The sequence below is a fragment of the Choloepus didactylus genome, chromosome X (genome assembly GCF_015220235.1).
Source record: "Choloepus didactylus isolate mChoDid1 chromosome X, mChoDid1.pri, whole genome shotgun sequence".
In the NCBI taxonomy this organism is placed as follows: Eukaryota; Metazoa; Chordata; class Mammalia; order Pilosa; family Megalonychidae; genus Choloepus; species Choloepus didactylus.
Window position 1 is genome coordinate 38,111,516 of NC_051334.1, and position 288,358 is coordinate 38,399,873.

General features: G+C 39.4%; 3 protein-coding genes and 1 long non-coding RNA gene across 5 annotated transcripts; 3 read left to right on the top strand and 1 right to left on the bottom strand.

The window, feature by feature from the left end:
• The first annotated feature begins 19,275 nt into the window (after nt 1–19,275).
• Nucleotides 19,276–190,535, top strand: TSPAN7 (tetraspanin 7). The gene is made up of 8 exons (XM_037822173.1): nt 19,276–19,407; nt 159,995–160,183; nt 165,966–166,040; nt 168,509–168,604; nt 170,118–170,273; nt 176,051–176,134; nt 189,219–189,294; nt 189,558–190,535. Exons 1-7 carry the CDS (start codon nt 19,327–19,329, stop codon nt 189,285–189,287), a joined length of 750 nt encoding a protein of 249 aa, XP_037678101.1. The 5' UTR covers nt 19,276–19,326; the 3' UTR covers nt 189,288–189,294; nt 189,558–190,535.
• On the top strand, nt 98,944–99,330 carry LOC119523414 (mitotic-spindle organizing protein 1-like). The gene has a single exon (XM_037822174.1). The coding sequence runs from the start codon at nt 98,987–98,989 to the stop codon at nt 99,239–99,241; it is 255 nt and encodes an 84-aa protein (XP_037678102.1). The 5' UTR covers nt 98,944–98,986; the 3' UTR covers nt 99,242–99,330.
• A 42,805-nt stretch (nt 190,536–233,340) lies between the features above and the next one.
• LOC119523408 lies at nt 233,341–243,776 on the bottom strand. Of its 2 annotated transcripts, none has more exons than XR_005214611.1 (4): nt 243,467–243,776; nt 241,462–241,742; nt 237,529–237,831; nt 233,341–233,402 (listed from the first exon to the last, which is right to left on the bottom strand). It is a non-coding gene; the product is annotated as an uncharacterized LOC119523408 (long non-coding RNA). The 2 variants fall into 2 exon arrangements; XR_005214612.1 differs by having other exon boundaries at nt 237,529–237,834.
• A 38,137-nt stretch (nt 243,777–281,913) lies between these two features.
• On the top strand, nt 281,914–284,093 carry MID1IP1 (MID1 interacting protein 1). The gene is made up of 2 exons (XM_037822168.1): nt 281,914–282,162; nt 282,409–284,093. The coding sequence occupies exon 2, from the start codon at nt 282,636–282,638 to the stop codon at nt 283,185–283,187; it is 552 nt and encodes a 183-aa protein (XP_037678096.1). The 5' UTR covers nt 281,914–282,162; nt 282,409–282,635; the 3' UTR covers nt 283,188–284,093.
• The last annotated feature ends 4,265 nt before the right edge of the window (nt 284,094–288,358 follow it).

The following is a 288,358-nucleotide window of genomic DNA, read 5'->3' on the forward strand; positions in this document are numbered from 1 at the left end:
ATCATGGTGTATAGTTACTTCTTGAATTTACCCATAGGCTTATTACAATATCTATTTCTTTCAAAAAGAGTTTGGTGATTCATGCTAGCTGTGGGAAACCTGACTTGATTGAGGTTATTAGGTTCAGAATCTAGTCCTGATTTACTTGGTTTTAATGCTTGAGTGCTCAACTTAGTACAAATCAGTGATTTTTTTCAACTCTCTTTTAAAGAATTTATTTTACACCTATTATACCACACAGCATGGCATTTTAAAACACTGATATATAACTCCCTAATAAGATAAAGCAAAGACAAAATTGTTTATCTAACTAGAAAAAATACACACCATCACTTTATAGTCTTCAAACATTATCACACTGTAACTTTCATAATTTGATAATTTGACAATATACTCATGAAACAGTCTGCAGACAACTACTGTTTTAACAAAGAACACTTTTAAGTAGATATAATGTCCTTTTAATAAAAGATTTTCAGTAATTAAAGATTCATGTACCTGCTGAGTGGATTCGCTAGGGCTAGACATATGTAGGGAAGACATGTCAGGAAGAGTTTTCAGCAGCTGCTGCATCATAAAATGGCTTGGAGTATTTAAAAAGAGAGCAGAAAGTAAACTGTGAGTTAAGTTCCACTTCAGATGCTACTGGCTGATTATGCACTATAGGACAACACTTAGGGCTGCATCCTAGCTTGGAATACTATTAGCAGAGGTAAAGCAAAATTCTCTTGTCCTTTATTATATGGAAAACAATGTCATTTCTAATATGTTGCTAAAAAGGGAGATACAGAGGTTGTCATGGCCACTCCAAATGAAATAATCTAGATGCCCTGAAAATTTAACAATTTAAAACAGATTTTTATCTAACTGTAAAAGAACTACATGTTTTTACAGAACATTTTGTGATTGCAGAAAATTATAAAGACAAATAAAACTCACAGAATGATGAGATAGCTGAACATGAAGTAATTATTATTAATAATTATATACCTGTACCTATATATATACCTATATAATCTATATTTGTATAACCAAATTGGTATCATAGTATATGCACTTGTTCCCATTTGCCAATGCTGCCATTATGCAAAATACCAGAAATGGATTGGCTTTTAAAAAGGGGATTTATTGAGTTACAAGTTTACAGTTCTAAGTGTCCAAACTAAGGCATCAACAAGAGGATACCTTCACTGAAGAAAGGCCAGTGGTGTCCAGAACACCTCTGTCAGCTGGGAAGGCACATGGCTGGCATCTGCCAGTCCTTTGCTCCCAGTTTGTGTTCAAAATGGCTTTCTCCAAAATGTCTCCGGGCTTCTGTCTTAGCTCCTGTCTCTTAGCTCTTATGTGTCCTTGCTTCTTTCTCCCAGGGCATTTCTCTCTAAGCATCTGGGAGTCCTCTCTTAGCTTCTCCGGGGCAAACTCTGGGCTTCATCTCTTAGCTTAGCATCTCCAAACGTCCTTCTGTCTGCATCTCCAAGCATCTCTTCAAGTGCCAGTGTCTGTGTGGGCTCGTAAGCTCTCTTAAGTAGCCCAGTGAACTAATCAAGCCCCACCCCAAATGGGTGGGGCCACACCTCCATGGAAAGAATTCAATCAGAGTTCTCACCCATAGTTGAGCGGGTCACATTTCCATGTAAACACTTAATCAAAAGCTTCCTCCCAAAAAAGATTAGATTAAAAGATCATGGTTCTTCTGGGGTCCATAATAGTTTCAAACCAGCACAGCACTATTTTTTAATTTCATTTTTTTCACTAAAAACATACTGTTGGAATTTCCCTGTGTCAAAAATATTCTACCTCAACATCAATTTGATGGCTGCATAAAATTCTATCCTATGGACATAACATTTGTAGCAGTCAGTGTCTAGTTGGGAAAACAGAAACCACATTATATATTTAAAGCATAGGAGGACTTAATGCTAGTAATCTGTTATAAAATTGTAGAAAGTGCTGGAAAAGCAAAATGGAGAGCGGTGTGTATCAGTTAGCCATTGCTGTATAATAAACCACCCCCAACTTGTAAAACCAGCCTTTAGTTAAGAAAACAACTCTGCGGACATAAAGTTAGGCTGCCAATCAACAATATTCCTGAAAACCCTAAAGAATACCCTGGGCTCTGTCTAAGACTCTATAAATGTATTACTTAGTAAGTTTATTTTTCTCAGAAACTTAAGACCTCCAGATAAGCCCTGAAACCCAGAGGTACCAGCCTTTCCAAGAACATCAACCAGTTCCATTCCTCTACCCCATAAGGTCAACACCCCTTTCCAGTATGAAGAACCTAAAATGGTCATTGCCCAGATATCCCCAAAGATTGAGAGAATGATCAAATGAGAGGGAAGAGGTGTAACTGAGAAATTAGGATTTGACAAATGATTACAACTACTGACTCATCATATAGATATTTCTTTTTAGTTTCTAGTGTATCAGAATAGCCAGAAGGAAATACCTGAAATTGTTGAACTGTAATCCAGTAGACTTGATCTTTGATAATGACTGTATAACTATAGAGCTTTTATCATGTGACCATGTGATTATAAAACCCTGTGACCCACACTCCCTTTATCCAGTGTATGGGTAGATGAGTAATAAAGCATGCATGAAAAAAAAATAATAGGTCGCGAATATGGGGAAAAACACCCCTACGTAAATTATGGACAATAGTAATAGTACTACTTTAATAATATTTCATCAATTGTAACAAATGTGACTACTGTTAAAAAATAGAATTAAAAAAAAAGTGTTATCATCAATTGTAACAAACTTTCCAAACCAAAGCAAGTGTTAGTGGCAAGGTGGTATATGGGAGTCCTGTATTTTTTGCATGATTGCTCTGTAAACCGACAACTTCACTAACAAAAAAAATTTAAAAAAAAAAAAAAGAAATTTAGGCTAGGATCTTCTGGGCAGTTCTCAGGTCTCATTTGAGCTGACTCTTGCATCTGTGATTGGATATGGGTTGGATTTTCTTATTTTAGCTGGGCTCCCTTACATATTTATGGCCTCAGCTAGGAGAAGAGAGTGACCTAGACTCTGATCCATAAAATTTTTCATTCTCTAGCAATCTAGCCTGGGCTATTCCCATGACATTCACAGGGTTCCAAGAGAGTGAGTAGAAGCACACCAGGCCTTAAGAGGCCTAGCCTTGGAACTGCACAATGTCATTTTCACTGCATTCTATTGTTCAAATTAAGGAACAGGATCATCTCAGATTCAAAAAGTGGAGAAACAGATTCCAGTTTTTATGGGAAGAGCTACAAAGTCACATTGCAAAAGGGCAAGGAAATGTGGAGAGAAAGAAGTTTGGCTAGTTTTACAAACAATTAACTACAGTGTGTATTACCAGAGACCGGAAAGCTACTGCAACTCCTGGGCTGGAGCCCACAAGCCTGCACTGGATGCTGATCTGTGAGAGGCAATGCTGTGTAGGAACTCAGGAGTCTATATCCTTACTAATGCTATGAAACTGCTACAGATGTTTCGGTACATATAGCTGCCTGAAGTTAGTGTTGCTGCTGCTACTGATGCTGGAGGGAGGAACAGAAACAGTAAAAACAAACAAACAAAAAAGGCTTCTCTTTTTCTACCTTACAGTCATAGACTAGTGCCTCCCATTGGCAAACTTAAAAAGAAGTCAGCTGGGAAGGGAGTCTGAAAAATATAGCTTGCAGTTTTCTAGCACCCTGTGATACAAAGAAGAATATGAAAAGTATAGCCGAGAGCCAAGTAACAAATAACTGCAGAATAACATCATTTATCTAACTAATCCCCTGTTGCTGGATATTTAGATTGTTTCTTTTGAGACAAACCACAAATGTGGAAAGGAAAACCATCAGTGAGATAATTTTTGAACCCAATGAATAATGATATTTAATTTAACTGAAGAAGGAATGTTTCCTCCTTATGCTCAGCAATAAACAGATAATACAGAAAATGAAGCAGCTCTAAGTAGCTCTGCTTCATCCCTCCAGGGATAGACTTGTGTCCTTCAAGAAGAGAAGAACACTGGAGTCCTGTCCTTGCTAAGCTAAATCATTCACTTTAAAAATTCTTGTCTTCCTTCCAAAGGTATTCCCATTTGGCTGAAATCTGAAGGGATTTTTCTTAAGTCATAATGATAATTTTTCATATTCATAAATTCATAAAATTTTAAATTGCTTCTCCCTATGTCCCAAAAGCCAGGGGATAAATATAAGGCCATAATAACAATTGTTTTTTAAAAAGTATTTCTAGAGTACAGTGATGATACAAAGCATTTTCTTTTTTACCTTTTATTTTGAAGTAACTTCAAATTTACAGTACAGCAGAAAAAACAATGCAAAAACAGTGATTGTGGGAAGATGGTGGAGTTGGGCACTCTAGGACTCAGTCCTTCCACCAGAACAATTAAACAGCCAGGAACTGTGTGAAACAACTATTTTGAAACTCTGGAGGCCATCCAGGGAAGACTGGGAAGAAGAGGCTGATTAATTACAGTAAAGATTAGTAAATTACTCTCTATGCAGCAGCTAATAGAACCCATCCCCCAATCTCGTAACAGGCTGCTGTGGGGTCCAGCTCCTGGCTAGATATCTGATGACAGAAAGGGATGTAAAAATTCTCTTCCCCAAGGCCAATGGAGGGCAGGACTGATCATTGTTCATGGCTATTGATTAGCAACTATGGTTCACTGGGGGTCCCACACTGAGGGTGGCCATTGTCTCAACCCGCTCCAAACAAAGGCAGCAGTGGCCACTGTTTCAAATCATCCTGGACAAAGGCCACAGTGGAGGAGACTTAAAGATGCTACATTTCCTCAGGGCTGCCAGGAACACTTAGTTGAAGGGCTGCATGTGCTGGGCAGGCCAAGAAAGCTCAGCTTTGGGAAGCTGTGGATGAACCTCTTGACACCCTTCCTCATCCCCTCCCAAGGGCATTTTGGAGCTGATCTGTGCCCACTTCGTGGGTCCCTGGCCCTGTTTCAGCTGGGAAAGGCTGACTTGGGAAAGTCCCCTCTGGTGTGCGCCCCTCCCAGAATTTGCCCTCCCAGGCAAAAGTGGATTGAGACAACCAAAAGAGTATACAAAACTATAGAGGCAGACAGTCTACAGCAAAGGCTTGCCAGCTTCAAACACCCAGGAGAAGAAGGTCTGTCTCCTAGGAAACAGGGGACAACCAAACCCCTGTAACAGGGAAACTCCAAAACAACTAACAAGCAAAGGCCCAGGACAAGACTCAGGTCCAGAAAGACAGGGAAAACCCTGTACACTGCATTCACCTTGGGCAGACCTTTCTGACGAGGCTGAAGCTCAAGAAAATCTGTCATATCACCAGCTGGTTACAAAATGAGGACACAGAATCCAAGGGAGCAAATCCCAGATTTAAAAATATTAAAATGTACAGTGTGCAACAACAGAGTACAAGACAAACAGAGAAACAGGAAATGATGGTCCATCCAAAGGAAGAGGATAAAAATACAGAAAACACCAAAGAAGATGATAATGTGGACATATAGAACAAAACCTTTAAAAAATGATCTCAAAAGTGTTCAAGAAGATGAAGGAAAGTACAGAAAAAGAACTAAATGATATTAGGAAATGAATGAACAATATGAGAGTATAAATAAACAGATAGAAATTTGAAAAATGAACCAAAAAGAACTACTGGAGTTGAAGACTACAATAACTGAAGTGAAAGTGCCCAGGAGCAGACTGGAGCTGGCAGAAGAAAGAATCAGTGAACTTGAAGACAAGACATTTGAAATGAGTCAGCCTGAAGAGCAGAAAGAGAAAAGATATATTAAAGGCCAAAATAGCCTAAGACAGCTATGGGACACCCATATATGCATTATAGGTGTCCCAGAAGAAGAAAGAGAGACAGGGGCAGAAGGAATAGTCAAAGAAATAATGACAGAGAATTTCCCAAACTTAGCAAAAGGCATGACTATGCCCATCCAAGAAGAGAAAAATACACCGTCATATACTGATTACACTCTCAAGTGCAAAGGACAAGGAAAGAGTTCTGAAAGCTGCAAGAGAAAAGCAACATTTCATGTACAAGGGAGTCCCAATTAGATTGATTTCCAATTTCACATCAGAAACCATAGAGGCAAGAAGGCAGGGGGTTGAAATACTCAAAAAACTGAAGGCAAACAACTGGCAGCCAAGGATTTTAAATCTGGTGAAACCCTCTTTCAAACATGAGGGAGCAATTAAGACATTCTCAGATAAGCAAACACTGAAGGAGTTCATCACCACTAGACTGGTCCTACAAGCAATGCAAAACGGATTTCTTCAGACTGAAAGGAAAGGATACTAGATAGTGGTTTAAAACATCATAAAAAATAAACATCTGGGTAAAGGTAACCATTCAGGAAATGATAAATGCCAGTATTATTGTATTGTATTGTAGTGTTTGGTATGGAACTATACTTCTTAATTCCTACAGGTGCTAAAAGGCAAATGCATGAAAAGTAATGATAAATTGATGTTTTTGGAAATATAATGTATAAAGATATAAGTGGTAACAAGTACAAAAAATGGTGGGGGGACAGAGGGGTATAGAAGAAGTAAACATGCATGCTTTGAAGTTAAGTTGGTATCAAACCAAATACTATAATTATATATCTAGGATGTTAAATTTTAACCCTATGATAACCATGAGGAAAACAGATGAAAAATATATCCAGATAGCTGTGAGAAGGCACTCAAAAAAGCACAACACAAAAAAGCAAATAAATATAAAAGTAGGCATGAATGGAAGAATTGAGGGACAAAAAAGGTATAAGACTTACAAAGGCTAAATAGTGAATGGCAGAAGAAAGTACTGTACTGCATTATCAGTAGTGACTTGAAATGCAAATGGATTAAACTCTCCAGTCAAAAGGCAAAATTGACAGAATGGATAAAAAAGAATGACCCAAATATATGCTGTCTGCAAGAGGCTCACCTTAAATTCAAAGACAGAAGTAGGTTGCAAGTGAAAGGATGGAACAAAATATATCATGCAAGTTTGTTACCAAAAGAGAGCTGGGGTAGTTATGCTAACATCAGACAAAACAGACTTTAAGTTAAAAAGAATCATGAGGGACAAAGATGGTCATTATATACTGATAAAGGGGACAATTTAACAAGAAGATGTAATAATTATAAATAAATATGCACCTAACAGCAGAGCTCCACAATATATGAAGAAAATACTGACAGATTTTAAGGGAGAAATTGGTGGTTCAACATTAATAGTAGGAGACTTAATACATGACTTTCTATACTGGATAGAACATCTAGTGAGAAGATCAATCATTAAATACAAGATTTGAATGATACTCTAAACTAGCTAGACTGAACAGACATATACAGAACACTTCACCCAACAAAAAGAGAATGCACATTCTTTTGGAATTCACATGGATCATTCTTCCAGATAGACCATATTTTAGGTTACAAAACAAGTCTCAATAAATTAAAAAATATTGAAATCACACAATGCAATGGAATGAAGCCAGAAATCCACAACAAAGAGGGATTTGGAAAACTCACAAATATGTGGAAAATAAGCAATATACTCTTAAACAACCAAGGGTAAAGAGGAAATCATAAGCAATAATAGGAAATATCTTGAGGCAAATGGAAATGAAAATACAACATACCAAAATTTATGGGATGCAGCAAAGGCAGTACTGAGAGGGAAATTCATGGCTCTAATTGCTTACATTAAAAAAGAAGGAAGACCTCAAATCAGAGAGCTTGCTTCAAAACTGGAAGAAGTAGAAAAAGAAAAGCAAACTAAACCCAAAGCAAGAAGAAGGAAGGAAATAACAAAGATTAGAGCAGAGATAAATGAAATAGAAAACAGAGAAACAACAGAAAGAATTAAAAAAATAAAAATTGGTTATTTGAAAAGATCAATAAACTAAACTTTCAGCTAGATTGACAAAGAAAAAAAGAAGTTACAAATAACAAAAATCAGAAATGATAAGGGGGACATTACTACTAACCCATCTGAAATAAAAAGGACTATAAGAATATACTATGAAAAACAACTGTATGCCAATAAATTAGATAACCTAGAAGAAAGGGACAAATTCTTAGACACACACCAACTACCTACATTGACTCAAGAAGAAATAGAAGATCTCAACAAACCAATTACTAGTAAATAGATTGAATCAGAAAAAAAAAAAAAAAAAACAACCTCCCAACAAAGGAAAGCCCAGGACCAGATAACTTCACAGGGAAATTTTACCAAACATTCAAGAAGACTTAACTCCAATTCTGTGCAAACTGTTCCAAAAAATTGAAGAGGACTGAACACTCCTTAACTCATCTATGAGGCCACCATCATCCTCACCAAAGCCAGATAAAGTTACCTCCAGTAAAGAAAACTACAGAACAATATCTCTTATGACTACAGATGCAAAAATTCCTCCAGAAAATACTAGCAAATGAAATCCAACTCATATTAAAAGAATTTTTCAGCACGATCAAGTGGGATTTATCCCTGGTAGGCAAAATTGGTTCAACATAGAAAATCAATTAATGTAATATACTACATTAACACAATGAATGAAAGAAATGCATGATCATCTCAATTGATGCAGAAAACGCATTTGACAAAATCCAGTACCCCTTCACGATAAAAATACTTAGAACACTAGGAATAGAAGGAAACTTCCTCAGCATGATAAAGGGCATATATGAAAAGTCCACAGCTAACTTCCAAGTTAATGGTCAAAGGCTGAAAGCTTTCCCCCTAAGATCTGGAACAAAACAAGGGTGCCCACTGTCACCACTGTTATTAAACCTTGTAATGGAAGTTCTTGCCAGAAAAATTAGGGAAGAAAAAGAAATAAAAGCCATCCAAATTGGAAATGAAGTAGTAAAACTTCCCCTATTTTCAGATGACATGATCCTATATACAGAAAATCTCAAAAAAAAAAAAAAAAAACCCACAACAAAGCTCTAAAACTAATAAATGAATTCAGCAAAGTGATGGGGTACGATATCAGCACCCACAAACCAGTAGCATTTCTATATACAAGCAATGAACAATCAGAAGAAGAAATAAAGAAAAAATTTCCATTTACAAAAGCAACTAAAAGAATCAAATACCTAGGAATAAATCTAGCCAAGGATATAAAGGACTTGTACACAGAAAATTATAAAACATTCCTAACAGAAATCAAAGAAGACCTAAATAAATGGAAGGGCATTCATGTTCATGGATTGGAAGACTAAATATTGGTAAGATGTGACTCCTACCCAAAGCAATTTACAGATTCGATGCAATCCCAATCAAAATTCCAACAATCTTCTTTGCAGAAATGGAAAAGCCAATATCAAATTTATATGGAAGGGTAAGGGGCCCAGAATAGCTAACACCATCTTGAAAAGCAAGAATGAAGTTGGAGGACTCACATGTCCCAATCTTACAACTTACTACAAAGCCACAGGAATCAAAACAGCATGGTACTGGCACAAGGACAGACAGATAGACCAATGGAATAGAATTGAAAGCTCAGAAGTCAACCCTCACTTTTATAGCCAATTGATTTTTTAAATGCAATTTTATTGAGATATATTCACACATCATAGAAACTATACGAAATAAATAATCACTGGCTCACGGTATCATCATATAGTTGTGCATACAACCCCATGATCAAATTTAGAACATTTTCATTACTCCAGAAAAGAAATAAAAATGCCAACTGATTTTTGACAAGGGGCAAAGACAACTCAATTTGGAAAGAATAGTCTCTTTAATAAACGGTGCTGGGAAAACTGGATCTCCATTTGCTAAAAAAAGGAGGATCTTTACTTCATACCTTATACAAAAATCAACTCAAAGTGACTCAAAGACCTCAATATAAAAGCCAGAATGATCAAACTCCTAGAATAAAATGTAGGGATGCATCATCAGGACTTGTGTTAGGTAATGGTTTCTTAGACTTTACACCCAAAGCACAAGCAACAAAAGAAAAAAATAGATAAATGGGACCTCATCACAACTAAAAACTTTTCTTCCTCAAAGGACTTTATCATGAAAGTAAAATGACAACCTACACAATGGGAGAAAATATTTGGAAGCCACATCTCTGATAAAGGTTTAATACCCAGAATATATAAAGAAATCCTTCAACTTAACAATTAAAAAAGACAAGCAACCCAATTCAAAAATGGGCAAAAGACTTGAATAGACATCTCCCCAAAGAAGATATACAAATGGCCAGAAAGCGCATGAAAAGATGACCAACATCATTAGCCATTAGGGAAATGCAAATCAAAACCACAATGAGGTACCATTTCACATCCACTAGAATGGCTACTATTCAAAAAATGGAACATAACAAGTGTTGGAAGTGCTGTGGAAAAACAGGAACACTCATTCATTGTTGGTGGCCATGTAAAATGATGTAGCCACTGTGGAAGACCTTTTGTTTTAAAACATTTAAATATATCTAATTTTTAAAAGTGCATCAGGGAATTTTGTAGTATGGATATGCTAAAATTTAATTTATTGTTTGTCTTTCTAACAATTGTTTGTCTTGGGTTGACAGCTCTCTGAGGGACCTCGCTTGTTTTGGTCACTGCTGTATTCTCAGTGCTTAGAAAAGTGCCCGGAAAATAACAGGTTCTCAATAATTTTGTAGATTTAATGACTAATTGGCAAAGCCCTATTGATGACTATTTGAGTTGTTTCCATTTTTCTCTATTCTATAATAAAGAATTCTGCAATGAGTATTCTTGTAGATATATTTTGCACATTTACTTATTTTCCTTGGTGTGCCAGTTTGTATGTATAGTGTCCCCCAGAAAAAGCCATGTTCTTTGATGCAATCTTGTGGGGGCAGACATGCTAGTGGGGATTAAGTTGGAACGTTTGGATTAGGTTGTTTCCATGGAAACGTGCCCCACCCAACTGTGGGTGATAAATCTGATTGGATAGTTTCCATGGAGGTGTGGCCCCACCCATTCAGCCTGGGCCTTGGTTATTTTGCTGGAGCACTATATAAGCTCAGACAGAAGGAGCGAGCTTGCTACAGCCAAGAGGGACACTTTGAAGAATGCACAGAAGCTGAGAGAGTAGCTGCAGATGAGAGACAGTTTGAAGATGGCCATTGAAAGCAGACTCTTGCTCCGGAGAAGCTAAGAGACAACAAACACCCCAAGAGCAACTGAAAGTGACATTTTTGAGGAACTGCAGCCTAGAGAGGAAAGTCCTGAGAGAAAGCCATTTTGAAACCAGAACTTTGGAGCAGACGCCAGCCACATGCCTTCCCAGCTAACAGAGGTTTTCCGGACACCATTGACCATCCTCCAGTGAAGGTAACCGATTGTTGATGATTTACCTTGGACACTTTATGGCCTTAAGACTGTAACTTTGTAACCAAATAAACCCCCTTTATAAAAGCCGATCCATTTCCGGTGTTTTGCATCCTGGCATTAGGAAACTAGAACACTTGTGCAAACAAAAAATTGAAGTATTCCAATCCTTCTCAAATTCCTCCCACGTCAAAAAGTCCCCCATTTGAAGGAAGGTGGGCTTGTATTTATAAACCCAGTCCTATCTATCACTTGGTGTGGCCATTATAAGTCTCATGAATGTAGTCTTGTTACTGAGTGGTATTGGCATTTTCCTTCTTTCTAGCTCGTGCTGTTTTAGGAAAGTTTTCTGAGTCTCTTATGTTTCCACCCCATGTTCTGAGTCAACTGTCATTCTGTTGAAATGAGAACAGTACTTTTTATTCCTGCTATTTTTTTGTTAAGCAGATTATACTGGCTACAACAATTTGTGCTCTCAATAGCTTTATGAAATTTTTTTCTAATCTAGCTTTTTTTTCTTTTTTTAACAACAACTCTTTTCCCAGAATCTCAGGGGTAAATTCCTACAGAGGAAAGGTGAAGAACTGCATCAACCATTCCATGTCCATATCTAACTGTCCCCAGAACAACTCTATTCCTTTGATGCTTACCAAGGCTCTTTGAACGAAGTTTGTGAACCTCAGTTCTCGCCTCTCTTTGGTTGAGTGCTTTCCTGAGAGCCTTTTGCATATGTGTACTTGGCAGGTCCAGTCTCAGGCCTGTAGACTTTTCTGAATCTTGGGGTGAAAGTCATCTTGGGTGCTTAAGTAGGTACCCTGAAAACAGACAGATATATTAATAAATATGGAAATACATATATGAATGCTCAAATTCTTTATGAACAAGTTTTCAAAGTAGTTCAGGGTTTTCCCCCTTATGTCTTAAAATTTTAATATTTTAATCATTTTGATGGAAGCCTTCCTTTATAAAATATTCTTCTCCTTAGATTATAAACAAAGATATGATCATTTTGGAAATTTGGGGAAATAGAGTAAATATAAAAAAAAAAGAAACAATCACCTATACCCCACCACCCAGAGCACCACTCTTAAAATTTTACATATATTTTTCTTCCAATCTCTTTCCTATGTTCTTACATAGTTGTGATCTTATTGCATATACACTTTTCTATTGTTGACTTTTTCTTAATATTCCCCTTGTTGATTAAAAATGTTTACATATACATAATTTCTAATAACTGTATGATATTCCATTGTTTGCATATACCATATGTTGGGTTGTACATTTTAAAAGCTATCTTCCAACTTTACTCAGACTAGAAGTTGGTCATATTCAATTCATCCTTTTTTTTTTTTTCATCGCTTGTCCATGCAGTCCACAGAGCTGTCTATGCTATTTCTAAAGGGTTTCTTTGATCTGTCCCAGGGCCTTCTGTCCTAGCTGGAACAGCTGGGGAGTTTTTCAAAAAATAGTGGTTGCTGGAGCCCCACCACAGACCAATCCAATCAGAATTTCTGGAGACCTGGAGCTCAAGCATCCATAATTCTAAAAGTCCCTCAGTGGATTCTAATGCCACCAGGGTTAAGACGCACTGCTCTGCATGACCATTTGCTTCCCTCAGGCCCTCATCAACTCCTAACTGGGCTATTGCAATCACCTCCTAACTTTTTTCCTGCTTCTTGTCTCTTTCTTTTGCAACCTCTAATCCTTCATATTGCTTCCCAAGTTACTTTCCTAAAACATGACCAGATTATGTCACCGAGAGACCCCCTGCTCCCCATTGCCTACCCAAAAGAGTCTAACTTGGCCTGAGCAAGGTCCTCCAATCTACATTTCTGCAACCTTTCTTTTTTTTTTTATGTATAAGATTATATTTATGTATTTATGTAAAATTATATCTGCAGATGTCAGTATATAGAAAGACATAATGACTTTTAAATTGTGGATTCACTTGATAGAAATAATCAATAGGAAACATATTTGATAGATACAATTATGTGAAATTCAAAAAAAAAGGAATTATAATTCAATTATTCTTCCTGTTATATAATGTGTTGTGCCACATATGCCCTACAGAACTGAGTAGGTGTAAACATCACATATTTTGTTGTCCTACCTTTCATCTTGTTGTCACTTTAACATGCTTACTATAACACAGCAAACATGACTGTCAGTTACATAATTTTGCACCATCCTTCCTATAAAGAATTTTTTTTTTATTAAATTCAGTTTTATTGAAATACATTCACACACCATACAATCATCCATGATATACAATCCACTGTCCACAGTATGATAACATAGTTATGCGTTCATCACCACAATCTATCTCTGAACATTTTCCTTATATCAGAAAGAACCAGAACAAGAATGAAAAATAAAAGTGAAAAAAAAACACCCAAATCATCCCCCCATCCCACCCCATTTGTCCTTTAGTTTTTATCCCCATTCCTCCACTCATCCATACACTAGATAAAGGGGGTGTGATCCACAAGGTCTTCACAATCACACTGTCACCCCTTGTAATCTACATTATTATATAATTGTCTTCAGGAGTCCAGACTGCTGGGTTGGAGTTTGGTAGTTTCAGGTATTTACTTCTAGCTATTCCAATACATTAAAGCCTAAGAGGTGCTATCTATATAGTGCATAAGAATGTCCACCAGAGTGACCTCTCGACTCCATTTGGAATCTCTCAGCCACTGAAACTATTTTGTCTCATTTTGCATCCCCCTTTTGGTCAAGAAGATACTCTCAGTCCCACAATGCCGGGTCCACATTCATCCCCGGGAGTCATACTCTGCGTTGCCAGGGAGATTTACACCCCTGGGAGTTGGGTCCCACGTAGGGGGGAGGGCAGCGAGTTCACCTGTCGAGATGGCTCAGTTAGAGAGAGAGAGGGCCACATCTGAGCAACAAAGAGGTACTCAGGGGGAGACTCTTAGGCACCATTACATACAACTTTAGACTCTCCTTTGTGGTAATGAGCTTCATAAGGGCAAGTCCCATGCTCGAGGGCTCAGCACATCAAACCGCCAGTCCCAATGTTTGTGACAACATACGCTAGGGGATCAGCATCTCAAAGTTTAGAGATAGGCCTTACAATTCAGGGATAGAGTTAACTGCTGCAAGAGCTTACAATCTAGGGACTATTACAATTATTGTGTCCACATTAGGCTATGTTCTAAGATTCAATTCTGAGTTTACACATTGTAGTTAGTCCATATTGGTGAGGCATCATCCCTCTCACCATGTTTTCTCCAACACTTTTACTCCTATATATATATTTTCCTACAATTTTATAGAGTTATATTCACATACCATACATTTATCCACAGTGTACAATCAGTTGTTCATGGTATCATCATAAAGTTGTACATTTATCACCACAATCAGCATTTGAACATACTGATTACTACAAGAAAAATTGTTTTTTTTAGCAATAAGAAAAAATGATAAAAAGAAAAATAACATGTCATACAATACAATATACTACTAAGGACAGCAAATAACACCACTACCAAGAATCCCATATTACTCCCCTATATCCCCTTCTCATATACATTTAGCATTGGCGTATTGCCTTTGTTACATTTAATGGAGGTATATTACAATGTTACTGTTGACCATAGACTCCAGTTTGCTTTGATTATGCTTTTTCCTGAATACCATCCCTTTTTCAAATTTCTACATGGTTGACATTCATTTGCTTTCCCACATGCAAAAACGTTTTTATATTTGTATATTTAGTAACAGTCATTGGCCACTCCAGTTTTTGCCACGTTATACAGTCCCAGTCTTTATCATCTATCTTTACCTCTGGTGTCATACAATCTCCTATCCCACCTCTTTCAGCTTTACTCACAGACATCTTTGTTCAGTGTACTTACAATACCGTGCTACCATCACACAGTATTATGCTATCTATTTCTGGATCTATGCAATCAATCCTAAACATTCTGTAGTCCTTCAGCATCAAATGGCTGATCTCTGCCCTCTTTCTATCTCCTGGTCGCCTGTGTTGTCAGCTTTTAACTCCCAAAGTTTGTTCATTAATGTCTGTTCATATTAGTGAGACCATACAGAATCTGTCCTTTTGTTTTTGGCTAACTTCACTCAACATAATGTCCTCAAGGTTCATCCACATTATTACATGATCCATGTCTTTGTTCTGTCTTACAGCTCTGCAACCTTTCTTACTTTATGCCCTCTAGTGTAGCCCACCACTTCTCTGAATGAGCCTTCTGGTTTCCAGAAAGATTTTGCCTCTGTACATGCTACTCGCTAGTCTGTAATGGTCACCTTCTCCACCCCTCAAAGACTGCCATTATTTTATTCATACTTCAAGGCCCATTTCAAATATCTCTACCTTTTTTAGCCAGCCAACAATTACCTATTGAGTGACTACTATGTGCCATTCATTTGTTCAACTTTTTTATGAGTGCCCACTGTATCTAGGTGCTGGGGAGGCAACAGTGGACAAAGCAGACAAATACCTGCCTGTGTAGAGCTTACATTCTAGAAGACAGACAAAAAATAATCAAGACCATTAGTACAAAAATGTTAGCTAAGTACTATGCAGAAAGTGAGAACAGATAGTGACAGGGTGGCTATTTTTGACTGAGTGGCTACTTTCATCAGAAATGGCCTCTCTGAGGAGGTGACCTCTATACTGAGAGCTGAATGACAGGAAGGAAGGAAGGGACCAATCATCCAGAGTTTAGGGGGAAAAGCATTCTGAAGGTTACCAGCTAGTGTGAAGGCATAAGGTGAAATGGAGCCTGACTGAAGAACAGAAAGGTCAGTGCAGCAAAGCACAGGGGGGAAGGAGAGAGTAGAGGCCCAGAAAGTTGGAGCCAGCTTGTGTATGCTTTCTAAGCCAGGGTAAAGAGTTGAAATTTGATTCTAAGCGCAATTATGGGAAGCCACTGGAGGGTTTCAAGCAAGGGAGTGTCATGATATGAGTTGTGTTTGAACAAGGCTGTGTATGAACAGCAGATTGAGGGGGTGACAGTAAAAGCAGGGGCCAGGTTGGTGCTTTAGTGGAAGTCAAGTTCTCCTTGAAATACTTGCTGGATTTAAGGCAAACATAAAGCAAAAGGTTCCCATCACTTTTAGGCAAAAATTTAAAATTCTTAAGATGACCTGAAGGGACCTGGAGGGACTGACCCTTGTCCACCTGCTTTGCCTCCTGCTATCGAGTCTCACTGACCTCCTTTCAGTTCCCCCAAATGCTCCATTCCTTCAAGTCACAGGGCCATTGGACTTGCTGTGGTTATATTTTGATGAACTCTAGATGAGTGCATCTCAGACATTACTGTGTACTAGAATCCCCTGGGGATCTTGATAAAATGCAGATGCTGATTCTCAGTAGGCTTGAGGTGAGGCCTGAGAGTCAGCATTTTCAACAAGTTCTCCCAGCGGATGCCAACTTGCCTTAGTTTGCCTAGAACTTTCCCAGTTTTAGCAATGAACGCCCCAAGTCTCGGGAATCTCTTAGTCGCAGGCGAACTGGGCAAACTAGGTCACAGACCACGATTTGAGTAAAGCGGATCTAGCTATAAACTATGTTAATTTACCCATCAATTTCATTACCCAGTATGCATATTTATCCTTATATTTAAATAGTTTAATTTTGCTAGCACAGTTCAAGTTTTCAAGAACCTGGACCTAATATCCCAAAGATATCTATTCCCAAAGAAGCTGCAGACAAACTGAAGTGGTGAGTTAGTTTAAGCTGATGGGCATCATACTGTGAATATCACATGTTAACTTCACAACGTCCCTATTGGGTTGGAAATTGAAATTTCCAACTCCTTTACAAAGTATATATGAGCAATACCTTTTGATGCTAAGGGGAACCACTGGGGTTGAATTCTTCAATATCCTTTCCCTGCTGCTGCAAGAGTAGGATTCAGCCTGGGGACTGTAAATGTCAAGAAGCTCCTTTCTGAAGCTGAGTTTGAGTTCATTGCAGTAGTGGTAGTGACCCTCAACTCTTGGATCACATTAGTACCACCTGAAGAGTTTTTTAAAAATGCTGAGTCCTCACCCCACACCAATTGACTCAGAATATCTGGGGCTGGGCTCAGGCATTCACAGCGTTTTTAAAAAGCTCTCCAGGTGATTCAAATGGACAACCAGCGTTGAGAATTGCTGTGCAGTGTCTCCCTTTATAACAGAAACCTTGGGGTCTCCCTTATAACAGGGGTCTCTTTTGCCAACAGACTTCTTGCTCAATCTGTTCCTAACCTTCTTTGGCCTGCACTTATACTCCTATCGACTCCCTTCTGTACCCATATACCCTTCAGTTATGATTGACCATTTCCTTAACTAGGTTTCCCTTTTCCTCATATTTATGTACTTCCTGTTTATACAATGACCTCACTGACCTGGGACCATGGAAGTAATAATTACTCCTGCAACAACCAAACATGGCAGGCTTTTCCCAAGCCTTAGTGACTCTATTTTTACACTCTTTCACAAAAGGCATCAACAGCATCCATGACTGAGTTAGCCTGTGGATGCAACTTGACTGCAGTTTCTTGCAGCAATCAAGCTAAATCTCCCACAGAATCTGTACTATGTGTTTCTCTACACACCAATCAAGGGGAATGTGGGTGAACATGATTTTCATTTTTTAATTGAGATCTAATTCACATGCCATAAAATTCACTCTTTTAAAGCATACAATTCAATGTTTTTTAGTATATTTACAAAATTTTGCAACCATAACCACTAATTCCAGAACATTTTCATCACTCCAAAAAGAAACTCCCTACCCATTAGTAGTCACTCCCCCTTCCCTCTCCCCCAGCCCCTGGCAACCGTAACCTACTCTCTGTCTCTATAGCTTTCTGTAATCTGGACGTTTCATCTAAATGGAAGCATACAATATGTAATCTTTTGTGACTGGCTTCTTCCATGTAGTAGAATGTTTCATCCAGGCTGTAGCATGTACCAGAACTCCATTCCTTTAAATTGCTGAATAATATTCCATTGTGTGAATATTTTGTTTGGGTTGTTTCCACTTTTTGGCTATTATGAATAAAACTGCTATGAATATTCATGTACAATTTTTGTGTATCATGGGTTTACCTAGGAGTGGAATTGTTGGGTCATACCTCATGGAGGCAGTGCGGGGTGCTTTTTGAGGACCTTCCTAATTGTTTTCGAAGATTGTTTTTTGACTTTTTTGATGTAGCTCCCTTTCACCTGTGTTGGGTGGGCTGCACTTATTAGGGTGGGAGCAAACGATACTCAAGCACTTTTTTTTATCTGTAAAATATTTTATGTGCAGGAAGGATGGTGACTTCCTACAGAACCTACTTGCCATTTTTAGGTGCACCATTTAAAAACGTGAATAAATCTAAAAAACCGAGCTCCTGGGAGCCTGGAGATATCTATGCTGGCAAAGAGTTGGGGGTCTCTGTCTGAGCCCCTGAGTTCTTGACAATTTCTCCAGCTGTATCCTCGGCCACCTGACACAGTCTGTTTCTAATACAAACAAGGCTTGCTTGTTGCCAAAGACATGACTACTGAGCCACCTCCATCTGAGACGGCCCTGCAGGGAACCCAAATACAGAAAAGTGATTGTTTTTAGGGCCATCAATAAACCTCATGTAGCCAGGTGCAGACACTCCTGCAAATATAAGACCCTATTATATACAAAGCAGAAATGTAAATACCACAGGGGCTTGGGTAAAGTCAGCCGGACCTCTGACCCGAACTCTAGGTACTCCCTTACCGCACCTCCTGTGCAGCCCCTTTCCAACGCTGGGGAGGGGGTCTGAGCCTGCGCGGCATTGCCTGGACAGGAGGCCTTTCGAGCATGCGCATTCGCTGCCCGGCCCGGTTTCTTTGGTGGGAGCCCCCGCAGGGTGCGCGCTCACGCACGCGCACGGCCTCGTCTGCGCGCTCACTCGGCCTCTCACGGCACGCGCTCCCGCCCCGCCCCGCCCCGCCTCTTCCCCCCTCCCGCGCGCCCGCCCGCCGCCCGCCGCTGCCTCCAGAGCTCTGTAGTATGGCATCGAGGAGAATGGAGACCAAGCCTGTGATAACCTGTCTCAAAACCCTCCTCATCATCTACTCCTTCGTCTTCTGGGTGAGTGGCCACGCCGGGCCGGTGGAGGGACCGCCGTCAGTCTGTCCGTACGGTGATGCTCTAAAAAAGGAAGGCGGGGGCTGGGGGTGGGAATCTAAACCAAATATCGAATCAGCCCCCTCCTCACGGAGGCAGCGCCGGGGTGCCGGGCCCAGGCTGCAGGACGACGGGGGGCGGATTTGGGGCCGCTCGGACCCAGTGGCTGCTGGTTATCGACCGTTCCAAAATTTTTTTCCTGCATCGATTTTCTCTTTAAGCTCGCAGGATGGGGTCAGCCCCTGGGGAAAGTTGCGGGTTTATTCGTCTTTTCTCTCTCTCTCGACACCGCTTCCCACTCTCCCGCGGCGCCTCTCAGAGCTAACCTGTGGCGGACTGAGAGCGGTCGCGAGAGCGCAGGGTTGGATCCCAGATTCCCAGTTATTCCTGACCCCGCGGGGCTGCGGGAAGGAGGCGCCCAGAGCCCGGTGCATGCCTGGCTAGGCAAGGGCGACACGACCAGAACCCTCCAAGCGCACGGCTGGCGGGGGGCGGCCGCTGCGGCCGCTTGGAGGCGTACGGCGCGGCGAGGGTCTTACATAAACCCGAGGAAATTTTTGAGCTTTTTTGGCGACCCGGGAGTTGGGTCTTTCGACCCTTCTCCCACTCCCCTCCATTCTTACACTTCCCTTCTGGTCATTCTGTGACTGCGTGAACCCCATCCACAGCGCCCTGGGAGAGGACCCTCATCACTTGGTAACAGCGAGAGCGCCCCAATGCTACTTCCCATTCGGTGCTGCCATGGGTCTTAGAAGCTCAATGCAGAAGGGTGACGTCAGCCCCTCAGCCAGAACCGCAGGGGGCTGCGTGGTGCACCTCGCCGAGGGATGCGCTCTTCTGTGCGCGGGAGGGGAAGAGGAGGAGGAGGGGGGCTCCAAGCTTGTGTCTTACCTCATCCTGCTTGGCAGTTCGTGGAATCAGTGCAGGGCTGACACTGCAGTGATTCACTTGGAGAGGTGGGTGGTACCTAAAGACTGTTCTCCGCTGTTTTTCCATGTAGACGACCCCCTCCTCCTCAAGTTCCCCATTCCCATACCAAGCCACCCCGCACATGAATGAATGTCTGTTTTGCTCGCCCCCCCCCCCAACCCCCATAATCTAGGTCATTTCAGCTTCCAAGGCAGTCATTTTGAAAACCTAAGGCTCTCTAGAAAGAGCTAGACCAGCCTTTGGTTGTTTTCCTCCTCTCCCCCCACCCCCACCCCAAACTAGCCCTAATTTTGCCTTGAAACTGGGACACAATGCTGTATGAGGTATCCAGAATTGGCTTGTTGGTAAATCGGGCTGTTGGTAACGGCCAAGTCCGGAGCTGTGATTTAGTATTATTATTATTATTAATAATAATAATAAAATCCTAATGCCCTCTCGGGCATTTCCTTGTCACTGGCATCGGTCATTCTTCAGGTCGGGGAAATTATGAACCCTCTGGGGACTGGGCAAACCAAGAGTTTCTGCAGTGAGATAGGATAGATTAACTGGTGTATCACATGAGGCAGACACAGAAACCGACTTTATTTGAACTGAAAACAACACGGGTTGGGAAATTTCAGTAGTAGAATCATGAGCTATGCACAGATCATATCATCTGATGTCCTGCCTGGAAAAGGTAGTAAGGCATGCTGGTTCCTGAAAGTTCCCAGTAGCCATGCCTGGGAACTGGTTTAGCTTTTTATTTATTTCCTTAAATCTTTTTTTTTTGTTTGGCTCTTCATTATTTACTTGACTTCCTATTTGCTTCTGGAGTAATAGCTAAAAACTAGCTAAAAGTAACTTCCAGAAAAATAAGGTTTACAGTATAAATGAAAGGGTGTTGTTTTTCGGCATCAGTGCAGGCAGGTGAAGAAGGGGGGATGGTCCTCTAGACCTACGCTTTTCATATGCACTCTTTAACTCTCTTTGCATACTTACCCCAACCCCACCTTGTGAAGCTAATCACTCATGGCCCCCTAATAAATCTTAAACAATCACTGCATTTTGTCTTTCCAAGTTCCTTGATGCTCACATTTTAATTTTTTTCTACTTTTGAGATTTTCATAGTCTTCAATAAAATATTTGCCTGGAGCATTTTCAGTTGTTTCAATAGTATTCAATAATCATTTCCTACTTCACAACCAAAAGAATGAGATCTCGCTAGACACGAGGGTATTTTAAACAAGGCATTTTTCTTAATAAACCATGATCCAAATGCTGTGTTTTCCATGCCGTTTGTAAGAGTAATTTATCATTCCGGTAGATGCAGTTGGTACATTTGCACCTGGAACTATATCTGGCACAACTCAAAAATTTGTCAAAACTTGTGGGGTTATACTAGGCAATTAAGAAAAAAAAGATGACCTTGGTGTACTGAAAGATGCAGGAAAGAATAGGCAGAATTGTTTCCTTTTGTGAGTCGTTTTAATAGGACTTCTTTTCTTCCCTTACCTCAATGTAGATTTAAGATGAGAAGACATTTGACCTTAAAATGGTGGCAGACCAGTAGCATCGGGTCATATACTAAACCAGAAAGCTAAAGTTGTGTTCAGAACAAGATATCTTTGTTTTATCTGCCCTCTTTTTCTGTCTGTGATCATTCTTGGTGTCTGAGGAGCCCCTCTAAAGCACTGGCTCTCAACAGGAGGTAATTTTGCCGCCCCTGCTCCACACCCAGGACAATTGGCAATGTCTGAAAACATTTTTGGGTACAACTGAGAGTGATACTACTGGCATCAAGTGGGTAGAGGCCAGAAATACTGCTGAACATCCTACAGTGCATAAGAGAGCCTCCTACAGCAAATGATTATGCAACCCAAAATGTCAGTAGTGCTAGTAACCTCTGCACTATTGGATTTATGTAGTAGGATACCCCATGAAAAGTCATAGAGCCTTATGTAAAATTCACTATATTTACTAGTGTTTGGGAACTACCACATCAGAACATGTCCAGTGTTCTCTATGATGTACCATAATTTCTTTTTTTTTTTTTTTTTTTTTAAATTCAGTTTTATTGAAATATATTCACAAACCATACAGTCATCCATGGTATACAATCAACTGTTCACAGTATGATCATATAGTTATGCGTTCATCACCACAATCTATTTCTGAACATTTTCCTTACATCAGAAAGAATCAGAATAAGAATAAAAAATAAAAGTGAAAAGAGAATACCCAAACCATCCCCCCATCCCACCCTATTTGTCATTTAGTTTTTACTCCCATTTTTCTACTGATTTTTTTTCAATTTTTTAACTTTGTTTATCAAAAAATTAAAAACAAACAGGCAAACAACAACCAAAAAAACCCCACAACATTTCAAACAAAGCAATGGATTAAGGAAAACAAATAACCTAAAATAACTACTTTGCTTCCAATATGTTCCTACCATACCCCAAGAAAATTAATAAACCATGTCCAAACAGAGGAGTAAGAAAAACAAATAATCTAAAATAACTACATTGCTTCCAACATGTTCCTACCATACCCCAAGAAAATTAACAACCCCTAAGAAAACAAAGGAATAAGAGAAAAAAAAAACCTAAAATAACTCTATTGCTTCCAACATGATCTTACTATATCCAAGAAAGTTTACAAACCATAATCATTCCTGAGCATTCCCATAACATTGAGATTACCCTCCATAGTTTATCTGTTCTTATTAGATTATCATTCCCCCTCCACTAATTGGTATCTCTAGGTCCCCTACATTCTACAGTATAAAACATTGTACATTTTTCACAGAATTCACATTAGTGGTAACATACAATATCTCTCTTTTTGTGCCTGGCTTATTTTGCTCAGCATTATGTCTTTTTTTTGTTTTGTTTTGTTTTTTTTTTTAATCTTCATTTCATTGAGATATATTCATATACCACGCAGTCATACAAAACAAATCGTACTTTCGATTGTTCACAGTACCATTACATAGTTGTACATTCATCACCCAAATCAATCCCTGACACCTTCATTAGCACACACACAAGAATAACAAGAATAATAACTAGAGTGAAAAAGAGCAATTGAAGTAAAAAAGAACACTGGGTACCTTTGTCTGTTTGTTTCCTTCCCCTATTTTTCTACTCATCCATCCATAAACTAGACAAAGTGGAGTGTGGTCCTTATGGCTTTCCCAATCCCCTTGTCACCCCTCATAAGCTACATTTTTATACAACTGTCTTCGAGATTCATGGGTTCTGGGTTGTAGTTTGATAGTTTCAGGTATCCACCACCAGCTACCCCAATTCTTTAGAACCTAAAAAGGGTTGTCTAAAGTGTGCGTAAGAGTGCCCACCAGAGTGACCTCTCGGCTCCTTTTGGATTCTCTCTGCCACTGAAGCTTATTTCATTTCCTTTCACCTCCCCCTTTTGGTCAAGAAGATGTTCTCCGTCCCACGATGCCAGGTCTACATTCCTCCCCGGGAGTCATATTCCACGTTGCCAGGGAGATTCACTCCCCTGGGTGTCTGATCCCACGTAGGGGGGAGGGCAGTGATTTCACCTTTCAAGTTGGCTTAGCTAGAGAGACAGGGCCACATCTGAGCAACAAAGAGGCATTCGGGAGGAGGCTCTTAGGCACAACCATAGGGAGACCTAGCCTCTCCTTTGCAGCAACTGTCTTCCCAAGGGTAAAACCTGTGGTAGAGGGCTCAACCCATCAAACCACCAGTCCCCTATGTCTGTGGTCATGTTAGCAACCATGGAGGTGGGGTAGGCGAATACCCCTGCATTCTCCACAGGCTCCTCAAGGGGGCACTGCATCTTTTTTTTTTTTCCTTGTTTTTTTTTTTTTTTTTAACTTTCCCTTCTTTTTAAATCAACTGTATGAAAAAAAAGTTAAAAAGAAAACAAACATACAATAAAAGAACATTTCAAAGAGACCATAACAAGGGAGTAAGAAAAAGACAACTAACCTAAGATAACTGCTTAACTTCCAACATGTTCCTACTTTACCCCAAGAAAGTTACCTAATATAGCAACATTTCTGTGAACTTGTTCCTACTATATCCATCAGAAATTAACAGACCATAGTCATTCCTGGGCATCCCCAGAACGTTAAATAGCTTATCTGTTCTTCTTGGATTATTGTTCCCCCTTCCTTAATTGCTCTCTATTGCTAGTTCCCCTACATTCTACATTATAAGCCATTTGTTTTACATTTTTCAAAGTTCACATTAGTGGTAGCATATAATATTTCTCTTTTTGTGCCTGGCTTATTTCACTCAGCATTATGTCTTCAAGGTTCATCCATGTTGTCATATGTTTCACGAGATCGTTCCTTCTTACTGCCGTGTAGTATTCCATCGTGTGTATATACCACATTTTATTTATCCACTCATCTGTTGAAGGACATTTGGGTTGTTTCCATCTTTTGGCAATTGTGAATAATGCTGCTATGAACATTGGCGTGCAGATATCTGTTCGTGTCACTGCTTTCCGATCTTCCGGGTATATACCGAGAAGTGCAATCGCTGGATCGAATGGTAACTCTATATCTAGTTTTCTAAGGAACTGCCAGACTGACTTCCAGAGTGGCTGAACCATTATACAGTCCCACCAACAGTGAATAAGAGTTCCAATTTCTCCACATCCCCTCCAGCATTTGTAGTTTCCTGTTTGTTTAATGGCAGCCATTCTAACCGGTGTTAGATGGTATCTCATTGTGGTCTTAATTTGCATCTCTCTAATAGCTAGTGAAGCTGAACATTTTTTCATGTGTTTCTTGGCCATTTGTATTTCCTCTTCAGAGAACTGTCTTTTCATATCTTTTGCCCATTTTATAATTGGGCCGACTGTACTATTGTCATTGAGTTGTAGGATTTCTTTATATATGCAAGATATCAGTCTTTTGTCAGATACATGGTTTCCAAAAATTTTTTCCCATTGAGTTGGCTGTCTCTTTACCTTTTTGAGAAATTCCTTTGAGGTGCAGAAACTTCTAAGCTTGAGGAGTTCCCATTTGTCTATTTTCTCTTTTGTTGCTTGTGCTTTGGGTGTAAAGTCTAGGAAGTGGCCACCTAATACAAGGTCTTGAAGATGTTTTCCTACATTATCTTCTAGGAGTTTTATGGTACTTTCTTTTATATTGAGATCTTTGGTCCATTTTGAGTTAATTTTTGTGTAGGGGGTGAGGTAGGGGTCCTCTTTCATTCTTTTGGATATGGATATCCAACTCTCCCAGCCCCATTTGTTGAAAAGACCATTATGACTCAGTTCAGTGACTTTGGGGGCCTTATCAAAGATCAGTCGGCCATAGATCTGAGGGTCTATTTCCGAATTCTCAATTCGATTCCACTGATCTATATGTCTATCTTTGTGCCAGTACCATGCTGTTTTGGCAACTGTGGCTTTATAATAAGCTTCAAAGTCAGGGAGTGTAAGTCCTCCCACTTCGTTTTTCTTTTTTAGAGTGTCTTTAGCAATTCGAGGCATCTTCCCTTTCCAAATAAATTTGATAACTAGCTTTTCCAAGTCTGCAAAGTAGGTTGTTGGAATTTTGATTGGGATTGCATTGAATCTGTAGATGAGTTTGGGTAGAATTGACATCTTAATGACATTTAGTCTTCCTATCCATGAACATGGAATATTTTTCCATCTTTTAAGGTCCCCTTCTATTTCTTTTAGTAGAGTTATGTAGTTTTCTTTGTATAGGTCTTTTACATCTTTGGTTAAGTTTATTCCTAGGTACTTGATTTTTTTAGTTGCTATTGAAAATGGTATCTTTTTCTTGAGTGTTTCTTCGGTTTGTTCATTTCTAGCATATAGAAACATTACTGACTTATGTGCATTAACCTTGTATCCCGCTACTTTGCTAAATTTGTTTATTAGCTCTAGTAGCTGTATCGTCGATTTCTCAGGGTTTTCTAGATATAAGATCATATCATCTGCAAACAATGACAGTTTTACTTCTTCTTTTCCAATTTGGATGCCTTTTATTTCCTTGTCTTGCCGGATTGCCCTGGCTAGCACTTCCAGCACAATGTTGAATAACAGTGGTGACAGCGGGCATCCTTGTCTTGTTCCTGATCTTAGAGGGAAGGCTTTCAGTCTCTCACCATTGAGTACTATGCTGGCTGTGGGTTTTTCATATATGCTCTTTATCATGTTGAGGAAGTTTCCTTCAATTCCTACCTTTTGAAGTGTTTTTATCAAAAAGGGATGTTGGATTTTGTCAAATGCTTTTTCAGCATCTATTGAGATGATCAATTGATTTTTCCCTTTTGACTTGTTAATGTGTTGTAATACATTGATTGATTTTCTTATGTTGAACCATCCTTGCATGCCTGGAATAAACCCCACTTGGTCATGGTGTATGATTTTTTTAATGTGTCTTTGGATTCGATTTGCAAGTATTTTGTTGAGGATTTTTGCATCTATATTCATTAGGGATATTGGCCGGTAGTTTTCCTTTTTTGTAACATCTTTGCCTGGTTTTGGTATTAGATTGATGTTAGCTTCATAAAATGAGTTAGGTAGTGTTCCATTTTCTTCAATGTTTTGAAAGAGTTTGAGTAAGATTGATGTCAGTTCTTTCTGGAAAGTTTGGTAGAATTCCCCTGTGAAGCCATCTGGCCCTGGGCATTTATTTGTGGGAAGATATTTGATGACTGATTGGATCTCTTTGCTTGTGATGGGTTGGTTGAGGTCTTCTATTTCTTCTCTGGTCAGTCTAGGTTGTTCATATGTTTCCAGGAAATTGTCCATTTCCTCTACATTATCCAGTTTGTTGCCATACAGTTGTTCATAGTATCCTCTTATAATTTTTTTAATTTCTTCAGGATCTGCAGTTATGTCACCTTTTTCATTCATTATTTTGTTTATATGGGTCTTCTCTCTTTTTGATTTTGTCAGTGTAGCTAGGGGCTTGTCAATCTTGTTGATCTTCTCAAAGAACCAACTTTTGGTGATATTTATCCTCTCTATTGTTTTTTTGTTCTCTATGTCATTTATTTCTGCTTTAATCCTTGTTATTTCTTTTCTTCTACTTGGTTTAGGATTGGTTTGCTGTTCATTTTCTAGCTTCTTCAGTTGATCCATTAGTTCTTTGATTTTGGCTCTTTCTTCCTTTTTAATATATGCGTTTAGTGCTATAAATTTCCCCCTTAGCACTGCTTTTGCTGCATCCCATAGGTTTTGGTATGTTGTGTTCTCATTTTCATTCGTCTCTATATATTTAGCAATTTCTCTTGCTATTTCTTCTTTAACCCACTGATTGTTTAGGAGTGTGTTGTTTAACCTCCAGGTATTTGTGAATTTTCTAAGTCTCTGATGGTTATTGACTTCTAATTGTATTCCATTGTGGTCAGAGAAAGTGCTTTGAATAATTTCAATCTTTTTAAATTTATTGAGGCTTGTTTTATGTCCCAGCATATGATCTATTCTGGAGAAAGTTCCATGAGCACTAGAAAAGTATGTGTATCCTGGTGATTTGGGATGTAATGTCCTGTATATGTCTGTTAAATCTAATTCATTTATCAGATTGTTTAGGTTTTCAATTTCCTTATTGGTATTCTGTCTGGTTGATCTATCTATAGGAGAGAGTGATGTGTTGAAGTCTCCCACAATTATTGTGGAAACATCAATTGCTTCCTTTAGTTTTGCCAATGTTTCTCTCATGTATTTTGTGGCACCTTGGTTGGGTGCATAGACATTTACGATTGTTATTTCTTCTTGCTGAATTGCCCCTTTTATTAGTACGTAGTGGCCTTCTTTGTCTCTCAAAACATCCCTGCATTTGAAGTCTATTTTATCTGAGATTAATATTGCTACACCTGCTTTCTTTTGGCTGTAGCTTGCATGAAATATTTTTTTCCATCCTTTCACTTTCAGTTTCTTAGTGTCCCTGTGTCTAAGATGAGTCTCTTGTATGCAACATATTGATGGTTCATTTTTTTTGATCCATTCTGCGAATCTATATCTTTTAATTGGGGAGTTTAATCCATTTACATTCAACGTTATAACCGTGAAGGCATTTCTTGAATCAGCCATCTTATCCTTTGGTTTATGTTTGTCATATTTTTCCCCTCTGTCTATTAATATCCTTTATTGTACCCATACCGAATCTCTTTAGTACTGAACCTTTCTCCAAGTCTCTCTGTCGTTTCTTTGTTTCTCTGTGTGTAGGGCTCCCTTTAGTATCTCCAGTAGGGCAGGTTTCTTGTTAGCAAATTCTCTCAGCATTTGTTTGTCTGTGAAAAATTTAAGCTCTCCCTCAAATTTGAAGGAGAGCTTTGCTGGATAAAGTATTCTTGGCTGGAAATTTTTCTCACTCAGAATTTTAAATATATCGTGCCACTGCCTTCTCGCCTCCATGGTGGCTGCTGAGTAGTCACTACTTAGTCTTATGCTGTTTCCTTTGTATGTGGTGAATTGCTTTTCTCTTCCTGCTTTCAGAACTTGCTCCTTCTCTTCTGTGTTTGATAGTGTGATCAGTATATGTCTCGGAGTGGGTTTATTTGGATTTATTCTATTTGGAGTTCGCTGAGCATTTATGATTTGTGTATTTATGTTGTTTAGAAGATTTGGGAAGGTTTCCCCAACAATTTCTTTGAATACTCTTCCTAGACCTTTACCCTTTTCTTCCCCTTCTGGGACACCAATGAGTCTTATATTTGGACGTTTCATATTATCTATCATATCCCTGTGGTCCATTTCGAGTTTTTCAATTTTTGTCCCCATTCTTTCTTTTATGCTTTCATTTTCCATTCTGTCATCTTCCAGGTCACTGATTCGTTGTTCAACTTCCTCTAGTCTTGTACTATGAGTGTCCAGAATCTTTTTAATTTGGTCAACAGTTTCTTTAATTTCCATAAGATCATCCATTTTTTTATTTAGTCTTGCAATGTCTTCTTTATGCTCTTCTAGGGTCTTCTTGATTTCCTTTATCTCCCGTACTATGGTCTCATTGTTCATCTTTAGTTCTTTGAGTAGCTGCTCTAGGTGCTGTGTCTCTTCTGGTATTTTGATTTGGGTGCTTGGGCTTGGGTTATCCATATCGTCTGTTTTTTTCATATGCTTTCTAATTTTCTGTTGTTTTTGGCCTCGTGGCATTTGCTGAACTTGATAGGGTTCTTTTAGGATTTGTAGACCAATTGAAGTCCTTATCTCTAATTTATCAGATCTACAGCTTCGTGGAGTACACTTTCTCTAACTAACCAGCAGGTGGCGTCCACGAGCCACCTGTTCTCCACAAGCCAGTTCTCCCCTGCTTAGCCTTTTTGGTGAGTGGGGGAGTGAGTCTTGTGGGGTCCAATTGGTGTACCAAGCTTGCGTGTGTAGTTGGTGTTGCCTGCCCTGTATATGGGGCGTGTTTCTGGGCAGTCAGGGAGGGGGGGGGGTGGCTCTAACAATCAAATCTCCCTGGTGATCCTAGAGTTTTAAAGCTGCTGCAATAGTCTAATCCTTCAGTTCAGTCCTGCCACAGTTTGTCTCTGCCACTGACCCACAAGTCCTTGGTATTGGCGTATGGCTCCAGAGACTTGCAAGTGGGCCCCTCTTCCAGGCCGTGCACCCCGGGTCCTCTGTTGAGGGATGACTGTGCTATGTCACAGGTGAGTGCCGTCCCCCCAGGGCAGTTCTGGGCTGCTGGGCTGTGTAGGGAGGCTCCCAGTCTGCTGAAATGATGGCTGAATGGGGCTTTGTTAATTCACACTGCTCTACCTTCCCAACTCTGGGACAATCAGCTGAGGTTGCAGGGAAGGCTAATGTCCACGCCCAGTTTTGTGGTGTGTGCCTGTTATTTGAAGCACTTCCGTCACACTGGGTTGTCTGGGGCAGTTCTGGGCTATGGGGCTGGCGATGGGCAGGAGTGTTTCCTGTCCACCAGGATGATGGCTGTGAGCGGACACCCCCCTTTTCTTGGGAAGTTGTGGTGTTTAGTGAATTTTCTCAGCCACTGGATTATTGCGTTTTGTCTCAGAGCTCTGCTAGTTCTGCTCTTGACTTGACCTGCCCAAATAGTAAGTCTTTGAAGCTTTCTGTATTGGCTTCTTAGAGTAATTGTTGTAGAAAAAGAAAAAAGGATTAAAAAAAAAAAAAAAAAAGAAAAAAAAAAAAAAAAAACGGGCCCTCCTCAGAGATCTAATGGGTTATTGAAATGCTAAGAGACAAAGCAACCAGGGCCATTAATGAAAGGTCCACAGGGCAGAGAGATCAGCTTTTCTTCGGGATTTGCATATGCGCCTCAGGGCCCTTCCCCTTTCTATGTTCACCAGAACTCCAAAAATCCTCCGCTTTTATTTTGGAGTTTTTCGTGTTGTTTTTTTTCTATGCCTGTCTCCTCTGTGCTGGGCTGGCTGCTCTCAGATTCTCTGGTGTCTGGTCTAAGTCTATCTATGGTTGGATTTTGGATCAGTAGAATGAGTTTCCGATAAGGGCTGCCACTGCACTTCTCCCTTCTCCTTCCCGGAGCTGACAGCCCCTCCTCCCACGGGACTGAGCCTGGCAGGGAGGGGCGCGGGTCCCCTGGCCGCAAAAACTTACAGATTTCGCTGATCTCAGCAGTTCCACGTTTTCATGAGTGTTGTATGAAGTATGCCCAATGTCAGATTGCTCTGTGGTGTCCAGTCCACGCCGTCCTGGCTTTCTACCTACTTTCCTGGAGGAGTAACTAAAACATACAGCTCACCAGTCTGCCATCTTGCCCCGCCTCCATAATTTCTTGTTTGAAGACAAAAAGCAGATAGCTCTTTATATTGTTTTGTTCATATAGATAGGATGATTTGTCTTGCAGTTAAATAACATGGCTTGACTACTAGGTAAGTAGAACCTTTATTTTCTTTCATTTGTATGTTTTGTTTTCAGGTTTATTAAAAAGAAGGAAAAGCATACCTAGGAGTAATTTATCCTGTCTTTGTAAAGGCTTGCAAATAGTGCCTGGCACATAGTAGTTTAATTTTGTAAATATTTACTTAAGGAATGAATGAATGAATAAATGAGGTTTTATTAACTATGCTTGGGCTCAATTATTTCCTCAACTCACCTCACTGTGGTGGCTTTTAAAACAGGCTTGTTTCCAGTCTACCTATGGTTATTTAAATGTGTTCCTGCTATTAAAGTGTGGAAAGATGAAATAGAGGACTTTACAAGGACTTGCTTATCCTAATGATAGTTCCATTATTAGTTTTTAATGATCAGCTAATTTTCTAGACATTTTAGATTATCACAAATTTTAATTTAATTTGTTAAGCTTGAATAAAAAGGATATCTACCTTGTTCTAATATAAAATAAGACATCCCTCCTTTATGATGAATACCACTTTTTTTAGGACAAACAGGAAAACTTCATAATTATGTTGCTTACCAGGTAAATTTTGTTTTGATTTATCAGTTTTTTTATGTATCTTAAACACTCATCCAGATTCTGAGTTAAGATTTAAATACACCACATTTAAATCTGATAAATGAAATAAAACTTTGTGAGGAAAAATATCCCTTGCTTCATTACAGATATGTAATGAAGGAGTGTTAGCTTATCAATAGAGCTATCAAATTCTCTCACGGTGAAATGTCAGTGAAATTTTTTTCTCATTTGGGAAGCATCACTAGTATTTTGTTGGAAGATTTTAAAAGAAATTAATAGTCAAAATGTTTTTTTTTCTCCTATTCTTTTCTAATCCAGAAAGTTTAAGTACTTGGCTTAAATAGAGGGGGAAAAATCTTAAAGAGCAGCCCCTAACATTTTTTTTTTTTTTAATCATCATTTTATTGAGATATATTCACATACCACGCAGTCATACAAAACAAATTGTACTTTCGATTGTTTACAGTACCATTACATAGTTGTACATTCATCACCTAAATCAATCCCTGACACCTTCATTAGCACACACACAAAAATAACAAGAATAATAATTAGAGTGAAAAAGAGCAATTGAAGTAAAAAAGAACACTAGGTACCTTTGTCTGTTTGTTTGCTTCCCCTACTTTTCTACACATCCATCCATAAACTAGACAAAGTGGAGTTTGGTCCTTATGGCATTCCCAATCCCACTGTCACCCCTCATAAGGTACATTTTTATACAACTGTCTTCGAGATTCATGGGTTCTGGGTTGTAGTTTAATAGTTTCAGGTATCCACCACCAGCTACCCCAATTCTTTAGAACCTAAAAAAGGTTGTCTAAAGTGTGCGTAAGAGTGCCCACCAGAGTGATCTCTCGGCTCGTTTTGGAATCTCTCTGCCACTGAAGCTTATTTCATTTCCTTTCACATCCCCCTTTTGGTCAAGAAGATGTTCTCCATCCCACGATGCCGGGTCTACATTCCTCCCCGGGAGTCATATTCCACGTTGCCAGGGAGATTCACTTCCCTGGGTGTCTGATCCCACGTAGGGGGGAGGGCAGTGATTTCACCTTTCAAGTTGGCTTAGCCAGAGAGAGAGGGCCACATCTGAGCAACAAAGAGGCATTCAGGAGGAGACTCTTAGGCACAAATACAGGGAGGCCTAGCCTCTCCTTTGCAGCAACCGTCTTCCCAAGGGTAAAACTTATGGTAGAGGGCTCAACCCATCAAACCACCAGTCCCCTATGTCTGTGGTCATGTTAGCAACCATGGAGGTGGGGTAGGCGAATACCCCTGCATTCTCCACAGGCTCCTCAAGGGGGCACTACATCTTTTTTTTTTTTTTTTTCCTTGTTTGTCTTTTTTCTTTTTTTTCTTTTTTTTTAACTTTCCCTTCTTTTTTCAAATCAACTGTATGAAAAAAAAAGTTAAAAAGAAAACAAACATACAATAAAAGAACATTTCAAAGAGACCATAGCAAGGGAGTAAGAAAAACACAACTAACCTAAGATAACTGCTTAACTTCTAACATGTTCCTACTTTACCCCAAGAAAGTTACATAATATAGCAACATTTCAGTGAACTTGTTCCTACTACATCCATCAGAAATTAACAGACCATAGTCATTTCTGGGCATCCCCAGAACGTTAAATAGCTTATCTGTTCTTCTTGGATTATTGTTCCCCCTTCCTTAATTGCTCTCTACTGCTAGTTCCCCTACATTCTACATTATAAACCATTTGTTTTACATTTTTCAAAGTTCACATTAGTGGTAGCATATAATATTTCTCTTTTTGTGCCTGGCTTATTTCGCTCAGCATTATGTCTTCAAGGTTCATCCATGTTGTCATATGTTTCACCAGATCGTTCCTTCTTACTGCCGCGTAGTATTCCATCGTGTGTATATACCACATTTTATTTATCCACTCATCTGTTGAAGGACATTTGGGTTGTTTCCATCTCTTGGCAATTGTGAATAATGCTGCTATGAACATTGGCGTGCAGATATCTGTTCGTGTCACTGCTTTCCGATCTTCCGGGTATATACCGAGAAGTGCAATCGCTGGATCGAATGGTAGCTCTATATCTAGTTTTCTAAGGAACTGCCAGACTGACTTCCAGAGTGGCTGAACCATTATACAGTCCCACCAACAGTGAATAAGAGTTCCAATTTCTCCACATCCCCTCCAGCATTTGTAGTTTCCTGTTTGTTTAATGGCAGCCATTCTAACCGGTGTTAGATGGTATCTCATTGTGGTCTTAATTTGCATCTCTCTAATAGCTAGTGAAGCTGAACATTTTTTCATGTGTTTCTTGGCCATTTGTATTTCCTCTTCAGAGAACTGTCTTTTCATATCTTTTGCCCATTTTATAATTGGGCTGTCTGTACTATTGTCATTGAGTTGTAGGATTTCTTTGTATATGCAAGATATCAGTCTTTTGTCAGATACATGGTTTCCAAAAATTTTTTCCCATTGAGTTGGCTGCCTCTTTACCTTTTTGAGAAATTCCTTTGAGGTGCAGAAACTTCTAAGCTTGAGGAGTTCCCATTTATCTATTTTCTCTTTTGTCGCTTGTGCTTTGGGTGTAAAGTCTAGGAAGTGGCCGCCTAATACAAGGTCTTGAAGATGTTTTCCTACATTATCTTCTAGGAGTTTTACGGTACTTTCTTTTATATTGAGATCTTTGGTCCATTTTGAGTTAATTTTTGTGTAGGGGGTGAGGTAGGGGTCCTCTTTCATTCTTTTGGATATGGATATCCAACTCTCCCAGCCCCATTTGTTGAAAAGACCATTATGGCTCAGTTCGGTGACTTTGGGGGCCTTATCAAAGATCAGTCGGCCATAGATCTGAGGGTCTATCTCTGAATTCTCAATTCGATTCCATTGATCTATATGTCTATCTTTGTGCCAGTACCATGCTGTTTTGGCAACTGTGGCTTTATAATAAGCTTCAAAGTCAGGGAGTGTAAGTCCTCCCACTTCGTTTTTCTTTTTTAGAGTGTCTTTAGCAATTCGAGGCATCTTCCCTTTCCAAATAAATTTGATAACTAGCTTTTCCAAGTCTGCAAAGTAGGTTGTTGGAATTTTGATTGGGATTGCATTGAATCTGTAGATGAGTTTGGGTAGAATTGACATCTTAATGACATTTAGCCTTCCTATCCATGAACATGGAATATTTTTCCATCTTTTAAGATCCCCTTGTATTTCTTTTAGTAGAGTTATGTAGTTTTCTTTGTATAGGTCTTTTAAATCTTTGGTTAAGTTTATTCCTAGGTACTTGATTTTTTTAGTTGCTATTGAAAATGGTATCTTTTTCTTGAGTGTCTCTTCAGTTTGTTCATTTCTAGCATATAGAAACATTACTGACTTATGTGCATTAATCTTGTATCCCGCTACTTTGCTAAATTTGTTTATTAGCTCTAGTAGGTGTATCGTTGATTTCTCAGGGTTTTCTAGATATAAGATCATATCATCTGCAAACAATGACAGTTTTACTTCTTCTTTTCCAATTTGGATGCCTTTTATTTCTTTGTCTTGCCGGATTGCCCTGGCTAGCACTTCCAGCACAATGTTGAATAACAGTGGTGACAGCGGGCATCCTTGTCTTGTTCCTGATCTTAGAGGGAAGGCTTTCAGTCTCTCACCATTGAGTACTATGCTGGCTGTGGGTTTTTCATATATGCTCTTTATCATGTTGAGGAAGTTTCCTTCAATTCCTACCTTTTGAAGTGTTTTTATCAAAAAGGGATGTTGGATTTTGTCAAATGCTTTTTCAGCATCTATTGAGATGATCAATTGATTTTTCCCTTTCGAGTTTTTAATGTGTTGTAATACATTGATTGTTTTTCTTATGTTGAACCATCCTTGCATGCCTGGAATGAACCCCACTTGGTCATGGTATATGATTTTTTTAATGTGTCTTTGGATTCGATTTGCAAGTATTTTGTTGAGGATTTTTGCATCTATATTCATTAGGGAGATTGGCCGGTAGTTTTCCTTTTTTGTAGCATCTTTGCCTGGTTTTGGTATTAGATTGATGTTAGCTTCATAAAATGAGTTAGGTAGTGTTCCATTTTTTTCAATGTTTTGAAAGAGTTTGAGTAAGATTGGTGTCAGTTCTTTCTGGAAAGTTTGGTAGAATTCCCCTGTGAAGCCATCTGGCCCTGGGCATTTATTTGTGGGAAGATTTTTGATGACTGATTGGATCTCTTTGCTTGTGATGGGTTGGTTGAGGTCTTCTATTTCTTCTCTGGTCAGTCTAGGTTGTTCATATGTTTCCAGGAAATTGTCCATTTCTTCTACATTATCCAGTTTGTTGCCATACAGTTGTTCATAATATCCTCTTATAATTTTTTTAATTTCTTCAGAATTTGCAGTTATGTCACCTTTTTCATTCATTATTTTGTTTATATGGGTCTTCTCTCTTTTTGATTTTGTCAGTCTAGCTAGGGGCTTGTCAATCTTGTTGATCTTCTCAAAGAACCAACTTTTGGTGATATTTATCCTTTCTATTGTTTTTTTGTTCTCTATGTCATTTATTTCTGCTTTAATCCTTGTTATTTCTTTTCTTGTACTTGGTTTAGGATTGGTTTGCTGTTCATTTTCTAGCTTCTTCAGTTGATCCATTAGTTCTTTGATTTTGGCTCTTTCTTCCTTTTTAATATATGCGTTTAGTGCTATAAATTTCCCCCTTAGCACTGCTTTTGCTGCATCCCATAGGTTTTGGTATGTTGTGTTCTCATTTTCATTCATCTCTATATATTTAGCAATTTCTCTTGCTATTTCTTCTTTAACCCACTGATTGTTTAGGAGTGTGTTGTTTAACCTCCAGGTATTTGTGAATTTTCTAAGTCTCTGATGGTTATTGACTTCTAATTGTATTCCATTGTGGTCAGAGAATGTGCTTTGAATAATTTCAATCTTTTTAAATTTATTGAGGCTTGTTTTATGTCCCAGCATATGATCTATTCTGGAGAAAGTTCCGTGAGCACTAGAAAAGTATGTGTATCCTGGTGATTTGGGATGTAATGTCCTGTAGATGTCTGTTAAATCTAATTCATTTATCAGATTGTTTAGGTTTTCAATTTCCTTATTGGTCTTCTGTCTGGTTGATCTATCTATAGGAGAGAGTGATGTGTTGAAGTCTCCCACAATTATTGTGGAAACATCAATTGCTTCCTTTAGTTTTGCCAATGTTTCTCTCATGTATTTTGTGGCACCTTGATTGGGTGCATAGACATTTACGATTGTTATTTCTTCTTGCTGAATTGCCCCTTTTATTAGTATGTAGTGGCCTTCTTTGTCTCTCAAAACATCCCTGCATTTGAAGTCTATTTTATCTGAGATTAATATTGCTACACCTGCTTTCTTTTGGCTGTAGCTTGCATGAAATATTTTTTTCCATCCTTTCACTTTCAGTTTCTTTGTGTCCCTGTGTCTAAGATGAGTCTCTTGTATGCAACATATTGATGGTTCATTTTTTTTGATCCATTCTGCGAATCTATATCTTTTAATTGGGGAGTTTAATCCATTTACATTCAACGTTAAAACCGTGAAGGCATTTCTTGAATCGGCCATCTTATCCTTTGGATTATGTTTGCCATATTTTTCCCTCTCTCTATTAATATCCTTTATTGTACCCATACCGAATCTCTTTAGTACTGAACCTTTCTCCAAGTCTCTCTGTCCTGTCTTTGTTTCTCTGTGTGTAGGGCTCCCTTTAGTATCTCCAGTAGGGCAGGTCTCTTGTTAGCAAATTCTCTCAGCATTTCTTTGTCTGTGAAAAATTTAAGCTCTCCCTCAAATTTGAAGGAGAGCTTTGCTGGATAAAGTATTCTTGGCTGGAAATTCCTCTCACTCAGAATTTTAAATATATCGTGCCACTGCCTTCTCGCCTCCATGGTGGCTGCTGAGTAGTCACTACTTAGTCTTATGCTGTTTCCTTTGTATGTGGTGAATTGCTTTTCTCTTGCTGCTTTCAGAACTTGCTCCTTCTCTTCTATGTTTGACAGTGTGATCAGTATATTTCTCGGAGTGGGTTTTTTTGGCTTTATTCTATTTGGAGTTCGCTGAGCATTTATGATTTGTGTATTTATGTTGTTTAGAAGATTTGGGAAGTTTTCCCCAACAATTTCTTTGAATACTCTTCCTAGACCTTTACCCTTTTCTTCCCCTTCTGGGACACCAATGAGTCTTATATTCGGACGTTTCATATTATCTATCATATCCCTGAGGTCCATTTCGAGTTTTTCAATTTTTTTCCCCATTCTTTCTTTTATGCTTTCATTTTCCATTCTGTCATCTTCCAGGTCACTGATTCGTTGTTCAACTTCCTCTAGTCTTGTACTATGAGTGTCCAGAATCTTTTTAATTTGGTCAACAGTTTCTTTAATTTCCATAAGATCATCCATTTTTTTATTTAGTCTTGCAATGTCTTCTTTATGCTCTTCTAGGGTCTTCTTGATTTCCTTCATATCCCGTACTATGGTCTCATTGTTCATCTTTAGTTCTTTGAGTAGCTGCTCTAGGTGCTGTGTCTCTTCTGGTCTTTTGATTTGGGTGCTTGGGCTTGGGTTATCCATATCGTCTGGTTTTTTCATATGCTTTATAATTTTCTGTTGTTTTTGGCCTCGTGGCATTTGCTGAACTTGATAGGGTTCTTTTAGGGTTTGTAGACCAGTTGAAGTCCTTATCTCTAATTTATCAGATCTACAGCTTCGTGGAGTACACTTTCTCTAACTAACCAGCAGGTGGCGTCCACGAGCCACCTGTTCTCCACAAGCCAGATCTCCCCTGCTTAGCCTTTTTGGTGAGTGGGGGAGTGAGTCTTGTGGGGCCCAATTGGTGTACCAAGCTTGCGTGTGTAGTTGGTGTTGCCTGCCCTGTATGTGGGGCGTGTTTCTGGGCAGTCGGTGAGGGGGGGTGGCCCTAACAATCAAATCTCCCTGATGATCCTAGAGTTTTAAAGCTACTGCAATAGTCTAATCCTTCAGTTCAGTCCTGCCACAGTTTGTCTCTGCCACTGACCCACATGTCTTTGGTATTGGCGTATGGCTCCTGAGACTTGCAAGTGGGCCCCTCTTCCAGGCTGTGCGCCCCGGGTCCTCTGTTGAGGGATGACTGTGCTATGTCACAGGTGAGTGCCGTCCCCCCAGGGCAGTTCTGGGCTGCTGGGCTGTGTTGGGAGGCTCCCAGTCTGCTCAAATGATGGCTGAATGGGGCTCTGTTAATTCACACTGCTCCCCCTTCCCAGCTCTGGGACATTCAGCTGAGGTTGCAGGGAAGGCTAATGTCCACGCCCAGTTTTGTGGTGTGTGCCTGTTATTTGAAGCACTTCCGTCACACTGGGTTGTCTGGGGCAGCTCTGGTCTATGGGGCTGGTGATGGGCAGGAGTGTTTCCTGTCCACCAGGATGGTGGCTGTGAGCGGACACCCCCCTTTTCTTGGGAAGTTGTGTTGTTTAGTGAATTTTCTCAGCCACTGGATTATTGCCTTTTGTCTCAGAGCTCTCTTAGTTCTGCTCTTGACTTGACGTGCCCAAATTTCAATTCTTTGAAGCTTTCTGTATTGAGCTTCTTAGAGTAATTGTTTTAGAAAAAGCAAAAAGGATTTAAAAAAAAAAAAAAAAAAACGGCCCTCCTCAGAGATCTAATGGGTTATTGAAATGCTAATAGACAAAGCAACCAGGGCCATTAAGGAAAGGTGCACATGGCAGAGAGATCAGCCTTGCTTCGGGATTTGCATATGCGCCTCAAGGCCTGATCTCCGCCCTTCCCCTTTCTGTGTTCACCAGAACTCCAAAAATCCTCTGCTTTTATTTTGGAGTTTTTCGTGTTGTTTTTTTTCTATGCCTGTCTCCTCTCTGCTGGGCTGGCTGCTCTCAGAGTCTCTGGTGTCTGGTCTCAGTCTATCTATGGTTGGAGTTTGAATCAGTAGAATGAGTTTCCGATAAGAGCAGCCACTGCAATTCTCCCTTCTCCTTCCTGGAGCTGACAGCCCCTCCTCCCCCGGGACTGAGCCTGGCAGGGAGGGGCGCGGGTCCCCTGGCTGCAAAAACTTACAGATTTCGCTGATCTCAGCAGTTCCACGTTTTCATGAGTGTTGTATGAAGTATGCCCAAAGAGAGATTGCTCTGTGGTGTCCAGTCCACGCAGTTCCTGGCTTTTTACCTACTTTCCTGGAGGAGTAACTAAAACATACAGCTCACCAGTCTGCCATCTTGCCCCGCCTCCCCTAACATTTTAAAGAACATTTGAATTTGGGCACATACTAAAGTTTATACTTATTATTTTGCATGTCAGTTTAATTCCACACATTGATTGAATGTCTAATATATGCTAGGTGGTGGGTATTCAGTAGAATGTTTATCATCTTTGTGTAGCTGCTGCTTTTTGGCATTTTACCTTCATTTCTAAATAACATACTTTTACTGCTACTTCCTGACTTTTCAGTTTTAAGTGATATATAAAGCAGTTGTAGGTTTACAGAAACATCATGCAGAAAGTACGGAGTTCCCATACACCCTTCTCTCACCCACACAGTTTTCCCTACTATTAATATTTTGCATTAGTATGGTACCTTTGTTAAAATTGATGAAACAATATTATTACAATTATGCTATTAACTCTAGTCCATTGTTTACTTTAGGATTCACTCTTTGTATTGTACAGTTCTATGGGTTTGTGTGTGTGTGTGCATGCAGTAACTTATATACAACCTAAAATTTCCCTTTTTATCTCTTTTTGAATGTATAATTCAGTGGTGTTAATTACATACACAAAGTTGTTCCTCTACTGCCATCATCCAAGATTTGACTCTTCTGACCCTGTCCACTGCTCCCATACTCACTTCCTATCTTCACGTTTTCTCAATATAGTTATAGCATTTTGGTTAGAGCAGTAGCCAGTGATTACGTTAATGTGACTCAGTAAACCCTATTCACAGGTAAGCCATCTAGTATGTATATTAGGATTACTTGCACAGCTTTTTGTTTTCCCTGGAGTTAAGAATAGCTTTGTTTTTTCCTTTGCTTAATTTTCTGTGTTTATCATTAATGTATCCCCAAACTCTCTCCAAGAACTGTATATTTACTCAGTATATTCAAATATTTTGGGTATCCTATCAGTTTCCTCTCCTTGAAACATTTTTCTCAGAGCATTCTGACCTTCAATCTGGATTAATGCTCTCTGGGCTTTTGAAACAGCAGGACATCCTAGAATCTCCCTTCACCATCATCCAGGTGAATCTCATCTCTTCTTATGTTGGATCCTTTGTTCCCTAGATGTCCTGTCTTTCCCCATCACAGTCTGTTCTTCTTTTTGGGGGAGCAAGTCTTCTAGTAACTTTCTGGAAAAGGTTGCATGGGAGGTTAATATTTTTTAGGCCTTGTAGTTGTGAAATCTTGTTTTACTTTTACACTTAATTTGATAATTTGGTTCAATATAGAACTCTTAATTTGAACATCATTTTCCTTCAGAATTTTGCTGATGTTTCCCCCTAGTATTCTTGCTCTTGGTGTTACTGCTGAGAGATCAGATGTTATTCTGATTCTTCTTGAGTCCTGGTTTTCTTCTCTGGAAGCTTTTTGGATATTTTTCTTGTTCTTAGTGTTCTGCATTTTCACAATAATATGCCTTGGTGTAGGGTCTATATTTCTTTCTTTCTCATGTACTTTCAGTCTGAAACATTGGGCCCTTCAGTTTGGGGAAATTTTCTTGAATTGTTTCTTTGGTTTCTTCCCCTTCATTTTCTCTATTCTCTTTATTTGGATGTTGGGCTTCCTAAGATAGATCCTCTAATTTTTCCCTTTTATTTTCTACCTCTTTGTTTACTTTCTGGAAGATTTCTCTCACTTAATCTTACCTGTGCTTGCATTTTTCATTTGTTTCATATATTGATTTTTGGGATCTCCTTTGTGATTTCTTAATGTTCCTTTTTCTAGCATCCTTCTCTTGTTTCATGAATGTAATATCCTTTTTAAAATCCCTCTGAGATTGTTTTTTAAAGTTTGCTTCTTCCTGTATGGTTTCCTTCAAACTTCTGTTTTCTGGCATATTACAGGCTTACCTTACATTTTTGGTAACTTTCTGTTCTCTATTCTGTACATGTTTAAGAGTTGGGCACTAAAAAGCCTATTGGAAGCTCTTAGCATGAAGTGGAAATTTGTCAATTGTAAGTTGGCTGATTTGGCTGGACAGTTGACTTTGGGAACCAAGGTCACCATCTTTAGATCTTCTCTCTTGGTCTGTTCATATTTCCTACAAAAGAATCTTCCAGTCCACTCTTTGAATAAAGAAAGTTGGGGATATGGGCATCTCTACATGCAGTATGAATACTTCTATTTCTTGTGTAGAATCCATGCTCTCTACTGTGCTTGTGTTCCCTAATTCAGAGATATCTCTGTTTCACCCTCCCTAGAGAGCAAATCTCTGGAACTGGATCTAGAGGGGATCTAGGAATCTGGTTGCTTTTCAGAAAGCTTTTACCAAATCTTCCTTATTTTAGCCTTCTTTCATCCCTAGTTCCAGGTACACTGCTATGAAGTCCTGAGTCTTTTGGTGGTTCTTGGATTTTCTCACAACTACTATAAGATTTGGCTTTCTCAGCTTCCAAAATGTCATTGTGGTTGTCTCCTCTTCCATTCTCTTTGTTATTGTGGGTTAAAAAATTCTTTTAGTGTCATTTCAGTGGCATTTTGGAAGATAGCCAAGGTAAATGGATGTGTTCAATCCATCATCTTTAACTGGAAGTCCTTTATATCCATTTCTCTACATTGCACAGTATTAATTAAATACATAGTTGATTATGAGTGATTGAATAGAGCATCTAAAATGGCAATAGTTGGACTGTTCTAATAAATATTTTTAATTTTTAAAAAGCTTTTAGAAGTCATTGGAAATCTTCTAGGTTTGAACACGCTTACTGAAGCATATCCTCTATAAGGTCATCCAGTCATCAGGGACTGGAGTTGAGCAAATGGAAATGATACTCTGAAGGTTACCGCTGCTTTTTCTGCCCTTCTCATTTCTTCCTACCATATGAAGGCCCATGCATACTATGACCTAATTCAGATCTTGCTGGAATAATTTAATATGGAAGTGGGAGAGTTCATGATACCATGTTTTGGGGGGGGGAAGGTGGTGAGGAGACTAAGGGGTGGAAAGAGAAGGGGCTTGATGTTAAACTGATTATTGGTTTGCTAGGTTTTTTGTTACTACAATTATAACCCTTCACAGTATCATGGGAGATGTACATTAATAGAAATAATCTGAAGACTCTTTTCTCATTTAATCAACTTCACTCCCTATATGCAGTATGCCCTGGGACAGGTGCACTACCTTTTATGGCATTTGGGGAGGATCAAGTCTTTTTCACTTAGCAGTTGCTTAGAAACTAGCTGATGTTTTTGGTCCAAATAGAATGAAATACTTTCCTCCATTTTAATTACAGCCAGAGTTCTTGATTTGACCCTACTGTGAGCTACATTAATTATGGTTTTTTAACTGTTCAGCATTATATACTGTTTTAAGTAAATATCTCAGAAGGTGTCAAGCATTGAAAGTCATCTTTGACTGTGTTTCTTTGTATAAACATGCCAAACCCTTGACATCCATGACTAATGCACTGCTAAATCAATTTAAATCATACTTTTAAAATATAGTCTTATGTCCTTTTTTCTTTCGGTCCCATTAAAGCTGCTTCTGATTTGGGTTATCTCCTCATGACAAGCAGGTCATTGGATTGCTGCTCTTCAGTTTCTTGTTTTTGGCCAACATGTCCCTTGCTGTGATGGAATGTTTTTCATTCTTGGCTGAACATTTTTGTCCTCTTTTATACAGGGCCCCAATATTCATCAAGAAAAGGATGTAGTGGCAGGGCAGGGGGATGGGGAGGGATTGGAGATGGGAGGGTTGTTTTTATTTGTTGTGTTTTCTCCTTTGGTTATTTGGTCAGTTAAGCATGTAAGTATTTTAAATAGTTTGGTAATAGAATTCAGGATTGCAGTTCTGTGTGAGATTTCCTTTAGTATTTTCTGCAAGGTATGGTGGGCTTTATCATTGTCATCTGTTTTAGGAGAAATTGCAGGTGCCTTGTACCATAGGATGGGGTGGGTCAGGCACAGGTGCTAGTTGGGCGATCTAGATCAGTAAGTCAACCCCGTTTGCCCATCAGAATTGCCTAAGGAGCTCTTAAAAAAGAAGCTTAGACCCACCCTAAGAGATTGTGATTGAATTGGTCTGGGGCGGGATGCCAGCATTAGCATTAAAAAAATAAGCTCTCAGGTGATTCAGCTGTGCATTTGGTATTGTGAAAACTCAATAGATAATGGCAGGCTTGGTCCATCTTGAGTCTCCTGGATCTGGAGGTAGCTAGGGAGTATTGGCCTATTGTTTTGATCTGCTCAGCCCAAGAGTTTGGGGCCATGTCTCAGTGTTTCTCAGTAAACCAAAACGGCCTTGTCACTCTTTGGAGACCTTGCTAGTGGTTACTAAGCAGATGAGTGCTCATCAGAATCACCAAGGGACTTCTTAAAGCACAGATGATTGGTCCGATCTCCTGGAGTTTCAATTTTCATTGATCTGGATTCAGGCCTGGGCATGTGTAGTTTTTTAAAGCATTCCCAAGGTGATTCTGATTCCTGGGATGTGGCTCTGTAGTTCCTGATGCATATCGTTATAAATGAATTCTTACCTCATGAATGCTTTTTTGTAATATGAACTGTGTTACCTACAAAGCTGGTTTGAGGAGAGTGTTCCACACAGCAAGATGTAGTCAATCTAGTATTTTTCTGACCCACTGAACTGGTTTCTGGAAACCGGTGTCCAATTGAACTCTTGGAGTTTGGAGTAGTTTCGTTTCTTAAGGGAGAATATATTTTTCTCTTGATGGTTGCTCTCAGAGGTTAGGAAGAGTCTTGGTTTGCCCTCTGTCAAAAGAGGAGACCATCATCAAATATGTAAAACAAAAAGCTAAATCCCTTACTTACAAAGTAAGGGAGAGCTGTGTTGCTTGCGTACAGTATATGAGTGAAGCAGATTGGTAATCTTTTTGGAAGTTGTGGTGGTGTTTGAGTTTCTTTGGTGACAGAGGCATGAGTGGTTGACTTTGGCCTTAGGAGCATGGCCATTTGGGTAAAATTGTTGATTGGCTATGAGAACCGTGTTCACTGCTGTATGTCTGCTGCTGATTGGGTGACCTTCAATTATGTGCTTTCAGTAATCTGTTCCCTGAAGCAAGTTGTGTTGTCATTGATCAATTAGACTGAGGTGAATTGCTGTTGATCAAATAGATTTAAAAGGGGGTGCTAGTGGTTACTAGTTAAATGGCTATTGAATAACCAGTCTTTTTTCCCCCTTGGAGAGTGGAGACTTTTATCCTTGTCTCAGATTGTCAGTTCTTCTCAGTGAAATGAGATTGCCTCCTCAATCCCCATTTTCTAAACATCATCATGGTGATGTGTAGAACACCTGAGTCAGTTCATTATTCTAATCATTCCACAGACACTAATTCAGAGCTTATGACTTGCAGGGATTGTACTAGGACTTTCCAAAGATAGATTCTTTTGGTTGAAAAGTAAACCAAACCATGATAATGAGACTGATTGGTCAATGTTCCTAAACATCCTTTCTTTATCACCATCTCTACTTAGGTTCAAGTTCTATTTCTGATAAAGCTTTTGAGGGCTTCTTGCTTCTCCCAATTTCTGTTTCATTTTTTAAAACTGTTTCACTTGGTATTCTTTGGACTGTGCCTTCTATTGCAGGAGATTTGGAATTAGACCTATGTGAATTCTTGACTTGGAAATTTGCCTTGTGACCTTGGGCAAGTCATACAGTTTCTCTGAGCCTCAGTTTCCTCTTCAGAATTGAGAATATCTGTTCTTACCTCAGTCAAGTGTTGAGAGTCAAATAACATCCAAGTGTTTTGTAAAGTGTGAAACAAATATAATATTTTGGTAACATTATTCCTTAGGGTGTAGTGTTGCTTTTTTCTTATTTTCTGGCACATGGGAAGTGGTACATTAGTATTTTCTAAATGAATAAATTAATCAGACTATTTCCCAACCTCGATATTAAGGATGTTTTAATTTTGAGATTTCATAGGTTGCTACCAAAGAGAGCTGGGATCCCAGAGGGGTTTAAATGGGAATCAACAACATAATAAGTTTGAGTTACTGAGTTCAGTCCTGTCATTGGGATGTAAATATAAATCTGTCACTTAAAATCAAGTGAGGAATTGATAACACCCATCATTCTCTCTTTAATAAACTTATTTTGGAACAATTTTGGATTTATAGAAAAATTGTGAAGATAATATAGAGAGTTCCCATATACTCACACCGTTTCCCCTATTATTAACATTTTACATTAAGATGGTACATTTGTTGCAGTTAATGAACTGATATTGAAACATTATTATTAACTTAAAGTCCACACTTTATTCAGAGTTCCTAATTTTTTGCCTAATTTCCTTTTTCTGTTCCAGGATCTCTCCCAGGATACCACATTACATTTAATAGTCATGTTTCCTCAGGCTCCTTTGGCTGTGACAGTTTCCCACACTTTCTTTGTTTTTGATCAGTTTCACATTTTTTGAGAAGTACTGGTTAGATATTCTGTAGAATGCCTCTCTGATGTTTTTATTGTGATTAGACTAGAGTTATAGGTTTTGGGGGGAGGAAGATCACTGAGGTAAAGTGTCATTTTCATCACATCATATCGAGTGCATTACTATCAACATGTCTTATCACTGTTGACATTGACTTGGATCAACTGATGGGAGGTAGTGTTTGTCAGGTTTATTTACTGTTAAGTTACTCCTTTCCTCTACTTTTCATACTGTATTCTTTGGAAGACAGTCAGTAAGCAGAGCCCACACTTAAGCAGTGGAGAGTTATGCTCCACCTCCTTGAGTGGAATATCTACTGTTATTCATTTTATTAACAGAGGTGATTTGTCTTCAACAAATTTAAAAATGAATAATGAATATTTTTTAAAACAAATGGTAAAATGCTAAAACTCATTTTAGTCAATCAGGAACTAGACAGGGATTCCTGCTTACTATTATTATATATGATTTTGCTTTATCTAGAAAATGTAACAAGACAAAAAATAACTTAACAATGGAAAATGAAGAGATAAAAGTATCTCTTTTTTTTACAGATGCAATTGCTATATACTTAGAAAATCCAATAGATTCTATTTTAAAACTACTAAGAAAATTTGGTGAGGTGGCTGGATATAAGACAAATATACAAAAACATTGCTTTTTTTTATTATTATTATAGCATGATCCTTAGAAAAGAAAAGGGAAGATAGCATGACATGGATGTCATAGTAACAACAGCAATGATAACTATTTCAGAATAAAGTTAACAAGAAAGGCAAAGGTCTTATATAAAGAAGCTAAAATCTTATTGAGGGATATACAACAAGATCTGAACAGATTAAAGGACACTGTGTTGATGGGTGGGGAGACTTAATATCATACAAATGACAGTTTTCTTAAAATGTGTTTAATATAACTCCAAATACAATCCCAACATAATTTTTGAGAGGTAGTACTTGATAAAATGATATTGTTTATGTAGAAGAATAAATACCTGAAAAACCAAGAGAAATTTTTTGGGATAAAGGGAGTACATGCCTTACCAGTTATTACTATATACTATTGAGGCAGTTGGGCTATAAGATGGCCCTTGTTATACCTGCCTCCTGGTATTCATGCCCTTGTATAATCCCCTCCCCTTGGGTGTGGGAGGTGTCTGTGACTTGATTCTAACTAATGGAATACAGCAAAGGTGACAGGATGCATGTGATATGTGTACATGGTTAGAAACTGAGGCCCTCAGTTTGGCAGCTTGCACACAATTGAATGCTGCCACCTCGAAATGTGCCACCTCGGAAAGCACCTCGGATGTGACCTCGGAAATGGATCCTTCCCTGGTTGAGCCTTGGATGAGACTGCAGTCCCAGCTGACACCTTGATTGAAGCTTTGCAAGACTCTGAAGCAGAGGACCCACCCAGCTAAGCTGTTCCTGGACTCCTGACCCACAGAAACTGTGAGACAATAAATGTGTATTGTTTTAAGTGTCTAAGTTTATGATAATATTATTGTTATGTAGCAATAGATAGACAATACAGCTGTATAGTCACTAATCAAATCAATATGATACTGGCTTAGAAATAGACAACTAGGTCAGTGGAACAGTAGAGACTCCAGAAAGAAATTCTAGTTTATATGATTTAACATATGAAAAGGGACATTCATTTCAATGATCAAAAGCTAGGTTTCAGTGATGCTGTTACTGCTGAATACATATATGGAAGAAAATAAAATTGGAACCCTTACTTAAATTTTATTAAAAATTCCAGTTGGTTTAAATGCTCAAATATAAAAATAAAACAAAGTCCTGTAAGAAAATATAGGAGACCACATGTGCAATCTAGAAGTCAAAGAAATAGCTTTAATGAGGACTGGAGACTCAGAAGCAATTAAATGAAAGATCAGTGTACTTGTTTATAAAATATTAAAATGTATGGCAAAAGTTACAATAAAGTCAGTACAACAGTTGTAGAGAGATAAGGAGCTTGTGCCAGACTGTTAATTAATGTACTGCTTCCTCCTTAAAGAAAGTCTTGTTACAAAAAGTCTATTTACATTGTGATTCAAGTTCCTTCTTGCTGACTGATAACACAGTTTGCTGACCAGCACTGTTCCACTGACCACACTTTGGGAAGCTCTGCTCTAAGGCAGGGGTCAGCAAACTTTTACTGTAAAGAGCTAGTTAGTAAATATTTTAGACTTTGTTGGTCATAGAGTCTCTGTTGCAACTACTGAACTCTACTTTTGTAGTGTGAAAGCAGCATAAACGATATGTAAATGAATGAGCAAGGCCATGTTCCCATAAACTTATATTTACAAAAACAAGCAGCCAGCTAGATAGCCAGATGAGGCTAGTCCAAATTATGATGTGATGTAAGTATAACACACCAGATTTTGAAGATTTAGTGTGAAAGAGAAGAATCTAAAATATCTCAATTTTTGTATTGATTACATGTCAAAATGGTAATATTTTGCATATATATTGGGTTATATAGAATATATTAAAATTAACTTCACCTGTTTCTTTTTACTTTGAATGTAGCTACTGGAAAATTTAAAATTACTCATGTGGTTCTCCAATATATTTCTATTGAACAGTGCTGGGCTAGAAGTACTAGGAAGTTTAAATTAAGTGCTGTGGAACAAAGGGAAAGAGCTCATCTGGCTGGAGAATTGGGAAAGGTTGTGCAGACAGAATGGGCCTTGGAGAATGATAGGATTTTGACAAGTGGTGCTCTAGGAAGATAACGAAGGCTAGCTGGATGGAAGAAGTGGTATAGGTAAAGGCTTGTGAAAGCACAATGGTTTATGTTTCGGACAGGAATGAGTTTACCTGTACAGAGCAGCAAGGAATGCAGTGAGTCAAGGTAGGCAGGCATAAGCCTTATTGTGGGTGACTGCTCACATTAGGACTTTGGGTCTATTTTGGCAGGCAGCAGGGGTGGAACCAGTCCATATTTTTGATCAGAGAGTGGTAACGGTTGGGAGTTACATTTTATGGGACTAACCTTGAAGCAGTAAGCTGGTTGGGTTGGAATAAGAAAGCCAAGAAGTGGTGAAACCAGGTGGGTAAGAAGAATGAAGGCCTAATTAGGGTGACAATGGGAATGAAGAGTAGATATGGTGAGGACATTTCAGAATGAGTGAGGACCCCAGTGTTCTGTATTTGAGGAACCTGATTGATGGTGAGGCCCTCCTGGAAATGGAGACCTTAGAAGGTGGAGCTTCTCTGAGACTAATATGATGAGTCCATTTTGCATGCGTTTAGTTTGAGAAGCCAGTGGATTTATAAGAGGTCAGTTCTCAGAAGCTTGCTCACCTGCAGTTTTTGCTGACAGAAGTAAGTGGTCCTGAGCAATTCTTTACTTTTGATCATCTCTGTACTCCCTGACCCTCACCACTGTTCACCGTGGTCACAGTTGATTGACCAGGGGAGAGGATCTGACCCTTGAATATTTGTTTATCGGCTGGTCAGTAGACTGTGAGATGATCAGGCTTGTAAGATCTGGACAGAACAAACTCGTAAGATCTGGATGGAACAGATCTTTTTAGGCATTTGAACTCGAGCTACAAGGGACTTATTTGGTGTAGGGGAAGAAGGAGAAATAAACACAGAGAGAAGTAGCAGAGACAGGGAGAAGCTAAATCATGTGCAAGATGGAGAGCTGGAGTGGGCATGAGTGAACTGTGTAGGCTACAGAACTGTGTAGTCTCCTGGCTTGCCCTATAGCAGCCCATGCTCTTTCCTTCTGGCCTGGAATAATGGCTTTGCATGGTTCTGATGAGGCCTGGCCATGCTGATGAGATTCCCATACTCCTTATTCCCTCTATCCTAACAGTAAACCTCCTTGGCTAACCAAGAAGGGTTATCAGTTGGACATTTGAAGAGGTTAGAAAGGCAAGTTTGGAATTAAAATGGGAGGTTGAAGTAGCGTTGCAAAGTTGCGAAAGGCCCATTTGTTCCTTTAATATACACGGAGTAGTAAATGGTATTCTTTTGAAATGTACAGAGGCCCAGAGTTCTAAATGCAATTGATGCTCAATTGCTTGCCGAGGATAGGTGTAATAGTAGGTGTAATAGATATAGCCAAGCATTTGGCCAGCAGCATTCATGCAAGCCTGCATTTCCAGTAAGTCTGCTTTAAGGGATGAAGGTACAGAACTGGGTATTTGGGACCTTCAGCAAGTTACTTAATAATTAATCTTCTTGACATCAGCTGATCTATTTGAGAAGTAAGGCTGGCAGTTGTTTTAGTTTCTATCCTACAGAGATGTTTTGAGGATAATCAAGTAACTGCTTTGTGTGTTGTATTTATCAGAAGATAGCTCTAGTATACAGAGGTGGTAGCTAGCCTGACAGTTTTTATAAACAACTTATTACAGGTGACCCTCTGAGTTCAATGAATGTTTTGAGGGGCTTTGATTTAGTCTAGATGACAAATGGAGGTGAGATTCACTTCTCTAAATCCTTGGGAACTCGGATCAGTCTTCTAAAGTAAGATGTTGGGCATGAACTCTATGTATATAGTATGACAATTATTTTGATAGGAAAAATACAGGAAAATGTATAAATATTCTGCCTAAAACACTGCTCAAATAAACTGTCTACAAAACAATATGTACCTGTAGAATACTGTTTTTGTAAAGAAGAAAATGCATGTGTAAAAATCCCAGCTGGGGACTCACATCAAAATGTTAACAAAATGTTAAGAAATGGTAAGATAATTTATGGGTAGCTCTTTGTGCTTTTATTTTCCAAGATTTCCCCCCACCGTACATATAGCATGAATTACTTTTGTAATGAAGAAAATAGTAAATACTGTTTTAAAAAGAAAATTATTCTGGATATTTTGTTGGATGTAGCGTTATTTCTCAAAGATGGAGTGTCTGTTTTTACTACATCATGTCATTTCTAATGCAGCACTTTGACCAACTTAGTCCTTTTTGGGGATTGTATTAAATTAATGCAAAGCAAAAATACGTTTAACTTGGTTTTTAAGCCTTGTCTGTTTAAAGTAAAGCAAAATATATGTTCCCATTGATCATTTAAAAAATTTTTGCAACCTATCTCAAATGTAATGACAGAGAATAATAAAATAATTACCTGCATATCTACCATCCAGCTTTATCTACCACACTATGCCTTTATTTGCTTCAAGTATTTAATTCTTAAAGAAATAAGAAAAATTTACAGTTGAGTCTCTTACATCTCCTTCCCTCTGTCATAAATTCAGAGTTTATCATTTGAGCCTGCTTTTGTACATTTACTAATATTTACATAGCCGTAATTATTATAAAGCATTGTTTTCTTGTTTTTAAGCCTTATGTAAATGAATCATTACAGGCACATTGGTTTGCAACTTGCATTTTTTGCTCAACATTTTTTGACATTTTTTCCATGTTGATAAGTGTGGCTCTAGTTTAGGGGTCAGAAAATCGTGGCCCACCTGCGAAATCTAGCCTGCCACCTTTTTTTTTTGTAATTTTTGTAAATAAAGTGTATGAATTGTCTATGGCTGCTTTTGCACCAAAATGACAGAGTTGACTAGTTGCTTTGGTGAACATTGGTGTGTGTGTGTGTGCATGCGTGTGCATGCATGTGTGTGTGTATCCTCAGCATGTGATTGTATCATATTGATCACTAAACATTTAAGTTCTCATATATATTTTGGTTCTATTTTCCATATTTAACACCAACAGAAATTCCAAGGTAGACCTGGCCCCTTTTAGTTGCTAGGTGTTTTATCTAGTGGTTTTGGAGAGGGAAGATAATTTTATTCTTAGTTTAGATGGTTTTCCTCAACGTGGATTATAATTGCTGGAAGAGAGAGAAGGGCTTAGTCCATATGGATCCACGTGAGAGACATGCATGCTCCTGTCAGCAGCGATGGGGTCCTCACCCTATGTAGGGAACTGTGTCAGGTTCTGGTGATAGTGTTGTTGATTTTGCTATTAATTAGCCCTTACTATGATTATTGAGCATTTACTAAAAGTCAGGGATAGTACTAAGCACTTCACTTGCATTATCTTGTTTAATCCTTATAACACCCTGTTGAGATAGTAATTACTGCTCCTTTTTTTGAGAGGAGGCAGCTGAGGTCCAGAGTTTGGCCCAAGACCATGTCTAAAATGAAGCTTCGCTTTAGACCTCTCCTCCATTGGGCCTAGGGAGGGATGCCCAGGGCCACAGTTCTTTGTGGTAAACCTTGGAGATAAGTTAAAGAGACTCTTCGAGAATCCCCACAGCCCGAAGGCACAAGTCCTCATTGACTCCAACCTTGATTCCTATAAGCTGGGCAAGGAATTATACATAAGAGAGAAACCTCAGTTTTCTGGAAAGGTCTAAGTTGGCACCTGTAGTGAGAGCAGTTGCTTCACATGGGTTTCTTTGTAGAAAACTGAAGCCAGGGCCATCTTTTCCCTTTTTTTTGTCCTCCCAGCCCAAAACTTCAGTTTCCCAAGTGTCAGTATAATGTTTTACACAGAATGGATGCTGAAGCATGGACTGTCCAGAGGACCCTAATGTCAGCCCAGTGCTCTTGCTGAACAACCGGGCAACTGCCCACTTATTTTAATCTGTAAACACATTTTCCTCTCTTGAGTTTGTGGTTGCTGTGGGCAGGACATAAGAAATCCTGAGAACTTTCGTGGGAATAGATATCCTTTCCACTCTGTCATTTAAAAACAAAATTATCTTATGCATAAAAGGCTCCAAATTACTGGCCACAACTGCATGGGTATTATTTCTCCTGCTGCTTGTGAAATATGGTAAAGATGTGAACTCGTCTCTTATGATCATAAGCCCCCCCACCGCAGCCCAAACCACTGTGAGCAAGATGGAAGCCAGGCATTAAAAGCTGCTGGAGATGCAGTTTTTTCTTCGCTTTAAATAAACACAGCTGAAAGCAGTGGGAATCGCCAGGCATTTTCCTATGGAGCTGACCTTAGCTGGATACAGCTATCTAAGCCACACATGGACACACAGATAAAGCTCATTGGCACAATTGTGAAGTAAAACTTTGTCAGCTGGGATGATACTGTTTCCTCTCCCTGTAACTGCTTTCAGGAAATAATCTAATTGTTTGTACCACCTATGAATGGCAAGAGGAATTCTTGTCTGTATCAGGATAATTAGCTATATTATCTCTAATGAAAGGAATTTAAGGCGTTAGAGAGCATTGGAATAGGTCTAGTTTTAAAAAGGAAATCCAAGACCTTAAAATCACATCCTGTATATGGGCCTCTTTTTTGTGCTTGTAAGACCAAATATATATCAACGGGAATGATAATAATTTGTCATACTTTACAGATACAAAGCACATCAACATACATTATTTCTTAAATTATATTAATTAATGCAGATGTGTTCTACTTTTACCATCACCCCAGACTGGCATACTGTTCTCTTTTCCCAGATCTATCAGGTGGCAGAAGGAAGTGTTTTGGACCTTGGGGTCTGTCAGATTTAGGGCCTAGCTTCAACAGACCTGGTTTAAACCTAGCATTCTTGTGTAACCAGGCAACGTTTTTCTAACCCAGCTTTGTTTGGGGCCCCTAACTTCCCTTTGTATTGGGTCTCTATTGTTGTAAAGGTTGGACTAATAAGGATTTTGGAGGATTTTGTTGTTGTCATTCTTGTTTTTAATCTGTGTGAAGATGGGAGCACAGGCCAGAGAGACAAAAAGAGCTGCATTCAGGTTAAGTTTAAGTTGGGCAGAATGTGCACTATTGTGTTGCCTTTTGTGTGTAACATAGTCAGTCCCCTCTCCCCCTCAAGCAATTAGTGAATTGTGTTTGTCTTTTTTCTCTTACTCCTACCTACCCCAAATCTGACCCTCGTTGTATCTGTTGTTTCCAGTTGCCTAAGCTGTAAAATACAGATTTTTGCTTGGCCTCCCCCTCTCACATATCCCATGAATCACCAGGCCCTTTTGATTATAATTCTTGAATAGCTCTTGAATCTCTTTCTCACTACTCCTGTCTTCTCTCTCATTTGGACCATTAGAGCAGTTTCTTAACTGTTTTCCCTACTGCCAGTCTCCTCCTTTCAGCCCATCTTTCCTTCTGTTGAAATAGTTACTTTAAAACAAGCAAAAAGAACAGTCTGGTAAAATCAGTAGTTTCCTATGGCCTACAAGACTAAGTTCCAATTTCTTTTTGTGCTGACCCTTTGTAATCCCTCCATTTCAGCTTCCTTTCTGGTTACTGGCTCCAGTTCATATGTTTAGTGAATCTCACTTGTCTTCAAGATTGAATTCAAATGTCACATTCTCTGGGAAGCCTTGCCTTTCTTGACAGCTTCTCCCTGCCACTTCCTCCATGTCACCTTCCTCCATGCCCTCTTGGTTCTTTGTCCATCCATTTTAGTACTCATGTTGTATGGTAATCATTTGCTTGCTTACCTGTCAGCCTCCCCAATTTATTCATTGCATTTATTCAAAGAATATTCTAGGAGGATTGAGTGCCAGGTGCTGGGATTTAACTGCGAAGGAGATGGACAAGATGATCTGGTAGGAGGAGACTAAAGTATACAATAAACAAGAAAACAAATATAATAATTTCAGGCAGTGATAAGAGCTCTAAAGGAATGAATTCATGGGGGCGGTGGTGTAGGGAACTACTTGATAGGGTGATCACAGAAGACCTCTTGGAGGAGGTGACATTTGAGCTGAGACATGAAGGATAAGGAGGATCCAGAATCCAAAATGTAGATGCTGCAGAATTCAGTGTGCTTTTTGCTAATTGCTATTTATCTGACCATTAAAGTTATCTGTGGTAAAGCAGTTGACTTAGAAATCAGTTTATTCTTTTGGATTGTTGTCAATTTCCCCCCATTGGTGTCAGCACTAGATTTACTTTTTTAATTATTCATTCTATGAAAAACCACAAACCCAATTTTTGGTTTTTTTTTTGCTTTGTTTTTTTAAGGAGGATATATAAAAAGTGGAGTAGAAATGGAAAAGGACTGTCTGGGATCATCTATCTACACATGGGCAATTGAGAGCGGACCATGATTTAAAGCACTGTTATTAAATATAATTGTGATTGGAGTGAGTTAGTGAAATTTGAGTGGACCATTCTGCCATTTCCAAAAACTTGCATGATCCATTCTTTCTCCCTCATTTCTCTTCTGCATAACTGAAAATTTCTCCTCTCATTTCTCTGTAAAAATGCAATTTATTGCAAAAAAGTTTGTATTGCCTCCTTTTGAATGACAATAAAACCTTTTTTTTTTTGCCCTGAAATAGAATTGTCAGCCACAAATTTTCTGTGGCTGATCGATAACAGTTGTAGAATCAGCTCATGTCTGGACTTGTGTACACAATCTTAAGTCTCTCAATCCCCCTTGTATGTTTGCCTTCTGAAAATGCCTCTTAAATGTCAGTTCAAAGACTGTGGTTATTCTAAACCCATTGTCAATTAGACTTAGTTTTGTATATTGATTTTTTTGACACCACTGGCTCTGGGTTTAATCTATTCCATCGCATCCATCAAATAATTTTGAAATTATGAACCTAAGCACTCCTACAGGAAAGTACCTCTTGAGCATGACTTTATTACATCACTTTCATTAGCCTGTGGTCTTTGTCATCAAACCTTCATTTCATTGCAATTGCAATCATCTTGAACACATTGAGTTCTGATTTTTCCATTTAATGTTACTTTATTTCAGGTGTAGACTTGTGTCTGTACACTTGGCCATGTGTTTTGTCTTGTATTTGAAAAATTAAGCCTTTATATTGTGGGAGAAACATAAAGGTCTGTGAAAATGCTTATGTACAATTAAAACAATAATTAAAAGGCAAATACTCATGTAGTTAAGCTCCTAGGTTAAGAAACAGAACACTGTCAGTGTACCAGAGTGCTCCTCCCTGTTGTATTCTCTCTCCCCTCTATTGTGAACATTATGCAGACTCATTTACCATTCCCTTCCTTTTCTTTATAGTTGTACTACCAATGAAGGCACACTTAAATGGCCTAGTTCTTTTCCTTTTCTCTTTGGCCTATATTTGAATATTATGTAAATTGAATAATACTCTGTATTTTGTGACTTTTTCCACTTAAAGTTTGTTTAAGATCCATTCGTGTTTTTGCTTGTGGCTACGTTCTTCCTTTTTCATAGCTGTATAGTATTTCATTGCATAACTATCCCACAAAGTGTCCATTCTGTTACTGGATGTTTGTGTGGTCCTCAGTTCTTATGAATAATGCTGCTACAAGCATGCTTTGTTTCTTGTTGAACATATGTAAAGATGTATGTGTATGTTTAACTTAATAGATACTGCTAAACTGCTTTTTAAAGTGGTTGTATATTGGCAAGACTTCCAATTTTTCCACATTTTCTCCAGCACTAGGTCTTGTCAAACTTCTCAATATTTTTCCAGTCTGGTAGATGTGTAACAGTATCACTGTGCTTTGAATTTGTATTTCCCTGGTTAGTAATGATGAAGTATGTATTTTCATATGTTTGTTGCCTATTCTTATATCAATTTTGGAGCCATATTTCACTTCTACATAAAAGACATACTATTTTTCACCCTAACTCCTAAGATTTGGAAAATTTTTGATTAATAAATTGCATCTTTAAGAAATAATGTTTTTGTAAATACAGTATATAATTGTTCACCAAGTCTTTCATCAATCTGACCATGCTTGTTTCTCTGAACCTTGTAGCTTGGTACCACTACTTAGAGCCAGGCCCTAGGCAGTTTTGGCCTAGGCACTTTTTAAAAAGTCCTGAAAATGCCCGGTGGACCCTCTACTACCTTCAAGGTCCCCTCAGTGGTCTGGAGACAAGGTGTTGGACTAGATAGATTACTCAGGTTTCTTTCAACCATCATTTATGCATATGATAATACATTATGTCTGTTGCTTCACCTAAGTTTGCAGAATTGGGATTTGTGCAGTATTTGATATCAGGAATGCTTTCAATCTTTTGGCCTAATTTCTTTCTTTCTTTTTGTTTTCTAATTTCTTTTTGGTGTTATTTCCTTGAAGTATATGTCCAAATGTGGAATTATTAAACACTTTATTTTAACCTGTTGTCTCATGATAGGAGATTAACAGATTGAACTAGCTATTTACCTATAATCTGTTCCACTTAGTTTTATTTACTATGCATTTTGTTAGTTTAATTACTATGCAGGAGTTGCATAGATTTTTTCTTTTCATTTGACTAAATGTTAAACTGAGGGATTTGAAATTTAAGAAGTCAATTCCTTGAAGAATCATTTATTATAAGCCTAATACATATTTGCATCTGTCTTCAGAGTATCTGATCAGTTCTTTAATTCCTCTATGTTCTGGAACAAATGGCCAGTTTATTAGGTTATTGAGAGAGGTCAGTGGTGATGATTTACGACTATGAAACCTAACACATAAGTTTAATCATGATTCCTGGAAAAATCTACTTGAGATGTTTCCAGATTTGTATATGTTCATTAGCTGTGGAGGAAGGCATTAATCTTATTGATTACCTATATTTGAAAGTGTCCTAAGTAACCCGTAAGCTATCAGCATTCTTCATTTCTTTTTCCTTTCTTTGGGATTGCTCCCTTTCGCTACTGGCTTGAGCTGAACTTACATTATAGATCTTGTTATAAGGGTCTAATGGAGAGGTTCTCAATCCAGGGTGGTTTTGCACCCCCAGGGGACATTTGGAAATGTCTGGAGACACTTTTGGTTGTTGCAATTGAGGAGAGGCCAAGAATACCACTGAACATCCTACAATGCCCAGGACAGCCTCCCCAAACAAAGACTTATTCAGTTTAAAATGTCAGTAGTGCTGAGGTTGAGAAACTCTGCTCTAGTGTAAACAGGTTTCTTTCTTTTCCTCTGTTTCCTCCCCATTCCCTGTCCTTTCCTTATTTTTTGAGTGAATTATTAGCTCATGTTCATGGCCCATGAAGCTCTGATTAATATGTTTTAATCAGCTTTTTTAGGGGTATTTTATATACATGTGTATATACACACACATATATACATACATACATTAAAATTTGCCAATTTTAAGTGTGTAGTTTGATGCATTTTGGCAAATGTATGAAGCTATGTAACTACGACGATTATCTCTAATATTTTCAGATTTCAATTCTGTAGCTTCATATATGCATTCATAAATGATGCTATATTCTAGGACAGAAGGAAACTTGAAGAAATCTAGATACTGACAGGTAGTTAGTAACTGATAGATAGTACATGTATGGTAATTAGTGAAGGATACTGCCCTTGAGCTGAGTTCTGAATTTTTCTGTTTTACTTAATCTGGTGAGCACCTTATTGTACTTGGAGGGGGTAAATTTAGATGTCTGAGTAATTGACTTAGAGGATAGTTTCTACATTGTAGACCAAGAAACATATATTAGCCTATATCATGAAGTAATGAGTTTTTAAATGCAATTTTATTGAGAGATATTCACATACCATACTGTCATCCAAAGTGTACAATCAGTTATTCACAGTATCATCACATAATTGCGCATTCATTATCACAATCAATTTTTTGAACATTTTCATTATTCCAAAAATAAAAAGAATAAAAATTAAAGTAAAAAAGAAAACCCAAAGCATCTCATACCCCCCTTTCCCCCTATTATTCATTTACTTTTTGTCCCTCTTTTTTCCACTCATCTCTCCATACACTGGATAAAGGGAGTGTGAGCCACAAGATTTTCACAATCACATGGTCACACCGTATAAGCTATATAGTTATATGACTGTCTTCAAGAATCAGGGATACTGGATTGCAGGTCAACAGTTTCAGGTATTTCCTTCTAGCTTTTCTATACACTAAAAACTAAAAAGAGATACCTATATAATGCATAAGAATAGCCTCCAGAATGACCTCTTGACTCCATTTGAGATCTCTCAGCCACTGAAACTTTATTTTGTTTCATTTCTCTTCCCTGTTTTGGTCAGGAAGGTTTTCTCAATCCTATGATGCCAGGTCCAGGCTCATCCCCAGGAGTCATGTCCCACGTTGCCAGGGAGACTTACACCCCTGGGAGTCATGTCCCATGTAGGGGGGAGGGCAGTGAGTTTACCAGCTGAGTTGGCTTAGAGAGAGACAGGTCATATCTGAGCAACAAAAGAGGTTCTCTGGGGGTGACTCAGGCACCATTATAAGTAGGCTTAGCCTCTCCTTTGCAGTCAGAAGCTTCATAAGGGCAAGTCCCAAGAGCAAGGGTTTGGCCCATTGAACTGGTAGTCCCCAATGCTTGTGAGAATATCAGGTATATCAGGAATATCCCCAGGTGGGAAAGTTTAATGTTTCCACATTTTTCCCCAGTCTCTCAAGGGAGGTTTGCAAATACTTTTTTATTCTCTGCCCAGATTACTCTGGTATGTATCAGGGCTTCATGCTAACCTGTACAAACCAACCAGATCTCACCCCCATTCAAGGTTCCATGTAATTATGGTGTTTGAATAAACTGACCGTACAAGTTAAATTATATAGCATGCTACAGAAAGTATAGATTTTGCACAAAATAAACATTTCTTCCTTTGGTCTCACACAGAAGTTGAGGTTTTAAAACATAATATCATCTTTTTCCCTTTATTTGATCTACTTTAGTTCTAATCAAGTCCATTTTGTTCATATCTCTAATTGAAGTCTGATCTCTTTTTCAGCTTTTTTAACATTTGCTGTATGGGTAATGCTGACATTCGTAGCTGCCAAACTCTGGCTCTGAATCTCAGGTGTCACACAGATACCCGAAGTTACAGGGACCACCAGCTCAGCATCTCAGAATTTAGAGATAACCATTACAACTCATGAATAGATATGACTGCTATAAGAGCTTACAATCTAGGGACTTTACAATAGGCCTCCCCCTGATAACCTGTGCTCTCAGATTCAATTCTCAGAGTTTGTACATTATAGTTAGTCCATATTAGTGAGGCTTATAATGTTTGTCTTTTCGATTCTGGCTTATTTCACTCAATATACTGTCTTCAAGGCCCATTCACCTAGCTGCATACCTCACAACTTCATTTCTTCTTGCTGCTGCTCAGTATTTCATTTTATGTATACATCACAGTTTACCATTCCCTTTATTGGTCTACGTACCTGTAGGTCACCTCCATCCATTGCGAATCATGAATACTTCCACCATAAACACCAGTATGCAGTGTCCACTCATGTTCCTGCTCTCAGTTCTTCCTAGTATATACCCAATAATGGGGTTGCAGGACCATATGGCAACCCCAGCGTTAACTTCCTGTGGAATCACCACACTGCCCTCCAGCTGGGCTGCGCCATTCTACTTCCCTACCAACAGGGAATAGGTACATCCCTCTCTCCACATTTTCTACAGCACGTGTATCCCTCTGTTTATTTTTTAACAGTTTTATTCACACACCATATAATCCACCCTAAGTAAACAATCGGTGATTCCCAGTATAATCACATAATTATGCGTTCACCACCACAAATATATGAAGACATTTCCATCTCTTCCCCAAAGAAAGAGGAAAAGGAGAAAAAAACTGAAGAATGAAAATACAAAAGATAGAAGCAGAATAAAAATAATATACAATGAAAAGGTCAGACAACATCACTACCTCCAAGGTTCCTATATCACTCCCTTATATTACCCTGTTACAGACATTTAGCTTTGGTATATTGCCTTTGTTACAGTTAATGGAAGGATCTTACAATGTTACCGTTAACTGTAAACACTAGTTTGTATTGATTGTATTTTTCCCCTATACCATCCAATTTTCAACACCTTGCAATGTTGACATTCATTTGTTCTCCCTCATTTAAAAACATTCTTGTATTTGTACATTTAATCACTATCATTAGCCACTCTAGATTTTGCCAAGTTACACAATCCCAGTCTTTATTTTCTATCTTTCTGTCTGGTGTCATACTCACACTTAACTTTGTTCAGAGTACTTACTATACTCGTGTCATACTCACACTTATCTTTGTTCAGAGTACTTACTATACTCGGTTACCATCACACACTGTTATGCTAGCCATTCCATTTCTATCTCCTGATAACCTATGGTCTTAACTCTCAAATTTCGCTCATCAATGTTAATCCATATTATTGAGACCATATAGTATCAGTTTCTGGCTAATTTCACTCAACATAATGTCTACTGTCTACCATTTTGTCTTTTGGATTTTGTGTGTCATATCCTGTTCAGTTTTTATTTTTTCCCTCTCTCTTTTTAGCCTTATGGATAGTCTTCATTTCTACACTCTTCTCCAGACTTCTCTCTCCTGTCTTTTCTTATCTTTCTGTAATGCTCCCTTTAGTATTTCTTGTAGAGCAGGTATCTTGTTCACAAACTCTCTCAGTGTCTGTTTATCTGAAAATATTTTAAACTCGCCCTAATTTTTGAAGGACAGTTTTGCCATATATAGAATTCTTGGTTGGCAGTTTTTCTCTTTCAGTATCTTGAATATATCATACCACTGCCTTCTCGCCTCCATGGTTTCTACTGAGAAATCTTCACATGGTCTCCTTGAGCTTCCTTTGTATGTGATGGATCGTTTTCTCTTGCTGCTTTCAGAATTCTCTCTTTGTCTTTGACATTATCAATCTGATTAATCTGATTATTAAGTGTCTTGGAGTTCATCTACTTGGATCTGTTCTGTTTGGGGTATGCTGCGCTTCTTGGATCTGTAATTTTATGTCTTTCATAACAGATGGGAAATTTTCAGTGATTATTTCTTCATTTATTCTTTCTGTCCCCTTTCCCTTTTCTTCTCCTTCTGGGACACCCATGACATGTATATTTGTGTGCTTCATGTTGCCATTCAGTTCTCTTGAGATCCTGCTCATATTTTTCCATTCTTTTCCCTATCTGTTCTTTTGTGTGTAGGATTTCAGCTGTCTTGTCCTCCAGTTCATGAATCCTTTCTTCTGCCTCTTCAAAGCTCCTGTTGTATGTCTCCATTGTGTTTTTCATCTCTTCTATTGTGCTTTTCATTCCCATAACTTCTGCCAATTGTTTTTTCAAACTTTTGAGTTCTTCCTTATGTTTGCCCAATGTCTTCTTTATATCCTCCATCTCTTTTGCCATACCTTCCCTCAACTTGTTGATTTGATTTTTGAATTGATTTACAAGATTTGTTTAATAATTAGTTGTTTTAATTTCTGTATCTCAGTTGAAGTGTAAGTTTGACTGGACCATATCTTCTTTTTTCCTGATGTGACTCATAATTTTTTGTTGTCTAGGCATCTGGTGTCCTTGATTTACCCTGATCAGATTTTCCCAAACCAGATGGGCCCAGGTCTCATTATCAGGTTTCCCTGAGGATGAGACTCAGAAAGTTGTCAGACTTTCCTGTGATGCCTCTAGACTCTGTGCTTTTCCTATCCTGCCCAGCAGGTGGTGCTTGTCAACCTGCAGCCCCCCACTTGTGTAAAGAGGTGCGTCCCCTTTAATTGTCAGCGAACCCTGTCCTGGCCAGGGGCTGAGGGTGTCAGAAGCCAACTTTGTTTCTTCTTCCCCACCCCGCACACCCAGGCCCTGGGGTCTGAATTCTCTGAGGGAGGGTAGTCACTTGAACTGGGCCCCTCCTTCTTCTTCTTAGAGAAGATACACCCTTTAGGGAGTTATTTCCTACACTTAAATTCCTCCTTTGTCTCTCTGACTCTCTTAAATCCACCCTTGCCTGTGTCAGTGCTGACAATTAAAAATGCCTGAGGCTTTCTCTAATGAGCTACTTGGAATGGGAGAAAAAAAGGAAAAAGAAATCCCCTTTTCAGAGCCTGTCCCCAGCCCCCCAGTTTCACTGGTCAACCAGTGTTGGTACCTGGTTCTCTGTGCCCCTTTTCTTGGGACCCAGCCATTTTCCAGTATTCTGAGTTCAGTCATCTCCAAAAGCCTCTGTTTTTATTTGTTTATTATTTTTTTTTCCGTCAGCTCCACTTCCTCTCTGCCAGGAGTGGCTTAAGGGTACTTTCCTGCTTGCTCTGGGTTTATCTGTGCTTGTAGCTTGTGTTCAGTAATCCAAATTTGCTAATTAAAACCGCAGTTGGAGCTTGATTGAGTTAATGTCCCCTGCTGCAGGTAGCCTGCTTCTTTTTCCCACAGTGAAGTTTTCTAACTCAGCCTGCTGTGTGGTGGGGGATGGGTGCCAGCTTTGCAGTTTGGGGAGCTTTACTTACGGTTCTATGCTGTGATCTCAGCTGTTCCACCCATTCCAGGCTGTGTGTCTCCAGTCACGGATGTCCACAGTTGTTCCAGACTATTTACTAGTTGTTCTCAAGGACTAACAAATTTCACACCTCTGTATGCCACCATTTTGCCCCACCTCCAAGTACTGAGTTTCATGTCCACAAATTTCTGGGTTCTCTTTATGCTTTCTAGGTCTTTTTAGTTCATGCAGGTTTTAAAAAAACTCAATATTTGAAAGCAAAAACAGAATGTATACTTCTCTCCTAAAGGAATAATTTCCAGAATGTTGGCTGCTTTGGCAGTTGAACTTAACCTTGGTAAGTAGTAGCAGTTGTCTGTGGTAAAGTGGATGGAAACCCTTGCTTACATTGCTGAACCACCTTCTTAGAGTGGGAGGTTTGTCTTGACCACTAATTGCTGTAATTGGAGCTTGGGAGATGATTTAAGATGACACTTGGAGTGACAAGTGAAACTGAGTGCTTGGCAGATGTTTTCTCTTTTTCTCTTTTACTCCATTTCCAGTCAATGTGGTATTCATATTCAGGGTTTTGCAGGGACTTTGTTCATGCCTCTTAAGGAGAAACACAGACAAGGAAAAACACAGACAAGTTAGATGGGAAGGTCGGTCAGCAGTTACCCTTGATTGATGTGCTGGTGTTGAGAGTAAACTAGTTCTTGTGTAATGGCAAAAATTGAGGTAAGCATTGGAGCATTGAAACATTTAGACGTATTTTACTACATCTTAGTATTATAGACTATGGCCTAGAATAAACACAACAATCTTACTGGGTTTATTTGTGGGTTTATTTTAGGTGAACTATCAACAATGCTAAAATGATACTCTGTGAAAACGAAAAAAATTGCCCACACAAACTTAAAATGCTGTGTCTGCTGGTTTTCTTTTCTTGGCTTTATCTGCTAATTGAGAATTGCTGGAGAAAGAAGTCATGTTGAATAATTCTTCCAATTACATTATGTAATCTTGGGATCATTTATGTCTCTTCACATGGTAACCTTAGTATATTCTAGCATCCATGTTGAAAACAGTCCTCCAACCTAAGAAAATTAGGGCTCTTTTGGAACAGCATTTCAAATGCTAAGAGAAGAGTATTTTTCTTTTGGGGTGTTTGTTCCCAGACCCTTCTTCCTTGGGCTCTCATCTGAGGGTGCCGTGTTTACCCACTGGCCATCAAGTTCCAAGAGTGAGTGCCTTGCTCAGAAGAAGGGATATTTTGAATTGGTCCTATCTTCTTTGACAAGAAAGCATTAATAAAATGATTCTGATTTACTTTTGTTAATGGACTGGAATAGGGACAAAATTATCAGGCATTTAAATTCCCCATTTGTTCCTACTTTTCTTCACTGAGTACGTACCCTTCTCTACCATATACTTTCACTGTCCCTCTTAACATGCAGAGTGTTTTGCTAGTGGATTTGTGATTATTTCACCTCCTGGATGAGTCTTGGGTTAGCATTAGAAGAATGGATTGGATTTTCTGAGTTCAGAATTTCTCTTTTGGTGGTGCTGAAACCTTTAGTTGGTTAGCCACATGACTGGCAATGAGCCACCAAAAGGTCATAATTAAGATATGGACTCCACAATTTGGTGTGTTTAAAGAGCAGTACATAGCTTCCAAACTCTGGGGGAGTGAGAAAAATTTGGGGTCACACTATATTAAACAGACTTGTGTCCTGATATTTTTCATTAAATCAGAATTTCCGTTTGAAAATTCTTTTAAAAAATGCTGTTAAATGGCCATATATTTTTCCATCTTGAGGGTCATTTATTTAGTTATTTCCTGCTATTTCATATTTAGGTTGTTTCTGGTTTTTCACTAATACTATAAAAGATTATGATTAGTAGCCTTGCATTTAAATCTTTGGTTTCACATTTAATTATTTGCTTAGGCTAACTTTTTTAGGTTAAATATGGATGTTTTAAAAATATTTTAAATATTTTAAAAGGTGCTTTCAGAAAGGATGTTTACCAATATCCCCCCACTAATTGCATAAGAAAATCTCAATCCCAGCACACTCATTTCATTGACAAAAACTTAAATTACTTTTGCCTCATAGATTTAAGAATGCTAAATTATATGTTATACCTATTTAATTTTAAGGTATCTTAAGTCTATTTCTATTTTATGAATTGCTATTTGCTTTAGAAATTTTTTTGTTAGTGATGTTTTATTATTATTCTATAAGGGTGTTTATAAATTAAAGTTTTCAACCCCTTGTTTTTGTTGAGATTACCCAATAAGGTAAGGGCCATATAAATTGTGGGTTTGAAAAAATAAAACGTAAATTCATATATAGCTTTACTGCTATAAGGTAGAGTGGCATTAATGTCCATTTACTTTTCTATAATGTAAATAGGCATAATCCTAAGGCATTGTGGTCAGGAATCACTGGTGTTTTCTGGATTCTACTTTTTGTCATTTCTTTTATGATCCATTTTTTGGTTTCTAATTGCCTCACATCTCAAGAGCTGGGTGGAGATGTCACTTTATCTTATTAAGATTGTGACTACTAATTCCAGAAACTTGTTAGTCTTTACTATCTAAGTTCTCTATCACAAGTATCTAATCAATACTGTCTTTTAATTTCAAAGCAGTTTTCTCTTTAGTTCTGCAGTGCCATGGACATGTCTATTGGGAATGCTTTTTGTCCGTTAGCCTGGCCATAGGACTCTGAGTGTGCAGGCGCTGTGCTAGGTCTAATTCACTGTGTGAATAAGGAAGACAGTCCTTGATCTCAGGGAGTTTATGTTCCATTGGACATGCAATACAAGTGGAAATAAAGGATCGAATTTTGCCACAGACCTTTGCTTGCTTGTTTTCTTTAACAGCTTTAATGAGGTATAATTGAAATACAATAAATTGCACAAGTTAAAGTGTATAATTTAAGTTTTGACATATGTACCTCGGAGATATTGTGGGTTCAGTTCCAAACCACCGTGATAAAGCAAATATTGCAATAAAGCAAGTCACATAAAATTTTTGGCTTCCCAGTACATATAAAAATTTTGTTTACACTATACTGTAGTCTTATTGTGTGCAATAGCATATTGTCTAAGAAAACAATGTACATACCTTAAGTAAAAATACTTTCTTGCTAAAAAATGCTAACCATCCACTGAGGCTTCAGTGAGTTGTAATCTTTTTGCTGGTGGAGGGTCTTTCCTCAGCGTTGACGGTGCTGACTGATCGGGGTGGTAGTTGCTGAAGGTTGGGATGGCTGTGGCAATTTCTTAAGATAAGACAACAGTGAAGTTCCCTCATTGATTGACTCTTCCTTTCATGAAAGATTTCTCTTCTGCCTATGATGCTATTTGATAGCATTTTACCCACAGAAGAACTTCTTTCAGAATTAGAGACAATCCTCTCAAACCCTGCCACTGCTTTATCAACGAAGTTTATGTAGTATTCTAACTGCTTTGTTGTCATTTCAACAGTGTTCACAGCATCTTCAATATGAGTAGATGCCATCTCAAGAAACCATTTTCTTCCTCATCCATAAGAAGCAACTCATCTGTTCACGCTTTATCGCAAAATTGCAGCAATTCATTCACATCTTCAGGCTCCACTTCTAATTCTCGTTCTGTTGCTAGTTCTACAATACCTGCAGTTACTTCCTCCACTGAAGCTTTGAACCCCTCAAAAACTTAAATTACTTTTGCCTCTTATAGATTTAAGAATGCTAAATTATATGTTATACCTGTTTAATTTTAAGGTATCTTAAGTCTATTTTTATTTTATGAATTGCTATTTGCTTTAGAAATTTTTTTGTTAGTGATGTTTTATTATTCTATAAGGGTGTTTATAAATTAAAGTTTTCAACCCCTTGTTTTTGTTCAGATTACCCAATAAGGTAAGGGCCATATAAATTGTGGGTTTGAAAAAAATAAAATGTAAATTCGTATATAGCTTTACTGCTGTAAGGTAGAGTGGCATTAATGTCCATTTACTTTTCTGTAATATAATGAGGGGTGGAATCAACTTCTTCCAAACTCCTGTTCATGTTGATGTTTTGACCTCCTCCCAAGAATCATGAAGGTTCTTAATGGCATCTAGAATGGTGAATCCTTTCCAGAAGATTTTCAATTTCCTTTGCCCAGATCCATCAGAGGAATCACTATCTATGGCAGCTATCACCTTTACAAATGTATTTCCTAACTAATGAGACTTGAAAGAAATGACTCCTTGATCCTTGGGCTGCAGAATGGATGTTGTGTTAGCAAGCAGTAAAACATCTTGTACAACTCCATCAGAGCTCTTGGGTGACCAGGTGCATTGTCAATGAGCAGTCATATTTCGAAAGGAATCTTTTTTTCTGAGCAGTAGGTCTCAACAGTAGACTTCAAATAGTCGGTAAACCATATTGTAAACAGATGTGCTGTCATCTAGGCTTTGTTGTTCCATTTATAGAGCACAGGCAGAGTAGATTTAACATAATTCTTAAGGGCCCTAGGAATTTCAGAATGGTAAATGAGCTTTGGCTTCAACTTAAAGTCACTAGTTGCATTAGCCCCTAACAAGAGAGGCAGCCTGTCCTTTGAAGCTTTGAGGCCGGGCATTGACTTCTCTAGCTACAGAAGTCTTAGATGGCATCGTCTTCCAATATAAGGCTGTTTCGTCTACACTGAAAATCTGTTGTTTAGTGTAGCCACCTTCATCCATTGTCTTAGCTAAATTTTCTGGATTACTTGCTGTAGATTCTGCATCAGCACTTGCTGCTTCACCTTGCACTTTTATGTTGTGGAGATGGCTTCTTTCCTTAAACCTTATGAACCAATTCCTGCTAGATTCATATGTTTCTTCTGCAGCTTCCTCACCTCTCTCAGCCTTAGAATTGAAGAGAATTAGGGCCTTTCTCTGGATTAGGCTTTGGCTTAAGGGAATGTGGTGGCTGGTTTGATCTTCCATCCAGACCACTAAAACTTTCTTCATATCAGCAATAAGGCTGTTTTTGCTTATCGTTCTTGTTTTCACTGGAGTAGAACTTTTAATTTCCTTCAAGAACTTTCCCTTGGCATTCACAACTTGGCTAACTGTTTGGTGCAAGAGGCCTAACTTTTGACCTATTTCGGCTTTCAACCTGCCTTCTTCATTAAGCCTATTCAATTTTAGCTCTTGTTTGAAAGTGAAAGACATGACTTTTGCTTTCACAAGGCCATTGTAGGGTTATTAATTGGCCTGATTTCAATATTGTGGTGTCTCAGGGAATAGGGAGGCCTGAGGAGAGGGAGAGAGATGGGGAACAGCTGGTTGATGGAGCTTTCAGAACACATACAACAGTTATTGATTAAATTCACCATCTTATATGGGTGTGGTTTGTAGCACCCCCAAAACAATTACAATAGTAACATCAAAGGTCATGACCACAGATCACATAACAGATATAATAATAATGAAAAGATTTGAAATATTGTGAGAATTACCAAAATATGACATAGAGATATGATGTGAGCAAATACCATTGGAACAATGGTGCCAGTAGACTTGTTGACATAGAGTTGCCACAAACCTTCAATTTGTAAAAAAAAAAAAAAAAAAAAAATGCGGTATCTTTGAAGTATAATAAAGTGACATGCAGTAAAACGAGGTATGCCTGTATAGACCTGTGAAAACGATCACCACAATCAAGAAAGTGAACATATCCATTACCCCAGAAGATTCCTAATGCCCTTTGTGATCTACCATCATGCCACTTCCCACTCCTCACCCCCAGGATACCACTGATCCCCTTTCTGTTTCTATTGATTAGTTTGCATTTTCTAGAATTTTCTTTAAAAGGAGTCATACAGTATATATTTTTTTATCTGGTTTCTTTCACTTAGCATAGTTATTTTGTGCTTTATCCATTTTTTAACCTATCACTAATTTATTCATTTTGATTCCTGAGTAGTTTTTTCATTGTATGGATATATCATAGTTTGTTTATCCACTCACCTCTTAATGGACAGACCTTTGGTATTTTTCCAGTTTTTGACTATCACAAAGCTGCTATGTGTATTTGTGTACAAGTCTTTGTATGAACAAATGCTTTCATTTCTTTAGGGTAATACCTAGGAATGGCTGGGTCATATGGTAGGGATCTGTTTAAGGTTTTTAGAAACTGCCAAACTGTTCTTCAAGTGGATATATTGTTTTATATTCACACATGCCAGTTTCAGTTACTGCACATCCTCACCAACACTTGGCATGGTCAATTTTTAAAATTTTATTTTAGTAGATGCATAGTAGTATCTCATTGCAGTTTTAATTTATATTTCCCTGGTAATTAATGATGTTGAGCATCTTTTCATGTGCTTATTTGCCATCTACGTATCTTCTTTGGGGAAGTGTCTGTTCAAATCTTTTGCTTTGTTTTTTTTCTTACAGTTGAATTTTGTGAGCTCTTTAGATGCTTTGGATACTAGTCTTTTATTAGGTATCTGTTTTGCTAATATTTTTCCCAGTCTGAGGCTTGTCTTTTCATTCTCTTAACAGTGTCTTTAGAAGACCTAAAGTTTTTGATCATGATGAAGTCTAGTTTATCATTCTTTTCTTCTAAGGATTGTGCTTTTGTTTTCATATCAAAGAAATCTTTGCCTAACCCAAGTCATAAATATTTTCACCTATGTTTTCTTCTAGAAGGTTTATACTTTTAGGTTCTACATTTAGGTCTTTGATCCATTTTCAGTTGATTTTTTTTTTATGGTACAAATGGTGAATCAAAGTTCTTTTGTTTGTTTTATGGGCCAATTGTTTTAGCACCATTTGTTGAAAAGACTATCTTTTTTTCCACTAACTTGCCTTTGCACCTTTGTCAAAAATCGATTGTCTGTATATGTGTGGTCTGTGTATACATTGTCTGTTCTTCTCCATTGACCTATTTGTCTATATTTACTTCAGTACCACACTGGTTTAAGATTTTAAATTTAGATCCCTAATCCATTTGGAGTTCATTCTTGTGTACGGTGTGAGATACGGTCAAATGTCCTCTTTTTTCCAAATGCCAACCCATTGTCCCAGCAGCATTTATTTAAAAATCCATTTTCCCCCAGTGATTTGAGATGGCACCTTGGAACCCTTAGCACATACTTAATTTCCATAAATTCTTGGGTTTGTTTCTGGACGTTCTATTCTATTCCACTGGTCTATCTGTCTAATCATGAGTCAGTACCACTCTTTTAGTTGTAGAGGCTTTATGGTATATTTTAATGTCTCTTAGGAGTAGTCCCTCCTTGTAGTTTTTCTTTTTCCTGGCTATTCTTGGCATAATTGTTTTCCCATATGAACTTTGGTATCAACTTGTCTAACTTCTAAAGCTTGTTGACCTTTTCATTGGGATTACACTAAAATTATAATTTGTAAGGAATTTACAGAAAACTGATATCTTCTTAATGTTGACATCTTGTTAGTCTTTTAAATGCACTTTAGTGTCTATGTATTCCTTCTCCACATTAGCTAGATCCTTCATCACTTAAAAATCTTCATACATCCATTTCATCACATACATGACACGTTTTTCCCATTAAGTTCTCTGAAATTAGGATGCATCTTACCATCATGCCATCACTGTTGGCCAGGTGGCAGGTGTAATGCAGTTTATCATTGCCTGTGTGTGTGCAAACCTTGTCATAGCTCTTCATAGTGGTGTCATTTATTATGTGCTCTGGTGCTACAGATGTTGAGTTTGTTTAAAATATCTTCAAGAATTTGGAACATTCCTGAGTGTGCAGAAAGGCATGGAAACTATGGAAGGGTGTGTGGTCACACTGCACATGAAGCATTTGAGCTGCACGTCAGAAATGGATGTTATGTCAAATAGCCTTTTTTGTCCCTCTGTTTGCTTCAAGAAGAATTTCTGATTTGTATTAGAAAATAGCACTTTTCTTTGTATTTCCTTCTTCCAGTGGTTTTGGGTAAAGCAACAGTAAATTCGACAGGAATATAGGGGAGGAATTTTTCCGATGTGTCCAGTGTTTCAAGTACACACCTCTTGATATCTAACCTTTATCCCTTGAACATTAGATTCCTACAGTTATGCCCCCCCTTTTAAATCACCTATTTTCATAGAACTCGCCTACATTAGTTCTTAGATGTTCTCATTTCCTAGCTTGAGCCGAGATTTGCTCATTGAAGTATAATTATTGGCATTTTTATCTTTGTCTTGTCAAATGTAAAAATACAACAGAAGTAGCATTACGTTAGTAAGATGAAGTCAGATGAAGACAGTATTTTAAATTCTTAACTGCAACTGATACCGTGTATGCTGAAAGAAACTTGACTTAAAGAAAAAAATCAGCTGGACAAAGTTCTCAGGTGGCATGGGAAATCCGGCCTTGCTTAAGTGTTGGAGAAACCTATGCATGGTCTCAGATGGAACTTGGAATTTTTTAATCATTAAGAGCAAACTATAAAGTTAGAAGCAGTGGGGTGGAAAGATCAGTCTTGAGTATCCCAAAGGCTTTTTGCCTTCCCTGAATGTTTGCCCCTCTGAAGCACCAGTGAGCAACACACACTTCTTTTTATTTTGTAGCTCTGCAAATCTTTGTGGGAGACTAATGTTTCTCTGAATTGTATCTTAGAAATCAAGTTCCCACTGGGGTGTTTGCATCAAAATGCTCGTCTCCCAGGCTCCTTGGTGCCAGATTTCCTTCTAAAATGACAGGTTGCCTGATCTGCACTTCTATGGCCCTTTATTTCACAAAGTCATCTTGATTTATAGTGTGTATTGGGGTAAGAGCTCAGAGGCTGTGAGAATCAAATGCTTTTATCTGCAGATAACAGCTTCCTAATGCTCTCAACCCTTATTTGCATGTTAAAATGGACAAGTGGTGCTTTGCCACTTGTGTGTCAGCTGCCTGCAAACAGGCATTCTGTACCTTTCAGATATTCCTTTACTTCCTTAATGCTGGGAATGATTAGTTGGGAGAGGAAATAAGAAAAAAACAAAACAAAACAAAAACACTCCCAAGTCTGAGGTCCTATCTGGAAAGCAATAATGAGATCCTATAATATACTTTGTTTTGATTCCCTTAGTGTTCTCCTTCGAGAACAGTATTAGACTCAGGTAGGAAACAGAATAGCGTTGTTTATTCTAGGCTATTTTACTTGTGGAACTGTTGATAATTCTGAAAGCTGAGTTTACTTTTTAGTATCTAGTACATAACCTTAAACCAAATTACTTGTTTTTTTTTTTCCTAAGTAATTATCATCTATTAGATATAGGTCCATGTTGAGGCTGATGAGTTTCTAGAGGGAGCTTGAGATTACACCTCATGAGTCAAAGTATGCGTAGCATTGACAACATTGGGAGCTTGTTAGGAATGCAGAATCTCAGGCCCCGCCCCAGACCTCCTGAATCAGAATTTGCGTTTTCCACAAGATCCCCAGGGGATTTATGAGCACAGTAAAGTTTGAGAAGCACCATCAGAGAAGATGGATAATTTGTTTAGGAATCGGGGCATCTAGGATTTAGTCTTGATCCTTCCTTTTCAGCCTTTTTTTTTCCCCTAGCCAGAAACATGTTTCTTAATTCTCCAAAACTTTGGTTTTCTTACATTAAAAACTGATTAAAACTTTGTTTTTCCAGGCTCACAGGAGATGAGCAAAGGGATCATTCTGATTTGCAGTCTAAAGAGACCTTTTAAACTCATTGGGGGAAGTATGTAGCCAAAGATTTGACCTTATTACTGACTTGCTCTGTCCACCTACTGAAGTAGCTTTTGATGCCTCAGAGCTGGGAATGATCTCTTGGAAATATGCTTAAAAAACAATTATGCTAGAATTCCAACTGGGCATCATTTTCTCAGTGGTGAGACTAGTTTGTTGTAAGAAATGTTTAGTTGTACCCTGTGCACACTTTTTTTTTTTTTTTTATCAAAGACCCAGAAGTAGCAGTGGCTTAAATACATGGAAGTTTATTATACTTTGCATTAAGGTTTGGTGTGTTGCTTCCATGGTATTTTTTTTTAGGGACCATAGAACCCTTCTGTCTTTCTGCTCCACCATTTTAGTATGTAGATTCACTCTTGGAGTCATCTTGTAGTCAAATATGGCTTCTAGAACACCAGACATTACCTTTGCATTCCATGCATGAAGCAGGAGAAAGGGTGGAAGCTTTTTTTAAAAAAAGTGCCCATGCCTCCTGCTGGCTGCCTTCTTTTTAAGTTGCACTCAGCAACTTCTTTTTACACATGATTGGGCAAAAATTAATCAAATGGCTACACTTAAATGCAAGGGAAGCTTAGAAATTTAATCTTTTATCTAGACTGTTGAAGCACAATTTTAAATAAAGATACCTGGTAATTTACAAAAACATACTTCACCATTATTTGGAGGCTTTCTTGGGATTGAGGCAATATAACAAGAAGGCTTTTCTCTTCCTATAGGTGAAGTTGCATTCTTTTAGGCCCGGCATGTGAAACAATTGTACTGCAGTTACTTTTAGACCATCAATTTGCGTGTAGAGCTCATTTTCTGTTGGGTCTGTGATTTCTTTTTCTGTCAGCTTTGCTGGATAAATATCACTGAAATCCATGTCCTCCCCTACTGCATCCATGATCCACGCGGCTGTCTCAGTCCATGCCACGTTATTGATTGCCTGAATCCTAGACTAGCATTTCAACTGCTCTTGTCTACAGCCTGCTCTCTGGTGCACCCCACTTTCTAGTATAGTAAATCTGATCCTGTCACTCCTCTGTGTGGACCCTCTCAGTGGCTCCCAGTTAGCTTTAGGACAGAGTTCAAGATCTTCTGAGCTGATTTCCTTCCTTGGAGATCACTGACCACTTCATACTCTTCCACCTCTGTGCTTTTGCATGATCTGTCCCTCTGCCTGATACACCCTTTCTTCTTCATCTACCAGGCAATCACCTCCTGGTCTAAGACTGCAAATTACCTTGTATTGTGATTGTAGATTTTCTTACTTTTACCTCTCCATTAGGCAGTGAGAGGGGAGGAGAAGGAATGATTTTGCTCCACTCGGGGTCACTAGTGCCTTGTAGAGGCCATGATGTCACTGGAAGTGTTGAATAAATGAGAATTTAGGGGTGAGTCTAATCTGACTAGTGTCATAATAGACTGGCTTTGTATCAGCAGCCCTGATCTGTACTAGTTTTGATGTCACTAATCTTCAAGAAAGCCCAGTGTAGAATACATAATGAACGTCATTCAATCCTGGCAAATACAAAAAATTTGAGGGTGAAGATATTAGTATGAAGTACAATTAAAACAGTAGCAACCTGTTTTATATGGTCAATTGTTTTTGAAAAATGGTGCTTATATTTATTTGTGTGATATTTAGTTCTTTTTAGAAGTAAAGGATGTAGAATTAATTAACTGAAGAAAGTATTATTACTCTAGATTTCAATTTCCACTTTCCCTTAATCACACAATGAGTAATATATAGCTGTCAAAGTGAATGAACTATTGCTCTACACAGCACTATGGATGAATCTTTGTGATACTGATCAAAAATGGTGGGTTCTTTGCCGGATGAGCTCAAATGACCAATTCCTGGGGTTTCAAAGAAAGAGTTTATTGCTACCTGTGAAGCAGGAGATCAGATGGCCTATTGGCCTAAAAATCTGTTTCCCTCAACTGCAGTAACTCTGATGGTTTTATAGTACCAAAAGATGGGTAGGTTTTATGAGAATGAGCACAATGTCTCAAGATGACAAGGTTAGAGATGATCTAATTATTGAGCATGTGCAGATTGATTACATGCTTAGTCACAGAATGTATGTAAGAAAATGGCAGCACTTATGGGTTAAAGTTTAAGCTACTGCACATATCAGACAGGCCAATTTTGGTTAGATCCAGCTTTGGCTAGCAAGACAGTTTTGGAATTGGGGTGGGTTAGTTCTGGGCTGACTCAAGGCTCTTCATTAATAAACATTAGGGGCTGTCATTCATGATCATAAGACTCTAAAGTTGAAAAACAGGATATGAGTACACGTGAGGGTCAGTCACAAGGTTTTTATAATCACAAGATAAAGGCTATATAGTTATACAGTCATTATCAGAGATCAAGGCAGCTGGATTACAGTTCAGAGATTTCAGGTGTTTCCCTCTGTCTAATATACCAGAATGTAAAAAGGAATATCTATATAATGATTCAGTAATCATAATCATCCCGTAAATCTGAACTTCTCAGTTACATTAGTAATATAAGAAGTTAAAATCAGTCCCTCAAGATTACTTGATAGAAATATATCAAAGATCAAAACAAGATTCCAGATGGTGGTTACCTTGGGAGAGGGAGGCATGGGGTGTGAATGGGTATGACTACATAGGGAGATATGTTTTGGCTTCCATGTTATGTAGTGGGTTCAAATGTGCATGTTCATGTTAATAGAATAAACACAAATAAGTAAGAAGGCTCTGATGAGTGGCCATGAACCAAGGATATTGATTTATATAACTTATCCAGTTCTTTTTACCTGAAGCCCACACCCCCACAAATTAATTTTTCCTTATTTGGAAATATTAGGGGAACCCCCACCCCTTTACTCTCTCTTGAAGGTGAATTAAATGTAAAAGAATTGTACATAATTTTTATGGGAAAGAAGGAGCACAGGATGACCAAATATAAAATGCACTATTAATAGTGAATTCAAAAGATAATAGGCATTGCAAAAATGAGAAAATAGTGGGAACAATGCACAAATAACCAGCTTGTTTGAATCAATGTACTGGAGATGAATTGCAATCTGCATTAATGGAGTCCCCCATTTTGTGGTGCTTGTATTAGCTTGTCCTACATTTTCTTGCCAGCAGGAAGGAAGCAAAGGGCAGTATTCAAAGAAAAGTGACTGTAGGAGGCTTGTGAGAAAAATATGCATCCTATCTTTTCGTCATTGCATACCATGGAAAGAGAACTTCCCAATTTTATGAGAAATACTCTTCATTTGAAAGTGATTTTGTTCTTTCTCCTAGTAGCACCATCTCTCATGCTCAAATTCTTGTCAGTCTTACATTCCTTTCTCTGCTCGAATCCTTGAAATCTCTTTCTAGTAGCAGTTGGTGCAAGACAATGTGCATTTATTTTGGTGGCAGTCTTTTCTAGTTTTCATGCCAGATTGTCTGCCTTCACAATGAACTAGTTTTAAGACACTTCAGATTTCAGCTGATTTCCAGTGTCAGATGTGAACAGACAAAATTCTATTTGGGAATAAAATCTGTATTTAGGCAGGAGCTTTAGTTACCCTCTTGGCTGAGCCCAGAGAGAGAAATCAAGCATTGCTTAGCTTCCTAAGTCATTTAAAAAACTATATAATGAGTGTCCTCCTGTCTCCCTGGTAATATGTGACGATTTTCTCCTAGAAGAGCTATTCCATGTTTTTTCAGTAACAGCAGGAGAGAATAGATATATTTGGGTGAGCTTTGTATCCAGTTGGGAAGCCTAAGCATACAGAGTCTTAAGTTTCACTTGATCTTGTTTCCCACCCCCCCCCCCCAACCCCCTACTTTGTTTTCTTGTAAAGCACAGAAATGGAAGGCCCACTTGTGAAAAGCATCCTACTTAAGGCTTACTGGCTGCCATTCTCTTCTTTGGTCCTTTGTTCTGTTTCTTCTGTCGGCAAGGGAAACTCGTAAACTCTGCCAGCTGTTTGTCATTTCCAGAGATATTATGCTGTTTCTGTCATGTCTGTCCAGCCCAGCTAAGAGTGGAATCTTGCTATTTGATGATCTATCAATACGAGGTCGGACAGAGTATAATTTAGCAATGTTTTTGTGTTTTCCAAGTCTCGTTTCTTGTTCCTATATAGCTAGCAGTTGTCATAGATTTATTGCCAGATTGATTTGGGCCATTTCTAAGTAAAGGTGGTGTTCTTTTCTTCTAATTAGTAGGAAAGCTGCTTTATGTTCTTTCTCAGAACTTTCTTTTCAAGATCACATATACAGGGCTTAGAATGAACTGTGGCTTTAGAACAAAGATTTTTGAGATGGTGGTCATGATATTTTTGCTTCTGTCATCTTCCTGGTATGGGTTGATTTGTCCGTTTGTGGCCAAACCATGATTTCATTAACATCATCATCAAAAGAGTCAGCCAGCAAGGAGAGGCTAAACCTGCTTATAATTGTGCCTAAGAGTCTCCCCCTGAGGGCCTCTTTGTTGCTCAGATGTGGCCCTCTCTCTCTAGCTAAGCCAACTCGGCAGGTGAACTCATTGCCCTCCCCCCTATATGGGACCTGACTCCCAGGGGTGTAAATCTCCCTGGCAATGCAGGATATGACTCCTGGGGATGAATCTGGACCCAGCATCGTGGGATTGAGAATATCTTCTTGAACAAAAGGGGGATGCAAAATGAGATGAAATAGTTTCAGTGGCTGAGAGATTTCAAATGGAGTCGAGAGGTCACTCTGGTGGACATTCTTATGCACTATATAGATAACACCTAAAAGATTGTAATATATTGGAATAGCTAGAAGTAAATACCTGAAACTACCAAACTCCAACCCAGTAGCCTGGACTCTTGAAGATGATTGTATAACAATGTCGCTTACAAGGGGTGGCAGTGTGACTGTGAGAACCTTGTGGATCGTACTCCCTTTATCCAATGTATGGATGGATGAGTAGAAAAATGGGAACAAAACCTAAATGAAAAATAGGATGGGATGGGGGGGGTGATTTGGGTGTTTTTTTAATTTTTATTTTTTATTCTGATTCTGATTCTTTCTGGTGTAAGGAAAATGTTCAAAAATAGATTGGGGTGATAAATGCACGACCATAAGATGGTACTGTGAATAGTTGATTGTACACCATGGATGATTGTATGGTATATGAATATATCTCAATAAAACTGAATTTTTTGAAAAGAAGAGTTAGCCAGCATTAAACAAATATTAGATTAAACGATATGAATTTCCCTTCATGGTAGACAGGGAGAAATCTCCTAGTGGACATTTGGCTGCCCTTCCCAAGTCTCCTTCGCGAAGGGGCCCCCATATGAACATCCCAGCACAAGGGTGAAGACTACAAGTTAGAGAATGGAGGACCATAATATTCTGAAGCAGACATGGAAGTTGGAGAGGTCACCAACATGCAGTTGTAAATTAATAAGCAGGGATGCATTCCTTATTGGTATCATACAGGTACAGGGACTTCACTTTTGGATTTTATTACTACACATAAAACTGCTTAAATAAGAGTCAAGGGAATATTCCTGAGAACACAACGGTAGAGACTTTTGGCCCCTGCTGTGGGGTAAGTGTAGTTGCAGGGGGAGCCCCAGATTAGAAATTCTGTAAATATATTTTAAAATTTGCATTATTGATAAAATTCTAATTTGTAAACTAATAAAATAAAAATGAACTTATAAATACAATGTGAAAATTGTAGTAATTATAGAAATTGGCATAAAAACCACCTAAAACTTACCTTCCAATTCATGGTTATGCATAGTTTGCCTCTAAGCCAGCAAGAGAATTTTTTGTGATGCCATGTCTGTGTTGAAAGGTATACTGGCTGCATCGCACTTCACTGAGTTGAATTATAACAAATACATCTACTAGTAAGAGAATGGTTATTTGTTGCTATGTTTAAAAAAAAGAAACAAAATTTAGTAGCTTAAAAGAACCAGTGTTTATTTGCTCACAATTCTGTGGGTTGCTAGCATGGGCTAAGTTCAACTGGGATGGCCCATCTTTGTTCCGCACGATGTTATCTGGCTTCATCCATGCATTTGATCCTTAGCAGAGCTAGTTCTCCATGGGCTCTCTCATCCTCTGGAAGGACTCTTATCTGCATAATGTTTGCTGATACCCCATTGGCCAAAGCAAGTCACCTCACCAAGCCCAGAGTCATTGTGGGAAGGAAGACTACACAAGGGATTGGAGACAGAGAGGGGCGTGACTTGTTGGGAACTTTAATGTGATAGTCTCCTACAGTGGAGAGCGGCAGCAGTTTAAGTTGCCAAATACTTTCAGTAAAATGGAAGCAACGCTGTTGGTTGCTGGGATAAGGGATGAGAGCAGAGGATGGAGGAAGATGAAATTTCTGCAGTGTTGTGATGAATGTGATTTCTGAATGGGGAATCACAGGACAGTCTGGCAAAGGGAATTTTATGAAAAGTGTCTTAACTATAAAACCTAGTCACTTTTGTGTATTCTTGGGAAGGGAAGGCACCAAAGGTGGCAAACAAATGTAAAAATTGATACACTAGTCTACATAAAAATGAAGAACTTTTGTATGTCAAACACCATGGCTAAACCAGGAAATGACAAGCTGGGAAAATTATTCATAACAAACAAAGGGATAGTATTCCCCAGAGTTAATAAGAAAGACAATATGCCAGTAGAAAAATCAGCAAAGATCATGAATAGAATATTTACAAAAGCAAGAAATATAAATATGCACATGGCCACCAATAAACATTTGAGAAAACCTTCAATTTTATCAGTAATCCAAGAAAGGTAAACAAATATCAGTTTCTGACAAACAGATATCCATTCCTGATATATTTTCATTGCACTTATGTAATATAAAAGCAGGGTAACGGAATAGAGACAGATGGGTGAGGAGAGCTGTAATTTTAGAAAGGGTGGGCAGAGAAGTCCTCTCAGAAGAGATGACATTGGAACAGAGGCATGAATGAGGTGAAGTCACAGGCCACATGCTCCAGAAGCATTCCAGGCTGAGGGAGAGCAATGGCAAGGCCCTGAGGTGGGACAAGCCAGCCTGTCTGTAGCTACAAGCATTGGAGCTGGGAAGTAGCAGAGAATAAGGTGATGTATATATATTTAATGATGCAGAAAGACACTTTCAGTGTGGTAAGTACCAAAGCAGTTGTCACAACCCTCAGAATGGAGAAAAGTTTTGCAAATCATTCATCTGAAAAGGGACTTTATCCAGAATATATAAAGAACTCTTACAAGTTAGTAATAACAAAAGCAAATAATCCAATTTAAAAGAGGCAAGAGATCTGAATAGACATTTCTCCAAAGAAGACATGCAAATGGCCAATAATTACCTGGAAAGTCGCTCAACGTCATTAGTCATTAGGAAATGCAATTCAGAGCCCCAGTAAGATTCCACCACTGTTATGGGTTGAATTGTGCCCCCTAAAATGATGTTCAGTTTCTAACCCCCAGTCCTGTGAATGCAACCTTCCTGGGAAATAGAGTATTTGAAGACATTATTAGTTAAGGTGGGTCAATACTGAATCAGGGTGGGCCCTCATCCAACATAACTAGTGTTCTAGTTATGTTATGTCTAGAGTTAGTTAGAGTCTAGTTATGTTATGTTATGTCTAGAGTTATGTTATGTCTAGAGTTAGTTAGAGTCTAGTTATGTTATGTTATGTCTAGAGTTAGTTAGTTAGAGTCTAGTTATGTTATGTCTAGAGTTAGAGGACATTTGGACACAGAGTAAGGCAGACACCAGGGAGAACGCCATGTGATGACTGAGGTCGAGACTGAAGTCTAAGGATTGCCTGCAAATCACTAGAAGCTAAGAAGAGGCAAGGCAGGATTCCACCTATTGATTTCAGAGTTCTAGCCTCCAGCTCTGTGAGACAATAAATTTCTGTTGTATTAAACCATCCGGTTTGTGGTACTTTGTTATGGCAGCTCTAAGAAGTGAACGTAGCTCTACACCCACTAGTATGGCTGTAATAAAAAAAGACAGGTGATAACAAGTGTTGACAAAGATACGGAGAAATTGGAACCCTCATACATTGCTGGTAAGAATGTAAAATGGTGCAGCTGTTTTGGCATAGCCTGGTAGTTCGTCAAATGGTTAAACATAGAGTTACCATATGAGCCAGCAATTTCACTCCTAGCTATACACTCAAGAGAATTGAAAAATATGTACATACAAAAAGTTGTACACAGATGTTTGCAGCAGTACTATTCATAATCAAAAGGTGTAAACAACCCCAAAGCCCATCATCTGAGGAATGGATTAACAGACTGTGGTACATCCACAGGATCTCTATAGAGAAAGAAAGTAGATTAGTGGTTGGCTAGAGCTAGGAGGGCATGGGAAGATTGGCAGTGATGGCTAAGAAGTGCGGGGTTTCTTCTTGGAGTAATGAAAATGTTCTAAAAATGATGGTAGTGATGGTTGGACAACTCTGTATCTATACTAAAATCCATTGAATTTTACACTTTCAATGGGTGAATTGTATGTATGTGAATTATATTTCAATAAAGCTGCTCTAAAAAGCAGGTGGCTCTGGTCTGATCATATTTGTGGGTAAAAATAAATGTGTCTATAAAATTTAGGAAGTCATCTTCAACCCTAATGTTTATAATTCTGTGATTTCATGTTCTGACATCTGAGACGTGCTTGGGTCCAGAGACAAGCCCTGATCATTGAACTTCAACAACCTTTAGGCCTCACCTTCTTCCTGACCCTGCAGAAAGCCAAATGTGGCCATGCTTAGTGTCTGTAGAAGGACTGGTCTCTGGTCCAATTTAAGCCTTGGGAGAGAAAGGTGGGAAAGAGGAGAAGCCGTTTCTGAATTGGAATTAAGATTACCAAGTGGGTTTTGAATGACCTCAGAGTTCTGTTCTATCTTTTTGCTTTCTGGGCATCCCCTGAACCTTGGCATCCTCTGATTCTTCCTTGACTTTGCCTGGTCCCTGGTGGGGAAGGACCCCAGTCATTAGGAACCATGGGGGAATTGGAGAAATAAAGCAAAGGGGACAACAATAGGGAGGGACTAATGTGGTGAGAAATAACTTGAAGTAAATTGGGAGCACTAGGCTTTTAGTTCCTCTAAACATTTGTTTCCTAGGTAATTCACACATCTAGGAGAGAACTTGAGATGCCATTAAAAGAAAACAAAACGAGGGTAACTGAACTGTTAGCCTATGCCACAGTTAGGGTCCTGAGAACCTAAAGATCCAAAAAAAAATCTGCCTGCTGAGCACTCCTATGAGAGAATCCAGAATTTGCAGCCCTAGCTTCAGAAGATGGTTTGGTTGTGAAATGTTTAGTGCTTGTGCCTTTGCTATTTTGGCCATTTCTTAGTGGGTAAGAGCTGTGTAGTAACTTGCTTTTCGTAGGTGTCATTCCTGATGCTTGTCATATTCAGTTCTTGAGAAATGTAGGAAAAGTTAAAAAGCAGTATGCCCCGTATTGATTTTATATATTTCATTATTCGTCATATCTTTAATATATTTTATTTGTTAAATTTATTTTATATTCATTTACTTTTATTATACCAAGCATACATATTCATTATAGATTAGAAAGTTTAACCCTGAAAAGAAAAATTCTCATAATCTCTTTACTGAGAGATAACTTCCTTTAACATTTTGGAGTAGATCTTTCCATTCATCTTTCTATGATTAGTAGCCATATTTTCTCCAAAAGCAGAGTTCTTCTATCCAAATAATTTAACCTCTGTTTTTGGCTAAAATTATTGCAGGGATTTTTCCGTTTCATTCAAGACATTTTTTCTAAGCCACAGAACTCTATTGCATTAATGTACCATCCTCTAGGTAACTAGAGCACTGTGATATTTTTGTTCCCCTTTTTGCTGTTAAACAATGTCATGATGACCTTCCTTGCACATGCGTTTTTACAGGTGTCTAATTACTTCCTAAGGATAAATCCCCAGAAGCTGAATCCTGGCTCAGGGAGTATGCACGCTTTAAATGCTTTTGATACCCAATGCCAAATTACCCTGTAGAAATGTTGAGCCTGCTTACACACTCTCCCAAAGATGTCTGATTCAGTAATCTTCATGTTTCAAAATGAGTTTTTGTTACTTTTAAGAAGCTATTTCATGGTATTGGAGAATTTAAGTGTTGTTTGTTGAATGAAAGCATTTGCATGCTGAATGTATTTGAAGTGTTGCTGATGAATGTTATTTGGAGCTGTCTCTCTTCACACAACCTTTCTGCAGCATTTTTGCATTGCCTTGATAATGAATCTGTTCTATTATTAGTGGAAGATGGTGTGTGAGACTGTGAAATGTTTACCATCAGGTTTCCTCTGTGTTTAGAAGCTTCATGTATGAAAAGATCTTTCCTCAAATACTATTTTATGTTTATTTTTATAGTCAAAAATTCCATGCAGTCAAGTATCTGTTACACATGCATTCCAAAACTACACTCAGTTTTGATCTCCTGTCCTAAAATATCTCTTAGGATTAATGGATTTCTGTGCATGGTGCCTGGCATGCAGATTTAAAAATAATAATAAAGTAAGAAAAGCTCAGAGACCTCTTTCCTAGAAGTGTACAGAGAACTCTTTGAAAAAATACTCCTTTATTTTCTGAGTCTGGCGGTGACATATTCCTTTGAAAATAAAACTTGGAATTCTAAAGCCATTCGTGTCAATTCCTGCAAATACAGCACTCTGATTTCACACCAGGTTATTAACAAAGACATGTATGTCTGAAATGACGAAGAGAGAAGTGGACACAGCAAGAAAAAATGTTGCTAGGTCATGTTAAATTTCCCTCTTGGACCTCAAAAATGCCCCTTTTTGCCAGGGCTGGATAAAGTTCCCTTATAAAGATAAAAGGTAGTATAGGAAATCTGAGAGATTTTTGTCCTGAAAATGTGCAGTTGGCTTCTTGAAGAAAGTTTTACCTGATTCTAAATAATTTTAGTTAGCATAATTGCCAAACTTATAGTTTCTCTTTGGGATTTGACAGAAACTGGCTTGATATTTTATTTAACAAACATTTCTAAGGCACTTTCTGCATCCTAACCACTGTTGTAAACATTCTATAAATATCAGCTGATATAATTACCATCATCTTGTGAGGTAGAGGAGCTATTATTAGCCCATTTCACACATGAAGATACTGAAACACAGGGCAGCTAAGTAAATTGCACAAGATCACTCAGTCAGTGAGTGACAAAGCCAGGAGTCAAACCCAGGTATCCTGACTGTGGTGATTAAGTTCATGTGTCAGCTTGTCTAGGTTATGGTGCCCAGTTGTTTGGTCAAGCAAGCTCTGACCTGATTGGTACTGTGAGGGTATCTCATAGATGGATTTGCATATATAATCATTTGACTGCATCTACGCCAATTGCATCTACAATCAACAGAGGAAATTGCCCCCAGTAGTGAGGGGAGTCTCCTCATTAAATCAGTTGGAAGTCTTAAAGCCAGAACTGAGGATTTCAGCAGTCAGAAAAAAGGATTTCTCTCTACTTCAGCCAGCCCCCTTTTCCTGGGGAATTCAACTTCACCTTCATCAAAGTTTCCAACTTGTGACCTGCCCTGCAGATTTTGGACCTACCAATCCCCATAGTCACATGAGCCAGTTCCTGTAATAAATCTCTTAATATTTATACACACACACATGCACACATCCTGTTGGTTCTGTTTCTCTGGAGAACCCTGACTCAAGAGACTGCTCTTAATCTCTTCACAGTGCTGCCTGGCACCTTATATGCGTACATAATAGGTTACAGCAGTAATGGATTTTAGGAAATGTTAGTTTATATTTTGAAATGACAGGAGGAAACTGGTCACCATTACTCTCTGATGAATCCATAGTTCCTGTCCCTGGCTGCATATTAGGATCACCTGGGAATCTTTTAAAAATCATGTAGCCCAGGCCACACCCCTGATATAATAAATCTATCTCTGCAAGTGGGGCCCAGGCACCAGTATTTTTTTTAAAAGCTCCCCAGGTGATTACAATGCACAACCAAGGTTGAGACGTTCTAATCTAGGAAAACATACATTAATTATGGCCATTACTTTATCAGAAACATCTGATGGAAAAGAGTACTATGGCCATCTCTTTTTTTTTCTTTAAAGGATTTCGAGTTAGTTTATATTAAAATAAATGTAGTCCAGGACTTTGTATCATGAAACGTATAGGAATGACAGAAGCATTTGTTGACCAGCAAGCTTTCCATTTGAGATCAAGTACAAGAATAGGATTCCCCTTATCACCACTTCTATTCAACATTGTATTGCAAATCCTAGCCAGCATTGTAAGACAGGAAAAACATATAAAAGCTATAGATTGGGAAGGAAGAGACAACATTCTCATATTCACAGATAATATAATTGTATAAGAAAGAATTTAATAATAAATATTAAAGTTTTCAAGCTTGCTGTATACAAATCAACATACAAAATCAATTGTATTTCTATATGCCAATCACAAACAGAAAAATGAAAGTTTAATAATCCCCTTTACAAGAAGAGACTAAACCTGCTTATAATTGTGCCCAAGTCTCCCCCTGAGTACCTCTTTGTTGCTCAGATGTGGCCCTCTCTCTCTCTAACTGAGCCATCTCGACAGGTGAACTCGCTGCCCTCCCCCCTACGTGGGACTTGACTCCCAGGGGTGTCAATTTCCCTGGCAATACAGGATATGACTCCCGGGGATGAATCTGGACCCAGCATTGTGGGATTGAGAACATCTTCTTGACCAAAAGGGGGATGCAAAATGAAACAAAGTTTCAATGGCTAAGAGGTTCTGAATGGAGTCGAGAGGTCAGGGGTCACTCTGGTGGGCACTCTTACATACTATATGGATAACCCTTTGTCCTAGTTTGCTAATGCTGCAGAATGCAAAACACCAGAGATGGACAGGCCTTTATAAAACGGGGGTTTATTTCACTACACAGTTACAGTCTTAAGGCCACAAAGCATCCAAAGTAACACCTCAGCAATCGGGTACCTTCACCGGAGGACGGCCAGTGGTGTCTGGAAAACCTCTGTTAGCTAGGAAGGCAGCTGGCGTCTGCTCCAAAGCTCCGGCCTCAAAACGGCTTTCTCCCAGGACGTTCCTTTCTAGCAAGCTTGCTTCTCTTCAAAACATCACTCCCAGCTGCACTCTCTTTCTCCCCCCCCCCCCAGTCAGCTCATTTATATAGCTCCACCGATAAGGGCCCACCCTGAATGGGCGGGGCCACGCCTCCATGAGAACATCTCATCAGAATCATCTCCCACAGCTGGGTGGGGCACATTCCAAGCAAATCTAACCAGCACCAAAAACGTCTGCCCCACACAAGACCACAAAGATAATGGCATTTGGGGGACACAATACATTCAAACTGGCACACCCTTTTAAGGTTTTAATGTATTGGAATAGCTAGAAGTAAATACCTGAAACTATCAAACTGCAACCCAGTGGCCTTGACTCTTGAAGACGATTGTATAACAATGTAGCTTACAAGGGGTGACAGTGTGATTGTGAAAGCCTTGTGGATCACAGTCCCTTTATCCAGTATATGGATGGATGAGTAGAAAAATGGGGACAAAAACTAAATGAAAAATAGGGTGGGATGGGGGGGATGATTTGGGTGTTCTTTTTTACTTTTATTTTTTATTCTTATTCTGATTCTGGTGTAAGTAGATTGGCATGATGAATGCATAACTATGTGATGGTACTATGAACAGTTGATTGTACACCATGGATGTGTATGGTATGTGAATATATCTCAATAAAACTGAATTTAATTAAAAAAATCCCCTTTACAGTAGCATAAAATATCAAGTAACTACAATTAAATCCAACAAAATAGGTGTAAGATCTTCATGGAGAATACTATAAAACATTACTAAAAGTCATTAAAGATCTTCACTTGAAGTTCAAAAACAGATGGCGGGCCTGATTTGACACGCAGGCCAAAGTTTGTTGACCCCAGTTCTAGAACATTGGCTCCCAAACTTTAGGATGCATCAGAATCACCTGGAGGTCTTGTTAAAATACAGTTTTCCATTTGAGATCAAGTACTAGTTTCAAATTCATATCTGAGATGGAGCCTGAAAATGTGCATTTCCAACAAATTTCCAGTTGTTGCTACTTGTCTGGGTACCACACTTTGAGAAACACTTCTATAGAAGAAGAACAAGGTGAGAGGATTTGCTTTACCCAGTATCAGGATTTATATGGTCATCTCTCGATTAACTTCTAAGAGGTGAGTCTATTCACAAAGGGGCAGTCTTGTTTCAAGTGAAGACAGTTTAACTTTGGGAAAAAGGATTCCTTCTGAAGATTCTGCTTCTGATCATATTTTAGAAAAGTGGAATGTATTACTCCATTTGTGTTAATATAATTCAGCCATCTTTTTCATTTTATTGCTTGGGTGAGTGGGATAAGATGTCCTTATTCAAATCAGTGTCCAACTTGTTTTGATCCTTCACATTTGAATCTTGACATAAAACTCAAATGAGGTATCATAAAATGGTCGTGACAGGGGAGTAAGACCGTATCTCAGCCAGATGGTTGAAGAATGAGATGCTTGGGCTGCATCATCTTCAGTCCCCTGTAAGAAGTGTAGAACTCTGTTTATTTCTTTCTGTGACTGTTTGCAGAAGGGAAACATTCAGGATGCGAGAAATTGGAAAGAGTTTTTCTGTTGGAACAGCTTTGTGAAATTGAATAGCAAAATGCCTTTCAGGAAAAGTAACTTTTAGTCATGGTGGTATGAGCTAAAACATAGCATTTAAGGAAATCTATTATGTGTGTCAATAATTAATGGTAATAAAAGCAGGGACTTGAAATTTGCACGCCAGTGTTCATGGCAGCATTATTCACAATTGCCAAAAGGTGGAAGCAACCCAAGTGTCTATCAACCAATCAATGGATAAACAAAATATAGTATGTGTATATGATAGAATTTTACTCAGATTAAAAAGGTTTGAATGAATGCATAACTATGTGATGGTGCTGTGAGCAGCTGACTGTATACCATGGATGATTGTATGGTATGTGAATATATCTCAATAAAACTGAATAAAAAAAGGAATGAAGTCCTGATATATGTGACAACATGGACGGACCTTGGAGACATCATGTTGAGTGAGATAAGCCAGACATAAAAGGACAAATATTGTATGATCTCACTGATATGAAATAATTAGATAAGCAAACTCATAGAGTCAGAATCTAGAATATAGGTTACCAGGGGCTGGGGTGGGGATAGGGAATAGGGAGTTAACAGGGTCTCTATTTGGAATGATGGAAAAGTTTTGGTAATTAATGGTGGTAATGATAGCACAATATTGTGAACATAATTAACAGCATTGAATTATATATTTGAACGTGTTTAAAAGGGAAAATTTTAGGTTGTATATATGTTACTAGAATGAAAATTATCAAACAAAATCATGGAACTGCACAGCACAAACAGTGAACCGTAAGTTAGACTGTGGACCATAGTTAATAGTACAGTTATAAAAATGTGTTTTCATCAATTGTAACAAATGTTCCAAACCAATGCAAAGAGTTAATAATAGGGTGGCATATGTATGGGAATCATTATTTTATGCATGATTTTTCTATAAACCAACTTCTCTAATAAAAAAATATAGTTAACAGTAAACATTTCTGCTGTTTCATTTGAATCATGCTGGGAAAGTGAACCTTTTGTTTTGGGTATTTGTTTTGGAATTGTCAGTTTGTTCAAACAAGAGTAAAATATATCGGGGAAATGGAGGGAACTATCTCTTCTGATTAGACACCTCGGTTTCTCTTAGAAGCCTATTGGCTTGCAGGAATTCCACTGGTAGAGGTGCACTAGGACATTTCTGCTTATGGCTGTACATGAAAGCTAATTACAGAGGGTCCTGTTTCTGTTTGTTCCTGTCATAAACGTGTCTTCTAGAATTGCCTTTCTGTGACTGCTGTCTTGGGGCACATAAAAGGATCATGATTTTTGGAACAGGCTCTGTCTACTGCTGTTTGGGGGATAGCAGAGACAAATAGTACAGATTCTGTGGAATTTATTATATAATCTGTGGCCCAAATCATTGTTGGGCTCTCAGAAATGGCTTTTTAAAACTGCAAAATGTATTCATATACTGAAGAAAGTTCAGTAGATACAGGTATAGTATAAAGAATAAAAAAACACAAACATCCCAGTGTAAGAAATGAAGCCCCTCCCCGTGCACTTTCTTCATTGCGTTCTCCTCCCACCCCCAAGTCCTGACTTATGTTACTCATTTTCTTGCTTTCCATTTTAACATCCCCACCTATATATGCATCCCTGAACAATATATTGCTCAGTTTTGAAAACTGAGCAGCAAGCACACATCTAGCTGTGTAAGGAAAGGGAGACATGTTTTCTATTCCATGAGGGTCCCAAGAGGAGATAAACTGAACTGAGTTTCTGGGAGAAGTCTGGCTTCTCCTTCCATGAGCTTATTCTGGGGAAGTCAGTGGGCGAGGCTGTGAATGAATGAATCTTGGGAAAAATGGGACTTCCCCAAATCAGGACATTTGACAGTGCTGTAGCGTAGGGCTAGGTACTAGATGCCTGGTGGGAATATGGTCAGGGGGCACAGGCCGCTCTGCATTGCCTTCTTTTCAGCTCACTGAGGCTACCTCGGCTCTCAGGAATAGGTTAAAGCAAGACACCACTGTGTCGTGAAATGAGAACCCTCTTCAGGTCTAGGCAGCAGAGCACAGCAGGGAAGCAGGGACATCATCAACCCATGGTTAGGAAAAACAAACCAAGAAGAATCTGGGCCAGGCTCACCTGGTCACTCTGCCCTTCGGTCTAACGGCAGCAGGTATCTTATGCCAGTCCTGTGCTTGTCTCATGGGTCTCCCTGCTCCCATCTGGACTGGTTGCCCTCTTCTTTTGGTGCACAGCTGTCAGCCTGGGATCTTCCTTCCCTTTCATCTGGGGGCTCCCTTGGCCTCCCTCCTGTATTAGGTCTACTTTTTCTTGTATCTTACATCTTCTTTGTTTGTTTGGGTGGAGCACATCCTCTTCTAGCTTTCTGAGAAAGGGTGCATGGGAAGTAAGTTTTTTGAGGCCCTGCACGCCTGAAAATGTCTCTTTTACCATCATACTTGATTGGTAGTTTGGGACTAGAATTCTGAGTTAGAAATCAAAGTTCTGAAGGAAAATCAAAGCATTGCTCCATTGCCCTCTATTTCCACTAGCGCTGTGGAAAAGTCTGAGACCATTCTGATGCCTGATAGGCTGCTTGTGGCCTGATTGTTATTTCTCCCTGGAAGCTTGTAAAGTCTGATCCCCAGGGATCAGAAATGTCCACACTAATGGGCCAAGGTGTGGGTTTGCTTTCATCCACTCTGCTGGATGTGCCATTTCATTCTGATACCTCAATTCCTTCCATTTTGGGAAATTTTCTTCTATTACTTCTTTTATTCTCCATTTTTCTCTTTCATTCCACAACAAACATTGAGACCTCGGCCCTTCTGTAGCGGTTCTCTGATTTTCTATTTTCTTCTATTTTTAATCTCTTTGTTTCCAGTTTCCATAAGATATCCTCTAACACTTCTATTGTTTTTCATTTCAGATAATATATATATTTTTAATTCCAAGAATATTTATTTTGGCGTTTAATTTTTTTTATTCTTCATTCATAGATATAGTATCTTATCTTTCAAGGATATCATTGCTATATATTTACTTAAGCTTTCTCTTGGCTGTGTGGTCACTGTTCCTCCAACTTGCTTTTTGCTATTTGTGTTTTCTCCAAGTTGCTCCTTCTTTCTGTTTGCTTTGTTTGGCTCTCCGTCTTCCTTGGTAGAGGCTTTTCTCAGATTTGTGGTAAACTTTGGTTGCTTGGGGCCAAGATAGCTATTGGGAAGTGCCAAGCAGGTGAGTAGAGTTTGGGTTTCACTATAAGGTAATCTTGGCCGGACATTTTTTGGGAGAGCCTAATGTCAATATCTTTAGGTCTTTCCCTTTGGGTTGCTTAGACAAAACCTCCCAGTTTAGAGTAACCTTTTGGTTTCCTGCTGGGTGAGATGGGTAAGGCCTGGTATTCAGTCTGGCAGCTGTTTTGGGAAAAAGGTTGGGGGTGGGGCAGAAGGGGGCAGTCTTTGCATTCAGGGTTCAGCATGGATCTGGTCACTTAAGGCCCCTCTTTTCAGTAGAGTACCCTATGTTTTACCCTGTATAGAGAAAGGTCCTTCGAGTGTTTGCCTGGGTATGGAAGAGGCAGTTGCTCAGCTGCATGGAGCAGGAAGCTGGAGATGTAACAGCTTTTCAGACAGTTTTCTTTCCAGCCTTCTGTATGTTAGCTCTCCCCTTCACCCCCAGTTCCAGAGGTGCCCGGTGCTCTTTCTCAGTTTCCCTCCCTACTGGTTTGAGAACACGTTTTTTCCCCAACTGCTGAGTTAGTCACCACTCATCTGTATGCTTTGCAGCTGCGGACACTGTTCCTATTGTTCCTGCTCCTGTTCTCCTGGATTCATCTTTTAAAAAAAAATCCTTTATTTGGTCTTAGTGGGGTTTCAAGGGAATGACATTAGAAGCATGTGTTTAGTTCACCGACTTACCCTGGAATCTGGGACTTTTTTTTTTCTTTTTAAATTATTGCATCTAGTACATTTTTGACGATTTGAAGGCAAAGGCCAAGTTCATTAACAAGGTTTCTGACCATCCATCGAACACCTTTGTGCCAGGCACTATTGAGCCCTTTGCATGTGTAGAGATGTAATTCGGAATGGGTATTATCCTCAGTTTACAAAAGACAAAATGGAAACTCAGATTAAGTAGTGTACCCAAGGTCACTGCTAGAAAATGGCAGTGTTGGGATCTGAATCCAGTCCAAGATCTGGATTTTGGCGACCTGTGAAAGTTTTTTTTTTTTTTGAACAAGTCTGGTGCTTTCCTTCCTTACACCAGGGGCTGATTTGAAATAATGCCCATGAATTCTATCAGGTTCTCTGTGAGTTAATTGGACTTTGAAGGAGAGAACTATTCTGACATGTGGTTGAGCAACCTTGCCCGGGTTTTTAACAAGTGAATGGAGCACCCACAAAGCGTGAGAAGCACCTGCTTTCACCAGCTGCAGTGGCTCTCTGTTCTCCACTAGCTTGGTGTCTGGCTGAAGGTCACTCATAGGCGCCGTTGTGCTGTCTGTCCGTAGAACGAAGCATGTATGGTTTTCTGGCCCACCCAGTAGAATGAGTCCGACTGGCAAGTCTGTGCTGTAATGAAGGGCTTATTTTCTGTACAGCCACAAGGCTAGGTAACTTGTTGCCCTTTCAATGCTATGGGCACCAGGATCTCCCTTCCCTATTGACAATTTTGCCTTTTTTTTTTTTTTTTTTTCGAGGGGTATGAAGCTGTTGATTTGCAAATTGGATACAGTCATAAATGAGAACTTGAGAGTCTTGGTGGATTTATTTATTATTATCACTTTCTTGCAAACCTGTGGGTTTTTCAAACCAGTTTTTTCAGACCAAATTATGTATTGCACAAAAAACGGTTTCAGAATTAAATAGCCTCCTATAGCTTTAAGTAAGAACTGGATGGATTAGAATATTAGTAATATTGGTAAATAATGAAACTTTTTCTTGGTGTTGAGAGCGTTATTCTTTTAGCAGGTTTCAGCTTCAATGAACTTTCTAAGCGTGGCTGCTTGGTTGTTAAGAATAAGATTCTGTTTATATTCTTTCTCATCACTATAGCTAGACCTTTGCCGAGAAGAGTGTAATATAACATACTAACAAATAGCTGAAAATAAGGCTTTGTAAAAATGCAAAGTAATATCAGCCTGCTGCTGCCTATGAACCCTTGAAATTAACTTGGATCCCATTTTCAAACAGTGTTTCAAGCCAACTTATTTTTAGTCTCTATGAAGAGAACCCTTTTCATTTAAAGGGATTAAGAGTGCTGGACCAGTTTCAACTGCTTTAAAATGCACATTTGGGGCTTTTTTATGTTCCCTCAAGTTCTAAAGAAAAGAACATTATAATGATGGTGTAAACTGCTTTACAGTATTGGTTTTCAAATTTAACTAGACCTTCATTTGTAGGGAAGAAGGTGATGGGTAACATATGCTCTGAATATTTTATTTGAGAAAAATTAAGTTTCTACCTCCATGTTCGCCTTCTTTATTTTACCTTATATTTTATTTTTAACATTCTTCATTATGAGGATGGCATCCCTTCCATTTTTTTCCCTAAAGGAAAATATTTAGGTGTCTCAAATCAGAAAACTCTGCTATTCCAAAGTCAGATCTTGAATTAGAAGAGAAATTTAGAAGACCTTGCCAAAGAAGCTTTGTAATTTTGAGGTAAACATCATTATAGACCTTGCACAAAGTGAGGTATACTGGAAAAAGCCTGGACTTTGGAGACGGATCTAGGTTCAATTCTGCCTCCACCTTGCATTCTTAGAAAAGCATTTGACCTCTCTGGGTCTCTTTCTGCATCTGTTAAATAAGAGATAATTTACAGCTTGTATGGTATTGTAAGGCTTGTTGCTGTATTCATTTTGCAAATCAATTAGAGAGAAAGCACATGAAGAGATTACTACAGCAACTGGTGTATAATTGGGGGCTCTAATCATAATCATAGCACTAACTACCAGTGCTTACTACTTGTTAACCTCTAATTTAAGTGTATTAACTTACTGAAACCTCACAACAACCCTCTAAGGTAGGTCCCATGTTAATATCACCGTTTTACAGATGAGAAAACAAAGGCACAGCTGGTAAATGGTGGGGCCCGGCTTTGAACCCAGACAGTCTGGATCCAGAGCCTCTGTCTCAGATGCTATGCACTACAGTGGTCGCTGATAGTGATGTGCTGATTGTGGTCATCTAAAGGGCAGGGTTCTTGCCTCATTCCTGCATGGCACCCATTGCATACTCTAGGTAGTGGGTGCTTAAGTATTTGCTGAAAGAATGTATGAAGAAACTTCTATAACTTGCTGAGGACCACTCTTGCCACACAAAATGTGTTTTTCCTCAGAGCCACCCTACTCAATTCCTCTGAGCTCCTGTGTACCTCCTGCCACCTAAGAGTGCTGGCCAAATGCTGTTTTGGTATTTCTACTGAGCTTTCCATAGCATGGCTGATCCCCATATCCAGTCTGGCCATAATTGCCCTGCAGTGATTCTGAAAGATTCCCTTGATAAATGCAGATCTTCAGAAGCTATTCCCTTAGAGCAGCAAACTTTTTCTGTAAAGGGCCAGACAGTAAATATTTTAGCCTCTTGGGCAATAGTGTCACCCTCACAGCTACTTAGCTCTGCCCTTGTAGCTCAAAAGCAGCATAAATGAATGGGCATGGCAGTGTTCCAAGAAAACTTTATTTACAAATAAAAAAGGCTGGCAGGCCTCATTTGGCCTGAAGTCTGTTGTTTCCCAATCCTGCCTTAGGGTGCTGGTTTTCCTACTTTTGCAGTGCTGAAGAATCGCCTAAGGAGTACATTTTAAAAATAGAGATTCCTGGGTGCTATCCCTGTTAAAAAGGTAATTTTCAGAAAAAGGTAAAAGCGTGACTTTCATACAGATACAAAAATTGAACATGGTTAAATATTTTATTTTACTCATATGAGGAAGCCTGGCAGATGTTATAACCGGTTCAAATGAAAAAAAAATTTTTTAAAAGCACAAATGTTCATGGAGTGAAGGAATTGGATTGAAAATGGTGGCAAAACTGGGTTTTCCACAGAGGGGAGGGAAGTCAATCAAAACCGGACAGTGACAGAGTTTACATGTCTGCCAGTCACCTACAACTTACAAAGTGTGCCAAAATAGCTCAAAGGCAATGAGAACCTGGAACCTGATGACTTGGAAGGATGTGCTGTATATAGACAATGCAGAGTTTTCCTTTGAAACCCATTTTTATGTACCCCAGAGAGACCGATTTTGTAGGTGTGATGTTATACTCTGGAATTTGCATTTTGAACAGATACCCAAGCAGGAAGGCCTCATGCCATACTTTGAGGAACATTGTATACAGCTCTTTTTCCTGGAATACTCTTCTCTCTGCTGGTCTTTTCTCCCCTGATTCAGGGAAATCAACCCTCATCTTGTGAGGCTCACCCATCTGTTTGACCAGATGGGTGACAAATACCTTTCTTGTAGGGAGGGGTGGGGGGCCAGGGGAAGATTGGATGTAGGAAAAAACTCATTCCCATCTTCTTTCTTTGCTGTTTTTTTCTGCTTATGTCAGGGAGAAGGACCAAAGGGATGGAGGGCGACTAACCATTATTGATCGTAAAAATACTTTGTATGGAATAAGAAAAGGGTGTTTGCAAAGGAGGAGTGGTGAATCCTGGAAGTTCTTGGTGCAATTGTAGAAAGGTAGAGGGGGAAAGATGGGGGTAGAATCAAGCCAGCACTGGGAGGGACTGTAGAGTGGGCACAGATTGGAAAAGCTAAAAGCATGCGTTTTAAACAATCCGGAGTACAGAGGCCTCAATAACCACGTTAAGGAAGTCAGAACTCATTAAGTTGGCAATCCATTATACATTTACTTCTTTGCAGAGCTTTAACTGCCAGCAGCTGTTCTGCTCTAGCCAGTGCTGTCCCTCCCAGGACAGAACAGCAAATCTGGCTTTTGCATTTCCGGAGGATGGGGAAGTTCAGAGAAGCCCTGACTGTCAGCAAGCTGGCTTCCTTTTTACTAGGTTTTCTCTCTGTGTGAAAGAGCAAAGGGGAGGATGGGTGGGTGTCCTTGTTACAAGGTATTTGGAAATTACTGTCAAGTCAGAGTGGTTGAGGCGTAATTTTCCCTCTGATTTGCTTTCCAGTGGGAGCAGTCCTTTGTGTCTGAGAGTGAGGGTGGGAGAGCAAAGAAGGTTCAGTCCCCCACAAGTCTTTCACTCAAACAGTTCTGGCTTCTTAGTCACAGAGCTACTTTGAAAATGGTACCATTTCACACTGGCAGACGAGCCTTCACATTAATTCCCCTGCTCAGTGAGTTCAGCAGTTTGTAGGGTAAAACCTTTTTCTATCATCTAATTCTTAGGAAGATTGTATTGTAGGCCTGGGGCTTTGATGGAAAATGGGCACAGATCCTGAGTATGTGGAATTTGGAGTTGGGGTTCAGTAGTCTCTCTATGGGTGGTGGTAGGTGGTGAGGCATGCCAGGTGACACAGACTGTGGGACAAAGTACTTGTGCTATACTAAAAACTGGATGGATTTTATTCCTGGAGTTGAAACTCTGGCTTTCAGGCGTGTTGTGTTGCTCTGGCATCTATGTACTAATAAGATCTCCATCCTCATCTTGTCTTTGCCTTGGGATTACATCTCAGAACCTGCCAATTTTGCTGTACATGTAAAGTTGCCACTCCCTCTAAATTCTCAGCCCAGAAATGCAGTTTTCTGCTAGTGTCGAGCCTAAATGATAAAACATAAGAATGTCAAGATGGTGGCCATTGGTGCCCCTGGGATATCCCAGGCCACCTTCTTGACTAGGAGACAGAGGGGGGCAGCTACCATAGCAGCTGTTTTGGTCGCCACTCCCACTAGGAGTAGTACTGGAGTCTGCCCTGCTGGAATTTGGGATGTCCGGGCGTGATGGCCTGTGGACTGCTGCCCACCATCTGCCATAGTCCCTCTGCTCAGAGTACTTGGCACCTCCTAAAAGTACACACCAAGTGTTCTGTTCTTTTTTTGCAGGCTTTACTGTTAGTGCACTCACCTTGTTTATGCTCCAAAGGGCACCTGAGATGGGGAAGGTTATTACTGTTAATTAGCTAAGGCAAGTCCTCAGCCTTAGTCCCTCCTGGAGAGCTACAGGAGAGGCCTTTGTATGGTTTTTGAAATGATTATTTGCTGCTTAATTTTAGACTTAACCACAGAAGCCTTAAGGGGACTAATCGCTGTATGAAAGGCAGGAGCCTGTTTTCAGACAGGGTGTATTGTCATTTTAGATTCATAACCCTTGGTTCCTAATTTAGACTGAAAATCTGAGCAGTTCTGTGACTTCCACACTATTGACGTTCTATTTTGTATTCATGAGTTGCCAACACAGAGCAGACTGAAACTTAATTGCAAAATTTTATACAATTTAAGAATGGATTTTTAGGATTATTTTGGACTTCCGTGCATTGTGTAAATCATTTTTAACTTGGGGGTTATAAATAGTAATGAATATGGAAGTTTAAAAAACCCACCTTCGAAGGTTAAATTAAAAAGAATGGTCACTGAATAGTAAGCTACCCAAATCAAAATTGGAGCTGCTACAATTTTCTAATTCAAAGATAATATATTTTCCCATTCTTTCACTTAAGACAATGCTATCCTCTGTGCTACTGAAATGAATGTGGTGTATTTATTGTTATGCAGACCCATTTAGAAGTTCTTGGGGGATATGGACAAGGGGGAATGAACTTGCCTGCCTGAAGAGCAGGGTGGGAGCCATGTTATAGGGGAGAAATGATGAGATATGGAGGCAAAGTGGTAAGGGAGCCTTGAATAGGGTAGACTAGTTTCTGCAAGAACACTATTCTGACATGCTTCTTGCCTTTTGGTTGTAATTCTAACCCATCAGTGATAAGAGGCCAGCAGAAAAATCCTCTTTGTGGGTGTATACCCTAACCACTACCAAGTAAAGAATTTTCCTTTGCATGGAAACAGATGGGATGGCCAGATCCCAAATCTTGTCCCTTGTTGTCAAGCAAGGTCCTGCCTTGGTCTTTGAGTCCCTTCCTGGGAGATAGGCTCCAAATCTGTAACATGAGAGAACATGTGATATTTGAAAAATCCCCTTCTTAGATCCTTGGTTTAGAAATTGCTTGCCTTTTCTGTTTGAGATTGAGAGCCAGGTTTTTCTTTTATTTTTATTTTTATTTTAGGTTTGGTTGAATCAAATGATAAGGAATTCTGAGCATTTCTCAAATGCTTCTTTTAAAAAAATTCAGTTTTATTGAGATATATTCACACACCATACAATCATCCATGGACACAATCAGCCATTCACACTACCATCACACAGCTGTGCATTCATCACCCCAATCAACCTCTGAACATTTTCCTCACTCCAAAAAAGAATAAAAACAAGAACAAAAATAAAAGTAAAAACACCCAAAGCATTCCACCCCCCCATCCCACCCCATTTTTCACCCAGTTTTTTCCTGCATTTTTCCACTTATCTGTACACACACTGGACAAAGGGAGTGCCAGCCACAAGGTTCCACAATCACACAGTCACACCATGTAAGCTACACAGCCATGCAATTGTCAAGAATCAAGAGCAGATTTTTCTTAATTCTATGTCCCAAATGAAGCAGAGGAGTTGCCAACATGAACCTGCAATTTCTGTCTAGAGAAAAGTTATGAAAGGGGTCTGAACCCCACCCCCCTCAACTCCAGCAGTGGCCAGGCCTGACCTGTGGAGACCTGGCTATAAGGTATGGACAGTTCTTGTGTTGTTCATTCCCAGCCTTCAAGAGAGCAACCCCAGCCCTGGAACCCACAACTTCCCCGACCAGTGAAGGAACCCAGCTTCAGGCAGAGGGCTAGAAGTAGGGTAGGTTGTGTCTGAGTGTATCTTGGCCCTCCATTTGGTAAGGAATGAAGAGTGTGTGCAAACTTGTGATTGGTCTCTACCGGTTGGCATCCTGAAATTGCTGAATCATGGAGGGCAGGGCATGTATTTTTCACGGCTGTATTCCAGACATTCAGCACAGTGGCTGGCACAGAGTAGAAGCCCAGTAAATATATACTTGGAGCTTGACAGAATTAGGGATGTTTCTCCTTCTGGATAGAATGGGACAGACAATTGGATCCTGAAACCATGATATTGGCAACCAAGAGTGTTGGACTTGGCAGCTGTTAATTACCAAAACATCGCTGCCTGTACTCTAAGACTTAAAAATACTACTTCAGAGTTCCGGGTCAGGCTCTTCTCCGCCTCCTTCCGCCTCCCTCCGCCTCAGCGGCCTCAGCGATGGCGAACGGTGGCGGCGCCGGGGCGGCGGCTGCGGGGGCGGCCTCGGCGGCGAATCTGAATGCTGTGAGGGAGACCCTGGATGTTCTGCTTGAGATTTCAAGAATTTTGAATACTGGCTTAGATATGGAAACTCTGTCTATTTGTGTACGGCTTTGTGAACAAGGAATTAACCCAGAAGCTTTATCATCAGTTATTAAGGAACTTCGCAAGGCCTCCGAAGCACTAAAGGCTGCTGAAAATATGACAAGTTGACTTTCTGGAGAAATCCTGATGAGATATGTCCAGCTCTGCAAGAGGATTTAAAGATTGCATTGTAGTCAGGAATGTAGAATGAACTTACTGCATGCAGCAGTATAGAAATATTTTGTTTTTGTTTTTGTTTTTTTAAGAATTATAAACTATAGCTGTATAAATCAGTGGAAAGTGGCTTAAGAGAGAACTATCAAATATGTTTACTTCGCATGATATTCATTTTTTTTAAAGGCCCTAATGCTTTGGCATTGCTGTGTTCATATTTATGTATTCCTTATTTATAGCTCTGATAGCTTTAATTTTCTAAGCAGTCTGTCTATAAAATGTGCACATCACTGTGATTGGTTGAGTCTAGTGGAACCCATCAGTAGTGATATAGTAGTAATGACTTGTTAACATTTCCATTATAAACTTTAATTTTGAATTGTTTATGCATAATAATTGTGGATTTAGTTGTGTTGAGCTGTAAGTTGACAATTGCAGCCACCATTTGTGAATTTTTATTTAGATTCATTATGAATATTAGAATTTTTTTATTTTAAATAAGAGCATAGAAAGCATTTCTTGTGTACTCTTTAATGAAGAATGTTTAGTTTTATAAACATAAAGTTTGGCTGGCTGTTAATGTGAATCAGATCATTTTTATACTGAAAAATAAAGCTTAGAAACTTAGATTTAAAACTAATGATAGTGCTTAACTTAGTATTATTTGTAGTTTTATTCATTTAAATCTAATGAGAATGTTTTACTTTCTAAGTTTTACACCCTATAAATGAAGGTCTAAAAAAATAATTTATAAAGTGAAATATGGCCAACATGGAAAATTCCCTTTTGGTTTTATTACATAAAAGTAATTTGAGTCTTAACTAGTAAATCTTGAGTAAAACTTAGGATAGTGTTATTCTCTTCCTGTAACAGAATTTCAATAGAAGATTTTTCACAAGATTATTATGAATTTAATCTGATTTTATTGTTTCTTAAATTTTAGACTTTTTAAGTTGACATTTAAATGATAGTACAAGCATTCCCTCTTTAGTAGCATTTTTTTTTTCAGACATGCTGAAGTGGTTTCAAAAAAGAGTAATATTTAAATAGCAACTTTACTGTTTTAAAAATCCAGTCTTTTAACTAGTTTGGCTTTTTAAACACATGGCATCTTTATTAAGCACGTTGGAAAGGTCTATTGACAGAACTGATTGAGAGACAATAACTTGTGACAATAAGTCATTTGATTGATAAACACTGAAAACACTGCATGTTATTTATAAAATCGTATAAAGAAAACACTTTTGTCAAGCTCTTAATTTGAGCAAAATTTGTATATAGTCTCAGGCCTTAAAAGTTGATAGTTTTATTTATGATTTTGTAGCTTAAGTTATTTATGTATGAAACAAAGCCGGAAAATATATTGAAAAGGGATTGTTTACAGAGGGCTTCTTTAATGTATTACATTTCTGAAATGTAAACATATATTTTTAATGTGTACTTAAATATAAGGAAATCAAACAAAATAGCGATGCAGTTGCAGTGTGTGCGTATTGTCAGTGACAAAATTAAAACCATTTCGGAGGTATTGGCATGTACTTTGATTTAATATTGCATCTGTGAATTCAGCTTGTGTTCCCAGAGATATTAAATAAATATTTAGATGATTTAAAAAAAAAAATACTACTTCATTGATTTTTTAAGCAAGAATAGTCCATCATATAGAATTTTATTTTTATTTTTAAAGACAATCTTTTTTTAACCTTTATTTGACACAGTGGTTTAAGCAGTCTTGGGTAGGTACCTGGTTGGTCACAGACAGTCTTTTTAACTTCCAGAAAATAATCCTAGTAAATCAAAACTGAGCCTCTGAATAAGATGTTGTCTGCTGTTGTGGCTATATTAGAAAAGTTGTTGTACCCCGGCTTTTCATGGCGCTTTTGAATGAAATATAAACGAACAACACAACAAATATCCAGCTGGGGATGAAAAGTAGAGGAATAAGATCTAAGAATTTAAGGGAAAGAGCAGAAGAGCAGAGAAATTCTCATCAAAATATTTCAAATAATGCCTTGAAGACAAACTGGTAATGGTGGTTGGCTCCAGGAAGGGAACCTGAGAAGTTGGAGTTCTGTCTGGGTGGAAGGCAGATTCTCTTCACCATATTCCCCTCTGTACTTTTTTTAGTACATGTGTGTATGATCTTTCAGAAATAAATAATTAAAAACAAAAAAGCAGTGGCTTCCTGGTCAGAAGGAGGAAATAATTGCTATGTCATTTGCTTTCAGAAACATAGCATCCTAACTCTGAAGATGGTTGTGGTGACCTGTTCTACTTGGTCTTGCTGATATAATTACTTTCACTAGTGAGGATTATTTCAGAAACAGATGCAGATGCATAATTTTAATCCAGGGCATGTTATATAAATAAGTAACGTCTGCAATCTGCATTTGCATTCTACCATTTGGCTTTTTAATAGCCATAGGCATCTAAACTAATTCATTAAGGCAAAAGGAAACAATTTAATATATTTCCCTGCTTCTGGATACCTAAAACAAATCCCAAAATTTTCAGATTGCCAGACTTTGGCCAGAGCACAATATATTGATTTTTGGTCTTGAAATTAGTTCTTTACAAGAACTTGATATTTGTCTAGGACTAGAAGGTTCCAAGAAACTGAATTTCCTTGGCTCTAAATAAAAAGCTGTAACTTTGGTGAGGACTCTTAACTGGTACACGATATTTTGCACTAGATTAGGATTGGATGCTACTTGGAAAAGTGGAGAGATTGACGACTATGTTGGCAATTTGCTTTCAGTAGAATGTAAAGTGAGACTGTGGTGAGGCAAAGAAAAGCAGTCCTTCCTGACTTTCCTCCATTTCTCATGCCTGTGTTTAATTTTGGTTTCCATAACTCATTCATTTCAGGCTTGGCTCTTTTCTCTTTTTCCCTGATGTTGAGTGTGTGATAGTGTTGTGATCCAAAAACCAGTATGCAAATATGAGTTGTGCACTTATTTTTTCTGGGTTTGAGACAGCCCTGACACTGACGGAAATCAGCTGGTTTTCTCCTCATTTATATAACAAGCAATGTGGTGTGGGAGACAGAACCAAAGATTTCAGGTCAGAAGGCCCGAGTTCTTATCCAACTTTTCTACAGCCTATTTGGTTGCCCTTGAACAAGTCTCAGTTGAGTTGTAGTTGTTTTTTTTTTTTTAATTCTGCACAGTTGGGGCTAAACTCTCCTCACTTCTCAGGAAGGTTGCAGAGTTCTAAGGAGAGCCAGTTTGAGGCAGTACTTTGAAAACACTGAAGTGTGACAGAAGTGTAAGGTGTGATAGTTGTTAGTATTATTTATTCCCATTCCTACTATGGTTTCTGAGAAACTTTGCTTTCATTGGGATAATGAGACAAGCTATTGAAGCTAATGCCATGTGGTAAAGCAGGAGCAAAGACCTTCCTGGAACTCAGCTTCCTTTCCACCAAATAATCAAGAAGGTGGAACTTCAATCACTGAAAATTTTAAAGCTCATTGTACATTCTAGGAGTTTCTCTTGACTTGGCTTCGAAAGCACCCCATTCTCTTGACTTTCCTCCTACCTCACTGGTTGCTCTTTCTCAGTCTTTTTTACTTGTTCTTCCTCTTCAGCCCAATCTCTTAATGTAGATGGTCTCAGAACTCAGTCCGGGGCCCTTTTCTCTTCTCTACACTCCCTCCCTTGGTGATTTCATCCCATGTCATGATTTTAAATACCATCTAAATCCAGAAAACACCCAGATTTGCCTCTAGCCCAGACCTTTCTCCTGAACTCCAGCCTTCTGTACTTTGATATCTCAAACTTAGTTGTCCCCCTCCAAAAAGACAGTGCCACCTACAACTGCACCCTTCCTTAAACTCCCATTTATTTCTTTCCCAAATTATGTTTTAGATGCTTCTTCATGCTCCTCACCTCACATTGCCTTCAGTAGAGTCACATGGAGGAGAAATACGTATTTCACTGTGAAAGCTGTCATCTACTTCTCCTTATTTTAAGGATGAGGAAACAGGGCTGCTCACCTAACCAGGCTGCACAGGTTCTTGTTTGCTTGGCAAACAATTGTGAGCTTTTGGGTAAATTTTTCCAAGCCATCCAGTGTAGTTACTGATAAAGATGGGATAGCCCAGGCTAAGCAAGAGGTACAACCAAATAATATAACAGCCATAATTTTCCTTTCCACATGTCTGTTTTCTTCCCAGTAAGCTATGATCCCCATCCCTGAAGAGTGCTGTTATTTGAAACTTTGAATCTCAAAGCCGGATCAAGCCCACCAATTTGAGGACGTTTTTGCCAGACTGGTTCCGACCATGCACCTCTTTTGAGACCCTTAAAACCAGGTTCATGATGGAAGGTGCTGTGGAAGAGAAAATTATTGTATTTACTTTTAGGTTGTCAAATTATTTGTTAATTTGGAGAAATATCTCTGCTGTTTGACTATTAAATGTTGACTTGTCTTAGTGGGGCAGAAGCTCACAGGTCACTTAGAAATAGGTTTCAGGTATTAATATTCTCTAAACTAAGAAGTATTGTCTAGAAATAGTTCCAAGAGCCTAAGGGATTAAGGTAAGAAGAAACAAATACTCAAGGTAAAATTATCCTGCCTGATTGTAACTGTATTTGATCTTTCTGTATCTTGCTCACTTGAATTAAAAACAAAAATACAATATTGAGTGTCCATTCTTCTAAGGCAGTGGTTCTCAACTGTGGCTGCACATTGGCGTCAACTGGGGCACTTTAAGGAATACTGATGCCTGGGTTCCACCCCCAGAGAGTCTCATTTAATTGGTTTGGGATGTGGCCCAGGCGGCAGTGTTTTAAAAGCTCCCCAGATGATTCTAATGTGCAACCAAGGATTGAGAAACTCTGTAATAGGGACTCAGAAGTAATTTGCAGAGGTCTGTCCTAATTCTTTGCTTTCTGGAAGAGACAAGAACCTCCTTGGAATTTTCCATATCTTTTATTTATTTGTGGAAGATATGAAAATGGAAAAAAAAAACCCATTCTCCCTCACCTTTAGTCATTACCCCTTTCTATCCTCTGGAGCACCAGCTACATGTACCTAGCCAATTAGCAGGGAATGGAACAGATATATTCCAACCCTGTTCAGTTTCCAAGATTCTTATTAGTGCCTCCCTAATCTGTCTAAATCCCGAGACCAGTTCACCATCACCTAGCCAATAAATTGCAAGCCTGAGATTTAAACCTGTATCTTTCTGACTCCAAACTAGTAGGGCAAAGTCTACTAGTGTTCGTCAAAACCCGTTTCATTTCAATGCAGGCACATAGCTAGACGACCTTTCCCAGCTTCCCTCAAAAAGTTAGGTGTGGCCATGTGACTGGGTTCTAGTCAATGCAATGGAAACAAGTGTGATGTATGACACCTACAGGCCTGGCCTCCCCAGATGACCCTCCGTTCTTTCCCCATCTGCTGGCTACAGATGAGGGCCACCTTTGGATGGCTACTTGCCAAAAAACCACAGTATACTTCTATGTGAACAAGAAATATGGTAAGTGAGAGATATAGGTGTTTATCTGTTCCAGCAGCTAATGCTGTCCAAAGATAGCTACTGTTATTTATCTACTGAAGACTGAAGTGAAGAGGAGAAAGTATCGAAGTAAAGATTCTTAGGAAGTAGGATCCAGAGCACAAGTGGAGGCATTAGTCTTGAGCAGGTCAAAGGACACGTCTCTGATTTTGATAATTGGGAAGGAAGAAGAAGCACCGGTGGCTGTATGCAAATTTATAGGTATGGCAAGAAGTTGAGGTGATTTTTTCTGATGGCTTCAGTTTTCTTTGTGATATATAAGAGATAAAGGCATTTATGGAAACTTAATGGGGCAGGGTAGGCATATTGAGGAGTTAAGAGCTTTCAAAAGCCCCTGCAGAGAGTGGGAGAGAGATGACTAGGGCAATGATAGCTGGCAGCATCAAGAGTCCATTGAGGATGCAAATCATCTGAATTTGTCACTGCAATGACTGTCTTTCTTATTCACTGCTCCTTCTTCAGTGTCCGGCATTGTGCTTGGGACGTGGTAGGTTTTGAATAAATGGTGGGCTGGTTGAAGAATAAATACAGTGACACTAAGGAAATGAGAGCTGGGAAGATGGGAGGGTGTGGGCAGAGAGTGGGATATTTTAATTTACTAATCTGGAGGTAGAGTGTTTCCAGGTGCTGAACAAATTTTGTGTTGTGGCTATGGGAGTAGATGACACAGATGATTCTCAGATATAAGATGGCACCAAAGAACACCAACCCTGAATAAGTAATAATGCGTGCCTCCTCAAGAGGGCAGTGACCTCCACCCAGCCTCTGCTAAGTCCTAGCCACAGTAGGACTCTGCAACTCTTTCTTTCAAAGAATCTGTTCAGAGTCCTGTGGACTTGACTTTGAGGAACAAGCCTGCCTAACTCCCAGGATGGCTTGCGCTGAGCCTCTGACCTCCCTTGGCTGAAGGTGAACTTCCCTACTCTCTAGGGAAGGTTTCCCAGATGCAAGGGTCTAGACACTATGGCCTCCTCCTGGGCAGTGTCCAAAAACAGGAATCTGAGCAGTTGGCGTTAATCCCAATTATTCTTCCCAGGTCCCTCCCCGGCTCCCACCCACACCCCCGAAACGCACCAAGGGGCCTGGGGGCTATGTTGGTAAATGGACTCTTGGGAGTGTCCCTCAGATTCCAAGCCATGTATGCAAATGAGCTCCTGGAGCAATCCTGGTCACATCTCTGAGAACCTATTTGTGATTATGAACATGGCTTCTAAGGGACTGCACCAAACATGGGCTTTTTATCCTGGGAGCACTTGCCATGGCAATTCTATTATTAAAAAATCTCTAGTCCTCTTTTACTGAATAGGGAAAGGGTCCTTACCTATGTGTGGTGTGCAGGTGCATAGTGCCCATTTGTGAAGGCTTCCAGAGGAATGTCATGCGTTTTGACTTAAGTAGAACGATCAAAGTCTCCACATGCAAGGTTTTACTGTCTGCCTTATTCCTTTGATATTTCATCTCAGGTCATTATTAGAGCTGAATGTCAAAGCTTCTTATTCTGTATTCTGTTGTCAACTAACTGTTCTGATTGCTTTTAACACCCCTGTCCTCTTGACCGTTCCTTGTTGATTTGGAAAGCTGGGTTATTTCAAGCATTTGCATTTGTCAATTTATTGACGTGATTCTCATTTCACAGTTACCAAGTATTTGGGCTTTCTTTTTTTGGTATATTTGATGGCATCATCACTAAAAGGAACTGCGTTCACTAAGCTATATTGAGGTTAGTTTTGTAAAACTGACATATGGGGTATGTCTAAATGCTGAGATATGAAATAAGAATTTACTGCCCATTTATTACTAATTTAGCTTAGTATTGGCCCAGAGTTGACAATGTGGATCTCTATCGTAAAGTTTGAAATTTTGACCAGAGTCCAACTTATTCACACATTTATTTGAACACGAATATGTTACAGGAACTTGGCAGACCGTTTCAAAAGCTCAAAAAATTATAACCACCCTGTTCTCTGCTTATGTTTAAGCAAATGCATCTGCCACTGAGTATTGATGCCTAGAGCAGGATTTATCAGAATTAGGGTAGGGACTGCCACTCCAGTGTCCCGAGAGATTGGGAACACTGGTCACAGCTCTAATGAGACACCAAAATGTTGTCCGTGGCGCCTCTCTTGGGGGATCTTATAGTTCGAGATGGGGAGTCAGTCTTCAGCCTCTTTGTCCTTCAGCTGCCATCTTCTGCTGATATTGATAGCTGTGACATAGCTTGACTTGGGGCTTGGGGTTTTTCCCTCATCCTAAGTTATGTATCTCTTTGCTGTCCCTGCCTGCTTTTCTAGACTGCCTGTCTAGTGGCTTTTTTTGGGATGCAGGGCTAGCAGCAGGGAGAGATGAGTCATATATACAGAGATATCAAGAGAACCTCCTGGATGTTGCCTAGTTAAAAGTAAGAATCTCTGGCCTATGGAATATAGTACAATGCAGGGTGCTTTGCCTTTTTAGAGCTCTTTTTAATGGCTAATAAGTTTTAGGTCTTAGCTACTCTTTGGGCTTTGGGCTAAGTATCATCGAGATATTCAAGTACCATGCCATGTATGTCAAATGTCAACTTTTTCCCTTTGATAGTTCTGTTTTCTTTTAAAAGAAATTCTACAGCCGTTTTGTTCAATAGAAGTATAATGTGAACCTCATATGTACCTTTAAATTTTCTAGTAACCACATTAAAAAGTGAAAAGAAATAGGTGAAATACATGAAACACAGGAGCTATTGTACATTCTTTCTTTTTCTTCATACTAAGTCTTTGAATTCCGGTGTATACTTTGCACTTATCTCAATTTACACTTGCCATATTTCCAGTGCTCAATAGCTGCCTGTGACTAGTGGCTACCGTATTGGACAGCATTAAGAAGGTGATTCCAGACAGCATTAAGAAGGTGGAGAGCCTTTTGCTGCAGGTCTCTCTCTCTCTTTCTCTCTCTCTTTTAAAGCAGCATCATTTTGATAAACTTGGGTCAATATACTTGTAGGGCTTAAATTGCATCCACCTTGTTGCTCTTTGAGGAGCACTGGAGGAGAACGTGAGAGCCACTGTTGTTTCTGTATGAGCAGAAGTATTCAGCCTGGCCACGGTGAAGGGCAGGGCTCATGTGGATGTATATGCACATTTAGAAGACTCACTGCTTGAGAGTCATTCGTCTTAAGGAAAAGGACAAGGGGTGTGACACTCAGGGCCACTATATTTAAGAGCAGCGGAGCTCATTCCAGCTTGATGCTCCCTGATTTTAGGGGCTCTAATAACCAGCAGTCTGGCTAGCATTGCCTGTAGTGCAGGACTTTCAGAAATTTGGGCTTCACGAGGTATTTTTTCCCCAGATTTGTTTCCTTTTTAGGTTGCTGTTTAGTTTCGCATTTGCTCTTCTACAATGATGAGTGCTTTTAGAGCCTGGTCCATTTGCATGGAGGCTGTTTGGAAACCAGAACATCCTCATCTAAATGGCACTGGCATTTTTTCTTTGGGCTGTGACATTGGCCTGATTGTATATAGTTCTGACCAGAATGAGTTTGGCTCCCAGCTGAAGCATTGTACTGTGGCAGATTTAGGATTCTTGTGGTTGTGGTAGATGTGTGCTTAAGAAGGAGGAGGTGTTTTCAAACTTTAGAATGCTGCTAAGGAGAAAAGAACAAAATATGATTTTAATTTACCCACCTTAATTTAGTTATTTTCTGCCAAGTAACAACCCAAAATGCTGAAATCAATGTAGAAAATGGTTGTATCTTTCATGTAGTCTTGAAGAGTGTTGCCATGCACTGTTATGTTTATGACTTTGATTTATCGCCAAATGTGTAGTTGTCTCTAGCAGAAACTATGTAATAGATATACCTCTCTGTTCTGGAGCTCTCTTTATATTAATGAATCTTGAAAATCAACAAGCCATGGTTTTAAAAGGTGGTAAATGCACAGGCTCCTCCTAATAAATGTTAATATAAAGCTTTTATTACTATTAATAAATGTTTGTGAGTTTATATTTCCTATGTCCCATGGTTGGACTGGATTTATCTCCATCTATATTTAAAGTTTTGCCTAATGTTGAGGACTATGTCACATTAGTATCCCAGGTAAGGAATGTATATTGATACAGGAATGTCCTATATGATATGATTTAAAATTGAAATTTGTCCACAAATGGGGACCAAATATATGTATGTCATTTTTTGTGTATATCTCTGCTATTCTGATACAATAATTATGTTATAATTTAATTTATACCTTTAGGACATTTGGGAGACTGGCATTCTTTTTTTTTTAATCCCTCTTTTTTCCTTCAATCTTTTCAGCTTTCTTTTTGATATGACCTAGGATAGATCCAGTTGATCTTTTTTTTTGTTCCTGAGATGTCTTGAGAAGATCTCTGGGATATAGTGCTACAATGGTACAGAAATGCCCCATCTGTGATGAGAAGTGAGCACCGCTCATATCCACATCTGCACAGTGTCAGAGCAGAAAAAAGAATACTAAGAACTCGAGAAATCCCAAATGTTTGCCTTTCCACCCCTGCTGCCCATTTACACATTTATTTGGTGGTAGGGAGAGGGGGTGGCTGTGTGGGTAGCTTTCCCCTTTACATTAGATAGTAAATGATCCATTGGCTAGAATTCTTCATTATCCATAGGTATAATAAATTGTTTCAAATATGAACTGCTTTTATTTTCTTAAAAAAATAGAAGTTGCTTCCACCAAGCTCAAAAGTTAATCTTTTCCATCTGACTCTTTAAACATTGTTTATTAATGTTTTATTCTGATATCCTAATGGTTGTGGTCTCAGTGCATCTTATGTCAGGAAGTTTGGGAATAATTTAAAAGAGAACTGGTGAGGATAGGCATCACTGCATTTTGGAGTCACCACAGTCCTTTTGGGAATTTGCTTCCCTGACCTGTTTGCATGGAGGGAGGCTGTTTGAATAAGCATTGCTTCACTCTTTGCTTTTGACATTTTCCCAGACTCCCAGGTTTAAAGTGGAGTCATTGCTACAGTTTCCATGCATCTCATCTATTGCTCCCCTAATTTGGGGGATGTGGGTTGAAGAAATAGCTGTTGCCCCTTGATTCTATGATCCATTATACCGTAATTAAATTAAAAGTGCTTACCTAAACTCTTGACTTTCATTTTGTGACGTTACCCCTATAGGACACTGCTTTAAACAGGTGGAAAACTCCTAAAGGCTTTTTCAATTCTGGTCAGTCTTTGATTTACCATATGCAAATATTTTTGTAGGTCTTATGATTATGTTAGACTATGGGTAAGATACATCATTTAGAGAATATTCTCTCATGGATTGAATCTAAAATTAGAGCTCTTAATTGGTAAAAACTGCTCGCCTTCTGCTTGTGTTGATATTCTAATGCTGTTAAGCGTTCAACAGTGCTGCATTCTGATTTCAACAGTACTGCATCTGCAATTTGTAACTGTAAAGATGATGATGCTAATTGGTACAATTTCACCGGACAGGGTTGTAGGATTCTGAGTTAGTATATTGTTTATTCAGTTTGCATGAACCCCACTGTTCCAAAAGTAGTGGCTATTAAACCTTTTTAGAAAATTTTCTTTTCTAAGCAGTAGAATAGTAGAAAAACTGAAATACCAAGTTTGATCTAGGGGCAACAAGATTAGGATTAACAAGCAGAGGCAGAGGTAATTTTAGCTATCAATATGGTTGCACTACTGTATCTTCAAGAGTTCAGTTCCATTTGCCAAATTGCAGCTAGAAAGGATGGTTTCAAATGGTTGACTTTATGGCATTAATCTGGGAAAAATTTGGTGTCCAAGTTAAATTTCGTGACGTAATGCCTTAATATTCTTTGACTATTATTTGCCAGCGTTATGCTGTCACGAAGGTTTCTCCACCAAGTGTTACACATGTGAGTAGCTACAAAATGGCTATCAGGGAGGAACACTTTAAGGCTTTTGAATACTGAGTGGTAAATTTGTTGTTGTCATCACTATTAGTTAGATTTTTTTTTTTGCTTCTGTGCCCAATAAGACAAACTAGACCGTGGCCTGATACAGAGGAAGAAAGATAATCTGTAGGAGGGTATGCGGCCATACAATGAAAGAAGACTGGAAGTCATTTGGTGTGGTTCATGCCCTGCAGAAATCTCTTTTGCCATTTCCTGGATCCAGGCATCCGCCTCTAGAGATGGAGGGCATACAATCCCACCAAGTAGTCTGGGGAAAGTCAGGCCAAGGTTTACTTACTAGGAAGCTTTCTTAAATATGCTTTCTTGAAGCATCTATCTTTTCCATCTTGGTTTTGCTTTGGGGAGCAAAGCAGAATAAGTCTACTTCAACTTGTACATTGTAAAGCTTAAAATATTTAAAAACGTCCATAATTCTTTTCTGATACTGAAGTCAGCTCACTTTAAATTATTTTCCAGGGAGAAGTTTTATTTTAGTTTTTCTACTAAGAAGCTGGCCCTCCTAATCTATTCAACCAACTATCAGAGAGTTATTGAGCACATTTTATGGGTAAGGCCTTACAGAGTTAGGGAATGCCTGAATTCAGCCTTAAGAGAACTAGCCCAATAATAGAAGATATGTACACAGATGATGGATAAAAAATGGACCACAAAACAAGTATTCTTACACAGATGGTCTTAAATTTATTTTTAAAGGTGCCTCTACTTCTTATAGCAAAAGAATTATACATTTGAAAACTCTGTTTTAACTGGTTAGTACATTTACAGTGTTAACTGAGATCATGATATAGCCACCTTTTCCAGGTAATTCTGACTGGTTAACTTAATCATGAACATTTTCTTCAACATACACATTCACAAAGCAAGCAATTTCTTTGACCCTCTAACCATTTATTAGGAATTTGAGAATTTAATATTTTGTTCATGTCGATATAAACCAATTACTGGATTTTATAGTGAATTGAACATTTAAAATTTATGGGTTAGGAACATTTGGGTTCTTAATTTTTATTTTCCTTTTAAATTCCCAACTGTTTTCTCAATTCAAATAAAATAGAACATAGAAGCACTAATTTTTATGCAATTTTATTGAGATATATTCACATACCATACAGTCCTCCAGTGTGTACAATCATTTGTTGACAGTATCATCATATAGTTGTGCATTCATCACCACAGGCAATTTTTTAACATTTTCATTACTTCAAAAAATAAGAATAAAAATAACAGTAAAAGAGAACACCCAAAACATCCCACCCCCCTCTTCCCCTTCTATTATTCATTTACTTTTTGTCCCCATGTTTCTACTCATATGTCCATACACTGGGTAAAGGGAGTGTGAGCCATATGGTTTTCACAATCACACAGTCATACCATATAAGCCATATAGTTACGTGATCGTCTTCAAGAAGCAAGGATACTGGATTGCAGTTCAACAGTTTCAGTTATTTCCTTCTAGCTATTCTAATACACAAAAAACTAAAAGGGATATAGATTTTTTATTTTTTATTAACTTTATAAAAAAATTAAAAAAACATTTCCAAATAAAACATAGCAAAGGAATAAGAAAAACAAATATCCTGAAATAACTTCATTGCTTCCAATATGCTCTTACCATACCACAAGAAAATTAACGAACCATAGTCATTACTGAGCATTCCCATATCATTAAGATAACCTTCAATATCTTATCTGTTCTTATTAGATTATTATTCCCCCTTCACTAGCTGCTGTCTATCTTTAGGTCCCCATATATTCTACAATATAATATATTTGTTTTACATTTTTCATAGAGTTCACATTAGTTACCACTAATACAGTATCTCTCCTTTTGTAACTGACTTATTTCACTCAAATTATGTCCTCAGGGTTCATCCATGTTGTCATATGCTTTATGACCTCATTCCTTCTCACTGCTGCATAGTATTCCATCGTATGTTTGTACCACATTTTGTTTATCCACTCATCTGATGTAGGACATTTAGGTTGTTTCCATCTCTTGGCAATTGTGAACAATGCTGCTATGAACATCAGTGTGCAAATAACTGTTCGTGTCGCTGCTTTCACGTCCTTTGGGTAAATACTGAGAAGTGAAATTGCTAGTTTGTAGGGTAACTCAATACCTAGTTTTCTTAGGAAGCGCCAAACTGTCTTCCAGAGTGACTGAACCATTGTGCAGTCCCACCAGCAATGAATTACAAGTTCCAATTTCTCCACATCCTCTCCAGCATTTGTAGTTTGCTGTTTGTTTAATGGCAGCCATTCTTATTGGTGTGAGATGATACCTCATTGTGGTCTTGATTTGCATCTCCCTAATAATTAGCAAAGATGAACATTTTTTCATGTGTTTTTTAGCCATTTGTATTTTCTCTTCAGAGAAATGTCTTTTCATATCTTTTGCCCATTTTATAATTGGACTATTTGTACTAATGTCATTGAGTTGTAAGATTTCTTTATGTATACAAGTTATCAGTCTCTTACCAGATAGATGGTTTCCAAATATTTTCTCCTATTGAGTTGGCTGTCTCTTTACCTTTTTGACAAATTCCTTTGAGGTACAGAAGCTTTTAATTCTGAGGAGTTCCCAATGCTTGTCAGAATGTCAGGAATTCCCCAGGTGGGGAATTTTAATATATTCACATTTTTTCCTAGTCCCTCAAGGAGGCTTTGCAAATACATTTTTATTCTCTGCCCAAATTACTCTGGGATGCATCGGGGTTTCAAACTAACCTGTACAAACCAACCAGACCTCATTCCCTATTCAAGTTGCCATGTAATTATGGTGTTTGAATAAACTGACCAAACAAGTTAAATTATATAGTAGAAGCACTAATTTTAATACCTATAGATGCTGTTGCTGTTTGTTTAAAAAATGCTTATTTTAGTGACCTCTAATACTGAGTTCTTAGATGATATCCACCAATTTGGTGATTTGATTTTCTTTAAAATTTTCTTAACTTTCTGTACTCCAATTTGATTACATTTGAGAAGATTGCCAGATACCTATGTCATAACTATTTTATTCATGTTAGTAAAAGATACATTGATAGCATTGCTGTCCTAATTCATGGTGGTTAATACTTGAAAAACATACAAATCAAGATTCTTAGAACCAGTTGATCTCACTTTCATTGTTGTCATCACTGTTAGTGAGAAGTCATGTAGTTGACAGCAAACGCTATTGAGGTATCTGAAGATTTGGGGGAGAGGAAAAGACAAATTGGCACATGGCCCTTTAAGAACCTGTGTAAGGCTTAAAAATAAATACTATCCAGCCCTCCTGTATCATTTCACAACTCATATGTATATGTGTATAATTGTAGGGTTTTGTAAAAGGCTTGCCTATATAATTTTGGAGATGTGTCTTGAAGCAGTTTTAAAACAGAACAGTGTTCCTGGTTTCTGAGACTTAGTGCTTGCCTTGTTCTCCTTTAGGGCTATGACTCCCGTGGTCTGTGTTTCACCAGGGAGCTCTCCATCCAGTTATTTTTCCAGGCCCCTGGCTCTACCCCATCTCTCTTTGAGGTTGACTGAATTTTAGAAGTGGGCAGGAGAGAGCCAATGTGATAGCAGCATTACCAGTTCCTCCGTCTACTTAAGGGCTTTATTCCCAGCATCCCAAGTTTCTTTTCTTTCTTGTCCCTTTCCTTCCTAGGGGATCCTCATATTTATTGACACACATCTTTGCAGCACGTAGGGGGTCCTTATAAAGCTTCTTTCCAGCCTTTCAATGCCTTGTGAGATAAGCCAGGGAAATGAGAAAATTGAGACTCAGAGATACAAGAACTAGCACTTGAACTTCAGCTGTCTGATGCCTCTAAACTGTACTGATGGTTGTGTTCATAGACTGATAACAAGCCAAGGTCAGGAGGTATCCGGGAAGTGAGCCCCTCCTCTACCCACCAGTGTGGGAACAGTTATCTAGAGCAAAGGCCACAAGAGAAGCAGGATACGGCCCATCAGGCGAGGGTCGTAGCCCTGGTTCTGACTCCATGGTGAACTTCTGTGTGCTGAACCCTGCCTTGACCTAGAACTTCAGTACATCCTGAACCATTAGTACATGCTAGACCATTCAGACTCCATTACTGCTGCTTTAGATTATGTTTCCTCTCCTTGTTTGATAGCAGTCAGGCAGATGTATATCTAGGGGTATTTCTATGACTTCCTTCCATGCAAATAAATTACATCTTTACTCCGAACTCTGAAAGTTGAAGGAGGAAAGAACTGCTTACTCCAGGCAATGAAATCAATTTTAAATTAACTTCAAAGAAAATACACCCCAAGAACTATTTTTAAGTATTCTACTTTAACTTTGGTTTTCTAGTAGATGTTGAGATGCCTTCACAGGAAGAAAAATGTTTTGGGTTGTCTCTTCTGTTAAGTTCGTGGCAAGACTTTTGGGGGCAGGAACAGTGTCTAAAAGGATCTTGCTTCTATACTATTTCCATTTCCTGATGAAAATTACATAGATGTTTGCTTAAATTTTTTATGAAATAGGCACCACTTCCCATCTCTGTGGATGAGGACTAATAATATGTCATTGTTTGAAATGTCCTTGCCGACAAAAGAAGAAAAAGTAAGCTCTGGAATAACCTAAAATAGTAATGATAATACTAATGTTTATTGAACACTTACAATATACCAGGCATTGTGTGTGATACCTCATTTAGTCCTTACTACAACCTCATGAAAAAGGCAGTAGTATTCTCTTCATTTAACAGGTAAGGAAACTGAGGCAGAGAATAAGTAACTTGTCCAAAGTCTCACAGCAGTAAATTGCAGTGGGACTCTAGTCCAGTTCTGTCTGACCCCAAGGTGTTTTCTAAAACACTGTTACATTTGGTATGCAGGCCCTTAGGAGTGAGATGGGGTGTGGGTCTGCATGGCAACTGCATTGCAAACTCCAGGGGGTGTCTTGCATTCCTTAGCGTATGAATGGCACCCCCTGAGTTCACCTCAGACTTCTTATTTCTGGCAAAGGATTCTGTTTTTCATTTTCAGCCAGAACTTTTGAAATTCCTTACTGGCAGCCTCACTGATGTTTTATATGTACTTGCTAATTAGGGAATTTTTTTTTTTTTTTTTGCAAAACTTTAATGGGTTGAACCCAGAAACAGGCCACATTTGAGCCACATAGTACAAAAAACCTCTCACTGCTGCTGATCAGAATAGCTAAGTATACCTGCTTTCTTCATTCTTTAATAAGTCAACTGTATTAGTTAGGGTTCTCTAGGGAAACAGAACCAAAAGGAGATATCTGTACATATGAGATTTTTTTTTTCTTTTTTTAGTCATATTTTTATTGTCAAATATAACATATATACATAGATGTGATAACTTTCCAAGTACAATTTTTTTTTTCAAGGTTAAATAACTCTTTATTTTTATTTTTGAAGTTTTTTTTAAACGTGTATAAAATAATGCCCTGAAAGAATAACAGGGTATATATACCTATCCTTTTTTTTTTTTATCTTCATTTTATTGAGATATATTCACATACCACGCAGTCATACAAAACAAATCGTACTTTTGATTGTTTACAGTACCATTACATAGTTGTACATTCATCACCTAAATCAATCCCTGACACCTTCATTAGCATACACACAAAAATAACAAGAATAATAATTAGAGTGAAAAAGAGCAATTGAAGTAAAAAAGAACACTGGGTACCTTTGTCTGTTTGTTTCCTTCCCCTATTTTTCTACTCATCCATCCATAAACTAGACAAAGTGGAGTGTGGTCCTTATGGCTTTCCCAATCCCATTGTCACCCCTCATAAGCTACATTTTTATACAACTGTCTTCGAGATTCATGGGTTCTGGGTTGTAGTTTGATAGTTTCAGGTATCCACCACCAGCTACCCCAATTCTTTAGAACCTAAAAAGGGTTGTCTAAAGTGTGCATAAGAGTGCCCACCAGAGTGACCTCTCGGCTCCTTTTGGAATCTCTCTGCCACTGAAGCTTATTTCATTTCCTTTCACATCCCCCTTTTGGTCAAGAAGATGTTCTCCGTCCCACGATGCCAGGTCTACATTCCTCCCCGGGAGTCATATTCCACGTTGCCAGGGAGATTCACTCCCCTGGGTGTCTGATCCCACGTAGGGGGGAGGGCAGTGATTTCACCTTTCAAGTTGGCTTAGCCAGAGACAGAGGGCCACATCTGAGCAACAAAGAGGCATTCGGGAGGAGGCTCTTAGGCACAACCATAGGGAGGCCTAGCCTCTCCTTTGCAGCAACCGTCTTCCCAAGGGTAAAATCTGTGGTAGAGGGCTCAACCCATCAAACCACCAGTCCCCTATGTCTGTGGTCATGTTAGCAACCATGGAGGTGGGGTAGGCGAATACCCCTGCATTCTCCACAGGCTCCTCAAGGGGGCACTACATCTTTTTTTTTTTTTTTTAACTTTCCCTTCTTTTTTAAATCAACTGTATGAAAAAAAAACTTAAAAAGAAAACAAACATACAATAAAAGAACATTTCAAAGAGACCATAACAAGGGAGTAAGAAAAAGACAACTAACCTAAGATAACTGCTTAACTTCCAACATGTTCCTACTTTACCCCAAGAAAGTTACCTAATATAGCAACATTTCTGTGAACTTGTTCCTACTATATCCATCAGAAATTAACAGACTATAGTCATTCCTGGGCATCCCCAGAACGTTAAATAGCTTATCTGTTCTTCTTGGATTATTGTTCCCCCTTCCTTAATTGCTCTCTATTGCTAGTTCCCCTACATTCTACATTATAAACCATTTGTTTTACATTTTTCAAAGTTCACATTAGTGGTAGCATATAATATTTCTCTTTTTGTGCCTGGCTTATTTCGCTTAGCATTATGTCTTCAAGGTTCATCCATGTTGTCATATGTTTCACGAGATCGTTCCTTCTTACTGCCGCGTAGTATTCCATCGTGTGTATATACCACATTTTATTTATCCACTCATCTGTTGAAGGACATTTGGGTTGTTTCCATCTCTTGGCAACTGTGAATAATGCTGCTATGAACATTGGCGTGCAGATATCTGTTCGTGTCACTGCTTTCCGACCTTCCGGGTATATACCAAGAAGTGCAATCGCTGGATCGAATGGTAACTCTATATCTAGTTTTCTAAGGAACTGCCAGACTGACTTCCAGAGTGGCTGAACCATTATACAGTCCCACCAACAATGAATAAGAGTTCCAATTTCTCCACATCCCCTCCAGCATTTGTAGTTTCCTGTTTGTTTAATGGCAGCCATTCTAACCGGTGTTAGATGGTATGTCATTGTGGTTTTAGTTTGCATCTCTCTAATAGCTAGTGAAGCTGAACATTTTTTCATGTGTTTCTTGGCCATTTGTATTTCCTCTTCAGAGAACTGTCTTTTCATATATTTTGCCCATTTTATAATTGGGCTGTCTGTACTATTGTCATTGAGTTGTAGGATTTCTTTATATATGCAAGATATCAGTCTTTTGTCAGATACATGGTTTCCAAAAATTTTTTCCCATTGAGTTGGCTGCCTCTTTACCTTTTTGAGAAATTCCTTTGAGGTGCAGAAACTTCTAAGCTTGAGGAGTTCCCATTTATCTATTTTCTCTTTTGTTGCTTGTGCTTTGGGTGTAAAGTCTAGGAAGTGGCCGCCTAATACAAGGTCTTGAAGATGTTTTCCTACATTATCTTCTAGGAGTTTTATGGTACTTTCTTTTATATTGAGATCTTTGGTCCATTTTGAGTTAATTTTTGTGTAGGGGGTGAGGTAGGGGTCCTCTTTCATTCTTTTGGATATGGATATCCAACTCTCCCAGCCCCATTTGTTGAAAAGACCATTATGACTCAGTTCAGTGACTTTGGGGGCCTTATCAAAGATCAGTCGGCCATAGATCTGAGGGTCTATCTCTGAATTCTCAATTCGATTCCATTGATCTATATGTCTATCTTTGTGCCAGTACCATGCTGTTTTGGCAACTGTGGCTTTATAATAAGCTTCAAAGTCAGGGAGTGTAAGTCCTCCCACTTCGTTTTTCTTTTTTAGAGTGTCTTTAGCAATTCGAGGCATCTTCCCTTTCCAAATAAATTTGATAACTAGCTTTTCCAAGTCTGCAAAGTAGGTTGTTGGAATTTTGATTGGGATTGCATTGAATCTGTAGATGAGTTTGGGTAGAATTGACATCTTAATGACATTTAGCCTTCCTATCCATGAACATGGAATATTTTTCCATCTTTTAAGGTCCCCTTCTATTTCTTTTAGTAGAGCTATGTAGTTTTCTTTGTATAGGTCTTTTACATCTTTGGTTAAGTTTATTCCTAGGTACTTGATTTTTTTAGTTGCTATTGAAAATGGTATCTTTTTCTTGAGTGTCTCTTCAGTTTGTTCATTTCTAGCATATAGAAACATTACTGACTTATGTGCATTAACCTTGTATCCCGCTACTTTGCTAAATTTGTTTATTAGGTCTAGTAGCTGTATCGTCGATTTCTCAGGGTTTTCTAGATATAAGATCATATCATCTGCAAACAATGACAGTTTTACTTCTTCTTTTCCAATTTGGATGCCTTTTATTTCTTTGTCTTGCCGGATTGCCCTGGCTAGCACTTCCAGCACAATGTTGAATAACAGTGGTGACAGCGGGCATCCTTGTCTTGTTCCTGATCTTAGAGGGAAGGCTTTCAGTCTCTCACTATTGAGTACTATGCTGGCTGTGGGTTTTTCATATATGCTCTTTATCATGTTGAGGAAGTTTCCTTCAATTCCTACCTTTTGAAGTGTTTTTATCAAAAAGGGATGTTGGATTTTGTCAAATGCTTTTTCAGCATCTATTGAGATGATCAATTGATTTTTCCCTTTTGACTTGTTAATGTGTTGTAATACATTGATTGATTTTCTTATGTTGAACCATCCTTGCATGCCTGGAATAAACCCCACTTGGTCATGGTGTATGATTTTTTTAATGTGTCTTTGGATTCGATTTGCAAGTATTTTGTTGAGGATTTTTGCATCTATATTCATTAGGGAGATTGGCCGGTAGTTTTCCTTTTTTGTAGCATCTTTGCCTGGTTTTGGTATTAGATTGATGTTAGCTTCATAAAATGAGTTAGGTAGTGTTCCCTTTTCTTCAATGTTTTGAAAGAGTTTGAGTAAGATTGGCGTCAGTTCTTTCTGGAAAGTTTGGTAGAATTCCCCTGTGAAGCCATCTGGCCCTGGGCATTTATTTGTGGGAAGATTTTTGATGACTGATTGGATCTCTTTGCTTGTGATGGGTTGGTTGAGGTCTTCTATTTCTTCTCTGGTCAGTCTAGGTTGTTCATATGTTTCCAGGAAATTGTCCATTTCCTCTACATTATCCAGTTTGTTGCCATACAGTTGTTCATAGTATCCTCTTATAATTTTTTTAATTTCTTCAGGATCTGCAGTTATGTCACCTTTTTCATTCATTATTTTGTTTATATGGGTCTTCTCTCTTTTTGATTTTGTCAGTGTAGCTAGGGGCTTGTCAATCTTGTTGATCTTCTCAAAGAACCAACTTTTGGTGATCCTCTCTATTGTTTTTTTGTTCTCTATGTCATTTATTTCTGCTTTAATCCTTGTTATTTCTTTTCTTGTACTTGGTTTAGGATTGGTTTGCTGTTCATTTTCTACCTTCTTCAGTTGATCCATTAGTTCTTTGATTTTGGCTCTTTCTTCCTTTTTAATATATGCGTTTAGTGCTATAAATTTCCCCCTTAGCACTGCTTTTGCTGCATCCCATAGGTTTTGGTATGTTGTGTTCTCATTTTCATTCGTCTCTATATATTTAGGAATTTCTCTTGCTATTTCTTCTTTAACCCACTGATTGTTTAGCAGTGTGTTGTTTAACCTCCAGGTATTTGTGAATTTTCTAAGTCTCTGTTGGTTATTGACTCCTAATTGTATTCCATTGTGGTCAGAGAATGTGCTTTGAATAATTTCAATCTTTTTAAATTTATTGAGGCTTGTTTTATGTCCCAGCATATGATCTATTCTGGAGAAAGTTCCATGAGCACTAGAAAAGTATGTGTATCCTGGTGATTTGGGATGTAATGTCCTGTATATGTCTGTTAAATCTAATTCATTTATCAGATTGTTTAGGTTTTCAATTTCCTTATTGGTCTTCTGTCTGGTTGATCTATCTATAGGAGAGAGTGATGTGTTGAAGTCTCCCACAATTATTGTGGAAACATCAATTGCTTCCTTTAGTTTTGCCAGTGTTTCTCTCATGTATTTTGTGGCACCTTGATTGGGTGCATAGACATTTACGATTGTTATTTCTTCTTGCTGAATTGCCCCTTTTATTAGTATGTAGTGGCCTTCTTTGTCTCTCAAAACATCCCTGCATTTAAAGTCTATTTTATCTGAGATTAATATTGCTACACCTGCTTTCTTTTGGCTGTAGCTTGCATGAAATATTTTTTTCCATCCTTTCACTTTCAGTTTCTTTGTGTCCCTGTGTCTAAGATGAGTCTCTTGTATGCAACATATTGATGGTTCATTTTTTTTGATCCATTCTGCGAATCTATATCTTTTAATTGGGGAGTTTAATCCATTTACATTCAACGTTATAACCGTGAAGGCATTTCTTGAATCAGCCATCTTATCCTTTGGTTTATGTTTGTCATATTTTTCCCCTCTGTCTATTAATATCCTTTATTGTACCCATACCGAATCTCTTTAGTACTGAACCTTTCTCCAAGTCTCTCTGTCCTGTCTTTGTTTCTCTGTTTGTAGGGCTCCCTTGAGTATCTCCAGTAGGGCAGGTCTCTTGTTAGCAAATTCTCTCAGCATTTGTTTGTCTGTGAAAAATTTAAGCTCTCCCTCAAATTTGAAGGAGAGCTTTGCTGGATAAAGTATTCTTGGCTGGAAATTTTTCTCACTCAGAATTTTAAATATATCGTGCCACTGCCTTTTTGCCTCCATGGTGGCTGCTGAGTAGTCACTACTTAGTCTTATGCTGTTTCCTTTGTATGTGGTGAATTGCTTTTCTCTTGCTGCTTTCAGAACTTGCTCCTTCTCTTCTGTGTTTGACAGTGTGATCAGTATATGTCTCGGAGTGGGTTTATTTGGATTTATTCTATTTGGGGTTCGCTGAGCATTTATGATTTGTGTATTTATGTTGTTTAGAAGATTTGGGAAGTTTTCCCCAACAATTTCTTTGAATACTCTTCCTAGACCTTTACCCTTTTCTTCCCCTTCTGGGACACCAATGAGTCTTATATTCGGACGTTTCATATTATCTATCATATCCCTGAGGTCCATTTCGATTTTTTCAATTTTTTTCCCCATTCTTTCTTTTATGCTTTCATTTTCCATTCTGTTATCTTCGAGGTCAGTGATTCATTGTTCAACTTCCTCTAGTCTTGTACTATGAGTGTCCAGAATCTTTTTAATTTGGTCAACAGTTTCTTTAGTTTCCATAAGATCATCCATTTTTTTATTTAGTCTTGCAATGTCTTCTTTATGCTCTTCTAGTGTCTTCTTGATTTCCTTTGTATCCCGTACTAGGGTCTCATTGTTCATCTTTAGTTCTTTGAGTAGCTGCTCTAGGTGCTGTGTCTCTTCTGGTCTTTTGATTTGGGTGCTTGGGCTTGGGTTATCCATATCGTCTGGTTTTTTCATATGCTTTATAATTTTCTGTTGTTTTTGGCCTCGTGGCATTTGCTGAACTTGATAGGGTTCTTTTAGGATGTGTAGACCAATTGAAGTCCTTATCTCTGATTTATCAGATCTACAGCTTCGTGGAGTACACTTTCTCTAAGTAACCAGCAGGTGGCGTCCACGAGCCACCTGTTCTCCACAAGCCAGTTCTCTCCTGTTTAGCCTTTTTGGTGAGTGGGGGAGTGAGTCTTGTGGGGTCCAATTGGTGTACCAAGCTTGCGTGTGTAGTTGGTGTTGCCTGCCCTGTATATGGGGCGTGTTTCTGGGCAGTCAGGGATGGGGGGTGGCTCTAACAATCAAATCTCCCTGATGATCCTAGAGTTTTAAAGCTGCTGCAATAGTCTAATCCTTCAGTTCAGTCCTGCCACAGTTTGTCTCTGCCACTGACCCACAAGTCTTTGGTATTGGCGTATGGCTCCTGAGACTTGCAAGTGGGCCCCTCTTCCAGGCCGTGCACCCCGGGTCCTCTGTTGAGGGATGACTGTGCTATGTCACAGGTGAGTGCCGTCCCCCCAGGGCAGTTCTGGGCTGCTGGGCTGTGTAGGGAGGCTCCCAGTCTGCTGAAATGATGGCTGAATGGGGCTTTGTTAATTCACACTGCTCTACCTTCCCAACTCTGGGACAATCAGCTGAGGTTGCAGGGAAGGCTAATGTCCACGCCCAGTTTTGTGGTGTGTGCCTGTTATTTGAAGCACTTCCGTCACACTGGGTTGTCTGGGGCAGCTCTGGGTTATGGGGCTGGCGATGGGCAGGAGTGTTTCCTGTCCACCAGGATGATGGCTGTGAGCGGACACCCCCCTTTTCTTGGGAAGTTGTGGTGTTTAGTGAATTTTCTCAGCCACTGGATTATTGCCTTTTGTCTCAGAGCTCTCTTAGTTCTGCTCTTGACTTGACCTGCCCAAATTGCAAGTCTTTGAAGCTTTCTGTATTGGGCTTCTTAGAGTAATTGTTTTAGAAAAAGAAAAAAGGATTAAAAAAAAAAGGGCCCTCCTCAGAGATCTAATGGGTTATTGAAATGCTAAGAGACAAAGCAACCAGGGCCATTAAGGAAAGGTCCACAGGGCAGAGAGATCAGCTTTTCTTCGGGATTTGCATATGCGCCTCAGGGCCTGAGCTCGGGCTTGAGCTCTGCCCTTCCCCTTTCTGTGTTCACCAGAACTCCAAAAATCCTCTGCTTTTATTTTGGAGTTTTTCGTGTTGTTTTTTTTTCTATGCCTGTCTCCTCTCTGCTGGGCTGGCTGCTCTCAGATTCTCTGGTGTCTGGTCTCAGTCTATCTATGGTTGGAGTTTGGATCAGTAGAATGAGTTTCCGATAAGGGCTGCCACTGCAGTTCTCCCTTCTCCTTCCCGGAGCTGACAGCCCCTCCTCCCACGGGACTGAGCCTGGCAGGGAGGGGCGCGGGTCCCCTGGCCGCAAAAACTTCCAGATTTCGCTGATCTCAGCAGTTCCACGTTTTCATGAGTGTTGTATGAAGTATGCCCAAAGTCAGATTGCTCTGTGTTGTCCAGTCCACGCAGTTCCTGGCTTTCTACCTACTTTCCTGGAGGAATAACTAAAACATACAGCTCACCAGTCTGCCATCTTGCCCCGCCTCCCATATGAGATTTTATAAAAGTGTCTCATGCAACTGTGGGGATGCACGAGTTCAATTTACGTAGGGCAGGCAGCGAGCTGGCAACTCCAATGAAGGACTTCGATGAACTCCCCAGGAGAGGCTGGCTGAAGAAAAAAGGTTCTCTCTTTTCTCCCTTAAAAGTCTTCAAATTGATTGGATTAAATCCAGCTGATTGCATTCTCTTGTTGTGGAAGACATGCCCTTCGTTGATGTAATCAGTCACAGCTGCAGCCAATTGACTGATGATTTAATACACCAGCCTTCTGGTTTATTAACCAGCCACAAATGTCCTTGCAGTAATGGTTAGGCCAGTGCTTGCTTGACCGAGATACCTGGGCATCATCACCTGGCCACGTTGACCCATGAACCTAACCATCACATCAACCTACTTAACATTAGGTCAGAAACTGTTTCTTTTATTATTCTTCTTTCCCTTGTTCATATGAATTGTTTTATACCCTTCACTCTGACTCGGAATGAATAACTGTTGTCCATTCTTTGCTCATTAGAGAAACATTTAATATCGAAAATTACCCTGTGAAAACAGTTGTCCCCGTTCTCCGAGAAATTTCTTGTGCTTAGGATCAGTGAGACCACTAAGCAAATTTGGAAGGTAATTTTTTGGATGAAAATTAGCTCAAAGAGTAGAGCATCATGGAGAATGTAGGAATTCCAGTCCCAAGGTGGACCTGTTGAGAGAGAACACCCAAAGTGGAGGACAGTGCTGAGTTACTGGTGGGAAGGAAGGGGCTGGGGAACCTCAGGCCTGTGCCCCTGTGACTAGCAGAGTCTGTTTAAGGGGTGGGCAGAGATTATTTTCCTGTAGCTTCTCTAATAAAACCATAGTCTATTGAAGAAACATCACAGGGCAAATAGCCAAAATGTAACAAAGCATGTGGCTGTAGTAAATGACTCCTTCATAATCCAGCCTCACTGTCACCTCCTGACTTTCTGGGAGATTTTTCCTTAACTAGCTACAACTGGAAGTTCCTGTGTCCTGGTGGGATTTCAGCTGACTGCTGCTTTTGCTATCTTGCAAATTGGCCTTTGGGTATCCTAATGGGCAGATTTCCTTCCTGCAAAATTCCCAAAGAGCTGTTTTTAATTCATATGATCTGTATGTTAGTGTGAATACAGTTATTCTGATGTTGCTTTAACCTTGTGTACCGTTGCAAATATTTGCTTCTTCTGAGACTCCTTCCCTAGTTGGCTTCCCTTTTACATGCTCAAGGCTGGTGTCTTCTAAGAGACATCTGATCTCATGTTCTTGGTCCTAGACTTAAAAACGTTATGATAGTCATTTCTTCAGTTCACTGCTGGGTCCCTTGGGTGATGCAGTGCAGCAAAGCTTGTTTTCCTTCCTGTGCTCCTTAGTTATTATTGGGGATGCTGATCTCAGTTTTTCCTTCCCAGTGCCTCTTGAAACACAGCCATCTTTCCTCACAGGAGAGCGAGCCCCTGCTGATAGGATCTCTTTCTTTGTGCACAGGCGCATAGCAATTTCCCAGCGTGGCTGCCAACAGCTTTCCCCTGGTTCCCAGGAGTGTATTTTCCCTGGACAGCAGTGCCTGTGCTGCATAGGTGTCTTGTGACACAGTAGGCTCCCTGTTGATGGAAGTGTCTTTGTGGAGAAGTGCCTCTGGTGTGCTTGGGCTTCCCACAGATGTTGTGACAGTTGCGTGATGAAAAAAAATGTTTTCACTTTTCAGTGGGTTTTGGCTCATTCTAAAGCAGAAGAATGTGCCAATATTAGGCCAAGAAGGCCCCCTGTAGCTACCCGCCCGTGATTGACCTGTTGAAGGAAAGGGTTAAGGATTCCCCTGATGGCTCCCCAAATTTATGGAACATGATATGGGTCCCTGGCTGACTCAGCAATGGGGGAAGACAGGGCAACTCCCTACCACTGCACCTCAGGAAACTGTACCTCCCTCCCCGCTCAATCCCCCATTTTGGTAAAATGCTACAGCCTTTAAACTTCTGTCCATTATTTTGATCAAAATTGAATTGACTTACCTCCTTCACTCTATGTAGCTTTCTCTCCAAAAACACAGGGCAGGCACGCTATGGTACAATCTGAGTGCTACCTACAAAAAGGTTTTCCAGGTCAAGTCTGGTTACTAAGATCAACTCAGTGGATCATGACCAGCATTAAAAAATAGAGTAGAAAATATCAGAAGTGTGCACATAGTCAGGATATTACTTTGGGAAACCCTTGTTTCAGTTATGTATGTATGTGTGTACTGGGTTTCAGTGTAAAATTTACTTCTTCTGTAGACCATGGTCAGAAAGCCCCTGCCTCAGAGGGTCCTATCTTCTTTCTTAGACTTAAGTTGCTTCCCACTCCCATTAACCTTCTTTTCCAATTGGCCCAGGCTTTGTTCTGCAAAGCCTCAGTTGTATGGAAGCCTCCTCAATTATGTGGACCTGGATGTTAAATCATCAAAGACAGATTAAATTATGGCCACACTCCTCCCTCTGAGACAAGGGATATACTAATGGACTTAAGATTTTTTTTCCTAAGAGTTAAAAATAATTTTATTTTCTCTTAATTCTCAGTTAATTAAAAAAAATGAATCCCAGCACAATACACTGTAAGCGTTTTGGTGAATTGAGGCTTCTCCCAAGAACGCAGGAGTTTACAGCAAACAGCAAGCAGGGACCTTCTTTGGAACGTGCAGGCTTTGGGATCTTTCGTTTTCATGCTTTAACAGGTGGGAGCTTCCAAATGTGCATGGAGAAATGCATTTAACTGTCTCTACAGCACCCTTTGCCATTGATCCATGGGATAGGTAAGGAATTTTTCTAACAAGGGTATGAGTGGTAGGCTCTTCTGAGCCACATCTAGCAAGTCTACTCAAAGGTGATTTTAGTCCTTTGAAAGGAGGCCTCCTGTGTGATGAAGAGATAACAGTAGGAGCTGCAATTTACTAGGCATTTATTGTTAGGCATGGTCCTAAGTGATTTAGTTTACTTTAACCCTATCTCATATGATTCTCATCACAATCCTCTGGGGTGGTGATCAGCATTCCCCTTTTATGAAGAACACTGAGCCTTAAAGAAGTGAAGTAACTTTCCCAAAGTTGCATACCTGAGTGTTGGAGAAGGGATTCTACTAAGTCCAGCACAGGAACCCAGGGCTCACATGTCACATGTGACAGCCACCTTACACTGTCTTGTTTGGTGATGGTATCTGTCCACTGCCTGGAATGCCATCTCCTGCCTATCCTAGCCCTTTTACTTTCCCTGGTGAGAAGTGATTTCCTGTTCTCTGTACCCATGTGGTACATGGTTGTCCCTCTTGTGCCCCATATTGGGTTAGTGTTGTCAGAAGTGAACCATTACTATTTTGGGATTGCAGTTCTCATTGGATGGTTGTGTTTGCTTCTTTCTTTGGTTTTGGCAATGAGGTATACACTGTCTTCATCAGTGGGATTGCTTTGCCAACTTCAAGTTCAGGTTCAGCCTGTCCCTTGTCTCTGAACAATGATTCTTGGCCTGGAAGGATGAGAATTGTCTCCTTTTCCTAGTACTCAACACAATCATTTCTTTTCTGGTTATGATTGTATTTGCCAAAGTGATTCTTTCAGCCATGAATGGAATGGGCTTTTTGAAAATATATTCACAAATGAAAATTGGCAACTTTGTTCTATGGCAGGCCTGTTGCGTATTTTGCTGTCATGTTCCTTTGTGAGTTTTGAAAGGGAAGGAAGCCAGAAGTTGAAGTGGGTTTAAACTATACTGGCATCAAAATTGAATTTTCGGTGCACTGTAAAAGGTAATTGAAACAGTTTACCAGGATTGAATGTCTACAGTGCCTTTCCCATAGGGGAAGGGAAACTACCATTTCTTGAGTCCCTGTTGTGTGCTGGGCTCCACATTAGACATATTTCTATTCCTCCTGGCTTACTTCCCACTCCCTTTCAAAACTCATGATCAAAACTCATGAGCATGGTATATAGCATAACAGCAAAATATGGAAACAAATGGGAAGTTCTCCAAATTGCACCTTATTGTTTTTACAGATACAGAAACTGAGGCATAGTGAGTTTATGATTATATAGTACATATCTGATACAGCCTGAAGTGGAACCCAGGCCCAGGTTACCCCAGAATTCTTTTTCCACAGCATTTGCTGTCCAAGGAGAAGTCCTGGAATTTTCTATGTGGAATAACAGAGATACTCTTTTGTTTGGTGTCTCCTGAACACCACCACTCACTCTGTCCATCCCTTTTGCCCAGGCTGACTTGATTAAATCACATACACTTTGAGATAGATTGTTATGAGTGTTATTTTGTTGCCTGTTAAGGGTATTTTTTTCTCTTAAAATGCTAACATTTAACTACAAAATATGCCTTTAAAGGGGAAATTTAGGGAACTTTGGCATCTGGATGGGAAGCAAAGATTGGGGCCAAATCCTGCCTCATGCTTCTCAAATCATGATTTGAGTTGAGACTGATTCTGCTTTAAAGGCTAAAAAACAATCGTTAGCAATATTCTATGTTTCAGGCACTATATTAACTGCTTTAGCTATATTTTATTTAATCCTCACTATAACTCAATGAGATAAGTATGTTATCCCCATTTGATACCTGAGATAAGGGAGGGTTTGCCCAAGATCACACATGAGGTTGTAGTGGGAGCTGGGTTATGTGTCTGGTCAGCTGAAGGCCACAGCCAATGCTCAGTCTTTCTGCTAGAGGATTTGTGTGTAAGTTCTTAGCCTTGGAGACTACTGCACAACCTCTCAGGAGAAGAACCCAAACATGTTTGTAGTACTACTGATGCTCCTAGTCAGTGGAGCCCCCTTTTAAGTATGTCTCCTGTCTGCAATTCTGAAGAGAGGCTTTGAACTCTCTCAAATGAAGATTTTTCCTTCTACGTGTTTGTTTGTAGTTGAAGAACAAAAAAAATCGTATGAAGATAGCAATGCAAGTACCCTTGCAAAGGAGTGTACTTAGTTCCTAACTTGCTGAACCCAAGTTCTCACTTATTATTACCTTCAGGTTGACTTTGACAGAGTTAACTATGAGGAAAAAGAGTACCAAAACCTTCTCTGAAGGGGCATGACTCCGACCAGCTCTACCCAGCAGCAGGCCTCTCTCTCTGGGATGCCCTTTACTGGTGGACCCTAAAACTGGAAATCCACAGAAAGGAATCAACATTCCTCCTTCCCCATCTCCCTTCCTTTCCTCCTTCCTACCCTCTCTCTCCCATCTTCCTTCTTTCTTGCCTTCTTTGCTCCTTCCATTTTCCCCTCCTCTTTCACCTTCTGATCCTTCCTTTGAATTTCTTTCCTGTACTCCCTCAAATTCTGCAAAAAATAAGACCTGAATTTTGTCTGGTAGCTAATAATTTTCAGAGTGCTTTCACATTTTGTCCCCATGGAACAGGTAGAATTATTTATGATAGGAGTTGAGGCTCAGAGGTTACAGGTCTTAGCCAGTATCACAGCAAATAAGTGGCAAAAATGGTATGAGAAAGGACAGGGTAAATAAGGGCCAGAAAAGAAAAGAAGAGATGCTTCTCCCCCGATCTCCTCCTTCTGGTCTTTTAGAAAGCCCCTTTGCCATTTTATCTTGGAATTTGTGAAGTCTCTCTCCACTGGCTGCCTCCTCTTATTGCTACTGCCTCCTCATTTCTACTGCAAGGCAAAAATAGTGATTGACATTAGGTAGGAAGCATCTTCCTCCTATTACAGTAGGTATTTGTCACGTCTCTCCTGAAACACATTAGCAATTCCTTTTGTTCTGTTTCTGGCATGTTCTGGTATGTGCATTTGTTTTGCAAGAGTAAAATCGCAACTTCTCTTCAACCCTGCCTACAGTGATTCCTGGGATTGAGGGAACATACCTCAAGGTTATGGGTAGCTTTAAATTGGGCAGCTGTGGCTAGTACATATCAAGACTAAAATTAGGATTCAGGGGGACCATGACTAATTGAAGAAGTTAGCAGATGTTGAATAAGGGCAAGTGGACAATACCCTCAGGGTGGGGGAACGGATGCCAGCTGGTCTCTCAATGGATATTTATAGGGCATTTACATTTTGCTCATCACTGTGCTGACTACTTTGGTGGACTTAGAAAAAGGGTGCGAAGTTGTCACAGCTTTCAGGAGTTTGAAATCTAGTTGGAGAGCTAAGACCTAGAGACATGAAACAAAGAAAGAAAGAATAAGTGACTATAACTGCCAAAAGAGTGGTCTTTGTAATCTGGGGTGCTCAGGGGAATTGACTTAAATGCAACAAACACCAAGATTATAAAAGGTTTAATAAGATACAACCTCTGACCCAAGGAAGCCTCTAGGTACAGAGGCAGTTCACTTATAAATGATTAAAATATAGTGTAATGGTGTAATGAAAACAGCCACAAAAGTATACAACTAGAGTGCGGTGGTTAAAACCACAAACTGGAACTATACTGCTTGGGTTCAAATCCTGGCTCTTCCATTTACTGGTCATGTGACCTTGGGAAGCTTACTTAACCACTCTGTGCCTCAGTTTCTTCATCTGTGAAATGAGATATAGTAATACTGCCTACCTCACGAGAGGTAGAGTTGTTATATAGAATAAATAAGGTGATACATACATCTACATGCACACATACATTCTTACATACACTTAAAAGAGTTCCTGGCACATGGCAGTGCTATTTGAGCTGTGGTGATGGTGAAGAGTAGTACAGACAGGGAAGAGAACCTTTGCTGGAAAAGGATGGGGTGGAGGCCAAGGAGAATGGCACCCTGGGTCCTTAGCGGGGCCTTTAAAATGTCCAGACAGATGATGAGTAAAGGCACAAAATGGTCTGATGGGTTGGGGATGGGTTGCTGCAGCTGGAGTTCATGGTATCCCACATGTTGGAAAATCAGATTTGAGTGTAGGGGATTTAAATCCTGCGAGAAAGCATAACCCAAGTTGGTCTTTAAAGGGCAGGTATTTAAAGGTATTGATGGTTGGGAAAAAGTACTTTTCAGGTTGAGGAGAATGTATGCCCAAAGGTATAGATGTGGGGCTGTTTGTTCAAGCAAATATAAAAAAGTATGCATAAATTAAGCAAAAAGGGTCGCGAGGAGGGGCTTGCTTCAGCCATGTGGTTGGTTGCTAAGACTTAGGAGAAAGTGTCTAATGCTAAATCACGGAATTGAAATTTAGCCTACAATAAACTAGAATTTCCTTAAGTTTTTTACTAAGGAAAGCAAAATAGTTGGGTGGAAGCCAGGTGTGAGAAGAAAGGAATCAGTCACAAGGGGATTAAGCATAGGTTAAGAAGTGAGAATTGGGAATTTAAGCCCGTTTGCGTTTTGCTTTGTTTGTAATGAATGAGAGCTGATGAGAAGGAAGGGCAGGAAGGCGAAAAGGTAACTCGCTGGAGTTCATGGTATCCCACAAGTGCTCTGTGCTTCTCTCACCCTGACAGTGTGAATTTTGTTCTCCGTATAGGATGGATGGCTCCAGTGAGTGTGATAAAATTAGTGGAGCCCAAAGTCCCGCTTCCCAAACTATGCCGACCTCAGCAAACTATGCACAGGAGAGAAGCTTTTATTCAAAAGGGTGATGTATAGGCTAAAATTATTCTGAGTCACCTGTTTTGGGGACCATTTTGCTGAGAAGTGCTGATGCTTGTGACCTTGAGTTTAAGAAGCAGCAGCACAATTGTTCTGGTGGCATTCTGTGATGCAAAATCTTTATTGTAACCTTGTATGACCAGACAGTGATTGGGATTGGGAAGTAGGCCCGCGAGCATCGAAATAAATCTTCATTGTGCTTGGTTTTTCAGTAATTTAACGTCTCTCTTTTGTTTTATCTCTTTTGCGGTTCCTTAATGATTTTTGAATTTCAGAATAAATTAAATATTGTGTCTAAACAGTCTAGATAATTCTACCCATGTTTCCCATCTTCCCAGAGAATCTTTTACACCCCCACTGTAACAGAATTGTTTAGAGACCTTTAAAGGGTCACTTTGAGTCTGTACAGATGAATGAATGTCTTGGATTCTAGCCCTGGCTCTGCCTCTAACTAGCTGTGTGATCTTGGGCAACTATTTTGCTTCTCTGGACCTTAGACTTCTCATTTGTAAAACTGAGTTCATGATGTTGATGAAAAGAAGAGCCAACATCGATTGATTGCTTCTGATGCACCAGATACTAGGCCAAGCACTTTACATACTAATTCCTTTAACCTCCCAATAGCCCTGTCAGGTAGGTACTGTCGTCACTATCCCCATTTTACGGACAAGGGAACATACATGCAGAGGTAACTTGCCAGAGGTCCCCCAACTGGTAAGTGGTGTGGCCAGGATTATTCTAACCCAAGCAGACTGCTCCTGAACCCATCCTCATGGCCACTGCTGCCTCCTGCCCCATGATCCCTCCCTAGCTGGCAGTGTATGACTTCTAATATGGTATCCAGAGGGGCTTGGAAAATGTTATAACCTTACTATTGAAGCTATCCTCATAAGCATTCAAACTCTGGCTGATAAGCTGATTGTTCCTGTGATATGCAGAGGTGGGGGCATCCTTGGAGCCCCTGCTGGTTCCTAGGAGCTTCTAGTTTTGCTGCTCTGCCAGCCCACTGCTGCCTGGCTGGGCTTTGACGCCCTTAACTGGGATCCCCACAGTAAACCTAAGACAGACCTGGAGATGAATAAGCTGACAAACTGTGTGCCCCTTCCAAGGGCTCAATTTCAAAGAACCATTATTCACTGATTGGAAAATGAATGAAAACAGGCTTTCTCTTGAGAAGTCAGGCATGAATGGCTCTGCAGAAAGTGAGGAGATCAGTATTCTCTAGCTGAAAAATAATATGGTTTATTTTCCCTAAAAGCCAGAGCAGACCTCTGGATTCATAACTGTGTCTAAATGCTTAACAGAATAAATGATTCTCCCAAGAGGCAATTGAGAACATAAAAGGATTCTAGGCAATAGGGATTCTTGGCAGTATTGATGGCTGTGGAAGTATTCAGAAGAGCTCAATAATAGCACTATGAATAATAATAAAAATAACAGTGAGAGAGGCGGGGCAAGATGGCAGACTGGTGAGCTGTATGTTTTAGTTACTCCTCCAGGAAAGTAGGTAGAAAGCCAGGAACTGCGTGGACTGGACACCACAGAGCAATCTGACTTTGGGCATACTTCATACAACACTCATGAAAACGTGGAACTGCTGAGATCAGCGAAATCTGTAAGTTTTTGCGGCCAGGGGACCCGCGCCCCTCCCTGCCAGGCTCAGTCCCGGGGGAGGAGGGGCTGTCAGCTCCGGGAAGGAGAAGGGAGACCTGCAGTGGCAGCTCTTATCAGAAACTCATTCTACTGACCCAAACTCCAAACATAGATAGACTGAGACCAGACACCAGAGAATCTGAGAGCAGCCAGCCCAGCAGAGAGGAGACAGGCATAGAAAAAAAACAACACGAAAAACTCCAAAATAAAAGCGGAGGATTTTTGGAGTTCTGGTGAACATAGAAAGGGGAAGGGCCCTGAGGCGCATATGCAAATCCCGAAGAAAAGCTGATCTCTCTGCCCTGTGGACCTTTCCTTAATGGCCCTGGTTGCTTTGTCTCTTAGCATTTCAATAACCCATTAGATCTCTGAGGAGGGCCCGTTTTTTTTTTTTTTTTTTTTTTTTTTTTTTTTTAATCCTTTTTTCTTTTTCTAAAACAATTACTCTAAGAAGCCCAATACAGAAAGCTTCAAAGACTTGCAATTTGGGCAGGTCAAGTCAAGAGCAGAACTAAGAGAGCTCTGAGACAAAAGGCAATAATCCAGTGGCTGAGAAAATTCACTAAACACCACAACTTCCCAAGAAAAGGGGGGTGTCCGCTCACAGCCATCATCCTGGTGGACAGGAAACACTCCTGCCCATCGCCAGCCCCATAGCCCAGAACTGCCCCAGACAACCCAGTGTGACGGAAGTGCTTCAAATAACAGGCACACACCACAAAACTGGGCGTGGACATTAGCCTTCCCTGCAACCTCAGCTGATTGTCCCAGAGTTGGGAAGGTAGAGCAGTGTGAATTAACAAAGCCCCATTCAGCCATCATTTCAGCAGACTGGGAGCCTCCCTACACAGCCCAGCAGCCCAGAACTGCCCTGGGGGGACGGCACTCACCTGTGACATAGCACAGTCATCCCTCAACAGAGGACCCGGGGTGCACGGCCTGGAAGAGGGGCCCACTTGCAAGTCTCAGGAGCCATACGCCAATACCAAGGACTTGTGGGTCAGCGGCAGAGACAAACTGTGGCAGGACTGAACTGAAGGATTAGACTATCGCAGCAGCTTTAAAACTCAAGGATCACCAGGGAGATTTGATTGTTAGAGCCACCCCCCCCTCCCTGACTGCCCAGAAACACGCCCCATATACAGGGCAGGCAACACCAACTACACACGCAAGCTTGGTACACCAATTGGACCCCACAAGACTCACTCCCCCACTCACCAAAAAGGCTAAGCAGGGGAGAACTGGCTTGTGGAGAACAGGTGGCTCGTGGACGCCACCTGCTGGTTAGTTAGAGAAAGTGTACTCCACGAAGCTGTAGATCTGATAAATTAGAGATAAGGACTTCAATTGGTCTACAAATCCTAAAAGAACCCTATCAAGTTCAGCAAATGCCACGAGGCCAAAAACAACAGAAAATTATAAAGCATATGAAAAAACCAGACGATATGGATAACCCAAGCCCAAGCACCCAAATCAAAAGACCAGAAGAGACACAGCACCTAGAGCAGCTACTCAAAGAACTAAAGATGTACAATGAGACCATAGTACGGGAGATAAAGGAAATCAAGAAGACCCTAGAAGAGCATAAAGAAGACATTGCAATACTAAATAAAAAAATGGATGATCTTATGGAAATTAAAGAAACTGTTGACCAAATTAAAAAGATTCTGGACACTCATAGTACAAGACTAGAGGAAGTTGAACAACGAATCAGTTACCTCGAAGATGACAGAATGGAAAATGAAAGCATAAAAGAAAGAATGGGGAAAAAAATTGAAAAAATCGAAATGGACCTCAGGGATATGAGAGATAATATGAAACGTCCAAATATAAGACTCATTGGTGTCCCAGAAGGGGAAGAAAAGGGTAAAGGTCTAGGAAGAGTATTCAAAGAAATTGTTGGGGAAAACTTCCCAAATCTTCTAAACAACATAAATACACAAATCATAAATGCTCAGCGAACTCCAAATAGAATAAATCCAAATAAACCCACTCCGAGACATATACTGATCACACTGTCAAACACAGAAGAGAAGGAGCAAGTTCTGAAAGCAGCAAGAGAAAAGCAATTCACCACATACAAAGGAAACAGCATAAGACTAAGTAGTGACTACTCAGCAGCCACCATGGAGGCGAGAAGGCAGTGGCACGATATATTTAAAATTCTGAGTGAGAAAAATTTCCAGCCAAGAATACTTTATCCAGCAAAGCTCTCCTTCAAATTTGAGGGAGAGCTTAAATTTTTCACAGACAAACAAATGCTGAGATAATTTGCTAACAAGAGACCTGCCCTACTGGAGATACTCAAGGGAGCCCTACAGACAGAGAAACAAAGAAAGGACAGAGAGACTTGGAGAAAGGTTCAGTACTAAAGAGATTCGGTATGGGTACAATAAAGGATATTAATAGACAGAGGGGAAAAATATGACAAACATAAACCAAAGGATAAGATGGCTGATTCAAGAAATGCCTTCACAGTTATAACGTTGAATGTAAATGGATTAAACTCCCCAATTAAAAGATATAGATTCGCAGAATGGATCAAAAAAAATGAACCATCAATATGTTGCATACAAGAGACTCATCTTAGACACAGGGACACAAAGAAACTGAAAGTGAAAGGATGGAAAAAAAATATTTCATGCAAGCTACAGCCAAAAGAAAGCAGGTGTAGCAATATTAATCTCAGATAAAATAGACTTCAAATGCAGGGATGTTTTGAGAGACAAAGAAGGCCACTACGTACTAATAAAAGGGGCAATTCAGCAAGAAGAAATAACAATCGTAAATGTCTATGCACCCAACCAAGGTGCCACAAAATACATGAGAGAAACACTGGCAAAACTAAAGGAAGCAATTGATGTTTCCACAATAATTGTGGGAGACTTCAACACATCACTCTCTCCTATAGATAGATCAACCAGACAGAAGACCAATAAGGAAATTGAAAACCTAAACAATCTGATAAATGAATTAGATTTAACAGACATATACAGGACATTACATCCCAAATCACCAGGATACACATACTTTTCTAGTGCTCATGGAACTTTCTCCAGAATAGATCATATGCTGGGACATAAAACAAGCCTCAATAAATTTAAAAAGATTGAAATTATTCAAAGCACATTCTCTGACCACAATGGAATACAATTAGAAGTCAATAACCATCAGAGACTTAGAAAATTCACAAATACCTGGAGGTTAAACAACACACTCCTAAACAATCAGTGGGTTAAAGAAGAAATAGCAAGAGAAATTGCTAAATATATAGAGACGAATGAAAATGAGAACACAACATACCAAAACCTATGGGATGCAGCAAAAGCAGTGCTAAGGGGGAAATTTATAGCACTAAACGCATATATTAAAAAGGAAGAAAGAGCCAAAATCAAAGAACTAATGGATCAACTGAAGAAGCTAGAAAATGAACAGCAAACCAATCCTAAACCAAATACAAGAAAAGAAATAACAAGGATTAAAGCAGAAATAAATGACATAGAGTACAAAAAAACAATAGAGAGGATAAATATCACCAAAAGTTGGTTCTTTGAGAAGATCAACAAGATTGACAAGCCCCTAGCTAGACTGACAAAATCAAAAAGAGAGAAGACCCATATAAACAAAATAATGAATGAAAAAGGTGACATAACTGCAGATCCTGAAGAAATTAAAAAAATTTTAAGAGGATACTATGAACAATTGTATGGCAACAAACTGGATAATGTAGAGGAAATGGACAATTTCCTGGAAACACATGAACAACCTAGACTGACCAGAGAAGAAATAGAAGACCTCAACCAACCCATCACAAGCAAAGAGATCCAATCAGTCATCAAAAATCTTCCCACAAATAAATGCCCAGGGCCAGATGGCTTCACAGGGGAATTCTACCAAACTTTCCAGAAAGAACTGACACCAACCTTACTCAAACTCTTTCAAAACATTGAAGAAAATGGAACACTACCTAACTCATTTTATGAAGCTAACATCAATCTAATACCAAAACCAGGCAAAGATGTTACAAAAAAGGAAAATTACCGGCCAATCTCCCTAATGAATATAGATGCAAAAATCCTCAACAAAATACTTGCAAATCGAATCCAAAGACACATTAAAAAAATCATACACCATGACCAAGTGGGGTTTATTCCAGGCATGCAAGGATGGTTCAACATAAGAAAATCAATCAATGTATTACAACACATTAACAAGTCAAAAGGGAAAAATCAATTGATCATCTCAATAGATGCTGAAAAAGCATTTGACAAAATCCAACATCCCTTTTTGATAAAAACACTTCAAAAGGTAGGAATTGAAGGAAACTTCCTCAACATGATAAAGAGCATATACGAAAAACCCACAGCCAGCATAGTACTCAATGGTGAGAGACTGAAAGCCTTCCCTCTAAGATCAGGAACAAGACAAGGATGCCCGCTGTCACCACTGTTATTCAACATTGTGCTGGAAGTGCTAGCCAGGGCAATCCGGCAAGACAAAGAAATAAAAGGCATCCAAATTGGAAAAGAAGAAGTAAAACTGTCATTGTTTGCAGATGATATGATCTTATATGTAGAAAACCCTGAGAAATCGACGATACAGCTACTAGAGCTAATAAACAAATTTAGCAAAGTAGCGGGATACAAGGTTAATGCACATAAGTCAGTAATGTTTCTATATGCTACAAATGAACAAACTGAAGAGACACTCAAGAAAAAGATACCATTTTCAATAGCAACTAAAAAAATCAAGTACCTAGGAATAAACTTAACCAAAGATGTAAAAGACCTATACAAAGAAAACTACATAGCTCTACTAAAAGAAATAGAAGGGGACCTTAAAAGATGGAAAAATATTCCATGTTCATGGATAGGAAGACTAAATGTCATTAAGATGTCAATTCTACCCAAACTCATCTACAGATTCAATGCAATCCCCATCAAAATTCCAACAACCTACTTTGCAGACTTGGAAAAGCTAGTTATCAAATTTATTTGGAAAGGGAAGATGCCTCGAATTGCTAAAGACACTCTAAAAAAGAAAAACGAAGTGGGAGGACTTACACTCCCTGACTTTGAAGCTTATTATAAAGCCACAGTTGCCAAAACAGCATGGTACTGGCACAAAGATAGACATATAGATCAATGGAATCGAATTGAGAATTCGGAGATAGACCCCCAGATCTATGGCCGACTGATCTTTGATAAGGCCCCCAAAGTCACTGAACTGAGTCATAATGGTCTTTTCAACAAATGGGGCTGGGAGAGTTGGATATCCATATCCAAAAGAATGAAAGAGGACCCCTACCTCACCCCCTACACAAAAATTAACTCAAAATGGACCAAAGATCTCAATATAAAAGAAAGTACCATAAAACTCCTAGAAGATAATGTAGGAAAACATCTTCAAGACCTTGTATTAGGCGGCCACTTCCTAGACTTTACACCCAAAGCACAAGCAACAAAAGAGAAAATAGATAAATGGGAACTCCTCAAGCTTAGAAGTTTCTGCACCTCAAAGGAATTTCTCAAAAAGGTAAAGAGGCAGCCAACTCAATGGGAAAAAATTTTTGGAAACCATGTATCTGACAAAAGACTGATATCTTGCATATATAAAGAAATCCTACAACTCAATGACAATAGTACAGTCGGCCCAATTATAAAATGGGCAAAAGATATGAAAAGACAGTTCTCTGAAGAGGAAATACAAATGGCCAAGAAACACATGAAAAAATGTTCAGCTTCACTAGCTATTAGAGAGATGCAAATTAAGACCACAATGAGATATCATCTAACACCGATTAGAATGGCTGCCATTAAACAAACAGGAAACTACAAATGCTGGAGGGGATGTGGAGAAATTGGAACTCTTATTCACTGTTGGTGGGACTGTATAATGGTTCAGCCACTCTGGAAGTCAGTCTGGCAGTTCCTTAGAAAACTAGATATAGAGTTACCATTCAATCCAGCGATTGCACTTCTCGGTATATACCCGGAAGATCGGAAAGCAGTGACACGAACAGATATCTGCACGCCAATGTTCATAGCAGCATTATTCACAATTGCCAAAAGATGGAAACAACCCAAATGTCCTTCAACAGATGAGTGGATAAATAAAATGTGGTATATACACACGATGGAATACTACACGGCAGTAAGAAGGAACGATCTCGTGAAACATATGACAACATGGATGAACCTTGAAGACATAATGCTGAGCGAAATAAGCCAGGCACAAGAAGAGAAATATTATATGCTACCACTAATGTGAACTTTGAAAAATGTAAAACAAATGGTTTATAATGTAGAATGTAGGGGAACTAGCAATAGAGAGCAATTAAGGAAGGGGGAACAATAATCCAAGAAGAACAGATAAGCTATTTAACGTTCTGGGGATGCCCAGGAATGACTATGGTCTGTTAATTTCTGATGGATATAGTAGGAGCAAGTTCAGAGAAATGTTGCTATATTAGGTAACTTTCTTGGGGTAAAGTAGGAACATGTTGGAAGTTAAGCAGTTATCTTAGGTTAGTTGTCTTTTTCTTACTCCCTTGTTACGGTCTCTTTGAAATGTTCTTTTATTGTATGTCTGTTTTCTTTTTAACTTTTTTTTCATACAGTTGATTTAAAAAAGAAGGGAAAGTTAAAAAAAAAAAAAAAAGAATAACAAGGAAAAAAAAAAGATGTAGTGCCCCCTTGAGGAGCCTGTGGAGAATGCAGGGGTATTCGCCTACCCCACCTCCATGGTTGCTAACATGACCACAGACATAGGGGACTGGTGGTTTGATGGGTTGAGCCCTCCACCACAGGTTTTACCCTTGGGAGGACAGTTGCTGCAAAGGAGAGGCTAGGCCTCCCTATGGTTGTGCCTAAGAGCCTCCTCCCGAATGCCTCTTTGTTGCTCAGATGTGGCCCTTTCTCTCTAGCTAAGCGAACTTGAAAGGTGAAATCACTGCCCTCCCCCCTACGTGGGATCAGACACCCAGGGGAGTGAATCTCCCTGGCAACGTGGAATATGACTCCCGGGGAGGAATGTAGACCCGGCATCGTGGGACGGAGAACATCTTCTTGACCAAAAGGGGGATGTGAAAGGAAATGAAATAAACTTCAGTGGCAGAGAGAATCCAAAAGGAGCCGAGAGGTCACTCTGGTGGGCAGTCTTACGCACACTTTAGACAACCCTTTTTAGGTTCTAAAGAATTGGGGTAGCTGGTGGTGGATACCTGGAACTATCAAACTACAACCCAGAACCCATGAATCTCGAAGACAGTTGTATAAAAATGTAGCTTATGAGGGGTGACAATGGGATTGGGAAAGCCATAAGGACCACACTCCACTTTGTCTAGTTTATGGATGGATGAGTAGAAAAATAGGGGAAGGAAACAGACAGACAAAGGTACCCAGTGTTCTTTTTTACTTCAATTGCTCTTTTTCACTCTAGTTATTATTCTTGTTATTCTTGTGTGTGTGCTAATGAAGGTGTCAGGGATTGATATGGGTGATGAATGTACAACTATGTAATGGTACTGTGAACAATCGAAAGTACGATTTGTTTTGTATGACTGCGTGGTATGTGAATATATCTCAATAAAATGAAGATTAAAAAAAAAAAAAAAAAAAGACATAATGCTGAGCAAAATAAGCCAGGCACAAAAAGAGAGATATTGTATGTTACCACTAATGTGAATTCTGTGAAAAATGTACAATGTTTTATACTGTAGAATGTAGGGGACCTAGAGATACCAATTAGTGGAGGGGGAATGATAATCTAATAAGAACAGATAAACTATGGAGGGTAATCTCAATGTTATGGGAATGCTCAGGAATGATTATGGTTTGTAAACTTTCTTGGATATAGTAAGATCATGTTGGAAGCAATAGAGTTATTTTAGGTTTTTTTTTCTCTTATTCCTTTGTTTTCTTAGGGGTTGTTAATTTTCTTGGGGTATGGTAGGAACATGTTGGAAGCAATGTAGTTATTTTAGATTATTTGTTTTTCTTACTCCTCTGTTTGGACAGGGTTTATTAATTTTCTTGGGGTATGGTAGGAACATATTGGAAGCAAAGTAGTTATTTTAGGTTATTTGTTTTCCTTAATCTATTGCTTTGCTTGAAATGTGGGGTTTTTTTGGTTGTTGTTTTCCTGTTTGTTTTCAATTTTTTGATAAACAAAGTTAAAAAATTGAAAAAAATCAGTAGAAAAATGGGAGTAAAAACTAAATGACAAATAGGGTGGGATGGGGGGATGGTTTGGGTATTCTCTTTTCACTTTTATTTTTTATTCTTATTCTGATTCTTTCTGATGTAAGGAAAATGTTCAGAAATAGACTGTGGTGATGAACGCATAACTATATGATCATACTGTGAACAGTTGATTGTATACCATGGATGACTGTATGGTTTGTGAATATATTTCAATAAAACTGAATTTAAAAAAAAAAAAAAAAGTTATTTGCAGTAATTACTAAGTATTTGTGGGTGAGAATATACACCATTAATGATCTTGCCCCAAGTGCTAAAATGTTTTTGTTTATGATTTGAGTTCATAGTGCCAAGATTCCAGTTAGATTTAGCCATTTTATAATTTTTTATGATATAGTTAACATTCATGGAAGGTGTCGGAAACACAGTTTTTACTTTAACCATCATTAAAGTGCTTATAATGGACATTAAAGAGAGTATGCGTTGCTTTCCAATTTAAAAAACTAGCCTCATGTATTTTAGCCATCTTCCAACTTAAAGAAGCTTTATTTATTTGATCTTCACTATAGTACATTGGACTAATACCTTTGTCATTCCCCTTTGTAAACTCTTAAAGTAGTTTTTGTTTGTTTTTAAACATCTTTCACGGAGCTATTTCATTTCACATCGGTAATGGGCAGTTTTTTTATTGGATATATAATTTGCCCAATTTAGTAACTATCCCTTTTTACTTGATAGAAGGTTTCTACATAGTTTATTGATAGCGGTGTAGGTTTAAATGAAGGCAGGCTAATCAAAATTTTACTTATCTGTTATTTCCGAAATGATTTCTCACCAATGGAAAGGGACATCTTTTTTTTATCCAGGTCATCCATTCATATGCAGTGGCTGTTTGAACAGTATTTCATACATATGTATATAGGTTTATGAAGCCCAGAAATGGTTAGCCCTTAGGCTTTCTCTCTAACATCAGGCACTTATAAGAACCTCAGAATTTAATGACTGTAGAGAAGACGAAAGAACTAAAGACCGATCATTAAGACTGTAGAGAAGAAAAGTTGATTTCCTTTTGGGAAACTTCAAAAGTTAATCTTTACCTTTTATCCAGTAAATTTAGTATTGTCCTATGTACATATGTATAATGCTATGCTGATGGAAGATGTGGGAATGATATTTATACTCACGTAAATAGAAATATTATGAAGGGTTGGCTAGTAAGAATAAGTCACTGACACTTGGTGCCTAATAATTAGCATTCCTTGATGAGGTTCACAAGAGCAAGTATGCTTAATATTCATTACTTTGTTCACTTCAAAAAATAGTGATTCATGTCTTAAATGGTAATGTTTCCATCTATGAAGAATTTGATGAATTTATTCATGGCTGAAAAATAGTTATGATCTTTAATGTACACATGTACATCTACAGATAGATCTTCAAACACACTGGCTAGCTTTTGTTAAATTTTATCCTATTCTAACTATGCTTGAAAAAAAATAGACCATCTTTAAAACACTGGCCTTTTTTTTATTAGTCTATGGTTAAGGACACTTAGACTAAGTGTTCTGATAAGTTATAATCAGAAATATTCTGATATGTTATAATTGGAAATATTAGAAATTTATAGTGAAATTAAATTGTTTTAATTCATTTCACATTCTTAGTGACAGCTGTTTCTGTGAACTATTTAGCATAGTATACGAGGCTGAAATAGGCTCCCTGTTCCCAAATCTAGTAGACCTCTTATATAAGGTGACCACATGCACTGACTTACCAGTGACAGTCCTGGTTTATGCCTATTGTTCTGGTTTAATTATTAATAGGGCCCCTTTTTACTCTTGAAAATATCCTGGTTTGGGTAATACGTGGTCAGAAACTTTAAGGAATTTGAAATACAAACTAATAAAAAAGGAAAATTTAAATGAACTTTTCTAATCAGGAATATTTCCTTCTCAACCATGTACAGATCTGTCAACTCTTTTTACAGAAGACTGGTCACAGTATTACAGACCACATATGAATTGTACTTTTAAAATTATAGTACTCTGAAATTTCTGTGAGTTAAAAAGTGGTATGTTTAATGCTGATAAGAGATGGATCTAAGAACAGTCAATAATGATAAAGTGTAAAGTACTTTTCCTACAAATCTTCCCCTTTGAACCTAAACATAACTGTTTTTTTCATAGGTGAAACAAGTTGAAAGCTGGGTGGACTACCTTTATATGTCCAAACTAGTAGATAGGTAGACCCAAACACTCCAACCCCTGTCTTCTGGATATGAACCCTATGTGTATGTGTGTGTGTGTGTGTATATATATATATATATATTTTTTTTTTTTCACTACATCATGCTGTTCTGGAATAATAGAATCTATATAAAACTTAACCTGTGCTTTTTTATTTTTAATTTAGGACATGTTTTTGAGAAAATAACTAAATTTTAACCAAAAATTAATACTACGTAAAGTAAATTTACCCCAGTAAATTTTTCTGTTTACTTTAGAAAGCTTCACATTTTAAGAGGTTACTAAATGGTTTTTCAAATTACATAGCAATTTAAATTGATAATTGAGATGAAAGTAAACTGGTAAAGCACCTGTTATATGGATCATTCTCAGTTCATTTTTAAAAACCTCCTGTCATTAATAATTGTATTTCTTAGTAATTATGGCACACACATTCTTTTACTCGCCTTACGATAGGTATGGACAGTTGAGAGATGAATAGAAATTAACTTCCAACGGAATTAGCAAAAATGTTTATACAGTACTAGGTTTCTCAGCCCCAAATTGTGGATTCTTTCAAGTAGTAAGTATAAAACTAAGTAGAGTGAAAGGCTTTGAAATTTGTTGTAATCTCAGAAGGGACCAAAGCAGGAAATGCTCCAAAAACTGTGATTGTGTGCTAGTATCGATGAGGGCATATGGCCGTAATCCCAATCTTATGGTACAGTGGGAGATAAAACCAGGGTTTAAGCCCTACCCTCTCTCTGAATATCCGCTGGTTTCCTGAAAAGTCTTACTTTCCCAACTGGAAAATGAGAATACTGATTTTTACTGTGCCCAAAGGGGGTGTTGTAAGAATGATATAATATATGTGAAATTTCTTAAAAAAGACTTCCAAGTTTGAAGTAGCTTGCCTATCAGGGACAGAGTGCTGGAAGGTTTTCCAGGTAGAAGGCATGTGCAAAAATCCCGATGTGTTCTGGAAACTCTAAGGATATAGTAATATATTTATATAGGTTGATATTGGGAAAGCAGCAGCAACTTCACCTAATTTGACTAAGTAATTGAACTTCTCTGTGCTTCAATTTCTTTATCAATAAAAGATAAAATGATAATAGCATATAACTTGAGTATTTCACAGGATTATTGATAGGATTGAGTGAGAAGTATATATGTATCTAAACAATGTAAGACTGTTAGTGTGCCGGTTTGAATGTATTGTGTCCCCCAAATGCCATTATCTTTGTGGTCTTGTGGGACAGACGTTTTGGTGCTGGTTAGATTTGCTTGGAATGTGTCCCACCCAGCTGTGGGTGGTGACTTTGGTGGGATACTCCCATGGAGGTGTGATCCCACCCATTCAGGGTGGGCCTTGATCAGTGGAGCCATATAAAACATGCTGACTCAAGAGACTGAACGGAGTGCAGCTGTGAGTGACGTTTTGAAGAGAAGCAAGCTTGCTAGAGAGGAGCGTCCTGGGAGAAAGCCATTTTTGAAACCAGAACTTTGGAGCAGACGCCAGCCACGTGCCTTCCCAGCTAGCAGAGGTTTTCCGGACGCCATTGGCCATCTTCCGGTGAAGGTACCCGATTGCTGATGTGTTACCTTGGACGTTTTGTGGCCTTAAGACTGTAACTGTGTAGCAAAATAAACCCCCGTTTTATAAAAAAAAAAAAAATAAATAACAGTGAGAAAACCGCAGCTCTGCTCTTGTTTACCATTTCCTGCTTACCAGGCCCTACGCCAAGTGCACTAGGCATATTTTATCTTTAAACCATTCATCTACCCTGGAAAGAATAAAGTAGAGCCATTTTACATATGAAGAACCTGGAAGTGCCGGATTGTTTTTTTTTTTGGTGCCTGCCAAATTTATGTTTAAGTTATGGGTTCTCCTTTTCAATCACCTGGCAGTGCATCATTGACCCGGCACATTCCAGACTATTATTGGTGAAATAGACTTAAAAATTTGGTTTTTTACTAGTAACAGTTGGTGTACTTTGGAAAAAGTCATCTGACAAAAAATATATAGATACAATACAGCAGATGTTCGCCATAACATCTTTTGTACTATGTGTTCACTACAGAAAGGAAGGGCCGCAGGATTTTTTGTGGGGTGGGAACAGGTATGGCTGTGAAATTTGCTTGGAAATTTGGCTCGTGCACATATTAACAAGTAAAGTGCACATAAAACAAGTAAAGAGGTGAGATTTTGTGAAGATGGATGTGTTTCTACTCTTTCTCTGAGTGGGAAAGAGAGAGAGAGAGATGTGAAATGGGTTCTCAACAAGGAATGTCAGAAACCAGGGGAGGGGGATGGAGAAAGCCTACGCACAATGAACATTGCTTGGAAGAGGTTTTGAAGTTCCAAATAATCTTAAAGGAGGACACTAGCTTTTTTTTAATGCTTACCAAAAGGAATAGTTAAGAAGCTCTAATTGCTTCACAGTTTGAATGCACAGTGACATGTGATATAGATGCTGAAATTCATATGCATTCACATGGAGTGAAATGTCCCTCATTTTTAAAAATCGTGTTAAGGTGATAGAATTTGCAGCCTCTCATTTGTAAAATTCTGCCTTTGAGAGAGAGCAAGCACACATGTAATTAAACAACTTGACTGCTCTCATCTTTTACATCTGGAATTTTTGTGTTCTTCCCGTTGCCAGAGATTTGTAGGCATGGAATTGCAGGTTGTCTCATTTCAGCTCAGGGTCCTTCACTGAGGTCAGCACTTAAATCCCACTGTGCTCCACTTAGAAAGACTAGTGCTGATGTGTATCTTCAAGATAACCCAAAAACCAAATGACCTGCAGTGAGAATCAGGGGTGCTCTGGGGGAGAAGGAAGGCATCAAAGTTTGGAGAAAGCTGGGATAGCTATAGATTTTCTTTTAATTACACTCAGAAGAAAACATACATTGAAAAATTGATGCTTCCTACTCTTCTAACATAGAGGCTTCTACAGGCTGATTTTATTAGTTAAGTTCTGTAAATTATTCCCTCACTTGGTTTAAAGGGAGAGAACACAGGCAGTTAATACCTAAACCATCACAGTAAACTTCTCTTGAGTTTTGCTGAAATATATTTTTATCTGCAATGCAGCATTTTGTGTGGCAGAATTCTATTTGCAACACTAATTTCTGTAAGAAGCATGAGGTAGATATGCAAGAAAAGCACATGTCAGAGGTCTTGCTGGGTGAGAGGAAAAGGTCAGCTCCCTTGGCTCCAGTCCCCGGAGTGGCCAGCTCTTTTGTGACCCCTCACAAGGTGCCATGGCCCCCAGGAAATCCTTCTCCCCCGTTTGTTCAAGGTGGCTTGTATGACTTCTCTTCCCGAAAGCCATGTGGTCTGTGGTTAAGATACTTTCTGATTGAACAACCCAAGGCAAAGTGAGTTGGGAGAATGGTTCAGCAAAACTAATATTGTTTGTTGATCTCAGAGGTCAGAATATATCCGTGGTGCCTGCCGGTCCACCCTGCCAGCAACTCGCTGCAGTCCCGTGGTCACAGTCCCTCACTGCATGTGCTGGGGCTTTGGAGAGCTCTTGGCTTTGAGTTGTGAACAGATGGTGAGATTTGGTGGCTTTCCCTGTGCAGCATGTCCTTATTTATTAACTTGCACGGAGTGTAAGTGGGACTCAGTCTCCGGCTCCTTACGTGATCCTTTAAAGGGTGACCACCTTCAGGTGACCACTTTCAGCTAACACTGTCAGAGGGGAAGGATTTCCACTTTTGCTGAGAAGCCTAGCTTTCCTCTTGGTGACTTTCGGGGAAGAGGGGGCTTAGATCAGTGGCTTCTGAATTGGGTGGGGGGAGGTTCTTGATTATCAAGTTGTACTTTTCTGAACTTCTAAATTGCCTAAATCCACAGCAATCATATCTGTTTCTAAGCACAGCATGGAAGTAATGCAACCGCCTTTAATGCTGGTGCCACATTTGACTGTTGGTATCTCTCTAGCCCTTTGTACCTGTCAGACCATCCCTGACTTACCTCTTCCATCCCATGTCCCCTGAGTAATCTCAGAGACCAAAATGAGGCACCCCACTGATGTGTACTAGATGAGAGCTATTTGCTCTCAAGGTGCTCTTTCTGATCATGTTTAGTTATCAAAAGTGAGCACTAGATACCACGGGATGCACATAGTTAATAACATGGTCCCACGAAGAACTCATCTGTTTTGGGGGTGGGGGTGGGGGACTGGGGATGTAGATAAAGTATTCACAGAGGCTTAGAATGCAAGGTAAAATGTCATCTGTAAGACAGATGTGGAAAATCCTAAGCATGTGCAGAGGAAGATGAAATGAGTACTGTCCTTTAGTATTAAAAAAGGCATCTTGGTGGAAAGGATGGTTTAGTTGTGTTTTGAAGGGCAGGTAGGATGGGGCTGGGCAGCGATGGGGCAGGGGGGCCGAGCAGGTGGCACCAACAGGCACCCTGTAGAAGCAAGCTCGACAGCTGGCAGTGGGGTTACTTTGAGCAACCTGTGAGTGTTACCCCAGGGGTAAAAGGCAGAATTGTATTTATCCCCATAACCATCTAAGGAGCTCTTCATTGTTTTATAGGAAATAGATTCCTGGTGCCATACACCGTTACTAATAGCACCCTATTGGACACTTTCTCTTTTTAGTTCCAATGCATGTCAGACTTTTGACGCAATCCTTCTCTATATATGAAAAGTATGAAGGTTGCCTCTGTAGCTTTTATAAATTTACTTTAAATAGCTTCAGTAATTCTTAAAGTAAGCCAGGATTTCTGACTCTAGCTGAGAAATGGTAGAGAGTTTATTTGCCCAGGGAAAATAGAGTTATTATAATAATAGGGTGAACGCTCCTTCAAGTGCCATATCCCCTTTCAAAGAACACAGCTCATTTGTTTGCAACCTCATTACACTGAACATGTATTTTTATTACTCTTTGTGTGACAAAATTATGTGGCCTATCGCTTCCTTTTGGAGATCAAAGGAAATCTCTGGGAAAATGGTTTCCCTGGTTCCTGTGTTGCTAAAGCCCCTATTCATTCATGTAAGAAAGTCCAGGGAGATAATTGGCTAGGTAAAACACAAGGCTTCCAGGACAATAGTCAGGATCAGAACGGCTTTTCAGAATTGGTACAATTCAGTCTTTCCTGCTGGCTTCCCATCCATAGGCCTTCTGTCCCAGGGATGCCTCTGGAGACTCTGTGGGGATGCCCAGAAAGCTGTTTACCTTCTGTTGTAACACCTCCCAAGGCAACCTACTCCATTTTGGGCAATGCCTATTATTAGAAAGCTCTTCCTTGTATTGAGCCAAAATCTGTTTCCCTATAACTTTCCCCAATACTGGCTTAAATATAGACTTTTGAGGACTGGCTGAGAAATACAGCCCATGTTCAACACTGTTTCCAAAAGAAAATATATCTGTGTTCCAAACAAGCACTGCATAAATAATCTTTCAAAATGCAACTCAGTTTGTAAATTGGAGCATGCCCAGAAGGGAGTGTGGGAGGAAGGCCACAAGAAAGGAAGAGGGAAAAGACCAATTCTCTCAGGGTCAGTCTTCCCATCCCTGCCCCTTTTCCATCTTTTCTGGGTGTTGGCAGTTGGAAGCTGCCTGAGAAAACTTGTGAAAATCAGTTCATGAGGCTGGCTTCCTCCTAGCTCACTCCTAGGAAACAGGTAGTGTAAAGAAAAGCAGGCTAATTGTCACATCACTCACCCATCTAGAAGAGAGGGTCATGGATCAGTGACTGGGTAATACTGAACACAGAAGAACTCAGCGCTAGGTCCTGCCCAGCATGGTTGACACTGAGAGGTTGGGGGAAACCCCCTCAAGTTGAGCATAGATGGATTTGACTCTGGGCTTTACCACTTACAAGCTGTGTGACTTTGAGCAAGTGGTTGAACCTCTCAAAGCCTCAGTTTTTCGTATGCAAAACAGAGATTAAGAATAAATACCATTACTGCCCAATAAATGTCATGTACCACAAGGGCATACAACTGTGTTTCTGTGTTTTCCTTAGTTTGTGAATGACTGATCAAATCCCCCTTTCAGGCTGTGGGATGGGCAGATGTCCCTGTCTTAACTTGTGACTCATCCCATAGCTTTTGATTGGAGCTACTTTGAAAGTCAGATGATCCCACAGCTTCAAAGTGGGTTCTCCTCACATATATTTCAGCCTTGGTCTCTTGTTTTTCTTCTCCTAGCTAAACCCAAAGTACTTTAGTTTCCCAAACTTTTCTTTCAGAATATGCTTGGTGGAAGGATAATACTGAAGACTCTACGGTTTTATGTTCATATGTCAAGTTGTACTGATTCTTCAGATTGGTCCTTGTGCAGGTTTGTTCCCGGTGTTTGTTTGACAGTTGCAACAACATGTTGGTTAATCCCAGCATGTACATCAGAATATTTATTTCCCATCTTGATTTTTAAAGTAGCAAATTATAGTTTAGAGCCGAAAATATTTCAATTTCTATTGATTTGCTTGATTGAATGGGGTGGGGCGGGGGGAATAATGGATAGCATTTAAAAAGAAATGAATTAGTGATCACACCTGCAGATTTATTTTTAATTATGGCAGCCAAATTCTTGGGGTTATTTCACAGACACACCAGTGCCAGGATGGACTACACCGACTTCTCAGCTTTTCTTACAGAAGAGTTAGAAGTAGAGGATTGGAAAGAAAGAACCTTCTCCGGGGCATGCACATTAAGAGGATGTTAAGCGAAGGCAGTGGTTGAGAGCCTGGGCTTTTTGAGTACCTGTTCTGACACTTAGTGGTGATGACTTTGGGCAAGTTCCACAGGGTTATTAGGAGAGTTGAGCCAGATAAAACATAAAAAGCACTTAGCAGAGTGCCCAGCACATAATAAGCACCCAGTTGTACATTTTTAAAAAGAGAGAGAGAGAAATCTTGCTGGCATAAGCACTGTTCATTCTCTCAGCTCCTAACCGTCAATTATAGACCAGACCTTACAGAGTTACAGGATGTTAGAACTTTGAATTACGTTTCCATTAGTGGTGATGGATTAAACTGGACCATTCCCATGGTTTCTCATGTAGTCTATCTTGTGGCCAAAGACAGGCATTTATGAAACCATGCACTGGATTAGAAGCAAATTGGCCAAAGACAAGTTTTTATCTGAGTGCAACGGCCTGGGGTCCTTCAGGAGCCAAGTAGATCTCATGGCCTCCAAGCTCACATCTACTCCCTTGCCTGTCATCTTGTATTCAATCATTTAACAAATATTTATTGAGTACCTACTATGAGCAGGCATTTGGCTTAGCCCTGGGGATACATCAGTGAATTAAACAGATAAAAACCCCTGTCCTCATGGAGCTTGCATTCATTTGGGGAGACAGACAGCAAGCAAGGAAATTAAACAGTGTTCAAAGGTGATAAGTGATATGGGAAAAAATAAAGCAGGGAAGGGGATAAGGAGTGCTGGAGGGCAGGGTTCTAGTTTTAAATAGGGTCATCATTCAAGGGCTCATTGAGGAGCAGAGACTTGAAGAAACGAGAGCTCTCTGAGGTCCACGTGGAGGGAAGAGCCAGTGCAAAGGCCCCGAGGCAGAAGCATGCCAGGAGTGTTTGAGGAGCAGCAAAGAGGCCTTGGAGGCTGGAGCAGAGTGAGCAAGGGGGAGCCACTGAAGGTCAGATCAGAAGGGCCAGCGAGAGGTACAGGTCAAGGAGAGCCTGGCAGGCCCAGGATTAGAACGTCAGCTTTCTCTCTGGGAGATGGAACATTGTGGAGAGGTTTTGAGCAAAGGAGTGATACAACTGGACTTAACGTTTGAACAGGATCACCTTGGCTGCTGGGTTGAGAGCAGAGAGTAGGGGGCAAGGGTGGAGACAGGGAGAGATGTGGCTTCTATTATGGTGGTAGTGGTAGAGACCGCGAAGTGTCCTCTTTGTGCTTTCTGAAATGACCGAGTTTTTTTTTTCCAAAAGCAGGTTACCTTAAAATTTTAAAAACATTCCACATACCCTGTCAGTATTAGACATCTAATTTTCCCCATACACCTTAATTTGGTGGCAGTACCCACGTACATGTACAATGTGGATATGCAAATGTTGAGAGGAGAGTTAGTTATTAAATCACTAATAGAAGGGTTTTGTTTCCCCTTAGATTACCTTTGGAGAACATAAGAACCATTGAAAGGAGAACAACAACTCACTGTTTATATGAGAATCTTGTTATCAAATGCCACATACATGTTTCCTTCCACATGTTTCTCCTCATTTCATAGTAGGTCCTTGTCTTAGTTTCCTAGGGCGGCTGTAACAAAATACCACACGTTGGGTGACTTAAAATGAGATATTTATTGTCTCACAATTCTAGAGACTAGAAGTCCAAAATCAATAAGGCCCATGCTTCCTTCTAAATCTTGTAAAAAGGGATGTCTTCCTCACCTCTTCTAGCTTCTGGTGGCTTCCTGGCTATCTGTTATGTTCTCAGTCATCACATGGCGTTCTCCCCTTTGTCTGTCTGGTTCTGTGTCCAAATTTTCTGTTCTTATAAGGACTCTTGTCATATTGGACTAGGGCCCACCCTTGTCCAGTTTGACCTCATCCTAATAACATCTTCAAAGATCCTATTTCCAAGTAAAGTCACATTCACAGGCCCAGGAGTTAGGACGTGAGCATGTCTTTTTGGGGGACACATCTCAACCTGTGATAGTCCTCTTCTGGCATTATGTTGCATTAGATCCCATTAGAACTACAGGAAAGCCAAATCTGTTCAACAGCATAATCATGAGAGAGAAGTATGCTGCTCGGTCACAAATTGGCATTTAGGTTCACATTTGTGGCATCCTTGTCAGGACTGTTGTATCCAGGTTCATTCCCATGCAGTTGCTCCCAAAGACACAGCCACTACTGGAGAAGCTGAATGTGATGATGAGATAGATCATCACTAAGATTCATTATATATTTATTGAGCTCCAAGTTCGAGAGATACATTGTACTCCAGGAACAGGAACCAGCTTCCAAAGTAAAAATGGGGAATCACAGTCAGACAAGCAATGATTCTGCTTAAGTGGGTACAATATTAGGACAGAGTGATTGAGTGACATATTGCATTGGAAAATCAGGCACAGCCTGAAGCTTTAGTAGGCACAATCTTGGTGTGCACACAATTAACAATACAGGACAGGATAAACGTGTGGTCAGCAGAAACTTTCTGTCAACATGCATTAATATAATTGTAGCTCTTGTTGATAAGCATGATCTTTTTGGTAAAGGTTCTTTTCTCATTTGTGTAAAATTTGATAAATCTCACAGCGCTGGACCAGGCCCAGTTCACCTGAGGAGTGGAAGCAAAGGAAGTGGTTTCTCTCCACAACTCTTCCTTCAGTGTTGGTGGACCGCCCCCTGACAGTGCTAAGATTCTTGGTGCTCCTGGCACTCACCTGGCCTCCGTGTGTATTAACTGTGTCAACAGATTTTAAATACAAGTGCGATCAACTTTGGGATTTTATGGATGGGCATGTGGCATAGAAGGAATCCCCCCAAATATTAAACTTCTGTCACTTTAACCACTCCAGCTGGTCCTGATTTGTGAGTACATAAGTCTCCTCATAAGTGGCTTTGCTGATCCCAATCCCTAATAGGCATTCACTTGTATGATGTCTATTTATATATCTGGGTCATCAGTGAAACCAGAGATGTGAGCTACACCAGACAATCTTGACCTCTAGTTCACTCTCTTCTTCCCTTCACACACTCTTGAAGACTTGGAATTGGGGTAAGACTCTCTATTAGTATAAATTAAAAACCTGAGTTCTCTTGTAAACATTTTCAAGGCAAACTCAACAATACTTATACTTAAAAAGTCATGCCTAGAGGCTCAGAATAAGCTGCCCTTAGAATTCTTCCCTGATGTCATGTAACAATTCTCAATGTACTAATAAACATGGAGGGAAATTCTTTTTTGCTTCTGGGGTCTTTCTTTGGGGATTTGGTTTTATGGGGGAGGAGGCCTAAAGTCCAGACTTGATTTAGAATAACACAGAGGAGATGAAAAACCAGTTTTGAGCTGCCCATTCTTTCTTATTCCCCAGTGGGGATATACAGAGTCCCTAATAACATGCCCAGAACTTTCCTGTGACTCTTGTTCGTTTCATAATGGAATTAAGAATAAGGTTGAGCTACTTGGGCCTCATTTGAAGGGATTTAGTTATTCATGTAGTAAAAGGCCCTCTTAATAAAGTGGTCTTTCTTGTGAGTTTAGCAGCTGCGTAGCCCTGATTTTATGTGATAGGCCTATTTCAAATATCTCTACCATGTTCAGACCCTATTCTTAATTCAAAAATTGTTATCACCATATTGATCAATTTCTATCACTTTATGGGCTTCCAGGACGTTATGGAGTATTCAAGTCTCCAACCAGCCACCTGCTTGTTCTACCCCCCAGCTGGACTTCCCCAGGACTGAGTACAGAACCCAGCAGTACAGGTCCTTGGTGAATGTTGTTGACCAGTGGGGTCTGCATCCTAGTTAACTGTCAAACCAGCACAGGAAGGGACCCTGTAGATGTCACCTGGGCCAGTCCTGTCATTTTATAGATGACCAACGAAGGTGCGGATATGTGACGTGAATGGTGCAAGCTGGTGGTTGCATCTAGAAGCTAACTGGGAGAAGAAAACATTGTTTGCGGATCTTACAGCATGTCTGGTGCCATTTCCTACAAAATGGTCAGTTGCTTCACTACACAGGTGAAGAAGAGCCTGTGGTGGGCCCATGCACAGCCAGAGCTGCAGTTCCTGACTTTTCATAGTGCTGTTCAAAGCCCTTTTTATATTTTCAGAAACATCTGTGATCTGTTAATGACAATCTGCACTCCAGACCCTGGCTATATGGGCCTTGATAAAATCCAAGTAGAAGCTAGAGTTTGTGACAGGTCACTCGGCTCATGACCCAGCTCCTGAAACTTCAATTCTATGAATTGACTATAGGATGAAGTAATATTTTAATTACAAAAATAATCTTAATGGGCCTTACTGGGTTTGTAGTATTTAAAGAAGACCATGTCTGTTCATTGGCATACCTAGGGTCTGTAAACTGCTGGTGTTCTGTTTCCTATAAGCCTTTAGAGGAGAAAAAAGTCTCTGTCTTTCGTGTCTCCTCCTCCCATTGGCAGCTATCATCACAGACTTGTCCGCTTTGTCCTTCTTCTCCTCACCATTCCCCATCTCTCCTTCCAGCATTGTCCTCCCGCATTCTAGTGACAGTCTTCCTCAAGCCTTCGTGTTCGTCCTTGCCACTCTCTTCTGCTTCTGTGTCCCTCGGATGTCACCTCTGGCCTCAGCTGGCACCTGCAGCTCTGACTCACTCCAATTCCACACTCACTACTGTCTTCTGAACATGTTGTCTGTGTATAGCCTTTGGTTACCTCAAACCCAGCAGAACAGATTTCCTGTTCTCAAACTCAGTTTTAATGAGTCAGAATTTAAAATCATCTCACTTCTCCCCTCCTCCTTCTCAACTTTCCTATCCTTTTGATAACGATACCACTAATCGCTCAGCCGTGTAATATGTGTGCTCTTCCACACACAGGTATACACACATGTGCACACAGACACAGGAGTGACAGGGCAGAATGGTTGAATCAGCAAAAATACTTGCCTAGAAAGAAACAACTCAAAGCATATGTCATGTTGCTATTAGGATAGTCGGGTCACCTTCATATAAAAGAAAAGCTTGTTATGCCATTGAGCTTGTGAATTATTAGATGTCTATGTAAAACCACAAATGCATGACCTGTTGGGCATTCTTCCGTCCCTCTCTTTCCTAGGAGCCTCTTTCCACCTTGGATTGCTGGCAGAACAGTGGGCTTCGAGTCCAGAAACGAGTGGTCTTCCCTACCCTCACTGCTCATGGTTTGTCAGTCATGGGGAGAACCTTATAAACTTTCTTTTGCTTATTTGCCCAATGGCACATCTATAAATATATTTCAGAGTGAATAAGCATGTCAGGTTTGAGATTCAGATTTGTATTAAACTGTAGAGGTGGGGGGGAGCATTGGAAGTCAGATTTTTCAGCCTCTTGATCTTCCTGAGGAGGGAACCGAGACCCAGAAAGTTTAGGTGATCTGCTCAAACTCACACAGCTATTTAGTGACAAAACTACTGAGGGCTGGGTCTCCTAACCCAGGTTAACAGTCCAGATCCTGTCCATTCACCTACCTTTTAAATATTCTGCATTCCTTCTGCCATCCATCTGGAGCATGCCTATGTCATCCCAGAAACCCCAATGAATTCTGGTTCTTAATCTGTCTTAACATGCAAGTATACATACATGCAACTCCTAATAAAATCTTAAATTATAAATATGACAGATTCACACTGTTACTTCTTCAAGGTTGAAGAGAAGACCAGAAGATTGTAGAAGCTGCTGATTTCTTGGCCTTTCTAGTCCCTTTATACACCCCTATAGATTCAGGTTTAACACTGTGCAGTGACTGCCCCCCACCCCGGGTCCCCTCTGCATGCCATCTATGCTCACATAAGAATCAGCTGAAGTAATAGTTTGTTGGCTACTTTTCTTCTTAATATCTAACTTCTGAGGAACTTGTATTTTAATGATTGATGGTGTGTATGGAGTTTCTGTGTCATGCATTTTTTTCTGAGTTATAGAATGATCTGGAATGCGAGAACATTTCCCAGTACCATTGCATGTAGTTGCTGACTGTGAATTAACCTGTAAACCTCTGGAATGACTGAATTGTAGCTTTCGCCTAAAATACTATGTACTGAGATTTCTGCCTGTGATTTCTTCTTTGGGTTTCTTTTGGTTGGTTTTTAGAGGCTATGCTTTTCTATCCCATATAGCTTCTTAGGCAGGAGTCACTTCTAGATAGTTTATGCCTCTATAATTCAATTTTCTATTGTATGTTATTTAATTGCTTATGCTAAATATGAACTTGTGTCACCATTAGAATAATCTGTATACATTCATGTAGAAGGTAGGGCTCACAGAACCATCTATTGTAGATTTAGTGAGGAAAAATGTGGACTTGGCCTTCTCAGACATAAACCTGGTGCAGCTTTTCATGAGGCATGAGAGGAGCTGATGCACTTTAATCAGAAGGTCTGTGGTCTGCTGCTGAAAAGGGACTGGGCCCAAGTCAGTTGACTCTGGACATGTGAGAAAGAGGGAAGTCCTATAACCCTGGTTTCTTTCTCAGGATCGGGACTCCCTGCAAGGGCTGTAGGGAAACTTCCAGCATTTATTGGGTTGACCTGGCAGGAGCAAGGGGGAATGATTTATCTCTGCTACTTGTTCCCCTGGTATCCACTTCAGGATTAGAATGAACCTCCATTTCATTGAGAGAGATAGTAGATGATAGGTTACCAGGGGTGGGGTGGAAGGGAGGAGGGAGTTGTTACTTAATAGTTGCAGAGTTTTCTGTTTGAGGTAGGTGATGAAAAAGTTTTGGTAATAGATTTGGGTGATGGTAGCACAATATTGTGAATGTAGTTAATACCACTGAATTGTACACTTGAAAGTGGTTAAAATGAGGCATTTTAAGTTGTATATATGTTATTATAATGAAAGGCTTTTAAAAAAAAGAGAACTGTCTCATCCAGAGCATTTTGGACACCCTTTGGTATATTGCCAAACCCATCTGTAGTTTTCTTTCAGTGTAATTTTAAAGTAATACGTACTAGTGCACAGAAGCTTTTCTAGTTCTGATCTAACTTTTCTAAAGCTACAATTATAGTTTCATTCAGCCTCATCTCCGGGCATAAATCAGTAGTAGCCAGAGCTAATCTGCTACCCATAAATTTGGGGCTGTAAAGCATGCAGAAAATGGCGAGCTGTAATGAGATGCTGGGATAAGCAAGAAGCGGAGTGCTTCAGTCTGGCTGCCCCTGACATTGCACTGGGCCTGTCCTCCTGGCTTGTGGTTGATTTGGGAGCTTGTGATTGATTTGGGGAAGGTGATGGTGATGCCTTCACCGGGCCACTTGTGTGGTTTATCTATGGTGTCAGATTTGTCTCCCCCCTCAAACCATGCCATTTGCTGCTTGCTGATAGATTCTTCTGAGAAAGGAGCAAAACTGTCACGATAAAGCTAAAGTATGCCAATTGATTTAGGAATTTGAGGTCTCTGAGGGGCTCAGCCCAAAACTGCTTTGGTGAGCTCTGAGCTTACTTATTGCGCCCCAAAAGCAGAAGACGTATCAAAAGAACCTGGCATTGCCGATGTTTGACAAATGGTTCCCCTGTGTGTGCTTGCAAATGTATGCATGTGGGTGAGTGTCCATGTTGACAGGAACCAAGAAAAAAATCACATTGTTTTTGTCTTAACTTTGTATGCTTCTTATCCTTGATAAGAAGCAGTTTTATAGTGGGAAAAATGTGAGAAAGTGCTAGTTTATTGTGTATTATTGATCTTTAACCCTTTGCTTGAATTTTTTCCCTTCAACTGCCTGGCAGTTTTTCCCAATACCCATCCCAACCCACCACCACTACCACCACCAAATATGATCTTCCTCACCTAGAGGCACATTGAAGCCCAACCATTTCCTCCCAGTCTAATCTTTCCTTATTTATCCTCAGTTTGCTATTTCCCCAGCATTATTGCCTTGAGAGTTGATTCTTAAATCTAGGTCCCACTGGATAAAAAGTTTGTTATGTTTCCATTTGGAGGAGTATGTATGACAGAAGAGGATGTTCAAGGAAGATACTTTTTCAACAAACCACCAGGTGTCAGCAGAGGATTTGGAACTCTTCACAGCGACATCTGGGTTCTTGGTTTTCTTAACTCACTAAGGAACTTTTCAAAGGAATAGACTTCCTCTGGGTCACCTTCTCCCAAATATTAATGTCAAACACTTTCTCCTCTGGACCACATCACAGTTATTCACCCTTGCCCTATAAAGGTAGCCCAGAATTAAAGCTATCAATTCTGTCTTTTACGGTGATGGTTCTATAGAGAAGAGGGGCTATGGAGGCGGGGGTGAGGAGTATCACCCAAGCTCTCATTGTTTCGCTTGTGGATACCCCCCCCACACACACACACATACAAATAGGTGGAGCCCACCCTCACTCAATGGTGGGAAAGGTACAGGGTCCAATCCTTTTCCTGCACAGAGAAACAAAATGATAGTGGAGCCCAGTGGTTCCAAGTTGCAGAAATGAGTTTTCAGAGAGTTAAAGGGGAGAGGCCTAGGTTTCTGCACTGACCCAGCCATTTGGTTTGTTGTGTAGCATGTACTTGGTGGTGTTCACTTACAGATGCTAAGGAACAGTGTGTTGATTGAAATGGGAACCCTTGGAGAGGTGGGTATTGATTTGTATCATGCTGGTTTTCTCCAGCTTCTCACCTTGCTTCCTCACTTGAGTGGGCAATTTGGGCAGGAATCTGAGGTGTTTGGTGTGGGATATTGGGCAACAGGGTTGGACAAAATTGGGGAAGTGCTCCCTGGGACACCCAGGCTGCTTTTGAGTCTCCTAGGATGTCAAAAATGGTAGCACTTAGGAGGCTGTCGGTTTGAACGAGTTGCTAAGCTATGGTAAACTGGAGGAGAGATCAACTGGGGAGATGGTTAGAGACTCAAATCCAACCACCAGCTCTAGCAGCTAAAGCTGCTGGAGTGTGTCAATTGCAGGAGATAGACAGGAAGGCAGCTCTGAGACTATCCTCTGATCTGGGGGCCTGACTGATATAAGATTTTAGATTTTAGGCTTGCTGTGGGGATTCCCTTTGGACTGGTTAATGGGATTTAACAAATCCCATTACATCTAATTCCAGCTTCTGTTTCATTTCCTTCGTTGTTTTATATTGAATAAAATATTGTTAAATAAGGCAGCATGTCAATATGGATTGAAAAATATTTTAAACATGTTTTTTGTAGAGTTTTTTTTTTTTCAGTAATAGTCAAGTTATTTTTTGTAATAACTTGAAACAGTTATGGAGAGTTTCAAACCCTCCTTAAAACATTGTGCAGGGTGCCCTCAAAACATATTGCATACACACACGCCCCTGAAGAGGATGACTCGAATGCTAACTGGGGATATATCCAGCTTGATGCTGGGGCAGCAGCTGGGGAAGGTTTTCAGACTTGTCTTAAGATGTACATTTTAAGCAGCTTAAAAAAAGAGATTTTTGTCGTTGACTTGGCTTCCGGTTAACACAGTAACTGCATATGGGATTGTGTAAGGGGCAGATCCAATCATACAAAATCAAAGTGCCTTTACTCCATGATAATTTTAAAGATCTCTGACATTTCCCACTCTTCAGGGAATCCTACAGCCAGTGCCCTCTTGCTCATGGAAACTTGAGCCTCCAGATTCAGGCCACATTGCTCTGTGTTGATTCTCACTTCTCCCAGAAATGGATTCACACTCCCCGCTCTCCCTTTTCAGATCACTGGGGTGATCCTGTTGGCTGTTGGAGTCTGGGGCAAACTCACTCTCGGCACCTATATCTCCCTCATCGCTGAGAACTCCACCAATGCTCCCTACGTGCTCATTGGAACTGGCACCACTATCGTCGTTTTTGGCCTGTTCGGATGCTTTGCTACATGCCGCGGCAGCCCATGGATGCTGAAACTGGTGAGTATGCCCTAACAGCATGCTGCTTTTCCACTTCCTTTTTAAAAGTATAAATGATATGAAGGTGAAGTAGCTCTTCTTGAGATCACAGACAAGACCTTAATATTCATTGACTCTAATTTTAGTCCAGACACTTAACCTGATCCATCCTTTTATCCCCTAGAGGGAAACACAACCCCAAACCCAGCCTGGCATAATACATCCAGCCCTGGTCCCTCGAGATAGATGATGACATAGCAATGGCCAGCAATTCTGGTAGGCCATTTATATCCTCCTGGCAGGATGCCCTGCTCCAGTTTTGAACTTTGTCTTAGAAATCTCCTCAAGCATGTGATGTGCAGCTTTAGTGAGGAAGGCAGCATCCTGAACATAAGCAGACTTTCCGCTCCAAGTTCCCATCGGAGAAATACTTTCTGCCTCCTTGAGCCTGGCCATGCTTGAATACATGTGCCTACTCTTCTCTAAACCTGCACTGCCTGATTCAGTGCTGTGGGCATCGAGCTAAGCCAGAGCCTCCCTGCTCTGAGGGTTGATGCAGTGCCAAGTATTTGCTTACTAGGCCAGTGCTAGGGGCTTTTGCTCTCATAGAACAAAGTGTTGATGTTTCCCAAAGGGTAAGGACAGTCTTTGTTGAAATGCTCATATTGTGAGTCTTGGCCTAATTCTCTGCTCTACTATGCTCTTCATTGATAAGAATTAATGTTGAAGAATTTTCAGATAAAAGGTTGACAAGGGCCTCTCCTCAAAAGAAACTTTTGTTTAAAAGGATTTATTGTACAGCCAGTGTTGTGAACCTCTTGTTTAATGGGATGAGTAGGAAGTGGAGAATTAACTTCAGAGGCACAGAAAAGAAAGACTTTAAAAAAGTAATCTGTCCCAAACATGGGAGGAGACCTGGTCTTGAGACCTGATTCTGACATCAACTGACTTAGGTCTTTAGTGGTAAGGGCATAACGTCTTTGGGCCTTTGTCCCCAAAGCATAATGTCATGTGTTCACCAGTACAGTTTCATAAAGAATAATTTCACTGCCCTAAAAATGCCCTATGCTCCCACCTATTCACCCTACTCCTACCCCCAAACCCCAGGCAACCACTGATCTTTTTAGTGACTCTAGTTTTGTTTAGGTCTTATTTTCATGTTTTGTTGTCAGTCACATTTTCATATTTTCATGTGATGGAGACTTAGAAATTAAATAACCTGCCCAAGTTCACACAGCTGATAGGTGGAGAATAGGGATTACAATCCATATATCTTTTTCCAAAACCAGGACTATTTCTACTATAGTATTTTCTTTTGAAAAAAAGCTATAACCCCTACCACCTATATGTAGTACAAGCTCTTTCCAATTGGCTTTTGGCCAAGGCCTTCTGAAGGCTACCCTCCAGAAGCTTCTGAAGGCAGGGAGCTTCTCCAAGACAGAGAACTGCTGTTCTGGCTGACGAGAGTGGAAGTCACTTGGTTAACTGTCAGTCTAGAATTTCACAGTCCTCGTGTAACCTCATTAATCACAAAATGACTGAAAATAACCATTTCCACTTTACGGAGGCCCAGAGAGGCTGCCTCTTTCCTAAGAGTTAGTTTCTGGCAAGGCAAGCACTCAAACCTAGGAGGACTTCTGCCCGACAATTCAAATGTCCTTTCTACCGCCTGCCTCCTGACAGTAACTTTCCTGCATGACTTAATGGTGGAGTCTAGGGCTGGTGTGAGGCACTCTCTAAAGTAAAGTGTGCTTCTAATTGTATTTTGCATTTTGTATGACATTGAAAGAGAAAAGTAATGTACATAGGATATTCTACTCATTATTGGGCATTTGATATTTTAGTGGCTGTGCTTTAAGTGTTTTTAGGGTATTTTATTAATATTTAGAAAGAAATTGGCATTTTATGCCAATATTTCCTTCTTTTAATATATGTGTTACTAGCTGAGAAAAATAATTTATGATCCTATGCTCATATGTATACTTTCCATGACATATGTACACACTTTGCAGGTAAGTAATATGGCCGTGTACAGTCTAGCCAAATTCCACAGTGTCACTGAGGGCCATACCAAACATTCAGAACCATTGTATTTCATTTTTGAGATGAGCAGAAACAGATTGTAAGGCATGTACCTTCTCTTCTCGGTAAGGAATAGACTGTCTTTCCTTTAATCTGCTTTCAATGTCACAAAAATGGAAACCCTTAATGTTTCATAATCCTGCGTAGCGCACACACGTTCATACTCAACTTGGCAGGTACAAGATGCATGATGTGAGCAAGAAGCATTAAGGGTTTTTAGATGCTTTTAAACATTGTTAGTCAGTAGTGTAGCACATATTTGCTTTTGTAAAGACTGGAAGCTCCATGTAGTGTCTAGAACGAGAGCAGTAAGTAGTGCCGCCACCCCACCTCCCTCACCCTAAGTTAAGGAGCGTTGTATTCAGGAATAACTGCCATTCTGAAGAGGAAAATCCTCCTGTGCACATTTCTTGTCTTTCAGCCAGGATGGGGAGGATGTAATTCCAAATGAAGGGGTGTTGAAGCCATTTCATATGAGGTGTGGCTGAGAAAACTGAAGGGATTTACTCAAACAAAGAGAAGCAGCAGGTTCACATCATGGCTGTTTTCACACATATGAAGGGCCATTATATAGAATTGGGGTTGGGCTGGTTCCTTGTATTTCCTGAAAGTGGAACCAGCACCAAAGAGTGGAAATCTCAAGTAGACAGACTTGTGGCCAAGGGAAAGGAAGTCTTTCCAGCAATTGGAATTATCTAGAAACTGAATGGGCTGCAGGGGATGGGAGTGGAGGGGTAGAGGGAGGGACTCATAGCTACTAGATGGAGGTTGCACAGATGCTAGATAACCCTCATGTCTTAGTTTGCTAATGCTGCAGAATGCAAAACACCAGAGATGGATTGGCTTTTATAAAACGGGGATTTATTTTGCTACACAGTTACAGTCTTAAGGCCACAAAGCGTCCAAGGCAACACATCAGCAATCGGGTACCCTCACCGGAGGATGGCCAATGGCCTCCGGAAAACCTCTGTTAGCTAGGAAGGCAGCTGGCATCTGCTCCAAAGCTCCGGCCTCAAAACGGCTTTCTCCCAGGACGTTCCTCTCTAGCAAGCTTGCTCCTCTTCAAAACATCACTCCCAGCTGCACTCTCCTCCTCCCCCTGAGTCAGCTCATTTATGTAGCTCCACCGATCAAGGCCCACCCCGAATGGGTGGGGCCACGCCTCCATGAGAACATCTCATCAGAATCATTGCCCACAGCTGGGTGGGGCACATTCCAAGCAAATCCAACCATCACCAAAACACCTGCCCCACACAAAACCACAAAGATAATGGCATTTGGGGGACACAATACACTCAAACCGGCACATTCCACCCCCTGAACCCCAAAATGACATTATCTTTCCAAATACAAAATATATTCATTCCATCACAATATCACAAAAACTTAAATCATTTCAGTAACAAAAGTTAAGTACAAAATCCCATCAAAATCAGTTTAGGCTTGGTCAGTTCTAAGGCATAATTCCCCTCTAGCTGTGGATCTGTGAACCTAGAACAAGTTATGTGCTTCCAATATATAAAGGAGAGACATTCATAGGATAAACATTTCCATTGCCATAAGGAGAAACAGTAAGGAAAACAGGGTTAACAGGAGCAAAACAGTTCCTAAAACCCACAGGACAAAGTCCATTAGATTTCAAAGTCCGAGAGTCATTTACAGAACAATGTTGCATCCTTGGGGCTTGAGAGAGTGGGAGCCTAACCCTTCCCAAGGGCCTTTTCTGCAGCCCGTTCCTCTCCAAACACTTAGGTGAGTGCTCCAACATTTCCACACATTGGGGAGACCACCTTCTCGGCCCCACCCTCCTCAAACATCGGGGCAGCTCCCGGATTCCCTTCCATCTCCGGGTCACACGCTCAACCCCTTCAGAACAGTGTGGTGGCAGCCAGGCTCTCCCCAATTCCCTGGAAATGTGCTCCACCCTCTTTGGGACCTGAGGTGGCAAAACTCTTCCAGAGCATCGAGGCGGAAAGCCCGCCCTCGATCTCCAGGGCAAACTCACCCTTTCCATGCATGTGGGCTGCTCTGCTCTCCCAGCCCTAAACCTCTTGACTCCAGACCTCAACCTCCATGGCTCTGTCTTTGAAGAGATTTTTCCTTTAATTTTTTCCTTGTCTGTCTCCTCCAGTCCAGACCGGCAATGGCTCCGTCTATAAAGATCTCGCAAAAATTCTGTTGGCTTTGCATGAAGCATGCAGGGGTCAAAGCCATCAGACAATAGGAGTTTCCACAAATCCTTTCTGCTTAACTCCTTATCCAATCTTGGCTTGTCCTCAGGTTGGGCTGTAGCTTCTGGGATTCTACCCACTGGAAGCCCGTAATTTTCCAAGCCATCAACTTCTGGTTTCTTTGAACCCAAGAGTTCAGTTCTAAGTTTCTCTCTCTCTGCTCGCATTTTACTATAAGCTGCAAGGAGAAGCCAGGATACGTCCTCCACACGTAGTCTGGAGATCTCCTCAGCTAAGTATTCCAAGTTGTTGCTTCCAGATTCTTCCTTCCATCTGACACCAGGACTCAATTTTGCCAAATTCTCTGCCACTTTAAAACAAGGATCGCCTTTCTTCCAGTTTACAACACATTCATCATTTCTGTTCAAGTCCTCATCAGAAGTATCTTTAGAGTCCATATTTCCACAAACAGTCTCTTTAAAGCAGTTTTGGCCTTTTCTGTCAAGCTCCTCACAACTCTTCCAGAAATTCCCCCTTATCCATTTAAAAAGCCGTTCCAACATGTTTGGTATTTGCAAACTCAGCAGCAAAAGCACCCCACTTCCGGTACCAAAATCTGTCTTAGTTTGCTAATGCTGCAGAATGCAAAACACCAGAGATGGATTGGCTTTTATAAAACGGGGATTTATTTTGCTACACAGTTACAGTCTTAAGGCCACAAAGCGTCCAAGGCAACACATCAGCAATCGGGTACCCTCACCGGAGGATGGCCAATGGCCTCCGGAAAACCTCTGTTAGCTAGGAAGGCAGCTGGCATCTGCTCCAAAGCTCCGGCCTCAAAACGGCTTTCTCCCAGGACGTTCCTCTCTAGCAAGCTTGCTCCTCTTCAAAACATCACTCCCAGCTGCACTCTCCTCCTCCCCCTGAGTCAGCTCATTTATGTAGCTCCACCGATCAAGGCCCACCCCGAATGGGTGGGGCCACGCCTCCATGAGAACATCTCATCAGAATCATTGCCCACAGCTGGGTGGGGCACATTCCAAGCAAATCCAACCATCACCAAAACACCTGCCCCACACAAAACCACAAAGATAATGGCATTTGGGGGACACAATACACTCAAACCGGCACACCTCACAAGGAAGGTGGGAAGAACGATACCCAGATATGGCGGAACTGGGTCCTGTGACCTCCAGAGTACTTTCTAGCTCAAAGATTGTGACAGTAAAAATAATGGCTATCTTAGTTGTTGTGAAAGGCCCTTCTAGATTTCTCGGTGTTGAGCCTAGCTGTCATGCACAATGCCAGTCTTTTGATGAGCTCTCTTCAGCATGTGCACCCCAAAATGCTTATGCATATTAGAGACACACCCCCCTGTATTTAGGCTCATGTGGAAAGATTTGGAGAAGAGTGTTTTCAAACTTTTTCAAAACTTTCTCTGGGGAATGTGAGGGTTTGTCTAATTTCCCAGAAAGTCATAACCTACCCCAAAGCAGCATTCTCCTTAATCCTGACATATCTGACTTTGCCCTTGTCCACTTTATTTTCAGTATGCCATGTTTTTGTCCCTGGTGTTCCTGGCTGAGCTCGTAGCTGGCATTTCAGGGTTTGTGTTTCGTCATGAGGTGAGTATACATAAATTGGAGAACGCAGTTAATGAGTCTTTGAGAGGAAGATTTTTGAAACCTCTTGAAATGTGTAGAGGGTACATATAGGCTCTCTGGTTTCTCCAGTGGTATTACTGTTTTCCAAATGTAATGTGATGTAGTATCAGCTGAAATTCCAATAAAATTCTAAATGCAGGAATTTTGCCAAACTCAAAACTTTAGTTGTTGACCCACACTCTATTTCTCTGTATAACTATTGCATAAAAGGATTCTCCACCCTGTTTTAAAGCAGTGATCTTCAATACAGGTTAAATATTCCTTTTAAAATAGCTGCTGCAGCAAGGCATAAATGTCTATCTGTCTAATAGAAGATTTCTAAAACTCAAAGCCAAGCCAAACTAATTGTCTTGCTGCCTTACAAATCCATTACTATACTCCCGAAATAGCAGTAAAGCCAGAAGTGGATACACATGTGTTAGAAAGGAAAAAAAAATAGCAAGATATAGGTGGAAAACACACAGGTTGAGTGTTGCTGTGGCCCTGTGGCATCATCTCCTCCCAGGCCCTGCTTTTGTGATTGGCCAAGTTAAGCTCCCAGTAGAGCTTGCCTAACGTGCTTTCTGCTCCTTGCTTATGGCCCTGGTGTTTCCCTTTACTGGAGGCAGCATCTCAGCTGCCAAAGCTGACGTCCAGAACCCATTTCATGTGGTGCTTGATCTAGAATTCGATCCCTCCCCCACCCTTCTTATGCTTGGGTGAGGTGAAGCCTGAAGAAGTCCCAGTCTTGACAGCCTTGTGAGACTCCAGGAGCAGCCTTGCTCACTAACCCCTGGGCCCTTGCCCATTTTCCTCCTGTGCTGCTGGAAGTAGGCTCCATGTCACCTAGGATCTGGAAATTCTCATCCACCTAACCTCTTTTCATCAGAAACACTTAGGAGTGGAGTGGGTAGAGGTAGCAATGCACTCTTCGGCCGCCAGTATTGGTCTTAAGTTTGGCTGAACGGTCAGATTCACGTGATTTGATAATAGGGACATAGCATGGATTTACTCAGAAGGATGTCGTAAAGGAAACACAGCTCATCTGCAGGGCATCAGCAGGCTTGTTTCTGCAGCAGGAGACCCCACAGTGGCCCAGGGCCTATTCTGTGTACTCCTCCCCACTCCAAGAGCCATCTCAGGTGCAAGGAAATGGAGTGACACTGGTAGGCATGGTAGTCAACTTGACTTAGAAACTCCAAGTAACTAGTATCTCTTGTAACTGTCCTGTGGGCATGGCTTCCAGTATCCCAGGAAGAAACATGCCTAGTTATGAGAGTCACTGTCTTAGTTTCTCAGCTGCTGAGACAAATACCATACCATGGGTTGGCTTAACAACAGGAATTTATTGGCTCACTGTTTCAGAGGCTAGAAGCTTGTTTCCTCCCTCAGCATCTTCTTGCCGGCTGACCATCCTTGGGGTTAACTTGACTTTTCCATCACATGGCAATCTCCTCTCCTTTCTATTCTGGGTTTCTTTGACTTTGACTTCTACTCCTCCAGGCTTTCTCTTCATAAAAGCTCCAGTAATAGGATTAAGGCCCACCTTCATTCAGTTGGCCACACCTTAACTAAGAGTAACATCTTCAAAGGGTCCTATTTACAATGGGTTCACACCCACAGGAATGGGTTATGATTAAGAAAGTATTTTCTTTTGTGGAACATAATTCAACTCACCACAGTCACCATACTTACCCCTAAGCTTTCCACCAGGTAATTATTATGGCCGTTTGCAGTCTTTCCAGTCCAGAGGAATTTGACCAATCAAGGGTCAGTTTTACCCTAAGCATTGCTGCCTGATAACACACCTGACACTCCATCTTTATAAGGTTTCAAGGGGAAGAGAACTTGCAAGTTAATCCATGATCAAATATGTTCATAGAGAAGGATATAGGGCTTTGTCAACACTTTATTAACATGAAAATGTATTGTTCTTTAACCTCTTTTTTTGGGCCTCATTAAAGACAGGTAAGTGAAAATTGGTTTTGCCCTCCTCCTGAATTGTAGAATAGGGATCAGTTTCTGGTCAAAACATCAGCTCTTCCTGCCCCCCGCCCCCCTCCCCAATGGCTTGCCCTTTATCATTATTCTGAGTAAGATCAGAGAAAGTTATAAAAAGAAAGATGGGTATTAATCAATTAAAAATTACTAGAAAACTTAGGCCTGAGCCATTTCAGAAACTGACTGGCTACTTCAGTGAGTCATTTAACAAGCCAGGCTTCCCCTAGAATGGGGGTGAGGGGAAATTTTTTTTTTTTTAATTCCTGAGCTACTGATCCCCTTCAAGAATTTTCTGAGCTCTTTTATCTCAAAAAACAGGGCGTTCCCTTCCTGGCCTACACTTATTCACAGACTTTCAGAAGAGGCTATTTTGGAGTAGAAGTTAGAATGAATCTGAGTCATTGTGGGCTGCAGTGGGCTAGAACCACTTTCTTCCTTGTCTTCCATAGATCAAGGATACCTTCCTGAGGACTTACACGGATGCCATGCAGAATTACAATGGGAATGATGAGAGGAGCCGGGCAGTGGATCATGTGCAGCGCAGCGTAAGTTCCGAGGAAGGAGGTTGGTGGGAACTACTGTGAGGTCTGGGTTTTAGACTTGTGGTCTGCCGGTCATGTTGGGCTCGTAGGCATCTGGTGTTGATTCCTGTTCTCCATCTCTTTGTCCAGTGCCCTTTCCAAGGGTTGACATCCAATACCTGTCCATGCTCCAGGTATCTAGGTAATTAGTGTCAAGAATGACCACTCCCTCTGGTGTGCTTTTCATCGGTAAGGATTGTGAGCATCCCAAGGAAAGCTAGCTGGCCCTTAAAATCTAAACTCTTGGAAAGGAGTTAGGCAGTGAGTACATGACAGCCTTGCTTAGAACTACTCCCAAAAGGTGGCTTTCTGGAAGGTGGTGTCTTTGGGCTGGATGGACAGCTCTGGTGACCTGTGTTCACTGGCTCAGGCAGTATGGTGGGGGTGAAGGGTGGACCTAGCAGAAACTGAGAATCTCTCAGGAATGTGAGTGGCCTAAGCTGTCTGGTGCTTGCAGAGGATGTGAAGGAAACAGAAGAGAAGTTTCCTGTCTGGAGAAGTGACGGTGGCAGGTGCTGGTGCCCAAGCCTCACTGCCCATCACGATCATCTGGGGCAGTTTTCTTTTTCTTCTCTTTACTCCAGAAGCAGTACTTTTATGTATTTATTGATAATTAATTTTGGTACAATTTCAAAGTTATGCAGAAAAGTTGTAAGGATAGTACAAGGAACTCCTGTGTACCCCTTACCCAGATCCACCAATTAATTATAGCTTTGTCCTATTTGTTTTAATGTTCTCCATATCAGGGGTTGGCAGACCTTTTCTTTAAAGGGCCAAATAGTAAATATCTTAAGCTTTGAGGGCCACTCAGTCTCTGTCATAGCTACTCAGCTCTACCTTTGTAGCACGAAAATAGCCATAGGCAATACATAAATGAATGGGTGTGCCTATGTCCTAATAAAAATTTATTTACAGAAACAGTTAGAGGTGGGCCGCGGTTTGCCAGCACCTGATCTCTCTCTCCCTTTCCCTCCCTCCCCCACTTTCGCCATCCCTCTCTCTCCCTCCCTCCCTCTTTTTCCCTCCTTCCCTTTCTCTCTCTCTCCCCCTCCCTCTGTGCTTCTTTTGTTTCTGAAATATTTATTCACTTTTCAGTGTAGATCCTCTGGGGAGCTTTTTAAACCACCCTTGCCTGAACTCCCCTATCAACAATCCTGATTTAGTTCACCTGCACATCTATAGCTTTTACTAACCCCCCAAATCACACAGGTGATTTTGATGCTCAGCCAGGATTGAGAATCACGGTTCTGTGGAAGTAGTAAAAAAGCCATCAAGATATGTAATCTAGGACTTACTCCCTTCTCTGAGCTCAGCTGGGCATCTGAGTGAGTGTAACTGTTAGTGGTGCTTCACCAAAGCTGTGCACAGTCTTAGGGGCGTGGTGTGTGTTTCTCTTTTTAAAGCTGCCAGGCAGCAAGTGAGGAAACCACCGCCTCCATCCACTGCACTTTTATCCTTTTTCTTTCCCTGTTAATAGCTGAGCTGCTGTGGCGTGCAGAACTACACCAACTGGAGCACCAGCCCCTACTTCCTGGAGCACGGCATCCCCCCTAGTTGCTGCATGAACGAAACTGATTGTAATCCCCAGGAGCTACACAACCTGACCGTGGCTGCCACCAAAGTTAACCAGAAGGTATCTACTTCCTCCAAGGCCTGATAATGAGATCAGTGGTGAATGTTTGGGGAGAGCTTTTATGTTTCTGTGAAATTATGACAAATAGATTAGAAGTGGTAGTACAGGAAGGAGTCAAGAATCTTCCTCTGCGGTCCTTAATTGCCCAAGAGAGCCACTTGAAGCTGCCCACTTCTGAAGGAGAAACTGTGACTCAGCTCAGCCGTGCATTCCTCTCTCTCTCTCTCTGCTAGGATCTACCAGGCACAGTTACGGAGGTTTAGCAAGTTGTTCCTCTTAGCCCTGATGCTATATGTCAGATAGGGAAGATTGGCTTTCTTCTTTCTCAGTGTCCTTTTTCTGTTTAATATGCCTTCTATACATGAAATTATTCGCAGCTGGGTGCCAGTCGTTAGCTGGAAGAGAGGAATAGAGTTGACAGATAGCATTTGATTCTGCTAGGAGGGTGGCCTTTGTTTTAGGGAGTTCTTTGCTATAGGAAAATAAATCAGCAACTCCAGTTCAGCTGACTGTCACCATCTCGACTCCCTAAAAAATTAGAGAAAAAGACAGTCAGTAGAAATTTAGAAGCTAATACATGATGGAAATGAAATTTCAGTTGTCAGAGAAAAGGGAAAATCAGTTTTCTATTTCACTTTACAGAGAACATGAAGACATGATACAACCAAGTGTGAAGGCTATCTACATTCTTTAACATTTAGAGAAATGCCATATAGAAAATGTTTCTATAAAAACAAAAAGTGGAGAAATACTATAGTTTACCTGAGGTTATGAAGCCACTGGGTAAAGTTTCTTTTCTCTCTAAGATAATATTATATTCTTCTGATATTTTCAAAATTCTATGTAATCTGGGCCAGCTAATGAATAATTCATAGAGAGAAGATAGCTATTCTCTCAAGATTAGAATGTTAAGAGATGGCTTCTGTATTTTACCCATTTAATGTTAGTATTTGTAGCATAAGTGCTGCAAGGCATTGCTGCCATTCTGGAAGCTTATTTTGTCATTCTGAGTTTATTGGTTTGCTATTGGCATGGTTCAGCAAGATGCTCAGTGCTGACAGCTTCTTGCCTTAGCTAAGAGGATATCTGTTTGTACTGGAATTTTCTTATAAACCCAAAGTGAGGCCTCATTTGTCCCTCAGTAGTTAATAAGGTGACTTCTGGCTTCTTTGTGGACGCCCACATCATACTGATAGCAATCAAAAGCAGTGGGTTCTCTTCCTGATGCACTCAAATGAACAATTCCTGAGAGACCGGGCTTCAAAGAGAGAAAGAGTTTATTGCGAGATGCAAAGCAGGAGATCAGCCTAAAAATCTGTGTCCCTGAACTGCAGTAATTCTGATAATTTTATAATATCAAAAGATGATCAGGTTTTAGAATAAGAAGCTCAATGGCTCGAGGTGACAAGGTTAGAGATGATCTAATTATTGAGCATGCACAGATTGCTTACATGCTTAGTAGCTTTGGAATTTGGGTGGGTTAGTTCTGGGGTGACTCAAGGCCCTTCATTAATAAACATTAGGGGCTGTCTTTAGTGATCATGAGACTCTAAAGTTGAATAACAGGATGAGGGGTAGAAGTGAGGGTCAGTCACAAGGTTTTTACAATCACAAGATAAGGGCTATGTAGTTGGACAGTCATTATCAGAGATCAAGGCAGCTGGATTACAGTTCTGTAATTTTAGGTATTTCCCTCTGGCTATTCTAATATAATGGAAAGTAAAAAATATCTATACAATGATTCAGTAATCATAATCATTTCTTAATTCGTAACTTCTCAGTTACCATATGAAGTGCCCAGCATACTTGGCATGTGGTGGACACTCAGATTTATGGAAGGAAGCAAGTGCTCCATGGCAGTGAGGTATTTGTCATACCAGAGCCTTGGTAGGTCAGGCTCTAGAGTCCAACTCCAGTTTAAATTCTGGCTCGGACACTTACTGGTTGTGGAATCTTGGTCAAGTTATTACCTTTCTCATTCTTACATACCTCATCTAGAAATAGGGATAATAATACTTCCTGCCCCTATGGATTGATTTGAGGATTAAATGAGATGAAATTTCTAACGTGCAGTGCCTGACATAGAGTAAAGAATGATATATGTTAGCTGCTATAATGGTGATAATGGTGAAGTTTGTCTTCCGCCACACCACACTGTGTCTTTTGTTTGAAATGATGCAGCAGGTCCTTGTAGAGAAGACCTCTGTTGATGCCTGGAAGCAAGTTTGGAGGCATCTCTTATGGTGTAACTATAATCTTTACGATTATTTCCAGAAAGAAAGAACAGGGTGACATTTTTTCACTCCATTGATAACCTACAAACTGACCTCATGCTCCACCTCCACCCACATCAAATTCTATTTTACCCCAAATTTATTTCCCTGGGCACTTCAGATACCTGCAAAAAGTGCTTAACATCTGTCCCACTTCCCTAATGCTCTCCAGCCTGGCTGCCTCAGAGGAGAACAAGTAAATGAAAACTTGAGAAATCTGACATTTGTCTACCGAGTTTCATAAAACATTCTCATTTCATGTCCACATGAACTTTTGCGATAAATAACTTCTGAGTCTCAGACACCTCATCTATAAAAGGCAGTCGATGGGGATGGGGTGGATGCTCATAATGGTTAGGCCCCCTACCTATCCACTCCCTCCCCCAGAAGGCTTAACTCCTGCCACATTCTAGTTACACGGAATCCTGGTATTTAGAATAAATGGATCATCCCCATAGATCTTTTGGTGTCTTGAGCCCTACACTCTGATAGCACAGAAAGAGGGGTCTTACCTAGCAGCCTGAGGACAAATAACTAGGAGAAAGCAGGAGGGAGGTGGGAACACTTAAACAGGATATTTACTGTTGTGTTTGGGGGGGGGGGGCATGTTTTATTTTGGTTTTGCAAGCAGGATGATTAAATGTCTGCAGGTTCAGTTGGTTAATAGTGTTGACTATGCCCCTACTCCTTAGGGATTCCTTGAACTTTTGTAAGAATAAGAGGAAGAGATCTAGTTACTGTGGTTGGCAGCTACTGAGATACCTCTTCTCAGAACCTGTCTGGGGTTAGCTGTCTACTCGGAGTACTGAGAGCCCACCACTTATTGTCAACGGTGTTGATTTAGACATGCTTATGAGGTGAGCAAATTAACTTTTTGTTTCTGGATGTATCCTAGGACACTTAGCAGATCTCCATAAGTTTATCACACATGGTACCTGACAGCCAGGCTTTCATTTTAGGAAATTAAAGGAGATGTCATGGCCAGATAAGATCTAAGTTTGGTGGAGAACTTAAGAGCAAATGCAAACATAGCCTGCGATTGTAATATCAAAGCAGCTCTTGCAGTCAGCAGATATACATTGAGACCCAGAAAATGAGCTTTTGTGTCCACATGGCGAATAATACAGAAAAATCTGGAGGTGGAAAGCATTTATGTCAACATGGGTCTTGTATTGTTTAAACAACAACAACAAAGAAAAATCACTTGCATCTTCTCATTTTAAGGAACCGGTTACCATATGATTCATTGATTTGCTCTCTTATTTGAAAAGAATGAGGGAACTTCTCAAACTTTAATGTGCATGTGAATCATCCAGAGAACTTGTTAAAATGCAGTCTCTGATTCTGTGGCTGTGGGATTGGGCCCAAGATTCCGCGTTTCCAACAAGCTCCCAGGTGGTACTGGCTCTGCACATCCAGCAACCACACTTTGAGGAACAAGGTTTAGAGAGAACCATTTTGCCAAAAACATACCAATGCCAGGCAGTTACTTCAGTTTTCTGGTTTCTCTTCATGTTTGGAGTGGGTTCTTCAAAAATAATTTGAGTGACTCTGAAATTGCCTTAAATGGAATAGAAATACTTTAGAAAACTATAGTCAGCTGAAGTATAGAACCGATGTTCATAAAAATAAATCTATACCAAACTATTTTGCAGAGTGAGGAAATGGCCCACCTCACTTCTCTCTGGTTTGTATTATCGAATTTGTGTTTCCATATTTTGAGCTGATCTAACTCTGGTGCTGGTGTGGAATTCATTCCTGTGCCCGACCAAAGCTACAGGGCGAAGATACAGTAATGAGAGCCAGCAGGGCAAAGTGCTTTCATGGCAACCACCATTTGGGAGTGTTAGAATATCCACTTCCCTTCCCACTTTGATTTCTTCCTGACCAACCTCCTCTCCCTTCCACTCCCTTTTTGAAAAAGTGTGATACATAGTTTTACTCGTAAAAGTGAAATCAGTAAGCTTCTACTATAAAGTGAGAATCAAATTTCAGAACTCCCCCCATGAGCTATAATGCATTTCCTTTCCTACCACCCTCCCCCCTTAACATTTGCATTAGGTAACTAGGGAGTATAGTTTGTCCATTGCATTGAAAACATGTGTCAAAGCACTGCTTTTAAGCCAGTGTACCCTTTTCTGTGCAGACTATGAACATATAAAGTATCACTCGTTAGAAGATGCAGATTTGTCCAAATTTTCACAAGCCATGAGCAATGTTAAACTGTTAAAATTTGAATTTAAAAATGGGAGATTTTTCTTTTTTGGTTCTCCAGATGTTATTAAAACATAGTGTGCTTTTCTTGATAAACAAGAGCTGCCTTTACCCTGTTTATTAGTGTCTTGATTTTTCACTGATGTTATATATTCAAGTTGAAGATCCTTTTTAGAAAAAAAATGCGAAAAGACCAAGTCTTCTTGGACTGATAAGCCGGTTCAGGATGCTAGATTGATTTGGCCTGGTTCCAAACAAATATAAACACACACAGGATCCTGCTGCCTGGCCTCAATGTCAGGCATTTAACAGGAGCTTCAGCTTTGCATCATGGGTGATGCACAAAATTTGGTATTTCCTACCAGTACTAGGTCGATGGAATGTAGTCCAGAATAACAACAAAAAAATTAGTTTAGCAACATTGTTGAACTCCAACCAGATCATCATTTTTAAGAAAGGCGATTAGCTTTAATATCAGTTTTAAACTAATGTTGAGTTTGGTGATAATTGTTGGTTTTAATAATGACATTTAGAGATTTCATAGTATGTTAAAGGGAAATTTTCCTCATTTCATGAATGAAGTTACTGACCTCCAGAAAGGGGAAGTGACTTGTCCAAGGTCACATAGCAAGTTTGCGGAAAAAGTGACTTTAGAACATAGGTTTTCCCTATTAAACAAATAATCTTAATTGCCCTCTTAGGAAGAATCCTAAAACTCCCTAAAGTTGGCAGGTGTTCAAGCACCTCCATCCAATCAGATGATGTTGCTTTATTTATTTAAGATTTTGTCATTTGTTGTCAAAATGCTATACTGTTTATAGTTCTGAGTTTTCCTGTTCAAAGATGTGGAATGCATTTTCATCTGTTCAAGTCTACTTTTGAATCTCTACAGTGTTCTCTTCATAGATTTTCCAGATTTCTTACTAAATTTAATCCTACTACTGAAACATTTATGGATGAAATGTACTGTCTGGGATTTGCTTTAAAATAAAATCCAGCAAGCAGTTGGGAGGCACAGGGTTTTGGATGAAAGACAATTAGCCATATAATTGTGTTGTTAGGATAATGATCAGGTGCGGGTTCATTGTACTACTCTCTATGTATTTTTGTATGTTCGAAGTTTTTCTTTTTTGTTTTAAGTTTTAAAAGAAAGCTAGTAAGTTCCTAGGGCGAGTCGCAGTTGTATTTCCTGAATTGAAGTTGCAATATATGTGGGGGCTTTGCAAGTTAACACAGCTCAGTCTGGCCTGGGTAAAATATGTCTCAGAGACCATGTCTCTCCATTTCCAGGGTTGTTATGATCTGGTGACCAGTTTCATGGAGACTAACATGGGAATCATCGCTGGTGTGGCGTTTGGAATTGCATTCTCCCAGGTATCCTATCTAATTGCGTATAGCCTGGTCTATCCTTTTCCCTGTTTTCTGCTCCAGTTTCTCTCCCTGGTTTTCACATTCTCAGCCCGCTGCCCTGTGCCTTGGGAAAGGCTGATTGATAGATGGGGTCAGAGCTCCTTGCTCATTAGTCCTCAGGTCATCTGTTTATTGATTTTTCTTTTTCAACTTAAATGAAGTTTTGTCATCAAGGGAATATCGGTTACAGTTCAACTAATGACTAGCCCCAGAAAAACAACTTGCTTCTTCTGTAGGTCAAATGGAGGTTAACTGAACAAAGTGCTGCCTTAATTGGAGCATAAACAACTCAAAACATAAGATGGCTGCTCCAGATTTGGGGGAAGCTTTTTTACCTTGTTGACCTATCCCTTTTTTTTGTTCTCACTTCATTAAAGTGGGTTTTACATGAGATCTCTTACTTTAAAGAAAGCCTAAATTTGGGATACTTAATCTTGTGGTCATTATTTTTTTTTTATTAGCAAAGTTGTGGGTTTACAGAAAAATCATGCATAAAATACGTTTGATATACCACCTTATTATTAACACCTTGCATTAGTGTGGTTACATTTGTTATAATTCATGAAAGCACATTTTTTTTTTTTTTTAGTATTTATTTCTCATTACTGTTTACTCCTTTAATCTTTCCTCTTTTTTTTTTTTTTCCATTTTTATTGAGATTGTTCAGATACCATACAATTATCCAAAGATCCAAAGTGTACAATCACTTGCCCCTGGGTACCCTCAGACAGCTGTGCATCCATCACACTTAATTTTTGTTCAATTTTTAGAAACTTTTCATTACTCCAGACAAGAAATAAAGTGAAAGATGAAAAAAGAAAAAAAGAAAAGGAAACTAATCCTCCCCTATCCCTAACCAACCCCCCTCAATTGTTGACTCCTAGTATTGATATAGTACATTTGTTACTGTTTATGAAAAAATGTTGAAATACTACTAACTGTAGTATATAGTTTGTAATAGGTATATAGTTCTTCCCTATATGCCCCTCTATTATTAACTTCTAATTGTATTGTCATACATTTGTTCTGGTTCATGAAGTGATTTCTAGTATTTGTACAGTTGATCATGGACATTGCCCACCATAGGATTCAGTTTTATACATTTCCATCTTTTGACCTCCAACTTTCCTTCTGGTGACATATATGACTCTGAGCTTCCCCTTTCCACCTCATTCACACACCATTCGGCGCTGTTAGTTATTCTCACATCTTGCTACCAACACCCCTGTTCGTTTCCAAACATTTAAGTTCATCCTAATTGAACATTCTGCTCATACTAAGCAACCACTCCCCATTCTTAAGCCTCGTCCTATATCTTGGTACCTTATATTTCATGTCTATGAGTTTACATATTGTAATTAGTTCCTATCAGTGAGACCCTGCAATAATTGTCCTAATGTGTCTGGCTTATTTCACTCAGTATATTGCCCTCGAGGTTTTGTCATCAACCCATTTTTTTTAATATGGTTTTGTTCACTCACCATACATTCCATCCCAAGTAAATAATCGATGGTTTTCTGCATGGTCATACATTTATGTATTCACCACCTTCACCACTATCTATATAAGAGCATCTACATTTCTTCCACAAGGCAGGAGGGAGAGTCAAAGAAGGTAGAGAGGCAAAAGAAAGAGGAAAAAAAATGACAGCTAGGAAGCAGCAAGAGGAAAAATAACCTTAAATCAAAGTAGAATAAAGAATCAGACAATACCACCAATGTCAAGTGTCTAACATGCCTCCCCTATCCCCCCCTCTTATCTGCATTCACCTTGGTATATCACCTTTGTTACATTAAAGGAAGCATAATATAATGATTCTGTTAGTTACAGTCTCTAGTTTATGCTGATTGCATCCCTCCCCCAATGCCTCCCCATTTTTAACACCTTGCAAGGTTGACATTTGCTTGCTCTCCCTCGTAAAAGAACATATTTGTACATTTTATCACAATTGTTGAATACTCTAGATTTCACCAAGTTACACAGTCCCAGTCGTTATCTTTCCTCCTTTCTTGTGGTGTCTCACATGCTCCCCATCTTCCTCTCTCAACCGTATTCATAGTTACTTTTGTTCAGTGTACTTACATTGTTGTGCTACCATCTCCCAAAATTGTGTTCCAAACCACACACTCCTGTCTTCTATCACCCTGTAGTGCTCCCTTTAGTATTTCCTGTAGGACAGGTGTCTTGTTCACAAAGTCTCTCATTGTCTGTTTGTCAGAAAATATTTTGAGTTCTCCCTCATATTTGAAGGACAGCTTTGCTGGATACAGGATTCTTGGTTGGTGGTTTTTCTCTTTCAGTATCTTAAATATATCACACCACTTCCTTCTTGCCTCCATGGTTTCTGCTGAGAGATCTGCACGTAGTCTTATTAAGCTTCCTTTGTATGTAGTGGATTGCTTTTCTCTTGCTGCTTTCAGGATTCTCTCTTTGTCTTTGACATTTGATAATCTGATTATTAAGTGTCTTGGCGTAGGCCTATTCATATCTCTTCTGTTTGGAGTACGCTGCGCTTCTTGGATCTGTAATTTTATGTCTTTCATAAGAGATGGGAAATTTTCATTAATTATTTCCTCTATTATTGCTTCTGCCCCCTTTCCCTTCTCTTCTCCTTCTGGGACACCAATGATACGTACATTATTGTACTTTGTTTCATCCTTGAGTTCCCGGAGACGTTGCTCATATTTTTTCATTCTTTTCTCCATCTGCTCCTTTGTGTGTAGGCTTTCAGGTGTTTTGTTCTCCAGTTCCTGAGTGTTTTCTTCTGCCTCTTGAGATCTGCTGTTGTATGTTTCCATTGTGTCTTTCATCTCTTGTGTTGTGCCTTTCATTTCCATATATTCTACTGGTTGTTTTTTTGAACTTTTGATTTCTGCCGTATACATGCCCAGTGCTTCCTTTACAGCCTCTATCTCTTTTGCAATATCTTCTCTAAACTTTTTGATTTGATTTAGCATTAGTTTAAATTCCTGTATCTCAGTTGAAGTGTACATTTGTTCCTTTGACTGGGCCATAACTTTGTTTTCCTTAGTGTAGGTTGTAATTTTCTGTTGTCTAGGCATGGTTTCCTTGGTTATCCAAATCAGGTTTTCCCAGACCAAAACAGGCTCAGGTCCCAAGGGAAGAAATATTCAGTATCTGGTTTCCCTGCAGGTGTGTCTTAGAAAATTGCTCCACCCTTTGATGCCTCGGGTCACTGTGCTTTTCTGCCCAGCAGGTGATGCCTGTTAGCCTATAATTCTTGACTGGTGTGAGGAGGTATGGCCGTGTTCCCCCAGGCTCTGGGGTCTGGTTCTGAATGGAAAGGGCCCCACCCCTTTCCTCCTAGAGAAGACAGAGCCCCCAGGTGGAGGTCATTAGCATTTCAATGGTCTCTCTCTCTCTGCTTGTGCTGTCTCCACCCTTCCCCGAGTCACAGCCCTGGAAACTGAATATGACTGGGGCTTTCTCCACTGAGCCGAAAAAGAAACAGATAGTCCCCTTCAGACCCAGTCCAAGGTGACCCTCCAGCTCTCCCAGGTCAGTCGTCACCCAAAGCCTCTGTTTTTTGGGGCTGCGTACCTGTAGTGAGCAGTTCACACTCGCTACTTAAAACCTCAGCTGGAGCTCAGCTGAGCTATATTCGCTTGCTGGGAGAGAGCTTCTCTCTGGCACCACGAGGCTGTGCAGCTCGGGCTATGGGGGAGGGGATCTCACGACTTGGATCCGCAGGTTTTACTTACAGATTTTATGCTGTGTTCTCGGGCATTCCTCCCAATTCAGGTTGGTGTATGATGAGTGGATGGTCTCGTTTGTCCCCCCGCAGTTATTCTGGATTATTTACTAGTTGTTTCTGGTTTTTTGTAGTTGTTCCAGGGGGACTACTTAGCTTCCACTCCTCTCTATGCCGCCATCTTGCCCCGCCTCCCCATGAAAGCACATTTTAATAATTGTACTATTAACTGTAGTCCATCATTTACATTAGGGGTCACTGTGTTATATAGTCCTATGTTTTTGTTTTTTTTTTTTTAGTTTTTATTCTAATAACATAAATACAGCTTAAAATTTCTCCTTTTAGCCACATTCACATGAATAATTCACTGTTTTTAATTACATTCACAATGTCGTGCCACTGTCCATTATTAAAACTAATTTACCATCAACCCAAATAGAAACTCTGTACAATTTAAGCATTAACTCACCATTCCCTACCCACACTCAAGCCCTAGGTAACCTGTATTCTAGATTCTGACTCTGCGAGTTTGCTTATTCTAATTATTTCATATCATTGAGGTCAAACAGTTTTTGTCCTTTTCTTTCCAGCTCATTTCACTCAGTATGATGTCTTCAGGGTTCATCCACATTATCGCATGTGTCAAAACTTCATTCCTTTTTATAGCTGAATAATATTCCATTGTATGTATATGCCACATTTTATTTATCCATTCATTGGTTAATGGACACTTGGGTTGGTTCCATCTTTTGGCAATTGTGAATAATGCTGCTCTGAACATCAGTATGCAAATATCTGTTCAAGTCCCTGCTTTCCAATCTTTTGGGTATATATCTAGAAGTGGAATTGCTGGGTCATATGATAATTCTATACCTAACTTTCCAAAGAACTGCAAAACTGACTTTCAGAGTGGCTGCATCATTTTACATTCCCACCAGCAATGAATGAGTGTTCCTGTTTCTCCACATTCTCTCCAATACTTTTAATTTTCTGTTTTTTAAAAGTAGCCATTCTAGTAGGTGTGGAATGGTATCTCACTGTGGTCTTGATTTGCATTTCCCTAATAGCTAGTGATGTTAAGCATCTTTTCATGTGCTTTTTGGGCATTTGTATATCCTCTTTGGAGAAATGTCTACTCAAGTCTTTTGTCCATTTTTAAAATGGGTTTTTTTGTCTTTTTAATGTTGAGTTGTAGGATTTCTTTATATATTCTGACTATTAAACCCATATCAGATATGTGGTATCCAAATACTTTCTCCCATTGAGTAAGTTGTCTCTTCTCACTTTCATGATAAAGTTTTCTGCACAGCAAATTTTAATTTTGATGAGGTCCCATATATCTCTTTTTTCTTTTGTTGCTTGTGCTTTGGGTGTAAAGTCCAAGAAGCAATTGCCTAATCCAAGATCCTGAAGATACTCCCCTTATTTTCTCCTAGGAGTTTTGTAGTTCTGGTTCTTGTATTTAGGTCTTTGATCAATCTTGAGTTCATTTTTGTATATGGTGTGAGATAAGGGTCCCCATTCCTTCTTTTGCATATGGATATCTAAATTCTCCCAGCACCATTTGCTGAAGAGATTATTCTTTCCCAATTGAGTGGAATTAGCAGCCTTGTCAAAAATCAGTTGGCCATAGATGTGAGGGTCTATTTCTAAACATTCAATTCAATTTTATTGGTCTGTATGTCTATCCTTGTGCCAGTACCATGCTGTTTTGACTACTGTAGCTTTGTAATAAGTTTTAAAGTCAGGAAGTGTGAGTCCTCCAACTATATTCTTGTTTTTCAAGATGATTTTGGCTATTTGGGGCCCCTTACCATTCCGAATAAATTTGATTATTGGGTTTTCCATTTCTGCAAAGAAGGCTGTTAGAAATTTGATTGGGATTGTGATGAATCTGTAAATCACTTTGGGTAGAATTGGCATCTTAACAATATTTAGTCTTCTAATCGATGAGCATGGAATGTCCTTCCATTTATTTAGGGCTGCTTTGATTTCTTTTTTGCAAAGTTTTGTAGTTTACTGTGTCCAAGTCCTTTACATCCTTGGTTAGATTTATTCCTAGATATTTCATTCCTTTAGTTGCTATTTTAAATGGAATTCTTTCTTGATTTCTTCCTCCAGTTGCTCATTACTGGTGTATAGAAACACTACTGATTTTTGTGTGTTGATCTTTTATCCTGCCACTTTGCTGAATTCATTTATTAGCTCTAGTAGCTTTGTTATAGGTTTTTTGGGACTTTCTGTATAGAGATCATGTCACCTGCAAATAGTAAAAGTTTTACTTCTTCCTTTCCAATTTGGATGCCTTTTATTTCTTTTTCTTGCCTAATTGCTCAGGTTAGGACTTCAAGTACAATGTAGAATAGCAGTGGTGAGAGTGGACATTCTTGTCTTGTTCCTGATCTTAGAAGGAGAGCTTTCAGTCTTTCGCCAGTGGGTATGATGCTAGCAGTGGGTTTTTCCTATATGCCCTTTATCATGTTGAGGAAGTTTCCTTCTATTTCTATTTTTCTTGGTGTTTTTAACAAGAAAATATGGCGGATCTTGTCAAATGCCTTTTCTGCATTAATAGAGATTAACATGTGTTTCTTTTTCTCTTTGTTCTGTTACTGTGGTATTGTCATTATTTTAATCTCAAGGTTTGACTGTTCTGTTTCTTAAGAGGAAACAATTATTATATATCTAATTTTATCTCCTTTTATCTACCCAGCCTCTAAAAAGCAATGGGAGAGGAAATTATGCAAATTAAGTGAGCCACACATACTCAAGGATAGAACAAAATTAAGCAAAATCTAAAATTTAGCCCACATCCAACCAGCAGCACACTGTCCCACAGGCCTCTGATCTCCCAGCCTAATGATGTCTCCTTGCTGTAATATTGCTATGAGTGAAAGGACCAACATGTATATTTAGCAACCAAATAAAAACTTTTTAGATTTAACTCACCTTTTTTAGGCTAACAGATTCTTGTTCAAACAAAGTCCAATTAATGTTATCTCAATAATGTCTCCACAACTGTAATTTCACCTGCCTGAATTCTGTATTGGCTATCTCAGATTATAATTATTTTTTCCCACTCATCTATTGCTCTGTACCTCCTGCTCAACAATGCTGATGCACTTTAATTTTACTCAAGTTTAAACATTTTAATTGAAATGCGACATATCCAAAAAACTGCATAAATTATAAGTTTACAGCTTAATGCATTATCACACATTTTTCATACCTGTGTAACCCTCACTTAGATTGAGGAATAGAACATTAATCTGGTAGTTTGCTTTGGCAAGCAGAGGGTAAGTAGAAAATCTTTTCTTCCCAAGCAGGTACAAAAACCTGACATTGCATCTCACAAAGAGCATGTGAACTCAGCCAACACAAGTGTGTATTTCTTATTGCCATTTCAAAATTCTCTTTTGCCATTGTTGGTTTTTAGCAGCTCATGAAAGTGAATTAATTAACCCTTCCCATGCCATCACACAGTCAAGCCAGAGTGGTGTCATAAACAATGCCAATTAACTAAGTCTCCAGAGACATTTCAAAAGCAGCTGTTGCCATGTACTACTTGCTTCTAGTTGCTGTAACATTTCAGTAATAACACTTGAGTAATATCTCTGTAATGGTTGGGGGACATTTTAGAGGATTGGGAACTTTGTGCCCGATGCAAATGTGCAGGATACACTTGACGGCCTGGAAAATACAGTTTACTGAACACATTTGTGTAGCATCAGGTTGTCAACCCTGAAAGGGCAAACTTGTATTTGGTGTTTGAGAACTGTCCCCGTGGGGGAAGGAATATTGCTAAAGTCTACCCTAATAGCTACTCTAGAACCATAAGGTGATATGATGCTAATAGTGTACATGGGGAAAAGAGAGCCTCAAAGAGCCTGGAATCCCATAGATGAAAAATCTTATCCAAGAATAGTCCCGTATGACCATGAGTTTGCGTGTATGCTGGGGGAGGGTAGTGTTCATTATGGATTTCGGGGAGAAGATCCTATTTTCAATGGTGAGGTGAACCAAATCAAATGGACCATTCTCCAGGTTATGAAGACTCTGCTTAATATCTGTCCTTCACTTTTTTTTTCACACAACCCTGTGAAATAATCTATGTTCAGAGTAGTTTGTTCCCCAAATGGTTATCTGGCCTGTTAAGCATTAATCTCTCAGTGCTACGTTGAAGAAATCCCTGACTTGGGGATTGTTGAGTTTGTTATATGGCCCTTTGGGGCAGTGAGAGAGGGGCTCTGGCACCAAGAAACCCCCAAAACAGAAACTCTGCAGCAAGTTTAGTGCTCATCAAGGTAGCTCATAGTTGTTGGGGTAAGGAAACAACACAAAGCCCAGTGGCATTGCACAGCCAGTGCCATTCACCAATGTGGCCACTCTTGTCAGCTTGGGACAGGAAGTGGAAGGGCCGTGGCTGACTTTTACCAGCCATATGCTAGGAACTGCTGCTGTTTATCATGCCAGCAACCTTAGGCTGTTTACCAGATGCCTCTTCAGGAAGAACCAGCCCTCCTGACTCTGGTCAGTGACCAGGAACCAATGCTTTAACTGTGAGCATTGGCCACATGTGTTCAAAAATGTGAGAACAAAGTTTCACATTAGAACTTGGCAAAGGTTAGCTGACATGGATAGATCAATCGTGTTGGCTATGTGGAGGAGCAGCCTGGGCCTTCCTATAATCAAGCAGGCCCTACTGTGTGGAAGCCACACAGAGGCCAAAGTGGTTAGAAGGAGAAAACAGAGCCCTCTTTCTCCCTTCCCCTTTCCCTTGCCTACCCATCACCTTCTCCTTGCCCTTGTCTTTACCTGCTCATGTGACAGCCATCCTATCATCTGTTGGAAGAAACTGTGTCAGAGATTAAAGATGGTATAAGGTACAAGGAAAGCAGAGCTGAGTCTAGCCTTTTAATAGACTGTGCAAGAACACTGTTCCCCTATTAACTAACTTGAGTTCTGTTTTTGGACAGGAAGGCTTTGCCAAGCTTTTAATACTTCTCTCCACAAATCCCCATTGCCTTTACCCTCTCAAGGAAAAACCCATTTGTCTGGATTTGATGGACAGGTCCTGATGCCCTGTAAACATATAGCAGGGAATTGAGGTATCTTTGATAGGGTACCTCTTCCTTGCTCCTAGTCTTTCACTCAGAGGGCTTCAGGAGGGGAGGGGAGAGAGACTGAGAGTGCACAGATGCATGTACACCAGCACATCACTCTGCCCAGCCCCGACCCCCATCATGACCTGGAAGCCAAGTGCCAGGGGTGTATTGGCCTGGACTCTTGTCTTGCTCAATTTGTGACACTGCTTCCCACCGATTTGGGCTTCTGCTCTGTGTGTGGTGGGGGTAGAGGGTGGGGGTGAGCAGTGCTCAGATGGGTGTCCTCTGGACCTCTGTATTTAGCACTTCTGTATATCCAATGTATACAGTCCCAGGATTTTACCAGTCTTGGAGCCAGTTAGGCTGGACTAATCTCCCAGATCATAAAATGTTATAGTACTAAGTGGGGACAGTAGAGCTATTTTCCAGAAGGGGAGGGATGAAAGGCCCACTTGGGACTAGGCAGCTTCTGTAGATCCAGTATCACAATTCTGACCTCTTCACCTTTTCTGCTGTATTAAATATTTAGACCTTGAGTCCAAAGATCACCTTTGATTCTGTGGAATTGGGAAGAAAAAGGTATTTAAAAAAATACAGATCCTACCCCTACTTGTCCTTCCTCTGCCCCTCCCCCCTGTATGGCCTCACCTGGAGCCCACAGGCTGCTGGGATGATTGATTATGGATCAGTAATTCTTTTCTGGACCCTTGAGGTGACTTGTTTACCTTTTCTATGTAGAGAGCAAGACAAAGCTGTTGATAGCTTTGATGATAGATGACCAAGTAAGGCTAACAGAACGGTTTCCTTATTCCCCAAGTATTGTTGGGACCTTGGAAGGTCCCCAATAGTATTTATACAGTTTTATTTCAAACCAGATTCCTCGACACTTTCCCAAGACCTGGAAATTTTATTTAGTTTCCCAGTTAAGTCATTAGCATAGAATCTCCACAGGCATTATAAGAATCTATTTTCCACCAGTTGCTTGTCACTTTCTTATTAAGTAAGTTGCATTTCCAGCTCTGTTGGCTGTCCTCTCTCTGCCCCTCAGGAGGCAGGGGTTAGGCCATGTTTGCCTCCCATGCTGATGGCAGAAGAAGGTGCCCTTTCCCTCTCACCTTTTACGTCTCTGTCTTTGCTGGCGTCCACCCACTTGACTCTTGGCCCTTCTCTCTCTCCTCTTGGAGTTGGGCCAGTTACTAGTTATTTGCACTGCTGCAGTGATGTAATCCACATTAACAGAGATTTGTGTTGTGCAAACCCTTCAGCTCTCCATGTGGAGTCTCAAGAAAGCCTGGAGTCAGCCCTTCCTATGACGAAGGCCTGCTTCCCCTGCTGGCGTCTCAATTTTTACAGCAGCACGATTTCCCAGAGGTTAAGTAGAAAATAGTATTGACAAGGCAGATGGTGGTAAAAATAAAATGTGACTTCAAAAAATTAGATGAAAGCTAATTACAAAGCTTTAAAGTCAACCGTATCTGAATAATTTGACCTAAAGCTCCCGAGGATGTATAGGATTTGGCATTTCACTAGCCACAGGAAGGACAAGTGGTAGTTCTGGGGCTTCTGTCGTAAGAGGTTTTCTGCATAAGCACACATGCTTTCTTCCTGTCTGTCTCCTGGGTTTGTTAAAATGCCCACAGACTGCAGCCGGAGTGCACCTCAGCAGTTTGTTTCTGACAGATTGCCTGCAGTCCCACAGAGGCATATATTTAATCTATAGAAGGTTTAATCTAAATAAAGATGAATTGCTCTGTCTACAGATTAATTGGGTCTAGTGGTAGGCAAGCATTGTATCCTGATACAGACTGAGGAAGTGGCCTTGTCTTTAAGAGGAACAAACTTTCCATTTATGTAACTGGAAATAATCTGTAATAATTGGCATTAAATATGGGGTGCTTCCCCCCCCCCTTTCCCTTAACTGGATGCTTATGGAAGGGAGGGATCAAAGTTCTCTCTCAAATATGAAGATAGATGTGACAGCAAATTTGAAATCAGAAAGCCTGTGAATAACTCTAACTACCATATTCCAAATTCTAGTTTTTCTTGCACTAGAATTAACCAAAACAAAAGCTGATTTATGTAAAATACTCTTTCATGTACCTTGCGTGTGCTTCAGTTCAGAACATTTTTCAGGAAAACAATTTTTTACTAGATGTTAAAAATTAAAAAAAAAAAGTCTTCTCCCATGGGTGAACAAAAGAAGTTATGTTTGTGCCTCAGAAATACAAAATTGAAGTTTAAAACCAAATAGCTTTTTCCCCGTATATTTTTAAAGTTATTGTTTCTGTGGGAAGGTACACATGTCCAGTGCTTAAGAATGATACAACTCCTCATTTGCAACTCACACCATGGACTGTCGGTACCATCTTGATTATTGGAAATAGTCATTACTGCCTTTAAATCTAATCAGAGTAGAAAACCAATTGTAAGAACCCCAGAACCAATTCTGAAAGCCCATTTTAAAGATTCTGTCTCTCAAGAACCACTCCCAGTACCAAAGCTGTATTTGAAGTGTGTTGGTTTCAAGCTGTAGGTACCCCAGAAAAGATCATGTTCTTAAAGCTAATCCATTCCTTTGGGTGTGGACCTGTTATAAGTAGGATCTTTGGATGAGTAGAATCTTAGTGTAAATTGAGATGTGACCCACCTCATTCAGGGTCTTGCACAGGAATATGGTAAGGATTAAATACCTCAGTATACCAGAATGTGTTATATACCTCCAATAATACTTGCTTTTTGACTGATACCTCCTTTTTGAGAGTATCAAATGTGCCCTGGCATCATTTTGGTCCTGGAAAATGGCAATTCTAATTTAAAAAAGGGGGGGAGGCAGACTATAAGATTCAAAGTCTGTGCACTCGAGGGGAGATTTTATTTCTCATTTGGCACAATATTCTGGAAGTTACAGCCATGGTTTCTTGGGCCATTTGGCAGTGATGGTGGGAGACTCTGCATTGTGTCACTGAAATGATATTGGCCAGAGACTTGGTAGGAGATAGGGTGAGTCCAGTAAGGTGATGGTTTTTCCTTACCTGACCCAGCTTACAGTTTGCATATTTTACAGCACAATTTTAAGAAGGGAGAGAAGAACTGTGGATTTCAACAAGACACTTAGCCCATTGGATAAGAGTAACTAAGTGGCCTAGATGAAGGGTTCTTTCCCCAGGAGGGCTCATTAAAATACCAATTGCTGAACCCCACCCTCCACACCCAGTTTCTGATCCAGTAGGTCTGGAGTGGGACCTGAGGATTTACGTTTCTAATGAGTTCCCAGATGCTGCTGCTGCTTCCGAGAGCACACTTGGAGTGACAGTGCACCAGATGATCTCTAAAGGTCATTCCCACTTCTGATCCAAGAAAACATATCCAATTGCTTAAAGAAAAGATATGACAATGGTCAGGAGAAGCTGCAGGCTTCTAGGCTCAGGTGCACAATTGGATTTCAGCCCCAAAGCTGGTCCTGCAGATTCACAGATGAGAGCTTTGGTTTCCACTGAGCAGAACAAGATTTGCTGAAGGGTGTCTTGATAGTGTCACAACTGCTTTATCAGATCCACCTGTGCAACAGGTTAAGTCAGGACACAAAGACAGGTGAAGGACTGGAGTCTTCTGAGGAGGTGGAGATACTCTGTTACTGGTTGATCTGGGGGCCCTGGATGTAGAAGGGCCCAGTTAGGCCTAAATACTTAGAGACAAAGAGGACTTAATCAAAGCCCCACTTTCCCCTTTTCCTTCCTATGTCTCACAAGCCATGATTTTCTTACATAACTGGCAAACTTACCTGGTCAAGTACAGTGTGTTTTGTCTTAAGGCAAGTACTATTTTGCTGTCAGCTGGGTATGGCTGGAGTATCATACTATTGTGAGGAATCTTAAGAATGCATATACTTATGGCTTTGAGTTATATATTTTGCCCTTTTAGTTAATATCTCGCTAATTCTTTGTTACTTATCTTTAATTACCCTCATAATATAATAATATGAACAGACTTTAATACTATTTAAGTGTCAAAAGTTGTTTTTAAATGGCCAGAGTTGAACTAGAGCTGGAATTCCATGGGCTATTTCAGAAGCTCCAGTTTGCCCTGCACCAGTAGATTTGATCTTTTTCTCTATTGCACTTTCCCCATTTATAAATAGAAACCCTTGGTTGTTAAAAATTCCGTCTTGGCAGTCAAAGAAGAGTGTGGTTTAGTGACTTAAGATTCTCATTTTCATTTTTCTTCCTGGCAACAGTTGATTGGCATGCTGCTGGCCTGCTGTCTGTCCCGGTTCATCACGGCCAACCAGTATGAGATGGTGTAAGGAGAAGGTAAGTGGCGGTGGGGACTGTTTAATTGCTGAGTTCTCTTGTTGGGGTATATACCACCCTTCAAATGGGCAGGACTGCTGCCTGCCCACTTAAGTACTGATCTTGGTGGCACTTGCCCACATGCCAAAATCTCACTGCATTAGTGCTGGAGAAGAAGTGTGGTCAACACTATTATGTAAAATGTTCAAATGCTCTCTTTAACTTGGTACCTTCTTTTACCGCATTATTGGTGAATCACTGACATGTTTTAATTTCTTTCTTAGTCTTTCAAGAACGGCGGAATAAGAGACCTGTTTTAAAAAGGAACTTCAGCAATCTTTGAAAGACTTCCAAAGAATGTTAGAGCACAGTACATAATACACCTGCACCCGCACCCCTTTACCCCACCCCACCCCCAGCGTGCAGCCAACACTCCCACATATTCTCTGCTCCACCCTTCAGCCCACGTCATGTGTAGCGTTCCATTTTGTGAAGCCCCATTGTGCCACAGAGTATAGCCAGGTTCCCCTGCAGCTCGTCCTAGTGGATCCCACTCTTGAGGCCCTGTGTGTGCCAGCTCCTCCATCTGTACTTGGTCCAACTGCAGCTCATCATAGGTGACTGGTCATTGTACCATCACTGGCCCCATTGGGCCCTGCATGTAGTGTGGGAGGCTCCAGTTAGCCCTTTACCATGATCGATAAATGCCACACACCTTATGTAGTAGATAAGCAGACTATAGATATCTGTTCTTTTGGCTTAATCTCATTTGGTTTGGTTTTCCCTTTACTAAGGCTCTTTCCTACCTTCTTCAGACTGCCCAGAACATGTAAAGAAATAGATCGGCATTGTCCATGAGGAGACAGAAGCATGAAGGCAGTTGTTGTTGAGCTTTAGTTGGCCTCCTTGCTTGTTACTGTTAACATGCCTGGGTATGTATAGACAGTTTAGTCCACCTGTATAATCCTGTTATCAAGTTGTGTTGTTGCTTCCCGTGAAGGTAATGATATTACTTTTGTTTTTTCCCAGTTAATTGCTATCGTGTTATTTCAGTTCTTCTTTCCATATATTTTCTTGCATTGACATTACAGACATTGAGGACCTCATCAGGTCAATATATAAATGAGTGTGAGGGGAGAATAAAAGTCAAAATATCTTAAAAAGAACTTTAAAAATAATGCCTCTGTCTAGCATGCCAACAAGAATGCATTGATATTGTGAACATTTGTGATACATGTATTAATAAATAGAGCCATTACAAATTTCTGTGTTCTCATTTTGTTCTTTGGATATTCTATATGTTTTTCTAAAAAAATTTCTCTTCCATTTTGTTCCACGGGGGATTTGCAGCAGACCACCTCACCTGCTGTCATACCTTTTCACAGATGCTCCCACCCCCACCCCACCAAAATAGCATAGGGTTAATTTTTTTTTATTTTGGCCACTTTAGAAACTTGAATCATTTATCATGAACAGGATATATTTTTGGATACAGAAATAGAGCCTTCATATTATCTCAGGCCTCTGGCCTAAAATCCTTGGAGTAAATACAAAGATTTCAGCAGAAATTTCAAAAGACTGGATTTCATAAAAAAAGGAAATGGTCATCTGTTCTTCCTCATTTCTAATAAGCATATATTCTTCCCTTCCCTCTTTCTTCTCTGGATTGACTAAACTCAATCTAGAGAAGAGATAACATCATACAATTCAGTCGTCCCAATGCCCCAGTGTGCACTAAAGTATGGAATCCTTACATTTTATTTAAAGAGCATTTAGCAATATATTATCCATAACCTACTTTTTCCTTTTTATTGAGTCATCAAAAAAAAATAGTAAAAGCAAAAATTGATCTATTCCCAAAGAAATGAACCTAAAAATCTACCTCTTCTCTGTAGAACAACCTGTAATTAGGATGGAAAAGGCTTTCTAACTATCCATATTTATTAGCCTGAACTACATCGGATAAAGCATAAAAGGATTCCAAAGCGCACGGCCCCAAATCTTCGGGTGTTCCCTCTTCTAAAGGTCAGCATTTTTAGAGAATTGAGGCAAGCTCTTCCATGTAAACTTGTAGCTCAAAATTTTCTGGGTAGTTTTTTTGTTTGGTAAAGTCCTAATTAGAACCCCACCCGTGGTTCATCTTTTTGCAAAGTATGCATTTATTGGTACACTGTGGTAAGAAATCTATACACTTTCTAAATTAAATTCAAACTTCACCATTGCATAATTTTAATGTGAAACATTTGGACCAAGGTTGGTTTTACCTTAAAACTGTAAGGTATTCATGTCTCAACTTTGAATGACTTGTGTATAATATGCATCCTTTTTAAAATGAAGCTAAAAAGCCAGAAATTGAAATGTCTTTCTTGTTTTTGAGGTATAACACTTACATATGGTAAAGTGCATAAAATGTTAAGTGTACAGCTTGCATTTTTACATGTGTATAAACAAGTGTAACTACCACCCAGATTAAGATACAGAATATTTTCAGCATCCCTGCATGTTCCCTTATGCCCCTTCTCAGTCAGTAAACCTACCCCCAAGAGCATCCACTACTCTGAATTCTCTTAATACAGATTAGGTTTCCCTGATCTTGGGCTTCATAGAAATGGAATCATGCAGTATAGACTGTTTGATATACCTTCTTATACACACCACCTACCCAGTCATGTGGTATGGATAACCATAGCCTTGTCTTCATTGCTGTATAGTATTCCACTGTATGAATATAACACAATTTATCCATTCTACTACTGATAGACATTTGGGTTGTTCACAGGTTTTGGCTAGCATTAGGAAAGCTGCTATGAACATTATGGCATATGTTTTTTGGTTGACGTAAACACACACAAGTGGAATTGCTGGGAAATAAGGAGTGTTTAGCTTTAGAAGGTACTGCCTAATGTTTTCCCAAAGTGGTTATACTAGTTTACCCTCCCACCGGCAATGTAAAAAAGTCTTCACTAACGCTTGGTATTCTCAATCATTGTTTTACTCTTATGTAGGCATGTAGTGAGATCTTATTATTTTAATTTGCCTTTCTCTTTATGACTATTGCTATTGAGCACCTTTTCATATTTTCCGTGGCCATTCTAATATCCTCTTTTGTGAGGTTTCAAGTCTTTTGGGTTTATTAAAATTCAGTTGTCTTTACTGATTTGTAGGAAGTCTTTATATATTCTGGAGATGAGTCCATATATGTGTGTGTGTGTGTGTATCACAAATATTTTCTCCCAATCTGACTTGCCTTTTCAAGTACAGTCAGTTCTTGATTAACTACACTTCTGAGGAGAAGGGAGGGCAATGACACATATAATCCCAAATATCAAAATTCCTTTCTTCCTAGCATGCACAGTGTTTGATTCCATAGTGCTTCCATTATTTGTCAATTGATTTTAGAAGTAGCTTTGCCTTTTAATTGTGTTGTGTTTATTCTAATACAGTTAGCTTTCATTTCCTAAAAATAGAAAGATTAGGAGCTGGAAGGAGAAGATAATGGAAAGAAGTCATTGAAAAAAAAATGTTGAGACAGTATAAGGAGCTTATTAGGATTAAAGGAACAGAAAATACACAACACAAGATTTTGCTCTTACTATTTGCACATATTTAATTGTCAGTGTTAAAAAAGCCTCTGGACAAAACTTAGCTTGAGTAGCTATCTAATGTTTATAATCATAACCCCAGCCCAGAGATTGATTTGTTGGGGTTTGGCCTGGCTATTGGAATTGTTTGTTGAAAGCTCTCCAGGTGATTCTAATGATTAATGGGTGTGTGTTTCGGGGTTGGGAGGAGGCAGACCTTTCTCACTGTATTCCCCACTTCTATTCCATTTACCTGAGATTATCACCTTTGTTCCCACCCCATACTTTTCCTCTCATTTTCCCTTCTCCCAACACGTTCTATTTTCAAAAACTGTCTCTTCTGTGAAGTTCTCCTGATAACTCCAGTCCTGCAGACCATAGCTCTTGCTCTCTGTGCACCACATTTTAAGTCAATTATTTTTCAGAAAAGTGTCCATTTCTTCTGCTTTCAAATGTATGAAGTTGTTCATAGGAATGTCTTATTTTTGATATCTTAATGGCATCTGGTTTTGTTCCCATTTTCATTTCTAATATTATTTGTTTTTTTTTCTCATTTTCTATTTTTTCATCGATACCAGACTCTTGTTTATCTTATGTCTATTCAAAGAATCAACATTTTGATTTGATTCTCTCTATTGTTTGTTTTCTATTTCATTAATTTCTGCTCTTCCTTCTACTTCCTTTGGGTTTCCTTAGGTTTTTACCTAAATTTTTGGTGGATTCTTAGCTCATTAATATTTTTAACTACATTTTCGAATATGTTCATTAAAGGATATAAATTCTCTTCTAATTGCTGCTTTAGCTACATTTCAGTTTTGATTTGCAGTTTTTTGTTGTCTTTCAGTTCTAGACATTTTATAATTTCTATTAGGATTTATGCTTTGAGCCATAAATTAGGAGTTGTTTTTAAAGATACCAAAAGTATGGAGTTTGGGGCTGTTTTTCTGCTAAAAAAAAAAACAGAAACAAAACAAACAAACTTGATCTGTATGATAAAGGTTCTTTGTTATTTGTTGGGGCTTGCTTTGTGCCCTGGTATTTGGGCAGTTTTTGTAACTGTTCTATGTATGCTTCAAAAAGGGTGTCTTCTCTAATTGTTTGGTGCAGGGTTAGGACAAGCTTGTAAATATGTTCAATTAGTAAAATATGTAAATATTGTTCAAATAGTCTGTTTTCTCATGAATATTCTGTCTCCTTAATCTATCAGTTTCTGCGAATGATGCATTAAAATCTCCCACTGTTACTATGGAGGCTGTCAATTTCTGCTTTATATATTTTTAAACTATATTGTTTGGGGCATGCAAGTTCAAGATTGTAGTGGTTCTCTGGTGAATTATTTCCTTTGTCACTCTGGACTGACCTTCTTTATCCCTAATTATGATTTTCCCCTTAAATTTCATTTTTTTTTATATTACTGTTGTTACAATTACTTTTCCTTTGATGAATATTTTCCAAAGGCATTATTCCACATCCCTCTGCTTTCAACATTTCTGGGTAATATTTTAGATGTGTCTCTTCTAAACAGCATATGGCTGAGTTTTGTTTTCAGTCCAGTCTGGGAAAGTTTTAACTGAATAGCGTAATCTTATTATGTATTATGATCACTGATACAATTGGTTTTATTTATACCATATTATTTTTTCTGTTTTACTATTCATTTCTTTCCTGTTTTTCTTCTTGCTTGCCTTCTCTTAGATTATGATATCTTTACATTTCTTTTTTTGAAATTATACACTAATAGTTTTATTTATTTGGGGGGGTTAACCTAAATTTCTAATATGCATATTTGAAGTCTAAAGTTAATCAGAATCTCCATAATTCTCCAAAATAACGCAAAGACCATGGAGTGTTTAAATCCAATCCTCTCACTTAACTTCCTTGTTTGTGATGCCTGACATTCTTATTTCTACCCCTCTCCCCAAATGAACCATAACTGTTAGTGTTTTGACAATTTATTTAGGGTTGCCTACATGTGTACCTGTTTCCTTACCATTGCTTCTTGCATGTCAATCCTCTGGGTTCATTTTTATTTTTATTAAAGTACATGTGTTTTTTTGTTTTTGTTTTTGTTTTTTTTTTAGTTATTTCATCAAGGGGTCTGTGTGGTAAATTATCTCAGTCTTTTTCAGAAAAGTCTTCATTTTATCCTTGAGTGATAATTTAAACTGGGGATAAAATTCTAGATTGGTAATTAGAGGAATTTCTGGCCTTTATTAATACTGATAAGTCTAATTGTTCCTTTCTGGGTAATCTGTCATTATTCCCTAGTAATGTCACTTCTGTGTGGTACGATTCCTCTTTGCCTTTAATTCTCCTCTTAAATGTATGAGAACTTTCTCTCTATTGTCTATTGTCTCTCTATGTCTCTTCAAGTCTTTCAATTTTTCCATGTCTGTATTTCCTGTAGCATATCCTGGATAATTCCCCAGGTCTGTCTTCCAGTTTTCTTTCATATTTGCTTAATTTATTGTTTTAATTTTCAATAAGTAATTTTTCATTTTCTTTTTTATAACCTCCCATTCCTTTTTGATAATAGTCTCTTCTTTCACTATAACTTTTAACCTTGTCTCTAATAATTCCTAAATATTTGTATCATTTCAGATGTTGTAATATCTGAAGTTCTTGGGTGTTAATCCTCTTGTATGTTGCTGGCTGTCACTCATGGTAGATTGTTTTCTTGTTTTTAATTTCTTAAGTAAGCTTCTTTTCAGTGAGGCTTTTTTAAAAATAAACTTTATTTTGGAATCATTTTTTTTTTTTAATCATCATTTTATTGAGATATATTCACATACCACGCAGTCATACAAAACAAATTGTACTTTCGATTGTTTACAGTACCATTACATAGTTGTACATTCATCACCTAAATCAATCCCTGACACCTTCATTAGCACACACACAAAAATAACAAGAATAATAATTAGAGTGAAAAAGAGCAATTGAAGTAAAAAAGAACACTGGGTACCTTTGTCTGTTTGTTTCCTTCCCCTACTTTTCTACACATCCATCCATAAACTAGACAAAGTGGAGTTTGGTCCTTATGGCTTTCCCAATCCCATTGTCACCCCTCATAAGCTACATTTTTATACAACTGTCTTCGAGATTCATGGGTTCTGGGTTGTAGTTTGATAGTTTCAGGTATCCACCACCAGCTACCCCAATTCTTTAGAACCTAAAAAGGGTTGTCTAAAGTGTGCGTAAGAGTGCCCACCAGAGTGATCTCTCGGCTCGTTTTGGAATCTCTCTGCCACTGAAGCTTATTTCATTTCCTTTCACATCCCCCTTTTGGTCAAGAAGATGTTCTCCGTCCCACGATGCCGGGTCTACATTCCTCCCCGGGAGTCATATTCCACGTTGCCAGGGAGAATCACTCCCCTGGGTGTCTGATCCCACGTAGGGGGGAGGGCAGTGATTTCACCTTTCAAGTTGGCTTAGCCAGACAGAGAGGGCCACATCTGAGCAACAAAGAGGCATTCAGGAGGAGACTCTTAGGCACAAATATAGGGAGGCCTAGCCTCTCCTTTGCAGCAACCGTCTTCCCAAGGGTAAAACTTATGGTAGAGGGCTCAACCCATCAAACCACCAGTCCCCTATGTCTGTGGTCATGTTAGCAACCATGGAGGTGGGGTAGGCGAATACCCCTGCATTCTCCACAGGCTCCTCAAGGGGGCACTACATCTTTTTTTTTTCCTTGTTATTCTTTTTTTTAACTTTCCCTTCTTTTTTAAATCAACTGTATGAAAAAAAAAGTTAAAAAGAAAACAAACATACAATAAAAGAACATTTCAAAGAGACCATAACAAGGGAGTAAGAAAAAGACAACTAACCTAAGATAACTGCTTAACTTCCAACATGTTCCTACTTTACCCCAAGAAAGTTACATAATATAGCAACATTTCTGTGAACTTTTTCCTACTATATCCATCAGAAATTAACAGACCATAGTCATTTCTGGGCATCCCCAGAACGTTAAATAGCTTATCTGTTCTTCTTGGATTATTGTTCCCCCTTCCTTAATTGCTCTCTACTGCTAGTTCCCCTACATTCTACATTATAAGCCATTTGTTTTACATTTTTCAAAGTTCACATTAGTGGTAGCATATGATATTTCTCTTTTTGTGCCTGGCTTATTTCGCTCAGCATTATGTCTTCAAGGTTCATCCATGTTGTCATATGTTTGACGAGATCGTTCCTTCTTACTGCCGCGTAGTATTCCATCGTGTCTATATACCACATTTTATTTATCCACTCATCTGTTGAAGGACATTTGGGTTGTTTCCATCTCTTGGCAATTGTGAATAATGCTGCTATGAATATTGGCGTGCAGATATCTGTTCGTGTCACTGCTTTCCGATCTTCCGGGTATATACCGAGAAGTGCAATCGCTGGATCGAATGGTAGCTCTATATCTAGTTTTCTAAGGAACTGCCAGACTGACTTCCAGAGTGGCTGAACCATTATACAGTCCCACCAACAATGAATAAGAGTTCCAATTTCTCCACATCCCCTCCAGCATTTGTAGTTTCCTGTTTGTTTAATGGCAGCCATTCTAACCGGTGTTAGATGGTATCTCATTGTGGTCTTAATTTGCATCTCTCTAATAGCTAGTGAAGCTGAACATTTTTTCATGTGTTTCTTGGCCATTTGTATTTCCTCTTCAGAGAACTGTCTTTTCATATCTTTTGCCCATTTTATAATTGGGCTGTCTGTACTACTGTCATTGAGTTGTAGGATTTCTTTGTATATGCAAGATATCAGTCTTTTGTCAGATACATGGTTTCCAAAAATTTTTTCCCATTGAGTTGGCTGCCTCTTTACCTTTTTGAGAAATTCCTTTGAGGTGCAGAAACTTCTAAGCTTGAGGAGTTCCCATTTATCTATTTTCTCTTTTGTTGCTTGTGCTTTGGGTGTAAAGTCTAGGAAGTGGCCGCCTAATACAAGGTCTTGAAGATGTTTTCCTACATTATCTTCTAGGAGTTTTATGGTACTTTCTTTTATATTGAGATCTTTGGTCCATTTTGAGTTAATTTTTGTGTAGGGGGTGAGGTAGGGGTCCTCTTTCATTCTTTTGGATATGGATATCCAACTCTCCCAGCCCCATTTGTTGAAAAGACCATTATGGCTCAGTTCAGTGACTTTGGGGGCCTTATCAAAGATCAGTCGGCCATAGATCTGAGGGTCTATCTCTGAATTCTCAATTCGATTCCATTGATCTATATGTCTATCTTTGTGCCAGTACCATGCTGTTTTGGCAACTGTGGCTTTATAATAAGCTTCAAAGTCAGGGAGTGTAAGTCCTCCCACTTCGTTTTTCTTTTTTAGAGTGTCTTTAGCAATTCGAGGCATCTTCCCTTTCCAAATAAATTTGATAACTAGCTTTTCCAAGTCTGCAAAGTAGGTTGTTGGAATTTTGATTGGGATTGAATTGAATCTGTAGATGAGTTTGGGTAGAATTGACATCTTAATGACATTTAGCCTTCCTATCCATGAACATGGAATATTTTTCCATCTTTTAAGGTCCCCTTCTGTTTCTTTTAGTAGAGTTATGTAGTTTTCTTTGTATAGGTCTTTTACATCTTTGGTTAAGTTTATTCCTAGGTACTTGATTTTTTTAGTTGCTATTGAAAATGGTATCTTTTTCTTGAGTGTCTCTTCAGTTTGTTCATTTCTAGCATATAGAAACATTACTGACTTATGTGCATTAACCTTGTATCCCGCTACTTTGCTAAATTTGTTTATTAGCTCTAGTAGCTGTATCGTCGATTTCTCAGGGTTTTCTAGATATAAGATCATATCATCTGCAAACAATGACAGTTTTACTTCTTCTTTTCCAATTTGGATGCCTTTTATTTCTTTGTCTTGCCGGATTGCCCTGGCTAGCACTTCCAGCACAATGTTGAATAACAGTGGTGACAGCGGGCATCCTTGTCTTGTTCCTGATCTTAGAGGGAAGGCTTTCAGTCTCTCACCATTGAGTACTATGCTGGCTGTGGGTTTTTCATATATGCTCTTTATCATGTTGAGGAAGTTTCCTTCAATTCCTACCTTTTGAAGTGTTTTTATCAAAAAGGGATGTTGGATTTTGTCAAATGCTTTTTCAGCATCTATTGAGATGATCAATTGATTTTTCCCTTTTGAGTTTTTAATGTGTTGTAATACATTGATTGTTTTTCTTATGTTGAACCATACTTGCATGCCTGGAATGAACCCCACTTGGTCATGGTGTATGATTTTTTTAATGTGTCTTTGGATTCGATTTGCAAGTATTTTGTTGAGGATTTTTGCATCTATATTCATTAGGGAGATTGGCCGGTAGTTTTCCTTTTTTGTAGCATCTTTGCCTGGTTTTGGTATTAGATTGATGTTAGCTTCATAAAATGAGTTAGGTAGTGTTCCATTTTTTCAATGTTTTGAAAGAGTTTGAGTAAGATTGGTGTCAGTTCTTTCTGGAAAGTTTGGTAGAATTCCCCTGTGAAGCCATCTGGCCCTGGGCATTTATTTGTGGGAAGATTTTTGATGACTGATTGGATCTCTTTGCTTGTGATGGGTTGGTTGAGGTCTTCTATTTCTTCTCTGGTCAGTCTAGGTTGTTCATATGTTTCCAGGAAATTGTCCATTTCCTCTACATTATCCAGTTTGTTGCCATACAGTTGTTCATAGTATCCTCTTATAATTTTTTTAATTTCTTCAGGATCTGCAGTTATGTCACCTTTTTCATTCATTATTTTGTTTATATGGGTCTTCTCTCTTTTTGATTTTGTCAGTCTAGCTAGGGGCTTGTCAATCTTGTTGATCTTCTCAAAGAACCAACTTTTGGTGATATTTATCCTCTCTATTGTTTTTTTGTACTCTATGTCATTTATTTCTGCTTTAATCCTTGTTATTTCTTTTCTTGTATTTGGTTTAGGATTGGTTTGCTGTTCATTTTCTAGCTTCTTCAGTTGATCCATTAGTTCTTTGATTTTGGCTCTTTCTTCCTTTTTAATATATGCGTTTAGTGCTATAAATTTCCCCCTTAGCACTGCTTTTGCTGCATCCCATAGGTTTTGGTATGTTGTGTTCTCATTTTCATTCGTCTCTATATATTTAGCAATTTCTCTTGCTATTTCTTCTTTAACCCACTGATTGTTTAGGAGTGTGTTGTTTAACCTCCAGGTATTTGTGAATTTTCTAAGTCTCTGATGGTTATTGACTTCTAATTGTATTCCATTGTGGTCTGAGAATGTGCTTTGAATAATTTCAATCTTTTTAAATTTATTGAGGCTTGTTTTATGTCCCAGCATATGATCTATTCTGGAGAAAGTTCCATGAGCACTAGAAAAGTATGTGTATCCTGGTGATTTGGGATGTAATGTCCTGTATATGTCTGTTAAATCTAATTCATTTATCAGATTGTTTAGGTTTTCAATTTCCTTATTGGTCTTCTGTCTGGTTGATCTATCTATAGGAGAGAGTGATGTGTTGAAGTCTCCCACAATTATTGTGGAAACATCAATTGCTTCCTTTAGTTTTGCCAGTGTTTCTCTCATGTATTTTGTGGCACCTTGATTGGGTGCATAGACATTTACGATTGTTATTTCTTCTTGCTGAATTGCCCCTTTTATTAGTATGTAGTGGCCTTCTTTGTCTCTCAAAACATCCCTGCATTTGAAGTCTATTTTATCTGAGATTAATATTGCTACACCTGCTTTCTTTTGGCTGTAGCTTGCATGAAATATTTTTTTCCATCCTTTCACTTTCAGTTTCTTTGTGTCCCTGTGTCTAAGATGAGTCTCTTGTATGCAACATATTGATGGTTCATTTTTTTTGATCCATTCTGCGAATCTATATCTTTTAATTGGGGAGTTTAATCCATTTACATTCAACATTATAACCGTGAAGGCATTTCTTGAATCGGCCATCTTATCCTTTGGTTTATGTTTGCCATATTTTTCCCTCTGTCTATTAATATCCTTTATTGTACCCATACCGAATCTCTTTAGTACTGAACCTTTCTCCAAGTCTCTCTGTCCTGTCTTTGTTTCTCTGTCTGTAGGGCTCCCTTTAGTATCTCCAGTAGGGCAGGTCTCTTGTTAGCAAATTCTCTCAGCATTTGTTTGTCTGTGAAAAATTTAAGCTCTCCCTCAAATTTGAAGGAGAGCTTTGTTGGATAAAGTATTCTTGGCTGGAAATTTTTCTCACTCGGAATTTTAAATATATCGTGCCACTGCCTTCTTGCCTCCATGGTGGCTGCTGAGTAGTCACTACTTAGTCTTATGCTGTTTCCTTTGTATGTGGTGAATTGCTTTTCTCTTGCTGCTTTCAGAACTTGCTCCTTCTCTTCTGTGTTTGACAGTGTGATCAGTATATGTCTCGGAGTGGGTTTATTTGGATTTTTTCTATTTGGAGTTCGCTGAGCATTTATGATTTGTGTATTTATGTTGTTTAGAAGATTTGGGAAGTTTTCCCCAACAATTTCTTTGAATACTCTTCCTAGACCTTTACCCTTTTCTTCCGCTTCTGGGACACCAATGAGTCTTATATTTGGACGTTTCATATTATCCATCATATCCCTGAGGTCCATTTCGATTTTTTCAATTTTTTTCCCCATTCTTTCTTTTATGCTTTCATTTTCCATTCTGTCATCTTCCAGGTCACTGATTCGTTGTTCAACTTCCTCTAGTCTTGTACTATGAGTGTCCAGAATCTTTTTAATTTGGTCAACAGTTTCTTTAATTTCCATAAGATCATCCATTTTTTTATTTAGTCTTGCAATGTCTTCTTTATGCTCTTCTAGAGTCTTCTTGATTTCCTTCATATCCCGTACTATGGTCTCATTGTTCATCTTTAGTTCTTTGAGTAGCTGCTCTAGGTGCTGTGTCTCTTCTGGTCTTTTGATTTGGGTGCTTGGGCTTGGGTTATCCATATCGTCTGGTTTTTTCATATGCTTTATAATTTTCTGTTGTTTTTGGCCTCGTGGCATTTGCTGAACTTGATAGGGTTCTTTTAGGGTTTGTAGACCTATTGAAGTCCTTATCTCTAATTTATCAGATCTACAGCTTCGTGGAGTACACTTTCTCTAACTAACCAGCAGGTGGCATCCACGAGCCACCTGTTCTCCACAAGCCAGTTCTCCCCTGCTTAGCCTTTTTGGTGAGTGTGGGAGTGAGTCTTGTGGGGCCCAATTGGTGTACCAAGCTTGCGTGTGTAGTTGGTGTTGCCTGCCCTGTATGTGGGGCGTGTTTCTGGGCAGTCGGGGAGGGGGGGTGGCCCTAACAATCAAATCTCCCTGGTGATCCTAGAGTTTTAAAGCTGCTGCAATAGTCTAATCCTTCAGTTCAGTCCTGCCACAGTTTGTCTCTGCCACTGACCCACAAGTCTTTGGTATTGGCGTATGGCTCCTGAGACTTGCAAGTGGGCCCCTCTTCCAGGCCGTGCACCCCGGGTCCTCTGTTGAGGGATGACTGTGCTATGTCACAGGTGAATGCCGTCCCCCCAGGGCAGTTCTGGGCTGCTGGGCTGTGTAGGGAGACTCCCACTCTGCTCAAATGATGGCTGAATGGGGCTTTGTTAATTCACACTGCTCCACCTTCCCAGCTCTGGGACAATCAGCTGAGGTTGCAGGGAAGGCTAATGTCCACGCCCAGTTTTGTGGTGTGTGCCTGTTATTTGAAGCACTTCCTTCACACTGGGTTGTCTGGGGCAGCTCTGGGCTATGGTGCTGGCGATGGGCAGGAGTGTTTCCTGTCCACCAGGATGGTGGCTGTGAGCGGACACCCCCCTTTTCTTGGGAAGTTGTGGTGTTTAGTGAATTTTCTCAGCCACTGGATTATTGCCTTTTGTCTCAGAGCTCTCTTAGTTCTGCTCATGTCTTGACCTGCCCAAATTGCAAGTCTTTGAAGCTTTCTGTATTGGGCTTTTTAGAGTAATTGTTTTAGAAAAAGAAAAAAGGATTAAAAAAAAAAAAAAAAAAAAGGGGGCCCTCCTCAGAGATCTAATGGGTTATTGAAATGCTAAGAGACAAAGCAACCAGGGCCATTAAGGAAAGGTCCACAGGGCAGAGAGATCAGCTTTTCTTCGGGATTTGCATATGTGCCTCAAGGCCTGAGCTCCGCCCTTCCCCTTTCTGTGTACACCAGAACTCCAAAAATCCTCTGCTTTTATTTTGGAGTTTTTCGTGTTATTTTTTTTTTTTCTATGCCTGTCTCCTCTCTGCTGGGCTGGCAGCTCTCAGATTCTCTGGTGTCTGGTCTCAGTCTATCTATGGTTGGAGTATGGAACAGTAGAATGAGTTTCCGAGAAGGGCTACCACTGCAGTTCTCCCTTCTCCTTCCCGGAGCTGGCAGCCCCTCCTCCCACGGGACTGAGCCTGGCAGGGAGGGGCGCGGGTCCCCTGGCCGCAAAAACTTACAGATTTCGCTGATCTCAGCAGTTCGACATTTTCATGAGTGTTGTATGAAGTATGCCCAAAGACAGATTGCTCTGTGGTGTCCAGTCCACGCAGTTCCTGGCTTTTTACCTACTTTCCTGGAGGAGTAACTAAAACTTACAGCTCACCAGTCTGCCATCTTGCCCCGTCTCCTGGAATCATTTTAGATTCATGGAAAAGTTGCAAAGATAGTACAGAGTTTTTCTGCCAGTCTCTCCTAATGTTAACTTCTTACCCTGTGCATTTGTCAAAATTAAGAAATCAACATTGGTACATTACTACGAACTAAACTCCAAACTTTATTCAGATTTTGCCAATTTTTCTGCTAATGTCTTTTTTTTTCTGTCCCAGGATCCAATCTAGAATACCACATTTCATTTAGATTAGAGATTGGTTTTTCTGTGGCAGTACCGTGTGGCAGTACCTTGCATTTGTTTAGCCAGGCACCCCAGAATTTTTCTGGTCCAGAACCCATTTTTATATTAACCTCTCAGCTTGGGTAATCTGCATGACATCGACAGTGTAAATTCAGACTCTTCACCTCTGTGTGGCTTGTTATTTCTTTAGGGTTTTTTTCTACTCTGCTCACTGGATTTATGCAGAGTTCTCAGAGCCAGATCCCTGCTCAATGTGGGTCCATCGCTGTGTCTCCTGACCCTTTGAAGGGTTTACACCCAAACCCAAGGTATTGGGAAGTATAAGAGGTCTAATATCCTACTTCCCCCTACAACCCAAGACACTGATGGAATGCAGTTCATAATCCTTAAGTTTCCTCTTTGTTTCTGTCTCTTAGACATTCATCTTTCTGTCAGATATATATTTAATTCTTAAACATATTTTTATCCAGTATTTGAGTTTCTGCCTACTGTGTGTGGTTCCATTTTTTTAAATCTGCAGTGACTGGCACAGGACTAAGCACTTTGTAAGTTCTCAAATTACTTTACGAATAACAAACAAACTCAAAGTATTTATACTGTGTGCCAGATGCTGAAGTGGTCCTATGTGTGTACATATATTTTTTGGTTACTTCAGTTGCTCCTTGAGTTCTATTTGCAGTTTTATCTGTAGAATTCTGTGGCGTTCCCTTTTTGCCTCAGGTCTTTTCTAGGTGATGTATCACTATATTTATCTCATGGGTATGTCATGGTTTCTCCAACTGCCCTCAGAATAACTCTAGAAATCTTGAGTAGTACTGATATGATACAGCCTGGATTCTCATATAAGCATATAGTGGGAATCCTAAGGATTATTGTTTCTTGGGGGAAGAACAGTAGTGGCCTTTGTCTATAATAGAACCAACAACATTTAACTTGTAAAAATAGGAAAACATCTAAAGGATCCAAGAACAGATATATGAACTCCTCCTAGCCCTGGTAGCTCTCTGCAGCAAACAATACTGGGACATGGATGCATAAAAGAATTGACCTCTTGCATGGTATTTCCAGGGTTGATATGATTTAATTCAAAAAAATTAATTGAAGACCTACTGGATTTAGACCATTGGACATAGAAAGAAGAATAAGAAAATGTCTGCATTCAATCAGTGTTGATCACTTTCTATGTATATAGCAGATCGTGCAAGCTAGTAGTCTTTCTACTGGAATACTACAGGTTAGTATGGTTGATTGTGGAAAGGCCAATACATCTTCCACGAATACAGCTGTATTAGTCATCTCTTTCTATATAACAAATTACTCCACCTCTTAGCAGTTTAATATAACATTTGTTATCACAGTTTCTTTGGGTCGAGTTATCCTGGTGTGGCTTAGCTGAGTACTTCTGGCTCAAGATCTCTTATGAGGTTGCAATCAAGCTATTGGTTTGGGGCTGTGGTCTCATGGGAAGGCACATCTTGGGGCAGGGGATCAGCTTACAACCTCATTTAGTTGATTGTTGGCAGACTTTGGTTCCTTGCTATGCAGGCCTCTCCAAAGGGCTGCCTCATGGTTTGGCAGCTGGTTTGCCTCAGGAGGAGCAATCCAAAAGAGTGACCAAGCTGGAAGCCACAGTCTTTTTATAATCTAACATCAGAAGTGACATGCCATCACTTCTGCAATATTATATTTGTTAGAAGTGAGTTAATATGTCTAACCTACTCCCAAGAGCAGGAAATTACACAAGGGCATGAATATCAGGAGACTTGGATCATTGGGGGCCATCTTAGAGGCTGCCTGCCACAACAATACTTTATTTGTTTCCCTTGGGGACTTACGCTACTCGCACACAGTCAACAGAATACAGCAACTAAATTAAGGGACAGAATGGTTTTATAAGTAAATTTGCACTCCACTTGTATTGACCTTGGTATTTTCCATTTCTTTCATGACTAGCCAAGACTTTTGGCACCTGGTGAGGTAACCCTGAAGAGAAATCATTAAATAAATGACTTGGTATTTAATTTTACCTTTTATTTCATTAGCTTTATTTCATGGAGGATTCTTTTAAATTATGGTAGATACAATCAAAGAAATGGAGCAGTGGGGTTTATATTTGTTTTATTTATAATTTTTGGCAACAAAAATTGCATTTTTAAGAGGACACTGGTTAACTGATAAATTAATATGTCCAAAGCATTCTCCAAAGTACAACTCTGGTTGTGCTGGTGTCTGTGTGTCTGTGGGTGGGGTGGGGTGCTGCTGAGACATGTTGGAGAAGGAATGGGAAACCATTTACTTCTTTAAATATTGAATTCATGAAGGCTCAAACCTAGGTCTTCTCATTGCTCTCCTCTTGGGCAGTTTTACCCACCCTCATTTCTCTAGTTATTATGTATGTGCCACTGACTTCCATCTTCAGATATCCAGCTCACACTCTTCTTTTGAACCAGATCTGTACATCAGCTGCCAATGACCATAGAGCTGAAAGGAGGATGGAAACCCAGAGCAGTTGTAATGGTGAGGCTGGCTTGGACAGCAAACCAAGAAAGGTCCAGATCAGTCTGGTTTAGATAAAGGAAATGGGGATTTTTGGTAGACTTTCTTCATGCAATCATCCCACAGATATTTATTGAACACCTACTATGTGCCAGGGTACTGTTCTGAATGTGTAGCTACAGTGGTAACAAGACTGCCCTTGCCCTCTTGGAACTTAAGGAAGAAGGCACATGGATAGCTCAAACCACTGGTGGCAGTCTTATTCATTTATTAAGTTGTAAGGCAAACAGCAGGGGATTGTTGGGGGTGGTGGTAGATGTGACAGAATTTTTGGAAGAGGACACCATTGGGGAAGAGCAACCTTCTTCCACCCCTCTCTGTGCTCAGGAATGTTCAATAGATTCAATCTGCATTAGGCATTTCCAATTTTTTAAAGATGAAAACTGAATTGTGAAAATGGGTAAGCACAGATGCTATTTTTAAAATCTCAATATGTTAAATTCCCCATGGGTCCCAAAGTTGCTTTAACTGAGACTCAAGTAGAGCCAACTTAGGAGAAGGTGTTGTGAAATTCTGTCTTCTTGAGCAAGAAGCAGGCTGCATTGAACTTTTGGTTATGGGACATGCTTGCCTGCCCACCATAACAAACAAGAAGCCAAAGCTGGCACTCTATGAGATATGGGTATTATTCTTTTCATATAATGGGTGAAGGAACTGTCAAAGAAAAATTCTGCACTGGACAATTTGAAACAGGCAAAGATGGCTTCATTCAAAGCTATTTGAATAACCAGAAGGTTAATGTATGTGTGAGAGAGTGAGACTAGAAGGCTATCACAATAAGGGAAAGAGAAAGGGCTCAACTCCCCTGAAGCAGAGGGCAAGAGAGTTTATAAGGACTAGGATGATCTTGTGGGAATGTACTGCAGGGGGAGGTTAAGCAGCAATTGGGTATGTCCATTACATGATGTTATTTCCTGAGTTTACTGTGGAGGCCAGGTGGAACATGTTCTATCTGAATTCTTAAGGGCCAAGGTGAAGGAGGTCAGTTTAGTCAAGCTTAGGAGATGTTAAGGCTGTCTTGGTGAGTAACACAATAGATGGGGGATTTTTTAACCTATGCTGTTTTCCAGGATCACAGTTAAATTCAGCATTGTCAGTACTGAGGGTTCCAGGAGTCATGATCTTCCAACGCAGTGTCCACAACAACTGAAAATGCCAGAATCTGTTTATGTTGCAAAGCTTGAATTCCTACTGGGGATATGAGTCCTGTTTCCTACAAATTAACCATGGAAATACCCAATGCCTTTTCACCCATGCACACAGTGGGTTGATCAAAGGATATGTAGAGTAGCTGATCCACTTGGAGATAAATCATTACAAGTGATTCTATATCCATCCATCATTTCGTTTCAAAAGAGACTTTGGCCCTTCTCTAGAGGTGTATGCTGAGAAGAGAGAGGAAGTCTAAAGCCTGATTGTTTTCCCTAGAATAACCCTTACTCCATGAAATTGTTTTTAATTAAGACTTTCAATCTTCCTAGCAACTTGTATTGTTTAACTCCTTCTAAATAAATCTGTATGCCATAAAATACCTTATATAGGAAATGATCTGGTTTGTGGATTCTCCAGTTCTTTTTATTTTTCTGAAGGAGGGCACGTGCCCATAGGAACAAAAACTGTGTGGGTGGAGAATAGACAGTAACAAAACTGCTTTTGTATCAACTAAAATGAGGCTTCAGATGATCAGTAATTTCACACACACACACATGCACAGGCACACACACAACAAATCTCAAGTTAACCACATAGCTCTTTAGGAGTAAACACTGCTTATTAATCTTCCGAATACTCACTTCTTAATTCTGAGTGCAAGAACTGAGATGACATTGGGGGGCCTTGGTGGTAGAGGATCTGGCCACAAAGGCTAGGCCATCTTTAGCCTTGTTCAAATTTTAACTTAAAAAAAAGGAATTGCAGGAAATTTTCTAAACTTTCAAAACAGGAATTCCTTAATGTAACAATTTTCCTGAGATGGGTGATGGTAAATGAGAGTAGAGAGATACATAAAACCAAAGTATTAGGCATCACAGCCAATAGAAAAATCTCCCCAAAATGAAGCCATCATGGCTGTGAAATCATAATATAAGTCAATGAGAATACAGGATTTAAAAAAAAATCCTTTACATAGCATTTTCTCAGATCACGTGTTCCAGCCCACCAGTAGCTTTTCCTCATGAGTCCGTAAGTAACCTGCTGGCAACCTCGAGGATGTGTTTGTGCCATTGGGCCATGTTAGGAGGAAAATACCAGGTACCAGGGCATTTCTCTGGACAGATAACCAGCCATAGCCTGACTCCTTAGTTTCCAGATTACAACTGAAACACACTGAGAGGTCTCAGCTGTCAACATCTCTGCAATCTACTAAAAGTGAGATTATAGGACAAGTATAACAATTCCACCAAGAAAGCTCAAGGGTGTCTTGCCACATCTCTTCCACAGCCCTCCCTACCTTCAAACTGGCTGCATAACTGAGATTAACTCCAAAAGAGTTTCTTGTGAAAGTGAAAGGGTCATTAATAACCTCCCAGGCAGGGGCTGGGCAATAAGGAAAAATTTGCTTTTTCCCAGAAAGTCCCATGAGATTTCAAGGAGATAGTATTTAAAGTTCAAAAGAACTATATATTAAAATTAATCTATACAGGCAAGAAGGTGAGAATCAGTCATTCACTCACAGTTGTTGCCTTTTAGGCAAACAGCTTGCAGCTTTTTCATAGAAGGTAAAATAATTATGAATGTTATTGGCTAGAGCAGGGGCATTCATCCTAATTCAGTGCTATCTTCCTCCCAGCACCTAATGAATAAAGTTTTATTGAGATTTAACATACATAAGGTATACAAATCTAAGTTTGATGCATTTTTACTGTTCATACATCTATGTAACCACCACCCAGAACAAGGCAAAGAACATTACAGAAAGCATTCCAGACAGCTTCCTCATGTCCCCGTTCTCAAGAACTTCTAATTTCCAAACTAAATACCTGTAGAATATTCTAAAGGCATTTTTTCACCAAAAACTGGTTTTAGACTAATCTGTTTTGATATCTATGGTTTTGGACATAAATATAATTTATAACAAGTACAACAAAACAATGGAGGAACAGAGGGATACAGGAACAGTGTATGTGTATGCTATTGAAGTTCATTTGGTATCCAATCAAATGTGATTGTTACAGATTTAGGATGATAAATTTTATCCCCATAGTAACCACAAAGAAAACATATGAAAAAATGCATTCAGAAAGAAATAAGAAGGGACTCAAAATAGTAAAATTTAAAAAATCAAATAAATTGAAAGTTGGCATTAATGGAAGAATTGAGGAACAAAAAAGGTATAAGATTTACAAAGACCACATAAGCAAAATGGCAGAAGAAAGTCCTGCATTATCAGTAGTTACTTTAAATGTAAATGGATTCAATTCTCCAGTCAAAGGGCAGAGAATGGATAAAAAAGCATGACCCAATTAAATGCTGCTTACAAGAGACTCACCCAGACAATGCTAAAGCAATGCTGCTTACAAGAGACTCACCCAGACAAGCTAAAAGTGAAAGGCGAATAGTAACCAAAAGAAAGCTAGGGTGGCTATACTAATATCAGATAAAATACTTTGAATAAAAAACCATTACAAGGGACAAAAGGAGTCAATTCGACAAGAAGGCATAACAATTATAAATATATATGTGCCTAATGACAGAGCCCCAAAATATATGAAGCAAATATTGACAGACTTGAAGGGATAAATAGATGGTTCTACATTAATAGGAGACTTCAATACACCACTCTCAATGAATAAAACATCTAAACAGAAGATCAGTAGGAAATGGAATATGTGAATGGTACTATAAGCCAACTCTATCTAACAGATATATATTGAACACTTCACCCATGAGCAGCCAAATGCACATTCTTCTCTAGTGAACAAAGGTCATTCTCCAGGATAGACCATATGTTAGGTAACAAAACAAGTCTCAATACATTTTATAATTTGGAATCATACAATGTATCTTCTCTAGACCACAACAGAATGAAGCTAGAAATCTGTAACAGAAGGAGAAATGGAAAATTCACAAATGTGTGGACATTAAACAATGCACTCTTAAACAACTAATGGGTCAAAGAAGAAATCACAAGGGAAATTAGGAAATATCTTGAAGCAAATGAAAATGAAAACACAACATACAAAAACTTATGAGCAGCAGCAAAGGCAGTGCTGACAGGGAAATGTATAGCTCTAAATGCTTACATTAAAAAGAAGAAAGGTCTCAAATTAGATACCTAACCTCAAAACTAGAAAAGGAAGAGCAAACTAAACCCAAAGCAAGCAGAAAGAAGGAAATAAAGATTAGGTCAGAGACAAATGAAATAGAGAATTAAAAAACAATAGAATCAACAAAACCAAAAGTTTGTTCTTTGAAAAGACCAATAAATCGACAAACCCTTAGCTAGACAGACACAGGAAAAAAGAGATAGGACACAAATAACTAAAATCGCACATGACAGGGAGGCAATACTACTGATGCCACAGAAATAAAAAGGATTGTAAGAGGATGCTATAAACAACTGTACACCAACAAATAAGATAACCTAGATAAAACCACAAATTCCTAAAAAGACACAAATTACCTGACTCAAGAAGAAATAGAAGATCTCAACAGATCATTAACAAGTAAAGAGATTGAATCAGTAATAAAAAACCTCCCAACCAAAAAAAGTGCAGGACCAGATGGCTTCACTGGTGAAGTTTACCAAACATTCCAAGAAGAATCAGCACTAATATTGCTCAAATTCTTCTGAAAAATTGAAGAGGAAAGACTTCCCAACTTATTCTAAGAGGCCAAAATCACTGTAATACCAAAGTCAGGTAAAGATATTAAAAGCAAGGAAAATTACATTCTAATATTGCTTATGAATATAGATGCAACAATCCTCAGTAAAATACCAGGAAACCAAATTCAACAGCACGTTACAAAAAGTTATATGCCATGATCAAGTGGGGTTTATCCCAGGCATGCAAGGATGATTCAAAATAAGAAAATAAATTTATGTGATTCACCACATTAATAGAATGAAAGGAAGAAAAACCACATGATCATCTCAATTGATGTGGAAAAGACATTTGTCAAGATCCAGCACCCCTTAATGAAAAAAACACTTAGAAAAACCAGGATTAGAAGGAATCTTCCTCAACATGATAAAAGGCATATAGGAAAAAACTCACTGCTAACATCATGCTCAATGGTGAAAGGCTGAAAGCTTTCCAAGATTGGGAACAACACAAGGTTGCCCACTGTCATCACAGTTATTCAACATTGTACTGGAAGTTCTAGCCAGAGCATTTAGGCAAGAAAAAGAAATGAAAGGCATCCAAATTTCAAAGGAAGAAGTAAAAGTTTCCCCCATTTTCAGATGTCATGATCCTTTATAAAGAAAATCCTGAAAAACAACAAAGTTACTAGAGCTAATAAACAAATTCAGCAGTATGGCAGGGTACAAGATTAACATGCAAAAATCAGTAGTGTGTCTATACCCTATCAATGAAAAATATGAAGAGGAAATTAAGAAAAATTTTCTTTACAATAGCAACTAAAAAAAATCAAATATCTAGGAATAAAATTAACCACTACAAAACATTACTAAAAGTGCTCAAAGGAGGCCTAAATAAACAGAAGGACATAACATGCTCATGGATTGGAAGACCAAATATTGTCATGATGTCAATTCTACCCAAAGCAATTTACAGATTCAATGCAATCCAAATCAAAATTCTAACAGCCTGTTTTGCAGAAATAGAGGAATCAATCATCAAATTTATATGGAAGAGTAAGGGGCCCCAAATAGCCAAAACCATCTTGAAAAAGAAGAGCAAACTTGGAGGACTCTCACTTCCTAATTTTAAAACTTACTACAAATCTTCAGTGGTCAAAACATCATGGCATTGACACAAGGACAGATTTATATTTCAATGGATTTGAATTGAGAGGTCAGAAATAGACCCTCACATCTATGGCCAAGTAATTTTTGCAAGGGTGTCTTGTCTGCTCAATAGGAAAAGAGTAGTCACTTCAACAATAATTCTGGGAAAACTGTTTGTCCATATGCAAAAGAATGAAGGTGGACCCCTACCTCACACCATATACAAAAATTAACTCACAATGGATCAAAGACCTAAATATAAGAACCAGAACTATAAAACTCCTAGAAGTAAATGTAGGGAAGTAGCTTTACAACCTTGTGTTAAGTAACAGTTTCCTAGACTTTACACCAAAAACACAAGCAACAAAAGAAAAAATAGATCAATGGGACTTCATCAAAATTAAAAACTTTTTTGCATCAAAAGACTTCTTTATGAATGTAAATACACAACCTACAGAATGGGAGAAAATATTTGGAAACCACATATCCAATAAGGGTTTAATATCCAGAATATATAAAGAAATGGTACAATTCAACTACAAAAAATACGAACAACCCAATTATAAAATGGGAAAAAGACTTGAATAAAAATTTCTCCAGAGTAGGTATCCAAATGGCTATTAAGCGCTTGAAAAGGTACTGAACATCATTACCAATTAGGGAAATGCAAATCAAAACTATAATGAGATATCATTTCACACCCACTAGAATAGCCACTACTAAAAACACAAAATAATAATGTTGGAGAGGATGTGGAGAATTAGGAACACCCATTCATTGTTGGTGGGAATAGAAAATGGTGCAACCTCTATGGAACTGAGTTTGGCAGTTCCTCAGAAAGTTAAGTATAGAATTACCATATGATCCAGCAATCCCACTTCTAGGTATATACTCAAAAGAATTGAAAGCAGGCAGTCGAACAGATATTTGCACACCAATGTTCATAGCAGCATTATTCACAATTGCCAAAAGATGCAAATAACCCAAGTGTCCATCACTTGATGAATGGATAAACAAAATGAGGTATATACAAACAATGGAATGTTATTATTGCTGTAAAAAGGAACTAAGTTCTGATACATGTGACAACATGGATGAACCTTGGAGACATCATGTTGAATGAAATAAGCCAGACACAAAAGGACAAATATTGTTTGCTCTCACTGATGTTTAATAATTACAATAAGCAAATTCATAGAGTCAGAAACAATAATATATTTTACCAGGACCCAGGATTGGGGTCGGGTATGGGTGAATGCTTACTTGATGCAGAGTTTCTGTTTGGGGTGATGGGAGAGTTTTGGTAATGTTGGTGGTGATGGTAGCACAACCTTGTGAATGTAATTAACACCACTGAATTACATATTTGAATGTGGTTAAAAGAGGAAATTTTAGGTGGTATATATGTTGCTAGAATAAAACTTGTTAAAAAAAAAAACAACCATAGGACTATACAACACAGTGAACCCTAATATAGACTATAGACTAGAATTAATAGCACAATTATAATAATATTCTCTCATCAATTATAAGAAAGTTACCACACTAATGCAAATGTTAAAAAATGGGGTCAGGTATATGGAGACTCTATTTTCTGCATGATCTTTCTGTAAACCTACAGCTTCTCTAATAAAAAAACAACAAACCAATAATGGCCAGAATTTCCCAAATTTGATGAAAATTATAATAAGCCCCTCAGATCCAGGATATTCAAGAAAACCCCAAGCAAAAAAAAAAAAAAAAAAGAAAAGAAAAGAAAACCAGGTAGAAATCTACATCGTCACATCATAAGCAAATTGGTCAAAACCAGTAATAAAAGGAATATCTTAAAAGCCTCCAGAGAAAAATGATGTTATGTAAAATGGAACAAAGGATGACCATATATTTATTTCTTCTTGGAAAAAATATGAGAAGATAGCAGAGCAGTGTCTTTAAAGTACTGAAAAAAGAAGCTGTTAACTTAAAATTCTACACATAGCAAAAATTTCTTATTAAAAAAAAGTTGAAGACTTTTTTCATTGAAAAGCAGAAAAAATTCATCACCAGCAGACCCACAGGATAAGAAATACTAAGTTACTAAGATAACTCCTTCACACAGAAGGAAAATGATCCTACATGGAAATATGTTTCTAAACAAAGGAACAAACAGCACCAGAAATAATTACTAATTTGGTATGTATATAAGGATTTTGTTATTTAGATGTCTTAAGACATAACTGGCTGTTTAAACAAAAATAATAGCAAAAGTAGTGGGGTTTAAAATACATGTCTAATAAAATGTATAACCACAATAGCACAAAGATTGGGAGGAATGAAATTATTGTGAATTTCGTGCACTATACGTGAAGTGGTACAGTATCACTTGACGATGGACTACGGTAAGTTAAATATGTAAACTATAAATCCTAAAGCAATCAATAAAATAATGAAACAGAGTTATAGGTAATAAGTCAACAAATGGAATAAAATGGAATTAAAAAATACACCCTAAAAAACAAGGTAGAAATAAAAGGAAAAAGGGAACAAAGTACAGATAGGACAAATAGAAAACAAAAAGCAAGTTGATAGACTTAAATGTAACCATATCAATAATCAAAGATATAGTAGACTTGAATAATAAAATCAACCAATTTTACCTAATTGACATTTTTGGAACACTCCACCCAGCAACAGCAAACTGCACATTCTTTTCAAGTACACGTAGAACATTTGCCAAGATAGACCAAAAATTCTGGGCCATAATGCAAGTCTCAATAAATTTAAATGAATTCAATTTTTGCAAAGCATATTCTCTGACCACAATAGAATTAAAGTAGCTAGGGATCAATAACGAAGATCTCTGGAAAATTCTCAAATGTTTCAAAACTAAATGACATACTTGTAAATAACCTACTGTTCAAAGAAGAAATCAAAAAGAACTTAGAAAGTATTTCGAATTGAATGAAAATAAAAAGACATCAAAATGCATGGAATGCCACAAAAGCAGTAATTAGGAGGAAACTTATAGCACTAGATACCTATTTTAGAAAAGAATCAAATATCAATCTTAAATCAATAACCTCAGCTTCTGAAAAAAAAATTAGGAAAAGAGGAAATTAAACTCAAAATAATAAGAAGAAAGGAAATAATAAAGATCAGAATGTAAATCATCATGAAATTGAAAACAGAAAAACAATAGACAAAATCCATTGAACCAATAGCCAGTTCTTTGAGAAGTTCAATAAAATTGATAAATCTCTAGTGGGAATGATTAGGAAAAAAAAAGAAGATTAGGAAAAAAAAAGAAGTATCAGAAATAAGAGAGGTGACATCAATACAAATTCTTCAGATATTAAAAGAGTAGTAATGGGATATCATGACTACTTTATGCCAATAAACTTGACAACTTGTCTGGAATTTCTTGAAAGACAGAAACTACTAAAGTTCACTCAAGAAGAAATATTTAACATGAATAGCCCTTATATAGGCATATAATCAGAGATATTGTGGGTTCAGTTCTAGACCACTGCAATAAAGTGAATATTGTAATAAAGAGAAACACAAATTTTTTGGTTTCCCAGTACCTATAAAAGTTATATTTATACTATTCTGTAATCTATTAAGTGTGCATTAGCATTAAGTCTAAAACAAACAATATATACACATTAATTAAAATGTGACACAGAGACACAAAGTGAGAACATGCTGTTAGGAAAATGGCACTGGTAGAACTGTTCAATGCAGGGTTGCCACAAACCTTCAAATTGTTAAAAAAAAAATCTGCAAAGTGCAACAAAGCAAAGTACAATAAAATGAGATATGCCTGTATCTATTAAATAAATCAAAATTATAGTTAAAAATAGTCCCAAAAAGAAAACTCCAGACCCAGATGACTTCGCTGGTAAATCATACCAAATATTTAAGAAGAAATAATACCAGTTCTACACAAAGTCTTCTAAAAAGATCATATATTTTATGATTGCATTTACCTGCAATGTCCAGACTAGGCAAATCCATAGAGACAGAAAGTAGATTAGTAGTTGCCTAGGGCTGGGGCAGAGAAGGGGGAGGATTTGGGGGGTAAATGGCAATAACTGCTAAGAGGCATGGGGTTTCTTTTTGAGGCCATGAAAATATTCCAAAATTAATAGTGGCAATGGCTGTACAACTCTGAATATACTAAAAACCACTGAATTGTACATGTTAAATGAGTGAATTGTATGGTATGTGAATTATATCACAATAAAGCGGTTATAAAAATGTGTCAATTATTTTATACTAATTATTTTTAAACGGTGTATTTTGTGTTGCTGAGTTCTTCCAAGTCTTCCCCTGCGGGTGACTGATAATAAAAAACAAAAAATAAAATCCACTAGGCAGGTTAGCAAGAATTCTGTCTCCATTGCATTTACATTTTCTTAAGTAAATTTTATTTGGGTTGTAACAGTGTACAAAGGGTTTTTGACCTTGAATTTTTAGCACGTCTGCTTGCCTCAGAATAGTCCTATTTGTATATGTTAATATTTTACAAAATTATTTCTGTGAGCAAGTGTGTGTTTTTCCCGGCTACAAGATTGCAAGCTCAAGTCATTAAAAGAAGGGAATATTTTTGTTTTTAAACATTGCATTGCAGTGAAACAAACATAGAAAATGCTTATAAGTATTTTTTGATGAATTTAACAAACTAACTACACCCATATTACTTGCACCCAGATCAAGATACAGAACACTCCTAGCTCCCCAGAAACTCCCTCATGTTCAGAGAGAATGTCTTTTAATACTAAAAATAGTTAACATTGATTGATGACATGTCGGGGACTGTTCTAAGGGCTTTATATACATTATCACACTTAATCTTCACAACAAGGGAACTTTTCCATTATCCCCATTTTACAGATTAATAAACCAAGGAATAGGGATGTCAAGCAGCATGCCCAAGGTCACAACTGAGGAGCTAGGATTCCTACCAAATCAGCCTGGTAACAGCTCTACGCTCTTAACCACCATTCTAAACTACATCTTCTTTATTTTCTAGAATGATGCTGTAAAGTATCTCCTATGAAGTAGTACACATGGGTGTGCTCATAAAATGTGGTCAGGTCACCCAATTACAGTCCCCCTTAGTTAAAAACACAAGCATTTCCTCTTGGCACCCCAAATTTCTTTCAATTTTGACTCATTCACTGCAACATCATAAAGCATATTTTTTAGGCAGCCAAACTTCTAAACCTCTTTTGCTTGTTCTGGCCAAGCATTTCAGACACACTCTACATTAGAAAGAAGAAATCAAAATTAGCTTCATGTATTCAATTCTATAAAAATTTATTAGCAATTAATACAGACTTCAAGGGGGAGGGGAGTAATTAGCCCTCTTGCCCTGAAAATTAATGGGGCCTTTTCATTGTACCCCTAAGGGATATTTTACCCAATAACATTCCATTTCAGATTAATGTAAAACTAAAACTATATTATTTGAGCATGCTGGCTACAAAACGATCACAAACCACAGATCTCACAAAGATTAACGGGGAAGGAAGATCAAGCAGAACAATGAACTATTACTAATTCCAGACAGGATGAAAGTAATAAAATCAAGGCGTCAATCATATTACCAGAGTCAGGAAGCCACAATATTTTTTGATGGCATGGTCAGACTTATGTAAATTTAGGAGTTGATACAGTTCTTTATAGCTTAACCTAGACTTTCAGGAGAGGGTAGTTAATGAATTGTTAAAAAAAAAAAGAAATTAAATATACTCCATAAATTCCCATTTTAAAATGAAAAATCTTGTACACAAAGATACTCTCTTTTCTTCCTTTCTAGGCAAAGATTGTCTTCCATTTCCTGCACAAAGGCCAAAAACTTTTTATTTTTATTTTTTTAATGAAAGGCATAGGTTAAGAGTGTCAGCACCTCCAAATGAACCACTAGGGGGCAGAAACGGATGGCAGTTGATCAACAGGTTACCTTGGCAAACCCATTCACACATGCAATGACTTGAGAAATACTGCAGATAATTGCCTCCTATATGTCAAGTTGAGCTTGAATTTATCCTATCTCCTTACTAAGCACCAGGAACTGAGATTAAATGGCCCAATTTTCTCTTTTGTCCCCGTTATGATGCTTAATAGCAGTATTGTGGTTTGTTTTGTAGGCAACGAACACCTGGAAAACTGAAGTAGAGGAAATGGATCATTCTGGAAGGATTTGAGGGGCCCGAGAGAGCTTAGTTAAGTCAGAGCTACTAGTTAGGAAGTAGCTACAATTATCCAGAGATGATGAGAGCATGAACTAAGTCACTGGTAGTTGGGATAGAAAGGGGTGACATTTGGGGGTTCAAATCAGTAGGGCTTGGTAATTGGTTGGATTTGGGGAGGGGTGGAGATGAAAGAGGAATCAGGGGTGACTCTTATATTTCTATCTTGGATGACTGGGTGGGTAATGGGGCCACTGTCAGCGATGGGTAACATAGGAACGGGAGCAGGACTGGGGGACAGCAATGAGTCTGGTTTTAGATAGGTTGCATTTGAGGTGCCTCAGAGGTATCGAGGTGCAGATATCCAGCAGGCATGTGAATATCTGCTAGGTGAGCCTGAGCCTGGCTGACTCACTGTCAGCAGAATATATGGGGGTGAATGTGTTTTTCCAGAGTGGATGGAGTGTTAATAGAGCAGAAGGGCAAGGATTGAACCCTCAGAGAACCCCAGCATTGAAAAGATAGGTGGAAGATGTGGGTCACTGGGCCGGACAGAGAAGGAATGGTCAGAATCAAACATCAGGTGGCAGAAAGTTCCAAGAAGGACCTCAGATTATCAATTAGAAGCATTTCAATGAAGCATTGCGTTTCAATTTCCTACCCATGTCATTCAGTTAGTAAATACTTGAGAGCTGAGCATGTGAAAGTACATATGGGGAAAGAGGGGACACTAAGAAGCCTACCCCAGAGCTCTTGACCTCACGAGCCTTATAATCTATTTGGGGGAACAAAGCACACTCATAAAAGAGGTTAAATGAAAGCACAGGAACAGCTGGGGAGCACGACTCTAGAGGACCCCGTGGGAGGGAGAACCAAGATTTCAAAGAGAAACAGCTTTTGGCTAACCTTGAGGGCCAGATGGGACTTGGGTGGAGGACATTCCAAAGAAAGGGAATATAGCAACAAAGGCCAAAAAGAAGACAATGTAGTGTCTATTGGAGATGGGGCAGCCACTTCACATTAAAGAATAGAGACAGATCCTACTGGAAAGATAGCTGGAAGCCAGGTCCTAAAAGGGCTGCATGACCGTCTAGGGAGTTCAGATTCTGTATAAGGGGAAACGGAAAGCTCAGTGCAGGAGAAGCATGACCTTCATTAACAAGGATTTAGCAAGCACCTAGTCCTCAAAGAGGAATAAAGAGAAATGTTCCTGACCTTTCAGAGAGAAATGAAAGCAGCGTTTTAGAGAAATGAATCCAGATGTGATGTAGCTTTTATTTTCTACTTTTGAAATAGTCTGACAAAACAAAAATTGTATTTTATTTTCAGAAGGTCCAATTTCTCTGCTCTTTTTGTTGTCAAATTTCCTGGTTACTGTTATTTTCTGCCCAGCCCTCAAACTTCAAAAAAAGAATAAAATTTGATCTCAATGAGACTTAACCTATGAGATTCTATAAACTTTACACTTTTATAGTAGCTGTTCTGCTTTAGAGACCTCAGAGAAACCTATGTCCAGATTCTTCAGAAATCACTAAATATGGGTATGTTAGCCAAGTGAATGAATAATAAACTGTAATTTAGTGCTTCAAAGCAAGAAAACTTTCTAATATGTGTTTGTATCCTACTGCTATTTAAGATCCTTAAGCATTAACAATTTAATAACATAAAGGCTAATAAGTTAATGGATATGGTGGTTTGGAACTGTATGTACTGCAGAAAATCATGTTTTTAAAGTTAATCCATTCCTGTAGGTATGGATCCATTGTAAGTAGGACTTTTTGATGAGGCTACTTCAGTTAAGGTGTGACCCACCTCATTCAGGATGGGTCTTAATCCTCTTCTTCTTGGAGTCCTTAATAAACGGAAGCAAGACAAAGAGAGAAAGCCGTGGGAGTAAGCAACTTATATCGACAAAACCTGGAAGAACAGAGAGAGACCAGCAGACGCCGCCATGTGCCTTGCCATGTGACAGAGAAGCCAAGGATCGCAGGCAACCGGCCTTTGGGAAGACAGCATTGCCTTGATGATGCCTTGATTTGGACATTTTTCTCAGCCTCAAACTGTAAGCTAATACATTCCCATTGTTTAAGCCAATCCATTTCACAGTCTCTGTGTTCAGCAGCCTAGGAAACTAAAACAGTGGATAAATAGGCAAAGGACATGAAGAGGGAGTTTAAAGAAAAAGAATTGCAAATGGCCATAAGCACATGAAAAATGCTCCCCATTCACTCTTATACTTCACATTTATTTAAAGGAATGTGTATAAAAACAGATAAATCAACGCCTTTCACAGCTGAAAATGCCTGCTCTCATCCTCTCTTGGTGGGGATGAAGGCACTCTCTCCAATGTTAATAGGAGGATAAACTGATGTGTCTTCTGAGGAAGACAATTCAGCACATGCTTTCAGGCTGTAAGTGTATACACTCCTTGCTGCAATTCCATTCTTAGACATTTCTCCTACAGATACTCTTGCACAAGTGTTTCAAAATGTGGGTAAAAGGGTATCTATTGCAATGTTTTCTGTTGTTTTTTTTTTCTCTTTTCTCTCTCTCTCTTTTTAATTTTTTTTTAACAAATCTCCATCATCCAGTAAGAGGGAGCTAGTAGGAGCTACTGTGGTATCTGCATACACTGGGAACTGCACAGTCATAAACCAAAAGGTGTAGATTGGGGTGTGCTGGTGTGGGCATGTCCATAAGTGCTTTGATCATGTGGAAATGGCACACATGAACATCAGACTGAAGGGATGTGGAGGATGCTATCACCTCATCGCTCTTGCTTGGCTTGCATATGCAAAGCAAAACATTTTGGCTTCATCCAAACATCGTGCACAATTCGAATTGTCGTATATGATAGTCTCTGACTAGAAACTGTGAATGAGCCCAATAGATTGGTGAATGGGCCCTTGCCTGAAACTGTAATGTTAAAATACCCCTTATTAGAGTATATTTATTTGGTATGCTTTGTGGTGGAAAGTTCATACCAATTTTAAAAAGTTGTCCAAAAAATTGGTATAGCTTTTCAAAAGCAGTTATAGCAAAAATTAGTAGTTAAGTGAAATAAATGAGTTGCAGAATAGTGTAATAGGGACATATATACATAATATTTAAATGTGTCTGCAGAGAAAATTCTGAAGATAAACAAGAAACTCTTGACAATGGTCCTTTGGGAGGAGAGGGAATAGGGCATAGGAGCTAAAGAGACTTGCATGTGCTATTTAAATTTTTACTATGTGAGAGCAAGAATTTTTATAGTAATAAAAGAGGCTAAATAAAGAATCTTTTAGTGACTTCCAATGGACTAGAGAAAGGGGTTAGAGTTAGGGTTCAGGTATTGACATAGAACATATTGCAGGATCTGTCTGCCCACAGACACACCACCCATGCCTCATTACAGCCATAACAAATTACCTGCAGTACCCAGAATGCATTATGACTCCCACAGGCCTTTGTGCTACTGATCCCTATGTCTGGAATGCTTATTCCAAATTCATCTATCAGAAGACTCCATCTCATCCTTCAAGATCTAGTTTAAGGGCACCCTCCTATTGGATGACTTTCTTGACCTCCTCAAACCCATCTTCCCAGGCAGGTATGCCCAGCTATGCTTTCCCTAGAAGGAATGCTGTGACTGGCTTCTCCTGAGCCATGCCTAGCTGCTCGGGCTGCTATATTTCCAACCTGAGGAAGGAGTAATTTAGGGTGGGGTATGGTACCCATGTAACATCTGCCCAGTCTGGGTGCACGGCTCAGCCACAACTGTCATGGCACTTCCCTCAGCTTGTATCCATCAGAACCAAACAGCTGTTTCCTGGACCCTTTCCCACAAGGCTGTTAGACCAGAAGCCAGCGGCTTATCTCTTATTGGCTTCGTTCATCCTAAGACATGGAAGATGGGGCTCTGACTACTTTGGGCTCACCTACTTTATCTTACTTGATAGGTTATTTTTTCACAGCAGGTTTCTGCTGGGTTATGTTGACCAATGCAGTTAATCTAACTCTCCATCTAAACTAGGGAAATTCACTCAGCCCCGGTTTTAATTTTTGTTAACAAGGAGAACAAAATCTAGAAAGAAGTCCTATAACATAGGCAGAAGTCGGCTTCATCCTTCCCATCTTCACATTCAACGTTAAATGTTCACAAACAACTGTGAGATGCATTCACTACAAAAATAAGCAAGAATAGCCAGTGAAATTCTGAAAAAGAAAAACGATGTGAGGGAACAAATCCTACTGGAAATTGCTGATGCCTTGGCAATTTAAAAAGTGTGGTACAGTGCTCGAATAAAAAAATCAGACCAAGGTAAGAGAACAGAAAGTCCAGAAATCAAACCAGATACATGATTTTAATACATGATAAAGATGGCATCTCTAATTGGCAGGGTCGAGAGAATTTTGGATTACAGGGCTGCAACATGAAAGAAAAAAAGTACAAAGTTAGATCCATACCTTAACCTGTACAACTGTACCCTAGAACAAGCTACAAATGAATTAGATATTTAAATATACAAAAGAAAAAGAAAGAAAAAAAGAGAAGCCATAAAAGCATTTCAAGAAACATGGGTGAATAGACAAAGAACATAAACATTTCACAAAAAAATGCAATAAATGACCCCTAAAACATGCGAAAATATATCCAACCTCCGTTAAAAGTATAGAAATTCAAATGAAAATTCCACTGAGGTGTTATTTTTCACCTCTCAGATTGGCAAAAATTGAAATGTGTAACAGCACATTCTGCTGGTAAGGTTGAGGGCTAGCAGGTACTCTCATACACTCCCAATGGAAATGCAAAATGTTATAACCCACATGGAGGGCAAACTGGCACGATCTATCAGAATTACAAATGTGCTTACCTTTTGAACCTGTTCCGCAGATGCACCTGCCCACGTAAGAGATGACATCTGCTCATGATTATTCATTGCAGCACCGTGTGTAATAGTGAAAGAGTGGACACAACCCAAGTGTCCATTGACAGGGTACTGGTTAAATCAACTTTGCCACTTCCACTCACAGGAATACCAGGCAGTTGCTAAAATAGAATGAAGCCACTCTTCTCTATTTTGTGACATGGAAAAAAATCTCTAGGGTGTATTAAGAGAAAAAAAGTAAAGGGCAGAATATCATATATAGTATGCTGCCTTTTGTGTAAGAAATGGGGAAGACAAGAATAACTATTCACATTTGCTTATATTTGCATAAGGAAGCACTGGAAGAATATACAATAAATTAGTCTAATTGGTTATCTAAACAGGGCAGGAGAGAAAGGGGTGGATGAAGACAGTGGTAGAGGGGAAATGCCTTAATATATGTCTTTCCATATCACTTTAATTTTCATCTCTTATGAATATATTTCAATTTCAAAAAACATACCTAAAATTTAAAAATATACACTACAGAAAATTTTGAAGTCACAGAAAACAAAAATGTGGAGTAGATTTTATGCTTAAGAAGAAATCTACGTTAAATGTGTTGCATTGTATCATTAACTTTGTTTCCTCATTAGAATCTACTGTGATCCTTCGTTTGGTCTTATGGCTCTGTCACATGTCAACCTAGGGTGTCATTGTTGAGAGGAAAAGTCCGGTGAATACTAATTATATATTATTAGGTTCATAGATTAGAAAAGACACATATAGATAACAGGTACAACATATATTGCCATCAGTTATTCATTGAGAAGTCATATGGTGAAGGATGTTTGAGCACTTCGTGGGTAGAAAAAAAAGTGATCCTTGGCATCAAGAAACTGACATTTGATGATCAAAAAGTGATTAGACTCATAAGCTCTGAGTGGAAACTTACAGGTAAGATTTCCTTACTAAAATTAAGTCATTATACATCACGGCTTTTAGGGAAACAGTGCTTTGGACTCTTGCTCAGGCCATGTGACCCCAAGGCTGATTTTATCCTCCACTGTGCCAACCCCAGAGGGTTTTGCAGTGGTGTTCTGGATCTTCCCTTTCACATCTCCATTAACACGTTTTTCCTCATCTTCAGCACTGGTACTTGCTCTGTCCTCTCTTTGTATTTTTGCCAGCACTGTCTCTTTCTCCCCATCCCTTTGACAGTATTCAGTCACCTAGAAAGATGTGCACTGGCATTCACAGGCAATGATTGGCATCAGATTCCCCTCATTATTCTGTCATAGTGTCAGCATTGAAATCGATGGGAAACCAAGTGCAATCACATGAAATTGATTGCCATTTGGGTCCTATTGATTATCCTGCCAAATCTCCGATAAGAAGAATAGCCGTGCTGGATGGCAAAAAGGCAGTGGCTATATATGCTTCAACTGCCATTTGGGGTTGGCTGAAATGGTATCTGCCCATCGATCTAGATAGATCAGAACATGTAAAAGAGATGTCCTTACAGAAAAGCATGCCAGTGGAGAGAAAACATTTCTTTTTGCCCACGAATGATGGCATCTTAAATGTACCTTCACGGACAGTCATGCTCTAACTGTCCCCTTTTTAACCTAAAAAGTTCTTTGAGACTTAGGACTTCTGGGCCATGGTGCATTGAGTTAATATAGATGATCCTTCCACTACAAACATATAGAAATGCTGGATAAAATACACCCACGATAACTTTAAATATATAGCTTAGTTCAAAATAAAGGAAAGGAAATCCCTACAAGTATAAAACTAAGAGGGAATCAAAAGCAAGGCCCATGGATTTGGGGTGGGGATAGAATTCAGCATCAGAGACAGATGTTGAGCTTCATGACTAAGTGTTTTTTTTGTTGTTGTTGTTATTATTTTTATTGTGGTAACATGTTTACAACAAAATATTCCTATTTTAACCACTTTCATGTGTATAATTCAGTGATATTAATTACATGCACAATATTGTGCTACCATCACAGGTATTGGGTTCCAATGCCCATATGAGGAAAAAAGACATGGCCTTGGGTCCATGCAAGGCAACAAGCTGGAATTTATTTTATTTCAGAAAGCTGGGACCTCAGAAGAGCTGTCCCCTCAGTGAAAAAGGACTAGAGAAACCCTCCTGATTGACCCAAGGATTTAATGAGGGAAATTGTCTCTGCTCACAACTCTAAATGGGACAAAATGGCTTCCTGTGAGAAAATGAAAGCCCCAGGTTTGTGTCATAAGTGGGTGTGGCTCTGAATTTTCACTACCTATATGCTGTGAGAAAACCCAAGGTGAGAAATTAATATAAAAACGTGTTCCAGGCCAGCAAAACCTCTGAGCCATCTGGCTGAGGGAAATGTGAAAGCAGCCTGTAGAGACCTTTCCTCAATCCAGGACACACACAACTCCAAAAAATGTGACAGTTTTTAAAAATTGACTACAATATTCATGATATTCCACTGAGAGTGGGGTCTATCTCCCTTCCCATTGAATCCAAGCAGGTTGTGCCTGCTATGATGAAAAAAACGCAGCAGAAGTAACACTAGGTGATTTCTGGGGCTAAGCCTTAGGAGATCTTGCAGCTACCACCTTAGTTGCTGGAACATTCATTCTGGATCTCCAAACCTTCATGTAAGAAATCTCACTATCCTGAGACTGCCATACAGGAGAAGCCATTCCAGGAGAGGAATAGGTGATCTTCCTTACAGTGTCAGTTGGGTGAGTGTGCCATCTTGGATGTCCAGCCCAGTAAAGCCTTCAGATGACTCCAGCCCCAACCCACATCTGGCAGTCACCTTGTGAGAGACCACACGCATGGACTGCTCAGTCAAGTCCTTCCTGAATTCCTGACCCACAAAATCAGGAGCAACATAAAATAGTCATTTAGAGCTGCTACATTTTAGGATATCTTGTTCACAGTAATTGGTAACCAGAATAAGGCAGAGGGAAGAAAATTTCTGCTGAAGAGATGCTCACTAACATAAATTATAAATCTGAGAAGAAATGATCCTTGGTGAGGGAAAAGCCCACAGACAATATGCAGAAAGATACTGAGAACTGGAGACATTATAACAATACAAAAGAGACTATATATAGGTTATGTTTAAAATGATTTTACAAGGTTGACAATTCACTCTGTCAGTGACATTGTGGAGAATCAGGTGCTTTTATGCGTTGTTGGTGGGAGCAAAAAATGTTCTAACTCCTATGGAGAGCAATTGGATTACATCGGCCAAAAGTGCAGGTACACATTTACCCAAAATTCCACTCCATGATTCTATCTTACAGATACACCTGTGCACACATGAATGACATATGTAGAAGTTATACACTGAAGTACTGTTTCTAAGAGCAAAAGGCTGGAAACAACCCAAGTGTCTAGCAATAGAGTACCGTTAAACTCACTATGGTATATCCATACAATGGAATACTATGTCATCATAAAAAAAAATGAAGTGTCATTGTTATGTGCAAAAAGTATGACACAGTAATATTTATATAGTATATGATGCTACCTTATGGCAAGAAAGGGAGAAAATCAGAATATATATTTTAAAATGCTTATATTTGCATAAAGAAACACTGGGAGGATACATAGGAAACTGATAAATGAAGTCACTTATTGGAAGGAAGACTATGTTGTTTCTTTTTTTTCCCTCTGAGCAAAATTACTTTTATCGCAGTCATAAAATCACCAATATTCATGAAAAGAAGAGGATTGGAAGTAACTTGTGTTATTTCTAGCTCAAATACTTAGGTCAGCTGTGGTTTAAAGTGTCATAGTGAAGTTGCTGTTTTATTTTATTAGAGAAGTTGTAGATGTACAGAAAAATCATGCAGAAAACACAGACTTCCCATATATCCTCCTCACACACACAATTTTCCCTATTATTCACACTTTGCATTAGTGTGTACAGTTGATGAAACAATATTCTTGTAATTATACTGTAACTATGGTCCATAGTTTACCTTAGGGTTCACTGTTCATATTGTACAGACCTATGGGTTTTAAAAAAATTTCATTCTAGTAACAACCTAAAATTTTCCCTTTTAACCACATTCAAATACATAATTCAGTGGCATTACTTACATTCACCAGATTATGCTGCCATCGCCACCATCCCTTACCAAAATTTCCCATCACCCTGAACAGAAATGCTGCACCGAGTAAGCATTTCCCCATTCTCTACCCCCATCCCGGCCCTCAGTAACCTTTATTATAGCTTCTGACTTTATGAATTTGCTTACTGTAATTATTTCATATCAGTGAAATCATACAATATTTTTCCTTTTGTGTCTGCCTTTTATCACTCAACCTCATGTCTTTAAGGTTCATCAGTGTTGTTGCATGTAGCAGAACTTCATTCCTTTTTACAGCTGAATAATATTCCATTGTTTGTATATACCTCATTTTGTTTATCCATTCATCAGTTGGTGGACACTTGGGGTGCTTCCATCTTTGGGCTGTTGTGAATAGTGCCACTATGAATATCAGTGTGAAAATATCTGTTCAAGTCCCTGCTTTCAAATCTTTTGAGTATATACCTAGAAGTGGGATTGCTGGGTTATATGGCAATTCTATACTTAATTTTCTGAGGAACTGCCAAACTGTCTCCACAGAGGCTGTACCATTTTACCTTCCTGCTAACATTGCACAAGTGTCCTATTTCTCCATATCTTCCCCAACACTTGTTATTTTCCCTTTTGTTAATAGTAGCCATTCTAGTGGGTGTGAAATGGTGTCTCATTGTGGGTTGATTTGCATTTCCTTAATGGCTAATGATGTTGAGCCTCTTTTCATGTGCTTATTGGCCAGTTGCATATCTTCTTTGGGGAAATGTCTATTCAAGTCTTTTGCCAATTTTTAAATTGGATTGTTTGTGTTGGTTTTTTTGTTGTTGAGTTGTAAGATTTCTTTATATGTTCTGGATAGTAAACCCTTATCAGATATGTGGTTTACAAATATTTTTTCCCATTCTGTAGGGTTTTGTTTTATTTTCATGATGAAGTTCTTTGAAACACAAAAGTTTTAAATTTTGATGAAGTCACATTTATCTATTTTTTTTCTTTTGTTGCTCATGCTTTTGATGTAAAGTCTAATAAAACTATTGCATAACACAAGGTCCTGAAGATGCTTTCTTATATTTTCTTCTAGGCGTTTTATAGTTTTTCTTTGTAAATTTAGGCCTTTGATCCATTTTGAGTTAATTTTTGTATATTGTATGAGGTAGGGGTCCACCTTCATTCTTTTGCCCATGGATCTTTTCTTATTTAGTGGACTTGGCACCCTTAAAAAACCCAATTGGCCAGAGATGTGTGGGTTCATTTTTTAACTCTCAGTTTGATATCTGTCCTTGTGCCAGTACTATGCTCTTTTGATTACTTTAACTGTGTAATAAATTTTAAAATTGGGAAGTGTTTGTTCTCCTTTTCCAAGATGGTTTTGGCTATTCAGGGGCCCTTACTTTTCCATAAAACTTGAATATTGGCTTTTCTATTTCTACAAAGAAAGCTGTTGGAATTTTGACTGGGATTGCATTGAATCCATAAATTGCTTTGGGTTGAATTGGCATCTTAACAATATTTAGTCTTCCAATCCATGAACATGATATGTCTTTTCACTTATTTAGGACTACTTTGATTTCTTACAGCCATATTTTGTAGTTTTCTGTGTATAAGTCTTTCACATCCTTGGTTAAATTTATTCCTAGATATTTGATTCTTTTAGTTGCTATCATAAACAGAATTTTTTCTTGATTTCCTCTTCAGATTGTTCATTACTAGTTTATAGGAAAACTACTGATTTTTCCATGCTGATCTTGTACCCCACCACTTTGCTGAATTAATTGATTATCTATGGTAGCTTTGTTGTGGATGTTTCAGTATTTTCTATATATAGGATCATGTCATCTGCAAATAGGGCAAGATTTACTTCTTCCTTTGCAATTTGGATACCTTTCATTTATTTTTCTGGCCTAATTGCTCTGACTAGAACGTCTGGTACAATGTTGAATAACTGTGGTGAAAGTGGGCATCTGTGCTTTGTTCCAGATATTAGAGGAAAAGCTTTCAGTATTTCACCACTGAGTATTATGTTAGCTGTTGTTTTTTCCTATATTCCTTTTATCATGTTGAGGAAGTTTTCTTCTCCTAGTTTTTCTAATGTTTTTATCAAGAAGGGGTGGTGAAGGAGGCTAAGTATAAGGTTGCCATATGATCCTGCAACCCTGTTATTTGGTAAATACTTGGAAGAACAGAAAGCAGGGACATGAATAGGCATTTGCACAATGGTGTTTATGGTGGCAGAATTCACTATTTGCAATGAATGGAGGCAGCCTAAGGGTACATTGATGGGTGAAGAAAAGGGTGAACTGTGGTGTATACATATAATGGAATATTGAAGGCTGTAAGAAGGAATAAAGTTGTGAGGCACGCAACCAGGGGAATGAAACTTGAGGACATTATGTTGAGTGAAATAAGCCAGAAATGAAAGGACAAATATTGTAAGGCCTCGCTAATATAAACTAACTATAGTGAGCAAATGCTGAGAATTGGAGAGCATAGGTTATCAGGCCATAGAATGTGGGCAGAGATTGGGCCATTGACAATGCGGAGTAAAGAATGTTCAATAAGGCTTATTGCAAAGGTTCGTAGATTATAAGCTCTTACAGCAGTCACACCTATTCCTGAGTTTTAACTGTTATTTAAAAGATGGTCATTTGGTACAAAATTTATATTCTCTGGAGCGCACTATCTAACTTAACTGGTATGGTTAGTTTATTCAAACAATATAATTACATGGAACCTAGAATAGGGAATGAGATTTTTTTTATTCTGGACAGGTTAGTGTAATACCTGATACATCCCAGAGTATTTGGAGCAGAAAATTAAAAAGTATTTTCAAAGTCCCCTTGAGAGACTGGGGGAAAATGTGGAAATATTAAACTTTCTCACCTGAGGAATTACTGATATTCTCACAAGCATTAGGGATTGCCAATTTAGAAGATCAAGCCCTTGATCTTAGGGCTTGCCCTTATGAAACTTATTCCTGCAAAGGAGAAGCTAAGCCTACTTATAATTATGCCCGAGTCATCCCAGAGACCCTCTTTTGTTGTTCAGATGTGGCCTCTCTCTCTCAGCCAACCTGCAAATAAACTCACTGACCTCCTCCCTAGGTGGGACATGACTCCCAGGGATGAGCCTGGACCTGGCATCATGGGATTGAGAAAATCTTCTTGACCAAAAGAGGGAAGAGAAATGAAACAAAATAAAGTTTCAGTGGCTGAGAGATTTCAAATAGAGTCAAGAGGTCATTCTGTAGGTTTTTCTTATGGATTATATAGATATCCCTTTTTAATTTCTAGTGTATTAGAATAGCTAGAAGGAAATACCTGAATCTGTTGAACTGTAATCCAGTAGACTTGAATCTTGATGATGATTGTATAACTATATATTTTATCTTATGAGCATGTAATTGTGAATATCTTGGACTGACACTCCCTTTACCCAGTGTAAAATAAAGACATTATATATATATATAAGGGGGGATAAGTCATATGGGGTGTTCTGGGTGTTCTTTTTTATTTTTATTTTTATTTCTCTATTTTGGAGTAATGAAAATGTTCTAAAATTGATTGTAGTGATGAATGCACAACTATATGATGATACTGGAAGCCATGGATTGTATGCTTTGGATGGATTGTATGGTGTGTGAATATATCTCAATAAAATTGCATTAAACAATAAAAAAAATAAATAAATAAGAAAGGGTGGTGGATTCTGACAAATGCCTTTTCTGCATCAATTGAAATGATCATATGGGTTATCTCCTTCATTCTATTAATGTGGTGTATTACATAAATTTATTTTCTTATGTTGAATGCCTGGGATAAATCCTATCTGATCATGGCACAAAGTTCTTTTAATGTGGTTTTGGAATTGGTTTCCTAGTATTTTGTTGAGGATTTTTGCATCTATATTCATAAGCAGTATTTGTCTGTAATTTTCTTTATGGGTAATATCTTTATCTGGCTTTTGTATTAGGGTGATTTTGGCCTCATAGAATGAGTTAGGAAGCGTTCCTCTTCAAATTTTTGGAAGAGTTCAAGCAGGATTGGTCTTAATTCTTATTGGAATGTTTGGTAGAATTCCCCTGTGAAGCCATCTGGTCCTGGGCTTTTCTCTGCTGGGAAGTTTTTTTATTACTCATTCAATCTCTTTGCTTGTTATTGGTCTATTGAGATCTTCTATTTCTTCTTGAATCAGTGTAGATAGTTTGTGAGTTTCTATTAATTTGTGCGTTTATTCTGAGTTTTCTAATTTTTTGGTGTATAATTATGCATAGTATCCTCTTATAATGCTTTTTATTTTGTGTGCTCAGTAGCAATGTCCCCCTTTTATTTATGTTTTTAGTTGTTTATGTCCTCTCTATTTTTCTTTGTCAGTTTAGTTAAAGTTTTGTTGATTTTATTGACAGTCTCAAAAAACCAACTTTTGGTTTCATTGATTCTCTCTATTGTTTTTTTATTCTTTATTTATCTCCACTCTAATCTTTGTTATTTCTTTCCTTCTGCTCACTGTGATTTAGTTTGCTCTTTTTTCTCTAGATCCTCCAGTTGTGAGGTTAGGTCTCTGATTTGAGATGGTTCTTCTTTTTCAGTGTAACATTTAGAGCTATAAATTTTCCTCTCAGCACTACCTTTGCTACATCCCATAAGTTTTGGCATGTTGTGTTTTCATTTTCATTTGCCTCAAGATATTTCCTAATTTTCCTTGTAATTTCTTCTTTGACCCACTGGTTGTTTAAGAGTGCATTGTTTACTTTCCATGGGATAGAGAACAATAATATTTGAAGAAATAATGGATTAGAATTTTCTATAATTGAATAAAGACATTAATCATAATTTCCTAGATTAGTAAATAAAAAATAAATTGTTATGTAGAAACATCATAGTGGAGCTGCAAAATCCTAAAAGCAAAGAGAAAATTATAAATTAACCATGGAAAAAAGGACTGAGGGGAAAAATTGACTGAAAGCAGATTTATCATCAGCAACAATCATGCTAGAAGACAATTGTATACTGTCTTCATCTGTCAACCTCAATCTCAGCTAGATTCATGTTCAAGGTTAAGGCCAAAGACATTTTTAGAGAAACACAGAACGAGAGAATTGACTACTCATAGACTTTTGCTGAAAAATCTCTAAAGGATATACTTCGATAAGAAGGAATCTGAAACTTGAAGGAAGGAGTGGGATGCAAGAGGTAATGTGAGCTAAGATACTGATCAACATGGAGGTAATATCTAAATAAACAGTAACTACCAAAGAGCAACAATGATGATGAGTAATAGGAGGTTTAAAACATGGGACAACTGAATACTAAGCAATGAAAACATGGAAGATGGAAGGAGTGTGCTTGGAATTTGTGTTCCAAGCTCTTATCTTGTTCAAGAGGAGGGAAAATATACTAACTTTTTGGGTCAGGAATGTATGTTAAACATTTAAGGTTAACAATTAAAGAATAGAAATTCTTTTTTAGAAGAAAATTTTTAGACCAGAGGAGGGATAAAAAGGAAGCAATAAAAATATTAATTCAAGAAAAAAAATGTAAAGCAAGAGAAGGCATAGAAAAAAGAAAATGCAAAATAAAATGTTAGAAATAAGTGAAAATATACCAGTAACCCCAATAATATATATGAAATAAACACAAATGTTATAAAATAGTTTTTCACCTCAGATACTTTTAAACTACGGAACAACTCCTTAAATACTACACAAAAAGATTGAAAGTATAAGGATGAAGAAAAAAATACATACCAGGCAAAGAATAAGAAAAAGGAAGCGAGATGCCAATATTTATATCAAATGAAATATACATTGCTCCAGTTTGCTAATGCTGCCGTTATGCAAAATACCAGAAATGGATTGGCTTTTATAAAGGGGATTTATTTGGTCACAAATTTACAGTCCTAAGGCCATAAAAGTGTCCAAACTAAGGCATCAACAAGAGTATATCTTCACTGAAGAACAGCAAATGGCATCTGGAACACATGCCAGATGGGAAGGCATGTGGCTGGCATCTGCTGGTCCTTTGCTCCCAGGTTGTGTTGCTTTCAGCTTCTGATTTCAGTGGCTTTCTCTCTAAGCATCTGGGGCTCCTCTCTTAGCTTCTCCAGGGAAACTCTGGGCTTCATCTCTTAGGTTAGCATCTCCAAACATCCTTCTGTCTGCATCTCCAAGTATCTGTAAGCATCAGCAAGCATCTGGGTCTGTGTCAGCTCTTAGCTTCTCTCTTAAATACTCCAGTGAACTAATCAAGGCCCACCCTGAATGGGCAGGGCCACACTTCCATGGAAATAATCTAATCAAAAGTATCACCCACAGTTGGGTGAGTCACATCTCCATGGAAAAACTCAATCAAAAGTTTCCACCCTAATCAAAAGACTAATAAATTTGCCTCCACAAGATTGCATTAAAGAACATGGCTTTTTGGGGGACATAATATACCCAAACTGGCACATACATCAAGGCAAAAAAAAGCATTATTTGAGATTAGGTAACTCATTATCTAATAATAAAAAGGAAAAATATAACAATAATATGTAACAGCCATAAACTGGCATGTATCAAAGAATATATTTTTAAATTATATATGGTAAAAATCAACAATATTACATAGAAATATAAAGAACTCCACAAATAGTGGGGGATTTTTAACACATCTCTTTCTGAAACTCATAGCTGAAGAAGAGGAAAACTTAATAAGCATATAGAAGATTCAAAAAACACAATTAACAAATTTGATCTAATGGACATGCATAGAACTGAATCCAACAACCTGTGATTAGATATTCTACTCAAGCACACCTAAGCATACAAAAGTTGACTACGTACTTGATTATAAAAATTTCTCCAACAAATGTCAAGTAATACCTCATTACTATGCAAAAATTACTATATAGAAATAATTGTACTACCTTACATCATCTGTCATTTGACTTTTTTAGGGTTTATTCATGTATGCATGTGTACACACACCACACATGCTTGTATCTGGGGGGGGATGGATGAAGAGTGGGAGTTTTCTAGGGAGAAAATAAGTTTGATGTAAATATCAGAAAAGGTTATTTTTTTATTTGCTTGAGGTATTGTCTCCTATGAATTCACCATCCAGGTTTTGCTATTTCATTGTGTCATTGAGCTGTCATTCAGAAGGGTGGTGTCTAATTGGCAACATTTGTTCTCTGCATTATGAATGAAATTTGTGAGCTCTGTACTTGAAGTTTTGGTGGAAAGGATGAATTGTGGGGTAGTAGACAAAATAAGAGCTCTTAAAAATGTTTTTTCTTTTTTGTCAACATATTTAAACATTCTTATTAGTTTTGTAGTGTTATAAGAAAATAGTTGAAATGTAGAGAAACTCATTGCTTTATTAAAAATTACTGTGACTGTATTCCTGTGAACTTGACAGCATAAGAGAAGCTGTATTGGCAGTACGATGGCAAATAAATAATGAATTGAGTCTGGCCTCTCTCTATCATAGGCTGAGGTTTCCTACTTTTTCGTAGAAAGGTGTTGTTTTTGTCTCTTTTTACATCAAGCTCAAGACAAAATTCTATAGTTCTAAAGTGTATGAATGCTGCCTGGCATGTATGATGAGTTAAAGACTTAGGCCTGTCTTTTAAAAGTTGCAGCTGTTACATTTTCTAAGCAATATTATAATCGTAGATTACTAGGGCTTAGGATAAAATATATTGTTTACATGACTGAAAGCTAAAGACTTATTCTCCAAATCTATCCCATAACTGCATAAACTTTGGAGGCACTGATCAAATTTTAGGACATCAGAGCAGAGCTTATAGTGTCAATCACTACACGATATTGGGATATATAAGCCCATTATATTGGACTGAGTTGAGGATAGATCATGAAGAAAGACCTAAAATTGTACAGAAAATACATGTACAGAACAGATGAACTATCTGGTATTTTTTATACCAGAAATAATTATTAAACTATTTATCTATCTGTCCTCTATCTATCATCTCTCTATATATGATCTAGAAAATTAATCACAATTAGTTATAATGATGATTGTTGGATAGAGTGGGTGAAATTTTTGGTTAAAATAGTGACTATGAATTGCAAGGTCTCAAAATAATTTCTGAATCATCAAATAGGATGTGTTCAGGCCCTTCAATGTTAATACATTTCATGTATTCTGAATCTTGGAAAAATTGTTGATCCATGCCTAGAATAAAAGAAGCAATTGGAAAAGGGCAATGTTTATTGAATGCCTACTATGTGCTGGCACTGGGCCAGTCCCTTTGCAGACCTTATCTCAGCAAATTCACAGGTTAGTTTAGTGCAGTAGGCATAATTGTACCCATGTGACAGATGTGAGACAGACTGGGTGACACTCACTAATTTCCCCAAGGTCACCTAGCTGGTGAGTGACATCTCAGGATTTGATGCTATGTATCTTTTATTCCAAAGCTTATGTCTTTCCCACCACACATCACTTTGATATGTTCAATCAGCTGTACTTTGAATCAAGAGTTGAATTCATTGGAAGGTATATTTTTGTATTAACACAAGAATCCTCACCTACCTTGAAAAAGAAAGCTAATATGGTCGAATCCCTCAAGTGTCAGAAGCAGCTCCATTCTCTCATATTTTGAAGAATGCATAACCAGTTCCATACAATTGCATGTAACAAACCATCACATGCAAAAAGTCCAAATCTTATGTCTTAGTTTGCAGCAAATGAGCTCACCCATTTCTTCCCTCTTTAACTAGTATTTATTGTCTATTGTGTGCTTGGTATTGCATTAGGTTTTAGAGAAGATAAAAAGCACTAGAAGATAAAGCCTCTATCATGAAAAATCGTATAATTCAGCTGGAGAAAAGTGATATACAAATATACCCTTGAAAAGAAAACAACTTTAGAATGATTCTAAAATGATATATAAACAAATATGAGACAGTGTATTATGGATTTCAGAAATCAAGGAAAGGGAAATGTCACTATAAAAACCCATTAATATGGCAAGGCTTAACTAGGAAGTAGAGCTGTAAAGGCTTGAAGAAGAGTGATCCATGACCCAGAAATTACCAACAAATATTTCTGTGGTGGATTGAACTGTGTAACCCTAGCTTGGACATGTTCTTGGTCTTGGTATGAATTCCGGTGGGTGTGGACCAATCATAAATAGGATCTCTTGAAGATGTTACTTCAGTTAAGATGTGGCTCAGTTGAATCAGGTTGGGCTTTAATCGAGATGACTGGAGTCATTATAAGCAGAATGAAACTCAGACATAAAGAGAGAAAGGCACAGAAAGAAGCTAGAAGTCACCAGAACCTGGAGGAGAAAGAAGACATCTCCATGTGACAGAAAGGCCAGCAGCTGGACCCAAAGTGCCTTGGTCTTTAGGGAGAAAGCATCATCTTGAAGATGACTCGATTTTGGACTTCTCTTAGCCTGAAAACCATGAGCCAATAAATTCCTGCTGTTTAAGCCAACCCATTGTATGGTATTTGTTTTAGCAGCTGGGAAACAAATACAAACCTCCAAAAGAAGTTTCCAGAACATTTCAGAGCTCTGCCATTTCTAAGTTTGTTTCTAAGCTGCTCTTTCATAGCTTTTGTTATTTTTTTTAATCTCATTTACCTTACTAAATATACCTCACTTTGAGTGGTATATTTAGTAAGTGTCAAAAAGGGAGATGTATTCATAGTTTCCCTTTGTGGGTAAGACCAGAAAAGACCAGGGGAGCCCACTAAGTGGCTGCAGGAAGGTCATGGGGTACTAAGGTGAATTAAGCCTGTAAAAATCTCAGAAATACCCAATGATGTCTTCTATCTATAGGAATAGAGATTCACTCTGGGTGGGTGGGTGGGGAACTTACTGGAAATGGAATCCAAATTGAGCAAACCAGAAACATTGGTGGGAGAGAGAAAGTTCACGTACTGGCCAGAAGAGGTCCTACCCAGAACCCTTCTCCTAAAAGTACAGGAAAGCCCATCTCATTTAAACATTAGCAATAGAAAAAAAATTGGGATCAAACCCTTTACAAAGACATTATAAGGAAATAGCATCAGATAACATGCCAACAGATAATGAGGGCATAGCAGAAAAAATATGACCAAAAATGAGACCTATTATGTAAACAGGTAAATGAGATAAAAAAAAATAATAAAAGCTATGAAAGAGCAGCTTAGAAACAAACTTAGAAATGGCAGAGCTCTGAAATGTTCGGGAAACTTTCTTTTTGCTTCCAGCCCCCGGCACTGTTTTGGCTTCTTCTGGATGGGGGCGGGGTGGGGAGCGACGGGGCCAGAGAAAACTGCAGTAGAGGCAGTTATTACTTGTGTGATGATGGGGAGTAACGCTGGCATCTTCTGGCCCCTTTAGGAGCTGAGTGTCTTGCACAACCAGCGATCATTCTTCGCTTACATCCTGTAGCTACTGATGCTCTCTCCACCGCTTCTGGCAGCTTCTCCCTTTCTCCTTTGTTATTTCATGGGCCAGCACCTTTAGACCCACCCCCCAGTGCTGACTGAGGAATTGGCAGGTTCTTCTGACACAAGCGGGCTCAGCAGCTCTCCCCGCTCCGCAGAGGTGATGATTTGCCCTGGAGTCACCAGGCCCCTCTTGTCAGTGCAGACACCCTGCTGACAGAGGGACAGACAGAATGTTGGCAATAGGCACGTCTGATGTCAGAAACCCTACGTGGGGTTTGTTTCTGAGCACACAGTCTGAACAGAGAGGAAGGGTGGACAAAGAGGGAAATTAGGAATAAAATGGCTGGGAGGATTATAAGATTGACTTTACTCTAGCTGCCACTGTCAGCTGCTTGGGGAATCTGTGCCCAGGCCTCAGCTAGAGCTGGGGAGAAGTTAAAGAACAATGGCTAATAAGAAACACAGTTCCCCCTCCTTCTACAGACAACTGCTGCTCTCTCTTGCTGGAATGGATTTCGCCAAGCGAGTCAGTATTGACTCTCATCATTTACATCTCCATTAAATATTAATTTGATATCCTGTAAAGTGTTCATTACTTGAAAATCTGGCCTGGATTCTGTGAGACGCTGTTCTGATTTGCTCTCCTCTGGTTTGGGCCCCTGATCTCTTTGGGATGTCATCACCAAAGGCTGTTGGGCTCGGGGCTCAGATCCAGTGCATGATGCAAGCTCAGAAGCAAGGGAGCCCCTCACTGCCCACCAGTGTGTTTGATGGTTATTACTTGTGTGATGATGGGGAGTAACGCACATTATGTAGCTTCTCAGGGCTCTGCTGGTGAATTACAGATCACTCTGTCCTTTAGTCTGTTAGCACATCCATAAATTACTGCACAGCCTGGGCAGAGCTCATATGGAAAACCACCATTTAAAAGAATCTTTTTCTAGTGTCTTTAATTTTGGGACTACAAATCAATTAGGTTACCAGTTATCATAAACACTTAACGAGTTGAGAAACAGAAACTATGTCCATTTTGTGGATGAAGAAGAAGAATTGGGGACAATCAGTGATGGATGTGGAAATGGGCTCAGGGTTTGGCAAAGATCCGCTCTGCCCAGTGGCAGTTTATTGTCACACACTTTGTCAGGCACATTAAGGGAAAACTTGGGTTGGGTTCTATGGAGATATTTGCAAATTGAGAGAGATCCTTCAGTGTATTAGTATACTGCTTTTAGCTGCATGTAACTAAACACAAAACTAAAATAGCTCCCATGCTAAGGATTCTTCTTTAACAAGCCAAGAAGGCCAGATGTAGGTGATATTGGGGTTGGGTCAGTGGCTCCACAATGGCATCTAGGACACAGGCTCCTGCCATCATTCTGCTTTGCCCTCTTCTGGGTGTTAGCTAGGTCTGTTTCCTCATGGTTGCAAAATGGCTGCCATGATTCCAAGCATTTAATGCAAACACAACAATGCCCAACTGAAGAAGAGAGGTGCTTCTACCCATGAGGGGTTTCTTATCAGGGAAGAAGACATCCCCAGAAATGCCTTCCTCAGTTCTCATTGGTCAGAATGGGGTCACATGTCCATGCTTTAGCTGCAGGGGAGTCTGAAAAACAAGAAGCTGGCATTTTCAATCTCTGGGATGGGAGGTTCTCAGCCTTCAAGAAAGGAGAAGGGAAATAGCCTTTGCACTGATAACCAACAGTGTCTGTAACTTGTATTGAGTTCGTACCACATGCCTGGTGCTCTGATAGGCACCTTCACACATACTACGTTATTTACATAATTAAGCTTTAATAAACTTAGAATGGCTAATAATTTACCTTTTGAAGTCTCAGAAACCACCTGTTCATCTATTTATAGCCCTAGAGTTGCTCATTGGTAAATAAGAATACTGTCCAACTAACTCTAATATCCAAGTGAATGGAAAATCAGTGAAACTTAAATAGAAAGATGAAAAAATGCTATCAACATGGGTTCAAACAATCTGGATTATTGGGACTTAGTTTTTTTTGTTTTGAACAAAGACTTAACCTAAGAATGAGACTGAACGGCCACACCAAACCTCCAAAGTAAAAGCACACATAATTCTGGTTCTTCCAAGTTGGGAAAGAATCAAAATTGGCCACAGATATAGACTTACATTAAGGAATGGCTCAGAAATGAAGGGCCCCCAATACTGCTGTGATCCATCCTACTAGCCGAGGTAGTAGACCCCATTGGCTGGGCTTATTCATTTGAACCTAATGAGAATACATTACCATTCACCTATGTTCTGCATTGGAGTTTCTGTCAATAAGTAATCTCATCTCTCCAGATGTTTCACTTGCTATAACAAAGTCGCTGCCACAAACAATAACACACAGATGTTCCCTTTGAAAAGCAGATTAAAAACACTTTCGTTAATGTTTTCAAACTAGCAAATGAATTGGGAAGACTATGGATACAAAATTGGCTTCAGGAATATTTGTTTGAAACTGGGTTTTTAAAAATTTAATCGACTATAACCTCTTTGGGTAAGATGAATCAAAATTCAACAAGTAAAGTAAAAATAAACTTGATATATTTTCTTACATAAGATTCAAGTGGTTAGAGATTATGGAATTTTCTCTTTTCACAGACAGAATTTATTTCTGTTTGCTCCATTTTCTTTTTCTTCTATCCTCTATTGCCTTTATTGTACTTTCCATGGGGTCTATTCTTGGGTTCCTTGGATTCTTCACTTCTGAAATTATTTTTTCTTGATTTGCTAATTCTCTCCTAAGACCTGAAAGCTCTTTTCACATTCTCCCTTATCCCAACAGGCTAGGGATTGAAAGAAAAGGAACCAGCACCAAAGGCTGCTTCTCTGTTTTCTCAGGTTGGTCTAGGTGGTCCATGAGGGAGGAAAAAGAAGGAACCACATTTTCTGATGCACCAGCCCGACAGAAGTCTGTGGAAACTGATTCACTATGTTGGCGGCTGAATTCTATTCCCTGAGCAGCCAGGCCATGACATAAGGCTGAGTATGGAGCCTTCAGTAAAGCCACCCAAGCCCCAGATGAGTTTGGGTTTGGCCCTGTGTGATCATGGCCGTGTCCTCCTCTTGTGCAGCCAGCCCCCCAGACCTCCCCTCACTCCGCTGTAGCCTCAGAAGGACTCTACAAGGGGGGAAGCCCAGTGATGGCTGCTGCCATTAGAGAAAACACATTCTTGCTCACACATCCTCTCTCCCTGGTCCAGCATCCTCACGGCAGAGAGGAAGGGTGAGGAGGGCCACTCAGTCACTCTGTCATCACCTTTCAGAGCTGTTGCTGTGCTATCTGGTCACTCAGCGGGTGGCTTTCTGTCTTAAGCTATTTTATTTGTGAAGGCTGATTTTAGGACCTCCCAGGCTCTCGGTACCACACTAATTTTTTTTTTTCCTCTTTCTCTAGACAGATTTGCAAAGGCGCAAGGGAGGTTGCATGTCATAGAAGATGAAATGTTTTCTCCTGAATGTTAGAAACCAAAATCACTCTAGGTATTTCAAACAGAGGGAGGTTAATACCAGAAGCTGGTTACATCGGTGATAGAAGAGTAAGAAGCCAGAGTGGGGGACAATGAGGCGCCTAGAGATTAGCCACGGCAGGAAGTTGCTAATTCCCTTAGGACTGAGGGTACATGGGGAGGAGGTGATGTTACCAGAGGCCAGAAGTTGGGGCTACATGGCAAGAGCTAGAAACATGGTGAAGGCTGCCAGGTGGGTGCTGGAACAATGATAGTAGGGACTATCAAGCAGGGGCTGGTATTAGTTATCGATTGCTGCCAAACAAATTATCCCCTAATACAGCAGCCATTCATGCAAACATTGGTTACCTTACAGTGTCTGTGGATCAGGCATCCAGACACAGCTGAGCTCAGTGGCTCCAGCTGGGCCTTGGGTCTCTCTCATGAAGCTGTAGTCAAGGCATCACCTGGGGCTGCCATCATCTCAAGGTTCAACTGAAGGAGGATCTGCTTCCAAGCACACTCATGTGGCTCTTGGCCAACTTCAAGTCTTCACCAGATGTTGACCAAAGACATCACTTCCTTGCCATGTGGGCTTCTCCATGGGGAAACTGACAACATGGCAGCTGGCTACCCCTAGAAGGAGGGCTCTGAGAGAGAGAGAGAGAGCACATAGCACATGAGAAAGGGTGAGCAAGATGGAAATCACAGTCTTTTTTGTAATCTAATCTCAGAAGTGACATCGAGACATTTGAGCCATATTCTATTCATAGGAAGGGAGCTGCAAGGTACAGTCCACACTCAAGGGGCGGGGATCACATAATAGGGTAACTACCAGGAGGGGCCATGTTAGAAGCTGCCTGCCACAGAGCTGGATCCACAGAGGCAGAGGGGGCTCCAGGTTTGGGGGGCCTGAAGTTTATGCAATCTGGAGGAGCCCTTTATAAGAAAAAAGAATGCAAAATAATAAATGCAAAATTACATACAGGTGCATCAACTGGTAACTTTGTAAACAAAATGGAATGGGGAATACCCATACAATGGAATACTATTTGGCAATAAAAAGGAATGCTACAACATGGCTGAACCCCAAAATCATACACAGTGAAAGAAGCCAGTCACAGAAGGCCACATATTGTGTGCTTCCATTTATATGAAATATCCAGTACAGGCAAATCCATAGAGACAGAAAGTAGATGAGTGGTTTCTTAGGACTGGGGTTGGGAGCCAGGATTGACTGTAAACAGACACAAGGAAATTTTGGGGGCAATGGAAATGGCTCTAAAATTGTACTTTGGTGATGGTTGCACAACTCTATGAATTTACTATATATAATTGAACTGTTCATTACAATGGGCAAATTTTCTGGTACAAAAATTATATATCTCAATAAAGCTGTTAAAAAATTACACACACAGGGCATTGAAAGGGTCTTGTGCGAATGAGGGGCCCTGGAGCTTAAGCTTCATGAACTTTCAAGGACATTTGTCTCTTGTGGAGGAACAGCTACTCCCAGAGATGCTGTCTGAGGCAGAGAGAGCCTGGCTTCTGCTCTCCTTCCTCCTTCCACTCTTCCACCTGGGCCTCCCATGGACAAAATCTGCCCAGAAGCCAGGGAAATGGAGAGCCCCATGATACAAATGGGAGGATACGAAAGGCTGGGAATGGATCTGAGGGAAAATAGGCAAACGGCTGTCCCATGGGCTAAATCCTGCAGTGGTGCCTCCATATCCTAATGTCAAGACCCCTCAGAACAACCCTACCTACCTTTTGCTGTTGGGACATGACTTGAGAGGAACTTCTGAGAGGGCCTGTGTTTCTGAAGGAAGGCCTAAGCTGTTGGTTATTGGTTATCAAAAATTATCAGGCACTGACTCCGTCAGCCTGTCATTCGTTATCTGGCCACCTGAAGGCTCAAAATCATTTATTTGTAGATATAAACATACTAGGAGATGGAAAGCAGGCTTTGGGTGGGTAGGAGGAGCAGAAGGAGGAGGTAATTCCATAGAAGAAGGATATTGAATGTGTTAAGTATTCAATATTGACTGTATTGTGCTGACAGCTTTTGTTATTTAATTCTTGCAGCCAATGGGTGGAAACAGCCCTGAGTGTAGGCAATAGCAGGCTGCATTCTTTGTGGAGAAATTAAAAACAATAATAAAGCTGACTAAAAGTTGGTCTTTTTGTTATTATCAACATATCGACTAAAAAATGCCACTGACGAAAGTCTCCCCCACCCCAAATCGCTTATTGGTATAAGTTCTAAAATTGTTGAGGTTCCTATTGCGTTTTAAATAATATTTATGTGAGCTTCAAATAGGCACATTTTTATTACTTACTCATTATTAAACTTTGCTTTCTGCAAAGAACTCACCGTTATGCGATAGGCTGCTGACGCACACAGACTCAGCCCCACACCTTCAATTCTAGAGTAAGTTTCCGGTAGTTCAGAATCGCTCGGGCTTGCTTTGGTGCAGTTTGTGTCGCTAGCCCCTGTGGTCCTACACTTCCTGCTTTTAAACAGTCGATACCAAAGCACAATGATAGTGCAGAAACTGTGAAAATGGACAAACCGAACTTGAGATGCTTCAATCTGTCATTCTGTGTGCGAATCATTCTTTGAACCTTGTGGCGTTTGCTCCATCAGAAAGCATTTCTTCATGTGGTTTCCCCCTCCATTAAAAATGCATTACTATCAATGAAAAAGTATCAATCTGTTACCTTGTTAGTAAAATAAAGTCAAATATTTTTATTTTCTTTTACTTTTTTTTTTTTACTAGCATGAAAGGTCAATAAAAGGAAAACTTCATTGTCTCTGGTTCTTTGTGGGCCATTATAATCATTTAATTTCATGATTATTACTGAAAAAGATTTTGTCGTTTGGAGGGGGGTTGTTAAAAATAATTCCTTCTGTGTGTCAGATATGTTAGGTATGCTGCTGCTTATGACTAAAAAATAGTATTCCCACAAATAAGGAAACTGAGGCTTAAAGACGTTAAATTTGCTTAAATTCACATAACTATTAAGTCATAGGCCAAGGCTTCAAACCAGTAACATCAAATATTGTACAGTTGATACATAGGGCTTAGGCTTTACAAATATGAACCCACACTAGTAACAACCACCAGGTGAGTAGATATTATCATGATCCCCCTTTTACAGGTGAAGGAATAGAAGTGCGGAGAGGTTAAATGACTTGCCCAAGGCCCCACCGATAGTAAATGGTGGAGGAAAGATTTGAACCCTGGTGGTATTCTCCCCATACTGCATGTGGAAGAGTCACACTAGGCATCATCATCAATTGATGTCTACTTCTTGTGGCCATGAGCATTACCCGTGTCAACTGCAGCTGAGTAACTTAGACCCACTTCCGTCTGCACGGTCCTCTCCCATCTAGACAGGAAATCTCCCAGCAGACGCCTGTGGATGATTTCTAAGTGCACAAATCGCACTATGCTCTGAATTCACTCAGCTTAATTGTTTACCAAAGACTTTGAGTAGGGAAGGATGCAGAAAAAGTCTGACTCTCTAAAAATAGGGTCCTTGGTTTTCGAAGATATGTTTATCTGCTGCAGATGGAGGAGGAAGAAAACGGCATGTTGCTTCCACCACAGATAATACGGGCCCACAACACTAGATGGCAAAATGGTGCTATGTTACCAGGCTGTGATCTGAAAAAGCCTCGTGTAAAAGTCTTCCAAAAAAAAAAAAAAAAAAAAAAAATCCAAATCCACTGGGTTGTCATTTTTAAAAATTATTTATTTTCGGAAAACAAAGTTCAGTATGAAATTAATAACTGGATTTAAAAAATCATTATTTAAAAATGTGCTATTTTGAATTGTCCCAGTCTCCCAGGCTCTATCAAGTAGGTAAATAATATGTCTCTTTGCCTAATGGCCAGCTGGTCAAAAGCTAGCTCCTAATTGATCAGATAAAAACGGGAGGATAACAGAAGATAATGGAGATAGTATGAAATGTACTTTCAAAAGCTGCATGTTAACATAAATGTGACATAAATGTGACAAATGTACATGGCACAGATGTCATCTGTCACGGCCTCTTCTCTGTTTAAATAAACTTAAGAAGCAAATAACACATTGGACACACTGCTGCTCATTTCATTTGTTCAAAAATAAGCACCTCTATGAACACAGAATACAGAAAGAAGTCTATTCTGGCATTTAAGAAATCTGTGTTCCAGAGGGGGACAAAAGACAAATGCACCAATACTGTCAACCATTAGACCCTGAATCATTCATTCTCCAGAGCTTCTCAGTGAGAGCTGCCGGGTCACCCCTACCTTCCCCCATCCCTGTAAGCTTCAAGACCACCCAGGGTCCTGACCAGGGCAGGCAGCACATCAACATATCAAGACTGGGCCCCGTCCACCAGGGGCTCAGAACTGAGTTTTCATGTTGCTCTCTGACTTGCCTTGGCAAAGCAAATCTAGCACATTGCCTGTCTTATCGGAGGTGCAGAAGAATGGGTAACAGGAGGGAGGGAAGAGTTGTGTTGTATAGACACAGGGGAAACTGGATCCAAGAAGGTTTCTAGAACTTTGCCACTAGCAGTGAAGAGACGGTGAAATTTCAGTCATGGAGTATCAGGGGCACAGGCAGAGAATTCTGTCCTGATCAAGGAACCTGGCCTGGTTGGACCAGTGGTTCTCGAAGTATGGTCTGCCCAGTTGTGTCAACATCCTTGGGAACTTGTTAGAGATACAAAGTCTGGGTCCCACCCCAGAACTGCTGATGAGAAACTGGCAGTAAGGCCCAGCAACCTGCACTTTAACAAGCCCTCCAGGGGATTCTGATGCACTATCATGGTTAAGGACCACTGGGTTAGAGTATGCCCCCTGCCAGGGAGGGTTGATAGGTGAAGTATGCAGGGTTACCGCTTGAAGGACCTTGTGCTAAGGAGATGTTGTTGTTGTTTGTTTGTTTTATCTTATGGGCAATATGGGAGCCACTGGGGCTGGGGGATTCTAAGCAGGGAAGTGACCAAAACAGTTCTGTACTTCAAATCCATCACTCCCATGGTGGTGTGGAGAAGGATCTGGAAGGAGAGAAGACATCCTCCTTTTGGGCATCTTCTCTAGCCTTCTTCTGCTTCTACCACAAAGCTCTGCCCTGGTTCACTTCTTTTTCTACAGCCTGTCTCCCAGGGATCTCACCCCTCTCCTAGTGTCAGCCATCCCTCCTGGCAGGTGACTACCAAATCTACCTCTTCTGTCTGTATCTTTGTGCCAGGTAGCCCTGCAGGACATCCTAGATATCTAACCACCACCTCACACTCAGCACAGCTAGATCCAAACCTGGCATCCACAGACCAGAGTTTCCTTTCCTGGTTTCTCAACTTCTGTTAATGGTATGACTCTCCACACTGCCATTCCGGCTACAACTTCCCTTGGGGTCATCCACAAAGCATCCAATTAATCACTTCCTACTCTGCAGCGTTCCAGGAATCCTTGGCACATGCTTTTATTCCAACACATTGACATGTGTGTCAGTGTCTGAGTATGAGCACCTTAAAGGAAGGAGAATCCCAACCCATGAATACCGAGGGAGAAGGACAGATTAGCAAAAAGTGGAGAGAGTGCTGCAGGGCCAGCTAGTACAGGGGCTGCAAAAAAAAACCCCATAGATGGTCCCTGGTAAACATCTGAAGCATGTGCCAGTTGGTATATATTACATCCCCCAGAAAAAGCCATATTCTTTTATCCAATCTTGTGGGATATTTGGATTAGGTTGTTTCCATGGAGATGTGACTCACCCAACTGTAGGTGATAATTTTGATTATATTATTTCCATGGAGGTGTGGCCTCACCCATTCAGTGTGGGTCTTGACTAGTTTTCTGGAGCCCTATAAGAGCTCAGACAGAAGGAGCTTGGTGCTGCAGCCGAGACATTTTGGAGATGGCCGTTGAAAGCCGAGTTTTGCTGACGCTTTGGAGATGCTAGCCCAGAGTTTGCTCCAGAGAAGCTAAAAGAACACCCCCAGGCACTTAGAGAGAAACGCCCTGGGAGATAGAACCAAGAATGCACAGGAGCTGAGGAGCTGGAAACCAACCTGGGATCATCAGATGCCAGCCACGAGACTTCCCAGCTAACAGGTTTTCCAGATGACACTGGCATTCATTCAGTGAACATATATTTGCGTTGATGCCTTCATTTGGACATTTTCATGGCCTTCAGACTATAAATTTGCAACCAAATAAACCCTCTTTATAAAAGCCAATCCACTTCTGGTATTTTGCATAACGGCAGCATTAGCAAACTGGAACAAAGCATGTGCAGCTGAGTGGTATGAAGGAAAGATTGGTTATGCGGTTGTGGAATTAGGTTACAATAAATTACAGAGGGTGTGGATATTGAAGCAAAAGCAGCAATCAAGAAGATTAGGGAAGAAAGGAGGGGAGATGGGCTAGCATTTCATAGAAGGAAGGTAAAGGGAAGGGTTTTTTGAGGGTATTTTATTTTGGTTGGAGGATTGTTTGTCTTTAAAGGTAGGGGAGACTTGAATATGCAGTTCAAGGAAAAGTAAAAAAAAATCAGTGGAGTATGAAAGACTTGGGATGACAGAGAAGAAGCAAGAGAGAGCTCAAAAATCAGGAGGAATGGAAGAGATCATGGACACAGTGGAAGAGAGGCTGGTCTGGGAGCAGAGGATTCCGCTCAAAGGCTTCAGCAGGTGTGCCACATTTAGGGTTTCTGAGCCTGTCATCCTTGAGATTGATGAGGAGAAGGTAGATATAGAGATGTTGAAGTTGGAGGGGAAGAAAGTTGGGAAGTTCACATGGATGTCTGTGATAGCGAAGAGAGATAAGTGGGGGCAGGAAGGGGTTGGGGGCTTTGGAGAGAGATGGAAAATGATTGGAACATACACGCAGAAATTGATAGGCAGACAGCAAGAATTCCCAAACACGAGCTTCCCAGATTTTTCCATGCTTATCCCACTGTCTGTATTCCTTTCTCTCCCTTCTCTGCCTGTTGAAAGCCTTCTCATCTTTAAGCCCCAGGTCAAAAGTCACTTTCTCTCTGAAATCTTTCCTGACTACCTCCCTCACCCCTCTGGAGGCAAAGCTGTTCTCAATAATAATATTTATATAGTGCTTTACAGCTTAAAAGCAATTACACATACCTTTTCTTACATATATTATCTTAATTAACCACTGTCTCCTCTGTAGTTGAATAGCACTCTGTTCATTATAGGAATTTAACGTTCTATCACTTTGCATTCCGCAGAATCTTCTAGATGTTTTGTTTTATCTACTAGACAGTGAGTTTCTTAAAAGCTAGGGCCAAACCTGACTCACCTTTGTAACCCTGAGCCTAGCCTAGCCCTGTCCCATATTAGAAACACAAAGACATGGTTTGAATTCAATGAACGAATGTATTTAAAATCCATGCTTAAAACAAGCCTGCTTAAGTTAGATGACAGTTTGTCCTTATCCCCCATTAGTCATATTTTCTTCTGAATAGTTCATTCTATGTTTTTCCTCAGAAAATGTATTTTTATCCTTTTGATCTCAAAGTGATCTTGTTCAGACTTCTCAAAATTATTCTTATACCTTTAAAGTTATGGAGCCAGAAATGGCCCCAGTGAGTTCTGAACCATCGATGTTTCATTATTCCTGTTTGGCACAGGTATGGGGTTGACTTTCAACCTCTTTTCCATCCAGTTACTAAAAAACATAACACAAAGAGGTTCTTGCCCCTAAATGAAGTTAGCTTTCCCCTTCATGGTTAAGTAGTGAGGGCTTCTGTCTTGAAAGGCCTAGTAAAAGACTACTCTTTTTCTTGAGATCAACTAGAGTAAATTCTAAACATGCAGTTCAGTTTTAAGTACTTCCTAGTGCTTTTGGTCTGTAGCCAACTCAGAACCCTCTGCTTAACCCATGCCATCCACATGAGAAATTACAAAAACAGAATGACCTCCTGAAAGTCTAAAAATATGAGGGCAGGTGACCCTAATGCAAACTTCACCTACATTTTGGTCGAGTTTGTGGGATTCCCAGCAAGAAGAAGTTGTAGCAAGCAAACCTCTTCACTGACGGCTTTAATTTTCTGAAAGCCATTCCTAGCTCCCCTTCTCACTGTTGACATCTGCTGGGAGCCAGGGATTGTGGTGAAAGGGTAGAGGGCATTCCAAAGTGGCTTACGCAGGAGGATCACCTGTGTGTGTTAAAAGTATGGATTTTTCTGAGCCACACTCCCTTGAGATTCTGATTCAGTTGGCCTCAAGTTGGGCCAGAGAATATATATATATTTTTAACAATGTCTAAGTTTGGATTCTCTCAGAAGCAGACCCTGAGACAAAAATGTGAGAGCAAGGATTTTATCTGGGAGGTAATTCCAAGAAGCTCTGACGGGAGTGAGGGAGGGGAAAAAGGCAGGCAGGTACTATTGAGCAGGTTACTGTGGTGGGAAACTGGCTCAATCCCACTGGGAACTCTTGGAGAAAGAAAGAATCACATTTAGAATTAGTCCATCCAATGCATGAAGAAGCTGGGGTTTTTGTCAATTCCTGTTGACTCCCAGGCACTGCCAGCCAGGCCCACAGGTGGGCCGATAGGGCTCTGGCAGCCAGAGAAAGTCCAAAGGCAGAGTTGCAGGTGTCTTCAGTTGGCGTCCATCACTTTGGCTTGCACAGTTTGGTGAATGCCCAGGAGATATGAGTGAGGCACTAACAGCGTCTGCTACAACAGGCATCCCAGGTGTTTTGGGTATAGCCACGGCTCAGAATAGACCAGCTAGACTTACGTTGAGATGGATTTTGATCCACTCTGAAAATTTAGCTACAACATTTATTACCAAACAACTCATATGCACCATACATAGCTGCCTAGAGATGGCTTGGATTAGAAGCGTAGAAAAAAACACAGTGTCTCATCTCTTGGTCTAGAGGAAGGTGAGAAGGATCATAGGCCACATGGAGGTGCCTCAGTTGTCTCAGTAGGTATGAAACCAAGGATGGGGACATTTTCAATGCATCAGGACTGCCTGGGATGCTTTCCAGCTGTGGCATTGGGACCTTAATAAATGAGCCATATTATGTTTATACTTTACTGTTTAAGTAATGCTATTTCACTCTGTGTAAAGCCACTTAAAGCACCAGTGGAAACATATGCATGGACCATGAAACAACTTTAAATGGATAATCAATTTTTATCACATATTGAGGGTTAGACTGGTATATCTGAGTGAATTATGAAAGTCTGTATGTGCTATGGCTAGGAGTGCTTGCATACCAAATCTTTCTCTTTGTTACAGCACCATTGTATTTTGAGGGAGTTCAGAGTTTCCAAATCCAACACCAAAAGCCTCCCTTCATTCTAAAAGAAATTTTCAGGACTTTGAAAACATGGGGTGCATTTTATTTGGACTTAAATGAGAAGGACTGTGTTAGAAATTTTAATTCCTTTGTACAGCAATTCTCCCCTAAAATAGAGGGGATAGGATCAACATTTACAACACCAAGACCATAAACATGAGCCTATTGATTAAAGTCTAGAATGTACAGTGTAGCCTAAAGCTTATGGGGGCATGGTTTTAGAACAAACATGAAAAACTTGTTTATGCAATGACTAGTAAACACATGGAACTCATTATACCCAAGAAGCTGAGCAGGATGAGAAGGTGAATGTGGTCAAGGAGAATTTGGATCAATTCATGGATAACAGATCTATAACAGTTCACTAAAGGGAAATTAGGCAGGTTCAAGTTACAACCCTAACCTCTGAGGATGATGTCATGGATGCAAATTGCCACATTCTTGCAAAGCATTGGTATCACCTTGGGAGACAGAACAAAAGACTGGCAGGCCACTGATCTGATATGTTGTGACATTTCTTATGTTAATTAGAGGATATTGAAAATGTCATAAATCCTGATGGTCCTGAATCACCAAGAAGTGAGCAGCTCTTTGATTTCCCAACCTCCTTGAAGTAACTGTCACTCCTTTTCTGGTCCCAAAAGTGAATGGGGTGGGGAAGGTGCCCTGTCACCATTACCCTCTCTACCTACCCCACAACATACACACCCACTGCAGACTAAGATTCCTAAAGCACCTTCCAAAATCGACATTATTCTCTATTTGTAAATGAGGACTCGGAATTAGGAAGGGCAATAGGCCAATCGTAGTCCTTAATGAGCCATGCCTCATCCAAACATTAATTTGGCCCATGTCTGATCATGTTTTAAGCACTACACTAGATTCTGGATCGGCACTCTTGCTGACATCTCCTAATCGCCAGTTGGTTTCACATTTAAAACCCAGCATTACATGAAATTTAACTAAGTGACAAGTCAAGTAAGACCATTTGTTTCAATCAAGTCCCCATTTGATGTTTGACCACTTGACGCTTTCACACATTCAGGCACAACGACACAGTCTACACGTGTTCCTTAGTTCTGAACCTTCACACCATGGCAGCTTTATATCGGGAGTTCTGAGGCTGTAAGATATGATTTTGTGCAGGTTGTAATTTTAACCTGTATTAATTGATTGCATTGAATCATGGAGTATTTTTTAACCATAGTTTGACCTGTGTGCTGAGATGAATAAACATGTGTATTAATGTAAAACACTCTTGCATGAGCCAGAACATTCTGGTTTCTTTTTAGATCATCATTCACACAGATCATTTCTAACTCATGCTATTTTTCAAAATGGACATAACCCACCCGGAATTTATTTCTATTACCTCTTCCCCCTTTATTAGTTTTCAGGTCTCAGGAGGAGGAGATGATGACAACAAAGAAGAAAAAGAAGAGGAAGAAGCAGCAGCAGAAATTTAAAGATAATGTATTTTCAAAGGGGAAATGATTTGTATATAACAAATGCACATTCAATTAACATATGACTGAGGTCAAACATCTATTTTAAGTGATAAACATACCAAGTTCATAAAACAAGTAAAGTGTAAAATATGGCATTATTCATTTGATTGGTTTTAATTCAATGCAAATGACTTATGGATTTTATTCTAAGACAAAAATAACTAAAAACATCCCATTTTAAAAAGTTGTTATCAAATGTTGGGCTTTGGGATACACTACAAGGATTCTGGTTAAATCAAGAAACATTTAGAGTACAAAAGTACTACATGGAAAATATTTTAAAAATTAAAATTGAAATAGCTCCTACCTGCTTAATACATGTCATAAAAAGGAGTAAAATTGTATTTTCACTTGCTTTCAGTAGGTCCTGGAAAACTTAGCTCTGTTGCAAAATTGGGATTAAAAATATAAACTAGAGCAAACCATAAGTTTTTTATATTTCTGCATCAGTTCCTTGAACTATCAGTCTATTGTAAGATAACTCAATGGTAAATAATAACAAATAAATAAATTCAATTCATTTGTTTACAAAGCACCTTTAAGTATGTACATATCTTATGTGGTAAGCACTTTATGGGATTAGTTGAAGGGAGGTTACAAAAGAAGTTACCAACCTTTTCTAAGTTATGATTAAATTGGGAAGAGAAACACATTTAAGACAATCAATTATAAAATATAAAATATTTTATATATTTTATAAAATATTATACAATAACACATTAATAAGGAAAAAGAAAATACAATAGCATAATCTATATACATAAATGCAGAAAAAATATAGATGGAAGTGTCTGATTTCAGGTTAGAAAAAGAATTTGCATGCCACAGTAATTAGTCAAATAAAAAAATAGATTGCATGTAGATATACTCAATATATGCACATACATGTAATTAGACATTCCTGTTGCTTCCAGATTACACTGGTATCAGGCATTTGTCTAGCTAACACTGTATCCACTGTAGTTTCTATTTCTGCATCCTCTAGTTGGAGTTTGATAGTGATATTTAGCAGTATTCAACAAACTGTAAATTAAGAGGAAATAGTAGGTAATCTTCCTAGTGGAGAAATCCCCATATCCACCCAAAATTAACTCCAGCTCTGCCATAATTCATATAAAATTTTTCACTTATTTGTTTCCAGTTATTCCACTTTAGGCAAAAATACGTGCCATTGCCATGTCCTACCCTAATATGCTTCTTCCTTATGTATCTAAATCCTAACACATCTATAACATTCATTTGACAATAACAACATTTCAGTGCACTAGGTAATACATATGTTTTTTATTTGCCACAAAGAACTGTACATCCTCAACTGATTTATGTACCACCTGGACAAAATTATTTTTATTATGGTTTATTTCATTTTCTCCAGCATCCACAACAGGAAAACATTTGTAAACTGCCAGTGACGATGGTAATAAAAAATAAAAGATCAGCCTCGAAATTCAAAATCAAAACTCCAGATTTCTTCAGAGAACCCCAATGAAAAATGCAGCTGCAATACTTTTCAAATAGCAAATTCATGGTAAAACCAAATAGCTACCTATCTTTGGCTGTGTTTCCTTATGGACCACTAGATAAAATTCATAGACAGTGCCAAAGTTTTCCAAAACAGGACCATTTGGTTTTAGAGTTCGAGTAAGGGATTTGTAAGGAAAGTATTCAAACCATAAAAAATGATCATGACACAATAACAAAGACTATTAATGATCTTTTCTATCACGTGACTTCATTTCCTGAATTATACTTTAGGACCTTAGGAAAAATGAGGAGAGTGTTCCTTTGTTTCTAAGCTAAACGTTCTTCACAGACAATTGTATCGTATATTATTGATGCCTTCTACTGAGTTTTCTTGATAATTTTTTAAACAACAAAATTACATGTTAAAGCAAGCAATTCACAGAATGTTTTGGAAACATCTCAAATGTTTGGGGCCATTTGCCAAATGAATATAACATGGACTCATTTCATTCCTCCTTTCCGGGAATTGCTTTGAATTTCAAACATTCATTAGCTATTAACTACACTTTGCATCTAATACTTCACATGTGTATAATGCGTTTTAGAGCCCACATGCAAAACTAAGTTATTTGCCATTATCCTATACCTCTACTAATGATCCTACCCAAGAACCACTAAGATCACCCCACCCCCTCCCTGACAAATCTGAACAATTAGTTCTGATTTGAGCTAAGCAAGATTAACAGGACATTTCATCCAAAGATACTTTCAATCCACACAAAGTTCTCAGGAATCTTTCTCTAAATGGTTCACTGTTTTGTTTTTGCTATTTGGCAATAAGTCTTACCCAAGTCGACATTTGCATTACTAGAAGCCTTCCTTCCAAATCTGGGGACACTTTAGTTATTTTGGAATGATTCTGTGAAGTCAACCAAAATAGATATGCCATTTGCTAATGAGCAGGTTCCCAACTATAGGCCATAACAAACACACACACAAACATACACACATATTCACAGTGCAGTTATTTCTTGACTCAGGACTGCCTAACTTATGAATGTCCTTATGCATACAAATGACTAACCAGCAATGGCACCACCTGCTTTGTAAGTAGGCTTAAGAGCCTTCGCTAATGCCCAGTTTCATTCTCTCCTTAGACTGAACCACAGACTTTGGGGACAAAAGGGTGATGAGTTCTGAATTCCAACAAATAACAAACATATTTGTAACTTGTGGATTTACAAATTAATTTACAAAGTAAATAACATATGCCCTCCCCATACACACACATACACGTGCACACAAAATGGTGGCTCTCTATGTGAACTATATAAATGTTCAACCACATGCACCATCAATTACACAGTAGCTTCCAGAGTCTTCCAGATACCTTCCACAAAACCGATTAGGGTCACAATCCTAGGACCAGCAGCACAGAGTGACCTGTATAATCCAGCTGGGGCTGCAGAATGGCACAACTCAACTCTCCATGAGAGCCAACAAACTCTACTGGGTGAATTGAGTCATTCTGCAAATGTATTTGAGGTCCCAGATAGTCAATTCATTGAAGAATGAATTTATTCAACATTTATTGAACACCTATGACTGTGCTCAAGGCTGTGTTTCTTATAGACAAAGAAGAGGCACACACATAGACAAGCACACACACACATACACACATACAGACAAAAACTACAGGGCCAAGGAGAATATAGCAGTTGTTAGAAGAGGTACTCAAAAGGAAATGAGAATTTAGAGGTGGGAGGAATTACCTCTGACCAAAAAGTTCAGGAATGACTTCATGGAGCAAGTCTCAGTTTGACTGTATTAAAACATGGGTGTGAATTCAATGAGCAGCAACGGGGTTGGGAGAAGGAAGTGGGCATTTAGGCACAGAAATGAAAAAAAATACAGTCACTGAGGAGTATAATACAATAAGAGCCTGATGTACACAATGGGGAGAAGAGGGAGCCAGACAAGAACAGAAGCTTGAAGCAGATATGGGGAAGTCTAATTAATAGGATAGGGAATTAGGTGGGCAATGGAGTCATACTAGAGGGTATTCTTTATTTGTAATCATGAAATATAACAGAAATACGGGGAAGTATATAAGTCATAAGTGTAGAGCTAAGTGAATTATCATAAAGCAAACACCTACGTAACCAGCACCCAGGTCAAGAAATATAAAATTGCCAGTACTTCAGAGACTGCCTCCTCACGCATCCTGCAAATCATTATCTCACCTCCTCAAAGGTAACCACTAATCTGAGTTTGATGATAATGTCTTCTCTTTTCTTTATAGTTTTATACCTATGCATGCATTCCCTAAATATAGTTTAATTATGCTTGTTTTGTGAACTATATATAAATGCAATAATATTTTATTTTGTGTATGTGTATGTTTATGTATTGAGTGTCTGGCTTCTTATATTCAATGGTATATTTGTGACCTTCATCCACGTTGTTGTGGTAGCTGTAGTTTATTCATTTTCATGGCCGTAGAGTATTCCTTTGTGTGAGTAAATGTGGATTCCACATTTGTCCATTATACTGTTGATGGATATTTGGATGGTTTCTAGTTTGGAGCTAGCACAAATAGTGTTTCTGGGAAGCTTCTTGTACCTGCCCCTTGGTGCATATACTATCTTCTGATGAGAGGATGTTGTACTTAGGGACGATCAGTGTCGCAGGGACATACAAAGATGGAGTAGGCCGCAGAGAGAACAGTGACAAGGAAACTCCTTCAGAGACCAGAAAACTAGTTAGGCAGCTCCTAACTAGTCTTGAGGGTCTGACCTGGTTGTTGCCTCACTTGCCAAAATTCGCTACGCAGAAAGTCTTTTGTTTCCAATATTCAAACCACAGTAAGACTAATACTTTTCTTTTTCTTTTTCTTTTCTTTTCTTTTCTTTTTAGCATTGGACTGCAGGAGCAAGGAATTGGAATTATCATAATACTTGGTTCACAACCAACTATCATTGGTGTATTTGTGGCCTACTTTCATTTTTCTTTTGATTTATTTAGTTAGTTTGGATAATGTAATAAGTGCTTACAAATCCACAGCCCCAAACAGAAGCCAGGACCTTGGTAATAACTACAGCTAACTGTGTATTTCCCCCATCGTTCCATACTTTGGCTTCTCCCTACCTGGAGTAGAGGTATTTTGAACATTATGTAAAGCCTTCCAAAAGGACTATTGACCCCACGTAAGTATCCATTTGTGCTAGGAAAGTAGAAAAGAATATTGATCTCATTCTCTCTATGTCCTATTACTTCCAAAGAGGCAGATAAATGATACAACAATAAGTTGTGTGAGTCATGTGAATACACATTCTTCAGGGACAAGGCAATTGCAGGGGCCTCATGGTTTTTTTAAAAAAAGCATAACTACTCTTTCCTTTTAGAAAGATCTCTAGCAAAAATATAGTCTAGGCCACAACAGAGTTCAAGATGAGCCAGGAGATCTGAGAAATCTTTTCCTCAATGATAAAATTGAACAACACCGTGAAGCCTAGACTCCTTTTTATACGTTTCGCCACCAAAATTGCTTGGTTTTCCGTTTAACCATGAATTACGCCTTTGGTGGACTGAGTAATTAATGCCAGCTGAGAGTCTAAAAGCAATCTGAACACTACGGTTTTTGAGAAAACGACGATAAATCCAATATTGCAATGTTACAGTAGATGGTGCTAGACGGGTGCAAAAGACTCCAACAGCAATCTGGGCTACTTTCGATATTTCTCCTGAGCTTAGCAGTTTAGAAAATGTGCAATTTAGATTTATCAATTCAGGAGACACACTCAGATAAAACAGTTGAGTTAGTGAGATCAATGAATGCAGAACCCTATAATTAGACAATGTTAAGGTTTTCATGGAAATTAACAATGAAGACAACTTTAAAGCTGAGGTCAAATAGTCTTTCTTTCCAGGGTATTGGTGCCAATGTTAAATTATTAAAAGAGTGATTTTCCATGCATTTAAAATAATGTCATCTGTAAAGTTTTAAACTAATTTGCTCTTGGCATTAGTTATTTGTCACTTATAAGGTGTTTGTACACTTTGTGGGTTGATTTTGAGACTTAAATGCCCTATATAATACATGCATGGTGATTTACCAAGCATTATCTGACTATAAATTATTCTACTGATGAAAAATATTATTATTACCTAAAAGTGCTTTGCAAGTATTTGCGTTCATTACTTTTTACAGCCACTTTGTGCTGTTTGTTCTTCAAACAGGTGAAACGGCAGAGACATAGGATAATGGTATGAATAACTTCCAATGTGCATAATCTCCCCTTGCAGCCATAGTGCAAAATCACTCTCGATGTGATGAGTCAGAGATCAGACGAGCACCTGCCCTTAACGAGAGGGTTACAAAGAGAGATTCCAAACCATCTCACTGGATGCATCCCTTAAAACAGATGCTTCCCTCCCATGATCTGCTGAGCACTTAGTGGATGCGCTCATCCTTGGATTCCCTCGAGAAAGGAGCAACCCGACAGCGCAAACCACACTCAGGATGTGACTTATCTCAGAATCTGTCAGTGACTGCAGGAAAATGTCGGCGCTAGCTTTAAGTCATATGCCACCTCCCGTCTCCCCAGAACCACCCTCACTCTAGGTTCATTTATCAGACGGTGTGTTCCAAAAGGGAACTCACGTTCCCCAGCATTGGCTGATATGTCCAGCCTAAAATACTCCCTTAAATGCATATTAGCCGATCCTTGAAACACCGAAGGCTTTTTCTGAGACTGGAAGATCACACTTGTAAGGGAACTCTCTCTATTTATGAATTGTTATGGCCTATGGACTGAATGTGTGAGGTACAGTTCTAATATGTCTGTCTGCCTTACCTAAACAGAATATAAAATGTCCTGTGGGCAGGGCTACTATCTATAGCTATGGGGTTCTGGTGGTGTTTTGCCTTTTGTTTTAAGCACCTTAATGCTTAAATAAATATGGTTAATATTAGTGTTAGTGATAAGTAACCATGGAAATATGACTATTTCTTTTATTTTCCAATATGTGTTTAGTGTTTATTGTCCCCAGAAGAATGTACCTCGTCCTTGTGATCAATAGTGACAGTAGTCACGGTAGCGATGGCATCTCCAATTGCACTGACACTATATCCCGAAACTGATATGCAATAGGCCTGTCCAGTAAGTAGGAGGAGAAAAATCTATATTTTTAAATGTCATAGAAGCTATTCCTGCAGTTGCCCAGCAGCTGACTTTCAAATGTTAATAATTAGGCCGTGGGCCAAGCCTATGGCTCAGTAGCTAATGCACTGTGCATGCTATTGCACGGAAATCTCCATCTGATGCTCGCCGGAAGCCCTCCTATCTTTCAGCCAGAGCGGGTTGCGCTGTGGAGGTGACACTGGACACCTTTAGAGGAGAGAGCTGCGTGATGCATCACCACTCACCAGCCCTCGCCAGAGACCTGTTTAGAGCAAGATTACAGTCTCAGCAGAGCCTCTCATTTCTCCTGGTCACAGGGTTATGGAACGCTTTACAACTTGTGCGACAGGAAGGCAGGGAGGGATTTAAATGCAAGACTGGAAGGGACCCTCCACAAACCCCAGCCAGAGCAACCCTGATTCATAAGAACTTTCTGTTTCCACTGGCTTAGAAACAGCCAGCTTCATTGTTTCAGAGAAAAATGTAAACTTTAAACATGGAATGGAATATGAGTCAACCATGTTTCATCTGATCACAAATTTAACAGGGAACTTGGGAAGCCTCGGAAATTCTGGCATTAAATTGGCTCTCAAATTGAGGTGTCTTTACTACTGATCTCTAACACTAATGGGAGAACAGCCCTAATAAGGTGAACAAAAATGTTCTCATAATAGTGTTCATTAACACCGTTGCTCAATGACTGTTTAAAATTGTTCTTGCTACACTCTCTCCCTTGGATGAGATAATTTGCTTTGTTTTTAACCATTGTTTGGAATTCAGTGATTTCCACATCTTTACCCATGTTCCTTAGCCTTAAGATGTAACCTAACATTTTTTTAAGTTACAATTTCTGAGGGACGGCCACAGTGGTTTTTGAAAGTTAGTCTTTCAAAAAATGAGATAATATTCCTTTCTTGAAATTGCTGTCAGTATTACCAGCAAAGCCCATCAGCTTCCTTGGCTCATAACTTTATCACTTTGTTTTTCCTCCTCTCCTTTGCCTCCCACATATAATTTACACAAAGCCCAGCTGTTTATTTTTTTTCCTTCTCTACACTATTTCTAAGGTCTATTTGTTAATTCAATAAATATTTATTAAGTACCAGGAACAATGTTAGAAAAGGCATCGACTCTATTTTTGTAGTTATCGTCCTGTACCAAGTCTGTGGTAGATTACAGAGGGCTGCAAACTCTTTGGCATTTCTCCCACTGGGAAGTTTTATGTATTTAATGAGTTATAAGCCTTTTGAGGTCCAGACTTAAGGCTATGTTTGATCATCTAATTGGTATATGACCCACGATAACTAGCTCTTGTTAACCTACCAAAAATTCTCATGTCAATTAGAACTTGACAGAATCCTGTCAGTTTTGATGTGACCTTGGGGGTCTTCCCCCCAAATATCTGGAACCAGAAACTTTATATTGCATTTTCTTGATTTTGATAGAATTCCCTTGAAAGAGCTCATTACAGATCTTTCTTATGATGCTTAATAAAACTGCTTTTTTTAAAAAATGGAAAGAAGTAAATCATTAAATACTCCCAAGAGTCTTCTAGTAGATTCCAACAGATCAGATCTGTATGCCTGTTAAACAGGACCTATAAATACTTTGAATCTGTCATGTCAATTTCATTTGGGAGTGATAATTCATGTCCTTAAATTTAAATGTTGATTTTAAATTATCAATAAGCCATTTGAACTCTCCAAGTGCTTGGCAGTCATTCTGAATAGAACCTAAGTTAATTTGAAATTTAGTGTAGTTGGCAAAAAGCTATGAAGAGGAAAAAGGGTGATGTGTCAAAAGCATGGTAATTTCAAAACTACATAAATATGCTGTACAAACAAAAATAAGAACCTTCAGTTGTTGTTCAGAGAATTCCTATTTCTTCAGAAATTGCTTTGGGTTGTTACCCACCTTCCAGTGGAATAAAGCAAAACAATTAAAAGGATGAGTGGCATTCATATGTTTTTCAAAGCCATAAGCAATGTTGGTTCTGATTATTATGTGTGCTTTATTTTAACAGGCAGCTAATAAAAATAAACAATTTAACAAATATATATTGAACATTTCACCACATAAGAACTATGTGCAAGAATTGTTTCCCCATGACCTCTTGGGGGAGAAGAAAAATGTACACAAATAACCAGAAAATAATGCATGATGTAAGTTGCAAAAATGAAATACAAAAAGAAAGCACAATGGTTTGGAAACACCAGGACAAAAGTGATTAATTTTACTCAGGGAAGGCATGGACAGGGGCACTAATCTGTGAAGGCTTCCTGGAGGAGGCAACTTTTTTCCTTAGTGATTGGGGAAAATGTCAATCAACGTGGAGGGCAGAAGTGGAAGAGGAGGGAGATGAGGAAAGAGTAACTCTGTTTGAGGGCCCTGCACTGAGTAATGTGCAGAGTAAATTCAGAGATCAGAGAAGTCCAGTTCTACTGTGGCTGCCACACAGGGTAAAATATGGCTAGAGGAAGAAAGAAGTGTGGAAAGGTAGATGGCAATGGACTTTAAAAGACCACCTAAGGCATTTGGACTTTGCAGGCAATGGAAAGAGATTTTTGAGCAGGGGAGTGACTTTGCTAGCAAATTTATTTGTAGCAAATTTAGTATCACTAAAAGGATTTTAAATAATTCAGATATTCAATACAGAGTACTGGTTGGATAAATAATGGTATATCCTCACAATGGAATAGTATGCCACTGTATAAAAGAATGAAGATAATTTCTGTTCGTAAATACATCTCCAGGATATGTTGTTCAAGGAAAAAAGGAATAAAGCAGATCATTTAGCATACTATCATATAGACAGGTTAGAAAGGAAGATAATACTGATAAATGCCTACACATAGACATGCACTTTTGCTTGTATTTGCCAGAAAAATCACTGGAAGGATAAATGAAAAACTAATAAAAGTATTTACCTATAGAAGGGAGGGAGGACTCTGTCTCCTTTACATTCCAGAATCTTAATCCTAGGGCCCATACATTATTTAATTCCAATTGTGTTAACTTCTATGAAGGTCACTTTGAGAGACAGTAGAAGGCAATGTGTTTTTCTTCAACTGGGTGGTGGGTAATGTTTTTGATCATTGTATCATGATTTTTATACCTTACATGTAGGTATAATTATTCTTTTGTATCTATTCAATATTTAATCAATGTTTAAAAAATATTGTATTGGCACTTTAGGAGAGTTTTAAAATTTTCTTCACGTTGGTTGAGGTCCTGGTTCTAGCACCTACCAGCTGTGTTGCCTTAGGCAAGTTACTTAACCTGGCTAAGCCTCAATTTCCTCATCTGTCAAATGGGACCATCACAGTACCTACCTTATAGGTGGTTGTGAGGATTAAATGAGATAATGCAGGTAAAATGCTTAGCCTAGTGGTACTTGGTGCATAGTAAATGCTTATTAATGTTCACTATAACTTAAGAAATGGTGGGAAATGATAGGAATTGATGGCATGGGGGAATGCTCATGATAAAATGTGGAGTGAAAGAAGGATAAAAATTGTAGGCATATGTATATAACCTAATTGACTTAAAATTATATATATTATATAAAAATACATTAAATATAAATAATATCTATATATTATGTATATAAATAATACTGGAATAAAATAAGGCAAAATGTTATTAGTGGTTATCTTTTGGTGGGGGGGAGGTTGGTGATGACTGGTGATTTTCATTTCTTTTTTGTACATCTCTATATTTTCCAAGTCTCCACCAAAGTTGAAAAAGAACAAGAAATGTTATGTTAAATGAATAAAAGAAGATGAGCAAGGCTGGAATAGCTTAGATGAAGGGAGCAAGAAGCAAGGTGAGACTGGAGAGGTAGGTTGAAGGCAGGTCACACCAAGCCTGTAAGCTTCCTCTAGGTTCTGAGATTCTATCTTTGAATAGTAATGGGAGGCCAGTCAAAGGTTTTAACCATGAGAGCTAAAGGGTATAAAATAAACCTTTCTAAAAGCTCAGAGCACACTACACTTAGGCTTTCCAGCAAAAGAAGAAGTTAAAGGTATATTTTACACTCTTTTGCTCCAAACCCACAGGCCTGAATAAAGGAAAAGAAGAGAATGAAACTAAGAAATGGCTACTACAGCCCAAACAGTGAAGAGTATTTGCCAAGTACAGTGAAACTTGGACAAAGTTTTGGGCCAATGTTGAGAGCTAACAAATAACTCTCCAGATCTCAAGCAGGGTGTAAATATCTCTGCACACTAGTGAAAGTGTTTGGAGGCATCTATAGGCTGGCCTTTAGTTATAATATTGAAGATGGACTGTGGGAACCAGTGGGCATTGGTGGAACAAGGGTCATCGTTGTGCAGACTTATTTCCACTCTGAAGAACTACAGGGGAAGCTATGCTTGAGAAAAGACACTGGATATGCCAGTTTTGTTCTCCCTAGCCCAGATAAACTTCCTCTAGATGACGCAGGGATGACAACAGTCTGGCCTGCCGTAAGACTGTTGATGGCCAGAGTCAGAGAGCAAAGAAAAACAAAACAAAACAAGACAAAAAAAAAAAAAAAAACTGGCAATGAATTAATGAAAGAAAAAGTCCAGAGCTGAAACTTGGAGCCAATGAATCTCCCATGTGAATGATATCCTTTCCTTCCGGGGTGTGCCAAGAGCTGATGAAGACTGGTTACCCCCAGGAAAGAGACCCAGATTTGGCCACAAAGTTTTCTAAGCCTATGCCATAGGTCTCTGTGAGTCAGACTATTTGATCAATGCTTTGACTCTGCTGTCCATTATGGTAGCCACATGCATTTGTCTTTGGCAATTAAGTGCCACCACTTGGCTCCTGCCAAGCCAGGATCTGATTATGCCCATTGCCTTCAAGGATCTAAGATCAGTGGCAGCAGTTTCCACAGTAATATCTGACCTATAGAGGAGACTGACCACACGGCTCTTCAGAGATGAGGGAGCTACTCTCAAAAATTTATTCCTCACAGTTGTGGTAAAAGATGTGTCCTCTGGACACTTCTGGGTTGAGTGAGCAGGTCTTACATGATAAAGGCAATCTGACATTCTAATTATAAATACTTTACATGGAAAGATTGTTTTTAAAGTGGGAAAGGGAAGAGGCCCAAAGAGATGATAAGATACTGCAAAAGAGATATGAAGTTTGCTGGAGAAAACAACTTTAGAAAAAAAAAACCTTATTTTAAAGACAAAAAGTAGAATAGATACTACTGAATAAAGAATGAGTAATATGGAGACAGGCTTGAGAAAATTATATAACATGAATTGGAAAAGGACAAATAAATAAAAGTAAATAGAAAAAAATAACAGCTATGGGAGGTAGACAAAAGAGTACTAATAAATTCCAGAAGAAAAGAAGAGAAAAACTATAGGAGAAAAAAATATATTCAAAGATGAAATAAAAGTAACCTTTAAATTAAGGAAGGCATGAATTTGTGGGTTGAAAGAGAGTACCAAATTCAAGGAAAAATTGAATTAGAATGGCAAATAGACATATACCAAAGAAGTAACTGAACTTCAGTTAATACATAGAATCTTTTATGCATCCATAAAACAAAAATAGAATAAATCAGGTGTACTTCAGACTTCTCCATAGAATCATTCAACCCAGGGAGATAGTAGAGCAATGTATACAGACTTCTGAGAGGGTAAAACAGGACTCATCAATGTTATAGTCAAACTGTTGGCCAGGTATTTAAAAAAATAAGGAAATATATTTCAAAACACACAAAAACTCAGAGAATATTGCATCCACAAGCTCTTCTTGAAAAATAAATACCTGGTGACAAAATCCAGCCAATCAAAAGATGAATCAGAGTAAAGAACCAAGGAAAAGGGAAGCTGGTAAATCCAATTAACAACAACAACAACAAAAAACAGTGTGATATACAGAGATTTAAATTAGAAGAATGGGCAAAAACATATTGGGTAAATGGAAATAAAGTGGAAATATTGTATCAAGTAAGATTGGATGTAAAAATCCATTAAATACCAAAGAATATCAATTTTCAGTAATAAAAGGTACAGTTCAAATAAACAACTAACATCCCCAAATACATTCACCAAATAATATATAATCAAAATGCATAAATTAAAAACCCAAAGAAATTACATAGAGAAATTGATGACATACTCAAAAGTAAGAGACTATGACTTACTCTGCCATAGGATATATCAAGCATACAATCACCACACCCCTTTTCACTATTGCCATCAAAATCCCCATGAGTCTGCCCTCCCCCCTATGTGGGACCTGACTCCCAGGAGTGTAAGTCTCCCAGGCAATGCAGGGCATGACTCCTGGCGATGAGCCTGGACCGGCATCCCGGGATTGAGAAAGTCTTCTTGACCAAAAGGGGGGTGCGAAATGAAACAAAATAAAGTTTCAGTGGCTGAGATTTCAAATGGAGTCAAGAGGTCATTCTGGAGGGTATTCTTATGTACTATATAGATATCCCTTTGTAGTTTTTAGTGTCCTGGAATAGCTAGGAGGAAATACCTGATACTGTTGACCTGCAGCCCAGTAGCCTTGATTCTTGAAGACGATTGCTTACATGGTGTGATGCGTGATTGTGAAAACCTTGTGACTCACACTCCCTTTATCCAGTGTATGGACAGATGAGTAGAAAAATGGGGACAAAAATTAAATGAAAAATAGGGTGGGATGGGGGGTGGGGTGGGATGTTTTAGGTGTTTTTTTTTTACTTTTAGGGTTTTTTGGAGTAATAAAAATGTTCAAATATTATGATGATGAAGCACAACTATACAATGGTACTGTGAAAAATTGATTGTACATTGTGGATGATTGTATGGTATGTCAATATATCTCAATAAAACTGAATTTAAAAAAACCCATATGAGCATGTTATATGGAGGATTTGAATAATATAACTTATTGAACAGATAAATATTGAACTCTATACTCTGATTACAGGGAATGCATCTTCTTTTCACATATCTATGAAACCACAAAAATTACTATGTCTTTGTGCTAGTTTGGATATATTATGTCCCACCAAAAGCCATATTCTTTGATGCAGTCTTGTGGGGGCAGAGTATTAGTGTTGATTACATTGGAGTCCTTTGATTGAGTGTTTCCATGTAGATATGACTCAATTAACTGTGAGTGAAACGTTTGATTGAATAATTTCCATGGAGGTGTTACCCTGCCCATTCAGGGTGGGTGTTAATTGGATCACTGGAGTCATATAAAGGAATTCACAGACAGAAGGACCTCAGAGCAACTGAGAGTGACATTTTGAAGAGAAGTTGCAGCTAAGAGAGGACAAAATGCCCCAAGAGCAACATGTTGGAGAATGCCATTTTTGAAATGTAACCTGGGAGCAAGCGGACACCAGCCTTGTGCCTTCCAAGCTAACTAACAGAGGGTTTCCAGACACCATTGGCCATCCTCCAGTGAAGGTACCCTATTGATGCCTTACCTTGGACACTTTATGGCCTTAAGACTGTAACTTTGTAACCAAATAACTCCTTTTTATAAAAGCCATTCCATTTCTGGTGTTTTGCAAAAAGGCAGCATTAGCAAATCAGAACAGTCTTTAATTCCAAGATATCATCAACTATAAGATATACCAATGATTCAATAGTAGCTATGTGGGGAAAAACTGTTGTCAAATTTTTTGTCATACCTTAGAAGTATATTATGCAAGTGCCTATCTATATTTGTGGTGCTGATCTGTGCAAAATTTCTTTTAATATACATTGTGAGATATTTTACAATTTTAGGATAACTTAAATCAACAACATTCATCAAAATTAAAATGTCATCAAATTTTAAGTTCTACCAGTATTTTACATTCCATGAAGAAAGTAAAAATTCTGCAAACTATGACTATAAGATGCCACTAGTTGTAAGACATATTCCCATTTCAGAGATATTAAAATGTTTTTTAGAATCAATAAAAAGGGCAGTAAAATAAAAGCATGTATTAGAATTGAGAGAATAAGGAATAAACAAGTACAACTCTAATAAATCCCTGAAAAAATCATGCAGATTAAATTTGTTGACCACAATATAATGAAATCTGAAGGTAATAACACTCATATAAACTAAAATAACTTAACTACATAATTATTTTAAAACTCACTCATAAACAGCTCTTGAGCCAAAGAAGATATCAAAGCCAAAAATAGAAGAATAATTAAAATGACTAGCAGTAATCAGAGAAAAAGTCATAGCCTTAAACACTTTCATTACTACATAGGAAAGATGAAAACAAATGAGTTAAACATTCAACCTAAGGAGTTATAAAAAGAACAGCAAACACAACCCAGGAAAGCAGAAGAAATGAATTAATAAGATAAATTTTAAGATTTAGTAAATTAGGAAAAAATGGCAGAATTCATAAATAAATTGAAGATCAGTTGTTTCTGCAGAAGGGAGACCAAAAAAAAAAAAAAAAAAAAAAAAAAATTTGCCTAAAAATGAGAAAAGGAGTCTGAGAAGAAATACAAAAATTTAAGGTGAGATTAGGATTCTCATCATAGAAACAGGAACTTGAACAAACTAGAAGGAAATACTTGACACAGCTCTTTGGATGAAATGAAGTGGATAATTTTCCAGGAAGATTAAAAGTATTTAAATTAACTTAAGAGATTTACAAAACCTAAATGGACTAATTTTACCAAAGTTGTTGTGTCAGTAAGAGTCCATCCAAGAAAACAGAAACCACCCTAGGTATTTTAATAGAGGGAGTTTAATATGGGGGATTGATTGAAAAGGCACTGGAGGGCTGAAAGAATATAGTGGGAAAATTGAGGGAATGCAGAGATAATAGCAAGAAGAAGAAGTGCTCACTCTCAGGGTGTCCTAGTTTGCTAATGCCGCAGAATGCAAAACACCAGAGATGGATTGGCTTTTATAAAATGGGGGTTTATTTCACTACACAGTTACAGTCTTAAGGCCACAAAGCGTCCAAGGTAACACACCAGCAATCGGGTACCTTCACCGTGGGACGGCCAATGGTGTCCGGAAAACCTCTGCTAGCTAGGAAGGCAGCCGGCGTCCGCTCCAAAGCTCTGGCCTCAAAATGGCTTTCTCCCAGGACGCTCCTCTCCAGCAAGCTTGCTCCTCAAAACATCACTCACAGCTGCACACACTGAGTTCCCTCTCTCTGATTCAGCTCATTTATATGGTTCCACTGATCAAGGCCCACCCCAAATGGGCGAGGCCACGCCTCCATGGGAACATCTCATCAAAATCATTACCCACAGCTGGGTGGGGCACATTCCAAGCAAATCTAACCAGCACCAAAACGTCTCCTCACAAGACTACAAAGATAATGGCATTTGGGGGACACAATACATTCAAACCGGCACACAGGGTTAGGGTAACAAGAAGGAAGAGATTGGCATTAGCTAGAATCTAGGAGCTCAGAGAAGGGTCCCTGTGAAGCTGATGCTCAGACCTTTGGAGAGGAGCCTGCCCAGTTGCTGTTGGTGTCTCTGAGCTCAGAGGAGGGGCTCCACAGAACTAGGACTTGGACTTCTGAGGAAGGGCAGCATGCTGTTGCTGCTACATCTAAGGGATGCCATGAGGCTGATTCTGAGAGTACCAAAAGAAGCTGCAACCTGAAACAAACATCTACTGCTGGAATGAACTGCCACTGCTGGGGTGATCTGACAGGAACAGCAAAAACCAGGAAGGAAGTACTTTCTTCCCTCCATTCACGTTCCAGTCTCCCTCCAGTTCCTCCTATTGGCAGAACTTAACAGAACTTAATGGCTGGCACAGGAGTCTGGGAAATGTAGTTTTCAGAGTTCCAGCCCTAATGAATTTCATTCTTGAGGAGTTTAAATGTTAATGTATTGGTGGATTCTGTTTGTGTGTGTATATGTGTGTGAATTAGGATTTTTTTTATCAGTATTCACTAGTGTGACTTGGCTATAGTGATATTTTAAGCATCTCTGTGATGCTTATGCATCAGTGTCATATCTGTTTGACAAAGAAAATCTATCAATACATTAAAAGAATGATACCCAACAACCAAATAAAAATCAATCTAAATAAAAAAATCAATTTAGAAATTTAAGAATAGTTTAATATTAGGGAGACTATCAATATAATTTATCATACTAAGAGTTCAAAAGAGAAAAGTCATAAAATCATCTCAATATTTGCTACCAAGGCATTATTTTTAAATCCTTCCTTATAAAAAATCTATTAATTAATTATAGGAGAAATTTGCATATCAGCATCAAATAACATTTAAGGCTGAAACCATTCATTCCCTCATCCAAGCAGAGAGGGACGTGGAGGCTTTCCTCCTCAGGAATAGGGAGGGGCATGGCCACGGCTGAGTGTGGCTCCTGGTTGGCAAGTTTGGATCACTGGGTCCTGGCTCTGAATCATGGTTCTAACCACACTGGAGAGGGCTCCATAAGGCCATTGTTTCAACACCACCCCTGACAGGGGTGGAGCCTGGGGAGGTTGAAAAAAAAAATAGAGCATACTCCCTACTTAGGGCTGTGGGGAACAGTTGTCTGAAGAGTGCCATCTGCTGCACAGGCCAGGAAAGTGCAGTTTTGGGCAGTGAAGAAAGTCTCTTTGGCGTCTTTCCCAACCCTCTCCCCAGGGCCCTTTGGAACTGGTCTGTGCCTCCTCCATGGGTCCCTGGCTCTGTTGTGATCAGTTAAACATGTTCTAAAGATCTAGAAAAAGTTGAACTAAGTGTCAAAGAAGAGCCTTAACACAAAGCCAATCAACAAGAAAACCCTAGGAAAGAGAGAGAAACTGACCTCCAGAGTAAACTCATCAAGATAATCAGATGCCTAGACACCAGCAAAAAATTACCAGCCATACTAAGAAACAGCAAGATATGGCCCAGTCAAAGGAACAAATTAAAACTTCAGAGGAGACACAGAATTTGGAACAACTAATCAAAGATGTTTAAAATCTCCTAAATCAATTCAAGGGGATGAAGGAAAATATGGCTAAAGAGATCAAGAATATTAAGGAGAAACTGGGTGAGCATAAAGAAGAATTTAAAATCATGCAAAGGAAAACAACAGAACATAAGAGAATGAAAGGCACAATAGAAGAGATTAAAAATACTCTAGAGGCATCCAACAGCAGATTTGAGCAGGCAGAATAAGGGATCAGTAAATTAGAATTCAGGACAACTGAAATTGCAGACAGAAGAACAGACTGAGAAAACAGTGGAAAAAAAATGAGCAGGATCTCAGGGACACGAATGACAACACAAAGCATGCAAATGTACATGTTATGGGTGTCCCAGAAGGCAAAGAGAAGGGAAAAGGGGCAGAAAGAATATTTGAGTAAATAATGACCCAAAATTTCCCAACTCTTATGAATGACATACATATACAGGAAAGAAATAACAAAGACTGGAGCAGAAATAAATGAAATTGAGAATAAATAAAAACAATAGAGAAAATTAACAAAACTGAAAGCTGGTTCTTTGAGAAGATCAATAAAATTGACAAACCATTAGCTAGACTGACAAAGAAAAAAAGAGAGAAGATGAAAATCAGTAAAATCAGAAATGAGAGGGGGGACATTACTACTGACCTCACAGAAATAAAAAGGCTCATAAGAGCTTACCATGAACAACTGCATGCCAACAAATTAGACAACCTAGATGAAATAATATCTATATCCCTCCTCAGCCTGAAGAAGCCAGACTGGTCATCTTCCCAAATTCCTCAAGATTGAGGAATGAACAAAATTAAGGGGGGGGAGGGAGATTGTAATCACTGACTACAGCAGATTTATTGTTATTATAGTTATTATCTTGTGTCAACTCAGTAATTTGTAACATTGCTATTAAAAAAGATAAAGGGACATGATATGTGCAAACTATTCTTAAGAGGTTCAGGGGAAAAAGTGACAATGTGTACATGTTAAACATTGGTGAATTTGGGTAATGGGTATAAAAGAGTTCTTTGAAATATCCTTGCAACTTCTCTGAAAATTTGAAGTTATTTCAAAATAAACATTTAAAAAAAGTGCATGAAGAGACATATCATCAAATGCAAGGCATAAGATTGATTTGATCTTGAATTTAAAAAAAAGAAAAAGCTGCAAAGACAACTGGAGAATTGATTATAGTTTATATGCTAGATGATCTTATGGAAGCATTGTTAGGTTAATAATTGTATTCTGGCTATGTAGGAGAATGCTATTTTTAGGAGATGCATGCTGAAGTATTGAGGCATAAATATCATGATGCACACAACTTAGTTTTGAATAGTACAGAAAAACACATATAATATACGTACTATATAAATATATATAAAGATAAATATATTTAAACATAATATGTATATAGAATACATATGTATATTTAGCAAAGAGAGTAAAATTAAATTGCCATCGCAAAATCAGTAAATTAACTTTGCTATAAGCATATGCTACCTTTGAGAGCACAGTTTGGAAACAGACATCCTTGAAGAGCTCTCAAATCATTCTATAAAATAGAGTACATATGGATTTTGTACACATAGCTTTGTACAATAATTTTCATGTACACAGCAGTTTGGAAAACATTGATAGACTAAAATGAAAACCTAAATGCAATTTCTGGGCATCCAATTTGTTCAGCCCTTAAAATAACTATCAAATTACCTAGATGTGAATGGGGATTGAATGAAGACACCAAAGTCCTTGTGACTACAGATAAGAAAGTTTCTGTTTGAATCTTGAGCCAGTCACATAAACACCTGATAATGGTCTTTTTTGTTGTTGTTATAAGGCTTAAATGAAATAGTCAAGTCACATTATGCAAGGGGTTGGGATCTACTCAGGTCTTTGGTTAAAATGTGCACAAGATATCACTCTACTGTAAGCCTTTAAAAGTCAAGTTTGTCCTTCATTGGTTTCTTACATTAGTATTCAAACTCTTCCTAGACACCTGGGAGAAAGGTCTTTACAGAACACCACCTACAAAGGCTCAGGTGTGCCATGTGTTTTCTTATTCATGCAGCCAACAACTTAATTACAGCTATTCTTCCTTCTTTTCCTCCTCTAACTTTTCTTTAAGAAATTGGATAGTCTAGATCTATAGTAATAGCTATACATACTCTTCTATGGTTTTATACAAAATGCATGTTTTCTAGGTACATGTTTGCTTTCCAGTGCATATTTTCTAGAGTTGTTTACATTTGTTTATGTTACAATTAACGCTTTTATTCCATCCTGATGAATGTGCTCACTTTGAATTTTGCCCCTTTCTCACTCACACACATTCAAGGCTACCTATTAAATTTCTACCACTATATATATAAAAAAAAGAATGAATGGGAGGTAAACCAAAATTGTAGAGAACTCTGGGAGCAGATAGACTGTGAAGGGGAAGAAAGAGATGGCATGGCCGTTGTAGTTGGTTTTTTATAATCAAAACATGTTTGGTTCACTGTACCCTTGTGAGAACTAGAATTTGGGGCAATACTTAAGAAATAGTATGATTCAGATTATTATATCCTGCTGCCTATGCAGTGTCCACATTTGATGTCTAATAGACATCTCAAAACCAACATGTCTAAAAGTGAATTCTTGATTGTCTTCTCCAAACATACTCCTCTGTCAGTCTTTCCCATCCCAGTGCCAACTCTATCATAATTTCAGTTGCTTAGGTCAAAAATTTGTCTTCTTTGATTCTCCTCTTTCTTTTACACCTAAGTCCAACCTGTCAGTGAATTTTTCTGGCTCTACCCTCCAAATATACCCAGAAACAAAGACTTCTCACCACTGCCATCATTGTCTAAGCCATCTTCATCTCTCTCTTGGATAATTGCAACGGTCCCTTAACTGTTCCTCAAGCTTCCACCCTTATTCCTGTAGAGTCTCTTCTCAAACCAGAGAATAACACAGGGATCCTTTTAAAATGTAAATCAAATCACGTCAAGCCTTTGCTCAAAACAGTTCTATGATACCCCTCCCCAGTACAAGCTAAAATCTTTAAAACAGCTTATAAGTTCCTATGTGATCTGGACTCGTTGCCATTTTGAACTTATCTCCTCCTATTTTCCTCTTTGATCTACCTGCTCCAACCATACTGGCCTATTTGCCATTTCTTAACTACTCCAAGCTCTTGCACAAGCTATTTACTCTACTTGGCCTGCTCTTCCCCACATATCTATATCGCTAACTTCCTCTCTTCCTTCAATGTATGTGTTCTTTCTAAATTATTCTTTCTTCAAATACCACTTTTATCAGACTATGAAGTTTGAGATATTTAAACCATAAGGACTATAAATGTTTACATTCTACATAATTAGGAATTTGTGAACACACAGTTTGTTTTGAGCATGTATGCTAACGAAAATGCATAGTGAGGCTTGATCGAAAAAAAAATAAGAAAAAAAATAAAGGCTATACATCATGTATTCCAGAAATTTTCACATAGAAAAGTCAGGTTTGAGGCCCCTAACAATGTTATATTACAAAAAATGGATGAGCTACAAACATATAGATATTTATTTTCATCAACAATTCTCATTCACAGCATCATGAAACATATGAATACAAAATACAGTGGAAATGTTTCACAGTAAGGCAACCCATTTACTGCCCACCAAGTGCCTGATAGTCTACAAGGTCCACCCCTCATCTCTATTCCTCCCATGTCTATTCCAAGCTCACCAGCTGGAAAGTGGCAGAGAGGTAATTTACAACTAGGGTGGGGGGTGGGGAGTTGGGTCCAACTCCAGACTTTTGCTCTTTTCATTACACTATGTGGTCTGCCACCCCCAGCCTCTCAAGTAAATAGAATGTCTCTTAGAGAAAATGTATTTCTGTCTAATATTGATAATATAGCACAATTTCACTCATATGTTTCTATGGCCTTCATAAGAAAGCAATCATAATTCCATAATTAGTCATCTACTTTGCAATGTGTGGTAGATTGTTTTGTTAATTTATTATATTACTTCATACAGTATCTTGCAGGTGAACTGGATCTCCTTGCATACCTTGCTTTTTTCAGTGGATTACAGAAGCTTTCCAAAATATGTAGGGGCTGGGAGTGTGTCATTCTCCCAGGAATTAGGCATTCCTCCCATTTCACTTTCTGGCCCTTGCAAGGGTGAGGTAGAAGGCAAGCAAATAGAGGGGTGGGGAAGGAAGGGAGACTATTTCTGCCTGGAAGATAGGTCGGGGGTAGTGTTCTAGAAGAAAGGCAAATACCTTATACTTGAATAAATAAAAATTTGTATTCTGAGTGAGCACAACATTATACAGTGAAAACCCAAATACTATTTTCCAGTGATGGAGGAATTTGACAAATGATACGAAGATATGTGAAGTACTTGAACCAACTGGTTGAGCACATGAATGGTATGGTCCCAATAGTAGGTCACGTACATCATTTATAAAAGCAGCTGAACTGGCTGGCCATTCTTAGTGGCACCCAGTTTGCTTCAACCTGGATCTAACCAAGCTGTGTGTGCTGCCTGAAACTAACCAAAAAATAGGATGGAACATTAAGCCTCCATGTAGATTTTCTTGATTTAATATTTCATAGAGTCCCAACAATCTTCAATTTGGAACATTCTGGATTCTGAATCCAAAGCCTGATGATTTAGATAATCTCTTTCTAATGGAGGAAGCTAAATGATAGAAATGTGCTTTAACACTTAGCCAGATGGCTCAGTTTTTTCTCTTACACAGTTTTTGTTAAGTAAATCAAGGTTGTACTTTCTAAAACCCAATATCTAATTACTATGTGAACCACCTCAGCATTCCCACTTATATTTGCTGCTAGTTTTAATAAAGGTTGGAAAGATACTTGAGTTTTTCCATAGAAACCAAGGAGGTCATTTCTATAGACACCATGTAGCTCAAAGTAAACATTTCAGCCAAATATTGCTGACTGAAGTCTATGCCACAAACAAACACTTTCTACTTCTGGCCAAGGTAATTACCCACTTTGTATAAAATGTAATTACATAAAACTCTGGGTTCTAAAGATGGAAAACATATGCTTCTTTGTTTAATATTGTTTCAGAAGCAAAACAATAATTAACCATAACAAAATTCAAGGTGTCTATTAATGATGTACACTTGAATTTATTTCCAAATGTCTATTAATTGTTAAACCATATAGGAAAGAAAGAAATTGACCATGTGACCCTTTGGAATTTGGACTGCCCAGGACCAATGTTGATCTAAAGTTCAACCTTTGCAGGCAGAACTGGCAAGAGAAATCTTTGCACACTAGTATGGCAAAAGGAATATATAACATAAATAAATAATTTATCCCTCTGGCCAGATTCAGAGTGTGGATGAGGGCATAGGGAGCCTCTTAGAACTCCACTAACATGAACTTTTCTATCTGTAGGTTTAAAGAAGTACAAGCTCCACAGGAAGAATATCTGATATCAGGACTCCAGATACGTCTAGTCATCTGCGATACATCAGAATTGCAGAGGTGAATATCCATACATAAATTCACTGTGCAATTGTAGTTTCAGAAACAGTTTTAGTGGAATCACCTCTGAGAATATCATCTCTAAGACCAAGGCTTGGAAGGAAGCCCCAAACACTGGATTTCTTAAAAACCTCAATTAACAAGAGCAGAGAGCAAGAAAAGTGGTTTCTACCCTAAGGGCCCAAAGGCCAGAGGGCTTCTTGTTTTTCAACTCCCACTTAAGTTGGGGTCACAAATATTGTCACCAAAACAATAATGAGACCATTTAATTTCAAACCAGATCACCAGATACATCAGACCGTTGTCTCCTCTCTCTCTCTCTCTCTCTCTCCCCACCCCCCGCCTCTCTTTCTCTCTCTCTCTCTCACACACACACACACTCGCTCTCTGACTGTTGTTTTTACACATGGTAACACTTATTATAAAACTTCAAGCTGTAGGAATCACACGAAGAAAAAAGCAACAAAATCTTATCAATCAGGAAATAGAACAGTACTACCTTTTGGTGAACATCATTGCAAATATCTGTACATGAATATGTACAGGTGGAAGTGTGTGTGTGCATGTGTATGTGTGTGTAGAGAGATGGGGGAGGGAGAGGGAAAGGGAGAGAGAATTTTATGTGAATGGAATTTTAAAACTGTTATTCAAGTATAACATGTGAGCAGAAAAATGGTTATAGCATCAGCTTAGCAAATTTTCACAAACTGAACTCACCTGTGTAATGAGTGCATAGCACCCAAAGAAACAGAACATTTTACCTGCTGCTTTAAATGAACTGTTAAAATTAATTTTACTTGAATTCTAGAGTGGTTACTATTAGTAGTAACTTCTAGTAGTAACTAGAAGAAATACTGAACTTTAGAAAAGAGATGTACTATATTAGTTTCTAAAAGATCCATCTAGGTTGAGAAAAAATGAATTTGAAAATGATAAAGATTTTGGTGGGGCGGCTTTCATTTGACATATTATTCTTTTCTTTTTGCTCATGTTTGTAATACTAGCCTAAGTGCTAATGCCCAGACCATCTAAAAAAATGTAGGTGAATTTATCCAGTACTCCAATGCACTTTATCTAGTTCTAGTTTTCCTTTACTGTTACAGTTAAAAGAGAAAATCATGGAAGACTTGGGCATGGCACTATTAAACCTTTCCACTAGAAAGCTGTATTTATGACATATCATGGCTTTAATAAAATGATACACACACACTATGATTTGGGTTAGGAAATATTGATAATGATATCATTTCTCCCTATGTTAGTTTATTATAATTTTTAAACTTTGAATCTAATTTCAGAATTCAAACCAACCAAATTGATACACTTAAGAAGGATGGAGTGAAGGAAGAACACTCACATTGTTCTTTCTATGGTGATGATACAAAAAAGTCCTGGAATTTTAAGGGATCCAGGAATAATCCAGTTGAGAAGCTACTACATGGTAGGTAAGAAAACCTATAATGAGGCTTGCACTTTTATCTACCATACTCAAATTAAAGCATCATTCTCTAAATAGTTGAGTCCCAAATATATAGAAATGCTGAGAGCATAATAAAAGATGTTCTTTATTATTTGCAAATTTCCCTGTGTTCTACTCCTTCCTGCACTGCTTTACATTGTTTTGTTGTGGTTGTTAATTTTTTTTCTGATTTGAGCTAACGTGTTTTATTTGTGAATAGTCTTTTGGCTCCAGACTAAAGAGTTCTTTTCAAAAAATGAAATGGTGACAAAATGCTGACTCCAAAATACTCGGATGCTCTAAAACCTAAAAGCTGAAGGTGTGAGGCCAGCAGAGTCACTTCTGCATGTCCCTAGCTTTTAGCATCCTCCTGTTTATCTTCTTCCAACTAAATCTTCATGATGGTGTTTCCTGGAAGGACAAATACAATTAGACATCTTCCCCCCAATTTCAACTCAGAATATTATGATGCTATTTCTGCCTTTTTCCATCATGTGACAGTAGTTTCTCTGTGGCATATGAGAGTTATGCCCTGCTACTTGACTCCATAGGAGGAAAACTGACCATTAACTTTGTATTTCAGCAAGGCATTGCACAATGTCTCTCATAATATCGTATGGTCAAGAAGAAAAATACAGGCTGGATGATTATACAATTAACATGATTAATAGCTTGCTGGGACAACATAGGCCGAAAGATGCTAATTAATGGACTGGTATCCAGCTGAAGGAGCTCTCCAGATGCAATGCAGCACTCTCCCTTTTGCCCAGTGTGGTCTGGTGCCTATTATCAATAATTCAAATGAATATATGAAGAGTTATCAAATGTATGGGTAAGATCCAAATGCATTAGAGCACAGCACCAGGACCCAAATATTGAAACAAGCTGGAGTGATGAGCCACATTTAATTAGATAAAGTTTAAGTGAGATAAATATAAAGTAAAAAAGACCTCACTGCTCAAGAATGGGATACACAAAATTTTGTTAACCAGCATCCTATAGATGTAGCTGTTAAAAAAAAAAAGTCCATTAAATGTTAGGCAGCATGGTAAGAAGTAGACACTTGTCAGATAGTAGAAGGAACATTGGATATGGCATCAAGAAACCTGATCAAGCCCCAGTTCTACTATTTTAACCACTTAAACTCTCTTATCCTTACTTTCTTCTCAGGGTTGTTGTGAAGGTATGTTAACATGTCTAAGTTCCAAGCACAGGTGTTCAATAAATACGACCTAGAAAAATTATCCTTTGAAATAAATAGGGGACTGTGCCACTCCACTCTGCCCTAGATAAGGTGGTACTTGGAATGAATTCTGGGTGCCCCACTTCTGAGCAAACTGGAGCTACTTCCATAAACGGTGGCCAGAATAGATGAGCAATTGAAAAAGAGAACATGAAGAATTCCTGCAGGAAACGGGAATAACTGGCTTGAAGAATAGTCTAGTCAAGAGAGACTTTATCTACCTTCAAAAATCTGACAGTATGCTGAATGGCCTTCTGGAGAGGTCCAAGGGGGTAGAACTAATGCCAGAGGATAGAAATTACAAGAATTTGGGTCAGGGCGACCACTTGGTGGGGATGTTGTGAGCGATTTCAGCATAAGTGGATGGTTGGACTTCTTGGCCTTTAACACAGCAGTATGATTGTCATATTTCCAGGACAACTTTGCATGAAATGGTTCCTTCTAAATTCAGTCCCAAAGTAATCCAGGATCTCCACTCTCTTGGGTTGGGCTGGTTTCCAGTCTTAAAATTATACCACCATCCCTTTAACTCTAGGCTGAACATCTTATTTCTTCTACTGATTTTCTCGTATTTTCTATTTTGTTTAGGAATTCTGGTTTTAAAATGCTATCTTTTCCTGAACTTTTCTATTGTGTTTCCAAGGAACACAATAGAAGGTGTAATCTGTTCTCATTTGGGGGGAGATAAGTCAGCAAAGCATGATTTCCTGGTTGCTGAAGTAAGGATGGTAACGCGGGAATTTAAAACCAGTAAAGCGCTCCAGAGTTCGAGTTGTGTTTGAAAAAGTAGGGGTGGGCACAGGACCTCAGACAGGTTCTTGCTGGGAATTTAGTGTATTGGGTAGAAAGTAAGGACCAAAGGTCCCTTGCCTTGAGCCTGTTGGCCTACTACAGGAACTCAAAAGTTGTTTGCTCAACCGATTACGCCCCGTTTTCTAGAGGCAAAATGAGGCCAGCGCAGATTGCTCAGCATCTCCAGCCGGATCCAGACTGCAATAAGGAAGGTACTTGCGGCAGCCCGCGGCGCCCTGGGGCCCGCCGGTTCCCCTCTCACGTGATCCAACGAACCGTTTTAAAAATTTTTTTTTCCAGTCCCGAGTGGGGGAGAATTGGCAGAGAGCTTGTTGCCAAGGACGCGGCCGCCAGCTCGGCGCGGCTACAGTGAAAGAGGACGCTGGGGGAAAGGGGCCAAGGCTCCTGACTGGCTGGGGCGCGAAGATTCATTTGCATAACATTCTCTGACGGCAGCTGATTGGCTGAAGTCGGAGGGGCGGTGGTGGGGTGATTCCAAGGGCCCGGAGCCCCTGCCCCGGGACCTTTTCGCTCCGAAGTTACCCTGGTGGGTGTGAGCTGTTGCGCGGCCCCGGGGGAGCTGGGAGGCCCGGTTTGGGAAGTTCTGCAGGCAGGTGCATGAGCCATCATTCTCTGATAAGTGTTTAAGAAATCTGCAAGAACAGGGGCCGGAATCAAGAAACTGGGCGGAGGAGGCGGGAGCGGGTGGCCGTGGGGAGATGGAGGGTGACCTGGAGACCTGAGAACGGGAAGAATCAGGAGAGGGGTGGGGGCCAAGAGGAAGAAGTTAGGGGCTTTATCCCAGATCGTTTTTTTTGTTTTTTTTTTTTTAATTTGTGTTTTTTGGTGGGATACCTTTGCTAGATCGCTTGGGTTTCCGTTTTCAGCAAGTAAAGGAGGCAGGATTTAGGCATTTAATAAAACTCAAAGCTGAAACCGAGTTTTTATCCTACTATATAGGTATTTAAAATATCAAGAGGGTGGGGGATGGGGGGCAGAATATGTTTTAATTTATAAAAGGATGAGCTACTGGAAACTGGGTGTGCTTTTTCTCGTGGTTTCCTCCTGCAGTGCTCTTCTCAGCTCATGGGATATGAGGGTTTAAAACCAGCCTGAACTATTTTGTGCTCGCCAGCAGCCTAAGCTCTGGGGGGTAAGGGTCTGTGGCTTATTGTAGCCCATTTCCACAGTTTTAAGTTTTCTGACTCTTAACATAAACAACCTCTAGACTATGTCGAGGGCCTATACTAAGCACAATTAATCTTTGTAAAGTGCTTTACAATTTACATAATGATTTTTACATCCATTTTCTTATTTAACCTCAACTAAAACCCTTGGCACAGCCCATGGAAGAAGTTCTATTTTAATGATAAGGAGAAGTTTCTAAGTCTCTATGTGTACAAAGGAGGGTGACATTATTTTAATGCTTCAAGTTTGTATAACGCAATTTTTTTTCTCTACATTTTTCTTTCCATTGATCTTTCCCAGTGACCCTGATAGGTAGGTTGAACAGGTAAAACTATCCTAGCTTTACAAATAAGAAATCAAGAGCTATGATCTAGACCTATAAGCCCCAGGGGAGGGGTCGCCAGACTGGGCTCTGCTGAAGGGTCAGCGACTTGTGTCCTGTTGTCAACAGGCCAGTCCTTGTTGCACCAAATCAGCTTTTCATTCAAAAGACAATTATGAAAATGGTTTGCTGTGGTAAAAAATTAAGTATAGATAGATCATTGTAAAGGTGGAAGAGAGAGGAAGGAAAGGAAGGAAGGGAGAGAAAAAGAGACCACACCAATGCAAAGTGTCAACAACAGGGAGGAATATGGGAATGTTGTATTTCTTACATGACTTTTTTGTAAACCTACAACTTCTCTTAAATAAAAATAACAACAGCAACAATAATAATAATCATTGTTACCTGAAAGAAACCAGACACAGTACTACATATGGTATGATTCCGTTTGTATAAAATGTAAATATAAATAGATCTGTAGAGACAGAATTAGATTAGTGGTTATATAGGGCTGTGGAAGGACAGAGGATTGAGAGGTGACTGCTAAGGGGTATGGGGGGGTTTCTTTTTGGAGTAATGAAAATGTTCTAAAATTGATTGTGGTGATGAATGCACAGCTCTGTGATTATACTGAAAGCCACTGATTGTGCACTTTGGATGGATTGTATGGTATGTGAGTATATCACAATAAAACTGCGGGAGGGAGGGAGGAAGGAAGGAAGGAAGGGACGGACCAAGGAAGGAAATCACCTGTATTTTGTACTTCTCCCTTCTTTTGGTAATTTTTGCCCTGTGGGAAAATACTACTGTACTAAAAGCACTCCTGAAAGGTTTTAGAGAAAAGGGATTTAAAATTAGAAGTGTGAGTCTTGTTGAACATAATCATCTATAGGATTGTTAGAGAAGACAGGGAATGAGATGGTAAAAACCAAATGAAAAACCATCTATGGCTCCGAAGTCCCGAAATGAATTTTAAGGTGCAAAGCTCATAAAAGTTAAACCCAGTGGTTTGGCACATAGTAGCTTAGGCCCAATTAAATGAGCATCTGTTTAAGAACGTCCTTTTGAAAAGGAACATTTCATTCCCTCAAAAAAAAAAAAAAAAAAAAAATCCTGGATACCATCCAGTTTTCGGTTAAATGATGAAAGATGCCCTACACCATGCGTAACTACTGTCACCCTCTCCCCGCCCCTCAGCAGCCAAAAGACTACACGGCCGGGCCCTCCACCAGCTCTGAGTAGTGGACTTGAACTAAAGTCAGGAATTTCGCTAGTTTTCATTGCCAAGTTCTGACCTCTCTCGGGAAAACCTGCAGACCGGACGTTAGGTCTCTCCATCCCTGGCAACAGTTGTTACAGGAAAGATTGGGAAAGACGCCGCCCAGGAGGGAGACAAAAGCCTGCATGATTACCTCCCCCAGCAGCTGGCCAAGGCCAGGGCCAAGGCGGGAGCACCGCGCGTCCACGTGCATCCGTCATGCATGGCCACCCTTACGCAAGAGTCCGGGGATGGAGTTGCGGCTTCTGCGGGTCTCTCCTATCCGGCTGCTAATAATAAACCGTGGCAGCAGTTTCCCGGCCGCGGCCACTACATATGAGGAGTTGGGGTGGGGGGTTCACTTTGCAACCAGGGCACGTGCGTTCCGGTCATCCCATCCCGGCAGGGCCCGCCCAGCCCCCCGCACGCCAGCCCGCTCTTCCCCCGGGTCCGGACGCCCGCGGCGCCTTCGCCATCCGCCGGGTACCCGGCCCTCCCCCAGCCGGCCAGCTCAGGAGAGGGATCGGCGCTGGCGGGGCGCGTCTCGCCGGGTCCCTCCTCCGCCCTGCCTTGTCCCGGGGCCCTCCCTCCGCAAGGGTATCAGGCGAGAGGCGGAGCTGGCCGGGCGCGCCCCGCCCCCACGGTAGTGTTACTCGCGGTCATCCGGGCTCAGGCCTTTTATCTCTCGGCGCTGCCGGGGGAGGCGGGAGGAGGAGACACCGAGGGTGGCCCTGCGCGCCGGCGACACTTTTCCCGGGCTATAAATTGAGCACCTGGGATGAGTAGGGGGCCAACGTAGCCACCGCCGCCCGCAGTCACAGTCCGACCACTGACCGCAGCAGCTCCCGTGGGCAGCAGCCGTCCGCAGCGAGAACGCTGAGCTGCCCGGGAGCAGAGGATCTTGAGGCACAAGAGGAGGTGGGTACCCCGGCCAACGTGGGTGCTTGGGCCTAGGCTTTTCGGAAGGAGACGGGGCGGGGACCACCCCCTTCCTTTTCTCCGAGGCTCTCTGCAGGCAGGGAGGTTGGACCGCCGGGCTGCGGGAAGCCACCCGGGCGCCATCCCGGGCAAGCAGCATCCGGGGAGGGCGGTGCGCGCGGGTGGGGGCGCCGGGCAACCTAGACCGGTGAATAACCCGTCTTCTTTTTCGCCCCCGTCTCCCAGCCAGGCCAGGGCTCGACCCACCCACCGACCACCCACCGTCGTCGCGAGCTTCCGGACGACAGAGCCGGGAGAAGCCGCGCATCCCTCTGGGCCCCGGCTGCGAGCGAGACGAGAGTTGAAGAGGGCGGAGGAGGAGCCGGGAATCCCGCCACACAGCCTGTAGTGAGGCCCTGGCCGGCCACCCCCGCCTCCCTACGTCGTTGAGCCCCGGCGCCCGCGCGGCCACCATGATGCAGACCTGCGACACCTACAACCAGAAGCACTCGCTCTTTAACGCCATGAACCGCTTCATCGGCGCCGTGAACAACATGGACCAGACGGTGATGGTGCCCAGCCTGCTGCGCGACGTGCCCCTGGCTGAGCCCGGGTTAGACAACGACGTCGGCGTGGAGGTGAGCGGCGGCGGTGGCTGCCTGGAGGAGCCCACGCCCTCGGCCACCGGGCCGGGTAGCGCCAACGGCAGCTTCTTCGCGCCTTCCCGGGACATGTACAGCCACTACGTGCTGCTCAAGTCCATCCGCAACGACATCGAGTGGGGGGTCCTGCACCAGCCGCCGCTGCCGGCAGGGAGCGAGGAGGGCGGGGCCTGGAAGTCGAAGAACATCCTGGTGGACCTGAGCCACCTGGAGGGCGCGGACGCGGGCGAGGAGGACCTGGAGCGGCAGTTCCACTACCACCTGCGCGGGCTGCACACCGTGCTTTCCAAACTCACGCGCAAAGCCAACATCCTCACCAACAGATACAAGCAGGAGATCGGCTTCGGCAACTGGGGCCACTGAGGCGGGGGCGCCCACGGCTGCCCAGAGTCCCTCCCCGGCCCCGTCTCACCTTCTTTTCTTTCCTCAAAGCGATTTTCTTCCTGGCTGTGGGGCGCGAACGGCGGACTGCAAGGTTGGGGGGCTGCGTACGTGCTAGGGGCGCGGCGGGGCTGCGTGGAGGAGAGGGGGCCTCATTCGTAAGAGGAGAGCAAAGTGGTGAAGGGAGAGGGTGCATTCTACGTTGGTGGAACTGGGACTGGGCTGACGCCCTGCATTCAGCCTGTGCCTTCCCTGGACTTTCTTTTCTGTTCTTTCCGGAGGAGAAGGGCCGAGAAGAGGCCGTGTCAGGGCGCGGGACTGGGTTGCCACACTTGGGAGCGCCGCCCTGAGCTAGGCGGTGGGGAAGGCGGGGCGTGCAGGCCGCCCTGCCGTTGGGCCGTGGTGTTGCTAGGATTGCATCAGTTTTCCTGTTTGCACTATTTCTTATTGTAACAGTGGCCCTGTCTTAAGTATTTCGAATCTCCTTGATCTGAAACTTCGGCGATTCCTTTGTGATAAGCGCACAAACAGCACTGTCTGTCGGTAACCGGTACTACTTTATTAATGATTTCCTGTTACACTGTACAGTTGTCCTGTGGCCCCCGCACCCCCATCCCTTTCCTGCCACTCCCACCCCTACCCCAGTGTGTACAAGCTGGCAGTGCGCCGGCTTGTACGAAATTTGCCACTCAGCCAATGAAAAAATTACATTATGAGAAAGTGGACTTCTCCGAAATGGAACCACTGACATTCTATCCATGTTTGTACATAGAATGATGAAGGGTTCCATTGTTGTTATATGTCTTAAATTTATTTAAAAGTTTTTTAATCCCAGATGTAGACTATATTCTAAAAAATAAAATAAGCAAATGTGTTAACTAAACTTGATGAACTTTTGTTGCTCTTTAATCCTCCAATGAATGGCTTAGAAGTGAAATAAAAATATTTTAATTGATTTTTTTTTGAGCAAAAGTAAGTTTTATTTTCCCTCTGACATTTCAGGGTACTGGATTTCATCTCGGTAAGTATTTGGTTTTGTTTGGGAAGTAGCTACTGACAAGATTCACTTCCAAGGTTTCATTCCTAATTCAGTACCAAGGTACAACTAAACATGTCAACAAAGAATTCATAAATAATTCAGAGTATTTGGGGAGGTACACATATTGCATCTTTCAAACAAGTTGTCCAGGTTATTGAAGTGCTTAATTGACGTTTTGCTTCTTTTAAGAAGCTCCAGCACAAGCTGATATCTTTTGAGGCATGCAAACTTATTTTACATGGCTAATTTTCACTTAGCTGCGGAGAAGTGAAGTAGAGAAGAAATACCAGTTAGCACTAGGCTACACACTTTGCAGGTCTTTACTTATAAGTCTTATATGTTGAACCTAAGAGATATTTAAATGTGTTACAGCATGAGCTATGTCCTTTCACTAGTTCCCTAGGATTGCTGAGCTGGTTGTGAAGTGTCCAGCAATGCTTCCAGTTTTTCAGTGAGCCAGTCTGCAAGGTGGCAGAGAGGGCCGTTGGGCGTGCTTCTCAGATGCCATTTTGATGCTCTGCAAAACACGCTGCTCTGCATTTTCCTTATTTCACTGTTTGCTTTGGGCGGATATGTGTTAGATGGACTTCAGTTTTCAATTTTGAAGTCAGGAGGCTTTCTCTAAATTCATAGAGCTTGAATTTAAAATGTGAATAACTTGGCAGTTAGAAAAAAACCAAAATGTGTTTTTTTTTTTTTTTTTTCTGATACAGGCAGCTCAGTCTATTATCAGCTTGTAGCAGCAGTGAGAAAAAATGGGGAAGTATCAAAACTGGGGTGCTGGCTGTTGCCAGAAAAAGTTAATCATTAATCTATAAGGATAAGCAGCACCAAAAGTAAGGTATACAGCCTCTTGTTTTGTGTCTCGTTTAAAATATCAAAGTGCTCTGTGAAACAGACAAGTAAGGAGAGGACGGAAGCCACATGGTAGAAAATACTTTCAAGCCAGAAAGTTGGCGTTGGAACCCTCTTATTACCCATCACTGCCTATATTTAACCCTCCAAGCCTGTTGCCACATTTGAAGTCACACATAGTAATATCTACAATGCATACTTTGTGAAGTTGCAATGAGAATTAAATGAGATGATATATAGAGGGTCTGCCACTTATGTGTTTCTTTAGGTACTGCTGGAGTGCCTTATGGTTTTCTCTCTCTTGCGCTATCTAAATGTTGGTTCAGATCTCCATTTTCCCCTTTCTCTTTCTCCACGAATATGCCAGGCTTAGGACAATATGCCTACTTGAAGGAAGAGCAGAATGTCAATTGCTATAGTGTATCGGAACAAGCGGTAAACTTTCACCAAGTCAGGAGGGAGAACCTGAATTAAAACTAAAAGGCTACACTTTGGGTAGATGATGTGAAGAATTTTATGAGATGTTAACTACAAGCTGTTTTCAGAATATTCTTGGGGTATATAGAAAACAGAAAAGTAGATGTTAATAGCAAAACTAAACTGTAAATAAGGTTGTCAATTTGATAACTTTATTTATTTATTTTTTTTAATCTTCATTTTATTGAGATATATTCACATACCACGCAGTCATACAAAACAAATCGTACTTTCGATTGTTTACAGTACGATTACATAGTGGTACATTCATCACCCAAATCAATCCCTGACACCTTCATTAGCACATACACAAAAATAACAAGAATAATAATTAGAGTGAAAAAGAGCAATTGAAGTAAAAAAGAACACTGGGTACCTTTGTCTGTTTGTTTCCTTCCCCTATTTTTCTACTCATCCATCCATAAACTAGACAAAGTGGAGTGTGGTCCTTATGGCTTTCCCAATCCCATTGTCACCCCTCATAAGCTACATTTTTATACAACTGTCTTCGAGATTCATGGGTTCTGGGTTGTAGTTTGATAGTTTCAGGTATCCACCACCAGCTACCCCAATTCTTTAGAACCTAAAAAGGGTTGTCTAAAGTGTGCATAAGAGTGCCCACCAGAGTGACCTCTCGGCTCCTTTTGGAATCTCTCTGCCACTGAAGCTTATTTCATTTCCTTTCACATCCCCCTTTTGGTCAAGAAGATGTTCTCCGTCCCACGATGCCGGGTCTACATTCCTCCCCGGGAGTCATATTCCACGTTGCCAGGGAGATTCACTCCCCTGGGTGTCTGATCCCACGTAGGGGGGAGGGCAGTGATTTCACCTTTCAAGTTGGCTTAGCTAGAGAGACAGGGCCACATCTGAGCAACAAAGAGGCATTCGGGAGGAGGCTCTTAGGCACAACCATAGGGAGGCCTAGCCTCTCCTTTGCAGCAACCGTCTTCCCAAGGGTAAAACCTGTGGTAGAGGGCTCAACCCATCAAACCACCAGTCCCCTATGTCTGTGGTCATGTTAGCAACCATGGAGGTGGGGTAGACGAATACCCCTGCATTCTCCACAGGCTCCTCAAGGGGGCACTACATCTTTTTTTTTTCCTTGTTTTTCTTTTTTTTTTTTTTTAAATTTCCCTTCTTTTTTAAATCAACTGTATGAAAAAAAGTTAAAAAGAAAACAAACATACAATAAAAGAACATTTCAAAGAGACCATAACAAGGGAGTAAGAAAAAGACAACTAACCTAAGATAACTGCTTAACTTCCAACATGTTCCTACTTTACCCCAAGAAAGTTACCTAATATAGCAACATTTCTGTGAACTTGTTCCTACTATATCCATCAGAAATTAACAGACCATAGTCATTCCTGGGCATCCCCAGAACGTTAAATAGCTTATCTGTTCTTCTTGGATTATTGTTCCCCCTTCCTTAATTGCTCTCTATTGCTAGTTCCCCTACATTCTACATTATAAACCATTTGTTTTACATTTTTCAAAGTTCACATTAGTGGTAGCATATAATATTTCTCTTTTTGTGCCTGGCTTATTTCGCTCAGCATTATGTCTTCAAGGTTCATCCATGTTGTCATATGTTTCACGAGATCGATCCTTCTTACTGCCACGTAGTATTCCATCGTGTGTATATACCACATTTTATTTATCCACTCATCTGTTGAAGGACATTTGGGTTGTTTCCATCTCTTGGCAATTGTGAATAATGCTGCTATGAACATTGGTGTGCAGATATCTGTTTGTGTCACTGCTTTCCGACCTTCCGGGTATATACCGAGAAGAGCAATTGCTGGATCGAATGGTAACTCTATATCTAGTTTTCTAAGGAACTGCCAGACTGACTTCCAGAGTGGCTGAACCATTATACAGTCCCACCAACAATGAATAAGAGTTCCAATTTCTCCACATCCCCTCCAGCATTTGTAGTTTCCTGTTTGTTTAATGGCAGCCATGCTAACCGGTGTTAGATGGTATCTCATTGTGGTCTTAATTTGCATCTCTCTAATAGCTAGTGAAGCTGAACATTTTTTCATGTGTTTCTTGGCCATTTGTATTTCCTCTTCAGAGAACTGTCTTTTCATATCTTTTGCCCATTTTATAATTGGGCCGACTGTACTATTGTCATTGAGTTGTAGGATTTCTTTATATATGCAAGATATCAGTCTTTTGTCAGATACATGGTTTCCAAAAATTTTTTCCCATTGAGTTGGCTGCCTCTTTACCTTTTTGAGAAATTCCTTTGAGGTGCAGAAACTTCTAAGCTTGAGGAGTTCCCATTTATCTATTTTCTCTTTTGTTGCTTGTGCTTTGGGTGTAAAGTCTAGGAAGTGGCCGCCTAATACAAGGTCTTGAAGATGTTTTCCTACATTATCTTCTAGGAGTTTTATGGTACTTTCTTTTATATTGAGATCTTTGGTCCATTTTGAGTTAATTTTTGTGTAGGGGGTGAGGTAGGGGTCCTCTTTCATTCTTTTGGATATGGATATCCAACTCTCCCAGCCCCATTTGTTGAAAAGACCATTATGACTCAGTTCAGTGACTTTGGGGGCCTTATCAAAGATCAGTCGGCCATAGATCTGAGGGTCTATCTCTGAATTCTCAATTCGATTCCATTGATCTATTTCTCTATCTTTGTGCCAGTACCATGCTGTTTTGGCAACTGTGGCTTTATAATAAGCTTCAAAGTCAGGGAGTGTAAGTCCTCCCACTTCGTTTTTCTTTTTTAGAGTGTCTTTAGCAATTCGAGGCATCTTCCCTTTCCAAATAAATT

Coding starts and splice junctions, on each gene's coding strand:
- TSPAN7 (XM_037822173.1), top strand. CDS start 19,327: ATGGCATCGAGGAGAATGGAGACCAAGCCTGTGATAACCTGTCTCAAA. Junction 166,041..168,508: donor GGTTTGTGTTTCGTCATGAG/GTGAGTATACAT, acceptor TGTCTTCCATAG/ATCAAGGATACCTTCCTGAG. Junction 176,135..189,218: donor TTGGAATTGCATTCTCCCAG/GTATCCTATCTA, acceptor TCCTGGCAACAG/TTGATTGGCATGCTGCTGGC.
- LOC119523414 (XM_037822174.1), top strand. CDS start 98,987: ATGGCGAACGGTGGCGGCGCCGGGGCGGCGGCTGCGGGGGCGGCCTCG.
- MID1IP1 (XM_037822168.1), top strand. CDS start 282,636: ATGATGCAGACCTGCGACACCTACAACCAGAAGCACTCGCTCTTTAAC.